Raw genomic sequence first — 241,557 nt, forward strand, 5'->3', positions numbered from 1 at the left:
TTCTGTTTATAACATTTTGCTGCCTGTTCTTTTGCTAGGCATTCAAATATTACATTAATTATTGCTAATGCCTGTAACAATGTGGACTTCATTACAGTTCAGGGGATTTTTACCCACCTTCAGCTAACGTTCATAGAAAAACTAGCTGCATTTTGTACACACATAAATTGAGGGATCTCTTTTTTATTTTGTTTGATAAAGGCTGATTTTGAACTGGAGGGACATTACAGTTGTCTTGTCGGTTAGTATGATTTGAAAGTGAGTCTGTGTAGTGCTTTAGCATGCCCTCAGCAATCAGGCTTTAGACTCACGAGGCTTTGATTGTAGGAGTTGCCTTATTTGCATTGATGAGGATGAGCCAGCTGCTGGAGCATACAGAACTGCACCTGACACAATCACTGAGTTCAGGATTAGCACAGGGAATCAGGAATCCACTACGCTATATGGCAATCTCAGACCTACATTAGAGTCACTCATGCAAAATGACCCAAATTTGCAATGAACACAATTAGCAATCCAAAAATGCATGTTAATTTAGGGGCTGACATTTTCTTGCGTTTTACTTATTAAATATAACGATTATATGCAGTTTAGTATGCAAGGCTAAGAAAGAATATTAAGCTTCCACCCCCACCCCCGAACCCTAATAAACATTTGAACTGTTAGATTCCCGCTTATACTTGGGAAGGTATTAAATTTTGTATTCTGCAATACAAAGGCTCTTTTTCTGCTATTTGCTTGCGATAATAAAATAAGGAGCAACCGGTTTTTATAGGATCATTTCAGATTTATAAGACAAAAATCCTTCTGTACAATTTTCCTCCTGTGTTCAAAACCTACACACACACTTAAATCACTCACTACTCTTCTTCATAACAGGAAGATGTTTCATCAAAGTTAAACTGAATGTGTTAGATTCTAACAAAGTAGGGTTTATTGTTGAGTGCCTATATAAAGAAAAACCTGAGGTATGTTTCCCCAGGAATTTAGTGTAGGTGGGTATTGAAATTCTCACCTATGCTTTGAAAAAACATTTTGCAAAAATTGAATAAGTGATAATTCGGAGCAAAAGCTTGCAGTTCAAAAGCTAAAGCTCCCATTGGAGAACAGAAAATTTAATGAGCTTTTAATGGAATGCAATGCTCAGAGTAGTAAATTATTTGTTAGTTGACGATGCAATCAGCATGCTGATTAAGGTTGCTTGGTTTTTTACTAAACATTAACTGAATGAAAACGGTTGGTCCTTGTTGTTCTGCTTGGGGGGCTTTGGTGAAGCAAATGGACTTTCAGAACAGAGATTGTCAATAAAGGTGAGTGCACTCCAGGTGTCATTTGAATATGGTGATAAAATACTTCTGATAAATATTTAAAAGCATTTTAAATCCACAATGTTCTCCTAGTGTATTGTGAACTCTGTTTAAAGAAACAGTGGGCCTAGAAAGGCCTCAGGAGAGATCCTTTTTCTTTCTCTAGATATATAGATACATTTTATATTTCATTGCTAATTTTAAAAAAATGTTACCTTCACAATGCAAGTTTAAACACAAATGTATCGAAATCATAGATTTTGTAGACATGAGCCTGCAATAGGAAACAAAAATTACTAGGACACTAAGGAAAGAATGATTATTCTCTGGCAAGATTAGAAGAAAAAGTATAAATAAGCCATTTTAAATCTACCTGAATTTTATATGTAATAAAATAAATAACTGTACAAGTATTTAAAATGTTTGCTAAAGAGATGTTATTCTGAAGGAAACCCCATTTTTATATTTCAATTATATGTCTTCTTTTAGTGAAGGGGAGGAGTGGCATTAACACCACAGTAGAGAGGCTGTTTATTGTTCTCTTATGTCTGTTGACTGTAAATATTTACTCCATTGAATCTTTAGACAAGTCTTGGATTGCATAGATCATTTCATGTATTGACTGTGCTTCTGTTTTGAAACAAGGTTTATCCTTTTGGTCATCTGTTTGCTTTGGTCTATAGATTTATGAGAGACAAAGGGGAATTAAAAAAAATTATAGATGAGGGGCTTTCCATTTTATTGTTAACGATTACAAAGTTCTTCTATAAATCCCAATTAGCTTAATCATCACGTTGTCCACTAATAATGATCAGGTACGCTTAAAATTCAATAAATAACCATCTATGTGTTTTAACTATTCCTGTTTATGACCCAAGAGGTTAAAAGCCTTTGACTGGCATTTGACTTCTGACCTCATATAAATGTTATCTTATCAGTTCCTGCTTGTTAGCTTGTATTGAGTGCTTGTCCCTGATGGCTTTTAGATAAAGGGGGTTTTATTATATTTCCTACTGAAACTGAACCATTTGCTTTGTTCTTAGTCTGTAGTTTCAGCCCACATAGTAACCTTGTAACCTAACAGTTTTGCTGAATGGGCTGAAACCCAACTATTTACAGTTTATAGTCAGTCTTATTTTTATCTTAGCTCGCTGGGCTGAATCTAATGATATTGTCATGTGGCCATTTTGTTTTGTTTTTATTAATAGTCTTAAATTTAGATCCTACCTACAAACTAAGCTCTGAATATCAAAGATTTTTTTTTATAGAGAATTTAAAATAATTTGTAGATTTGGTCAAGGTGAGATGAGATAACCATGTCTGGAAACCCAAATCTCAGCAGCTTAATGAAAGCCATTCGATATACTTTTAAATTCTCAGATATATTATTTTAACACTCTGTTTCATAAGCTTTTAAGAGAAAAGAATGGTGTAATGTCTTTCCTTGTGTACTGCATAATAAGGCCAGGATCTCTTTTTCTTGGCGTGTGTCACACGTATAGACTTGTATATATCGCTATGACGACTATAGGTACAGTAGGCATTGCTACTGTCATGTAATGTGCTTTATTTACATATACTCACATTTATCTAATACTTTTTATTATCATTACTTGCAGGGATTTTGGGGGGACGGTTGGAGGGTGGGCGAGGAGGAAGAAGAACAGCTCTAGTTCCTCTATCTGATTTGCAAAAGAATCATGTGTTGCTAAAGAATAGTTTAGATTGATTTTCCCGTAGAAATTGGACTATAATCATAGGGAAAGAATGAAAAGGCAGCCATCTTGTGGGTGTCATCTTGTACTTTTTATCCTTAATTCTTTTCCAGTCATCCTTTCTTTGGCTGTGATATTGCCTTTCACATTAATTAGTCTCGAAGATAATACATGATATATAAAAATATATTTACATAATTCCTTATGCTAGAGGAAAAGTTGCATTCCTCTTTGGCACTTCAAGCAATCACTGTCTAGTGGTTACAAGAAAACTACGTCTGCCTTGATATTTACTCATACATATGAATGAAACATTTTTGCATTGTAAGGATCTGTGTTGAAATGGATTTACAAAAAGCAAATATGTAAGCAAAGTTTTATTCTTAGGAACAAGATTAATTTGTCTGTAAACTAATATGCAGATATACCACTCAAGAAATAGGAAGTCTGCAGCATGCTCCCATTTTCAAATTAACTTTGGGGTTTCTGATTTTATGATACCTATTGCTGGATTAATTAGTTATTGTTTTAATTGGTAATACGTCCTGCGTTGGCACTGATCAGCATGAGTGCTGTCAGTGTAGACTGTATTGAGATCATATTTTAGTAAAAAGTATACTTACTCCCAATTCCAACTTTATATTTCAACTATTATATTTTTAATTTTGGACATAGGTTAAATATATCAACTGCAAAAAAGAAAAATATTCAAAAGAATACTGGTTCCTATGTAAATTAAGATATGATCAAATGTTACCTTCTGCCTTCATAAACAAAAATTCTGCATTCACTGATACGTTTTTTGTTAAAGACGAAAACCAGAAATACTAGCTCAAAGTTATACCAGTAAATATGTGAGAAATAACAGGTGGAGATATTCATCAATGGAAAAAACGTAGTCAATGCTACAGTCATTTAACATGCAGACACTTTGGTTCAGTATAAATAGTCATAGAACGTATTGATTATTGGCAATTTATAAATAAACTGTAATAAGTAGCATGAAAAGTATCGGTGGGCTGTTTGGAGACCTGCAAAAATATATTGTGGATTAATTTTTCTTCCTTCTTTCTATAAAACAGGCTTGAAAAACAAAACAAAATAGCAGCACTAATTAGTGTTTGTTCAGCTCTTTGTAAATGCAAAGCTCTGTCGAAGTGCTAAGTGTTATTAATAACTCTGAGAACACAGATATTCGTGATTTTTGAGTTTTCAGAATAATAATATATACACGGAGTCTACTTTCCATCCTCCGGGGAACATAAACCAAACTTTTGTTCCTTCTATTTCGGAGGGATTTTTAGAAAGGTTTTGTAGACGGTAATTGCAGAGATCTATTTCCAGGAGGAAAAACAAATGCGGATTAGGAGGGAAACAGTGATACTTCCCCCCAGAACCACTTTCGTGTGTGTTAATAGTATAATAGACAAAAGTGACTTTTTACACTCTTTTACTTATCAGATAGTTCCTCTGAGTCTGCTTTGATATGGACTATATTCTAATGACACTTAATCACGGGGAAATGGTTTGTTTAATTTCTAGTAAATGTGGAAATATAATAAATACATTTCACATATATATTTCATTTTATTTTGTTATACCACTAAAAAGTCACTCTACTTCAACAGTACCAAAAACTGAGCAAGTGTGGGTCTAGACAGAACTCTTTAATTACTGCTCTTACTGTATTCTATTATATCGTCTATCATAGTACGAATATACAAAGAGAAATCCTTCAACTCTTTTTGTCTTCAGACGCTAAACTTACTGTTGTTCTAGAGATTGTTGTGAGGTGTTCTTGTAAACGTGTCAAACTTTGCAGTACCTTATGCGCTTGCTTTTTATTCATCAGCTATGGTATTAATTCATGTGGCAGGCTCTCCTCCTTTCTTTCTTGAATAGGAACAGAACACCCTACAACGGGATTAATTTCCTTGTATGTATAAAGATAATTAACTCATTCTCTTCCCTTTAATGTTCTGCAGAATGCATGCACATATGAACAGATTCAGAGAAATATTGCGACTTCACGCCCAAAATAGTCTCAACTAAGTTCAGATCACTTATCCGATTGTGTCACTACTTACAAAAAATAATTATTTTCAGATGATGCACCTTCCCCACCAAAGAGCCCCAGTTGCAATGCAGAGAGCTAACAAAACAAGTTTGTTTGTAAGATGATCGTGCTGAACTTTCAAAAGCTGTAAAAAGCCGTTTGGCATAAAGTTCCCTAAATCAGACCTAAATAATTTTTCCCGCTAAAAGAGAGGAGAGTAGCTAGAGAGTCTGGTGAGACACGTAAATCTTGTCCTGGGCTTTGTTCGGGCTAGGGGCGAGGGGTTGCTTCTCAGTAACTCCCAGTGTATATAGCCAGTTATTTATGTCCTGGGCCCCCTGCAGTGGGTGCTACCTTGTGTATGCGAGTTGCTGCCACCCTTCCAAAACACCGCGCAGCTCGGGAAAAGTCAAGCACGGAAAAGTCCCGATTTTCATTTAAATAGTCAAAACCATAATGCATTTGGGCTATTATGATGGGACAGCTCCCATGAAAAGATTATTTGAACTACAAAGGCATTCATTTAGGCTCGCGATGCTGCAAAAAGGGCCTGCTAGAAATTAGCAGCCTGTCCTGGTATTTGGAGAGCAAGAGTGACAACTTATTGGAAATTCTCAAGGAATCATTTATATTTCACACTCCACTAGGCAGCTGATTTGAGATTGTCTGTTAGCATAACAAAGGCTCTGAGCCTGTGAACTTCAGAAACCTTTCGACCTCTTAGCTACTGGCATGAATAGCCCCCAGCTCTGCCTATAGAGATCTCCCAAAGCTCCCCTGTTCGTGGCTAAATTGTTAATCAGGGTAATTTAATATAGTTTTCAATATGCCTCATCTCTTATTGGGCAAGGTATTCACAGATTTCCCCCCTCCCGAAAAAAGTTCTCTTTCATTCAAGTGTGAGAGGGGCAGCTGCAGAGAGAACCCACCCCCCACTCCCTTCGAGTCCCCCTTGAACTGCAATGTAGTCACCACGGTGGAGATCAGAAGGGAAATTCAAAAGCAGCAGCAATCCCTTTCCCTGGACTCCAACCTGAACCTGAAATTCCCGACTGTTTACCACCGCCTCCTCAGCCCTCCCTCCCAAACAGACACAACAAAAAACTCGGGTCCAGCCATAACTGAAGCAATTACACCGCCACAAGTTCCCATATGCCACACCTCTCCTCTTCCCGCACAGCCAAGACCTATCACACACAGCAAGTCATATAGCCACCTTGCCAGTTGCCACTCATACATATACACACACTCCCTCTCTCTTACTTCAAAAGTAAATTTGTTTGCTGAAAAAAAGACCTCTCACACATACATTTATTTTAAGCCAATTAAAATTAAAACCTAAGAGGCCTTGTAGGACTTTAGTCAATAGTATGAAAAACATGTATGAAATTCAGATTTTGCAATACTTATTGATCTCAAAGGAGACAAGAAATGCCTTTCCTTCAGTTTTCATCACTGCAGCTCTGAAGGAGTAAACCCAGCTAGAGATCTCTTGGCACACAGACCCATGAACACAGGACTCTTACTGCAAATCATGCTTCTATTTCACATCAAGCTAAGTTAGAAGAGCTGTTTCAGAGGGAAAAAAATACTGAAATCGCTATTTGCATTTTTCCCACCTCCTCCCCTCAAATTTAAACAGGCTAATCCATGGCTTCCAACTGGGCTAGTGATTTTGAAATTAAAATCTACACTTCATTTTTGTTCTTTCAGATATCTCCTTTTAGTCTGTGTGGTTCTTTATGCATATTTTTTGTTCTTCCCTTGTATTGCCTGAGTTGGGGATCAGTATATTGCTTGCAGTGCATTCCTGGATAACCCTGAAGCAAATCCCTCTCTCCTTCTCACACCCCAAATCTGGTTATTTTAGTTTTCATCTGTGTTTTTGACTCATTGAGTTGACAAAGGTTGCTGAGCCCAAAGTTTCCCTGGTTCAAACTTTACAGAGTGTTAGAGGCATTGATTTTGGATCCCCATCATCTGGTTTTCTGACACACACCCAATTGCTGGCTACACTGATCAGAGCTACTGTAAGATGTGGGACAGTGTAGATTATTTTCTTACATTAGTGAAATGATCATGGAGACACAGGGTCTATTGAAGTCAACTGGAAATTTACAATCACTTCAACTGCAGTATGTTCAGGCCTTAGATATGCAATATCAAGGACATCTTTATGTTTTTAACATCACATACTACTTGTACACAGTATAATATTTATTTTAAATCCCTAAAATCATGTCCCAATCACATTAGTATCTAACAAGTAAAGGCAACTTTGAGAAAAGAATAAAGAAAACATAGCTGTGAGTGTAACATGTTGAAATCTCAAAAACATTTTCAGTATTTTCCTTTCCAAGAAATAAAGGTTTTGTTTTTCTTTGCTTTTTAGATTTTAAATGCTTTTGCATCTGGTGTGTATAGTAACAATACAATGTTCTCCTTAATTTTTGAATTTCCTTATTTAAAGTCTACAGTTCCCTTGCTGTAATACTACTGTCAACCACTAATTTCCAGATTTTGGCAAAATATGTGCATAAATGTTTCCAATAAATAGACAATTATTACTTTCCAAAAAATGTATATTGAAGATTTTAAAATGAAATAAGATTGTGTCTTTCTATAGAAATTCAGGGAGGAGGGAACCTCTTGTTTCTTTTAACTATGAGATAGTGAAATGACATCATTTACATTTTTTCCATGCTTTTGCTTATTATCACTTTTTCTTTTTTCATTAGCTTTTTTCCTTCATTAGAATTTATGATCCATAGCCATCATTACACTTTCACATCTGAGTTTCTGTTGAATTTTCTTTGAGAGGTTAATAAATATAAAGGAAGAGAAAGGATGTCTTTGCTCTATATCATGCAAAGGTACGTTGTATTAAGAATGTTTTTAATTTTTATTTCAAATTATTTCCAGAGTCTTAATTAAAATATTTATAAACCGAGTTGGAAATCAAGTTTATTTGGGATTAAGGAATAATGTGAGTTTCCTCCCAGAAAATAAAGAACTGTTTTGCTGCACATCAGGCTATATTTTCTTTTGGTTGTTTCAAAGCTGCTTCCATATAGTGGTACAATTTGGGCCTGTTGTATTTGAAAATAAAGGATGTATATCTGGGTAGTGTTTGACAAGGGGAATGAACGCAGACACCAGAACAATTATATTACAATCCCATTGGGAATGCCAGCACCAAATTTAGCCAGACTGATGGGGCACTGTCTAGACGGTCCCTTTTGTGTATCAGCTGTTTTTTCCCTGCTTTATTGTCCTCTCTGAATGTATAACTTGAACCTGCATATGGATCCCAAACATAACCATTCCTGCAACCCTACTTAGCTATAAAAACCTCTTATCAGCATCAGGATAATAATCAAATGCTTTGTGTATATAATGCACACACACAATTATACAAATATAATATTTTATATGTACACACAATTATACTATTTATTAGTGTAAGTGTACATGCAAAAGTTCTCATACTAATAAATAGTATAATATACATGCACAATTATTGTACTAATATATAATACACACATCTTATCATTAAAATAGTGTGGTAGAATTATCAGTTGAGGCGGTAAGGCTGATGAATAAGAACCCTATGCAATGGCTGTGGTTCTGGTGTATGTCTTTCTTATTAGAGAAATGTAGATTAGGGTAGAAATGTTGCTCTCTCTTCATATACTCCACCTCTTCCCAAAAGAAGATAGGAAACAAATAAAACAAGCAGGTTTTGTGAAGACAATTAGGAACTATCTTACATGTAAATTACAACCTTTCATTTTTGAAAAGGGCAAAGGATAAAAAGCAGGAATATTTATTAAATGTTTACACTGTAATTAACAGCACAGACTGCTCAGTTTTTCACTTATGAAACCTAATATAGATCTGGAATTAGGCATGTTCTAATAACCCTGAGCACTGGGGGCCACTTGTTTGAATTTTGTTAAGAAAAAAGGTGCAGATAAGGTTAATATCTGAGGGGAAGTGACTACAAAACTGAACTGTATAATGTAATATGTACTTAATCATGCGGGGAAAAATATTTATAATAATGTGAAGTCATCATGGCTAGAAACATCCAGTAAAGAGATTCTTTTTAAAAACCTCCTAGATAATATGAGCAAGTTATGAGACTCAACTGCACAGAGTCTGGAAAAATCTGTAGTAGCAGGCCCCAGCATATGGAAATGTGCAGTGAACTTTCCAACCCCATACCTTCACCATTTGCAGATAGCCCTGTATTTTTAGGTACTCCCTGAAACTATTTTCTTTGGTCACTGATGTGCCACGCTTTGCTTATAGCAATTCAATAGCCGTATTAACTTAGTATCTGTTTTCTATCTTTGTTTATCAAGGATAGTGACCATAGCATTTGGGCTTTGCTCTGGCTCCTTGCACCTTTCATTAGACCATACCCTTTTTGACTTTACAAGTTCATGACAGGTATGGCAGTGCAATTTCTGAAGTAGAATGTGGGTCACATATTGTAGTAGTTGGCAGGCATGCTGAAGAGCCTCGCTAAGAGAACATCTGATTCTTGGGTACAAAACTTCTAGACATGCCTTTGACTTCAGTATTTTTGTTTCACCTACGTTCCCCCTTGCACTGCTTGGCACCAAGGCAAGCCAAAGAGCAAAAATCCATGCCAACAGAAGGCCTAATGCATAAAATTGAGGAGTGGTAACTGCAATGTGTTTCTCCTTTTCTCTGTGTTTGGGAAAGCCCTCCATGATACACACTGTGACTGGGGCTTCACAGGGTTTTGGGAGCCATGTCAGACAAAATGGAAGCAGAACTAGGGCAGCTCCCTGCTATACAAGTAGATATCTATGTAGAAATTATTACTGCTTCTTGCATGCCTTAGTTTCCAACTGGATAAAATCAGGAGTACAGCTTAGGTGCCAATGTTGAGCACCATTAGTTTAAAATAAGAACTTAACTGAAATGAACCCAGTGGACTCAGATTAGTTCCTAGTGAGCCACAAAGCATATTCTAGTGAGCATCAGTTTATGGCCACCTTCACCCAATTCCACACTTAATCCAACAATAATTCTACTTGCGGCATTAAAGCATAATAAACCATCAACTGTACTTTTAGGTATTCACTTTTTTCAGTCTAAAGAAGATGGCTCTTGTAGGTTGCAGAAGAAAAAGAAATTCCTCGGTATAAAGAAAATTGCATTTTGGCTGTATGCACTATACTTCACCTGTGGCTAGATACAGGACTCGAGATTTCCAAGTCATGATGCTTCATCGCTCCCTGCTGCACCATGATGCTTCATCCCTCCCTGCTACGTCATGGTCCATCACAAAATCTCCTGCTTTGGACAATTAGGATCTGATCCTTTTTTGGGCAGGGAGTGGGGAGGGAGGAAGAATGTTTGCTTCCTGATTTCAGTGAATAGGGAAGGATACACAAACGTACTCCGTGATTTACTGTATACTCTGGCATGTCATGTGAGTTAAATGGTTGTAGAATTATGATTATAAGACTTGGTGCTTGAAAATCAAAATCGAAGTACAGAAGTGGTATGATCCACAATGACTGATAACTTCACTGTGGGCACTGGGCCAAATAGGTTTAGAGGAAATTCTGGAAAAAAAGCTGCTCCACATTGCTCACACCATTCAGAATATCAGGGTAAATCAGATTCAATAATTCATTGGGAAGTCCTAGTCACCTATACAGCTATTTCACACATGGTGAGGGCTGTGGGAGCATCAGTGGGAGAGTCCGCTGCTGATGACCAACTCCTGTAGCATATGAGGAATAGACGCTCAGTCACCTTTGGTAGAGTAAAGATTCACAGGTTAGCAACTGCCCCCTGTGTAAACCATTGCCAGCTACAATGATATATGGTGCATGGCAAGAGGCACAAGACAATGATTTTTCAGAACTGCATTGACAGGAAATGTAGGCAAACTAGTAGACTCAGTTGTCCCCTCAGCTGCCCGTTTTATATGTGAATGCAGCTGTAAATTGCTATCAGGTCCCATTACAGGTATAGTATCAATTTGTTGAAGTACAACCAGCTGTTATGGTTCCCAATACAGTGTACATTGCATTATGCTGGTGTCATTGACAAGCTTTTCCTGTGTGCAATGCACTGTAGGCAGCAACTCTGGTAATCTGGGAACAGTAATTTCCTTCCGTTGAATAAATTGTGTGTAATAGAGCCTTCTTTCAGGGGCATAGCACAATGCTGGCCGTAAAGCAAGTATGTGATGGTTCATCTGTGATGGTACAGATGAGACGTGAATGCCATACAGTCAGATCACATGCTGCACAAACGCATTTTAGGGGATGGGGAGCTAGGATATGTATACTCTCCATTCAGGCCTGCCCACTTGTCACCTCACATAATCCAAAGCACTTGCTCTTGTGGAACATTTTCTCCAGCGAGGAGTGCAGAGGTAGCTGTGCAGGCTGTTAGTGAATGCAACAGGCTTTACACCTCCACACATGCCAACTGATTAGCTACAGGAAGCACAACAGTTTACAAGTAATGGTGTTCATTGCTATATAATCAGGTATGCAGTTGAGGCAATAACTGGGAAAATATAACAGGGATACCAAGTGCTCAGATAATATGGCAATGAGCGTAGTAGAAATGCCTAGAATGATAAACTATATTATCAAACATTGTTTTAATAACATGCTCAGAAGTCTTCCAGAGAATCAATCTAAGTTGAGTTGAGGAGTGTGTATAACATGCACCCTTTTCATACAGTAATGCTTAAATATGACAATGCTGAAGTTACAAGAGTACACATGATGCACAGCCACTCTCTCTATTTTTGTTTCTCCACTCCCAGACAGAGCAGCAGTCTTCTTTTCTTTCTCTTTGCCTTCTTCTCCTTTCCCAAAGAATCTTTTCAAATCAACAGAGCTAACAGAGTTCTTATGGAGGTGGAACCCTATCCTGCCATAATTCTGTTTTCCAATAGCCCTATTTATTTAAGTTAGAATAAACCCATTGAAATCAGGTTGAGAACAGTTTCTTGTAATCTTGAGTTATTTATAGATAAAATGATTTACCTATTTGTGAGCTATCTGCTGTGAGCACAGTATTACTGCAGGCTTTTCTTTGGGGATTACAACACCGTTTAAGTTTATTTTCTTGTTTTCTACATCATGTTGTGATCTCCTAAAGGAAATAATTTATTCTCTTTCTTTCTCCTTGAGATAAAATGCAACTTTTGGCTACATGTTTTCAATAGAGTAATATAGTTTATAAAATAGCTTTGTTTGAGCTAGGATTGGAGTTTGTATATGGAGAGTATATGCTCGCTCTCTCTCTCTCTCACACACACACACCCCCAGAGTGTTCAGGAACTTTTCCTCTTATGGTGTAAGAAATCCAGAATATCTTTATATGACAATGTTGGAATTCATCAAGCACTGAATCTTCACATTCTGGGCTGGATTCTGATCTCACATTACCATAAATCAGGATGAACTCTACCAAAGTCAACTGAATTACACAGGTGAATAAAATGGTGACAGATCAGAACCAGGCACATATTACAATACCAAATGAGTATGCAAAGACACTCTGCTTAAGTAAAATGGTTACAACACAAGCCACCCATGTTAGGAAATTATCAGCTCAGAATATGGTCCCCTGTCATAATTTAATGCAATTGAAAATAGGTATTGCCACACACACAGGTGGGCATTTACACTGGAAATCACAAGATCTGCTCTGGGGCCTATCTTCTATAATCAAGAATTGTGCATCTAAATAGATATCTAACAGCCAAGGAAGTTTGTTAGAAAACTGTTTTGAAAAGTGATAACTGAAGAGACAAAAGACTATGATGACTCCAAACAATAGGATTGTGATGAATTTCTGGCTCATTACGGAGTGAAGTGTCAACCCCTAGAGCAACTGCTAGTCAGCAGAGAACTCCATAACCTCCGGAGTACAGGAAAGGAAAGTACCACCCAAGATCAAAATGGACCAGACTCAAGATACAGGTGCACCACAGTAGTGCTTCAGTAGATATTACCTACATTGACAGAAAGCGTTCTCCCATCCGCATAGGTAATCCACCTCCCTGAGAGGTGGTATCAAGGTTGATGGAAGAATTCTTCTGTTGACCTAGCGCTGTCTACACCAGAGGTAAGCTCAACTTAACCACACCACTCAGAGGTGTGGATTCTTCACAGCCCTGAGAGATGTAGCTATGCTGATGTAAGCTCCCAGTGTAAACCAGCTCTCAGGATAGAGCTGAAGGCTGCTTAAAAGCAGGAACTGCCAGGAACAGCAGTCTGGGAACTGATTTCAGAGAGAAAGCAGGTCAGCTGAAGAGCTGGGATTGAGGGCATGTCTACACAGCAACTAGGAGCAGGACTCCCAGCTAGTGCATTAAAATAGCAGTGTGGATGTTGTGGTGCTGGTAGAGACTCAGGCTAGCCACCCGAGCTTGGACCCACCTAGTCCTCTGGGTCTGAGCTCAAGTAGCTAGCCTGAGCCTCCACCAGTGCCACAATGTCCGGGCTGATTTTTTTTTTTTTTTTTTTTTTTTAGTGCTGTACATCGAGCCCTGCTAGTGTGAGCGTGTTTGAGAGGCTCACTCCTAGCTGCAGTGAAGACATACTCTGAAAGGCTGAATGCCAGTCCTTGAAGCAGCCTGTTGCTGGGGAGGGACTCAGCAGTAGCTGTGGAAAGGAGGCTATTTGGAAGCAGCCTGCAAACAGGAGGGCTGTGCGCATGGGTCCAAAAAGATGGCGTAAGGGAATGAATTCTGGCTGGGGAGGACCTGAGGTCTGTGTCCCTGGCACTAGGCCGGAGGAGCCCCGCCTTACAACCCCTGGACTAGCCTGCCCTTAGGTGTTGAATTAGGAGCTGTTAGTTACAAACAAAAGGTAAATCTACAGCAATGTGCCTAGAGTAACTGCAGTATTTATACAACACCTTCAAAACACAGGCCTGGGAATTTAAATTCCTAACTCTGCTATGCACCGACAGGGACACTGGTTTTATAGTTCATTACAACAATTTCAACATTTTGTAATGCACCAGGCTGCCTGTTACCCTTAACTGTCCAGTTCAAACCCTTTATGCATAAACAGTCTAACCCCCAGTTGCCCACTTCATTTCAAGTGACCACCTCCAACATGCATTACCCCTTCTGCTTAACAATCTGTCCCAACTCTTATTCAACTAAGGCTTGATCTACACTATTAGTTATACCAACATAAGTTACATTGTCCAGGGGTGTGGATTTTCCACACCCTTGAGCGACGTAGCTATATTGACGTAAGCTCTCGTGCAGACAGCGCTATGTCAACTTGGACTTTTCTTCTTTGCTAAAGGTGGTTTTAAGTGTGTTAAAGTGTATATCCCGGGCTTTCTCCTCAGAACATATTATGTGGTATGTGAGGGTGTCATAAACAGATAGCTAAGGGTTAATGTCTCTTACACCTGGAAAGAAGTAACCTGAAACACCTGACCAGAGGACCAAATCAGGAAACAAGACTTTTTCAAATCTGGGTGGAGGGAAGTTTGTGTGAGAGTCCTTTGTTCTTGGTCTTGTGCCTCTCTCTCTCTCAGCTATGAGAGGATCTCTGTTTCCTGCCTTTCTAATCTTTTGTTTCCCAGTTGTAAGTACAAAAGATCAGATAGTGATTTATATGTGGTTTTTTTTTTGTATTTACATGTGTGTAGTTGCTGGAGTGTTTTGAATTGTATTTTTTTTTAATAAGGCTGTTTATTCATATTTCTTTTAAGCAATTGACCCTGTATTTGTCACCTTAATACAGAGAGACCATTTTAATGTATTTTTTCTTTCTTTTTAAGACCTGTTGGAGTTTTTTCTTTGGTGGGGAACTCCAGGGAATTGAGTCTGTGCTCACCAGGGAATTGGTGGGAGGAAGAAGTCAGGGGGAAATCTGTGTGTGTTAGATTTACTAGCCTGACTTTGCATACCCTCTGAGTGAAGAGGGAAGTACTTCTGTTTCCAGGACTGGAAACAGAGAGGGTGGAATCCCTCTGTTTTGATTCACGGAGCTTGCTTCTGTGTATCTCTCCAGGAACACCTGGAGGGGGGAAGGGAAAAGGTTTATTTCCCTTTGTTGTGAGACTCAAGGGATTTGGGTCTTGGGGTCCCCAGGGAAGGTTTTTGGGGGGACCAGAGTGCCCCAAAACACTAATATTTTGGGTGGTGGCAGCTTTACCAGATCCAAGCTGGTAACTAAGCTTGGAGGTTTTCATGCTAACTCCCATATTTTGGATGCTAAGGTCCAAATCTGGGACTAGGTTATGACATGGTGTGCAGTGGTGAGATAGATAGAATCCAGAAGCCAGTAGGAATATTATATTTTTCTTTTCTCTGCTAGGGGCTTTTTAGCAGAGAGGGTTTGGTTTTAAAAGGAAATAGAGAGAAATATTTTTTTCTGCTATCTCTGGCAGTTTTTGGCTTGCATATTAAGCAAGGAACCATTAAGCTGTGACAAACAGGTCTTTTGTGACACAATAGCACTCCCATTAGGAATCAAATACCAGCACTATACACATGCAAATAAAGTGGTTTTTCTGGTTTACTTTACATTTAAAAGATTAGCTAGAGGAAGAAAGGGAAAAAGGCACTGTTGCTAGGCAGACCCCAGGAGGCAACAGAGAACCTGCAGTTCAGAAGACAAACACCGGAGGGCACCCCAACACAAGAAAACAGGAACCATGACTTCGAAGGAAAAAAGGGAGGCAGAAGAACAAATCAAAGAAGCTAAACACAGGCAACAACTGGAAAAAAGACAAAAAGAGGTGGAGCTGAAAGAAAAGGAAGAAAACATCAAACTGGCAGGCTACCAAAGAGAACAAGCAGCCAAAGAGGCAGCCCACAAAAGGAAACAACAAGAAGAAGAGGCAACTCACAAACAAGAGATGGAAAGGCTACAAAAACAAGAAGAAGCCAACAATGCAGCCCACCAACGAGAGTTGGAAAAACAGAGGGAAGCACACCGCCAGACCCTGGAATTAGAAAAGGCTAAGCAACAGGCTCCAGCCAATCCTAACAACCCTTCGCCAATTATGGTTCCACATCACAGAAAATTTCCCACCTACAAGGCAGGTGATGACACCGAGGCCTTCTTGGAAAATTTTAAAAGAGCCTGTCTTGGGTACAGCATCCCTGAAGGCCAGTACATAGACTCATAGACTCTAGGACTGGAAGGGACCTCGAGAGGTCATCGAGTCCAGTCCCCTGCCCTCATGGCAGGACCAAATACTGTCTAGACCATCCCTAATAGACATTTATCTAACCTACTCTTAAATATCTCCAGAGATGGAGATTCCACAACTTCCCTAGGCAATCTATTCCAGTGTTTAACTACCCTGACAGTTAGGAACTTTTTCCTAATGTCCAACCTAAATCTCCCTTGCTGCAGTTTAAGCCCATTGCTTCTTGTTCTATCATTGGAGGCTAAGGTGAACAAGTTTTCTCCCTCCTCCTGATGACACCCTTTTAGATACCTGAAAACTGCTATCATGTCCCCTCTCAGTCTTCTCTTTTCCATACTAAACAAACCCAATTTCTTCAGCCTTCCTTCATAGGTCATGTTCTCAAGACCTTTAATCATTCTTGTTGCTCTTCTCTGGACCCTCTCCAATTTCTCCACATCTTTCTTGAAATGCGGTGCCCAGAACTGGACACAATACTCCAGTTGAGGCCTAACCAGCGCAGAGTAAAGTGGAAGAATGACTTCTCGTGTCTTGTTTACAACACACCTGTTAATGCATCCCAGAATCATGTTTGCTTTTTTTGCAACAGTATCACACTGTTGACTCACATTAAGCTTGTGGTCTACTATGACCCCTAGATCTCTTTCTGCCATACTCCTTCCTAGACAGTCTCTTCCCATTCTGTATGTGTGAAACTGATTGTTCCTTCCTAGGTGGAGCACTTTGCATTTATCTTTATTGAACTTCATCCTGTTTACCTCAGACCATTTCTCCAATTTGTCCAGATCATTTTGAATTTTGACCCTGTCCTCCAAAGCAGTTGCAATCCCTCCCAGTTTGGTATCGTCCGCAAACTTAATAAGCGTACTTTCTATGCCAACATCTAAATCGTTGATGAAGATATTGAACAGAACCGGTCCCAAAACAGACCCCTGCGGAACCCCACTTGTTATACCTTTCCAGCAGGATTGGGAGCCATTAACAACTACTCTCTGAGTATGGTTATCCAGCCAGTTATGCACCCACCTTATAGTAGCCCCATCTAAATTGTACTTTCCTAGTTTATCTATAAGAATATCATGCGAGACCGTATCAAATGCCTTACTAAAGTCTAGGTATATCACATCTACTGCTTCTCCCTTATCCACAAGGCTCATTATCCTATCAAAGAATGCTATCAGATTAGTTTGACACGATTTGTTCTTTACAAATCCATGCTGGCTATTCCCTATCACCTTACCACCTTCCAAGTGTTTGCAGATGATTTCTTTGATTACCTGCTCCATTATCTTCCCTGGCACAGAAGTTAAACTAACTGGTCTGTAGTTTCCTGGGTTGTTTTTATTTCCCTTTTTATAGATGGGCACTATATTTGCCCCCTTCCAGTCTTCTGGAATCTCCCCCGTCTCCCATGATTTCCCAAAGATAATAGCTAGAGGCTCAGATACCTCTTCTATTAACTCCTTGAGTATTCTAGGATGCATTTCATCAGGCCCTGGTGACTTGCAGGCATCTAACTTTTCTAAGTGATTTATTACTTGCTCTTTTCTTATTTTCTCTTCTAAACCTACCCTCTTCCCGTAAGCATTCACTATACTAGACATTCCTTCAGACTTCTCAGTGAAGACTAAAACAAAGAAGTCATTAAGCATCTCTGCCATTTCCAAGTCTCCCGTTACCGTTTCCCCCTCCTCATTGAGCAGTGGGCCTACCCTGTCCTTAGTCTTCCTCTTGCTTCTAATGTATTGGTAAAAAGTCTTCTTGTTTCCCTTTATTCCCATAGCTAGTTTGAGTTCATTTTGTGCCTTTGCTTTTCTAATCTTGCCTCTGCATTCCTCTGTTATTTGCCTATATTCATCCTTCGTGATCTGACCTAGTTTCCATTTTTTATATGACGCTTTTTTATTTTGTAGGTCACGCAAGATCTCAAGGGTAAGCCAAGGTGGTCTTTTGCCACATTTTCTATCTTTCCTAACCATCGGAATAACTTGCTTTTGGGCCCTTAATAGTGTCCCTTTGAAAAACTGCCAACTTTCCTCAGTTGTTTTTCCCCTCAGTCTTAATTCCCATGGGACCTTACCTATCAGCTCTCTGAGCTTACCAAAATCCGCCTTCCTGAAATCCATTGTCTCTATTCTGCTGTATTCCCTTCTACCCTTCCTTAGAATTGCAAATTCTATGATTTCATGATCACTTTCACCCAAGCTTCCTTCTACTTTCAAATTCTCAACAAGTTCCTCCCTATTTGTAGGAGGAGACCACAGCTCAGTGGACCTTTAGCAGAGGGATGGAAGATGCTGTAAGTGTAATGAACTGGGACATATCAAGGCCAACTGTCCAAAGAAAGCCATCCGAGTGCAGTTCATTACACCACCATCACCTAAAAGATCCCCAGGCCCAGATGCCTCTCAAATACCCTTGGAGCGAAGGAAAAATTTGAGAGTGGGCGGAAACAAGGTTACTGCTTGGAGAGACACGGGGGCACAAGTGTCAGCTATCCACCAATCCTTCGTAGACCCCAAATTCATCAACCCAAAGGCCCAAGTGACAATTTACCCCTTCATGTCACAAGCTGTAGACTTGCCTACAGCTGAACTGCCTGTCCAGTACAAAGGCTGGTCAGGAATGTGGACTTTTGCAGTTTATGACAACTATCGCATCCCTATGCTACTGGGGGAAGATTTGGCCAACCAGGTGAAGCAGGCCAAGAGGGTGGGAATGGTTACACATAGCCAAACCAGGCAAGCTTCCAGACCCATTCCTGTTCCTGAACCATCCACAGACGCCCCGTCTGTGTTACCAGAGACCCCGACAGAGGTAGTGGACCCATATTCCATGCCAACCACTGAAACAGCCACAGCACCTCCAGTCCCAGGCCCGGAACTGGAACAGCAACCAGCATCAGCAATTGCAACCACATCTTCAAACTCAACGCTAGTGGGCGCCAGCGAGCCAGAACTGGCAGAAGCAACAGACAGCCATACCCAAAAGGCTCAGCCAGAGCCTGAAATACCCTCAGGTGCACCAGCGGAGAGCGGTTCACCAGCAACGGAAACAAACCCATCACCTACATCGCTTCCAGAGGGACCAAGTCCAAGTCCCCACTCTAAGGAAGAACTGGTGACCCCAGACTGAGCAGGAAGCAGATGACAGCCTTCAGAAAGCTTGGGCGGTGGCACGGAACACCCCACCGCCTCTCAGCTCTTCTAATCGATCCCGGTTTGTTATAGACCAAGGACTTTTATACAAGGAGATTCTTTCTGGTGGACACCGGGAAGAATGGCAGCCGCAAAAACAGTTGATGGTTCCAACTAAGTACCGGGGGAAGCTCTTAAGCTTAGCCCATGATCATCCCAGTGGCCATGCTGGGGTGAACAGAACCAAGGACCTTCCACTGAGAGGGGATGGGCAAGGACGTTGCCAAGTATGTCCGGTCTTGTGAGGTATGCCAAAGAGTGGGAAAGCCCCAAGACCAGGTCAAGGCCCCTCTCCAGCCACTCCCCATAATTGAGGTCCCATTTCAGCAAGTAGCTGTAGATATTCTGGGTCCTTTCCCAAAAAGATGCCCAGAGGAAAGCAGTACGTACTGACTTTCGTGGACTTTGCTACCCGATGGCCGGAAGCAGTAGCTCTAGGCAACACCAAGGCTAACACTGTGTGCCTGGCCCTAACAGACATTTTTGCCAGGGTAGGTTGGCCCTCTGACATCCTTACTGATTCAGGATCTAATTTCCTGGCAGGGACCATGAAAGAACTGTGGGAAACTCATGGGGTGAACCACTTGGTTGCCACCCCGTACCACCATCAAACCAATGGCCTGGTGGAAAGGTTTAATGGAACTTTGGGGGCCATGATACGTAAATTCATCAACGAACACTCCAATAATTGGGACCTAGTGTTGCAGCAGTTGCTGTTTGCCTACAGGGCTGTACCACATCCCAGTTTAGGGTTTTCACCGTTTGAACTTGTGTATGGTCACGAGGTTAAGGGGCCATTACAGTTGGCGTAAACCCCTCCCATTGCTGCTTCACCTTCTCCAGGAACTAACATTCTGGACTTTGTAAGCAACCTACAAAGCACCCTCCGACACTCTTTAGCCCTTGCTAGAGAAAATCTAAAGGATGCTCAGGAACAGCAAAAGGCCTGGTATGACAGACATACCAGAGAACGTTCCTTCAAAGTAGGAGACCAGGTTATGGTCTTAAAGGCGCAACAGGCCCATAAGATGGAAGCATCATGGAAAGGGCCATTCAAGGTCCAAGAGCGCCTGGGAACTGTAAACTACCTCATAGCATTTCCCAATTCCTCACTAAAGCCCAGAGTGTACCATGTTAATTCTCTCAAGCCTTTCTATTCCAGAGACTTATAGGTTTGTCAGTTTACAGTCCAGGGAGATGATTCTGAGTGGCCTGACGGTGTCTACTACGAAGGGAAAAAAGACGGTGGCATGGAAGAGGTGAACCTCTCAATCACCCTGGAACGTCTGCAGCGGCGACAAATCAAGGAGCTGTGCACTAGCTTCGCCCCATTGTTCTCAGCCACCCCAGGACAGACTGATCGGGCATACCACTCCATTGACACAGATAATGCTCACCCCATTAGAACCCCACCCTACCGGGTGTCTCCTCATGCCCAAGCTGCTATAGAACGGGAGATCCAGAACATGCTACGGATGGGTATAATCCACTCATCTACCAGTGCATGGGCATCTCCAGTGGTTCTGGTACCCAAACCAGATGGGGAAATACGCTTTTGTGTGGACTACTGTAAGCTAAATGCGGTAACTCGTCCGGACAACTATCCAATGCCACGCACCGATGAACTATTGGAAAAGTTGGGACGGGCCCAGTTCATCTCTACAATAGACTTAACCAAGGGGTACTGGTAAGTACTGCTAGATGAACCTGCCAAGGAAAGGTCAGCATTCGTCACCCATGCGGGGGTGTATGAATTTAATGTCCTTCCTTTCGGCCTTCGAAATGCACCCGCCACCTTCCAGAGGCTGGTACATGGTCTACTAGCAGGACTGGGAGAATATGCAGTTGCCTACCTCGATGATGTGGCCATTTTTTCGGACTCCTGGCCCGAACACCTACTACACCTGGAAAAGGTCTTTGAGCACATCAGGCAGGCCGGACTAACTTAAGGCCAAAAAGTGTCAAATAGGCCAAAACAGAGTGATTTACCTGGGGCACCCGGTGGGTCGAGGAACCATAAATCCCCTACAGGCCAAGGTGGATGCTATCCAAAAGTGGCCTGTCCCAAGGTCAAATAAACAGGTCCAACTCTTCTTAGGCTTGGCCAGATACTACAGGCGATTTGTACCCCACTACAGCCAAATCGCTGCCCCACTGACCGACCTAACCAAAAAGACCCAACCGAATGCAGTGAAGTGGACTGATGAGTGTCAAAAGGCCTTTACTCAACTTAAGGCGACGCTCATGTCTGACCCTGTGCTCAGGGCCCTGGATTTTGACAAGCCATTCCTAGTAACCACGGATGCATCTGAGCGTGGTATAGGAGCAGTTCTCATGCAGGAAGCAACAGATCACAACTTCCATCCTGTCATGTTTCTCAGCAACAAACTGTCTGAGAGGGAAAGTCACTGGTCAGTCAGTGAAAAGGAATGCTATGCCATTGTGTACGCCCTGAAAAAGCTACGCCCATATGTTTGGGGACGGCGGTTCCAGCTACAAACTGACCATGCTGCGCTAAAGTGGCTTCATGTTCCCCTTGGCAGTAACAAGAAACTTCTTCGTTGGAGTTTAGCTCTCCAAGATTTTAATTTTGAAATTCAGCACATCTCAGGAGCTTCTAACAAAATAGCTGATGCACTCTCCCATGAAAGTTTCCCAGAAACCAGTAGTTAAAAAGTATTCTTAAAATGTAAAAGTCTGTTAGTTATATACTTAGTGGTATATGTAAAGGTGCATGTGTTGTATTAATCTGTTTATTTTAAAGTTCTAGGAGGAAATCGCCGCCAGTGAGCTTCCCCACTGTCTGCAATTTGGGGGGCGTGTCATAAACAGATAGCTAAGGGTTAATGTCTCTTACACCTGGAAAGAAGTAACCTGAAACACCTGACCAGAGGACCAATCAGGAAACAAGACTTTTTCAAATCTGGGTGGAGGGAAGTTTGTGTGTGAGTCCTTTGTTCTTGGTCTTGTGCCTCTCTCTCTCTCAGCTATGAGAGGATCTCTGTTTCCTGCCTTTCTAATCTTTTGTTTCCCAGTTGTAAGTACAAAAGATCAGATAGTGATTTATATGTTTTTTTTTTGTATTTACATGTGTGTAGTTGCTGGAGTGTTTTGAACTGTATTTTTTTTAATAAGGCTGTTTATTCATATTTCTTTTAAGCAATTGACCCTGTATTTGTCACCTTAATACAGAGAGACCATTTTAATGTATTTTTTCTTTCTTTTTAAGACCTGTTGGAGTTTTTTCTTTGGTGGGGAACTCCAGGGAATTGAGTCTGTGCTCACCAGGGAATTGGTGGGAGGAAGAAGTCAGGGGGAAATCTGTGTGTGTTAGATTTACTAGCCTGACTTTGCATACCCTCTGGGTGAAGAGGGAAGTACTTCTGTTTCCAGGACTGGAAACAGAGAGGGTGGAATCCCTCTGTTTTGATTCACGGAGCTTGCTTCTGTGCACCTGGAGGGGGGGAAGGGAAAAGGTTTATTTCCCTTTGTTGTGAGACTCAAGGGATTTGGGTCTTGGGGTCCCCAGGGAAGGTTTTTGGGGGGACCAGAGTGCCCCAAAACACTCTAATATTTTGGGTGGTGGCAGCTTTACCAGGTCCAAGCTGGTAACTAAGCTTGGAGGTTTTCATGCTAACCCCCATATTTTGGACACTAAGGTCCAAATCTGGGACTAGGTTATGACAGAGGGCATGGCTATAGATAACATTTCTTGGTGTGTTTAGGGTGGTTACTAAATCTATGAAAGTAGGTGTGGTGATTTGTGGGTTTTTTGTACTAGTTGTCTGAAGGGCCCCATTGTTGGGGCTGACTTGGTGGTGAGGAAGTTGTTGATCACATGGGAATGTTCCAGAGAGAGCTTAATGCATAGGTGCTGATTGTTGAAGTTGTGCCTGAAATCTATGAGGGAGTTTAAGCCATGTGTCCAGAGAATGAAAATGTCATTGACACATCTAAGGTATCTCATTGGTTTCTTGGTGCATTTGTCCAGAAATTCTTCTTCAGAGTGGACCATGAAGAGGCTGACATACTGGGGAGCCATCCTAGTATCCCTAGCTCCCCTGGGTTTGAAATTGGCCTGTCATGGTACAATCCCCACTCTGAACCTTAGTGTCCAAAAGATGGGGTACCAGCATGAATTCCTCTAAGCTCAATTACCAGCTTAGTACATGTAGCGCTGCCACCAACCAGGAATTCCAGTGCCTGGTACACTCTGGTCCCCCCAAAACCTTGCCCAGGGACCCCCAAGACCCAGACCCTCTGGATCTTAACACAAGGAAGGTAAACCCTTTCCCTCACCGTTGCCTCTCCCAGGCTTCCCCTCCCTGGGTTACCCTGGAAGATCACTGTGATTCAAACTCCTTGAATCACAAAACAGAGAGGACAATTCACCTTCCTCCCGCCTTCTCTTTCCCCCTCCCAGACTCTTCCTGAGAGAAAGTAATCCTGGCACAGAGAGAAATCAGCCTCTCTCTCACTCTTCCCTCCTTTCTCCCTACCAATTCCCTGGTGAATCCAGACCCAGTCCCCTGGGGTCTCACCAGAATAAAAAAACAATTAGGTTCTTAAACAAGAAAAGCTTTTAATTGAAGAAAAAATTTACTGTTTTTTCTATCTTTGTAAATATTAAAAAAATGGAATAGGTACAGGGTCTTTCAGCTATAGACACTGGGAACACCCTCCCAGCCTAAGTATACAAGTACAAATTAAAATCCTTTCAGCAAAAATACAAATTTGAACTCCTTTCAGCCAAATGCACATTTGCAAATAAAGAAAACAACCATAAGCCTAACTCGCTTTATCTACCTAGTACTCACTAGTCTGAACTTATAAGAGCCTGTGTTGGAGAGATTGGAGAGAAACCTGGTTGCACACCTGCTCCCTCTGAGCCCCCAGAGTGAACAACAACCAAAACTAACAGCACAGCACAAAAACTTCCCTCCCTCAAGATTTGAAAGTATCCTGTCCTCTGGTCCTCTGGTCAGGTGACAGCCAGGCTTACTGAACTTGTTAACCCTTTACAGTCAAAGAGATATAAAGTACTTCTGTGCTATTAACTTTTCTTATCTGTTTATGACAGGGCCATTCTACCTTGAATGGTCACTTACAATATGCACTAACTACTTATGCTAAACAATCTGTTCCACCTTGCATTTTTCTGTGAAGCTGCGAGTACCTTTCCCAGACCTGAAAAAGAGCTCTGTTTGGCTTGACAGTTTGTTTCTCTCACCAACATAAGTTGGTCCAAAAAAAGATATTATCTCACCCGCTTTGTCTCTTTAATATCCTGGGACTGACACAGCTACGACTACACTGCATACAAGTGCCAGATTTTCATTAACACATCACTGTGATAGTATAAGAATTATTTCTTCACACTCTAGGGCTCTTTTACACTGCTGGAGTGATGTAAAAGGACCAGAATGTATATGAGCATCTAGACCAGTATATCTATGAATAGAGATACGTATATCATTGTAAGCAAGTGGACTCACCCTGCGGCACCTCTTGCTGGTTGTCCTCGGGAATTAGGCAAAGGGGTGAACCTGCTGCCTCTGGCTAAATGTGGGCTGCCCCCTGCAACCCAGTACCTAATAGGCCTTACCAGGCCTGCAGCCTGTGTTTTCCTAGGCCAGAACTACCCAGCTCCCTTGGCCTTTCCCTAGTCCTGCTCCACTCCAGATACCTGGTTAACCTCCCTGCAGCCAGGTCCTTTTCTTTCTGAATGCAGAGAGACTGTCTGCTTGAGCTCCTGGCTCAAGCCTTCATAGGCCAGCTGGGCCCTGGTTGGGGTGTGGCCACAGCTGAGTCTGCTTCCTCCCAATCAGTCCAGGCATCTTGCCCTTCCACTGTTTTAAACCCCTCAGAGCAGGAGCCTGAAACCACCCCACTACAATCATTATATAACATTATAATATGTTTGGAACTTAATATCATATTCATACAATATGTAGGCTCAAAAGAATGAGGCAAGGACTGTGTATCAACCATAAGTTTGAACTGCTTAACTCTTGATGAATTTTGTCACAACTTGACAGCCATCTGAACTTAGTTTTAATGACCTTTCATGGTACTTTTTCCAAAAGGGAAAAAAATCCCTATTCAAAATGTATGTGCGTTGTCACAATACACTATAATAATGGCTCTTCAGGAAACCAGGGCAGCTGCAAGCAAATCTACGTTCTTTGAAAGCCATATGACTAGGGCTAGGTACTTCCTTTAGGCCTACCCTTCAGCATTTGGACTGACTATATGGTTACTTCCCTCATCACAGATTCTTCCATAGCTATTTCAGCAATACTGTTTGGACTTGATAGACAAAATTCATATGGAAATATTTATACAAATTGAATCTATCATCCATATCTTAGATAAATAAAAAAAGATTGCAACAAAAATTAATTAAAAAAAGAAGTGTGTTTTGAAGACCCTATTTAGAGAGTTTTTAAATCATGTTTTGTTAGAGCTCCCACAATCTAAAAACAGAAGACCTTTCTATGCTGGGTGGACATTCAAGATGACATAGACATTTGTAAGATAAAGTGTTTGCTTCTATGTCCTTTGCCAAATGCTCTCCTCTGGCCACTGTAGTGCAGTATGTTGTTTGTTTGTAGACTGTCATCATCTGCACCAGAGGTATGTTTTATTGATCTTGTGTGTTTTTTACGCACAAACACAATTTCTCTGGCATTCTGTCAGCATAAAATATATCACTATTACATCTACATTGGCAATGTGTTGGGTGGTGGGGCACTGTATAATAGGGCTTTTGGCTCACTTTAGTATCATATTGTTACTTTTTTAAAATGCAAAAATCAATTAGATGACAGTGCAGACAAATCATTTTCCAATCTTCTTTTAAATATTGTAGCCCCTTTTAACTTATAGGAACCAAAAGGTTATCTTACATCAGAAAAAAAAATGTTATATTACACTCACTTTATTACAATTTGAGATAACTGGAAGCTTTGGCAGAAGATCATTCCCTGGCATCCAGATTTTCAGCTAGGAGCTGAACAACTTTTTGTTTTTGTCCTGGAAAATGTTAGAAAGAAAGTAATTTTTCTTATTTATAAATCCTACAATGCAAAATAAACTCCATTTTTAAAAGCAAAATGCAAAATAAATGGAAGTTGGTATTACATTTTAAAAGCTTTTATGGCACTTAACGCAAAAACTTCAGGTCCTCAAACAAAAAACTCTAGAAATGTTCAAGAGAAAACAAATCTACATTATCTGGGAGATGAACTGTAAGACATGTCTTTTCTATCTCTAACATATGTTTCCTGCACACGATTCATGGAAAGACCTTCATAACTGATAGCAGGGGGCAGATTTCACTCCTTTGTGAGGATGAACCAAAGGGGAAAAGTCTGAGTGTCTGGCAGTTAAGAATTTAGGATAGATGAATTTGGAAAGACTGAGGACTGGAAGAGTTGTTGAGGTCACCCTTCAAGAAGTAACTAAGCTAATGGAAGTCATGGTGAGGTCTATATGCCTGTAGGCTGCTTACTGGTATCAGGGCTCTGAGCCATAGCAGCATAGCATTAAGACACAAAAGGTAACAGGTCAGATAGTGACAGAACCCATTACTCATCCTAGTGACCTCCATAACATCACAGCTAGTCAGTGACAGAGATGGGAATAAACCCAGTCTCCTCAATCTCCAAAATATGTACATAATTTTTTTCCTTATGAGGAAACTCCAGAATTTCTCAGCAGTTCTGTGTTTGTGTTTATCTCTCTATATATATAATGTTGCCTGTCTATTAATTGTGTATCCACTATTTTGAATACTTAAGAATTCCGCATTAGCACTTTGATGTTCGGTAGGTTCTCATTCCAAGATCAAGCCCAGTATTATTAAAATTACTGTTCTCTTTGGAACCCTAATATGCACGGTTGCAACACTCACACTTAGGAAAATGCTTTTTATTTGTGACAGCTTTGTTAACCCAGTTAGCAAAGTTACAACGCAGCAAGGTAGATAGAGATAACACAGAATGAGTGTCTGAGCATTTATATATTCACACTATCCCCTGAACAACTGGAAGTGTTAGTCATTATCTTCCACTTCCTCTTTCTCATATTCTTCCTTATCACCATCACCAATGGTCGTCATCCTGGTCCTTCCAACAGTTACATCTTCCAAAGCACAAAGGCTGGGATACAACTTTTATAATGTGTTATACTGATACCTATATACCTAATGCATATTCAGTAGGGGTTTCATTCTCTTGTCCTTATTTGTATTTCCTGATCTTACTAATTTTGGGATGCCCTTCTGCCATAGGTTACTAGTCAATTTACCACAAGATCATTAGCATATAGTCCATTGGTTAACATGGCATTCTTGTGGGCAGACATCTGCTTATGTTCCTAACTTAAAAAAATATCTAAAGCTGGTGCAACTAGCATCTGTGGTTACCAGTCAGCAGTTTAGTTAGTACAGTCTATTTTGGAATAACTTATGATCTAGGGTTATTCCTGGTTATCCCTGTTTAGCTAAGCTATTATTTTACAGGCCTCAGGCCTGTAAGCTCATTGCTTTACTGCCTTAACTTATGCCTTTGCCTGATGTAGTAAATACCTATATGCTACAATAACCATGTAATAAATTAATTTAATATGCCCTTTTGATCACCTCACCTTCAAGCTTCCCACTGATCTATCTATTCTAGGAGCTTTTCTAACAATCCAAACAGACATCATTTACAAACAAAACAAACAAAAAACCAATCTACTAGAGATAAGTTTCCTCCTCCTTCCCCTAGATAGGTATTTCCCCTGCAGATTTACACCTTCCCAAGAGGATGCATCTGGGAGCCAGTAACATTTTCTTTTATGAACAATATTATGAATGTAATGTCTGATATCTTAGCACATGGCTGTTTCTATCAAACAGGAGTTGTATATCATTAGAAAACATGGATTCCCAATGGGAGCTGGCACATGCTTCGAGCCCTGGAAAAGCCTAAGGTAAGACTTCCTAGTCATCAAACTTTTGGATTCAGAAAAGGTATCTTACATTATGTTTAGAAACTTTCCTAGCTGTTTGTGAGCCTGAAACTTGGCTATGTAGATATAAAAATGTTAATTGGGATTATTTTTGTAGTAAAAATATCTGTAAAACTTTCCTAAAATAGGTTTTGTAATAGTAGATTGTATATACAGAATACGAGATAGTGTGGTGCAGTGTAAAGATTTCAGTGGCACTCGTACGCAGTGACCTACATAAGTCACTTATGGCTTTGCCACTCACATGTAATGTGGCTAGCCCAAACTTAGGTGAATAAAATCATTATACAAGACTACACAGTGTGTCCCATGTCTGTTTCAGGAAATATGTAAGGTCGTGTGGTTTTGCTGTTCTTGCATCACCTAGAATTTTTCATTCATGCTATATCTGGGACTGTCACTGCATTTCCAATGCTCTTCTTCAAATTCTTTATTTTATTTATGTATTTATTTTTATTGCTTTTGAAAGATATCAGATTGACAGTCTGGAGACCAAAAACCTTGATTTGCAGAGCAGCTATAGTGCAAGCAATAGCTGTGCAAGCTCTCCTATACTATCCTTCAACCGTGCCCTAGTGGGAGCTCTTCTAGGAATGTGATCCAAACATTTACGGATATACCTACAGTAAGAAAGGAAAAGAGAATAAAGGAAATTGACATAAGGACAGACACAGGGAGCTGAAAGGAGAGCATGGAAGGGGCCTGCAAGAAGAAGACAAGAGACAGTAGCAGGAGCAGAGAGTGAAAAGAAGTTGGAAGGAGGCAAAAGACAAGAAGAAATATTTCTTCTTGCTTTGTAATCAGATTGCACCTTTTCTGTTAGGAGCTGTTTAATGTTTCACCCTGGAGGTTAGTGTATGCCCTTGGTATATTTGCAGATAGTTTGGATGGAGAATACTCTCTGGCCAGCAGACGGCTCTATCATTGGCATTGAAAATATTATAATGATCTTTGTGCTTAACTGTTGATATAGTGGCCAATAAATGCCCTTTTCTTCAGCTTCATCTGCACAGGTTGTTGTGATTTATAGATGTTCTGTGGTGGATGAAGCAAGAAGGTAGACATCTAGGGCGCTAGTGGAAGAAGACTTGTGCAAACCTGGCTGATTGTGAAATCAAGATTTATTTATCTATTTATTTATTACATTTTATGCCATAGGTGTGTAGGAGGTGAAGAAGGTGCTAGCAGGGAGCAACTGTGTAAGAGAATGCAGGAACTGCATCTGCAGCTGTTATATGTGCAGGGTGCAACATGGGGGAAGCTTCTTGAGCTTACACACGCATGGATTGCTAACATTTTGGCCCCTTGTAACAACCTAAGGTCAATGGCAAGAACATTATTGCTATAATTCTTGGTATGGTGTCACTCACAGCCTGTATACTTTTGTGTGGAAATGTCTGTGGATGCAATGACAGGACAACATATATGTAGTCCCAGGATGCTGGGAAGAAAGTCAGTGACACAGAAGCCTTCTCAGACATCCTGTATCCAGGTATCAAATGGGCATCTTATCACATCTGAGATGTGACATCCTCAACTACTCTTTGGAAACATTTTGTCCTTTGTCTGGAAAGGGTTTATATTGGATTGCAAGGTAAGGATGACAGTTCCTGCCATTTCTGTGCTTCCCACAAACAAAAATTAGTATAATGTTATGTGTGATTGTGTGGATAAACGTGTGTCTCTTATTGTGAATAACTGTGTTTCACTACAGACATAATGGATGTCTAACTGTCTATAACTCAGTCTCAGCATCTATGTATTTCTCTCTCTGCTAGAGTGTAATTTCACCTCTCTGTTTACACTATTACAGTCTCAATTTTATGTCTGTTTTCTAAAAGCAGTTGAATTAGAGCATTTGACATTTCCTTGTGCTAACATACTCCCGTACAGAGAGAATCCTGGAACAGGGAGAATATTAATATTTCTATGGGGTACAAGATTGCAAGGATAAATGCCGTAAATAGCATCCTGTAAAGTAAACTGCAATTCTGGCTTTGGTGCTAGAACTACATGAGGTGTGAATGGGGGTGGTGATCATGATTAGTGGTGATTAGTTATACCATTATTATCTCTTATTTCTCTATTGCCATAGGTCATCACCATTTGTTACAGACCATGTAGGAAGAAGAGCTGACCTGAAGAAGAGTTCTGTGAGCTCAGCAGCAGCCACTGCCAGTAGCACCAAGGGGCACAAGAGGGGGTGCATTATTGGAATATTTGACCATTTGATTTTATAACTGTTACCTTCCCTCCTCCCATCTAGTATTGCTTACCGCACTAGCTGCAAGTTAGACTGTAGACTGTTTGGGGCAGAGGCTGTGTCTGCTTCTGGGCTTGTGCAGGGTCTAGCAGAAAGAGGACCCAATCCTGCAAGAGACCTCTGAGCATACTGAAATATGAATAATAATGATGAGCTTTTGTCAGTAGCTGAGAGAGCAGTGACACACCATAGCTGTGTTTATATTATGTGAAAATCTAGATTATTCAGGCACAAGTGTGATCAGAATAGGGCCTTTAATGCCTTAAAAGTTCACTTTGATTCTGGAATATATAGATGGGGCTATCTAGTGGGAACCAATTAATGTGATGAGGTGTACAGTATGCATAGAAAGAACTGCAGCTGTCAGCCAGTGTAGGGAGCAGGGATGCTATGATCTGTTACCGCTTTAATTAACTATTGAATTATTTTGAAAATACTTTTAGTAGGATTAATTTCTTTTGGTTTCCTTCTTATGTTCCTAGAGCACAATAGAAAGCTGACTAAAATGAAACCTTTGAGAAGTGTTTCATCATTTGAGATCTAGGTTAAGTTAAAAAAATTGAAATGAGTTGACTTATAGTTGTTTTGGTTTTTTTTAATTATTTTATTTTATAGCAAGTATGGAATTAGTTTGAACTTGTCGTTGCCTTGGCGGGGAAAATAAACATTAAATAGAAGCAAAGTCAATCACGTTTGAACATTTGCATTTTTACCATTGAGTATGTTTACTTGAATTATCATCTTGTAGCAGACATCTCTGCTTTGCTTTGATCTCATGCTACCAAAGATATTTTACACGAAGCAATCATTAAAAACCCCACACACAATTATGACAATTTCTGAAAAGCTCATCAGTTAATATAAGGTGCAGGGGCTTTTCATTTTAATTTTAATGTGTTGTAGTGTAGAATTAAAAAATAATGAAGTGTTTTAAAGAATCTTTAGATTTTACTTCCTCCTAGTATAGCAGCAAGAAATGTGTGCTTAATGTGAAAAATGAAGGTGAAAGGAACAAGACTGGACAACTTTTAGGATGCATAAAGTACCGAGTGATGAACCAATAGGGTACTGTGTGCTATTGAGTTAATAGAAATAAAACATTCTGTGAGACTTGTGAGTCATTAATTCAAATGCTGGTGTAAATATGGTTTAATTCATCATCACTTCTTTAAATTATGTTTATATACAGTTCCTGCATACAGCCTCTACTGCCTTGTGTGAAATGCCATTGACTGAGCTAGCATTTTCATTTATACAAACAGTATTTCCTGTGTTGCCAGAAGATGGGAGAAATAGTAATCTCTGGTTATCAGTGATACAGATGGGCAATAGAAAAGTCCCATTAATTTCAAATTAGCTTTCTGAATAAGTTTAAATTAAATAATTTCCTAGATAGCTCCTAATATTTGCATGTTTTTTATCATAATGATGTATAACTGATGGGCGTTGTAAGGAGAACATAGCAAATTAATATGTGCTCTTACTGAAAATTATTCTTTTTCATTATGAAGTATACTTAGGATAGTAGAAAAGCATTTTAAATGTGTAGATACATGAGATTGTCAACCAAATATGATACGCACATCTAGATGTAAAAAGAATGTTTTTTTCACACAAAACATGTTTTTAATAAAAGCATTCCGTTTTCTTTTCTAAAACCCAGTCATGTACCTTTTTAAAGACATGCAAGAAAATTTGGATCCCAGTCCTGCTCCCCCTGAAGTCAGTGGCTAAACTCCCATGGACCTAGAACTGGAGCACACAAAATTCTAAGTATCTGGTTATGTACGGCTTTGATTGGCTCATGAATGATTTGAATAGGACACCTAACAATGATCAGATGATAACAGCTTCCTGTTCCTGCAAGTCTGTCTGGGTTTCATCTGAACAAGGCATATAGAAGTAAATGGCTCCCTTTACCAACCTCTGCCAGTTTTTCTAAATGATCAGTTACCATGATTTGAATAGGTTTATGGTGAGTAAGAGAAAATGCCAGAATCAAGTCCCTGTTTCAGTTCTTATAAATTTCAGCCAGGGACTGTCTCAACAGAGCTAGATCAACTGCTTTAACAGTTCCAACATATGTTCTTTAATAAACACCTACAATGTTAGAAAATGTTTGTATGTAATGTACTATTAAACATCTTTTTAATCCTAAAATAAAAGGCCTGATTTTTAGCCAGGACTCAATCCAGCCTCAAAAACTACAGCCATGATGGCATCTCTTTAGACACCTACCTGTCTTGTTTGCTAGTGTAGTTAGGTATATAATGGGTGCAGGTGCAGGCATAACTGAATATTGAGGCTGACCCTGTCTGTGAATGAGTGTATAATGCAATATTTCCAAATTACAATCACACAACTGTCTGGGGAACAAACAATATAAACTTGCATATACTTTCCATGTGCGGAAAAATAATTGCACATAAAATGGTGACATTCTTTATATTTCCATGCTGAAGACAGCATCTTTGCCTGTCAAGGGAGTATCAAACCCTATGCTGAGTGAAGAGAAGTACAAAAAGTGGGGAGGATGTCATTTTAGGCGACCTTTATGTACAGATAGAAGAGCATTTTTCTGTTGGAGTAAACTGTACTGTTGGAAGAATGAGAACACAGGTTTCATATAGGGTGTAATCCACTCCTCTGCATGGCCACTGTACCCAAGATCTTCGCATAGTCCCTATGCAGGTTAGAAATGGTGTAGAGGGTCTTTTGCCAATCCACTGCACCATGAGTAAATTGAGCACATTATCTCGACTTTTTCAGTGTAGACAATGCCAACAAAGGGATCAAACTAGTGGCCTATGATGTAACACTCTCACACGGGAATAAAGTCGTGAAAAGAGCACCCTCACTTTTCTGCACCCACACTGTGGATAGCATCAGGGGGCACAGAGGAAGAGAAGGACTGACCATAGTAAAACTCCTCCTCCTTATGCAACATAGGAGAGTAGCAAGTGGAAAGAGCCTCAATATTCTCAATGCACCAGATAGTGCAATTGTACCAGCATTCTTGTGGCTGTATGCTGCATTAGGCATAGGGGCTGGTGCAAGGTATGTCTCAGCTGGAGCAGGGGGAAATCTAGGGGCAGATTGTGACTCTCTGAGTCACCATCTGTTTCATAGGCTGCTCCTAGTGAGGTAGAACACAGTGCTGCCTAATTCACAAGGCTTGTGGCAAAGCAACAAATTTAGCCCATAAGGATTTGCCTAAATTCCATCTCTGGATTCATGCTGTCACCATATATTGTGAATGTGGCTATTGCTAGCCCAAGACTATTTTTTTAAAAGAACTACCTTCAGCAAAATCCTCCCTTAATGGCCTTATGCAGTGTGACAAAAATAGTCACAATACCAGGCAGCATGATCACTGCTCAGAAGTTACACAGCAAAGTGAAAGATATAGCAGGTAAGGACAAAAGCTGTTTTAAAAATAGCCAAAAATGTAACCAATATATATTTCTAAAAATGTGTAAAAAAGGCAAGCCCCCTGCTATGTTTTATGTTATGTATCTGGAATGTGCATAGCAAGCAACTTTGGTTACACTGATATGCACAGCCTCACTTGGGCAATAATTTTCAAGAGATGAACTAAACAGTATTTCCACTGTTATGCACAAATCAGATGTGCACATCATTTTTCTTTTAATTATTAGAAAGTAATGTATATTTATTATGGTTAATACAAATCAAATTCCATTCTTTAATTCTGTTTGAGATAACCGTCCCACACTATATTAGGCCTTTGGCAGTAACACCATGGTGATGAGGGTGGTATAAATATCTACTAGAGCCTCAGATTTTTTTTTGTTTTTGTTTATACATGATGATATCAACAGATGAAATGCAAAAATCTTCCATGTGTGAACTCTTTAAAATAATTTCTCACTTAAAGGATCCTTGGATAAATGGTCTGTCTGTTTTTGTCTGCAGTGCTTATGAAAGGAGCCAGATCAACATATCCTTGGAAATTAAAGCCCTCTCAGTTTATATAGGAAATAATCATACTGCTGCTTTGCAGGACTAGCTCTTTCACAGCAAGTTAACATTGGGCTGTCTCCCTTTGGTAGTGGAAAACCCGGAACATTTCCTTGACCCCATCATCTGAGAGTATTAGTGCTTCAAACACAATAGACACTGACTCTCTCTATTTTGAGACATCAACAAATAATGAATGAGTGGTTTGTGTTGAATTTTTTTTATTGTTAGGCAGCAAAATCCAAATTATTTGTGGATATAATGCACTGGTGGAGGCTTTTTATGTGTGAAGCAGCTGAAATATTGCTTATTTCAAATAAGTGTATTAATTTTAATATGATGTATTTAAAGTACTCCTTTTGTGGGGAAAAAGAAGTTTTCTTAGCAAATAATTCTACAATGCTTTAATGGCTACATTTTGCATCTAGGTATTCTCCACATGCACCCCCACTTTGCAGATGCAAACACCTACGTGTACTCTTGAATAATTCTAACATCTGTGCCCACATAAGCATTAGAATTGACACCCACAGAAATGAAGCAATGACATCTTCAAAACCCACCTGTCCACCACTTGAAAGTGCTTGCAGGTGGTAGAATAATGCAACAGTATGTGCACGTATTAGCACATGCAAAGTGTGTGTACATGTATTTGCATGTGCAATTTTGCACAGACACTGCTGGAGGTTGAAAATCCAGTTCTAAATATAAATATTTTTACCATGTCACTTAGAATTCTTTATTGCTATACCTCTGCCAGCATTCCGTGGGCTATATTTTCATCACATCATCTTAATTTCCTTCCATGGTCATTTGCATATGCAGATGATGTCATTTAGTGGTGAGACCACCTTATAGGTCAGAGATATCAGGCAGCTAGTTGTCTAAATAGTACAGTTCTTTCTACAAAACAGTGGGTACAAAAGAAGGGAGGCCATGTTGAGGCCGAGCTGAAAATCAGATTTTCCTAAGATTTAAATGTGTGTAAAATCCATCTTTCGTTGGTGTGTTCATGATGAAAAAATGTTTGCTTTCATTTTCTGGAAATTAGTGATATATGGAAGACTGAATATAATTTCCCAGTTCGAGTGTAACAATTATGTCTATGAAATTTCACACTGAATGGCTGACTGTCCTGGTAATTGATGAGATGCAGACCTCATAAACAGGAAAAACTCCACTGACATTCATTATGTCTAAATTCGGTTCATAATCTTAAGGTAGGAGGTAATCCATGCACAAAGTATTCCCCTTGTTTCAATGAAGGAAATAATGAAATATTGGCTTTGGATTTATGTTTCTTATTGTCATAGCTGAATTAAAAAATCAGTCTTCTTAGGACAATGTGAATCACTTCTTAGCCCATCGTCTTTTCCTGCTTGCTATAGGAGGGAAGCCTTGGGTCTGTGTGAAATGTGTTATTCACACATGGAACTCCCACTGGAGTCAGTGGGAGCAATGGGTTGACAGCTACACATTGGACCTGATTCTCTTTTGCCATGCTCTTTATGTAGCCATTTACAGCCATGGAAAGGGAGTATAAAATGCTACACTATGGGCTATGATGTGTCACACACAGGATTATGACTTCATTGCAGGATAGGATCAAGCAGAAGGAGGAGCTGGCTAACAGGGAGACTATTTTTCAAATACAAATAATTAAAATATTAGCAAAGGGAAATCAGGAAATGATTAGCTAAATAAACTGATTTTTGCATAGTCTGTTTTTTTTTAAGTTAGTCCCTCCCTATGAAAAGGAATCCTTACACCATTCATATGGGAGTTCTAGATGCAAAATATAGTACCAGTATGCTACCATAATAGATGCATTACAAATGCCTACATAGTATGACTATTTGCATGCCCGCTCGGAAACCTATTCTACAGCCTATAGTGGCTGAAACAATGAATGGGTTTGGTTAGCTTGTTTCACCTGAAGCCAATTTCTGTAAAACAAAGTAACAGAATCTGTTTTTTAATCTTCTATGTTTCTATTTCCATTTCTGTTTAGGCTAATACCCACAATGAAATACAAGCACATTTCTTCCAGCTGTATAGTCAATTCCATTGTGGCTAGGTAGCTATGATTTTTCTTCTTCTAAGAAAAATTGGACCAAAAAGGGAATGCCATATTTGGCATGCTGCAATTTAGATGCTGAAATGAACCCTGTCCTTGAGTAGCTGACACTGGAAGCTACACATTGAAATGCAAGTGCAGTACACTAGCTTGTCTCTTTTGAATAAAATCAATACGTGCAATATTGACCGTTTCCAAGTATACAGTTCTAGAGTTGCTGTCATTATAAGAGCACTGAGATAAAAAATTAAAATTCTAACAAATTAAAGGGAAATTTCATTAAACTATAGTCCCATATTTTATAACCAAAAGTTTTGCTGGTGATGCTCTCAATTATTTTTAATATGAATGAGCTATTAATTTCTTATGTTTTGAATATTTAGGCCATATAAAGGGTCAGGGATTGGGATGTGGACAGTGACCTAATGATTAGAACCAAAAGTTGGGCTCATGATTAAATCTGGGAACAGGAACTGGGAGTCAGAGCAAGGGGTCAGAGCCAGAGTCAGGAACCAGAAGGCAAGCCACTCATCAGAACTGCAGTCAGAAGATGAACAATGACACAGGACCAGAGCAGGACAAGAACAAGGCAGGAGCAGGCCTGGACAAAGGCTGGAGCAAGGCTTGGAATAAAGCAGACGCAGGCACAATCACAGCTACAGGCAGAAGCATTGAGGAGACAGTGACTAGCACTGCTGCTGAGCTTAAATACGGACTGATTGGCTCCTTGCAGCCAATCAGTGGGCCAGACAATCAGGCAATTCTGCCACAGCCTAGCTGGGCTTATTAACTGGCCTGAGGGCTGAGCCAGCTAGCCTCAGGCTCAGCTGAGGGAACTCAAGCCTGTATATCCTGACAGAAAGGACTGTTTCCTCAAACATTTTGCTATGCAAACTACACAGGAATATTTCCATCATATTAGATAATTCTATATCAAATATACTTGTGATTCCAAATGGTCTGGCAACATTTCAGCAGAATGTAACCAATAGAGTCAGTGTTAATGCTGTGTAGGGTTTATTGTTTCCTGTGTGCTCTAAAGCAATCAAAAAATGCTGCAAATGTTCTTCAAAAATACATCTAAAATGTTACTTCATTAAACATCTCCTTGACCCTCATTCTATTTTCCACTTTGAATTGCCGTATTTAGTTTTGAATGACCTTTTATAGCAGTAAGATTTTATTAACTCTTTGATCTACTGGCACTTAGATGACAATAACAGAAGGGAAGAACAAAAATGCTTTCTTTGTAGGTTGCCTTATACGGAGAAGAACATGAAAAGGAAATAAGTTATCTCAGTAAACAGATTAGACATTGTTTGGTGTTCCCTTTATCCACTTAGGATGTTGATGATCACTGTTATACACCAATACACATTTACTTTATGGCTTTATGATAAATAAAATAGGGCAAATTATGCTGTCTGAGCCACTCTTATACTTCTTATTTACAAAGGCGGCCATCCTCATGTATCTGAGGTGAGACTTTTTACTTTTTTCACCCAATAATATCACACAGATAAATTCAAGTATAGGGCCAGATCCTAGCATCATTACTTATGTGAATACTACTTATACAGTTGCATAGGGTTAGATGGGCATCTTGAGTAAAGAGCAGCATGCATTTGCAGCAGTGGTGGGCAACCTGCAGCCCATGGGCCACATGCGGCCCATTAGGTTAATCTGATTGCAGGCCCTGAGACATTTTACGGAAGTTGACCATCCGCAGGAATGACCACCTGGTTCGCCGGTTCCCAGCCACTGGGAGCTGCGGGAAGCAGCAAGCTAACAATTTCCCCCTATCCTTTGTTTCCTATCTTTTAACTAGTTACTCATTTATGAGAGGACCTTCCCTCTTATCCCATGACTGCTTACTTTGCTTAAGGGCCTTTGATGTGGGACGTTGTTAAAGGTTTTTGAAAGTCTAAGTACATTATATCAACTGGATCACCCTTGACCACATGCTTGTTGACTCCCTCAGAGAATTCTAATAGATTGGTGAGGCATGATTTCCTTTTAGAAAAACACTGTTGATTCTTCCCCTAATATCATGTTCATCTTTGTGTCTGATAATTCTGTTCTTAACTATATTTTCAACCAATTTTTGTGGTACTGTAGTTTGGATCACCTGTAATTTTCAGGATCACCTTTGAAGCCTTTTAAAAAAAATCAGCATTACATTAGCTATTATGCAATCATCTGATACAGAGGATGTCTTAAGTGTAGGTTACATGCTACAGTTGTTAGTTCTGTAATTTCATATTTGAGTTCCTTTAGAACTCATGGGTGAATACCATCTAGTCCTGGTGATTTATTACTGTTTAATTTATCATTTTGTAGTAAAATCTTCTCTACTGACACCTTCATCTGAGACAGTTCCTCAGATTTATCGCCTAAAAAGAATGACACAGGTGTGGGAATCTCCCTCACATCCTCTACAGTGAAGACCCATGCAAAGAATTCATTTAGTTTCTCCACAATGGCCTTATATTCCTTGAGTGCTCCTTTGGCACCTCGATCATCCAGTGGCCCAACTGATTGTTTGACAGGCTTCCTGCTTCTGATATACTTAAAATTAAAATTGCTGGTAGTGTCACACTATCTGGACTGTTTCAAAACCATGAGTGCCAACCTCAGGTAGACTCTATAATTTGATTTTACCAACCCAGTAACAAGATTGAACTCCTAAACCAATATGACAGTCTTACTGTGGAGTCACAGACAGTGCCTTTGGGCATTTTAGTCTATCTAGACACCCAAGCCAGATGAACTTGGTGGTAGGTGGTTACTACACACCAAAGATCACAAAATGTTCAGGTTGCCATAGGTGTCAACTTCCTCTCTACCTGGGGGAGCGGGGGTGCTCAACCCCACCCCTCTTCTCAGGCTCCGCCCCATTCCACCCCTACCCCCTACCCTCACCCTGCCCCCAAACTCCCCCTCCACCTCTTTCTTTCCCTCCCTCCCCTGAGCACGCCTCGTCCCCACTCCTCCCCCTCCCTCCCGGAGCCAACCTGCATGGCACAAAACAGCTACTCGCTGTGGGCAGGAGGCACTGGGAGGGAGGGGGAGGAGTCAGTCAGCGGGGCTGGTGGCAGAGAAGAGTCGCTGGAGAGGAGAGGGGGAAGCATGGCTACCGGTGAGTGCTAAGCTAATTTTTCTTCATGGGTGCTCCAGCCCTGGAGCAACACACAGGGTCAGCACCTGTGCAGGTTGCTCCCAATCCCAAGAGACCAGTCACTTACCCCAGGTAAATTTGTACCTAAGATCTCACATCAGAGACACCACTTGTAACCAATCCTATATTACTCTATCTAAGGATTTATTAACTAAGATCAGAAACAAGAGAGTTATTACAAAGTTAAAACAGGAAAAAATGTATACACAAATGAGTTACAGTCTATGGTTTCAAAAAGTGACAGAGTTGTAGTAATCTGTCAGCTCTGAATGTCCTTTAGGGCCAACCCTGGTTGACTTGCGGGATCGCTGCTTCTGTTTATTAGCTCCCATCTCTGTGTGAGTCCAAACAGCAAAAGAGATGAAAAATTTTCCTGTCAGATATTTTTGTTCCCTTCTTCCAGAATTCAACCCGATGGGACAAGCCCTTTTGCTCCTAGCCTCTTCAAGAGTGTAAAGGGACAATGAACAAAGTACTTGTGTTGTGGTGTTCCACAATGGCCTATTTTGTTTTGCTAGGCCTTCTTGATGGGCAGGAGATGATCCCTCTCGAGTGACAAACAATTTTTACAGTTACAAAGCAAAACCTTAAATATTACTTTATTGCATGTGATAAAGAAATTTGTCCGTGCGTGACTGAGGCCAAAAGCCTTGGCAAGAGCTAGCACCTACTCTGCCAGCATCACAGTTAGTTTTTGTGTCTTTTGCTCTTCAAATTCTTTTTTGGCCTGTCTACTTATACTTACACACTTGCCAGAGTGTATGTTCCTTTCTATTTTCCTTAGTAAGATTTGAGTTCCAATTTTTAAAGGATGTCATTTTGTCTCTAACCGCCTCTTTTAACCTGTTGTTTAGCCATGGTGGCATTGGTTTTTCACTCCTCAGACTGTTTGTTTTTTTAATTTGGGATATACATTTAGTTTGAGCCTCTATTACAGCATTTTTTAAAAGTTTCCATGCAGCTTGCAGGCATTTCATGCTGGTGACTGTTCCTTTTAAATTTCTGTTTAACTAGCTTCTGCTTTTTTGTGTAGCTCCCTTTTTTAAAATTAAATGCTACTGTGGTGAGTTCTTTGGTATTTCCCCCCTTACAAAGATGTTAAATTTAATTACATTGTAGTCGCTATTACTGAGTGGTTCAGCTATATTTAACTCTTGCACTGGATCCTGTACTCCATTTAGGATTAAATCAGAGATTGCCCCTCCCCTTGTGAGTTCCAGGACTAACTGCTTCAAGAAGCTGTCACTTATGGTGTTTAAAATATTATCTCTGCATCCCTTCCTGAGGTAACGTGTATCCAGTCAATATCAGGATAGTTTAAGTCCCCTACTATTATTGCATTTTCTGTCTCTCTAATCTCCCTGAGCATTTCACAGTCACCATCACCATCCTGCTGAGGTGATCATTAGTATTTTCTGATTGCTGTACTCTTATTATTCAAGCATGGAATTTTTATCCATAGAGATTCTATGATATAGTTTGATATATTTGACTCTAGGCTTTCTTTCATATATAGTGCCACTCCCCCATCAGCACAACCTATTCTGTCATTCTTATATATTTTGTACCCTGTTTTTATCATGTCCCATTGATTATCATCATTCCACCAAGTTTCTGTGACGCCTATTATATCAATATCCTCATTTAATACCAGGCACTCAATTCAGTCATCTTAGTATTTAAACTTCTAGCATTTGTATGTCAGGACTTATAAAACTTGTCAATATTTCACTGTCGGTCTTCAAATGATGTCATTGAATGGGACTCCTTTTCACTTTGACTGTTTCTCTTCACTTCCTACCTGTATTTTATCAACTTCTATCCTCTTCTCTTACTAGGATATAGAGCATCTCCTTTAATAAATTCTCCCCTAAGGGATGGCTCTGTCCAAACCACGTGCTCCTCTGTAGCTGTCGGCTTTTCCCCAGCACTGATTAAAAATGCCTCTAGAACCTTTTTAATTTTACATGCCTGCAGAATGGTTCCATTTTGGTTTAGGTGGAGCCCATCCTCCCTGTATAGGCTCCTCCTCTCCCAAAAGGTTGCCCAGTGCCTAATAAACCTAAATCCCTCCACTGAACACTATCGTCTCATCCATACAGTGAGACCCTGTATGGTCAACGTACACAGCCATGCCTACACCCATGGACCATTCTTCCTTACCCCTTACTCATGCCCTTGTTGGGAAGGCCCTGAGGGCGGCTTCTGCATTTATTTTCAGGCGAGCCAGAATGGAGGCAGCCATATTCCATTGTGTGGTCCTGACATAACACAGGCTTGTACTCTGTTTTTTCTGAAATGACCATATGTGCAAGATACACCAGAATTTAATGCATACTTTGATATAAAGGTAGAACTTCAATATGTTCTTTATATTGTATAATACCTATTGCCCGCATCAATAAACATCATTATGTCAAACTGGTTATCTTGTGCATTGTGTATCTTACAAATACTTTACTTAATGTTATCTGTTCCGGGGTGGCCAAACTGTTGTTTGTGAGCCACATGCGGCTCTTTTACAGTGAAAGTGCAGCTCACAGAGCCCCCACCCGCGCCCATCATTCTCTACCTACCAGACTGGTCGGGGGGAGCTCAGGACCTCTGCCTTATAGCAGGGTGGTGGGATAGAGGCTTCTGCCCAGTGAGGAGGAGGGTCTAAGGGCTACAGCCCTGTGGGGCACACCTGCTGGGGTTTGGGGCTTCAGCAGGAGTGGGGCTGAAGCCCTGAGTCCAGCCAGGTGTATCCCAGCTCTCGAACTTCTGAAGATTCTTGTATGTAGCTCAGAGGTGAGTAGGTTTGGCCACCCCTGGTCTGTTATATCCATATTTAATACCTCCATCACTGTAATATCTATCCTATTCTATCTAGGTTCATACATTGAAGTCATCACCATAATATCCAGATGCATTTTCCATTTGATAGATCAAGTTCAAAATAGTCATTTTCTCAAAATCAGAACTACATATACCAAACCACCCCCTACCCCCCACCTCATCACCAAATTAACTCCCTGCAAAAGACCAGAGCTGGGTTAAAAGCCTGGGGACTCCAGGACTTCAGTTAATGAAAAGTCTGAACAGAGAGATGTCTTAACAATATATGCAGTTTATTTTATTACAAAATTTGGAATTATACATATTAATTACACCACCAGTTAAACTAGACTGGTGGAAAAAATGTTCAGCCAAACAATGGTAAGAAAAATTATTTAAGGCTCTGTTACACTCATAAAACTAAGTTAAAGGCTCAACCTTGAAATTCATATCAAGACAATTGGCTTCCCATTGATTTCAATGGAAGTTTTATCTTGAATTAGGAATGTAGGATTGACCCCTAACAAACCAATTAATTTCAACATATAGTGAAGCCAGAAATATCAACAAAAATAAAATTCTGTTAACACTATTTTAAAGGTATTTATTAAATGCAATTTTAAATATATTTTGATTGAAAACCATGAGTATAAGATATATTGTGATTGCTGAACATGTGAAACAAAAAGCATAAATACCAGAAAAGGTAAAATATAATGTGAAAGAAACAGAGGGAAGACAGAAAATTCTGCAAAATCTTTTAAGAAGTGGTAAATATATATTTTCTATAATCATATTTTTCTTGAACTAATAAAATATAATCTTAAAATATTGGAAAAGTCACACTTCACCTATAAGCAATAATCTGGTATGTTTTTCCCTGTTGATTACCATTTTAAAATTATAAAAAATGAAAAGGTTTCTAATGAACCAACTTCAATGTCCTTGATATCTCTTTGCTAATTACACCTAACAGATGTCTAAACTACTGGACTGATTAAAATGGGCCATATTTTCAAAGCCCAGTGCAACAGGTGAAGGACACAAAATGTCCACCACCCATTACATATCCCTCAGGTGCATATGCATGTGTAACGCCAACAGACTCTGGTCATCAGTGGGCAGAAATGAACCTGGGACCTGTGGAGCTTAGTGCATGAGCCTCTATCACATGAGCTAAAAGCCAACTTCCTCTTAGCTAAGGCTGTAGAGCAGACTCATTTTACCTCTCTCTTTAAGTGGTCTCAGTGCCACTGGATTGGCTAGAACACCACAGCCAGAAGGTGTGTGGGTTACACGTGCAGATGTTTTATTTCTTTGACTGAATGTGCACATGAGTGTGTGTTATAGGTCCTATTCTCCTTTTGCTCACATCACTGTTTTACCTAGGTCTAACTCCATCTGACTTCAGCAGAGTCACTTCTGTTTCAAGGCTGCTTTCCTGCAATCAGCTCTGTGTGGGTTGACAATTATGCCTGCCTGGACCTGCGCTGAAATCAGTGGGCTCTGCACAGTCCCCAGGTACTGTTCCCACAGATCTGACTACCAGATTGGGGCCTTATATTTCTACAAGTTGAGAATCAGGCCTTAGGACTACATATGCATTGGGAGTGGCACATCTGATAAATGAGCCATTGACAGTTTAGCTCCAAGAGATAATGATAAATTATCAAAAATAAAATTAAATCAATAACCCAAATAAAATAAATATTATTATTAATATATTATTATTTATTTTATGGGAGCATCTAGGATCCCCAATCATGGATTAGAACCTCATTGTGCTGCATGCTGTACAGGCCCAGAACAAAAAAACATCCTCTGCTCCACAAACCTTAAATGTTACATTTCATTTAAGTACAGCTGTTATGGTACAGATTGGTAATAATTATTTCCTTCAAGCTAATCTGTAACATAGATAATAAAGACCAAGCTTTTCTTTTTGGTTTCAGCATATTTCATTCAGGCAAATCTCTGGAATTGTTCCTCAGAAATCCATGTCATTGATAACCAGCCTCCAAAAAAGAGTTTAAGAAATTTCATCTGTAAAACAAAAGAGAAAAAGGTCAGCATTTTACCCTTTATTACACAAAAGACAAATACTGTGAAGTAAATTACTCTTTTCTACACAAGTGAAAGAACTGATTCATGGCTAAAGTATTATTTCTCTTCTTGCTTTCTACTTCATATATTTAGGAAAGAAAAACACCCAACATCTTTATTTTATTTTTTTACGTAGAGGTGTGTAAAACCTTTACTGCTGCTGCTGCTGCTAACTCTATGAAATTTATATAGTTCCTTATGGAACAAACAAAAGGATGGAAAATGAACTATACTGTACTTCTTTATTTATCATTTGAAAAAGAAAAGAGAGTGGTGTTCAGAATGCTAAAATTTTTGATTGACTAAAATGTTGTCTATCAAAATCTCCTCCAGTTAATTCTTTATTCCAAAAATAATTTAATATAAATATGTTGCTGCAATAGGAAATGTGTCAGTGCTGGAATACAATAGCTTTTGTAAAACTAATAACCTCTTCCACAGTGATGGTCTATAAGATCAACTTAATACAATTATCAGTACAGAGACAATTATTTTATTTTTTTTAGCATCTGTCCACCAGAAAAGTAGCTTCAGTGGTTTGTGGCCACTAGAGACTCTGTGAACCTCTGTGGCTACTGTGATTTGTACACTGCTCCCTACTCTGAGACGATACTTCCTTATTGGTGGTAGCTTCACAATGCTATTTCAGACATTATTCACTCAAGACTGTCCCTTCCCCCGGGGGAAAGTCACAGACGCCACCAAGTCTGACTGCAACTGGGCTCATTAGGAAATGCACTAAGTATGATTAGTGTGTCTTCTGACTTTCAAATATGGAGGCAGGTTCTCCCTAGCTGACTGACATTCCACTTCATCCCTGTCAGTCACCAAGGACAAAGAGAGGGCCCAAGCAAGATGCAGGCACCTCTCATCCAGACAAGGGAACAAAAATTTGAGGGGAGACTGTAGGAAGTCTTTTTCTCTGAGTCTCCCATCATCTGATTCCTGCAATTTGGTTCGGCACCTCCCTATCGAATTATTTCAGGCCCCCATTTCTCCAAGACCCATAGTGGTAGCACTCCCTTCCCACAACAGAAGGAGAAATTGGTCTGTCTCCATCCTCTATACTCCATCCCAGCCTCCTACAAGCAGTGCAGTCACAGCAAAGGGAGACAGACTGACTGAGTAAAAGGAAATGTAGAGTACAGGAAGCAGGTTACGTTTACAGGAGTTTTCTACAATGCCCAGTACTGCACAGAATGGGTGGCATGGCATTTGTTTTGGTTTTCAGGGATTGGCCTTGGATAGACTGTGGGCTGGTTTTTCTCCTGCGTAGTTTGGCCAGAGGCAAATCCAGCACTTGTGGCCTTCTTTACAGGCAGGGTTTGAAATGCTGTAGTTACCCTATGCAGAATAAGATCCACTTATCCTTTCAGTAAGGTCATTGTCACAGAAGTTACAGTGTGCCTTAAAAAGCAAGTATAATTGTAATGCAGAACTACAGTTTATATTTCCTTAAACTTACTACATGCTACAAAAAACTCCCTTTTTTATTGTCATGTTAAAACTGATGGTGGGTTTTATTAGCTTGCTCTTGGAAAGGCCTGTCTTGTGGAAAGTCCATTCCTTCCTGTGTGCTTGTCTTACTTCTCATATTATGTCATATTAGATAATTATCAGCCTCATGTGAAGCTCAGAAGTTTTGTTTTTTTCTTGGTTTTGGTTCTCAGCCTGAATTTCAATTTGAAATTTTCATAACTTCATCCTAAAACTTCAGAGCAGAACTCAATCCAAACTGCTAAGTTAGCCTTATGTCAAGGTGAATAAGCTTTGCACCTGTTTACATCTGAAACCATAAATCAGATCAGATTTAACTGAAAGAGGCTCAGGCACTTAAACATCAGTGATGCTGGTCCAAGTTTCAAGGCTGTAATGAAATGTAACCCAGGAAAGTTTTGTCTGCCCTTGAGTTTAATTCTGAAAGTTTGGCAGAGTACTGCCAACAATTCTCTTTTCTTTTCCTCCTCTTCTTTAACCCATGCATGCTATGCATAAAAACTTCCACCCTTACTTCCTGGATATATCCTCTGACTTGTAACAATTTTAACACAATTCAGGGAAAGTAACTGTCTACTTTCAAAGAGTTGCTGAAATGCCATTACAGTTTTTGTATTTAAAATTATACATTACATAAAAGCAGTTATGCTCATGTGAAATGATGATAATAAGAACAAGAAGTAGACTTTTGAAATCAGATGCCTGTCATCTGATCTTAAACATCAGATGAGCTAAATGGAAACTGAAGTAGCTTTTGGAGGTCTAATTTGTTAACTAAATGTAAAGAATTTTAAAATTTTTATCATATCTTCAAATGGAGAGTAAATTGCATTGGATTTTTTTCATAATGTTGATATTGTAGCAGCACTGACATCATTATCCAGTAGTCGTGTTAATCTCCAAATGCACTGTGTATTGGGTTTATTACATTACATAGATAACCAAGAATCTGGGATGGTAGGTCTTAGTATCAGTTCTTTATTGTTATCATATTATTGCTTCTTTACAAAAAGAGGGCAAAACAATTTATATTGTAGTCATATTTCTGGCTGTTTGCATCTTTGAGGGTCAAACAGATTGTGTCTCCTGCAGAGAAAGAGCACGTAATCTAAGTTAAGGGGTTTTAGAGTTTTAAGTGTGATTTCTCATTGAATGAGCTGGTTTATAGGAGTTCTCAAACCTTTTCTTAGCATGAACTAGAAAGGCTATCTCGTGGACACATCTTCATCCGTTCGTTATTGCACAACTAACTCGCCCCTCTCCGTTCATCATCACATAATATTCCTGAGGGAAATTACAGCAATTGCTTAAAGGAAAAGCAATATTAGTAAAGTATCTAATGTATTTTTACCTTTTTAAATTTAGGAAGTCGATAGAATATTTAGCATCTTGGGCTAGATCCACAAAGGGGCCTTAGACCCAATGTTGCAACAGATAACTTTAGGTGTACTGTCACTTAGTGGAATCCAGCACCCTGAATTAGATACCTAGACTTCCTATACAAGGCATGGGAAGAGTAGGGACCTAAGCATGGGATTCACCAAAGCCAGCACATTCAGTGGGGAGCTGCCTAAGTTAGTCAATAGAAAATGGTGAGACGAGAGGTGTAGCCTTAAGCCCTGTACCTCAAAGGGACTCAGGCACCTAAATATGGGGTAGAGGGAGGCACCTCTCTCCACTTGGGAATCACAGCCATGAGCCCTCTCCTGGAGTTAGGCACCTAAGCCAGGTCATTAAAAAAAAAAATGAAGCAGAACGTCTCCTTTTACCAAAGTGGTTAGAATACTGATACAGGCTGTTCTCCACTCTGCCTGACATGGAGTGGAATGGGTGCTTGTACTCTGCCAGGGATTGCCCTGACCACTAGGCTTAGTCAGCCTCGCTTTCTCTCTTTGGCCAAATGAATATTTATTTAGTTATGCAAAGTGGAATAGATTCACCAGGAGACAGTGACCACTGCTATTTAGGGACAGCTCTGCTTACATTTTGTTCAGGCCCTGATTTAGTAGACATGTTCTAAGGTACCCTCTTAGTGTTCCTATTGGATCAGGACCCACTGGTGGAGACAGGTGAAGAGTGGTGGAGATAGGTGGGTAGCTTGTGAATCCTGCCAGAGGCTAGGCATGAGCGAGGCACTGGGTGCCATGACTTAGGTGGTTTTGCACATGCTTACTGGGAGACTTCCAGGCTCCTAGGGGACTTTACCTGTGGAAACATAGAGAAATATAGGATCCTTCATGGTTTGGCAGCAGCTGAGTGAGGGTTTATAGAATCCTCACGAATGCAAAGACTGTTCCTGAAGTAGAATAACACCTGCCTAGTAAGGATTTTAAAAAACAGGACCAGAATTTCAAACTGGTGCCAATGGAGGATGTAAAGCATCATTGCAACATGTATTCTGTGACTAGTCTTGCTCAAGAGCTTGACAGCTATGATTTGGACAAGCTAGAGCTTCTAGTTGGCCATAACAGATAGCCCTAGTTAGAGTGAGCTACACAAGCTATAATGTATTACAAAATCTTTTTTAATTTATGGGAAAAAGAAAAGAGCAAAGATTGTTTCCACTAACCTTAACCACTTTAATGGTATTAAATCATATTAAGCTACTTTTATTTTCTTGAATTTGGCATTTTCTTGAAGTTGTTTATTCTGATTCACCTTGACCTCCTGACAAATGTGCATCACATGTCAAGAATCAGTTCTAAACTTCATTTTTCCTATAAAAATGAAGAGATATAATTATATTTAAGAGCAGTGTATAAAAAAGTACCCATAATTTAACTCCTTTTGGATAAGTATAGAGTAAAACAATAGCTTTAAATAGATATGCCGTGTGAGCTGCCAGAATGTGCAATATATACACTGCACTTTACTGATGTATAATACAAGGGATCAGCTCCTGAATATGTATATTACTGGAGTAAGTAGCTTCCTACAATTAAGCATTTAGAGCCTAATGCTGAAAAGTACAGAGTACCATATGTGAGGTGATGGGTTCTTCTTCTCCCATTGAAGTCAATCACATGATTCCCAGCACCTCGCATGGCTGGAATCTGAGAGAACTGAATTTTTATACACTAAGTTTAATATTTTGCATGTTGTTCAAACTAATACAAAGAAAACTTCCATGTCACACAATCCTGGGGCCTGATTCTCAGCTCACATTCATGTAAATCAAGAGTAATTCCACTGAAATTTAACTGAAGCAACATAGTGAAGAATCAAGGCCCAGTTTTTATACATCTAAATGTCATTAACCAGGGATGAAATTAGCTCTTACATTTACTACACAGTCTGAAATAAATTGGTGAGTGGACTAAATCTTATGAGGTTTTCCAACCCCTAATTTATCTGGATGTACTGCTCTGTAAAGTTCAATATTTATACCTCTTCAGAATGCATAAAGTCAAATTATGCAATTAGTCATTTTTGTTGTTTATTTATTGATTTATATATTGCTAATATGTAATTAAATGGAGTAGCAACACATTCAATCTAATGGGGTCAGATCAAGAGTAAATTTCTCTTATGGATAGACAATAAGTAATTATGCAATTAAGCAAAAGATACTTAAGTGATGTATGCATTTAAAGTTTCCAATAGGAGTTAGGGAAATTCACCACCTTTAAATTCAGACCAGTTATAAATAGTTGGCTATGGATTTAGTGCTTAATTTTAGGCACCCAAGTTAGAACATTTTGGCCTCTGGCTTTTTAAGAAATATGACTAATATACATATATTAACTGAGGTATACTGTACTTTTTATTGTCTCAGTCTCTCCTTCACTCCTGTAATAAACTTGCCCATAATTAATGTGAAACCAAACTGCAAATATAAAAAAAAGCACCTAAAATGATTCCTGGTAAGAGTAAATCTCTACTAAATATAATTCTACAATTATAAATAAACAAGTGGAAAAGGGAACAATTTGCCTATGAATTTCATTAAAAATTCTTACAGAAATCCCTTTATATAATCAAATATATAACATTAACACAATGGTCATTTTGGAAACAAGACTGTGTGTGAATGAAAAAGATTGTTATTGTGCAAGTATAACTACACAGGAGAGGACAGGACTATCATCCATACAAAATGGAACAGCAAGCATTTTATTAACAGCAATGGTGAACTTAAGTACAGTTATACAGATTCCTTCCTGCATATCTTAAGAGGTTGAAAACAACTGCATTTGGCTTCAAGTTTCATGTGTGTTGTATGGTTATCCTGTATTACCAACCCTTTATAGGGTCCTATTTACACTACACAGTAAAGCTGTGAATTTGGCTACATATATTTTGGGATTCTCATGACACCATGAGGCATTTGGTTACTATTTTGTAGAGAGGAACGATGAAACGAGAATTTCTTTAGCAAAATTATTGACTCTTATCTAAATGTGAAAAGGACATAGCAAAGGTGTATAAGGACTGCTCTTGTGAGGTGTTGATCACCTCTGTTGACCACATGCGAGTTCAGGGTGCTCAATACCTTGCAAGACTGGACCTTAAGAAAACAAAACAGCAGTCTAACCATACAGAAGAAACCACACTTCTCAACCTGCTCTTCTGTCCTGTGCTATCTGCATTAATTACACTAAGGGCAGTTGGAATATTGCCTACAACAATATATCACCTTTGACTTGTTCAAGGTATGTCTAGTCAACAGGGGCACCATAGCTCATTGGATTCCAGTTTAACGCATGTGTGACCTATGTAACAATTAACCCTTTAGTTTCCAGATTAACACTGTGCATGTCACATCTAACAAATACCACTGTATCAATACCTGAACACTGCACAGCAATTCATATATCTGAACCTCTGGATATTAACTGAAGTGCTTTGGCCTTTACTCACAAGTTCATTTCAACATCCATTCTAAATGTTTTTGGATGCTTATATGAACTAAATAGAATCCATAAATCTTTTACAATTTATTATTGCTAGCTGTCTAGTTTTCTGCCTAGAGCTAATAATGACAACTTAATTTATAGTACCATCTTGTGACTTATGTTTTCAGTCAATGATGTCAGCACCAGTAGCCATGTTCAACAAATCCTCTTCAGCCTGCCTGTTTTTATGAGATCATTCACACTGTCTAGCAGATTCATCTACCTCATCCCACAATCAAAACATTAGTTGAAAATCACTTTTTCACATATGTGTTTGTAAAATTAGTTTTTAAACTCATTCAGATCTACACCATAATTGTAACTGATATATTAAGTTTTACAATTCTTTTGTTGACACTTAAGTACTACTCATGGACACACAAAACAGCCATTTAATTAACATTTGGATTCTCCAACAGCCATAGCAAGGGGTCCCCAGCTTTTAGCTTGGGTTAGCCTTAAAGGACATTTACAGCTTGCACATTATAGCAGCTGTGATTAGCTTTTGGAACCTAAGACTATATCTCATTTGTATGTGTATGTTTACCAGCTTTAACCTTGTAAATATCACTCACTTCCTTTTCCTAGTTCATAAATCTTTAGTTAGTTTATTATAGAATTGGCTGCAAGTGTTGTCTTTGGTTTGAGATCTAAGGTACAACTGACTTTGGGCAAGCGACTAGTCTTTTGGGACTGGGAGTAACTTGAATATTGTTGTGATTTATGATATAAGGGACTATCACAAAAGCAGACTTTTCTGGGTTGCAAGATAAACTGGAGTGTCTAAGGGGACTGCCTGTGACTAAGGCTGATATAGAGCTTGAGGTATTCACATTGGATGCTTAGTTAGATATCACCAACCACAGAACACACACCTGAATTGGGGTTTGTGCCCTAATTTGTGTCAGTCTGCCCTGAGGTTGGCACCCACATTCATGAGTGACTACAGACAGTTTGACAAGAAGGCAATCCAAATTAATTGTGCCCAATATGGCACTTATAATTGTGCACATATAGTAAAAATTCTATCCTATTTTACTCCGCAGCTTCATCTTTTCCCAAATTTTTATTATCCCCTGTGGGAGGGTACTTCTGCAAACACACCTAATCAGCCCCTGCCATGCCAGCCCCAATCAAGGGAAAGATTGGGACTGATTGAAAAGCCTTATGTCTGCCTGCCGACTGGCAACACCTGCCAGCCTGATAGACCAGGAGCTATAAAGGCTGGGAGGCAGCCAGAAAGAGAGATGTCAGTCAGGGAGGGAAGTGGGTGGAAGTCCTCTAGCTAGTTACCAACCCACCTACTGTGGTGGATGAGAAACCTGTAAGGATTGTATATAGTTAGACACTGGTGGTGGAAAAACACTTAAAGAATGAAAGACACAGGTGTTGTACAGAGCTGAAGGTCTCCCTGGCCTTATTAGGGAGGGCAACCAGGCCCAGAAGAAGAGGGGCTGGCCGTGCACCCCTTATAAAGGAATTAATGTGCTCCTCCAGCATATGCATTTTGATGAACAAACATTCAAAGTTTTAGAGCTTTTAAAAGTGAAATGCTGCAAATCCAGAATGGAAAGATTGGATTTTGGGGATTTTTGCAGGGGTTATTTTTTTCCTATTTGTACCCATGTCTCACATTTCACATGCATGAGACTCCAGGATATTGTTCTAGTTTATAACTTTTCACCAAATAAGAAATATTAACATTTGAAAAGTTTGTTTTAAAATTACAAGCAAATGATGTTTGTTTCTGCTACCTGCATTTAATTGTAATACCACACAGTGGTGAAGTTCTGATGGGCACACAGGTCCCAAGATCAGTTGTTCTAAACGTGCCTGAATACATCACTGGCGCATGGACATATGGTGGGGTGTTACATAAGATTCCCCATATATTATCTAGCACCCAAATATCAGTCATCCGGCTACCTATCCCACATGTATGCCTGCACACCATGTTGAAGCACCTTGGGTGAACTCAGAGCCATCTTTAGCCAGTGAGATAAAGCACTGCATTCAAATGTAACTGGCTCCATCTCTGTTGGAGAAGGGACCTGGCAGAGACTTGGTCAACTCATACTAGAATGAGCTTGCTCAACGGAGCGAGGAGGTCAAGGTTCCATGGTAGCCAGAGATAGGGAGACACTGTCAGTTGGTTGGGACCTAAGACTGTGATGAAGGTCTGTTACAATTAGCACTAAGAAAAGAATCTAGGTGTCTTTACTGCCTTGTAACTTGCGAGTGATGGCTCCAGACTGCCTAGCTAACGTCTCTGCCTCAGATGGCTCCAGTGTCCTACTGCTGTTGATAGGTTGAAAGGCTTGGGATCTCTCTCTCCTCCTAGAGATGGTCACAAAAACTGGACAAAATGGGGATATTTAGGACAGTGCATATTTTCCTCTTATCTCTCCCCTCCCCCCTCAAATAATGGACTCCAGGGAACAACTAGAACATGTAATGAACTTTGTTTTCTTTCCTTTAAAAAAACCATATATCCTTCCCTTTGTGTTTAATATCATGCTCTCTCTCTCTCTCTCTCTCTCTATAGCTTTTGTGATCTGCAAAGTAAGAATTTGCTCCATAACAGAGTGCAATTCACCAGTCTGGACATTTTAGGAACACGGTGACATTGTGCCTGTCTGGGCAGGTAGGAAATGTGAGTAGTCTGACTGAAGTCATTCACATATGTAAATCCTTGCCTGATTGAGCCCTATACCTGTATTGTCAGTGCTGATAAGGCACAGCACATCACAAACGGTACTGACAGCAAATAGGTCACATACTCATAATATAAAAGCAAGAAGGAAAAATATATAGTTTGTTCTTGTCATTTGAATGTTTGGTTTAGGCACATTGAGGATGGATTTAGTTGCTCTATCAGTAGCAATGTAAACAGACAGCAAAGAAGGGGCACATGTTTGAAACAAAGTTTTAAAAAAGTAAATATATATTTCATCTTGTTCCACATCTGTCTAGGCAGGAGTTTCAGATTCATTACAGTACAAAGTCACACTACCTCCTTTGTATTTCAATAGCACTATCTCCTTAGCTAATAGTCATATCTCTTCAATACTTTTAAACATGATGGGTCACATTCTATGCTAGCAAATTTGGCCCCATGTCTAGCTATATTGTGCATGAAGGTCTTTTGACTAGATCAGTGAAAAACAATAACTACCTTAAAATTAAGTTGGTAGTGAAAATAATTAAATTACCACCACATTCCCTTCTACAAGTTATTTTGGCTATTTCAACCATTCTCAGTGCAATTCCTGTCCTGTGTGATTTTGAAGTATGTTTTTGCCTATCTTAGATATGTGCAGAGCACCTGACACTGTAGTTATCTATCTATCTCACTTAAAATATTGCCTCCTCAACCAACTGTAAAAGAACAAAATATCAAGCATAATAAAATGTTTAATCATGCTCAGAATTTTCCATGAGTTTTAATATAGGGCCAAATTCTGCATTCAGTCCTTGTGTAAATTTTTTATTGACTTCAAACTCTTTGAATAAGAGAGCAGAATATGGACCCTGGAAATATTCATTCTGATCACCAATGTAATGAGGCAGCCACCTCCCAAGTACCTGCCTCAGGGCTGGGGATGGCTCTGCAGCACCCTGACTCAGTTTCCATCTTCAGGGCTCCTTAATAAACTCCACATATATATGAGTTAGTGCTAGAGATGGCTCTTCAGTGAAGTCACAAAGTCAACCTCTTCTAGGAGTAACAAGTCCAACTCTGTCCACATATCTATTCAGGGAACACCATCATAGGACCTAATCACATCAGCCACACTATCAGAGGCTTGTTCAACTGCACATCTTCCAATGTGATATATGCCATCAATGCTCCTCTGCCATGTACATTGGCCAAACTGGACAGTCTCTACACAAAAGAATAAATGGACCCAAATCAGACATCAAGAATTATAAATTTCAAAAACCAGTCAGAGAACACTTCAGCCTCCCTGGGCACTTGATTACAGACCTCAAAGTTGCAGTACTCCAACAAAAAAACTTCAAAAACAGATTCCAGTGAGAAACTGCAGAATTGGAATTAATTTGCATATTTGACACCATTAATTTAGGCTTGAATAAAGACAGGGAGTGGATGGGTCATTACACAAAGTAAAATCTATTTCCCCATGTTATTTTCCCCCTACTGTTACTCACATCTTCTTGTCAACTGTTGGAAATGGGCCATCCTGATTATCACTACATAAGTTTTTTTTCTCCTGCTGATAATAGCCCACCTGAACTGATTACTCTCATTATATTTAGTATGGCAACACCCATTTTTTCATGTCACCTGTGTATATATATCTTCCTACTGTATTTTTCACTGCATGCATATGATGAAGTGGGTTTTAGCCCATGAAAGCTTATGCTCAAATAAATTTGTTAGTCTCTAAGATGCCACAAGTACTCCTCATTCTTTTTGCTGATACAGACTAACATGGCTACCACTCTGAAAAAAGTCCAACTAAAAAGTACCAGCAAACAAACAAAAAAGATTCTTCAACCCTTCATGGGCTTCTTTTCAGACTATCTTCTGGACCCTGTTCTCAGCCACATTTGTGCCTTTCCTCTGACCCGCTATAGATCACTCAGCCCCCAGACTGGTTCCCTTGGAATATCATTCTCCTGCAGACCCTGGCTCAGGGCCTTCACACCTCCTGCAAGGCTCAGCTGTCCATGAAGATAGCAGATAAGCCTCTTAGTACCAGGCTGGGAAGCAGCTAATTAATTATGGTACAGGTTGGGCTGGTTCCATCTCCCCTTAAAGGACAATCAGTTAAACCTGAGCAGGTGTTACCATTTCTTCTGCAACTGCTGTTACACTCAGTGTCACTGGAGTATAATCATTAGAAGTACACATCCTGAAATTCAGCTGCCAGAGGTTATAATATTAGTTACATGTAAGGCTTACTGCCCCCCTTTTTTTTGTTTTAGACTCAATCACTAATGAAACTTGGAGAACACTTCAGTCAGCATAAGTAGTAGTAAAGAATTTGTAGGTGTGGCACATAGTTGTAATGAAGTGTTATAGAACCTAAGGCTATCTAATTTCTGGATATATAGATATAATTGCTAAAAGAATACTACTGTATTGTTGTCAAGACAAGTAAAAAAAATCTAAAAGGAGCTCAGCTTATCAGACATGGAAAATGAAAATAAAGGCACTGAAGGCTGATGAAAAGACAAATCTAAAATGTATTATATCTTATTAATGGTGTCAACAATCCCTGCAGTGAATGATGGTAAATGTAGTGTCATGTGTCCCCCACTATTTAGATGTGTTAAATAAGGGTGTTGTTGTTGTTATTATTTACTTTTGTTATCACAGTGCCCAGGAGCCCCAGTCATGGACCAGGTTCCCACAGTGCTAGGAGCTGTACAGACACAATGAAAACACAGTCCTTGCCTCAAAATGCTCACAATCTAAGTATAAATTAAGAGGCAACACAGAAACAATATGAGAATACTGTCCAAATTGACAAGACAGACACAGGGTGGGGTAAGAGGTAGAACACACAACAGAGCAAACAATGTGATAGCAGCAAATGCTGTGTTAATTCATCTATGGTGTGTGTGGTTTACTTAGGAGGGGATCAGCTGAATGGGAAGGGAAGGGAGACAGAGCAGGGGAAGAAATAGTAAGAGTGGCAGGTCTGCAGTGAGGCTATGGTGAAGAGACTGTGAGGGAGAGAGAGATGAAGGGTTGGAGCAAATAGTCCATCAATACAAGGCAGAGAAAGTCAAAGAACATTCTACAGTTTTGACTGGAATGTCCAAAGGACCCTGCTTTGACTAATTCTGTTCCAATCAACTGGAGCTTTTGGCTGGCTTCTCTGTCCAGTTTGTCCCCAAAAGCCAGGGAGGGAGAAGGGAGGTAGGCACCATCTGGAACCTAGTGCCCTCAGAGTGTGTATGTGGGTCCTTCCCTACACAGTTCTTGTCCAGGGTATTGCTGGAAGACGGCTGGACCCATCTGGACCCCATTTTAACCTCCTCCCTCCAGTGGAATAGTCCATGCTTTGACTACTCCTGCTCCTACTGGCTGGAGTCGTGTATGATAAACATTAATGAAAATATAAGACGGCCTGCATGAAAGTTCTGTGGACAAATCAGCAATTTCATAAAGCCTTTAAAAAAAAGAAAGAAAAAAAGTCCAGGCTCAGCTATAGGATGAAAATAATATTACAAAATACTAATTAATCAGAACTCCACATTCAATATGCTCCTGGAATCACAAAAACCTGTATATGCTTATCTCAGTAAACAGGAGATCATGAAAGCATATACCTTCAGCTCCACTCACTAGAATACAGGCGTTAGTTTAGTCAATATCCTCTGCGTATTTCAACTGTTCTCTCAAGACGTTGACAGTATTATATATACCCTAGCTGTTTCTGAGTGGCAACAAGTATAATCTTCTTCCCTGCAACTCAAAAATGTAAAACATTCTTTCTTTTGTGAAAAATCAAAGAAATAACTTCCAGTCTAGTTCTTACAACTGAATTCCAATTAATAAATCTGTGGAAATGAGGCAATATAACAAAAGCATCATAACATGCATCTTTTAGAAGGTAAGATTTAAACCACAGAGATGAATGATCACTACGAGTAGTGATCAGTAAAACTGAATTCTACAGTATTAAAATAGTTACTTCCTCATGTATATCAGCAGCACCTGGATGAACAACAGCATCTAAAGCTGGTAACTCCCAATCCCACATCTTTCTATTGTGCAGAAGGTTGCTTCTTTTGACATTTCTACAGAATAGGGCAGAACTACCCAGGCAAATTATTGTAAATCTGGGAAATATCTGTAAACAAACAAAAACAACCCACAAACAATGAGACTTTTAATGGAATGGGAATTTCTTATTTAAAAAAAATCTGAAACATTTTCAAATTATAAATCCATTCCTCTAACCTATGCCACTGAACATAAATGTAGCTGACCAGGGAATCAGCAAGAAGAAATTACATTATTTCCCTATATATTGACATATCTGTCTGTATGTACATGCACAAAACACCTGTAAGTAGCCACCCCAAAATATGACGACAAAACCAACTCCTCCACCGCCCCTCCAAACACAAAACTGGACAAATTTCTCAGTGTTGGCCATAGAGAAAATGCCTGCAAAAACATTTGTTTATCAAACATTTGTGGCTGTATGAGGGTCATTGCTCACCAGAACATACTGCAAGTAAGTTGATTGACTTAAAATATATTGAGTGGAGGATAAAGTAGAGAGAGAATAAATCCACAGAAATTATTTAACTCTTCACATTATCTCCCTTTTGTGTTTTTTCTCTTTCTCCATTCTGAATCTAATGAGAAAATACCTGGTACAATCCCAAACAGTTATTTTTTCAGATATTTTCTTTAGATACTATATGCCCAGCACACTTTTTTTAGTGGTACAAGGCAGATTGGGTATCAGCAAAGGCTTTTTGGGTGTTTTAGGTACCAGTCCATTTGCCAAATTCAGGATCCTGAATTAATGATAAGAATGCGAAATGTTTTTTTACCACGATCAGGAAATGGATAAAACATCAATGTATGCTTCAGATATATACTTACATACTGACATTTCTTGGTAATACAGTATATTTCAAATATTTTCAGAGACAAAATACAACATATTAAGTAAGACAAACTCTTCCTTCATTTAAACTAATGAAACATCAGTAATTTAGGAATACAGAGCTTAGCACAATGGGGGTCTTGGTCCTAGGACTTGTCAGTGCTATGATAATAAAAATAATAAACAACAACAACAATTAGGGTAGAATTTGGCCCACAATATTTTTTTATGTTAGCTCAGATTATAAGCAACCTACAGCTAGACAAGTGTCAGTTCTTTTTGCATTAATTAGAATTTGTGGGATGGGGGAGGAAATATTTCAGTTTTTAAAGTTGATTTGCTAAATCTTGAGAATTTGCACAAATTATGTTAAGAAAAGAGTAAGATAATCAAGAATGACAATAGATAAAAGAATGGATAATAGAGAATTGAATTTCCTTTTTATCTGTAAATTTTTCCCGTCCACTTTTTGCATCTCATCTCAATCTAGCATCTTGATGGCATTGGCATAGCAAACACAAATGCATGTAGAGAAGACATGAATTTATAAATATAACTAGGCGATTACGTCATTAATCCACTGGATCATACAACATTCTTAATGAAAGTATTTGGCATGAGAATGAAAAAAATTAAAGAACCTGAAGCATCCTAAAAATAACAAAAAGTACAGTATTATTCAACTTAATAGTCTATAAAACTGATACTGTTAATTATTCATTCTTGACACTGTTGAATCACTTTTCTAATTATGGAAAACTCCAGCAGGAAATGCAAAGTTTTATCTTTCTTGGTATGTTCCCCATTCAGTGCTATTTACAATCAATGGATGGACCAAACTAAAGCATTGAAATAGCGCAAATATATTACCATGAACAACTATCATATGCTCCCATAAACTTTATGTTTTATCTTTTGAAAAGCTTCTGCTATTTAATAAGATTTAGCCTCTTACTTTTAATCTCATATTGCAATTGCAAGAAAAGACCTAGTACTGCTCTGGCATGTTACAGTGTTGTCATGGATACACAAGTATGGTGTATTACTTCCACCAGTAAATAAACAAGATTCTCAAAGAGTGCTTGGTAGGATTTACTGGCCCTGAAGTATTGTTAGCTGCATAGAGCTTTAAATAAGCAAATGGTTTGTAGTTTTGAATAATATCCAGTGTTGAGGGGAAGCACATATATGCTATATATATTTCTTTAAAAATAATAAGGTACATGCTACATTGAGTAACTTTACTGTCCTCCATTTTTAATTTAGTTTGCCTTTATCTCATATTTTTCATAAAATATTTGCACATATATAGGACCATTTTCTAATATTCTGCACAACTTGTGGCAGTCATCTAATAACTGCTTAAATAGATGCACATGTTTATACACGCAACTTATAAAGGACAGATTGATCATTCTTAAAGCAGATAGTGATATTTGTGATTTAAAGACAGTATTAGGTGATATTAAAATTGTGTCTTTTCTAAAAGAAAGTCCTCTTTCCATTCACAGTCTACAGAGATGAAATTCAATCAGTCTTACTAGCATATATGTCAACAGCTACAACAGACTTGACTTGATTCTAACAAATCAGTATGTTGATGAAGGGATGTAAATTAGATGCCTTAAGCTTCTGTTTCAAGAAAGAAAAACACAGATTGTTAAGAATGCTATATTTAGTTATCTGTGTTAAACTTAACAATAGCAAAAGTCTGACTCAGATCTAGACACTTCAATTTCTCACAGAAATGAACACAGAAATATCTAATTAAATCAGGTAAAAATCTCAGGTTTTACAGCTTTAGAAATATAAACCTTCATCATTTTAAATAAAATTCTCTGAGGAAAATAACATAATTGTGTTTTATGTAAAATTCATGGAACTATGTACATTTTTCCTTTCCTGTTCAGAAAGCCTGCATTGTATAATGATGCATTCCGGCACCTCCTCTGTATGTCTATGGTTAGAATGTTCTGTTGGGTTTAATTGTTGGCATAACTTTGCTGATTGGACTGAGAAAACCTAATTTAAGATTAGACAGAGCTAATAATTCACAATGAATAATTTATTTGTTAAATTTAGCCATTTTTTCAACTCTTGTCATGTCTGCAAGCAGATTGCAAGCTAGATTGTTGCCGGGTTTTGGCAGGGGTTATCTATCTATATATCTATATCTATACCTATATCTATATCTAAGATATAATTACAAATATTCAAAATCTGAGCTGTGTTGGTTAGTTGTGATTCGCCATGTAAAACATAGTATTGTTTCTGTTCCCTTACTGGGGGTTCAATCCTGCAAAGTGCTGAGCTCTGTGCCCGCAATCCACCTAAGCACAAAGGATCAGATTTTTAAAGTATTTAGGTGCCTAGCGGGATTTTCAAAAGCATCTAGGTGCCTAATTTCTATTGATTTCAATGGACATTAGGCACCTAGATACTTTTGAAAATCCCAGTAGAGGCCTAAATACCTTTAAAATCTGGTTCAAAGTGCTTAACTTTAAGCACATATGCATTCCCATTGAACCCAGAATGGCCAGCACCCTGCAGGATTGAGCCCTGGGTGAGCACACAGTAAAAATTCTTCTGCGTGGAATATAAAATTCGATTTCCACAAATATTTTTCCAGTAAAACTCAGTTGTGAAAATGTTTACCAAAAGTGATCACAAAAGGGTCATGAACACAGCCAAATTGAATTCATGAAATAATTGGAATGAATATTTTTGATTTGTTGTTTGTTTTCATTACTTACTATTTAAGATACTGCATAATAACTCATATGGATTGCTTTTTAAAAGATACCAGCACAGCATTTTGAACTCCTTAGAGGCAAGAACATGGCTTCTTCTGTGTTTGGAAAACCCATAGCACACTGGGGACATTGCTGAAAATTAATAAATAATAATTAGTACAATCCTGCAATATTTATTCACATGAGTAATTCTTACACATGCAGGTAGTTACATTACAGTCAAAGGATCTATTCACATGGTCAAGAATTACATGTCAGTAAAGGTTACAGGATCAGATCCAATAGATGTAAGTCATGAGCAGCTGAAACATATTATGAATGTTCCATGAAACACAAATTTCTGTATTTAAGCATTTGCAGTCTTGTAGAAAAGAGACATTTAATGTAAACAGCCTTCACACTTTATGGATTATAGCAGTAAAAACCTGAAATTCTGATTTATTTCCAAATTAAAGCTACAGTAGAGATTTTGTTTAAAATAATATATTTGTGCTTTCTAACAAACAAGGCATCAAAAATAGCTCCTTCAGAAATTAATCTGTTTAGATTATTGCTTGGCAGGCCTAAATATGGGTAACAGTTCTATTCTTTGTGGGAATGATGTTATTGTCATTTAGTAGCCACAATTTCTCTTTTCCTTAGATACTTTGAGTACTGTTTGACAAGCTGTGCTTTAAACGAGGAGTTCAGTGCTGAGGGAGTTAATTTAAATTTGATAACAAATGGCTCTGCTTTTGAAATGAATGTAGCCTGGCAACTTCAACTGAGAACCCTTCATAGGGCCTCAATTATGTATGCAGCTTCTTTGAGAAATAGTTTCACACATCTGACCCAAGGCCCACTATGTTGTTGCCATGAAATAAAACTGTATGTAGGCAATGTTTCATTTCTGTACACTCTTCACATAGGCAGGCTTTGCCTCCTTCCCCGCACCTTGTGCGGATGCACACACACACAAACACACACAAAATCTTTTATTCTGAACCTGTTTCTTATATTTTTCTATGGCTCACATCTGAATAAAAATATAAAAGAAATAATCGATGGCCCAGTACTTAATGTGTGTGCTTATATTTTAAGAATTTCAACTCATGCTTCTAAGCTGCCCTAATCAAAGCAGTAGTGTGAAACCAGACAGACAGACAAACGGTTAAACATCCACACCATTTCATTTTTTTTCAAAATGGCTGCTTTGTCTGTGTGCGTACACCAATAACAAATCTCCTTCTGTTATTGTACAGCCAATTTGATGTGTCAAGTATTCATATGCTAATAATGGTACAGTTTCTCACTTTTTTCACAGATAAATTGTAAAGATTGTTACAGACAGTGAAACACAAGAATAAACAGCCTTTATTTCAGAAGTGATAAATTACTTTCCATTCAAATAACATGCAACACATGCTGCTGACCATTATTGTTTCCATTCATTGCTAGTTTGCCTTCTGTTTTTTTCCCCTTAGAGTAGTTAGAAAATATTTAGCAGATATAGCCAGACTTGATACAAATAACATGATTTCATTAATTTGCTTTGTGGTTTCATGACATGAACTTCATTTTTTTCTCAGTTTTTACAGGCGATGAAAGTTTGTGATTGGAACAGACATTGTTCTCCGACACAGAACATTCAAATTTAAAAAAAAAAAAAAAAAACCTGTAATGTGCAGGATTTTAAGAGTAGACTGTCTCCCCTGCCATTTTTACAAAAATGCCATAACATATCCCCAAATCATTCTGTTTAAAAATGCATTAGTAAAGAGTTTCCTGAATATAATTTAAGATAGAAGCCAGAACAAAATCAAAAAGCTTTTGTTTGGCTGGAAAGTATAAGTCAACAACTAAAAGGTACATAAAAAAGAAAGCTAGTTCATTTTTTTTCTAAATTAAAATATAAACATTTTCACAACATTATGGTTTAGAAATGCAAAAGGAAAAGAAAAGGGCATAATGCTGAAATAATCAATATAAACAACAATATGGCACTGACAAAATAAACTTGCTTTATATCAAGAGGCATTTGTTTTTATCAACATAAAAAATGAGCATGCATTACTACTGATTAAAAAAAGGTGGAGTTACACATCACAGTCACAGATCATATGTGTGTCCTCAGTCCAGACACAAAAATGTATTTACATTACAACCACGTGGTTGTAAATTCAATCCATAAATGTAAAGACATTCAGGGAAACACTAGGAGGCCAGACTGATAGACACTGTTAATTAAATTAACCACAGGTATATGTAGGTGCCACTGTATTGAAGTCAATTGGCCTTGTTCTTTAAATCCTTGCATTGTGCCTAGGTACTGTGAGGGGGCTGAGATTGGTTATGTACTATACCATGCCTGGAGAACTTCTTATAGGGGAGCATTTGCTTGTGTTGGTGGGTTTTAAATTTGAATGTCAGCTACATTGAATGCAAAAAGCGGTGTTAATCAATGTTAAGTTTGCACTGTTACAGTCATATAAAGTTAGGTAATATAAATTTGTTCCCACAGCAAAATAAGTCCAGCCATATTGTACTGTTCTGTATGTTTATAGTATATCTTTAGCTTTAGCAATATAAACAGTATTACATTAAGCTACATATTAAATCAGAAAAAACAGGAATAGAAAATACTATATATGTTAAGTTAATATATTCTCTGTGTTGGGGTAATGTTGTTTAAGTTTAGAAATTCCTGATCTTTCTTATTTTAATAGTGCACTCTTTTAAGTTGCGTTGATCTTGGAGGTTTCTTTTGAATTTAATATTTTAAGCAGAAGGAATTTTTTTTGTTTTAAAATAAATGAAAACTGCAAAGGCAAAAGGTGGGGGAAAAGGCAAAAATATTCACTGACCAGTTGGCCGGTCAACTAGTACCTGCTCAGTTCCTTAGAAAAGTGGACACTGGCTTAGTTAAGAGTCAGCAGCTATTATGTATCATTGAAAAAAGTGTACATTTCTAGAAAGATGCATACCTGTACAATGTAGCAATCCAAAAGAGAGAACTCTCACATTCAGTGAAAGTTTTCAGCTGTACTTGGCTAGTACTGTACAATATGTAAACGTTCATAACTTTGTTAATTTCTTGCCAATTTTTCCTAAAAGTTGAGCCATTTTATTCAGATGTCTCCTTCCAAATTAAGATGGCGCTAAATCAGGATCTCAAAATGGAATTAGAATTAACTATATTTAGCACTCAATCCTGCTGTCCTGCTCCGGCAAACCTATTGAAGTCAAAGACTGAGCCCTCAGGACTACTTCTCAACTTCTTTTACTATGGAAGCGCCATAACCCAGGAGAACTGCTGTAGTTCCATGGTGAGAGGGGTAGGAATGAGAAAGGAATTCAGAGCAGTGTGAAGTACCCACATTTTGTTTGGGCATAGTAATGTTTTGCAGTCCCTAAACCTGCTCATATCCTGCCATAACAGCAATGGAGGAGCTCTACATGAGCTTCTGGAGACTGATGATTCATTGCTAATCCTATGCACTTGCAGATGAGCACACTGACTGTTTACTAAGGCTCTGATCCTCCAAACACTTCCACATATGCTTAACTTTAACCATGTGAGTAGACCCATGAAAATCAATGGCAACAGCTTGTTATGACAGTGGTGTATTCTTGCCAGCATATCAAGCCTAACATTAAGAAATAGTATCAAGGTACTGGTATGATGAAGATGCACTTAGAAAAACTAACACCAAGCATATTATTTTTCAGACTTGGCCATGGAAGTTTTACTCAATAAGGGCTATTTATATGCCACATTTCAAGTTTCAAAGTGTAGCTGGTTTTGAGTTAACTATGGGGGTGGGGGGCAACAAAAGTGTAGGGAAAAAAGTAAGCAATTTTCAGCATGAATGTTGTATTTTTTCAGACACAGAATTCTAAAACAGCTTGAAGCGATTTTTCTCAAACGTGAAAAAATAAAAATAAATCTTTGCACAGAGACTAAGCACGAAAAATTTCATCTCAAAAGGAGACTTCTTCAGTAAATTATGAGGAAGTGAAAACATGGGGCTATTATTGAAACCATTTTGCAACCTTAAAAGTAGTGTCCACAGAAGCAAAGACTATCGTTTAGTTTTTTGATAGTTAATTTCTTTTAGAGCTTGATCTAAATTACATTGACTTCAGTGGGAGTTTGATCAGAACTTAGGTAGTATATTAAAGAAAAGTATCAACGGCATGCATTTGAAAACTCCATAATTTACAACATGACATTGTGGATTATTGGGTAACTATGTTACTGCTTTTAGAAATACCATAGGCCATCAGGGAAATACATAGCTAAAAAGCATTTGAAATATGTAATATTAACTGGATCCAGTAAATAAATAGGGTGTGTTAGTACACTCTAGATCTAAGCATGGAGGGGACCCTGTGTGTGTAGTTCTCTTTTCCCCATTACAAAAGGTAGCCTGCATGGCAAAAATCCCTCTCTTCCCCCAGGCCCATGGCATGCACTCCGTTGGACTGGGGGCCAGACTACAGCCTGTTCCACTGTGATCTCTGACAGAACAGTTGGGGAGAAATCATCACAAGGAGAACCTCATGGTTCATGATGTCATCTCCTTTAGCCTTTTCCCTGGGGTTTACCTGAAGGAACAGCAATCAGGCCCATAATTATGGCATTTTTAAAATCTTGAAGTTGTTTTTGAGATCTGCCACATCAAGATTTAGAGACTTTTAAGGTGATATTAATGTCTCAAAGGGAGACGTAGCAGGTCAATGAGGACAAAATGTGTCTATGGTTAAATCAACATATGCTAAATAGTTGTGAAATTTTCATTTGAAAACCTGATTGTAGATGTTCAGTGACTACCCTGTTTTTGAGATGAAATGCCATAGTCAATTATATTTTGTACAAATTACAGAAAGTTATTAGCTCACACTGCTGACTAATTACCTTTTGCCTGCATCCCTGCAAGTATGGAAGGCTCCATTTGCAACAGACCTGCGTGGTAACACTGTCCAGGACTGGCAATATATGGAGAGCCCACACAGGAGGTGCAGATGCCTCTGTGAAGCCCTATCACAGAGGGAGATTATGAGGGTGAGACCGGACCAAAGGAAGTGTAGGACCCTAGAACCCATGACTACAAGGATGCATCCAGTCAAACATCTCCCCAGCCCACCTAAAGAGAACAGCCCTGAGGCTGAAAGTAAGGGCCACCAACTGCAAGTCCAATGATTAATTCATCTTTATCCATCATAATGATGTACCCAAAACAGAGTTTACCTCGTGTTAGGTGCAATATCTTTTGTATTAGAAAATTATCATCTATAATATATAGAACCTCTAATAATGTTTTACTACTGGCTGGGGGAGATGAATCAGCATTCATGTCACATTCCCTGTCAGTACCCAGCCCAAGCCAGGAAAGCTAATGATCCAACCAGTGGACCAAATTCGGTGATGAATCCTGGTCACATGCCACCTGAGGAATGTTGCACATATGCTAAGAAGAAGACTACTGGCTGCATGAGCTCTCCAGAATATATGTCTTCCAAATACCACATCATGAAATATCTAAAATTTGCTCTGTTTTTGTTTTACACTTTTACAAATGGTTAAGTTACAAATAGATTTGTAAAATGTTGGTCTTAGTTTTATCATGATTTGAACATTAGAGTAAAAGGATTAGTTTATGGTAGATGGAAAGGGAAAGAGTAATCTTTTGTTTTCTGGGACTCACATCAGAAGTGAACTTAAATTATTTTGTAAAATGAAACAAAGTAGAACACACAAGAAACTATTACAAGAATGTTACATTTTTAATTCAAAATATAACATCTGTCACAGATTGCTCAATATAACATTGCTCAGATGAATGCTATTAATTTATATCTTTTTCAGATAATTATGAAAGATGAAATGAATAACTTTTTGTATCTATTGTTTTTTTTCATTTAGTGTCTCATTATCTATGTAAATATAATTACACCTCATTCAGGGTTATGCATTTACAATGTTCGGGTTTTTCAAATTCCTAGTCCTTAGTGCAATTAGCACTTTATTCAAAAATAGATGAGTCAACTACATGAGTTTATCTCTATCAACTACCTCACACCTCGTCTATCATTTTACCCTCAAGCACCATTGTAGTTTGCTTTTGGGACTGCCTTTTAAGTGTAGTGGGTTAACATACTACCGTGAACTTGAAACAGTGAATACAAGGTTATTTCAGGATTAATTCAATGTGTGTCAGCTTCTTTAGATATCTGATCTTTCCTAATTTACTAATGTACATGAAAACCAAGCAAACTGATCTGTGGTAATAGAGCAATATTCTACGTTTAGCAACAATGGCCGCATTATAACGAAGGTCTCAATTAAAAACAAATAGGAGGGAGAGCATAATAAACTGAGAGACTGTTAATGGACTGCAGAAAACAAGGCTTTTGTCTGCTTGCCTCCAAAAAGTGCAGGTTCTAGGTGTTAATTACAAAACAGCAGAAACTTATAGCGAGTGACTTGGAGGTAAGATTTCCAATTTACGGCAAACTATAAAAAGGAAAAAAGAAAAGAATGAGGGACATAGGTGTTTATAACCCTAGAGATTCATGACGCTAAATACAGGTTTTATAACTCTAAGACACTTTGTGAAAAAACAAAGTTTTCAGCTTACTTCCGTGAGAATTCTACATGTGAGGGGGAAATGAAAGAAACAACTGTTAAGAGTGACAAATGAAAAGTACTGAACCTCTGTTTTCCCATGAGAAATCATCCTCCTTGAAACTTGACCATTGTGCCCAGTAGTGCTAGAACTAAGAGCGCTGAGGGTTCTGCCACACTCTCTGGCTTGAAGTAGTAATAACAAACACCAAATACATGGTTTCCATCATAAACACCCCCACTATAAAAATTGTTCCAGTACCCCTGATTGTGTCTGTCTGTTCTGCTGCCTATATTTATGCTGCCTCAAGTATGTCTAAACTTATACTTATTACTTATATTTGCCTTTAATTTTACATACTGGGAAGTTCTTTGTGGTACATTTGAATGAAAAAAAAATTGTATTGGATTATACTTACGAAGGTCAAAGTGACAGAACTCCCAAACCTCTGAGTCTACATTCCTCCATTTCTCAGTAATATTATCTGCTCACTTTGCTATTTCCCCCTCTAAGTATGTCACTTGCAAAATATGAAATCATTTGTGTAATGTCTGGAAACAACTGAAATTGGTAGGCCAAGGTCACATCAGTGAAAATAAACAATATAGGTATGCACTATGCAAGATATGACATCCTTGAGATCATCCACAGTCTCTACACTGATCACATTTAAGTCCCACTTAAAGACCCACTTCTGCTGTGCTGCCTGCTGTGAATGTGATTGACTTGTATAAAATATTCGTATTTGTTTTCTTAGTGTTGCCAACTCTCATGATTTTATCAAAAGTCTTGCAATATTTGGTGTTTTCCCTCAAAGTCCCAGCTCTTGGCAATAAGTGTTTAGTGGAGAATTTCAGCTTTCATTTAAAGAAAAAGTTTCTAGCCCTTATAGTTGACGAGAAAATCCTGAAAGCATGCATTAAGTTAACCCTGATGGCTCAGAAACCAGAAAGCAAATAAAAAATAATAATTACTATTTAAAAAAAAACTTTGTAATTTTTAAAATAATTTAATAGATTCATATACATCAAGGCTGAAATCTCATTGGCTTGGGTCCTGACTCATGATTTTGAATGTTTGGCAATACACTTTGTACACTTGTCCATTTGCCCTTAAACAATGATTACCTAGGACCAGGGGCCATCCCTTCTTGAATGTCTGGGGAGCACCTAGACCATTATAAGCACAACAAACAATATTTGATTACCAGGTTATTTGAGCCAATTGATAACCATTATTTTTGCCTCTCACATGAGAACCATTTTGCTAATGTCTCTGGGGAAATATGAATACTAGCAGATCAGCCACTCATAGCTTAATGAGCTACACTGGGGGACACAGGTGGGCAGCCTGACTGGAGCCCAATGATTGAAATTCCCACACTGTCATAATGATATTGTCCATAGAGCAGGAGTCGAACACCAGGTGAACATTTTCTTTCGGTTATGTAGCGTACCATGTAGCGTACCATGTGTCAAGCTGTCCTGCAGTGGCTCAAGAGTGCGACTACCTCAGGGCAGACTGTTAAGAAGAAGGGCACAAACTTCAAATTGGTTGGGAGTTCTATACTTAGATTTCACCAACCAATTAGCAAGCATAAGCTCCTCAAGCACTATAACTGCCTTAACATGGAGTTGCATGCAATCCTCTTGATTCAATGTGTTCATCTGCAATTTCTGCAGCCTCTGAAATTGTGGGAGTGGTTTTTTTTGTCACAGATGGTTGCCTTTACATCATCTGTAACTACTCATAACAATTGCTTCTGGGACATCAGAGCAAACAGTTTTCCATAATCACTTTCAGCCCCACCCCCATTTTCTCATAAAATTACACACTTTACATATTCAACATGAATGATATTGTCAAACATTGTGAGGTATCTATACTTCAATTGGGATATTATGCATCCCACATAATTTCTCAAAGGTGGACACAAACTCTTCTATATAGTCAGTTTCTTTATAAACTGGGCAGACTTTCTCTTTCTCCTTCTCCCTTGTGTTGTGGGGGTTATACTGACGCTGAGGAAGCTCCTTTTGCTGCTCCAGTATTCTGAGCTACATTGATTGGTCTTCCATCAGGCTCCTGTCTGCCCTTTTCTCAGCTTCCTCATTGACTTTGACTGTTGCTATTTGTTCCATGCAACTTTGATGGGCTTTCTCCTCAGCTGCTTCCTTTGCTTCGGTTTCCCTGATCCGCAATTCTGCCATTAATTTCTGGCGCTTGTGTTCTTCCTGGGCTCTATAGTGCTGCAATCAGGCTAGTTCCACTGCAGTGATCTTCTCTGCAGTATCTGTGGCAAGAGGGTCCTCTCTCTCTCCCCATCAGGCTCCCTTTGGTCAGAACTTATGAGCAAAGCTCTCAGGTCCTGAACTTTTTATGGGATAGTGCCCTGTCCCGACATAATTGTTCAAAATCTTCTCTCTCAAGACCATCATATCACTCATCGTGTCTATTCTTTAACCTTTAAAACTCTCAATGTCAAGTTTAAACTTTAACAGCACTGGGGTTATGATCTATAACCTTAACTGACCTGTGGTATGTGACTCCTGCCAAGACTATGCCAGGGTCAAGCTGTCCAGGAGTAGCTCAAGACATGGGTACAAATCTCAGGGCAGACTACAACCCAGGGCACAAACCCCAAATTGGTTGTGAGTTCTATGCTTAGACATCACCAACCAATTAGCAAGTGTAAAATCCTCAAGCAATATAACAACCTTAACATAGAGTCACATACAATCCCCTTGGGTACTCCAAATCTATTTTGCCACCCTGGTAAGCTTATCTTTGTGATTGATCATCCCTTATACCAAAGTTCACAGCAATATTTAGGTTACTCCCAGTCCCAAAGGACCAGTCACTTACCCCAGGTCAATTTTACTTTAGATCTCACACCAAAGACAATCCTTGGAGCCAATTTCATAATAAACTATCTGAAGGTTTATTAGCTAGGAAAATGAAATAAAAGAGTTATTTACAAGGTTAAAGCAGATGAATATATATGCACACAATGAGTTCCAATCTTAAGTTTCAAAAAGCAACAGAAGTTTCTATAATAAGCAAGCTCTATATGTCCTTTAAGGCTAACCCAGGGCAAGCACTGGGGATCTTTTGCTTATGCTTAGTAATCCTTGTCCCTCAGAGTTCAAGCAGCATAAAAGATACAGTCCCTGAATGTTAGTACTTTTTATTCCTCCCCATCCCCTTTCTGCTTCCAGTCACAAACTCAGCTATTGGGAGAGATTCACTTGCAAGTCTCCTCTTCAGGGCAGGGGGTTGGGGGCAGGAGAAGGGAGGTGAGCAATAAACAAAGTCTTTTGTTCTGTGATGTTCCACAATTGTTCATCTGGTGTTGATGGGCCTTCTTTGTTGGACAGGAGATAACACCTCCTTTTGGAAACTATTATTTCAGATTCGTTAATGCTTTTCTTCTGTCTGGTGATTTACAGTTACTGAGCAAATGTAATGCTGACAGACCCCAGTCATCCATGGGTGGCGTTTAGTGCATATGCCTCTACTGCATGAGCTAAAAGCCATATAGCCCTTAGCTAAGGCTGCTGAGCAGACTCATTAATCTCTCTGTAAGTGGTTTCGGCATCACTAGATGGGACAGAACAACACACGGAGGAGGTGTGTGGATTACACAAACACAAATATTATCTTATAACATGGGATACAGATATTATAAGTGAGATTAATGAAAGCAACAACTTACAAGTATTTCATAAATCTGAATACATTCTCATTATTCTAATATGTATTTAAACAATACCAGCGCACAGATGAGCCAGACTGGTTGCAGTTAGTATTTGTCAAGGTTCAGTTGAGCCCTAGGGGCCTTGGCATGAGCGGGCTCCTGGTTTTCCTGTGTCACACTATGCACTTCCCCCCACAAAGACCATTAGGAGCACTGCAGCTTCTGTAACACCTAAGTAGCGTGCAACCCTTTTCAGGAAGTATGCCAGGCCCTTACTGTAATCTGTCTGGGCTCGTGAGTCAACAAGCTAAAATGGGTATGATGGGGGAATGGTCCTCATTCATTGGATCCCAAAATAAAGGCATTAAGTTCCCACCCCTCCAGTTGATTACGTAGTCATAGTTTGACTCCTCACTCCTGAACTATGAGTATAAGCATTATTTAGGGGAACACCCACATGAACTATCAGTACCAATGTCTTCATTTTCAGAGTGTGGCTGTGGGTGTGCAGCAAGAAGCACAATCTGGAACTCCCTGATAGATCTGCATGCATCCACCACACTGCTCTAGTCCAGCAGATGGGATGCTTGGAGACACAATATTGGGCATTCATGGAGATATTTCATAGAAGCAACATATTGAAGTCCTTCTCTTTAATGCAGCATGAATTTAGAACAGATGTGTAATGGTGTGTAAAAATGTATAATACCATTCAGCCACTAGGTGACACTATGTGTAAAATACCTTGTTTAAAGGAACCTCTGCAATACCTCACAGAGCATTAAAGGAGCTTATGACGAATATATCTAATGTGTTTAAGAAAGCCCTGTGACCAGTCCATAGCTGGTACAAAAGAACATGACATGGTGTCAGGAGTAAACTAAGAACAGAAATTGAATTAAAACAGCAACAAAGGTTCCAGAACCACATCACCATGCCACTTCTCAATACCCCAGAGAACTTCAGCTTTGGCTAATCTTCAGAATGGACAGACTGGAAACAATATTTTGCAAGATTTTGCATTGCAAACAACCACCACAAAGAAACAGAAGATATACAGATATCTCCATTAATTTATGCTATGGGGAAGCAAGCAGAACATATCTTTACATCCATTGACTCTACTGAAGTCTGTCACAAAGACAACTATGAAAGGGTTCTGGCTATGTTTGATGCACACTTTACACCCCCAGAGAAATGTGATTTATGAAAGAGCATGTTGTAACCAGAGAATTCAAGAACCAGGGGAAAATGTTGAATGTTTTATAAGAGTGCTACATACATTGGCTGAAAACTGTGATTTTGGGAATGCAAAACATGAAAATATCAGAGACAGGCTGGTTATTGGGTTAAAAGATAAAGATCTTTCACAGCAGCTACAAGTGAACAAGATTTAACCCTAGTCACAGCTATACAAATAACAAAGCAGACAGAATTAGTCAAACAACAGAACAAAAGGCAGGAACAACTTTAAAAATCTGAAAGTAGCTTAGAAGCTATAAACAGATATTTGAGTGTTAAAGTCATTATTGTAAAACCCTTGAGGCAAGAAGAGAGAACTCCCAGGCTAAGAGGGACAAATTCCAGCCTACATGCACAAGGTGTGAAAAAAGGCATATCCCAAGAGATTATGCCTGTCCAGCCAGAAACACATGGTGATATCAATGTATGAAATATGGACATCTTGCAGCTGTTTGCCACACCAAAGCAGTCAGAGAGTTGACTCATATTACAGACAATCAAGAGCCATTGCTTCTGGGATTTATCACTTGTGAAGACATAGAGCTTGCCTGGAGAGTGAAACTGAATATTCATAGCAAGACTATTGACTTCAAAACTGACTCAGGAGCTGACATCACAATCATCTGAGAAAGGACTTACAATCACCCACTAAAGGATTTTACGATGAACACATCTGGTGTGGATAAGCAAGCTCTGTGACCAGCCCATATCTGGAACAGACAAACATGGCTAGATAAATACAGCTTTGGCTGGTTAGAAGGGGCTTGGTTTCCAGTGAGTACTTTGTACACATGTAGAGTGCCTAATGATGGTACACAGATTGGTCAGCTTCTTATAGTTTTCTTGAAATTTCTGTCAATTCTGGTAGTGGTCATAGTCTAGACAAATTGCATTACTAAAAAACAAATGGAGTCAAGATGAGCAACCAAGCCTGCAAGGTATCATCAACAAGCACCAATCAACCAGAACAGGTAATGCCTGTGATTTAAATGTCATCTACTTTAACGCAAGGTATGTTGTCTTATAATTTCTCATTATTTTACATTATAGTGGCAACGAGAGGCCTCAGTTGAGACCAGATTCCTATTATATTAGGCACTGTACAGATCCTTGCAGTTAACAACTGTATTTCTGTTATCTTGTTTGCAGACAGATAGTTTAGAACACTTGCACTGAAGGGCAGTGGAGATCTTATTTGATTGCTTGACGCCACTTGGGCACTTGACCATTAACTTCGGGTAGGATGGAAAATATTATTTTCCCAGGCAACAGCAAAGTGCTTGGGACTCAATAATGGGATACAATTATTTGTCTGTTTCAGAGATAAAACAGGTAACTATCTGCTCAGCTGGTACAACCTGGACAAGTTTGAGGTTTCTGGTGACCATGGCCTCCCTTTCCACTTGGCTGAGATTTCCCTTTATGCGCAGATAGTCTTGCCATATACAGGATGATGGAAGATGGTCAGGGAACGGAGTCAGATATAAAAGAACAGGCACCAAAGATGTCTAAGTTATTGCAGTTGCTTCTCTGGATGCACAAAAGGTTTTTTTCTGTCAGTTTTCAAGTACTGTACATTCCACATGGCTTTCATGGAAGCCCTTTTTCTCCAGCCTTCCAGATCAGCCATCTGATGGACAATTATGGCAACAAGTTTGCAGGGCTGCATCTGGCCAACTACAACTGATAATTTCATAAAATAAAACTCAGCTAATTACTTGGCTTGGGACTGCAGGCATGCCTCTGCAATGGCCTGTTCTGGATCTAAACCGGGCTATAGTCTGGAACTGGTTGTTCCATTGCAAAGGTGTCTAGCATGTAGTTGTACCGAGATATAAGGTATGTCTATACTGCAATTAGACATCCCATGATTGGCCTGTGCCAGCTGACTCAGGCTAGCGGGGCTCAGTCTGTGGGGCTGCTTAATTGCATTTGGGCTCGGGCTGCAGCTGGAGGTCTGGGACCCTCCCACCTTGCAGTGTCTTAAGAGCCTGGGCTCCAGCCTGAGCCAGACATCTACACTGTGATTAAACAGCCCCAGAGCCTGGGCCTTGTGAGCCTAAGACAGCTGACATGGGCCAGCCGTGGGTTTTTAATTGTAGTGTAGACATATCCTAAGTAACATTGCTGCATCTGAGGTGATGGTTTCTGTTTTGCAGGACTGCATGGAAAATAGTGAGATTAGAACTTGACAATGACATCCTGCCCTTCCTCTCCCACCAGGTTACTGTTATTATTATGTGTAATGGTCGCCGTGTTTTCCAACCAGTAGTTACAGTCTTGTAATTTGTGATGTGATCATAACAATTCTATTTGGCCTATTCAGATGGGGAAGTTAAGAACTTTTGTATCAATTTAGATAGTTCGCCTGTAAAACAGAGAAAATACAAAACATTATACAAAATTTTTTAAAATGTAGTTGACTGCTGACTTTTATAGCTTTTTAGTTTGTTTGGTTTTCCACTCATCGTCAAAAGAAAAATGGAAATGACATCTTCCAAGTAATAGTTTATCTTCCTATACTATTGCTGCTGCTGGAAAATGCACATGATATGCTAGATCACCCTCAGATAAATGAAACATGCAAGGTATATCTAATTGCACTGGATGTATCTGTCAGGTCATTCCTCAGCAAAGTGTCTGCTTATTTTTATTTATTTTTTATTTTATTTACTCAAAATATATATTGTTTCTGTACAAGATATGCAAGATGCATGTACTGTTCATAATATAAATACATTTGGTAACTGAATCTAAGATGAGCCCTGTGGCACCTTAAAGACTAACAGAAGTATTGGAGCATAAGCTTTCGTGGGTGAATACCCACTTCGTCAGATGCATGTAACCCACGAAAGCTTATGCTCCAATACATCTGTTAGTCTTTAAAGTGCCACAGGACTCATCGTTGCTTTTTACAGATCCGGACTAACATGGCTACCCCTCTGATAAATCTATGATAACACAATGTCAAGTAACTCTCCTCAGCGTAAAACAGTAATGATCTTCTCAACTCAACTATCACCTAGTTGAGGTTCTAATCCTTGGAGGGGGCAGATAGGATTTGCAAAGTGTAATTAATAGTGCTGACATTTAGGAGGCCATTATTAAGATTCAAAGTTAACATTCTGTTAAAATGAATGTGAAAGTTCACACCTCTCCTGGTGTTGTTATAGCCTCAATATAGACAGGAGAGTCAATAAGATGGCACTGTATCAGTTTACACTGAGAAGGTTAACTTTTCAACCAGAAAAAAAAAAAACTTCATTTTTCTTTTCAAATAAAAAAACTTAACTACTGGTGTCTACAGCAAAATCTCTGATAAGATCCTAATTCTATAAGATTCCATGGCTTTTCTTTATGCCTAAATTTCTAGTGTTCATGTTTATTTAATGATCCAGGCCTGATCCTGAAGTTCTTTTTCACTTAGGACTGCAGGATTGGGTCATACAACATTAACAAATTGATATTGTCAACAGTTATCCATATCTGCATTTGAGTTTTGTAGTAAACTGCAGATAAACTGAGATAAACTGTTAAATGTGTTTTAAGTGGAAGATTATTTTATTATCCCAAAGGAAGAAAATAATATGTAATTTATTCACTACAGGACCCAAGTATTTAATTGTCCAAGATAGTGATACTGGAAGATAACTCCAGATAAGCAGAAAAAATGTTTGAAATCTAAGGTATTCTAAACTAATCTACCTGTCTGTGTGCAGCCTCCATTGCCAGGATATCTGGGTGCTCACCAAGTGAGAATTATCTGCCTTATACTGTACAACAAAACACTGAACTTTGAACATATGCTGTAGGACTAGAAGTGCTATCAGTGAACATAATGTAGTTTGTGAGTGTGATACAGTATCTATACATATCAGAATATGTAAGAACTGGAAATCAGTGCCTACCTTCCTATAATTTCCTGTTTCAAATGGCTTCCAGGAACTGAAGATTTGGTGGAGGATGGGAGAGCAACAGAGAGAGAGAGAAATATATTTTATTTCTAGAAATGGACAACTTTTTATTTGCCTAGAGTTGCTTCTGGTTTTCCTATGTGTTCAGTGTATATATATATTTTTTCTTTTATGGTGTATAGGTCTGCTTACAACTTTTGCATAAGTACAGCAGAAGATAATTTCTAAAGGAAATATTGGAAGAGTAAAGTACATTTACATAATTTCAGTAATTTCTGTAAGTAATAGTAATATGATAGTTTAGAGGGATTTGAGGAAGCCAACACTACAAGCAGATACATAAAGCTGTGCAAAACTTTTATAATGAAACCCAAAACCAAGTGAAATTTATTAGGTGTCATTAGAAATTTGACATTTGGGCCAGGGCTGTCAAAACTCTGCCAAGGATTGTGAACCTTTCAGTGAAGCTGGGCTGAATTTTGATTACACCTGGGCCAATTTTTGAGTGAACCTGGGTCAGTTTATAGGTTTGGGTATAATCCATGCAAATCAGATTTGGAGATTAGATACTCTTCAGCAGCAGCCAGATGGCTGCTCTGGGGCTGCCATATCCCCACAGTGACAGAGCTGGTCAGCCATCAAGGATGGGGAACTATCGGATCCAAAATTCCCACTTGTCATCCACAGGAAATTAAAATGAGGTTTGCAGCAAAGGTTTTCTGGGATCCATTCAACCCCTCCTATTGTATTGGGCTCTGACTGAGCCTCTTCTCCTTCTAGTCCCTTCTCTCTTCCTCATGCAAGTGGCTCAGTTTTGTGCTAGTGTAATCCAAGGATTACAACTGCCTCCACAGTCTGGGAGGCCATGATCAAGTTATCTAGGTTCTTATATAGCCCACATCTCTAAGTGCCTTTGCAGTATCTGAGTGTCTCTGTAGGCGAAAAGGGAACTCCTCAGCCTCTTCTGGCCCTCCACACATCTTGACCATAAAGCAGCTGATGAGACTCTCTAGGCCAGATTCATCCCTGTACTGATGTAGATGCCTGCACACGACCAGAGGGACACAATTTGTGCCTCCTGTTTTCAAGAGTTGCAAGGGCCAGTGTGGGCCCTCAACAAGCTAGCTGCACTCCAGCTTGAATTAACCTTATGGGGCTTTGTAGAGATGCGAAATTTCATGGGCACAGCCTCTCTCCCCACTCCAGCCAAGCCTCATCCAGACATACATCCAATCCCCTCCCTGCTCTAGGCCATCATGCCATGAAATCCCCTCTGCTCCCAGTGCTGTTGCTGAAGCTATGCAAGGCTGATGGAGACTAATTCACCAAAGAAAAAACAGAGAGATGGTTTGTGACAAATCAGACATCTCCAAACACAGTGGGATTTAGGGTATTCATAGTATGTAGGGATATTTTCCTCTCTGCTATTGGTAATCTGACTTTTTGAAGGTGCTTCTCTGAACTGACAACAGTGACGAGAAAAATATTTCCTACATAAATTAAGTAATGTCCTTGCTTCTGAAGCCACCTCCAATGCTCCCAGATATATAAACACACACACACACACACACACACACACACACACACACACACACACACACACACACTTTAGACATTTTCTTTTTCTGTCCATAAGACAAACAACATTGTGTCTTGGCATCAGGGACATACCTCTTAACTTGCCAAGGCCCATGTGTGTACACAATGTGATACAGGTATGAGACACAAGAAAAATAGCATAAAGGAGATCAGAATCAGGCTTTCTATTTCACTCCATATCATTTCCTCCTGATGACAGTAGGGATAAGAAGGCATGAGCAAAGAAAGAAAGAAACAATGAGGTTTCAACACACTACTTAGATATTTTCAAGGATACCAGTCCTATTTCTTCAGTATTTAAAGGCATTGTTGGAAAACCAGATAATTTTATTTCTTTATGCACTCTGAAAATTACATGTTTGTTTGTTTTTTAAAATGCTCTCCAAATTTTAATCTTGCTTTTCAATGAAAATTTCAGTTTGGCTGCTCAATGTCCAATGTTCATGATTGTCTGGAATTTGAACATTTTGCTTTTCTACAGGTAGCAGCTTTTTAAGCGCTGGCATGTTTGCTTTACATAATCAATATTATGTTTTTCTGAAGTCAGAATCCTCTGATCTAAACAGTATAGGATTGGGATACTACTGTATCAGCATCTCTGTAGGTCAATGTTCTGCAGCACTAGGTTTCTGGTCTTTTAGTTACTTTGTATGTTAAGACTACAGTATTTTGAAAGAGCTTTTGTTATACAAATGTAAAAAAGAATATTGCCCTTGAATATGTGATAGTAAATTAAAATAGTAAACTATCTTGCTAAATTCTGTCATTTCCCACTCTTGTTATGCAGGCTGGAGCTCATCACAAACTGCCTGATGCTACATTGTGATCCACACAGAAAGACTAGTGAGCCTGAGCCTAATCTTCAGTGGTGCTTCTCGGGGCTTTAGCAATCCACCCAGCTGCTAGCAACTGCAGGACTGGGACCTAATAAAATAAATGTTGTGTGTCTGTTTTGATGGCAAAGGGGAGTGAATGTTTTTTTTTCCTTTCTTTTTCTTAAGAAATTGGTAACTATTTCAACTCTGTTTCATAGCTTATTCTCTCTCTGCCTCAGGGAAAAAAAACGTTGTTTCACTGGATCACATTTAAAGTTATTTTTCTGTCCAGTCATGTGATATCAGTTGTTTTGCCAGAAATGCACAACAGGAATGGCGTTTTCCTTTCATGAGCCTAGAGAAGAGGTGTCACATCTGTGTGGCATGAGAGGTACATATTCCCCAGGTTTTCTGGAGTCTGGACTGCATTGAAAACTAAATAAGCCAGATTATCCAGTGCCATGTGGTCGCTTTACAAAGCACTGTTTTTGTAATTTGGTACCTAATGCAAAGGTGATCCTCCCATGGTCTAGAGCCCCTATAAGAGCTCTGACAGTCCCCCAGTGTGGTCTGTATAGCAGAGAAAAAGAGGCATTACAGATGAAAGGGGGTGAGGTCCAGATGCCCCTGCACCACACTAGTCCTTGGATTCATTTTGGCCCCTGGGGGGTATTGCAGCATGGTAAGCTATACAGCCCTACACAGAGCTACTGCAGGATTAGGGGAGGACAAGCCACTTGTCTACAGCACCTCTTGACCTGCAGTGTACCATTTAGCCATACTCTATGATTTAGCTTCTGTTGTTAACAGTATGGCTAACTTCCACAGTTTTATTATGAATCTGATAATGCTTGATTCTTTACTTAAAGCCCCAGTTCCTGGAGACAAGAGATTGTGTAAGAATCTCAAGTTTCATTTAAAATAATGTAGCCCTCATGGTTGTGGAGAAAAACTTGAAAATGTGACCTGATTGCATTCTAAAGGCTCAGACACTTGAAGACAAATAAACAGAACTCAACATTTATTACTTTGTAAAATCTCATAACATTTAAGCCAATCTTATGATTTTGGGGGACCTGATTCATGATTGTTGAAGCTACAGGGCTGGAAATATCGAGAAACAACTCTTCCCTTCCCAGATCTGCCAAATCTGCAGTTTTCCTCATAGGGCAGAGGTAGTCTATTTTTTGTCAAGGTCCACATTTCTTGGTTAAAGGTATAGTCAAGGTTCAGCCTCCAGAGAAAATAATAATAATAATAAAAACAATAATGATAATAAGTAAATGAAAAGATTTCGGCATCTGTTCAAAAGCATGTGGCAGACTGGATTTGGCCCACGGTCCACCTGTTGACTACCTGGTGGACTAGGGGTTTTCAGATCTGCCTACAGTTTAGTGAGAAAAGCCCATCAGTTGATGGGATCTGAAGAGAATGACAATGATTTGAGTGCCTTCCCAACTACCCTGCCTCCTGGGAAATGCAACCAATCAGATGTGGCAGCCAAGCTCTTCCCTCATCCCACTTCTCATCTCAGGAACCCACAGGGATTTTTCTGTAAAGGAGTTGGAGGAGGAAGCAGAAAAAGCCCAGAAGATCAGGGCACCTCTACTCTCTCCTTCCGCATCCCCTTCTGTGAACAATAACTCAGCACACCTCTGCTCCTCCCCACTTCCCTGTTCTCCTCCCTGTCACTCCAGGTGTGGGGGAAGGGAGGGTGGTTAAAAGCCCATGGAACTTGCCCCTCATCCTGGGAGTGGGGGTGAACCCCTCCCCAGGCCAAAACTAATGGATTTGAGGGCTGGAATGCAGGGTTTACAGATCAGCAGGGAGGTGCACCATTCATTTGGGGCTAGGAGCTCAAAACTGATATGGGACTGATGAGATGGGCTGGGAAGTATATAGTTAATTGATGTAGGGATGGGATGGGTGCAAAATGAACTGATGTGGGATTGGGGAACAGATAGAGATGTGGCTGGAGTGGCACAGAAATTGTTAATTGGGGGTTAAGGAGAAGCGGAAACCCTTTGCATTGTCCAGCAGAGGTTTATTCATATTAGCTTAATTTACACAAGGTTGTGTACTTTTATGCAAATTAAAATCTACTCTTTGTCATGAGGCATTGGCAGGTGTGCCTTTAGCTTTATCCTACCACCGTGGCTAAGTTTTAGCCTCCTAGGTCCAGATTTTCAATGGAGCTCAGCTACTTTTAGCCCCCAAAATAGGAAGCCAGATTTTCAAATGTTCTTTTTTAAAAATCCAGCCAAAAGCATCACAGTGGGACATGACTGGTCCTGAGCTCTTTTGAAAATCTGGCTCCAGCTGTGGGTATTGAGCACTTGAAAATCTGTCCATGAGCTATTTTGAAAATATAGCCCTAAATCCAGAATACAACTGCAGGGATTCCGATATCTGGTGCTTCCCAAATTCATAGGCATTTAGGATTGCCTTGCATTACCTAAACAAAGCTCCACAAGAGTTGATGTGGTGTCTGTACCTTGGTATGTAGTGACTTTTTACTTGTGTGTGTGTTCATACTGCCCCTTCAAATCCCTCTCCCTGCTTCCATTTTGTGTACAGTGCAGAGTTGACACACACTATATGCTCTTCCATGGAGATTTTACTTTTGTTCTTTCTTGTTTGTTCTTTAAATAAAAAAAAAGAGCTTGAAGCTGAAAGTATATTTTTGCTTTTCTTTATATGGAGCACATGTACTTGCACCTCTGAGTTGAGTGGAGGAAAAATACAGCACAAATATAAGGGAATCGTCATGATGTGTACAGCTTAGCTGAGCAATTGAGTGTTCTTTGTACTCAACCCTTGTTATACATCTTCCATTCTCCACCCTTTGTTTATTACCCTTGTGACCCTATGCCCCATATTCTTCATAGATATGCTTATGATATGAATATGGCATAACTAAGATATATTTTATGCAAGAGGGGTCATGTGAGATATCATGGGAAAGGTTATGATTCACTGAATATGATTACTGTATTTGTATGCATGTATCATTTCTGTATCTGAAGTTAAAAGTATTGAATATGTAACAATTACAACTGCGTTTACACTTGGAGAACGCTCACCAGACAATGTGCAATCAGCCTGGATGGGCCAGTAGGAAGGACAATAGGACTTTGAAGATGCTAATCTCCCTCCTTACTGAGAAGTTTCCTGGGATGTTGCTTTGACACTTCAGGGTCAGGTGGTCATGTAACCTGGTACCGGACAATATCTTGGACTTCTAGTGTTTTTCCACCCAGAGGGGGTGGGGTGAAACTGGGAACCAAAGGATTCCTGCCACATGCAAATCCTGTTTAAGGCTGGGGAGTGAGTTAATCTAGGTTCTTCTTCACTGCCTCTCTGCCCAAGAAGACTGCTGAAAAGAACGATCTAGCCTGTGAAAGGAATACCTGGAGATTTAAGCTGCAAGCAGTGCAGTTTACCATCAAGAAATGGTGCAAATTAGGGTGAGAATTTGTTACTATTTACTAGTTAATTTAGTGTATTAAGTTTAGGTTGCATGTTTTATTTTATTTGCTCAGTAATCTGCTTTGTTCTGTTTGCTATCCTTTATAATCACTTAAAATTGACCTTTTGTAGTTAATAAACTTGATTTTTGTTTATTCTATAATCAGTTTGTGTAACTCATAACTGGGGGGGAGGGGCAAAAGTTGTGCATATCATCTTCCACATTGAGGGAGCAAGTAAATTTCATAAGCTTATGCTGTATAGTTCTCTATACAGCACAAGACAAGACAATTTGGAGTTTACATTGCAGAGAGTGTGTGAACTTGAGTGCTGGGCAATCCCCAGGCTGAGTCTTCCCACACAGAACTGATTTCAGTATGTGTGTGTCCTTTTACAGCAGGGTGTGGCTCTACCTGTGTGTATGCTAGAGGAAGCTTGAGGGCCTGGCGTAGCAGGACAGGGTGAGGGAGCCCAGACTGGTGGAACAAGCAGGCTCAGTGGGGCCCCAGTACATCAGGTGGCACCCCAGAATGGGGGTCCAACATGTCACAACCCTCATTTGTGTCCTGTATGAATTTTGTTTGTAAGTTCTTTGGGGAAGAGACAGTGCCTTTATTTGTTTACATAAAGCTCCTACTATGTTCTTATGTGCTCAATGGTAATAAAATAGAGAAAAATAGTGACCTCTTCATGACACTTGGAGGTTACTTTTTCAGCAACAGTAGTGCCTTATCCATTAAAAACTAGCCAGTACTGACCATGACAAGCATCTTGGACCTCACTGCCTCATACAAATCATCTTCAAGGTACTTATAGTGACTTGTGGCTTTTCTGAAGCTTCAGAATGGCACAGAATCAGTTTAAAACATTGCTAGGTTATCTGAAACACTTAAAAGTTTAATGACCAGAAGGAAGTATGAGCTTCTAGGATATAAACACCATCTGCCCATAGGTAGCACTCTGGCCGGGTATTGTGCAAAAAAGAGTAGGCTGGTGGAAACCCTCATTCAAATTTTCATGATGGTGCTAATATGGAGATTAAGGAATTGACCGATTGAGTGTAAGGAAGCTGCAACTCATTCTATTGGCATGTTGCACAAATTGTGGAGTGTAAGCAAAGTGTGGCACTCAGATACCACAGAATATGCTCCAAAGAGAAAATTCAGAATACCTGCTTTCACACACTTAAAACCACCTTCACCAAACAAGAACTCTCCACCAGAGAAGTAGATCACATCATGGAACAGGTCACCCAAATACTCCAAGAGAATCTGCTGAAATACAGGGGGGGAAAAAGTCCAAGCATACACTCCTAGTTGTCACCTACCATCCCACACTGGAACCCATATGGATTATCAGTAAACAGTTATAACCCATACTTGATGGGCACCAAATCTTTCTCTGACCCCCTATTCTGGCCTTCAGATAACTGCCCAACCTCACCTAGCTCATCATCAAATGAAAGCTCCCCACTGACTCATCAACTCAAACCTGCACCAGACCCTGCCATAACAATAGATGCAAAACCTGCAGACATATCTCTACTGCTACAATGACCAATACCCCTCCACAATACAACTTTCAAGATCCATGGGTCTTACACATGCCTATCACAACATGTGGTGTACCTCATCCAGGGCACTAAATGACTCAATAGCAGCTATGTCAGTGAAATCAGACAATCAATCACTAGGATCTCCAATGAACTCACACAGAAAAATGCTAAAAGACAAAAACACCTTATCACCTGTGCACAAACACTTCTCCCCAAATGATCACAGCATATCTGACCTCTCAGTCCTCATCCTCAAAGAAAATCTGCACATCACCTTCAAAGACAAGCCTGGGAGCTTAAATTCATAACTTTGCTAGACACTAAAAATCATGTTCTTAATAAAAGCACTGGATTTATGGCTTATTACAACAATCTGTAACACACTAACCACCCCATTTTTATCCTGTGACTACAAAGACATTAAAACGTCACTTCACCTTGAATGGCCCCTTAGAATGCTAAACAGTCTGTTCCACCTTGTATTTAGCTCTGACGCTCTGAGTAACTTTCCCAGACCTGAAGATGAGCTCTGTGTAGCTTGAAAGCTTCTCTCTTTCATCAGCAGAAGTTGGTCAAGTAAAAGATGTTACCTCCCCCACCTTGTGTTTCTAAATGTGTAGATTTTGGACCCTTGGGTGGATGCACTAGGGAGTGAGCTAATAAAACATTGAAGTCAATGGAAAGCTTCTGCTTTGGATCAGGGCCAAAAGGATTAAAAAGGAGAATAGGTGTGCAATAGGGAGACATTTTGTGAGGTGTGTGTGGATGGTGTAGTCATAACATGAAGGAGGCACAAAATAATAGCTGCTAATAGGTATTATATAAATGTTTATCAACAGAATATCTTATTTTGATTTAAATATATGTTAGATCAAATATTCAATAAACAACCATTGTACCTTAACAGCGGCACCTAAATAAAAGCTGTCACTACACTGTTAATATCATTTAATGTCAAATTTTCCTGCAGCTGTACACCAAAGAAAGGATTTTCTAGTTCCCTCTTGATTGGTATAAATCACATTAAGTACAATAAAGTTAATTTATATCAGATTTAAACCGATGTAAAAGGTGTATAAGAAATGTTCATAAAACTCTATCACTGCATTATAGCAATTGTACAGATATAAGCCAAGTGGGGAAGGAATATGGATTTAGAGCTGAACTGACTTGTGAAATTAGCCCCTCACAAAACAAAATCCCCATTTGTGAGTTCTACCTTGCATTGGATTTCAGAAGGTCCGGCTTTCAATGAAAGATATTAAACCTGAAACCAGCTCGAGATTTAGCTTTATTCCTATGTGGGGAGTAAGATCTCTCTAAAACATGCACCCAAGTTACTTCCTCTGTTCATAAAGCAAGAGAATGCCTTTCTCTTGACCTAGGTTTATCTATGGTTTGAAAAGGAGCTTTCCACTGAAAGACAGAAGATCAAACATTTTAGGTAAGCATCTGGTTACATCCTTAACAATAAAGAGTATTGAAACTAGTTCTCAGCATAGATATGGCCTATCCTTCCCCTCCCCCACTTTTATAAAAATCTAAAGAAAAGTAAACATTTGGCAAAGTAATAAATAACACAAAAAATACTGAAAAAAAAGAAAAAGATGATGATGAAAGAAATCTGTCTTTTATATCCATCAAAGTTTTCTTTCTTTGGGGAAAGGTAATATTTATAGTATTTTTTTCTTACCTACGGATTAAATATTCCTCTCTCAAATAGCACTGTAATTTTATTTTTCATGGTATATGTCTTCTCTTTTCATCTGATAAAGAATCTCAGTAGTTTGAAAATATTATCCCTGACCAATTTTTTTAAAATTGCTTTCTAGTGTATATAATAATTAGTAATATCTCTATATTAAATACTTTTTTCAACTATACAATGTAATAAACAGAAAGTACAGTTATGGAATTTACAAGATAACCCAATAGCTTATTCACATGAACTTCACTTGAAACATTGATTTGAACAGAAAAGATCATTGTCATATCTATGTATTTTACATAACAGAGAAATGTCATTATCATTTCAAGAAACAAAAGAAGCAATTGAGATCAAATTAACTCTTAACTTTATTAAAGACATTATAATATTCCATGCAAAAGGAATGAAACTTTAAATTCTGCAACTGAAAACTTCAGCATGAAGTAACTCAGTTATCATAACAAGCACAGCAACTTCAATGTATGCCCTGGCAAGTATAGATTACTTTGCAGCAAAACAACAAATTGAGTTGTCTACTATGTAGGTGAAATTTCAATTGCTTTATTTGCCTTTAACAACTGTTTGGAGGATGGGGAGAAGAAAAGGAAGAAAGAGAAGTTAACAAATGCTCTGTAACTGTTCTACATCGCTTGGAGAGTTATTTCAAGTTAAACGTTATTTGAATAAAGTATCTTATCAAAAACATAAAAAAGATTTCAAGACTTTTCTATTTCTGTCTTTGATATGTTTCTATGGGGAAATGTGAACCAATATAGGAAACATGAAAATGTAGGCAATGTTATGAGATTTAAGAATAGAGTCTGGTCCCCTTTTATTAAATTCATTAATGTGAGTTTACCAACACTTCCATTGAAAGTGTTTAAAAAAAAAAAAGATTCTTTGTTCAGAAAAAATAGTGGGTTTATAACATACAGTCTTAGCTACACCTTTCTCGATTATAGCATGCTGCAAGTTCTTTCATTGCTTTTTTGATAGCTTGAAAATGATACTACATTATTTCAGGTATTTCTTATAAGTTGTTGCCTCCTATAGATGCCAGATACAAACAACTAGAATCTTTGAGACAGAGCACAGGTTTTCTTATTGGAAAATCAGAGTGGGTCAGGTATGATTTCAAGGTTTATTTATAAGTACAAAGCAGAAAACATAAACATATGTAAAGAACCTTTTTAAACAACAACCGACACTCACAGCTCTTTGCCTCATCTTCCATTGGATGAAGGCTTTAAAACAAGTGTTGTATAAATTGTGTCCTGAACTGCATCCATGAACTAGCAGTGAACAGACTTGCTTGAGTTTTGTTTGTGATCACAAACTGTCTTTAAAAGCTTTTTGCTCTTTCTGAATATCTCTGGGTTTCCGTCCCCCCATACACACACTGCTGTTCACAGTGAGTTCAAGCTCATACCTGGTTCATTGAGACAAATCACACAGAGCTAGTCACATGATAGAAGTCACATGTTATTATTCTTGTGTCTCTGGCTGGGTGAGCAGGGCTGGCTCAACAGAAACTAAACATCAGTTGGTTTCTCAGAGAGAGAGAGAGAAAGAGAGCGGCTGCAGTTCTGCTGAATTCTATGATCCTCTTGGAAAAATCTCCTTTCATTCAACTCCATCTTAAAAACTAATTTATTCTGCAATAGTCACAAGAAGAGAGAAAAACAATCCCTTTTCCCCAACACCAAGCTATCCCATCTCTAGAACATGTTCTATGTGCCTTTTAGCTTGATAATAACAACTCTCATATTTATATAATTGTAAGCAATTTGGGGAAAGGACTATTTTTATTTTTGTGTGCTGTATGACACCGAGCATATTGTCAACACTAAACGATCAATAGCAAACCCAGAAAAATAAATTTAGCTACCCCCTAGGCCAAATTCATCCTTGGTGCTACTCTGCGAAATTAGCCCATCGTGTCTGTTTGGAATCTGACACACAGTGACCCACTACATTTGTTATCTTCTGTAAATCCTGGGGAAAAGCCATATTTGTATTTTACATTTAGCCTGACATAAGTATCCCTGAGTTTTATAAGGAGACATTTACACTGCTATCTCATTTTTGTGCCATCAGAGTGAGACTCACAGGAGTTAAGGGAGAGATGTGGAGTGAGGGAGATACCCTAGTCCACCTGTCTCTCTGAAGTCCTGGTCTTGGACCCTGAAGGCTGGACAGCTATCACAATTTGTTCACCCAAACTAGCCTGCCTTCCTGAGATGACTGCTCCTCCCCTCTTCGGAGCCAAAATGTGGTAAACTACAGTCTAGACTGCAGTCAAACTGAAAACAGACACCATCCTTTGCTCCTTTTTCATAACAGCAGTGTAAAAGAAAAAAAGTACATCCCTGCCTGTTACCAGGCTGGAAAAAGAAATAGAGTGTGGATCCACAGGATGCTTACAAACAGTTTAGTAATGTTTCCTTAGGACTAGTCTACACTGACAATGCTAAAGCACTGCCATGACAGCGCTATAACATGCCTTGTGTGGTCGTGGTGCACCACTCTCAGCACTCTATAAAAACACCTCCAGGAGGGGTGTAGGTATCAGCGCTGGGGGCGAGGCTCACAGTGCTGGTGCATTATTTACACTGGTGCTTTACAGTGCTGAAACTTGCTGTGCTCGGGGGGGTGTTTTTTCACACCACTGAGCGATAAAGTTGCAGAGCTGTAAATTGCTAGTGTAGACAAGTCTGTCACACTGGCTGGCCAACCACTCCTAGCAGCCCCCTTATAAATTCTGTAGGAAAGCTAACAGACTCAAGCTGCTTCCTGGCCCTGACGGTTAACTCTTGCCTTTCCAAGTGGAATTTGAAACCTTGCTGACACAGTTACCCTCCGCCCATCCTCCTCTGGACCCAGATGGGTGGAGAGACACTAACATAGTGGACTGAATTTTAAAAACTTGAGACCCACAAGCAAAACCAAAGGTGTATGTGCAGTTGTAGGGCTACATTTGTGCACTTGTAGAGTCATGGGAGAAAGAGATACTATTTGTGTTATTAGTGTTTAGTCATTTTGAGTGTGATGTTCTTATCCTAGAAGAATGATAAAAAATGTTAAATTGTGAGCTCTGGCTTCAGCTGATTTGCTGCTGTACTCTACATGCTTGCTCCTCCCTGCACACAGGACTCAGGATGAGACATAACACATAATGTTCTGCCTGATCCTCAGCTAGTGCAACAGCCTCTCTAGGACCAGTGCAACAAGCATAATTCTGATCACCTTTCAACTTCTCTTTTGGTTCCCAGATGGCCCAGGCTTAGCGCTACCTTTCCGTCTGCTCTCATTAGCTATGTCAGGTTCACACTTGGTGCAAGTGAGGATGATCAGGCCTTGATTATTTCCTTCCAAGAGCAAGTTAAAATGGGAGATGTGGTTCCAAAGTGGTCCACTGAGGAAGAAGTCCACTAAGCCTCTGTCTGGCATATGGTGAAGGAGGAGAATGGATGAGGGCAAATAAAGCTGATGCAGGAAAGGAAAAAGAGAGTGAGACACAAGGGCCACTGAGCATGTGGCCCTTTTGAATTACTGAGGACTTTCCCTCTTCATTGAGTAAATGTTTGGATTATCAGAGAAAGTCATTCCAAAATGGATTAAGGGTGAATCAGGATTTGGAAGAAAGGAGAATCTTGCCCAGGGAAGGAGCACGAGGATAAGTTACTGTAAAAGAGACTGTTTCAGTGCAGTTCTGTTTTGCTTCTCAAGTGATTGTTTCCCAACCCTCTTTTGATCCCAGATTGCAATGTATGCATGAAGATGAGAGAGAAGGAAATAAAGTTGTCAAGTTTGAGAAGAGCAAAGGTGTTAAAGTGGGGAGTGAAAGAAGATGAGAATAGAGAGTTAAGGAGGAACTAGATTATTCTGGGCCCTTGAAAGACAGAACAAGGATCTTAAATGTGATGTGGAAGATGAAAAAGAAGGGTGAAGAGGGGAGAAAACGTTCTCTTTGAAGAATTTGATGAGATCTTGGAAAGACATGGGAGTGGTCTCTTAAAAGAGACATGAAAGTGGAGAAGCAGCAATACTTGATCAAGCAACAGAAGTAGGATTATTTTACAAAGATAATGGCCTGGCTGAGAAAGGCGTGACTAAATGTGCAGTAGAGGAAAGCCACTTGGTACTTGGAATATATAGCTCTACGGCATAAGAGTAGAATTACAGGAAGGGGACGGAAGGAATGGGTAAAGTTTGTGGTTTTTTGAGGCAAAAAAATTGATAGAGAGGAGAGCACAGGATTCTAGGGCAGGAGGAAAAGGGATGCAGTTGTAGGTGGTAATTATGGAACTGACTCAGAAGGACACTAATTCAAGAAAGGGAGGGCAAAATGCAACAGAGTAATTGGTGACAGTGACAGGTAGTAAGGCCTGGTCTACACTTGGGGTGGGGAGGGGTCCATGTAAGATACGCAACTTCAGCTATGGGAATAGTGTAGCTGAAGTTGACCTATCTTATTTCGACTTACCTCCCATCCTCACGGCGCAGGATTGATGACTGTGGCTCCCCTGTTGACTCCGCTTCCGCCACTCGCCCTGGTGGAGTTCCGGAGTTGACGGGAGCACGTTCAGGGATCGATATATTGTGTCCAGACAAGACATGATATATTGATCCCTGATAGATCGATCGCTAGCCGCCGATCCAGCAGGTAGTCTGGACGTACTCTAAGTCTTGAAAGGAATCAAGGCAAGAGGCAGAAGACGAATTTAAGTGATCAGAGAGAGGGAGAAGTTTCTTGTCCATGAAAGACTGGTCATGGTAATGAATGTGGGATCTGATCCACAGTAACAGGTAAATTATGAAGTCAGGGATAAGAAAGGAGAGACAGCAGAATGGAAGGGATCTTTGATGTGGGAGGTGAAGTGACCCCTGATGATAGCAGGGAGGCTGTGAAGCAGGAAAGAGGAAAAGTCAGAAGGTGACATCAGAGAAGAAGCAGGAAGAGGAAATGGTGTAATGACAATGGTCATGTAGAATACAGCTATAGAAAACTATAAACTAAACTGCAAATTCCAGAACTATATTGCACTGATATCTTAACTACTACTATAAATATTGTCAAAACCCCATAAATCTGCATAATTAGCTTCAAATATTTCACCTCACACTATTGCCTAATTGTGTTATTTTACAAATAATATGATAATAAGCAGTTATCTTCAAAGCCCTTTACAAACATTAATTAATTCTCACAACACTTCTGTGAAGTAAGTATTATTGTTCCTGCTTAACAGATAAGAAACTAAGACAGATAAGTTAAATGAATTGCCCAGCACTACAGAGATATTTAGTGTAAGTGCTTAGATTGCAGTTCAGAAGTTCCTAGCTCCCAGAGCTGCTCTCAGACCACTAAACACAACTCTCTTTCAGTGATGTCCTATGTCTCAATATGTCTCAGTGTGGTACAATGCATTTGGGTCAGGAAATTTGAAAATATGTCATTTTTCAGAACTTTGATTTTAAAATGTATATGTGTAAACATTAAATAAAAAATAGGTTTAAGCTAGACTCTCCAGATAGATTTGAATCTAATATGCAATGAAGATTTCCTTTCTTAATCCTCTTTCGGCACTAGAAAATATAAAAAATATGAATTCTTTTCCAAATATGGCTGAGGGACTCCTATTGCATCTCACGTGATAAATGAAGCAACTGCACATCTTAGGAATTCCTTATGAAGAGGAGACCTAAAAATAAATGCAATTTCCTGGAAGACTGCTCTGATGAAAACCAGTTTTGGAATAAAAAGGAGCAATCCCTCTTTCTGAAGGAAAACTTGGAAAGATCCAGCAACCTGATGAATGCCTCTCTATCTGATGGAACTGAGATTATAAGGGACCTCAGTGGATGGTAGTTTAAGAAATATTTCTGCCGTGTCATTTGGTACAGTCAAATCTTTCCTATGTCAGGTGTTGAAGCAGATATAATCTATAGCTGATTTTCTTTGTTTTCCATAATTAATGTCAATCACTAATCTTCCCCTGTCCTTCACTAACAGCATTTTAAAGATTGTATCGGGTTTCTATCCAAGTGGTAATTCTGGAATGGCAAGATCTTCCTCAGATAAGCAAATAGCTACTGAAACAGTTTACAATCATCTGGAAGCGTAGTCACAAAATGAGATAGTCTGCTGTGACGAGTGAAAGGAAGAGCTCAGTGGTTTGCGCATTGGCCTGCTAAACCCAAGGTTGTGAGCTCAATCCTTGAGAGGGCTAGGAAGGGATCTAGGGCAAAAATCTGTCTAGGCATTGATCCTGCTTTGAGTAGTGGGTTGGACTAAATGACCTCCTGAGGTCCCTTCCCATCCTGATATTCTATGAATGATTGGTTTCCCTGTTCCTCTGAGAGTCTTTCACATACTCAAATTTCTCCTCCTCTTCCTGGATGACTGTCTCCTTCAAAGATGCAGAAGAAGAATGTACATTATGTTTATGTGGAAACCTCTTCATGAAATGGTCTCTTATTGGATAGGCATACAATGGCTGATGCCCCATGGCTACATAGGACCCAAAATATAAGGATAAAGGGTCAAAGGTATCACATTAAAAGAAAATCAAGATAATGTAGAAGTTCAATGGCGAAGACTATTAATGCCCCAGAACAATTAGGAGAGATTGTCCACTGAATCTCATGTCTTAGTTTTGACCCCTCTTGGTCCTAAAGGATCAATCAGTTGTCATGGGCAGCCAAATCTGTGACCTTAATGGTATTTATCACCAGCTGGTGAGTTGGGAGAGTGCTTCAGTCTGTGGCAGTTCCTACGTTCAAAGAAGGGCAGAATTGAGGACTTCTTATAAGATGGTCTCAGCAGATCATTTATGTCTTTCAAAGGTCTTGAATTTGATAGAGCTTCAGAACTGAGAGCCTGCTCTTTAGATATTTTGGTAGACTTTAGTCTGAGGTGTAGTTCCCCCACAGCATTTAGCTGAGCATTCTATACTTCATTCCATAGGAGATTAAGCTGCTCTTACTGATGAAGTAAGGCACAAAGGGTAATGCCATAACAAATCTCAGGGACTGGTCTTTCCTGAGGCAACAAAGTGTACTTATCCATCAGTTTTTCACACAATTTAAACCCAGATTCTCTACCTAGTTCATCACAAGGATGAAGGACAACACAGTAAATAAGCACTATTCTGGAACTAGAGGATAAAATAGATTACTTCAGAAATATGTGATGGTACGAACCACAATTTTTCTGGAATGTCATAATGCCTTAGGTTTTTACTATCCTAAATTAAATTCTAAGGGCACAATTGTGCCTTATAACTATTAGCTTTCATTGGCAGCGGTGTAGAGCTCATACCCCAAGCAGGAGCTCTAGGTCAGAGCTCTCTGATGCACAGAGAGTATGCCACAGCTGCACCATATCATGTCCTTTACAAGGACGGTAAAAATTGCTGGAAATAGAAAGGAGGAGCCAGCCTATCTTCCTCCATCAGAACCACAGCTACATAAAAGGAGATGTATCGGGACCCCCTCTCAAGAACCAAAGCAAGCAGCAGGATCAGAGCCATCAGCCACCAAAGGTCTGGAACCCACCAGTAAGAGACAAAAGTCCCAAGAAGCATGAAAGGAACCTGGCATCCCGGCAGAATTGTGCAGAGAGTGGGGGAGAAGGAAACAAGGTGTCAGGGAAGAACATACAAGTCAGAAGATAAGAAATGTACCAAACAGCAGAGAAGCATGTGTAGGGAGAGGAGACAAGATAGTAGAGACACTTATACAGAAAGACAGGAAGTAGTGAAACAGAAGGCACGTGAGGTCTGAGGGATGTGCATGAATGAAATGAACAGCAAAAGGCGATAGTGCAATCCATTTTTTTTCAAAATGAATACAATATTTGAGGCTAGATTCAGCCACACTCACTCATGCTAAGTAGTACCTTACTTCATGAGCAACCCCTTTGAAATCTTGGAGTAAAGAACCACTCAGGGTGAGTAGGCGTGGCAGAATTAGTTTGCTATTCTACTAAAGGCAGTTAAAAATACCTTAATGCTTTCGTAATGTTACTTTCCATGTATAATAATAAATGATATACCAATCTCCTAGAACTGGAAAGGACCTTGAAAGGTCATTGAGTCCAGCCCCCTGCCTTCACTAACAGGACCAAGTACTAATTTTTGCCCCAGATCCCTAAGTGGCCCCCTCAAGGATTGAACTCACAACCCTGGGTTTAGCAGACCAATGCTCAAACCACTGAGCTATCCCTCAATTGCTGCAGTTGTCACAGGGAAGTTGTGTAATCATCACTGGAATTGTGCTTGGGAGGTTGTGAAGGGAGGTGGTCCATGACAAAATCTCTCTATTAAGTTGTCACTGGAATTACCAGGGCCAGTGCTTCCATTTAGGCAACCTAGGCAGTTGCCTAGGGTGCCAGGATTTGGGACGGTGGCATTTTGCCACCCTTGGCAGCAATTCGGCAGTGGGGGGGTCTTTCTGCACTCTGGGTCGTCGTTGGCAATTCTGCGGCGGATCCTTCACTCGCTCCAGGACCTGCCGCCGAAGTGCCCAGAAGACCAGGAGCGCGGAAGGACCCCCCCACTGCAGAATTGCTGCCAACTACCGGGAGCGCGGAAGGACCCATGCCTAGAGCGCCAAAAACCCTGGCGCCGCTCCTGGGAACTACATATGTGAACAAATATTCCTCAAAGTGAGAAAGGATTGCAGAATCACATCTACAGATAGTGCACATACAAAATATCACAAGAAATAGGATAATATAGACTAGACAAATAGGCCTGAGCTGCAGAGTTCAGATCTAAATCCTGATACAGACTTTCCCCAAAGATCAGGAATGTTGGATCATGCTTTTGGTTCAGAATCATCTACTGTTTTTACAGTAAATGATGTAATACGTTCAAACACCAGAAATCACACAAGACTATTGGTGAAAGGGGTTTCAGATTATATTCACATCTTTGGTTTCAAATTCAAAGGGCTCAACTCTGATGTCCTACCCAAACATACATAGCACCAAAAAGTGGAATGAAGTATGCACTGACAGAACTAATAGCAGATTCTGCTCAAAACCTTAACTGTGCTGGGATTCTGCTGTCCTCTGAAGGTATGTTAGGATGCTCAAACATGTTGAACGTGCTTGTGCTGACATATCCTGGAAAGAGTACGTGGAAGATTTTGGCCCCTCATGCTAGTTACCGCTGTCTACCAGTATCAAGAATACGTTTCTAAGTGTTTGCTGAAATAAACAACACACATAAGCCTTCTCAGATGTGTAGTCAATAGAGAGTTCTTTGACTACATAAGATTCCAAATGCTAAACTCAGCACTAAGGGACATCATTTAGATTGTGACTCTGTCTGAGAAACTTTGGATCCATAAACCAATAAAGTAAACTAAATGCAATTTTAGGTTTCCACCTCTACCAGATATACTATCGGTGACATTCTCTGTTTAATAGGTAATGCAAGCATTATTCAATACAGGTTACTAATCTATTTAAAAAAAAACGAAAAACAAACAAAAAAAGTCACCTTAATTGTATTTAATTGTTTCAGAACACCAAAATGAGAAACATACATAACAGAAATTGCTTGTCGAAAACATGAGAGGGCATTATAATATTTTCTGGCACATAGCATACCCTTCAATGAAGTGAAAAGCATATCACACTCCAGTTTTTCACGAGGCATTCTGCAGCCAAAAAGCCAGCTTTGTAATAAGACTTTTCCACACCAAGATTATACCCGCTGATAAAAATTCTGTGGGCCTGATTCTAATTTTGGATACATCAGAGTTATTTAGGAGTAGCTCTTCTGAAATCAGTGGTCTTAGATCAGTGTAAAATTAAACACTACAAACCTAACTGCAAAATGTTGCAAAGCATGTTGAAGTTGAGAGTAGTGTTGGTTAAAAAATGCTTTATTTTTTCTGGGAAATGCTGGAGGGGTGGGGAAATCCTTCAATTTATTTATTTATTTATTTACTTTTGATGAAAAACTGGAACGAATCTCCCCAAATGTTTATTGTTAAGTAAAAATGTTTGGAGTCAAAAATGAATCACTATATCTTTTTACTGAATTTTTTTGACCAAAATGAAAATTGTCCATGACAATTTTGGTCAAAAAGACATTTTATTTGAAAAAAAACGTTTGGATGAAAAATTTCAGTCAGTTTCAGCAAATAGCCTCGATGAATTTATATGTAATGTTTGACTGCAGAAGTTACCAGTATGATACGAGAAATAACGATTGAGAATATTATAGAGTTTGTTTCATTGTTACAAATGTATGTTTGGAAGCTATGACTTCAGGAGAGATTGCGTATTCCTTGATATCATGCTAATTTCAGAAACTTTATTCTTATCTTCATTATCTGCAATAAAGAAATAGCTAGGGAATATCATCCCAGATTGGAAAGAGATAATGCCGTAGACATCAGTGCCTAAGAAGAAAACCAGTGCAAATGTATAATTTAAACACTACATAATTTACACCTTTGTTTTGAAGTTGTTGTTTTTCCAAATACAAAACAAAATTGAATCCTGTGGTTCTGATTTTGATCTCATCCTGGAGTAAATCAGAAATAACTCTATTGAATTGAATGGAGTTATACCTGTAGCAAAGTGATGAAGGTGAGAGTGGAAGCAAGCCTTAAGTGTATATATTTTTGCCTGTTACAGGTGAACTGAATATTTGTGGAAAAGCCAATGATTCTGAAACATTCATGAATAGTTTTAAAAAATAATAAATGTTGGAAGTGTTAATACAGGCTGACTATAAAAATAATTCTGTCAAGAAAAATGGATCTAGTCTACAGTTTCAGCTGTAAGTCTCTCCTGGGAATGAGAGCTGATACAATAAATAGAACCAGCTTATTGTTGTTGCTCTCTAGTCTTTGACTCATCTTTGCAAGAGTTTTTTACTGTGTTTCTGTGAGCACATACATCCATGTTACTGGTTGATAATTGCAAAAGACATAGAAAATTAAGAGTTTATTTTCTCTCTGAAAAATTCAACTAATTGAGAAATCTATTTAACAGATATTTTAGAAGAAAAAAAAAAACTCAAACAAATAATTGCTTAGATGAGTCTCCCTAGGGGAAAAAAAAAAGGAGAAAAGGAAAAAAATGGCTCAGGCTCAGTGAAAGACTAAAAAATGCACATGAATCAATTATGAAAAAAAGAAGGTCTCTTTGAATAAGGAAAAGCTGATTGGAATTAAGATAGGCTTTGTTCATATCTGCAAGGTACAAGGAGAGGACTTTTCAGTGGAACAGAAAAGGGGGATTTGGGAGTGTTTGGCTGCTTAATGCTATAGTGCTTCAGAGCCCATGTGAAAATTTGCTGCTAGCTATTAATCATCATTGTGTCCCTGCAAAGAAGCTGTTACAATGATGACTATATGTCATTATATTCCCACTGTAAGTAACGAATCAGAGAGCTGGGAAAGTTGGATATGAGCGGCTGGCAAACTTTTAAGCGGTGGAATCTATTTAAATAAATTTACATCACATTTGGTACTTTCTCTGGTATGGGAATCATACTTTAAAATGAAACAATATGCTGTGTTCATGGGCCCTGGTCTTTTATTCTCCTGTCTCTGAGCCTACTTTCCAGGTCAGACTTTGCCAGCGCTGACAGCACGCTTTTCTCATAGCCTCTCCTTCTCATAGCCTTTGGTTGCTTTCAAGTTCAATTTAGCACAATAAAGTTGTTATGCATGACAGTTTGGAGAGCAGAATAGGTGGTGTCTGAGCCCGCTGTGTCGCTACAAAGTGGGTTCATTCTCTGCAGGCCAGCTCAGTTACTGAAGCCTTGCTGGTGGGACACTGCAGTGGACTTCCAGACGTTCCCATCCTGACAAAAACAATTAGCTTCAAACTGCAAGAAGCCGTGGGGTCACCCTCTCTTTCAGTGAGACTGTGCCATTTAATATGCTGCAGTGGATTTCAGATTCATGTTGATTTATCCTGTTGTACTCCTCTTTTATGGTCTTTATTTACAGATGTGTAAAGGACAGGGAAAGTTTGAGTCTCACATGGTTCAAGAGTTTTATTAGAAATCTAAACCATTGTTTTATGTTTATTTTAAAAAGAAATAGAATTGAAACATGTCAGGCTTAATTCCATTAGGCTGAACTGCCTAAAAGAGAGCCCTCAGGTTTTTAGAACAGAATCTGAAAGGAAGTGTCTCCTTTGCTAAGCATCACCAACAAGCTAAACAACAAACAACCCTAAAACATTAACATTGTCAGCATAGTTATCTGTTATAAAAGATTTATACAAACTCCACTTTTAACTTAAAATTGGCTAAATTTAAATATAAAAAATTAATTTTCAAACTATTTAAGATAGCATAAACCAGTTTTATATACTAGCAATAGAACAAAATAGTCTATAGTATTTATTACTAGCTATATTCCGGCCCAATGTATTCAATAGTACCAGGCAAATATTATTCCCATAGAATAAATATTATTTCATTTTTGCATTACTTTAGATACTAATACTGTGCTAGCTTTCTTTTTTGCTACCAGTCACTACTAGTATTCCTAAAATAAAGCAAGCTGTGAACTACTTTGAATCTGTCCTGTGACTGATGTATTCAGTCTCTTAGATCTCTCAGTAAAATAAATCAGTTGCCTTGATTACCACTCTTGCTAATTACAGGGTAAACCTATCAAATAAGTCTCCTTTTGAATTAAAAACTAACTCAAAGATTATTTCAACCATCCTTCCATAAAATAGTTTATATCAGGATAGTCATTCTCCCTCTTCCCCTCCCTGCCCCCGCTATTTTTTTCCTGGGGGGCGGGAGGGTAATCTGGAAGAGAGAAATATCATCTGGAGGTCTGCCTTGCAAATTGCTTGGTTTGGCGGTGGGTTATTGAGAGGTAAAAGAAAATTACACCAGTGAGTCTTTTATCTCTTTAAAAAAAATTATTTCTATTTTTCTAAAGAACCAGATAATGTAATTAAAATGTCTAGGTTTGATCAACACAAAATGCTATTATTACAACTGAAATTCTGTTACAATCTGGTCTAATTGCAGTTTGAGTTTCAGAAGGCTGGTTTTTACCACTGTTAATTAACCTTCCTCCAACAATATCCAAGTAAGACTTGGTGTAATTAGTAGGCCATAATAGAAAGAAAAATATTCAGTAATCCATTTAAAGTATATATGGACATCTTAGTCAGAAAAGAAGAGGGAGTTTGAATGCTTGGTTATGGTATAATTTAGGTCAGTATGACAAGACAACACAGCCATTCTGACTCTTAAAGGTTTGGAAAGATTAGATTTTTATCAGTAAAATGTTAGTAAATGTTGATTTCACCATACACACACAAACCAATGAAAAAAATTTTCCATTGATAATAATTGAAATGTACTGATAGGAAAAGTAAGAAAAATGTTGCTTGAGAACTTATTAGAGTTTGATTTAAGGATATTTACTTTGCATACTTTGACATGTGATGTTAACAATTTGTGTTATAACAGCTTTAACTTTTTGGGTCTCAGCATCTAATGTCATTAAATAATTATTGTCTGCCCTCACCCCAACCCCATTCTTTTCCACAAATGTGAACATGTAAATAGATAAAAATTGAGGAAAAAATGCTTAAAAATAACCAATGCAGTCAGTCAAAAATCTCAAAAAAAAATAAATTGAATTCTGCCAAGCCTACTTACAGTGCTGCTCTCAGACTTGCAAGGGGCAAAAGCTCTATGCACAAAAAGCTGATCACATTATTTAGCTGCTATTGTGGCATTTAAACAGTCACTTACTTAAATAACTGCCTCACCTGCACAGGAGAGAGGTCCGAGAGAGGCAATGACCACACCACAACTGCAGTGGAGGGAACACTGGCTGGGCTTGCTGAAGGAAAGGAGAAATGCTTTATGGTGGGGGAGGGGGGGAAGGAGGTCAGAAACTGCTGCAAAAGGCGAGTGGTGGTCAGCTTTGTAGCACTGACTCACCCTCTGGGAATGTGAGGTCAGAAGGCTATAAATGTGCAAAGCCTGGGTGTTGGAAGCACCGTTTCCACACAGCAGGCAAGGCAGCACCCATCCTCCCTCCCCCCAGAGGTGGCAAATATCAGGTTGGGTTAGGACTTGCTGTGGGCATTGTGCTAATCACTCCTTTTTAGGGGGGCTGGGAAGGAATTTTCCCCTCAGTGCAGATACTCCATATGGAAAGCAGCCAGTGACCAGATAAATGGCCTGGTAAAGGACTTAAAAGGAGGTGCTGGAAAAGGAACAGAATGGAGCAGGCGGCTAGGGACTCCTATAATTGGTATGGTAGGGAGCCAACTCCAGTTCTTATTGCCCACCTTAACCCTCCTATGAGGGGAGGTGGATGGCAAGGTTCAAGCCATGGGTTGGCTTGGGAACCTGGATGGAAAATGAGGGGGGGGCTGGTGGAAACCCCAGGTAACTATTTGAATAAACATGAATCCATCTACACAGATTTAAATATAATTTATTTATATCTATATCTATATCTATCTATATATATATATATATCAAGCTATACTATGGGTAGTGTAATGTAGAGCAGGTAAGTATCAGAGGGGTAGCCGTGTCAGTCTGGATCTGTAAAAGCAGCAAAGGGTCCTGTGACACCTTATAGACAGACATATTGGAGCATGAGCTTTCGTGGGTGAATACCCACTTCGTCGGATGCATGTGACGAAATGGGTATTCACCCACGAAAGCTCATGCTCCAATACGTCTGTTAGTCTATAAGGTGCCACAGGACTCTTTGCTGCTTTTAGAGCAGGTAAGTACACCTACGATCACTTTAACTTAGCTAACAGTGATAACAATAGAAGATGTGGTGGCACCATCTTCAAGCATTCACACCTTCATTTCCTGTGTAGACTTTCCCTAAAATGGCTGGTTGAAATAGCCAGCATGGCCTAGATCCACAAAGATACTTTGGCTTCTAACCTCCATTGATTTCATGGAATTCACTGAAATCAGTGGAATTTAGGAGCCTAAATACCTTTGTGGATCTGGGACTATGTGAGTTGAGGTAGTTACTATCTGATGTCTATTCAGTGGCTTCTGTGAAATTAGTTTGGTGGTCTCAGCCTGGTTCCTAGTGGACAGGTGTCCCTATCACAAAACCCACCACAACAATGGTATCCTTGTCGCTGTCATAGCAACTCTGAAACCTCTAGAGGTGGTCTCTGCAGATCAGAGGTGAGGCCCAGGGCAGTGCAATGTGAGGGAAGTTTGTTTTGCTTCTGCCTTGCTACACTTGTTCTGTAAATAAAGGATGTTATTTTCCAAAGCTGTCAAGCCAGTATGTTTCATAAGCAATAAAAGTATACAAAAACATTAAGGGATTTTTTTAAATGTACATATTTTTATTTTTTCAAATGGAGAAACTGAGTGGTATGTGCAAAGCTAAGTGTTCTACATACTATTCAAGGCTTTGATCAACTGTCAAGCCAAACTTTTTAAATAAATTATATTTAATATATTTAAAAGAAGTTAAAGAAAATAAGCCAAAATTTCCACTCAGTAAAGCTCTATTTCTGCAAATGTCAATAGAAAGCACTCAGGAGTTTCTGAGTGTTTCCCTTTTAATACTTACCAGTAGGCTTGGATTGTTAAATTTATCATGTATTTACTTCTTTTTTGCTCCACCATATACTAGTTTAATTTGATTATTTCTCAAAACATTTACATTTTAAATAAAAGAACAGCATTTAGAAGTGCAGTATATTTGTGGAATAAGCATTCTTTAAACATTTGTTGGTTTTTCTAGGCAAGTAGTTAATAAAGACACATATGTGCTGTTTCTGTAACCGCATGCTTTACTACGAGGCCTTAGATAAGCACCATAACTTAAGTTGTCTTTCACACAAAGTTCTGGCAAGCTTCAATAGATTAATTAGTGAGTTTTTCTGTAGGACTATTGAAGCTCAAAGAGTCCTGAACAATGGATCTAATCACTGTCTCTTCCCTGATCCAAACTTATGTTTTTCCCTTTTTCACTATAGACTCTTATTTCATTTCTGATCAACTGGATTTCCATGGCACTCCCAGAACAAATAAATATCTCCCTTTTCCTTACATTTCTGTGTATTTTTCCCCCTCTACGACTGCCTGTATTTAAACTGATGTTGTAAATGGCAGGATTCTTCAGGTAATCTTTCTTGGGACACAAATGGCCTAGCATTAAAATGCAGATAATGTTACCTCAATTAGAGAGTGCTATGCAAAACTTGAAAAAGACATAGCTAAATGTTTGGGCTAAATAAGTAAGCGTACGTTGTTAGAAGTGGGGTTGGGCAAGTTGAAATTTCAATGGCTCCATTAATGAATAAATGTTAGACTGTATCAACAGTCCTGAACAAGCTTGTGGTTTGTGTGTGCATGAAGTGTAATGGTATCAATTGACTGGTTCTTTGTGGTTGCTATAAAGTACCCTTGAATGTGTCAATGGAGAGAAGGCATGCAGACAATAAAGCCATGACAGCTGAATGTCAGCAGCGACCTTGAACCTAAACTGGTTTCACCATTCCCGTGATTTCAGCTACAGAGGAGATATTCACTGCAGCTGGACCTTCAGCATTGCTTGTCATTTCCTCTGTTCAGAATCCAAGCATTTAACTGACAATTTCACCACATTGCTGGACCCTGCTAATAAGCATCAGGGAACGTTCACTTATTAGTGATGGTGCTAATGATATGTTCAGCATTCTAATCAGGCTTGCATTGGCATTTACAAAACATAAAGCATAGAGCAAAACAAAGCCAGTCACCACTGATCAAATAATTCATATATGCATATGCCGCCAAAGAAGGCACAAGCAGCTCTGTTATGAAGCAATGTTTTTCTTGATTTGAATGTTGCTTTACATACCATGTACTTTTTATTGCTGTAAATAACATGTGATTATTTAAACTATAGTAGGGAAAATTAATTAGTATTTGGGATGCAGTATTTCTTTAATGAAAAACAAAAAAATTCTCCTAAAGGTTACATTTGTAGTTTAAATATGCCTTCAGCATTAATGTATGTTGTTATTAAAATAGGCTCAATGTGCAGCAGAGCACTACAAAGCCTTTAGTGGCAAAGCACTATTAATACCTGCAAGTAATGCAATCCCATTGCTAATGCTTGAGTTGAGCAAGGTTACGGCAAGCCAAGGAGACTGATCATACAAAATATATACACTGTTACAGGCAGTGACGAATCAAGGAAGAAGGAACTTTGTTTGGTAGCAGACTTTCAACCAGGTGTACACAGGAGAGGGCTTAAATGATGTATGTTGAAATTTAGGTACAATGGGAATTTCAGTGAATGCCTACACTCCCCCCACATGTGGAAAGGGCTTTGGTATGGCTGTCAGGCGAGGAAATTAGGCTGTTTCCCAAAACCCAACCTTCTCTTTTACACGTAAGAAGGGGAAGAAATGGGCTTGGAAGGCTTTTTTCTCCCAGGGAAGATGATGGCTTTGAATCCCACTGGTTTCTCACTTGCTCTTGTCCTCACTTTCCTTCAGGGGCAAAAGGAAAGGGGGCATTCTGTTCCTGATCCTCACCACTCTCCTCATTTGGTTATGTTTACATGAATGACATGGCAACATTAAATTTAACTCATGGAGGGGAGTAGGCTTAATGTAGTTGGGATCCCTGGTTTGTTCTGAATCTTAGCTGGATGCCAACTTGATGTCAGAAAAGAATTTTTTCTGGCTGCAGATTGCCACTTGTATTTTTTTTTCTTGAGCAGCCAGTAGATTCAGCCAAGCCAGCTGGCCAGACAAGCAGTATAGTTGTGTGTTTGCAATTTAAAGTAAACCAAGTGGGCCAGGTATATTTGTTTACTCCATTGTAGTAATAGTGGCTTATCATGGCTGGAGCCCAATCCCAACCCTTTGCATAGGGCTGTGAGTAAGTGAGGACAGGTTATGTGGGTGAGGAGGAGTGGGACAAGGAATGTGGCCTGACATCCATCACAGATCATGATCCTCCCTTGTAGGGGCTCAGATCTTCCACAGACAAAGAGTTAGTTGGAGAATTTTAATTGGGACCAAATCTCAATATTATAGAGAAAAACTCAAGTCCCATTGGGCCATGGAACTGTTGGAACCAGAGAAAGAAGGGGAGAAAAGGGCCCACGAGGAAAAAGTTACTTCCAATTAAAGAACAGGAAGTGTTAGCAGTTAGAGATGGGTGCTGGAACAAGAGGTGCTGGGAGTGTGCCGCATCCCCTGGCTTGAAATGGTTTCCATCATATACAGCGTTTACAGTTTGGTTCAACGCCTCTCAGCATCCCCACTATACAAATTGATCCAGCACCACTGGTTAGAGAAAGAGAGAGAGAGATTAATATTTTGAAATGGTTCAAAAGATGCCAATTATTTTTTGAGGGAAATTTCAACTATTTTACATATTTTTCAAAAATTTCTCAGGATTTTGTTTGTTTGATTGTTTTTCCAGTGAAGAACCAAAAACTGAAACATCTTCTATTTTAGGAAACCATGTCTGGTAAAAGTTTTTGGTTATTGGTAAAAATCTTTTTTTGGGGAGGATTGGGTTTTTTGTTTTGTTTTTTAAACTGAAAACTGAAATGTTTATTGAAACATTAACATTTTTACAAAAAAAGTTCTGTTTTGAATTTTATTTTTTTTAAAAATTAGTTTCAACCAAAATGAATCTTTTACTGAAAATTTTTTTTGAAAAATGTTCCAATGAAAAATATTCTATCAGCTCTCATAATATTACAGGCTTATTGAATAAATATATAAGAACTGAAACCTTGGGTTTACACCAGGAAACAGTGTGTGGAATCTTTATTTCTGACCTCACGCGACTGTGACAAAGCAATTCTGCATAATATTAACTGCTAATATTACATGGTGGTACATTAAGAAAAATAGAATTTATGTTAAATGAATAATACTATGCAACAAATTACATAGACTGTGTACTTCAAGTGCCAGAATTTAAAAATATTAAAGAATAACAACACATGAGCCTTCTGGCTGCTAACTGAAGGTCTTTTATCCATACACTTCCATGGGGGGTAGCTCAATGGTTTGAGCATTGGCCTGCTAAACCCAGGATTGTGAGTTGAATCCTTGAGGGTGGCCACTTAGGGATCTGGGGCAAAAATCTGTCTGGGGATTGGTCCTGCTTTGAGCAGGGGGTTGGACTAGATGACCTCCTGTGGTCCCTTCCAATCCTGATAGTCTATGATTCATAGAATGGTGTGAATCAATTTCAAACCGTATGCAGTTTTCTATCAGGTACTGTAACTTAAACAGTTTGGAATATACGTTGAAAGGTTTATATATCACCAAAGTTCTGAAATTATGGTCAATAATGGCAGGTCGCCATACAAATTTTTAAAGGCCACACAATTTTGTTTTAATTCAGAACTGGTATTTCCTTAACAATTGAGTTGCCAGTAAAATAAAGCTCTTTGCTATACATTGAAATGAAACATGAAAGTATGTTTTTCACTTTTATTTTTTATTACTTCCTATTTATATTATAATAGCACCCAACCACTTATTCAGGAGTGGGGTCCCATCAAGCTTTAAAAATACACAGTTAACATCTCTTCCCCAAACAGTTTATAATCTAAGTGATATGCAAGGGTTGGAAGAGACGGATACAATCCAAAATAAACAATTTGTCTATAACTATTTATAATACTGAGAAATATTAGCCAAAATATTGCAGATGTAGTTCTCTCTTGCTATTCGTGTTCATAAAATAAAATTTGTTTATTCATGTACAGTAATATGATCTGCTTCAATTATAAGCATTATATGATTAAACGTTGTTATAAGTAGCTATCCTTAGCTCAAGGATTTGATCCTGCCATCCTATTTCAGCAAAACTCCTTTTAACTTGAAAACTTTAATGAGCATCTTCTCCACATAAAAACTGCAAGGCTGGACACCAAGTAAATTAGAGGAATTTTTAAGGGACTTTGTTATTTTTTATTATGAATACTTAACTTATAGTTAGAACTAGTTAGAAAATAGAAATTAAAATGAAATTTTGAACAAAAATAGGAATGAAAAGTATTTTGAAAAGAAGTTTTCTGTTTTTCAAACAGCACTATTTATAACACACATTAGCTAGAAGTTTTGCTTTGGCAAACACAACTATAAACTTCAGAGAGGTCAAGAGGACAAAACATCTTAGTCACAATAGACCAAAATATAAGATGTAACAATGATCAAAAGTCTCCAAGGGCATAAAGTAACAGAAATCAACCTGATGCTCCTCTCCCTTTAAGTAGGGAGAAGCAAAACCAGGGGCAGGGGAGGCATATAAAGGAGAGAGCAGTACAGGAGGAACTTCTCTGCAGCAAATCTATATCAACAGGCTCCACAAAATGGAAGAAGGAATGGTTCAAAGCTAATGAGCAAATTACTGTCAAAGGCATTCTTCCCCTGGTGGTTTCAGCAGATTTTTGCTCGGAAATTTCGTTCTATCTGCATTAACACTCTTCCATTGCTTCTACATTTTTTTTCCAATTGGAGTAGTGCACATCCAATTGAGGTTTTGCCAATGACAGCATGGTTCCTAAAGAAGTCATACTCCCATTCATGTAGAGAATCTTCAGTCAATCTGAGACTTCCTGTATTCATGCATTTGCTCTCTGCCTTCACAGTTCTCTTTGGGATTGGCTGAGTTTAAAAGTCTCATCCCATCCCTAGTCCACTAGGCCACAGACTCCTTCTCTTAGAATGGATAATTCATATGAAACTATGAGAAGAACCTTATGGCATTTCTACTCAGTTTTCCCCTCCCAAGGTTGGTTGGTTGGTTGGTTGTGAATGGACTATCTGGTCCAATATATTTAATATTTGCATGTTGGACATGGAATGGGCAGAGAGATCTGGAGAATGGGCAGTCTTGTCTCTATGCCCCCAACTCACAGCAGAGCTTTGGCAGGGGAAAATCTGCTATTGGTAGAGATCAGATGGAGATTACTACACACAGGATGGAAGCAAGGGAAGATATAGTGTCTTCCCTAGGGTCTTTCAGGGTGGCGGGGGTAGAAATCAGCAACACACAACCACTTACAAAGAGCTGGTTGTATAAGCACTATCCAGGCCTAAAAGAAGAGCACTTAATTAGCATGAGTGTACAAGTGTTTGTTTTTATAACATACTCATATGTCTGCTCATTAACAATTTGCAAATTCACATAAATTGGTATTTTAGCAGGATCTCTGTGACTGATTACATCATTTATCAGCTTTTCATAATTTTTATCTTTTTTTGAGGAGGCTAGGATTTTTTTTTTGTATTGGAGAGATGACATTATTAGGATGCAATATGCAAATACTTAAGAACAGGAGTAAGTTTACTCACATGAGTAGTCCCACTGAAGTCAATCGTGCTTTCCCACACTTAAGTGTTTGCAATTTTGGCCCCACCACCTTTTATTCTGAATCCCCGAAGTTCATGTGAATTAGGTTTACTCCAAAAATATAATATCTAATGTTTTTTTAAATTTAGGATGCTAAAACTGTTATAAATATCATAATTCAATAATGAGAGAATGCTGAGTGAAGCAGGTTTGAACGGCTCAGAGGAGAATGTCATGGGAGAATCTCTTCTCCTGATTCTGAGTCATCAGATGAAATCTGCTCTGGAATTTCACTTGACACTTTCATTTTAAAGAATCCTTATGAGGTTGCAGAAAAAACACATCCCGATGTGTCGAAAGAATAGTAAATATGGCAGGCAACCAGCTTGGCTTAACAGTGAAATCCTTGCTGATCTTAAACACAAAATAGAAGCTTACAAGAAGTGGAAGACTGGACAAATGACCAGGGAGGAGTATAAAAATATTGCTCAAGCATGCAGGAGTGAAATCAGAAAGGTCAGATCACACTTGGAGTTGCAGCTAGCAAGAGATTTTAAGAGTAACAAGGGTTTCTTCAGGTAGTTAGCAACAAGAAGAAAGTCAAGAAAAGTGTGGGCCCCTTACTGAATGAGGGAGGCAACCTAGTGACAGAGGATGTGGAAAAAGGTAATGTACTCAATGATTTTTTTGCCTCTGTCTTCATGAACAAGGTCAGCTCCCAGACTGGGCAGCACAATATGGGGAGGAGGTGACTAGCCCTCTGTGGAGAAAGAAGTTGTTTGGGACTATTTAGAAAAACTGGACAAGCACAAGTCCATGGGGCTGGATGTGCTGCATCCGAGGGTGCTAAAGGAGTTGGCAGATGTGATTGCAGAGCCATTGGCCATTATCTTTGAAAACTCATGGCAATCGGGGAGGTCCCAGATGACTGGAAAAAGGCTAATGTAGTGTCCATCTTTAAAAAAGGGAAGGAGGAGGATCCGGGGAAGTACAGGCCACTCAGCCTCTCCTCAGTCCCTGGAAAAATCATGGAGCAGGTCCTCAAGGAATCAATTCTGAAGCATTTTGAGGAGAGGAAAGTGATCAGGAACAGTCAGCATGGATTAACCAAGGGCAAGTCATGCCTGACTAACCTAATTGCCTTCTATGAGGAGATAACTGGATCTGTGGATAAGGGGAAAGCAGTGGATGTGTTATTCCTTGACTTTAGCAAAGCTTTTGATATGGTCTCCCACAGTATTCTTGCCAGCAAGTTAAAGAAATATGGGCTGGATGAATGGACTATAAGGTGGATAGAAAGCTGTCTAGATCGTCGGGCTCAACTGGTAGTGATCAATGGCTCCATGTCTAGTTGGCAGCCGGTTTAAAGCAGCATGCCCCAAGGGTTGGTCCTGGAGCCGGTTTTATTCAATATCTTCATTAATGATCTGGAGGATGGCATGGACTGCACTCTCAGCAAGTTTGCAGATGACACTAACTGGGAGGAGTGGTAGATGCACTGGAGGGTAGGGATAGGATACAGAGGGACCTAGACAAATTAGAGGATTGGGCCAAAAGAAACCTGATGAGGTTCAACAAGGACAAGTGCAGAGTCCTGCACTTAGGACGGAAGAATCCCATTCACTGTTACAGACTAGGGACCGAATGGCTAGGAAGCAGTTCTGCAGAAAAGAACCTAGGGGTTACAGTGGATGAGAAACTGGATATGAGTCAACAGTGTGCCCTTGTTGCCATGAAGGCTAACAGCATTTTGGGCTGTATAAGTAGGGGCATTGCCAGCAGATAGAGACCCCTCTATTGTTCCCCTCTATTCAACATTGGTGAGACCCCATCTGGAGTACTGCATCCAGTTTTGGGCCCCAAACTACAAGAAGGATGTGGAAAAATTGGAAAGAGTCCTGTGGAGGGCAACAAAAATGATTAGGGGGCTGGAGCACATGACTTATGAAGAAAGGCTGAGGGAACTGGGATTGTTTAGTCTGCAGAAGAGAAGAATGAAGGGGGATTTGATAGCTGCTTTCAACTACCTGAAAGGGGGTTCCTCAAAGGATGGATCTAGATTGTTCTCAGTGTACCTGATGACAGAACAAGGAGCAATGGTCTCAAGTTGCAGTGGGGGACGTTTAGGTTGGATATTAGGAAAAACGTTTTCACTAGGAGGGTGGTGAAGCACTGGAATGGGTTACCTAGGGAGGTGGCGGAATCTCCTTCCTTAGAGGTTTTTAAGGTCAGGCTTGACAAAGCCAGGGCTGGGATGATTTAGTTGGGAATTAGTCCTGCTTTGAGGAGGGGGTTGGACTAGATGACCTCCTGAGGTCCCTTCCAACCCTGATATTGTATGATTCTAAATATTTATATTGGCATTTGAAACATATATAGTTATGACATAAATTTAATGAATACCAGTGAGCAAAATGTCTTTTTGAAAATACCTGTATTAATCCTGAAGCATCATGTCTGCAAATTGCTGTACTGTATCTGTGCCCAGTCCTGCAAACAGGTACTTACATCAATAACTCTACCCGTGTAAGTAGTCTCATTGCATTCCTAAGGCTCAAACCTGCAAAGACTTACACACATTAGTAGTCTCCTTACATAAGAGAATTTTCTGAGTAATTCATTTTCACTTGAGGAACTTACACACAACAGTGATAATCTCCATTAAAATGTATCACTTATTTTTATACTGGGTAGAAGCTTACAAAAATACATAGATAAATGAATAAATAAAATAAGAATTAATTGCCAAAGTACACATGGCTAACTAAATTAAATTTTAAGTACATAAAGATTTAGAAATGAAATTCAGGTTAACAGGTCACCACAGCCTCTACTGCTAGAGTATTCATAGCCTACATACAATCAGCAGATTTGATTTAACATAAATGTATGTGCTCATCTCTGAAAATACACCAGCCTTCATAAAATAGTAAAGAAGCATTTTTCATGCACTTGTATGTTTACCTAGAAAAACCATATACAGATGCAAAATATTTCACTGTTATTATGAACACTTAGTAGATCAAATTCTTCCCTAAAGTATACAATTGCACATGTTTAGCTGAGGATGAAATTCATCCCTCCCTTAGCAGAAAGCCCAAATAGATAGGCTTTGTACTGGGAACTGAATGGAGGTTGGTGAGGATGGAATATACCAGTCCCTCAGGGCTGCTATTTCAGATTATGAGCTACTTTCCCACTATTCTCCCATGTGCTAGACATCCTGGCCACTAGTTCCACATAACCACAGACAGAATAACCCCTCCATACAAGTTTACGTGAAAAGCAGTTTGAAGAGCACCTCTTTGTATGTATGGAGCTCAGAGGCCTTGCTTTATGGACTATTCAAGAGTTCAGTGTGACTTCTGCGGCATAGCGAGCCTTGCACAGGACCTCCACAAAATCTGACTCTCTGGTTCAGGGTGCCTATCAGGGCAGAATTTGGCTAGAAGGAACCTTGTGGACATCTAGTCTCACCTCCTTTATAACACAGTACCTAGATCTTCCCCAAAATAATTCCTACAGCATATCTTTCAGAACAGTGCTTTTCAACCTTTTTCATTTGCAGACCCCTAAAAATTTTCAAATCGAGATTCTGACCCCTTTGGAAATCTTAGACAGTCTGCGGCCCTCCAGGGGTCTGCGGACCACAGGTTAAAAACCACTGTTTTATAGAAAAACATCCAATCTTGGATTTAAAAATGGTCAGTGATGGAGAATCCATCATAAACTTTGGTAAGTTGTTCCAATGGTTAATTACTCTCGCTTTTTTATGTATTTATATTTTTAAATTAATTTTTCCAAATATAACATATAAACCAAAATACCAGATTCATCATAATGCACAAAGTAAATAAAGAGAGTTAGGATAAAGGAAGAGGAGGGAAAGCAACATATCTATCTTCAGGGTCTATGTTAATCATATCCCTCTAAAAAGTTAGCTCAAATTGCTTTGAAGTTTCCAGGCATTACTTTTCTGCAGAATGCCAGTCATTTGTTAGCTTCAAGGTCAGCCATATCACTGAGTCAGGCATCAATATTTCCTGGGGATCAACTTTTCCATTTTTGTAGGATTAATTTTTTAGCAACCAATTCTGCCTTTTGGAACCATGCGGCCTTGTTAAGGGGCAATCTCCAGGTATTAGGAATACATCCAAGAATGAAATTTAAGGGAGATGGCTCCAATTTAGCATCCAACATCTAAGTGGTCCTTTGACCCACCTCATACCAGGAATTCTTGATACAGGGGCATTCCCAAAATATATGAGCTAATGTAGCACCAATGGAGTTACAATTCTAATAGCGATCAGCATTTATGGAGATCCATTACCATTACTATGTGGGCACAAATATATTTGAAAATGTGTCTTTTGGTGAAAAAGCCATAGTCCCAGGTCTACAGCTGCTTTTTAAACATTTAATAAAATTGTATTCCACTGGATCAGATACACTTCTGTATCCAAGTCTCTATTCCAAGCAACTCTCAAATTATCAACTCTGCCCAAATATGTGACCAAAGGGAGGAGACCCAGAGCATGGTCCTGGTAGAATAGATGGCCACCTTGGCCAGCTCCAGGAGGAGTTTGATGAGGACTTGCAACTTGGGGAGATCGCAGATAGGGTTTACATAAATCAGGAGGTGTGGGGGAAAGTGCAGCCAGATCCTCAGAAGGTTGTGAAGGTGCTAGAAAAGGGCTGAGGTTGATGTGCACCTGGATCTTTCTCATGCCACAGAAGGGACAGATATTGAGGAGGGAGGTGAATCACACCAGGTACACACCCATGCTCATGGCTCCATGAAGGAGCTGCCAACTAATATCCCCGGCTGGCTGTGGGACCAGGGTGGAACACAGGCTGGCCCACTTGGGTTCCTTTTTCTGCACAGGTGGTAGGAGGTCCTGCCACTTGGTATTGGGGCAGGACATGAGAGTGTTCTCCACCTCCAACCAAGAGAGCAGCAACTTGGGCCTATGTGACCTATTCAGCCACCAGAGCAGTTAGCAATCAGACCTCTGAGTCCCTAGGGCTGAGTATGCCTGAAGGTAAGTGAGGGTGGGTGAATGACAGTGGGTCAGTGAATGCTGGTGAGCAGATGAATAAACGGATAGGAGCAAATAGGCTATATTGACTATGGAAGATCATGGGAATGTGTGACAGTATAGAGAGTAATTGTATGAAGTGAGGTATCCGAAAGGGTGATTATGAGTGTCTGTGGGTGAGTGATTGGGATAGATGGATGGATGAGTGAGGAATAGATTTGATGGGACAGAGGAGGGAAAGTATGAGGGAATATTTTAGAAATTAGAAGTAGGATGAGGAGCAACAGATTTAGAGTGTTTAGCAAGGAAAATAAGATTATTGAAGTAAGAGGGAGTAGGTGTGAGAGAGACAGAGAAAGAGATTGAAAACACTAGAAAGCAAGAAGAGGACATAGTGCAAGGAAAGGAAAACAGAACAGGAAATGAAAGGGAGTTCACAGAAGACAAGAAAAGAAAGAACAACATTGAAAACAGAAAAGGAAAAGATGTTCAAGATATACAGAAACAGTAGAGTTAAGGAGAAGAAAAAGGCCAAACAAAATCAAAGGAGACATAGTAAATTATATCTGCAAAAAATGATTTAATAGAAAGCTGAGTGTCAAAATATTACAATAAAATTAACATGACTGACTGTATAACATATAAATATAGCACTATAAAAAGTACACATGGACTGTACAATAGTTACTGCAAACTGTGCCAAAAAAGAAACAAAACAATAAATAAGTTCCTGCCAGAAGAGCTCACAGTCTAAAGACTGAATGTGTTAATATTTAGATTTCTATACCAATGTTCAATTTGAAGGGGGGAATAGAGTGGTAAAGATATTGTTGCCTCTGGTGTTTATACCCCTCTCTGTAAATTGCTAAACCAACCCTGACAGAGCTGACTTTTATTCCTAGTTCATAAAGAGTGATTGTTTTGCCTTTGGAATATACTAAATAGCAGGTATTTCCAAAATATTTCCTGAAAGCAGAAAATCTGAATTTCATGCAGGGATTTAGGAATCTTCCCACCCCTGCACATTAATTTCTGTGCTCTTCAAAAGATATTGTCCAGTTTTCTTGAACTTGCCAGTCCTATGATGCCTGTGTGTTGGGAACTCTGTAAGGGCTGAGTGGAAGCAATTCATACATATCTAATGCAGTAGCAAGCCACAGGCTGTAGAATTGCCATCTACCGTCACTGTTCCACACAATGGGCAGGACCTGAAATCACTTCCTTCTCCTACAACCGACTGAGTATTGGCCTGTTCAGAGCTGGCACAGAGCCACTTCTCCATTATGTTCTAGAACATAGCCACTTAAGGGCGACCAGATAGCACGTGTGAAAAATTGGGACAGAGTGGGGGTAATAGGCATCTATGTAAGGAAAAAAAAAACAAAATATCAGGACTGGCCCTATAAAACCAGGACATCTGGTCACCCTATGGCCACTCCACCCACATCTGCATGGCATGTCACTCCATCCAGCAGATCCATGCAGCTTAGATTAGGTTGAAGGCCTCCACAACTGAGTGAATTTTAGCAGAAAACTGCTAAAGTATGTATGTACATACAGTCCATGCATGGACACAAGCAGACACACTCCTAGGGCCAGACCTGCAAGGTACTGAACTTTGGGAGCTCAGCATTTCACAGAAGGTGCTAAGCAACTCACATGCTCATTCCCATACTGGACCAAATTCAGCTCAGCTCACAAACACAGTCTCACTGGAGTCAATGAGATTACTTGTGTGAATAAGGTGCACAAGATCTAAATCATAATAATAATAGTACTTAGCACTTACATAGAGACTTTCAAAGTGGCACATAGATATTAACAGATTAAGGGCTTTAACGTCCTTGTGAAGCAGGTAAAATATTATTCCCATTCATTTTTTGTGGAATTGCATCTGTTTAAATTAGCATTTGAGACATACCAAATTTCACACAGAAATCTGTTGCAGAGCTGGGAACAAGACCCAGAGTACAAATTCACAATCCCATGCCTTAGTTTCCTTGTTCCTATCCTAAAGAAATTTTATATTTATCATAAAATTATTATTATTTATAATTGAAAAACTTATTACACAAAACATCTGACATCTCAAGAAACTCCTTCTCACTACAAGTTAAAAGTATTTAATATGTTGTACAAGATAATAGGGCTCAAAGTTCACATTCAGCTTAATCATGCAAATGCTTAATTTTAACTTAGCATATACAGGACATTGCACATGCCTAAAAATGTAAGCATGTTCTTAAGTGTTTTGCTGGATTGGGGCCCAACTGCTCAACACCTTGCAGAATCAAGAATTTAGCACCTGACCCAGCTTCCACTGAAGCCAATGGAAAGACTCTCGTTGATTTCATTAGGATTTGGCCATGCCCTTAGTGTACAATTCAGCAATCCTTACACTGAGGGGCATTTACTCACACAAGCAGTTCCCCTGAACACTATTCATGTAAGTGTTACACAAGTGAGTATGAGTGGCTTAATCAAGACCCTATTAAATCGTTGGCTGCAATATCATTTTATGCCATTTTATTGCTTAGCTACTTACTTGAAAAGAGAGGCATGCAAACACAGATTAACCTTATAAATAATTTTTAATTTTTGCCAATTTTTTCAGGCTCTGTAAATATGGGATCTTTGTTACATATCATGCCTGACTTTTTGTAGCAAATCATCAATTTTTTATGGTAGTAGTGTACTGGTACATGAAAAACACTGTACAGTAGTTTATTATAGATACAAGTTCTTTGAAGGTGCATGCAGAAATCTCTATTTTTTCAACATATTTTCTGAATTTTTAACATAAATTGGGCCAGATCCTATTCCCACTGAAGCAGGTGGTAAAATTCCTACCAACTTCAATGAGATCAGGATGTGGCTCACTGTCATTTATTTTGAAGACATTTTTACAACCTACTTAAAAGGCTTTTCAGTTCTTCAGAAAGATAGCTTTGCCTATTTAATTTTCTGCAAAAATTACTTAAAACATAAACAATACAGAATGAATGGTGTAATCTGCTCCCTGTAATTTGAGGGCAGCAATACCACTCACTTACCAGCAACACCCTGTTTTAAAAAATGACTACGGTGTCTTAATATCCTCTCTCTAAATAGAGCTTCATTAATCATATATTTAAATATATCATGTACATATGTGATAACAGTACTGTACTGTAACAGTACGGTAAGCATTATTTCTATGTGCTTTTAGCATGTTATGTCCTCAGAACATGAATCTAATATATTATGTGTTGGATGAACAGTACTTCTAAGGTAGTGTATTTATCTATTTTAAAACCACAAAGACTTTAAGAAGTAAGTATTTACTAATGCAGCCACACTTTGTATAATTTTGATACATAAATGATTACATGAGCTATAATTCAGTTGATATCTTTATTTAAGTAATTAGTAACAATGTTAGATACATATTTTTCTTGGTGTAATGAAAAAACTGTGGCCTCATTTTACTTGCTAACTGCACCAATACTGATTTTAATGCTATTGTACAGTGATACTGACATTTGGAAACATCATGCGAACCTCTGTTGCCCTTAACTGAAAACTGAACAAATAAATATTTTTTAAAAAGTCATATACATCTTCATCATCAAACCAGCAGCTTCACAAATATAAGTCCCGTGATCACAACAGTGGGCTATTGACTGGTAACTGCAATACCAAATAATTACTAAAAGCATGCTTTCATTGCACAAGGTCTTTCTGGGTCTATGAAAGTATTTTGGAGATAAAGATGATTCACTTTGATAGGACTTCAATTACAAAAACCTTTTTGAAATGATGGTACTTTCTGTGATTCAGTAGATGTAGCTTGTTTTCTTAACAGAAAGACAAAATTTTCTTATAGAAGTTATAATAAGAATAATTATGTCAAATAATGCTATCCCAAAATTGGTAATGTAAACATAAGCATACATTCATTGAAAACTTAGGGGCTAGAGTCCTTGTGACATGGGGCCTTATTTTTGCAAATCACTTGCTTCATCTACAATAAGCATTTCTTGTCACGGAGGCAGCAGTGAGTCAGTATATGAAAGTAAACGCATACAAAAAACACTTTAGGCTTTTAGAGTCTTATTTTTTTATATGTTTACATCATCAAACTATTTATATGACTGATAGACAGAGATATATTTAAATGTCAGTTTATTTTATTTAATAGTTTTCATAGCAAAAAGAAGTTGCTTACTGGAAACAATTCTTAAGTGTCCCTTACACAAATTTTCCTGAGACACAGCTTGTCATTATGCAAATAGAAGAAAAGAAAGTATTTTGCTTAGGGAACATGCACATAAGTTGTGCAAAAATTTGTAAAAATCAAATGTTTCTCAGAACAAGGTAATGTGCACATTCTTCTGCATCGTCTTCTAGAAACATTGTCTTCACTGAACATTCATTTAAGGTTTTAAAGCTATAGAGCTATTATGGATCTTTCTTACATGTACACTCTGCAACATAGTAAACAGATTATTCAATTAAAATTCTCTTGATTTCTTTACAGTATTCGCATTTAAAATATACCCTACCAATATCTGTGTTTGACAGTTAAATGTAGCATTAACCAATATACATTTTATGTTGCATCTACAGACAATTCACCTTTGTGCTCATTGAATGATTGCTTACCACAATAAAAAATTGTAGCATTATACTCATCAAATTTTCTGGTTACTTTAATGTAAACCTATATATAGTGTATATTTCCTTCTTCTCAAATGCAATTAATAGAAGACCAAATCCTGAACTCCTTTCTGAAAGCTTGATTTTGAGGGCAGGTTTCCATCTGTTATGTCTATCCCGGCTAAACTCCAATTGCAGGCAATGAAGTTTTCTATGATTAAAGACTGAGGCCCTGATTCTTCAAACCCTCCTATCACTGGATATCTGTGGGCTTCAGTGGGAGTTCCACATGCAAAAGGATTGCAGGATTGGACCCTGATTAAAGGCATCACAAATTTAGCTCACTGAAGTAAAATAGAATAGATTATGAGCCCTTTGCTCACAATGAATAGTATTTTATCCCACAAGTAGTACTATTGAAATCAGTGGGACTACTCATGAAGTAAGGTTCTGTTCAATGTGAGTAAGGGGCTCATAATCTGGCCCTATAGTAATTTGGAGCCATCAAAATGTAAACACTTAGCCTTGAAGAACTGATTGTCTTCAATAACAACACAAAGTGCCATGAGATTACTTTCCAGAAGCATACAATTTTATTAGTAAAGTATGTAACTAAACACTTCAGATGGAATGAGGTACAATATTATTAATATCAACATTTTTAAAGTATACGTTTATGCACTCTGATAGTTATTGACAAAACTGTTTCAAATGGAATTTTTGACAAAGCTATCTAGTTTATAATCATGTGGCAATGGCATGATCTAAAATAAAAAGTATTTACAAAAACAACACCTCATCAACGTAACTTTCCTCCATTTAAAAAAAAAAAGAATGAGTTCTGTAAAGCAACCCATATATTGCAGTTTTTATAAAGGCAAATGAATGCAAGTGTTAACGAGGCCTAATCTTCTCTTTTGTATTTGTTTCTTCATTAAGCTCTAACTATGCTTTTGCCTCTGTATATTGAAGATTTGATGAGAAGATAGTATGACAGGCTTGGCTTCACCCAATGCAGCTGGCACTGCTCATGCCAAAAGCCAGAGCCTGTTGTAGTGGGATCATGAGAGATTCGTTCAGAGCACAGTTTGCCTGTCAGTTTCCCATCCGCCTCGGAGTGTTCAGCTCCATCTCTGAATCCCCTTAATGAGAAGTGGAGGACAATACCAGTATTGTTGTTTCTATTCGGAATCTTGTGGAAAGAACAATCGCTGTTTACCCAAGCATTCGTACTACCCAAACTCTGTCGATAATTACTTCTAGAGCCCCTGATTAACTCTGCTCTTCGCTTCAGCACAAAAAACTATTGAGCTAGACACAGGCCAACCTTTCTATCTCTCATAGCCTTTTAACAATTTACTGAATATTGCTCAGGCCTCATCTTTTTCACAGAAACGACAATGTACCTATATAATTCGCACTCGGTTCATCTGCATCATGTGAAAAAATAAGAAGTCTCTGCATTGGTCTGGTACTGAAAATGCAATAAACAAAGCAGTTTTGAAAAATACTCCTCTGCTTTTCTCATTGCTGGTTCTGTCTACAACTGTCAATAGTAAAAAAGAACCTTCAAATTAGCACTGGCATGTCTCAGCAGTTTATCCTTGTTAACATTTTATGACAAAATATGTAGTAGAAATTTTCTATTTATGTAATTATTCTATGAGTACTACTATGGGTTTTCTTTTATTTTTATAAACCAAACCAAACGGAACTGTTGCTGTGTCTGTTTCTAGGATGCTGGTAATAATTTTAATCTGTCAAATCATTCAGTATTTCTTCACCCCTCTACAGCTCTCCACATTCAGTCTGCTGCTAGTGCTATGCAAAACACCATCATGAATATGTGTAATTATGGAGATTCATGGTAATTTTTCAGGGTTATCCGATGTGACGTTTATAGGACAGCAGCATACATCAATTTAAATGAGAGTGACAAATATCTTATCCTTTTTATTTCTATAGTATTTTTAATGTTTCCTTGCTCTCTCTTGGGAGCAGTGAGAACTAGTAGGAATTTGAATAATAAATTTTAAAAAAAATCAAATACAAAGCATACTACTTTTTAAAGCTCCATTTTTTGATAGGGTCTTTTATATATATTTCACAGCCTGTCATACATAAGGAGGAGGGATGATTTACTTACTTAAAAAAATTAAAGCTCTACTTTTGTAGGTATTTTACATTATGTTACCTAAGGCTACAAAGCTACAGTAGTAAAATTTTCAACATATGTTTGGCTTTCTAAAATGAATCTGATCTGTTTAATTGCTCGAATATTCTGAGTGCCCACCTGACAGAATGATTTAGCAAGCATCACCTACCGTTGTATTTTAAGAATAGCTTTTTGGAACAATAACATTAAATTATCTACTGGCAACTGTGGCATACTGGAATTTTGTTCTATATCTATTGAACCTCCTAGAATTTTGTATATGATTTTTAATTCAGAGATTAATTAGGACCTAGTCTAACAGTTTCATGCTTACTTTGATTACCAATTATGATAAATCTTTGCTCTTCTATAGATTTGTTGTGAATAACTTATAGGGCCAGATCCTCAGCTGGTATAAATCATCACAGCTTCATTGGCTTCATTTAATATCAGTGAAATTATTAACAGGGTAAGATACAGTGCAATGCAATGGTGGCTGAATTAGGCCTCAAAGTATTAATGGATAATACTACACATTAGTATGCTACAGTAACATTGAGAAGCCTAGCTTTTTACAAAACATAGAATCATAGAAAATGTTAGAATCACTGAAATGTATACTTGTCTATTACACTGCTAATACTGTATCATTGTATATTGCTTTAAAATTACTTTGCAAAAAGTACATGATGTTTAGACAAGCACACACCTTAATAAAATGTTCACACTTAAAAACATGCAAATCAATACTGTATAAGGTCTTTAGTGCAGAAAAAGATGATTCAATGCTATATCTTTACGTTGAAAAAACTAGCATTTTGAAGGCTAAGATAAAGGATTAAATAATAGCTCTAATCTGTAATTTTGCATGTTTTGAATAAAGCTTATTAATTTTTCATTAAATGAAAGGGTGCAGTTCATTATATAATAAGCATACTACGCCACTGCAGCTACACTTAAACAGAAAGACTTTTGTCTTACTCTTCATATCCTATGGATTTAAGAAACAGCATTTCCAAAAGGTATATAAACTCAATCCTGCTCTCACATGAACCCATCTAAGTTAATGTGGTGGAGGTATGGCTCCCTGAAAGTTCTTCTTGGATTCTGTCATCACTGTATTAAATTACGATTTTAAAAGTACCAATTGGACAGAAGGTAATGGAATATTTGAATATGAGAAAAACCTCAATGGTATATAAGGTAGGCATCATCAAGCGTAATATTTTATATACATTTGTTTTATATGTGATATACAGATATAGATATCACTGTATAAATTGAATGTCACACATTACAGAAGACTCTAAACCTGTGCTATTACTTAAGAAAGGAATATATAGAGTAATATACACGTCTTGACGTGATATAGCCATACAAAATAATATATCTCACTAAAGCTATATTTTTAAATAGTAAAATAATTCACAGTCTGTCATATTATCCATCAAATTAAAACATTGGTGCATCTGTCCTAACAATTTTTTTTCACAAATTATAAATATCAAAATGTGTAAATATGTCACAGGTTTCCCAGTTTACTTTGAACATATATTTAGAATAAAACAGTCCTACATGGACTGGCTGACATTTACACTGTTCAGTTCTATGTTAGGAAGGGGTACAAACCTCGGAGATGCTGAGTATTTTCAACCCATGTTGGTTATACATTGAGGTGCTCAGTGCCTTCCAGGAACAGCCCAAAACACACAAATTCTAGGGAAGATTATCAGCTGCTGTAAATTGTCAGAACTTCGCTGAAATCAATGGAGCTATTACAATTTACACCAGTTAAGGATCTGCCCCTATATGTTTTCAATGTATATTGGAAAGTTACTGCATATCAATACTTGTGGAATCATCCATTTAAATTGGGCCTATTTTAAGCCTTTATTTTCAGTTCTCAGACTAGCCTATGTTTTAAATATTATTCAGTAAACATTCAAAATTGACAAATGATTCCATTGGCTATACTTACAAAGTCACTGGTCCTCCAGGATGCTGAGCATCTCACACAAGGTGCTGAGTACCCTGTTTCAAAGTCACTGGGAATGATATTTGGAGCACAGCATCCTGAACAATTGTGCCCAAATATTTTAATATATTTCTTCAGACTGGTGATATGTCAAATCATTTTAGATTTGTTCATTAAAAGTAAAGGCTTGGTTTATTTAAGATTTTATTAAAATATAGGGCTATGAGTTTTTAATCACTACCAATGATTAAGACTAGAATGCTAAACATTACTGAAATATTTTATGCAACCTATTAAGTGATGAAAATGAACTAGTGATATGGTATAACATCAGTACATATGGCTTTTATGTAGTAATCATTCACATTTTACATATTGTGTATAAAATTACTAATTGATGTATACAGTATGAAGAAAAAATTAATCTACAGAAAGACATGGGACAGGTGTAAAATTAAACGTGTCCGTATATTTATACCTTTTGTTCCAAAAATTGTTTTAATTTGGTTTTTAAACGAACTGTCTATTTTTTATTTATGGACACATTTTATAAACGCCACATAATGGATGTGCTAGATATTATTCTTTGGACCTGCTAAGGAGCAAAATACAATAATTTTTTGTGGAGAACATATGTCTGGTAATCAAATAAGATAAATTCATATGAAATATAGGAAAGATATTTATTTACTGTTACTGCTAAGCCAGACTTTAGTTATCTTAGAAGATTTTTCATCTATGAGTAGAAAACAAACTTTCCTTCAAGAGGTCTGTGAACCGAATAATAAATGTCAGGTCTAAATCCTGTATGAAAATCAGTTCAGTTTAATCCTGGATATTCTTCAGCATGCAAATGAATGCTAGAGGTTTCCCTTGGCCCGCTGTCATATAGGCAGCCAATTTACAGACACTGGCACACTGTATGTGTTATGGGTTCTCCTTCTGCCCCTCCCCCTCCATCCTAAGACTTGGTCTCAGCTGCCTGCCTTTCACAGAAAACCACAAACCAAGGAAACATATCAGTAATAGCGCCCTGTAAATTAACTTGACATTTGATGCAGAGAAAACCCTAAAAGCTTACAAAAGACATTGAAAACAAAAGCCATTCAGGACACACACTACATATATTGTGGATTTAAGAGATCTGGAAGGTGGTTATTCTATTGTAACCGATACATACAGCCTTCATCTTCTTTGTTAAGACAATTCCGTCATTCTTTGTTAAAGCCACAGTATTCATCAAACAAACAAAAACTTCCCATATTTCTATAAAACATCCCCCATAAATCCAAATATAAAAAAATGGCATTTAAGGGTTTTCTTTTACATTAAAATTATGCATTACATTTCTATTATTAAAAGGGAACTTAGAACTATCAATATTCATTTAACCAAGCTAACAATGCTAAAATATAAATAATATAATGCTAGTGTGCTGTGATTGGCATGTACTGTGTTAAATGTGTGATACACAAACATTGTGTCTTAAAATATGGTTACTCTAAAAATTTCATTCTCCCCACTCATTCAAGCTACAAATCTTTTTTTTTTTTGTAAAAACTATTTGGTTCAGAGATGAACTATTGATGAAATATTAACTGATCCTTTGATGTTACTCGTAATGTGTGGATATAGTGAGGCATAGCATATTTAAGCTATTAGACATGCAGGAATGTTGTTATGCTTTATTGTGTCTGCCTGTCCCCACCTCTCTTCTCTCTCTCTGCAGAGCTGGCAATACTGCATCTTACAAATGTCTGGCCTTATGGTTTACAAGCATAGAAACTGTACTGGTAAAATGCATAATCTTAGCATCTCTGCTTTTTGATATTCATGGATTTATTTACAAGTCCCTGTGTTCTACTTTTTGCCTGTTTCTATGGTTTATATTACTGTCATGCCTATATTCTTGTGGGAATTTCAAATAAGAATCAAGATATAACTGGCAAATATTCTGTAATGTAGTCTGTATTTCCATAATTTAGCGGTTTTTTAAAGAAACAATTTTAAGAGGTGTGTGGACTTATGGATAAATGAAGAATATTTTGATTGGCTTTTTAGTCTTCAACTACTTAAGGTTCAGTTTGTGTAAAATGGCTATAATAAAGTGAATTTATGTACATATATATGCTTGTGTATATGTAAATGCATTTGTAAAGAAAAAGTTCATAAATCCCTGTCAATTTTGCTGATTAAGCTCAGTACTCTCACACTGACAACATTAAGATATTTCACAAAAGAGTTAACAAGCTGAAGAAAAGGTTATTCATTTTAGTTTTTCATGTGATATCACCTAAAGAAAGGTCTTAAACAGTTCAAAAGAAACCATTCATATTCAGCTAAATTTAAATGTAAGAAAGCCTTTCAACAGTACATTTTAGAAGTACCACATGGATATTTCTGAAGAAACTTCCTTGTTTTATCATAAGGGAGTGATACATTTTATCAATGATCTATTTTCTAAATATTTATAGAATACGGGCCTGATCCTGCAAATGCTTACATATGAGTAACTTTACTCACGTGACTAGTCCCAGTTGATCTCAAGTGAACTATTCATATAAATAAAGTTTCTCTCACGTGTGTTTGTGGAAAGAGGCCCTAAAATAAAAAAAACCTGATATTAGTATAGATTCCACATATATTGTTCTTTTTCCAGAGATTCACACTTAAAAGTTAATTAACTGCTTTTTAGGGATAGATATTAGTTTAACCAGATTACAGTAATACAAAAAATACTAGAAGGTATACTTAGCATGTACCAGTACATACATTATTTTTTTATTCCTTTTTATTCTAATTTGTATCTATTCACAAATTCATTATATATAAAATACTCAAGCTACGAGGATGGCCAATTAAAACACATGATATGCAGTATATATTATTAAATGAAATTCACATCCTTTTTTTAAAAAAAGGTTAATTCACAGACAGGAGCTAAACCATTCAGTTTAACATGACTATCTAGTGGCTTTGTGCATTTGTTTGTTTGTTTTGTAAAGTATCTTTGCAAGGCACTGCCATCAGTAGTAAAGTAATTTACAGTGGAGAATATTTTTAGAAGATGTTCATTTACAAGTCCATAAAAAGGTCATGCAGTAAGATATTCATGTATTTGTAATTCATATTGTCCTGTGTTTCTATTGTACTCTAAGCTTCCATCATGGCTGAGAGATGGGAACCTGGCATGCAAGCAGTGCAGCAGGGCAAAAAAAAAAAAAAAAAGAAGAAGAAGAAGGAAAAAAAGGAAAGCTTTTTGAAAACACAAGTAGCAGGGCTTTTTTCCCAGCTGCTAATTATAACAATGCTTCTTTTATTTAAAAATAAATATTTGTGGCAGTGAAGGTATATATGGACATTCTTTAATATGCATTCCGTTAAATATTTATTAATACTACTTTTGGCCCAAAAGGAAGATGTTTTCATTCCAGCCTTTCAAGAACCTCAGTCTGCCCATTCAAAGAGATGACAGAAAAATGAGCCTGAATGCGCAGGCATTAAACATTTAAATTCTCTACTCCTTGGTCATTACACTGACGGCCATGTTTTACATCTTCCCCTCCCCCACTATACTTTTGCAGATTGTAATTTGCATGAACTCATTATGAATATAGCCTTTGTTCTACTGATATGGAATACAGTAGAGTGACAAAGCAAAACCTACATGCAGAGAGGGATTTGTTCACCTACTGATATTAGCATTTCATTTATCAACATGATTCATTAGTTAAACCAGAGGCATTCTCTCTGCTTGTAAAATAATAATAGATTTACAATTATTTTTAAAAGTGAATGCTATTGGTTAAAGCCCCTCCAAAAATCTTCCTATTCCAGTTAGTTTAAACATATATACTAGTGATAGGTAGGCAGTAATAACGCATTTATGACAATTGGGCGTGTCTACTGTTCATCTATCTGTAAGGATTTGGATAGAGTGGCCTTATAAAATGTATTTCATATTCTGTATATGCAATTCACTGTGGACAGCTAACCTTTAAGTTCAAGGGTTGTCTCTTTCCCATGATCTTGAAACAAAGGGATTTGACTCTAAGTGTACTGTAAATTTCAGGTTGTTCCATGTTGTAGCGTTCCCAGTACTTTTTAATTTTATGGAAATTTTGGGGCTGATTCTTCAAAACTTACTCATAGATTTCAGCAGATCTACTCACAAGAGGAATGATTATTTGCATGAGTAAAATTTCCCAAATCCACTCCAAAGAGCTCACAATGTAAGAATATGCACATTTAGGCTCCAGTTCTGCAACTGATAGCACACAAGCCGAATGCTGCCCGTTCAATGAGCTTTGTGTGAGTGCACCAGCCCCATGATGTGCAATCAATTGTAGGACTGGAATCTTATTCTCTACCCCAATAATATATACCAGTTATTAATAATATTTAGAGATTCAATCCTAAAGGCATGTATAATAAATAATAATAAAATAATTATAATCCTATTTTGCCTGAGTAATAGAAAGATAAATAAAAGATGATGGCCCAGATTTTTGACTAATGGTAAATCAAAATGAAGTCAATGAAGAAGCTAAATCAGTTTACATCAACTGAAATCTGACCCAATATCTCTGCCCCAAGGAGCTTACAATCAAAGTCCCAGGCTGTGTGTAGGACTTAAAGAGTTAGAAAAACCTGGCACAAGGAGTCTCTCCCACACCTTGTGTAGCCCACATAAAAAACAAGCAGATTTGAAGTCCCTTCACTCAGGAGAGTCCAAAGACTGCTGCTCCCTGGCAGGAGCATACCACACCCCAAAGAGAGTGAGGAGGGGGAAAAGAGGCATGGCTCCACCTTCTCATGTACTGGCTGGTGAGACTGCACAGCTACATGCAGCAGCGGCTCCAGGCACCAGTGCTCCAAGCGCGTGCCTGGGGCAGCAAGCTGCGGGGGACCCTTTGCTGGGCCCTGTGAGGGCAGCAGTCAGGCAGGCTTCGGCAGTTTGCCTGCAGGAGGTCCGCCGGTCCCCTGAATTGGGCAGCAATTTAGCAGCGGGTACGCCGAAGCTGTGGGACCAGCGGACCTCCTTCAGGCAAGCTGCCGAATCCGAGGAACCGGGGAACTCCTGCAGGCATGGGTACCACCCATACAGGTCTGCCTCGGTCCCAGCATATTTAGGTGTGGGTATCTCAGCTGTAGCAAACTATTTTCTTGGGGGTCTCTCATGTACAGGAAATGTTAGCTCTGCTTACAGTGTCCAGCACAATGTGATCCTCCTATTGCAATACATATAATCAATAAATAATGGTAATAGTTATTCAAGGGAGCACCCAAAGCTGTCTCATCCTCCATTTCAGGGTTTTATAGCTGAGTTGGCTGGAGTAAATCATGAAGCCTGCTCTGCCCAGTGTGGGGAGGTAGAATTGGGTAAATATTTTATAATTAGTAATTTGATTTATTTCACCTCTTTCTGTTCACTTTTGGTTCAATTGTCTTCAAACTGATTGGGACTTTTTAAAAATATATTTGTTATTCACAATTATTTGCTGAATAATTTCTTCACATAATTCTCTGTCTATAGCTTTATTAGTGATCTAATTCAAAGTTTAACCTGATTTGATTGGGCACATAGGTAACATGGTATATTTCTGTTCTCTGATTGACTTAACATAACTCTTCAAATCAGGTTCTTGGTGCAAATACTGATGAGTAGGAATTGGAAATTCTCTCTCCATGAATATTCTGTAATATTTGCTTAAAATTTGCTATTTTAATGACCATTCCTACCAGTAAACTTGTCCACTAGAACATTCACAGCAAGCAAACATAAAGGAGGGGCAAACACAATTAAAGTCAGTAGTTTAAAAATGTGAACAAACATTCTCAGAAAATGATGTGCAGTATTCACCAAGCTCTACTGCAAGGACTAGTCCAGAGAACTGAGTGTCCTCTGTGTGAGCATGGTCTTCTTCTAAGCAACTCAGCCATTTGAAAACAAGGAGCTGGGTTTGTTTATTTGTTTTTGGCTTTCAGGTCAGGTCAACCTTATTATTGAATTGATTGGCCTATAGTGAAGCCAATACCTTTGGCTTGTGCAGCTCTGAGGCTGCAGGTTATTTCATCCCATTTTATTTGGTGACATTTAAGTTTAAATTGTCAACATCCAACCTCTATTTATGCATGTGCAAAAGTCCATGCAGACACATATACTTCCACACTTTATTAGTGCAATTACCTGAATGTCTGTTTCAATATTTCTAAAATATGCACAACTATTAGCATTCCTCACAAAATGCATTGAAACAAATCCGTTTTGTGGGTGAAAATTATGCTGTTTATGTGCAAGCAGGTGCTAGTTTTTTTTTTTAATTGCAGCGGCTGGTATTTGCATCTGCAAAACGCTGGCATCTCTATGTATATGCACAAGTAGAGACCAAATACAGGCCCAGCTGCAAAGTTGGACTTTAAACTACCAACTCATTCTCATTCTTCGGAAGTTCATATTGGAGAGGGTTGAGTTGTCAGTAATAAGGATTGTGCTGTATTACTGTGGACACCAGGTGGATTCATATATGGCATGCACCAATAAATTACTTCCTAAATCATTAGTATTTATGTTTATAAAGTGCCTTGAACAAGATACATAACCAAAACTAAAATATAAAATATCACAAACAAAAGATTTATAATAAAAATATTTTAGCACAAACTCTAAGCTAACGTTTAGAACAGTAGCTGCAGTTATAGGGCCTAATTTTGCAGCCCTCATTCAGGTAAACCTCTCACTGAAGTCAATGGATATTTTGGCTGACCGAAACAAAGAAGAGGGGCTATATTCTGCCCTCTCTTCTACATGGAACACTTCCATTGAGGCTAATGGGAGTCTTGTGCAGCATCCAAGGGCAAAATTTGGCCCAATAAAAGTTTAACAGTGTTGACTTATAAAAACCCTGGAGGTTATTTTTGGAAGTGCAACAAAAGCATGATTAAATTGCCTCAAGCTAATAAAACATGGTATAGAATTGTTCAAGGTATAGATTTTGTTTAATACATAATTTCCCTATTTTATCATCACTTTTTTGGTTTGGTGCATTTAATTTTGAGTTTAGAAAGTTAAACCAGGAAGGGCTTGAATCTCAAAACTGTGCACACAATTATGTGCACAATGATCAGTTGTGTCCCAGAGGTACTGGCCTGCACTGAGATCTGAGGACAGCTGTACAGGCACAAGATGAACTTCAGAAAAGTGAGGAAGAATCTTTTCCCAATTCCCCAGTATGACACTCAACTCTATGGTGCCTGCCCACATCTCAGGTAAAATGTCAAACATTTTTGAGTGATTCTCCACCATTATACCATTAAGCAAGGAAGTTGCACTTAGTTGGTCCACAGGAACTGGTCTAATTTCTTCTAACTAGTTCTGTATTTCTGTTCAGTTCACAACCCTTCCTTGCCAAGCCCTTAGGAAGCAGGCAACTTTTTATTTTGCAAATGAAGTCAATCGGAGGTTATCCCTGATCTCATCTATTCAGATACACTGCCTTTCAAACTGTTATGTCAAATCTGTGTGCTTCACCAGCCTGTCTGTAACTGCTGCCCTAACTTCCAGACTAAACTTTACTCCCACTACTAGGAACAGAACCCACAACCCTGATATCCAACCTTTCACAGCTGTTTCACAAAGATGTATAACACATTGACAAACTGTGTGTCATGTCTGTCTCTGGGAGTTCATCCACATAGGAGAAAACATCCTACCTCTGCTATTAGTTACTCCTTTTGATCCAGTAGAAGAGGCTTTGCTGTATTTGTGAAGATCCTATGTTCAAACTATGCTGATCCCACAAGTGAGAAAAAATATGTGATCATATAATTAAAGACTGTACCCTAATCAGGGCCAGTTCTAGGTTTTTTGCTGCCCCAAGCAAAAAAATGTTTGGCTATCCCCAACCCCAGCCATGAGCTCTCACCCACCTCACACATCAATGCCCTCCCCCACCTGCACCCCCTGCCACCCTAGCCCTGGGGTCTCTCTTCGCCCCCTCCAACTGCACCCCCTGCCACCCCAGCCCTGGGCTCCCCCCCACCAGTGCTGACCCCTCCTTCGCCTCCAGCCAGTCTGGTGCTGGCTGGGTTAGGGTAAGCAGCGGGGTTCCTGGGCTGCACCTCAGCCCAGAATCCCTCCAGCCAGGGCTCCTACCTCCAGGACTGGCTGGGACCTGGGAGGCTAGAGCCAGCAGGGGGCTGAGAAGCCAGGGCATGGTAACCTCAGAGGGAGCAGAGCCCCGGAGAGTGGGACACAGGCCTCGCATGGCAGCGCCCTGCCCTCTATGGCCCCACTGCTGCTGCTGCTTCTGGCCGCCCTGTTGCAGTCCCTGGGCAGCTTGGGCAGCTTCACCCAGCCCTGGCTGCGGTGCTGGGGGGCAGACACCTTGCGGCACCTGCAGGCAGCTCCGTGTGCCCCATGGGGTGGCCCCCAGCCTCACTGTCCCCCACTCAGAGACTGCCCGGCCCGGCCCAGCCACAAGATGCGGGCACTGCTCCCCCGCGGCGCAAACTACAGTGGCCCCAGGGCAACCCCCCTACACACACAACGCACTGCTGCTGCCAGGGCCAGCTCTAGGCTTTTGCTGTCCAAAGTAAAAAAAAAAAAAATGGATGGCCGGAATGCTGCCCCTGAAAATGTGTTGCCCCAAGCAGGTGCTTGGTTTGCTGGTGCCTAGAGCCAGCCCTGACCCTAACGCGTACAAAGAGGCCAAAGTAAGTTGTACAGGTAACCTTATTTCTTCCATTTCCAAATTTTCAAGAGCCTGACCTTTTACATTCTTCTTTTACTGTAATTTGTTGTATGTTTTATTTTCCATAAAATTGCAACAATTGCAATTATTTCAGGATCCTGCCACTAACTTAGGAGGGGGTCCTCTCTCTGCTATATAATAGCTAGCTAGCTAGGTGTAAAGCGAGTGAGATGGGAGCTCCTCCTAAATTAATGTTAAGGCCCTTGAATAATTATAATTGTTGAAATGTTTTTAGATTGCAAAACACTCTACATAGAAGTGATTTTGGATTTATACTCACATTCGTTGTATTGTTTGTCTCCATTTTGGGTAATAGGAGCTCTCTCTTTAAGAGCAAGAATATTTAATTGGAGATGGGGGGGACAATTGTAGAGTATGCTTGAAGAAGCCTGAGAACAGTGCATGTGGTAGGTTTGTCTGTGTATTCAGTGAAAGGAAGACCCTGCTTATGTAAGCGCCAAAGAGGTCACAACTCAGTTTAATGCTCTTATTTGAAGAAAGCAACACCTATTTTTGAAGGTATAACATTAGAGATCTGTAGGCCTTCAGTCTGAATTCAACCTACCTTAGTAGGAATTACAAGTTGTTCTCAAGCTATGCATGCTTGGTAGCCTTATATGATATGAGTTTAGTGGGTCTCAATTCCAGATCCTATGTCACAAATTCACCACCATACTTTGCACTAATTGGCAGATTCAGAAGATAGGTCAAGAACTGCATGGGCCATGGAGAATTACATACCCATTTTATCTCCATAGAAATTCCTACAGAGATCAAAGTTAAGGCATGCTGATAGTACAGAGTGTATGGAAATCTTGGCCTCCTGTTAAAAAGAGGACTTCATACACTGCAGCTCTGAATGCAATAATTTCACCAGCACTAAATCCTCAACAAAGAGTAAACTGAAATGTGTAGTTGTATGCAAATTATTTTCAAACATGCAAATTATTTTAAATATTAAAAGATGAAGCTTCACAAAATTTAACGATATACTCCCTATTGTGTGGCCAGCCAGCTCCGCTGACCAATGCACAGATCAGGGCAAGACTATGCCCCTTCTGCCTCCTATACACTTTCAGGGATCTTGTACCTTCAGGAGTCTTCAGAGGTTCTAAGGAATAGTCCATGCACTCAGGGGGGCTGCAAGGACCATAACTGTGCCAGGCTGATGTGCTAGGTCACAAAAGTAGAGAGAAGGCTTCTTGTGCTCTCCCTTTGCAAACCTTGGAGCAGTCAGGCATAATCTGGCTCATAACTGCATATGCCAATACCATAATTATATACACAATAAAGTTTCTGTGCATACAAATGGTCAATTAAATTACACATTTACATGCCAAATAACTGATTTTCACTTTTAATTATGGTAATGGCAAGTACAGACCAGGCATGCAATTTTGCATACATTTTTGTGTGCATAATTGCACACATTAGATAGATAAGATAGGTGAGGTAATATATTGTATTGGACCAACTTCCGTTGGTGAGAGAGACAAGCTTTCGATCCACTCAGAGCTCTTCTTCAGCTCTTGCCTGAAGAAGAACTCTGTGTAAGCTCAAAAGCTTGTCTCTCCCACCAACGGAAGTTGGTCCAATAAAAGCTATTACCTCACCCACCTTATCTCTCTAATATCCTGTGACCAACACTGCATAATTGCACACATCATTTTTAAAAATGAGCTATAAACTGACTGGAATTGAAGATTTTAAATATTTAGTATTGGTGATTGTAATCATTTTATTATTATTTTTATTAACTCTACTACTGAAATCAGCAAACAAACTTTTACATGGTTATATGCCTTATCTGCCTTTGAAACCTCCAAAACCCATGAGGTTTGCCCATCACTCAGTACCTGCCTTGTGGTATATCTTTTTTATAAAACTTTCCTATTTCATTCTCACGATTTTGATTCTGTGTTTGCATTATTGGAATGGTTTTTACCCTGCTCTATATTTCAAAGATGGGTCCAAACCAAAATCCTAGTTCCAGACTCCTCTCAAAGGATGTTCAGCTTTGGATTTAAATTCACAGCTGTAGCATCCCTATGTCATACAAACATGACTGAAAACTTCAAGTCTGATCTTCAAGAAAATTTGGGTCTATATATGAACTATGTGATACAGGCCCATTTCTTCTATAGTTAATGCCTGACAAACTCAGTAACCCACAAATTACTCTGAATGTTAGTTTAAAAGTTCTGAGAGACATAAAAAAATAGATAGAACATTTGAGTCAAGGAGACCAAAACCTAATCTTGACCATCCTTTCTAGATGTTTTCTTGAAGACCTCCCGTTGCTGTCAGATATTCACAGAAAATTATTGTATACAGATACCTTCAACAGCAGCTTTTGGGAATCCAGTGGGTAGAGCGGCTAAAATCCATCCATCCCAAATACCTCAGTGTAATATCTGAACATCTAAGTTCAACAGATGTTCAGGAGAGTTGTTCATTTTAGTAGAGGGGGATAAAACTCAGAAAGGTCAATCTTGGTAGACAATTCATTCTAAAGTAAAGAGTGTGGTTTGCAACACTATGGAGATCTGAAAGGAGCCTGACACAGAAATTTGGTAAAATTTTAGACTCATTCATTGTAACTAAGCTGTTTTTAAGAATTTCACTAGTATGTATTAAGCTTTCCTTAGCCATCATTCTGTGTTTAAACAAATAATCACTTATATTTTTTGTACATATTTCTGTGATGTACCTTAAAATAAATACATCTTCTGCTTTATATAGTCTGGATGGAATTGTACCATTTTTTTTGGACGACTTATAATTTCTACAGAGAGAGTTATTTGCCTGCCTTCAGTTCCAGAAAAAAGGATCAAGAAAAAGGGTAAAGTAACTGTTGATTTGGTGGTCTAACAGCCAGGATGCTAGGTCATCCTCATAGTAATCTTCAATAACCTCATAGTAATTGTCCTTTTTCAACCTAGGGATAGGCTGTGTACCAAAAGGTTACCTGGGCAGTGACTAGATAGTTTCATTGAGCTTGATCCTCTAGGACTAACAATACAGCTGGGCCTCATAACAAGGTTTTGAATGGAGTGAGGAAGAGATGGGAGCCAGAGGCCAGTAGTGTGGTCTCAGTGGGAAGAGTGGGACATAAAAAAAGAAGAGATATCTTAATGAGAGATAACTAGATAGACATTTGACTAGCAGAGGTGGCAATGAATCTGAGAGAGGCACATCATTCAATAACCAAGTAAAAGGAAAGGAATTCGATTGGCAAATTTAATTTCAATCACAAATAGCTTCATTACCATGAACAGGGGGTTTACACAGTTATTCCCATTAATGTTAACAGGTGTAACGCATTGAGAATACAGTAAGAGACAGATTGTAAATGACCCTAGTGTGCAAGTGCAGATGTGAGGAGGGAAGTACCATAGGCGCCAACTCCGTGGGTGCTCTGGGGCTGGAGCACCCATGGTAAAAAAAAAATGGCGGTGCTTTGCATCCATTGGCAATCCCCCATCAACACCTCTCCCTCACACCAGTGCCTCCTGCCCGCCAGCGGGCGCTGCCATTCAGCGCCTTCCCCGCTCTCCCAGCTCCTACTGTCTGCCACAGATCAGCTGTTTTGCAGGATCTGGGGGTGTGTGGCGGGGAGGGCAGAGATGCAAGAGTGCAGTGCACTTGGGGAAGGGGCGGAACTGAGTGGGGTGGGACCAGGAAGAGGCAGGGCAGGGTGGGGTATTAGGGAAGGAGTGGAGTGGGGACAGAGTCTGGGCAAAGCCAGGGGTAGCACCCCCCTGCCAGCTAGGGGAAGTATAAAGGGTGGGATCCGCTAAGTGACTTAAGCATTATGATACTGAGTGCCTTTTAGGTGCCTAGAAAATCACAGGAACAACACTGCAATCCACAAACCATGAGTTAGGCACTTAGGCTCCTATACAATGAATGGAGAATTAGGCACCTTGAGCTACTATCCACAAAAGCCAGCGTGCTAGGCAGGGAGCTACCTAAGCTAGCCACTGGAAGACGCCAGTGAGAGGGGTCTGTTCTAAGCACTGCCTCTCTTTTGCAGATAGGTGACAAAGCCCAGGGACGTGCCTGTCTCTGCTTAGAGATCCACAAACTGGGGGCATTCCACTGCCTAAGTTGATGCAAGGCCTGAAACAAAAGAGCTGGGAGTAGGTAGAAAAGGAAAAGGTCTTTCATTATAAACTTTAGCTTAGGTAATAGGGTAGTCTGACCCTAATAACATCCCAGTACAAGAAGGCAAGGGGCCCACTGGTGTCTGGCAGTGAGTTTCAGCTGATCTGATCAGTTCAGTGTACCCCAACTCAGTAATGTCATAACCTGTGTCTAAAAGGTGTCATGTACGATATCAATAGAAAGCTAATAACATACTGATCATTAATATTATTGTATGGTGCATGTAAAGACGACAAATTCAAAATTATAAATATATTGGGAATGATCTTGTTCAAGTGTCTGCCAGACAGGACTGAAGTTACCCCACCTAGACAAAGGAATGTGGTTCTGCCACCTTGATGGTACTTCCAAGACACATTAAGAGACAGTGGGAATGCTTTTACGTAAAAACCATCAAGCTAACAAGGGGAGGAGATAACCGCTCAGCATCACAGCAAGGGTAGGCAATTGCAGAAACAGATAAATTTATTTGCATTTTAGTGAACACCAGTATGGGGAAAAATCGGCATAGAAACTCCTCCTCCAGCAAACTCCATGTCACCTTCCTCACAGCTTGAAGGAACTTTACTTTGGGAGGGGGTAAGCATCAGAAGAATCCATTTCAAAGGTTAATTGGACTTTAAAATCAAGTGTCAAGGAACCCCAAATTAAGACGACAACAGAGTCAAGCACATCAGACTTTGTGGAAGATCTTGACCAGGGGGTTGGTCAGCCATCTTACTGGAAGATAGATGGGTAAAGAAGCAACACAACAAGACTTTGTTTAAGGTAAAGTCTTAGCCACTGGGAAGCTTTTTCACTTTTATTTGCTTGTAACCATTTCTAACACTATCTTTTATACTTGAACTCACTTAAAATCCTAAATCGTTTTGTTAATACATTGTTTTACTTTTAATATAAACCAACCCAGTCATGTGTTACTTAATTATTCCTCTGAACGGTCCAGGAGAGGGCTAGACATTGCCGAGCGATTCGGGACTGGCATAGGTGATGACTTTGTGGGTGCTCCAGGGCTGGAGCACACATAGAAAAAAAATAGTGGGTGCTCAGCATCCACTGGCAGCACCCTTGATCAGATCCTACTCCTCCCCACCTGCCAATGATCAGCTGTTCAAAGGCATGCAGGAGGCACTATGGAGGAAGGGGAAGGATGAGAGCAGGGCACACTCAGGGGAGGGGATGGATCAGGGTATGAAGAGGGGAGCAGGGATGGGGTTTGAAGGAAGAGGTAGAGTGGCAGTCAAGCAACCCTGGCAACTCAGAAAAATGGCACGTCTGGGGTGTTGATTGCCAGGTATAACCAATGCTGTCATATACCAGAGCACGTCTGTGATGTAACAAGCAGGCTGCTGGAATCAGAGTTGCTGGTTCAGTGCTGCTTGTCACAGAAGCAGAGCATTGAAGGCACTCAGGGTTACAGGGCAGGTGGTGACACAGATCCTCACTGGTCTGGATTGCATCCCAGAACATGACAGGTACTCACCCAGGAGGTGGGAGATTCCCAGTTCAAGTATCCCCTCCTCATGAAGGAGAGAGGGGATTTGAACAGGGATCTGCCACCTCTCAGGTAACTACCCTAACCACCACACTAAAGATTATAAGGGAGTTCCTCCCTCCTCCCCCAGCTGTTTTGTGTGAGGGGGTCAATCCAATAGGTGGACTCCGAGCTCACCTACCATATCGGGTCCCCAGACAGTACTTAGGTGGCTGAACATTTGTCTTCCCCAGTTCACTAATAGGATGCAGTACACTTTCTCAGAGGCAGAAACATAGGTTTCTCAGGAGTTTTTTCTGTAAAAACTTCAGTGCCAAGTGAGGTTAGGTGCTCACAGGATTAGGTGGCAGCCAAGCCAGAGTTTTGTGGATCTCACTGATGCCTAAAAATGGGACTCAGGCACATGAGTATCTTAGAGGATCACACCCAAAAACCTATGTCCCGCTTATATCGCTAGTGTTTTCAAATTTATTCAAAAGCCTGTACAAATGCTGAATCAAATCCAGCTTGCCTTACTCATGTGAGTAGCCCCACCACTGTAACCAGGAGCAGAATTTAACACAAGCGGACTACTTATAGGAATATGGCAAACAGTATTTTGTCGATTAGTTCGTTAATCCTCATAATACCCCTGGAAGTTAGGTCATTCAATTTTGAAAAAAGTTAAATTTTCTCAAATATGCGCAACATTTTAGGTGAAATTTGGGCCTATTTTCAATCAAAGCCGTACTGACAATTAAAAAATCAAGCAAAATTTACACATCTTTATATTTTAGATGTGAAAACACCTCGTTTACAAAATTTCATGAAAAAAATGACATTTTTCAAACACAAAACTGCCTAAAATTAAATTATAAAAAAAAAATCCAAAAAGCTTGCACACAGATTCTCATGATCCTAGTATAAAACATGGTGGTGGTCTGAGTGTAATTCCTAGTGGACAGGTGTCCACATCATAACACAAATAACCATTGCAATGTCAGCAAAAAGACTAAGGATTGAATGGGTATGGAGACAACATTCCTTCAAAACCATCCTGAGGAGCAGTGATGGAGCAATGTAGGGAACTTTCCATTCCTGTACATGTTCTGGACTTTAATAAAGGACATCAGTCTTCAAGACATGATTTAAAGCCTCCAAGAAACTAAACTTTACAGGATACTTTCCTTTACAGTGTTCTAGCTAAGCAACAGCCTCCATTGTTTTAGGCTGTACCATAAATCATCAGCCCCTGAGTTATGTATAAAGAACAAAAGACTAAGGTGAATAATAGCATCAAAATCAATTTGAGATCTCATTAAAAACTGCAAAGAATAAGACTAGTGCTACAATTACAAGTATTAAAGAGAGTAAGCATCTTTTTGTATTCTAAATTAGTAAAATATTGTTTAAGTGAAGTGCTCTCACAGTAATAGATGGGCAGGGTACTGGTGTCACAGAATAATATAACATTAAAGAAGTACTTCAAAACAATCTAAACATTTAAGTGGATTCTAAAATTAGAGCCCACTAAAAATTAGAGAGTATATTTCCCTTTTCAACATATGCCTAATTCCTAACAACATTAATGAGTATTCCATACTTGGATTGGGCCAAAATCTGTTAAAAGCGCCCAACTTCCACAAAAGGACACTGTGTGCACATGTGTGCGGCATTTGTCTTTAAGAGAGGATAAAAACCTATAAATCTTACTGGTGAGTTCTACTGTACAGGACATTCATTAACTTTAAATTAACTTGCATATACATGGATTTGTGTTAGATATGTAAAGTGCCTGATAAAGTTGTGGAAAACTGTCTCATTCAAACCATTTCTGAAAATCCATCTGACTGTTCCTATTTTCATGCCTATTGCATTTTTTGTATTATGTGCTTTGTATTACTAAGGACCCAGTTTTGCTAGCCCTGTATTTATAGAACAAGTCAAACCTGCTGAAGCAAATAGTATTTCTGAACATTAAGGATTTGCAGTATTGTCTGTAATATGTTTTAGACTGTTTTAAATGTATTATTGTATAGCAATTTGAGCACTTTGGTAGGGATGTTTTATAAATAATAAAATTATTAATTTAGTTATTACAGTGAAGGTTTTTTTATAAGATGACAAAAGCATAATGCATAATATCAGTAAAATCGTATTGACTTTATCTCACCAAAATTATTAGCAGAAACTGAGTACTTTATTTTGAACTGCTGGCAACTTAACAACCATTCATTATCCTTTATATTGTCAACACAACCAAGTTTCTAAATACTCAAAGGGGAGAAACAATTAGTGAAAGTGATTATATAATAATTAATATCTTTTAGAGCCCAGACTGATATCTAAAATGAAGAGAGAGTAGATAATTTATATAACCTCAAGGAAACAGAGTCAGACAGAACAAGGTATACCTCAAACTTCAATGTATTTTCTGCTTCTGTACAGATATAACTTAAAGAATAAAAATATATTTTTTAAATAAATCACACTAGTTTTGATGCATATTATATATCAAATCCTGTTAGTTTACTAACTGGGCCTCATTCTGCTCTCATTTTATACCAAGCTAACTCCATAGGCCTGATTTATACCAGGATAAGGGGGATCAGAATTACGTTCGCTGACTCGAAGAGGGCACTCAGCCCCTTGCAGGATCGGAACATCTATGATTAATTGTCCACTTTTTCATTTAAAACTGACTGTGGGGTTTTTGTAAAATGGGATTTGTGCTGTTGGAAAGGTTTTCTCTACAAATGAACTGAAAACTAGCATGTGATTGTATTTCACATTCTATAATAGGTTGATTGGTAAATAACTCCTTAGCACTGCAACTTCAAGATGCTAGCTTGTTGTGACAGAACTTTTGATTTTAATTGTCAGTAAATTCTTTACATCATCTGACGACATACAGAAGGTTTTAATATTTCTTCTGCTCCCATTGACTAAATACCTTTTAGAAAGGGGTTTGTGATCCCCAGGTCTCACAGAGTGATGACATCCCAGGTTTACCCAGTTTCCTGGCTCTTTTGGCTTCAGGCATATGGAACTTTTGCCCGGCCTCACAATGTCAACACACACAGTCAGCTGGACATATATCACTTTGAATTTCTTGACTTTCCCCAATATTACCTTAGATTGGCAGAGGAGACTTCATTCTAGCCTAATCCAGAATAATTCCAAACAGTCATTTCAGTCATTCTTCTCTACAACATTAGTCACAAGCCATCTTCTACTCTGAAACATAGAATTATTAAACTGTATTAGAAAAAGTTGTTTGTTGCAAAGCATGTTAATTTTTCTGAGTAAAAATTAACTTTAAAGGACAGAATCTTTCACGTTATGTGCAATACACTAATGCATATATGTGCTTATCTACTGAGAGAAAAAAAATCTTTCAGTTTATAGATAGCAGGGCACAAAAATAATTACATATTATTTTATGTTTCAGGTAATTTTCTCTTTAACATAGTTGTTGTAGCAAATGTATATAAATAGTAGTAAGAAAGAACATGAAGTAGCATTATCAAATGGTCTGAGTGTGGGAATGGGCACCGGGAAACCCTGGATCTTAATCCCAGCTCTGACATTGACTCGCTCCAGGACTTCAGGTAAATCATTCTACCTCTTTCTGTCTCATTACCTCTGTAAAATGCCCTATTGTGGTGCATATTACCTCAGTGTAAGTCTAATCTTTTTTATTATGTTAAGTGCTAGATATATTAATAAAGGTTAACACAATACACTTCTTTAAAAATACATTTACTGTGCACAAAAATCAAATGAGATTATGAAATGCAGTGAAGTGAATAATTAGTAAATAAAATAATATACCTGTAAATATAACAGTTTTTTCCTGTCATCAATCCATCTCAAAACTCCCTTTGACAGCCATGGGAGTTCCATATGTGGAACAATGGCGTGAAAGATGGCATTAAGCTACAAGTCCTTCCTACAGACCCCCATTTAAGTAACTTTGCTGGGTGCTGGGGAATTCTGGAGGGGCAAGCAAAATCTGTTTGTCTTAGATTTCCATATGGTGTCTGTTACCATATCATCAAATGAAGTCTCAGAATAGTTGAGATCTTAGCAAAAGAGCTTGAATAGTTTCAATTGGAATTGAATTTTGGAATTTTGAAAATCCCAATAGGCACCTATCTGTATCTTGAAGTGCTTACATACCTTCAAAAATCTGATAAACCAGTGATATCCCTGAGATACATTAATGCTATCATCATCCTCTGGGCACAAAACCTAAACTCCCTCAGAGATTTCCACCACAACTTTAACCACCATCATCCATCCATTCATCTTTAGAATATTCCTGCACCAACATCAGCTTCCTGGACACCATGATCAATTTCAGCAATGGAACCCCACAGATCCAGTACCCACTTCATAAACACTAAGAAATCTGTTTTCTACAGCCGGACACTCAGATTACACAGAATACGTTCCAAAAAGAAAGTCTGAGATACACACCATAATACACTTAAAATTGCCTCCACCAAGCAAGGACACACCACCAGAGAAGTAGATCACATAATGGAACGAGCCTCCCAGATGTCCCAAGAGAACCTACTTCAGTATGGAAAAAAAATCCTCTTGTCCTCTACACCTCATTGTCATCTACGATCCCACACTGGAACCCATATAAGAGTATCATTAAGGAGTTACAACCCATACTAGATGGAGACTGCATCTCCCCACAGACCAGAACACATAAACTCAAAGCAGCAGCAGATCCTGCCACAACAACAGATGCAAAACATGCAGACATTATCTCCACTGCTACAACACGCCCCTTAACCCACTTTCAAGATCCATGGGTCCTACACATGCCTATCACAACACATGGTGTACCTCATCCAGTGCATCAAATAATCCAACAACTATGTGAGTAAAACCAGATAATCACTTCACGCTCTACAAACTCACACAGAATAATTATAAAAGACAAAAACACCTTTTCACTCATGGGCAAACACATTTTAAAAACTGATCATCCACATCTGACCTCTCATTCCATGTTTTCAAAGGAAAATTACACAACACCTTCAAAAGTAATCCTGGGAATTTCAATGGATAAATCTGCTAGACACAGGGGTGGCTCTAGGAATTCTGCCGCCCCAAGCATGGCAGGCAGGCTGCCTTCCGCGGCTTGCCTGCAGAGGGTCCTTTGGTCCCGCGGCTTCGGCGGACCTCCCGTAGGCCTGCGGAAGGTCCACCAAAGCCGCGGGATCAGAGGACCCTCCGCAGGCACGCCGTCGAGGGCAGCCTGCCTGCCACCCTCGCTGCACCGGCAGAGCACCCCCCGCGGCTTGCCACCCCAAGCACGCGCTTGGCGTCCTGGGGCCTGGAGCCGCCCCTGGCTAGACACCAAAAATCACGGACTCAGTATAGACACTGGTTTTATGGCTCATTACAATAAATTGTAATTTTCCTTTGTTCTATGACTGCAAAGGTGTTAATTGCCTACTGCACTGCAACTGGTCACCAGCAACTTGTGTTAACCCATTATGCTTGTATGTAGATGTGATACTCTGATTACTTTTCCCAAACCTGAAGAACGGCTCTGTGTAAGCTCGAAAGCTTGTCTCTTCCACCAGCTGAAGTTGTTCTAGTAGAAGATCTCACCTCACTCACCTTGACTCTTCAAAAATCTGGCCCTTTGTGTCCTCTCACTATACAGGCAGTGGAACCACATGGTCCTACTGTGTCAATGGGGGAGTATTTGGGTTTAAATAGGTAGCACACTTCAGAGTAACAAGAAAGAAAGAAAGAAAAGTAGACTGCAGGAATAAATCTTGTAAAATCACTTAATTTTTGGTGTCTCAACCCAAAATGCAGCATTTTCTGTACAAAACAGGCCTCTTAAATGGGAGGCAGTGAAGTCCAGTAACTATGCCATTAGACCTGCACTCTCTTCCTTGGTTTGAGCACTGGCCTAGAAGTTGGGAGACACAGGTTCAATTCTCTGCTCTGCCACAGATTTCCTGTATGATCTTGGGCAAGTCACTTAGGCTCTGTGTGCCTCAGTTTCCCATCAGTAAAAATGGATATAATAGCACTTCCCTACCTCACAGGAGAGTTGTGAGGAGAAATACATGTAAAGATTCTGAAGCACTTTGAGAGCAACCAATGAACGATGTTATATAAAAGAGCAAGGTAATATTATTTCACTGTGACTTTGGGGAAAATAAATCACATGCCTCGGTTTCCCACCTGTAAAATGGGGGTAAGGATACCTTCCTTTGTAAAGCACTTTGAGACCTACAAACAAAAGAGCGTTATATCAGAGCTAAAGATTATTTATCTTAATACTTCTGAAAAGATTAGAGATGGATTTGTAAATGAATAACATTTGTATATAGGAAAGTCAAGCATTTAATATTTTTTCCCATAGCAGTGTTTTGTAGCACAAGATAGCACACAGTACTGTATTGATGTAGGGGAAATCCTTCCTTCCTTCCTTCCTTATGGCCACAGAAGACTAAATACAACTCTATGTGATCCCTCCCCTCTTTGAGGGCTGCTCCTACTACTACTTAGGTCAAATAGACTAGCCCTTTTCACAAGCACTGAATTATCACACAAAGTAAAAGACAAATTCTGACAATTAACTGTGGTCCACAGCAGAGAGTAGGACATAGCACCACGAAAATCATATACATGCAGGAAAACGTAAGTGTTTTTGTCAAACACTTTCTTATCTGGGTTTGAGTAGTCTGAGTAATGTCAGAAAATACACAGACCTGGGCCTAGGACTTCTTTAAGAAAAACGTTCATTTAACAATGTTTTATTATATATCACTGAATAAAGTCATAACACAGTATTGCATTTGAATACTGTTTTGATATAAGAACATTGGGTTAAAATGATTTATATAGTCACGTACAGGATAGAGGTCTTATATAAACTGGACTTATTATATTATTAGTAAAAGCAGCAAAGAATCCTGTGGCACCTTATAGACTAACAGATGTTTTGGAGCATGAGCTTTCGTGGGTGAATACCCACTTCATCAGATGCATGTCATGTAGTGGTTATTCACCCACGAAAGCTCATGCTCCAAAACGTCTGTTAGTCTATAAGGTGCCACAGGATTTTTTCCTGCTTTTACAGATCCAGACTAACACGGCTACCCCTCTGATATATTATTAGTGCTAACATTTCTTAACTACTGTCATACACTGTGTAAAAGAGGCAACATATTTTAACCAAGGTTTCATGCAAAAAGATTCACCATTTTGTTCTGTGATATGTTGCACTCTCAAAATATTGCCTTTCTACAAAATTTAGGTACCATGAGTTTGATTCACATCAAAGTACACCTCTACCCTGTCATAACGCCACCCAATAAAACACAAATTCGGATATAACATGGTAAAACAGTGCTCCAGGGGCGCAGGTCTGTGCCGGCGGATCAAATCAAGTTCAATATAAAGCGGTTTCACCTATAACGCGGTAAGATTTTTTGGCTCCCAAGGACAGCATTATATCGAGATAGAGGTGTATGTAATAACAAGAGATCCAAAATATTGCTTAGAAGTCGTAGTGGTATTCTAGCTATTTTTTTAAATATTTTCCTTTGTGGGTTTTGGCACGTAAATTGGAGATGGAAAAAACCCAACAATAACAAATTTAACTAAAAATGCGGTGTCAATTCTTCAAATACTAATTTGCCTGTTGTGTCTTTTAGATTGTAAACCCCCCAAGGTTGGGATTGTCTCTTTTCTGTGTTCACCTAACGCCCATAATAATAATAATTTATACTCCAGCAATGGCTATTCTATAAGACCATCTCCCCCATTTGAGCTCAAGTGTATAAAGTTAAGCATATGCATAAATCCTAATCCAGCAAGTGACAACATGTGGGCATACTGCTGTATTGAATCCACACAGAGCTCTGCTAACTTCATTGGGACTCCATGTGGGTACATAGTCTTCCTTCATGCTAGCAATTGCAGCAGGGGCGCCCCAGAGTTTACAGGATTGGATCCTTTACAATTCTTTAAAACAAAAGTCAATTCAGCTAGGGCTTTTTAGCTGACCCATAATTAAACTAAGGATTTCTCCTTTTTATTTCATTTTCTACTAGTGTAATTTAAAAATATATATAATTAGATATTTTTTCTGATTATACATTTAATAACACTGAAACAGCCATTTAACTCTTCCTATTGAAATATTATCAGTTACAGAGAAATTGCTGATGTTTAATTTCTCCTGCACATTTTAACGATAGGAATAAAACATCTATACAGATGATCAGACCAACTCAGAAAATATAAGAATTGGTCTGAACCCACCCAAACACCTAACAGAACCCAAAATTTTGAGAGGGTTCTAGTAACTTAAATCAAGTAACACCCTTACTAATGATGTTAATGAAATCAGATTTTTTAAAGTAATTGTTTGCAATAGAGGCTTACTTTTTCAAGTACTATTTTGATATATAATTTGATTACTCATCTAAAAGAAGCATAATGGAGACTTATTTCAGTTACTTTTCTGTGCTGTCTTCTCATTATTATTACTATTATTTGTTTTGTGATATGGCTTTGAATCTCAGTCATGGACCCAGGGTAGGATCTACAAAGGTACTTAAGTATTAGAAAGTTGAGCATCGGGTGCCTAGAAAAATCACAGGAGCAACACTGTGATCTGCAAAGCCAGAGTTAGGCGCTCCCTATCCTATAAATGGGGAGACATAAGTTCCTTAGACATGATCTACAAAAGCCAGCATGCTATATGGGGAGCCACTTAAATTAACTGAAAGGAGATGTTGAATAATGATGTGTGCGCTAGACCAGAGGTTCTCAGACTTTTGTACTGGTGCCCCTTTCACACAGCAAGCCTCTGAGTGCGACCCCCCTTATAAATTAAAAACACTTTTATATTTAACACCATTATAAATGCTGGAGGCAAAGCAGAGTTTGGGGTGGAGGCTGACAGCTCCTGATCCCCCATGTAGTAACCTCGTGACCCCTAGTTTGAGAACCCCTGTGCTAGACTCTGCTCCTTTCTCAGAGATAGGCACATACGTCCAGTCTGTAGGAATGTGCCTCTTTCTGATTAGTGATCCACAAATGGGAACCTGTTACCTGGAGTCAGTGGATTCAGGTGCCTAAGAAATTGTGGATCTGGACCTAGAAACTCATTGTGCTCCGTGCTGCACAAACACAGAAAAAAAAGATGGTCTCTGCCCCAAAGATTTTACAATCTTACTATGAGAGAAGAGAGAACAGACAGACAGACAGATAGATGGGGGAAGCAGAAAGAAACAAAACAAACTCCTCTGTAATTATGTAATGACTAAAATCTCATTATGCAATTCACACACGATACATCAGACTGAAGCGTCCAAGAACATTATTGATAAAAATGATTACATTAGTTTATTTATTTTGTAAGAAAATAATCAGAAATGTAACATGGTACTTTGTGCATACAGCAATCCATATTTTAAAACCTTGAAGCTTTTTCAAAAGCATTTTTATCAAACCCACCATATACTTTGATCCAAGTGTTGTTTTTACTCTGTTATAAACCAAAAGTTTAAAAGACCCTCAGTCCAGCTTCTAATTGTATGCTTTCAACTGGTTCTAAGTTCAAAATTAAGCCTTCAGCTAATTAGGTGATTCTGATAACACTTAGGCACATGCATATCTTTACTCAAGTGAGTAGCCTCCCTGAAGTCTTTGTTTGCCTAGGAGTAGAGCATTAGAAGCTCTTCTTAAATGTTGTCTCTATATTTCACAAAATCCATGGTGCAGGATCTCAATAGGTGTATCTAGATAACATGATGGGCCAGCAGCTATTTTCAGATCTCATGTGCTCTAAAGATACTTACTGCAGGTCAGAGGTATATTAATATATTTAAGGTATCAATGAAAATAGGAAAAGCTCCAGAGTGCATAATATTCAAAAACAACAGGCCACCCCTTAGTGATTTCCAGACTTGCCAAACCCCTATCTTTATCAGCAATGGTTTGGGTCTTGATAGTAGCAGGAAAAACTTGGAAAGAGTTAAAATGTAACTCTACCTGGAGATGTGACTATAAGCATAGGATCCCAGGTTCCTTATTTATCATCTCCTAGTTGTTCAATATCAATGTAGTCAGTTTATAAGGAACACTTTTCTAACTACCATCCTCGCAAACTCAGTCTTGGTATCTGAAAGTTAAGAGTAGCTAGGATAACACCTTTTCATCAATAATGAAGGTTTTACAGGTTAAATTCTGGCCTCAGTTACAGCTGTGACACTCTAGGACCTTTAATAAGGTTGCACAGGTGATAATGTTTAATCTTGCAATTGAAAATTAGTAAACAAGGCCTTGATGCTGCAAACACATATACGCTTAACTTTATGCATAGACTTCAATGAAACTATTAACATCTATAAAGTTAAATACCGGTGTAAATGTTTGCAGGTTCAGAGCCTAAGTCTATTTTTGATATACAAAAAGCAATAGACTCCAGCTCAGTCTCTCTTAACTATGCTGGCTTTGCAAGTCTAAAAGAATAAGAGGTTATTTTTGTCACTAATTCATATAGTGTTGTTTCTATTCCCTGATTGGATGACCAAATCTTTATAAACAGGATGATGGGCTGATTGGGGTTTTGAATCTCCCAGGAAGGTGGGATAGAGGAGGGAACTTGAGAGTGAGCATGAGATAGATAAGTTTAAGGAATTCTAGGTAATGTTAAATCTTTTCCATATAGAAGATCATTATACTTAGCTATGTATGTAGATCTTAGATTTAAAAAAACTAGGGTTCCTCCTGGCTGAAGGAAAGAAATAGACATATATCTCCAATAGGAACAAGATTTATTTGACTTACAGGCTGTTTAGCAGACTTTAAAAATGTTTATCACACATATACATAATGTTTTTATTAGTTAAATGACTGGAGAAATACAAAAGATTCTAGGAATCATATTTCTTTAACTTCTTGAAAACAATTCTTGGAAAAGTCACATTCTCTCAAATGTTGTAAGAAAAAACTCACAAGCTCTTGCAAAATGAAATACTGCAAACACCATTGCTCACTTTGTCTGACACCCTTGATATTCTTTAACCAAATAAAAAAGGTTCCTTTGATATTTAAAAGAAAAAAGGAGGGAAAATCTTGTTTGCAGCAGATGGGTCACATGAAAGGATCATTTCAAATAATGTGTAATGATGTGTAATAGTTCCTGGAAAGCATTAAACTGCAACTACTAATATTAAAGTAGAGCTATAACTATTTAAACAATATCTTGCAAAATAATGTAATTTTTAAAAGAATCCTACTGAATAAAAATGGAAAGCTAACAATACTAAATAAATAAAATTATCCCTTTTCAATTACAGTGCTAAATCAGTCCTGGTATATGGTCCAGCGTGCATAACAAGGGAAGCTCCTTAGCAGCAAGTTCAGGACAGAGTTATATGTCCCTTATCATCATCCTCCGAGAAAAGGCCTCTTCAGTACCTTCCTGTATGTCAACATCCTACTGCTTCTGCTGCAGACACTGAACCTCTTTTGGAGCTTGGTCTTGCGCTAACAGTAGCCTCAGGACTTCATTGAAGTTCATCCAAGTTCCCACTGCCTTCCAGTGAGTGTGATAGCCAAGTGAGTTCTGTTAGACAGGACATGCGGGCATTAAGCACAGCATGTATATCTTCTTCCACCACATTCCTTTGATGTGGTTTCTCACTCAGGGCCGGCGCCAGGGTTTTTGGCGCCCTAGGCGCAGGGCCGGCTCGCCGGTCCCGCGGCTCTGGTGAACCTCTCAAATCGTGATCCACCGGAGCAGTCTGCTGCCCTCCCAAATCCTGGCGCCCAGTGGTCGCCTAAATGGAAGCGCCGGCCCTGTTCTCACATACTCCCAAATCCTCCAAAATCCTGGTCCACCAGAGCAGTCTGCCACCCTCCCAAATCCTGGTGCCCTAGGTGACCGCCTAGGTCACCGAAATGGAAGCGCCGGCCCTGTTCTCATATACTTTCTACTCTGATGCTGCTGTTGCTTGTTTTCCCTCCACAATATGCCATTGCAAGGAGCTTGTCTAGCCCTTTGTGGCTAGAGCAGTGACTGCTTCGGACACAGTGCAGCACATCCCTTTAAATGCCTCCTTAACAAGTGGTACCAAAGAATATCAGTTATGAGGCAATCATTCCATCACAATGCCAGGATGTACTCCAGGCAACAATGGGACAATTATATATCTCTCTGTCTCAGACGGGCTGCAGGAACACAATTGTCACAGCCCTCAACAATTCCCGTACATCCTCAAGACTGCTGTTCACTTTATATTTATATGTTTTTGTTCCTCCTCCTTGTCCTCTGTTGAAACCTCCCTCCTCCCATTCCCACTTTTCCAAACCCACAAAGTTCTTTCAAGATGGCTGTGCAAACACTTCCACTGCAAATACTCATGTAAATACATATGTATTCAAATATCCATGGATCTCTTTCTGCAGCTTTGTTCATACAAATATTAATGGAAAGAAAAAAACTGAACATAAAACCATCAAAGTAAATTTGCAAGTCTTAGTTGCATGGATGATCTCAATTTTTTTACAATATTGGCCTGGCCCTCTAAATAGGAAACATAAAATGAAGCACAGATATTCGATGAGAGGGAAATAAATCATGTGGAAAGCAGTCATGCTCCAAGAGACCTATGGTCTGGTTTTCTAAAGTTCAGAGTGGTCCCCTTTACTTCAATAGAAGATTTGAGTACATAGCATCTCTGAAAATACAGTTGACAATCAACAAGAAATTGGAAATAAGGTTTTTCAATACAGTTTGGCAGGGGGAAAAATGCTTCTTTTATCTTGGCCTGTATACAAAATGTCATTAAATTACATGAGTTGGGAAGGGATATTTTTATCTATGCAGTTCTGATGATGCTATATCTAGGATATTGTGTACAGTTCTGGACAATTTAGGACCAAAAAGATGTTGACAAACTGGAAGGAAAATAGAGAAAAGATACCGCATGACGAAAGTTTACAATAAGTGTACTGGGTTACAAAACCATCTCCAAATATTTAAGAAGAGTCAACAGTAAGGAAAGGAATTGTTTAGGGTGGTACAAGAAAAAATAATTATCCACAGCCAGACCATCTCAAGATTGAATATTAACAGATCTCAGAAACTAAGTGTGGATGGATAAGGTCAGTGTTTGTATGGAAGTCAGGTCTACCAGAAGTTTTCTTTGTTAATCAATAGGTAGCATGAGTGAGAATTAAATCTGTGTCAACAAAGTGCATTATTTTGTCAGAAGAATCATGTTTTGGATGAGTATAAAAGCAAAGTCATTTGAAATCCCATGGTAACAGATTTCACAAGAATAGGGTGAAACTCCCAAATCTAGTTATCATAGTATTTCATTAATTTACCCATCTATCCAATGTGCATATGAATTGCAAACTGTAAAGTCATAAACAATTTGAGGTCATGTGAACACAAAATTTATGTTCACATTCACACAAAGTGTGCAGTCACACAGTCTGTAAGTACTTATATTTTATAGTGGGCTGTTCATTCTAGCAGAGAAAGCTATAACACGATCCAATGGCTGGAAGTTAAAGCTAGACAAATTCAGACTGGAAATAAGGTATAAATTTGTAACAGTGAGGGAATTTAACCATTAGGATAATTTTGTCAAGGATCATGGTGGACTCTCTATAAATGACAATTTTAAAATCAGGATTCAATGTTTTTCTGAAAGATCTGCTCTGGGAATATTTTGGGGAAGTTCTATGGCCTGTGTTATACAGGAGGTCAGACTAGATGATTACAATCGTCCCTCCTGGCCTTGGAATCTATGAATCTACACACATGCATGTGAGAAAATTCCCTTTTAGGACTGGGAGACAAGTCAGACAAAACATTAAATGGTAACAATACTAAGACAACTTCCCACTAATTAGGGAGATTACAAGCGTGTGTATGGTGCTAAGGATTCTAAGTTTGATGGTGCAAAAGAACTTTGATACACAAATATCAGTAAAACAAATGGATTTCTTCCTTGTAAAACCAGGAGATTCTTTTGTGACACAAATATTAAGTGATGAAAATTTTAAGACATATCCCACTAATTGGAGGAATTACAGGAAGGTGCACTGTTCATAGGTCTCTGTCCAGGAATAATACAACACAGACCTCTGGCAGATAGTACAAAGGAATTTAGATATCAGTGCAAAAAATAAATGTCCCCTTATAAAACCAACAGGTTAAATAAAAAACAAAAATAAGACAGTTCCCAAAGGAATTACAGAAGGTAATAAATGTCAAACAACAAGAACTCTGGCTAGTACTAGCAGAAAATATTTTCTTCCAGATTTTTATAGCAAGATCAGAAGGCCTAACTAAAATGTCATTTTTCTGAGAAATCAAAGGAAAATGGCACTTGATCCCTCACTTGGTCAGGGATACCAGAAACACCACTAAGATCTCCATCCCCTCTTGCTTGGCTCACGTGACCAGTACCCTACAAACCAAGCTAAAATTAAAAATATACCAGTCACACATGCCAGAAAAAGTTTGTGGAGAACACTAAATCCATGTGGAGAATACTAAATATATTTATCAAAAAAAGATTCTATAGACTTTTTAAAGACATACTTAACATTTGAGTAAACCACTGATGATTTGCAGATGCAGTTCACAGTCCAACATTAACTGATTAAATGTACTTTTTTGCATGTCAAGTAAAACAGCGTAATCAGTGCTAGACATCAGTGATGTGACCAAATTCCAGTTTGGGTTGTTCTTCGTCTCCAGTCCTGAACTGTAATGTACTGTTACTGTGTACTATAAAACCGTTGTGACATATAGCCTCAGAGGTAGCTGCACTCCAATGATGAACAAAGTGATCACAGTATACTTTATTGGGTCCTGACCTATCTCCCTGCTGAGGCAAAATTCCCAATAAAGTCTACAGATTTTTTCCTGTTTAGGTACTTCTGGATCATGCTATTAATAATAATAATTAATATTCATTGAGCATACAAAAGTGTATTGTGTATTATACAATGACATGAAACAAACACAGTCCCTTCCTTAAAGAGTTTGCATTATGACACATGCAACAAAAGGATGACAAAAGTGTCAGGATAGGATGCAGGAGGAGAAACAATGCCCATAGCAAAAGATTGTGGTTATTCAGAAGAGGCACGTCCACAGCATGGCTGATTATATTTTATATTACAATTTGCAAAATGAAAAAGTTACCAAGATAAAAAAAATTGTCATGGTTGACTTGGTGGGTATTGCGGAAAAAGTGGGCCTTAAAGTGAGATCTGAATAAGGGTGAGGTTTGGTGAATCAGTTTAGGGAGGTTCTTTTAAGCAGAGGGGTGGGAGGCAAAAGGTGCAAAGAGATTGTGAGAGAAGCAAACAGTATCAAGATTAACATTAGTGGCAGAAAAGAAGAGATAGGGACAGATCAAGAGGCTAGGCCAAATAAGGTGGGACAATGTTATGCGGATGCTTGACTGCAACGGGCAAGAAGTTTTAATTTGATGATGAATTTTCATTGAATTTAATAAATGGGGAGGGACTCTCATTTGTGAGGAACTCAGCACCTTGCATGATTGTATTTGAGTTAGTGATTTTCAATATCAATGGAACAACTCACATTAGTAAGGGCACATCACACAGTGCCTCAGGATGTACCTGGAAATAAGATGCTGTATAACTGTTAGATTATCATTAATAATAACTAGGAGTAACAAAATGAAATGACAAAAAGAAAAAAAATAGGCTGCACAAAAGGAAACACTTCCTAATGGTGAGCTCTATTACAGTGTGGAAAAGTCTCCAAGGAAAGTGATGGACTCCCATTCTTTCAGACTTTACACCACCACCAGACAAATTACTATAGAAAATACTGAAAGGAATAATATTTCAGTAGCAAGGAAATGAACTAGATGAACAACTAGGATTTTACCATCTCTGCCTTCTATAATTCTCAATATAGCTGGGCAAATATAGATAGCAAAAAATGCCACAAATATCCTTTTTAATGATGACTGTGGGTTTGCTTCGCTATTGTTGGTATGCCCCAATTTACTTGCTTTCCATTAACTTTCATACAGTTACATCTTTATTATGTTGGCAGAATGTGGAAGGTGTTTCATTTTTGCATGAATGTTCATGCAAATACTTGAGCAAATATATTTTTCCTGCACATTTTGTTCCTGTACAGAATTGCTTGTACAGCTGTTTTGAAAATTCATTGTAGGTGTGTGAATTTGAAGGTCATCCAATCAGAGAGCAGAAACAATAACGTGAATTAGATGACCAATCACATATGAGAATCTTAAATCAGGAGTGTTGAATACTTGCATGAATACTTAGTCTAGTGTGATCAATCCACAGGATGAAGAGTGTTTGCACAAAGGATTGGTTGAATAATTAATAGTGTGTGTGGGGGGGAATAATAAAAACAGTCTGACTGTGGAAAATTACAGAATAAATTGTGTTGTGAATAATTCATGAAGCTCTAGTTCTGAACTCTTTTTCCTCAAAAAATATTTTAAATGATTTTAAGAATCTCTTCTGTGGGAGTGTCAATGAAAATGGTCACAGTCATGTGACACTGAAGCCACAGAAAGGAAGTGTGGCTTGATGTGAAAACCAGCAACTGGAATATGGAATACTGTTATCACTTCTGGATTTACAGATTTAGACCTATGAACCTTAATTTGAGAAAGTATAAGAAATGGCATTGTTCACTGAGCAGCATTTCATAACCATAACTCCCTGATCTACAGAAAGAAAGTTGAACTCTGTCAACTCTTCATTCTCCAGAAAGTAATGCTTACAGTAGCATAAGGAAGGAGCATGTGGAGGAACATATATTCTCCTCACTGTTCTTCAGTTCCAGGTATTATTTTGAACATGTGATGTCACTTTTCTCTAGAATAATATAATGAATGCTAAGCAAAACTCATTTGGGCCATCCTGGTTTTCACTGAAGGGAAGGGTTATGATCAATAGCCAGGATTTAAAATGTCGCACAACCAGTACAAGGTCCTGATTGCTACTGTAGTTGAAAATTTTCACAATAATACTGTACCTGCCATTCATTCCACTTTGATTCATTGTTATAATACTTGCACTTGTATTTCTTAAACTACCATAAAGAAAATTTCAAGGATCATTCCTGTAGGGGTGCAATTATCTTAACTATGTAGCACATTTCCTCATCTACATCTTACAGTTGTAGTTGGTATAACCCATCTTTAATAAGACAATGTTAAATTGTCTTCTGTAGCTTTTGAATTTCAGTTCTCAGTCAGAAGCTTGAAAACAGCATTGCTTTCCCTGGCAGCGTTGTTGTGTTCAGTTTGGCAAACATTACATTTTTTCCCCTAAAAATGTAAGAATAGACTGCAAAACACAATCAAGGAAAGATAATGTATAATGGATCCCAAACTCAAATGTTTTTGACACATTTGCTTTCTTGTTATTGTTAGCATCATTAACATCATTAATAATTTCATCCATGATCTCAGCATCATTTTAGAACTAGGGCTTGCAGGGAAAAATTATTGCAGGTTGTGGTTATTTTTAATGTTTTAATATATTTAAATTAATCTCTGGAATCCCATTTTACTATATATTTAAAAAATATGCTTGTGCAAAATATGTGGGGGAATTTTTAATCCATGTCTTTGATATGTCCAACAGAATGCATACAGCATACATAATATAGGGCCTCAGCCAGAGCAGCTCAATGAGAATGGCAAGCTATTTTAAACAGTTAGCTGGGGATTCCCATTGCATAGGGGATCACCTGGGTAGAATAAGGCCAGTGTAGCCAACTCTACACCAACTATTCTTGTTTTCTCCTCTTCCACGTGCCCCCCCCCCCCACCCCCCGCCATGGCATAGAGAGTGGGAATGGGTCGGACTGGACCATCTTGTGTTTCAGTGATTCCCTAAGGGCCCTCAACCTGCCCTGAGTTACACTGGAGGTTGACCCAACCCGAGATACGCCCAGGATAAGAGTGACAGAAAAGGGGCTACCTCTGTCCCTCTTCCTCTTGTCTTGTGCGAGCAGAGGTTGGCTCTCAAAATTCAGACTAAAAAAGTAACTGGCATTTGTGGATTAACAAATGAATGTAAATCCATTTTTGCCATGGTGCTGGTAGTGAATGTTAGAGAGTTGTTTGAAATATTCTGAATGTATTCAATATTTTTGTCCAGAATTTGATGAGAAAGAGAAAAAGGAAAAGAGAGAGAACATTTTCATCATTTTGGGCAGTTGAGCTGGGGAGGCAAGGGGAAGTGAGAGGTTCAACCAGTTCTATTAGAAATTGGAAACTGAAATGTGCTGGTGATATCCTCTCTAGATTCGTGACCAGGGCATTGAAACATATAAAGAAGGGTCCTCTTAAAGCTTTAATGTCAATATTGTGCAAAGCAGACAAGATTAATAAAGCCCATATTTAGCTATCCTTTTACTCACAGATTCCAGTGCCAAACACAAAGGTAAAATAACATCTTATTACTGGATCTCTCCTTTAAGTGACTTCAGTAAACTGGCATGCAACAGAATCACTGAATGGAGAAAAGTATTTTATGAAATTACTCCCAATGAAGTATATTGCTTGGATAACAAAGCAAATAAGGTAAAAGATTTAGCCCACCTTTAAAGTCTGCATGTTCTGTAGTTTTAGGATATATAGGAACATGTCAAAGTGATCTTGAGATGTTTTGTATTATGCAGGCTTGTACATTTGTCTCACCTTTTACTCCTTGTCTGATGGTTAAACATACATAAAATGTACTGTGATTTTGGTCTTGTGATTCTTGTCACAATTGGAAACATCTCCAAATAATAATTCCAGCAATTTCTACTCATGTGTAGAATGATCTGATTTTAATAGACTGATGTTAGGATTTGGTGGTTGGTACAGTAGATCACCATGTAACTGTGTGGAGTAGGTAATCTAGGTTCAAAGATACTTCACAAGCTGAGGAAGGGATCATCCTGGTGAGACCTCTTTCTCAGACTTGAGTGGGAAGAGGAGAAAGGTCAAAGGAAAGGGGGACATGGAAGCATGTGCTTCACAGAGTCTCAGTGAAAAACAAAAATATATGGGGGAGTATAATAGGAGAAATGGAACTGGAATGAAAAGAACTGTGTGAAAATCAAATAAAAAAAGAAATCACAAGAAAATGTCTGAAGCAGAATTTATCTCTGAGTTCCCACAGGAGCGGTGTAAGTTCCACACTGTCCTTTACTAAGGGCTGTGCCTAGATGGCATAATTGAGAGCTCTATGAACAGCTAGTTGTGAGTATTTGAAATCTGAGCTGCTTTGATTAGGACAGGTCACATGATATGTTTCTGTTTCCTGTCTGAAAGAACACAACTCTTGGAATTAGTCTTCCGGTACAAAAGCTTGTGATTATGAACTAACAATTGCTTTACTTCAAACATTCTGCCATATTTGCTTAAAAACCACTGTTTCCGAGATCATCTCTACCAGTAAGAAAATTTCCTAAAGTATTTGCAGAAAGAGATGCAAACTGAAACATATTATTTAAAACTTCAAGAGAATATAATGGAAAACATTTGTAATAATTCCCCAGCTGTAGAGATATACTGAGTCCCCATTATTCAACACATAGTTCAGTCCAAAGTAGAAGGAAACACCCTGTTTCTGTAAGTAAAAATTTACATTTAGAAGGTCATATTTTAGTTTAAAATGAAAAAATATAAAAGCATTATTTATGGAAACCATAACTGAAAATTTATATGGGGAAAAATTGTTAAGTTTTACAGGTAATTCATGGCAGTATAAAACTGACAAAATAAATGCAAGGTATTATCATATCTTTTTTCTGAGGATCAGAGAGTGTTTTAAATCAATTAAGATTCACAACATCCCTCAGAGGTATGCATACGCCAAATGTCCCTTATTTCAAATACTGTCACTCATTTTTGTCTCCAGAGTATCTACATTCCACTCAAATGTGGTGTCCTCTTCAATTTTTTTGCTGAAAATTATTCACATCTGAAATAAGGAACAGAAGTTGGTCCAATAAAAAAATATTACCTCACCCACCTTGTCTCTCTGTTAAAGAAAGAGTCATTTATCCTAAGGGTATGTCTACACTGTAGTTCCTAATTCAAGTTAATTAATTGTCAATTAATTTGAGTTAATTGACATGTTTGTACACACTAGTCTGGACACTCCACAAGTGTTTGTGATTTACGTTTATGGTACAGCTATGTTAAGCCTACGGCTGTTCTACATGATGCCTGTGTTGAGAGAATTCTTCCCTGACCTGCTACAGCACTTTTATGGTTCTTGAACAATGCTATAGTGACATACAAGGTGTGTGTGATGCACTAGGAAGTGTGAAAAATTTCACCTCCAATTTTTCTGCTGAATCATTTTGCATATTATACTATTCTTCCCTTTTTCCCACTGCTTAAAAAATAGCAGATTTCAAGCTTTTCAAGAGGCAGATTTCTTTCTGTAGAACTTTTTATCCAGTTTAGGTATTTGGCTCCTTTTTGCATAGTCAGGACCTATTCCTATCCCACTGAAGTCATAGACAAAACTCCTATTGAGTTCAACTGGAGCAGGGCTACCCCTCTGTCAATGCCTGTTACATCTTTGTAGAATCTTTAGAGTCTTTCAAGTAGTTCAGTTGCTGATCTACCACATCTTGGGCTCTTGGAACTCTGTTTCAGCTGACCAGGGATGTTTGATCCTTTACCTCTTCATCAGTAAGTATCCGTGTCCATAAGAAAGAGGAGGAATCCTTAGCCAACATAATCAGTATTTTCCATGACACATATCTTTATCCTTCTTGTATAGCTGTTGTGGAGGCAGCACTTCTGTTGTCTCAGGGGTGGGATTTGTTTGTGCTGAGTCCTCACCTTCTCCATGCTGTGGAACCTACCTCTGCAGGAACCACGGGGTTTTAGCATGGACAGAGGGAAGAATAGGAGCAAGGCTAATGGATTCACTACTACAAAGATCTACCACCTATTGCTACTTGTCAAATATCTGGGATTATGGCAGCCTTCAGAGCTGGAGAGCAACTCCACTGTCACTCCATGCCTGGACAGAGGGGTTAGAAGGGAGATCCCTTTCCTCTGAGTGCCCAGTGAACTACCTGAATTAAGTCTAGTTACTTAGTTCAGATAGGCATGGCATTGGAGAACAGGATTTAACCCATCAGTGTGCCACCTATATAATAATACACTGCCTACTTAATTTTGCTGTACATTTTGAGAGAATTAGAACTAAAAACCATGTAAACGCATTTGCTGTGTATTGTTCTATGAGAGATGATTTTGTTCACTGCCATATACTGCATATTATTCTCTCAAAAAGCAGTGATTGTCTTAAGTCCAAAAGGTATTATCTATATTATTGATTAACATGTTAATGCTTATGCAGAACTGTGACCATACAAAATTTATAAGGGCTAAGAATCATTATTAATTATTATTATTTGATTATTCCTATAACTCTGAACAATAATACATATATATTTTATTGAGGTTACATGTACTAGAAATTCAGTGTGATTCCATCACTTTACTTTCAGAAAATCAGAAAGATGCAGGCTCTGTGTTTTAGGCTTTCATACATTACGCCCATGAATGTCACAATCTCTGAATGCCTAAGGCCATATCTGTCAAAGGCAAACCCATTTTTAGCAGAGCATGTTAGCATGTACATTGCCGAAGTGAGTCTATATGACGATCTCCTTCCTAGGAAATATACTGCATGTCTTAAACTGTTTTAAGGAGTTAATGCTGTGCTTTGTTTTCACCCTATATTTCCTTAAAATTTAAGTATAGATTATATCAAAGAGGTCTAATTTATATGTGAATTAAAAAGTATTTAATTACCAGCAATAACTTGTAGAAAAATATAAGTATAGTAGGAGAATAAAATGTTAATCTCAGAATTTATATACTTAAAGTAGCCTCATCTGAACAGTAAAATGTTAGGGTCCAAGCCTGTAACTTTTACTCTCCTAGGTATCATTCACGTGTAGTTCCTCTGGGATCTCACACTGGTATAAATCTAAAGCAACTGCACTGATCTTAATGGATTTAATCCAGATTTACACACTGCGACAATAAGATCAGAATTTAACCTTTTAACTTAAGTGGGACTGCTTGTGTAAGTAATATTATCTCATGTGAATGCGGGTTATAGGATCAGATCCTAAGTATAAAAACATTATCCCTAGAGAACTGTTTAGAGAGAGGTTTTGGGAGGAATGCTTGGGTCAATAATTGGGCTTAGAGAAATCAGGAGCAGTCTTATTTACGAATAATGGCAGTTTTCTTCTGATCTTTTAATTACTCAATCCCTTTTGTTCCAAAAACATTCTTCCAGTTTTAAAATACATCCTGGAATACCGAACAAGGTTAAAGGCAACACTTTGTCTTTGAGGACTTCCTCAGGCTGCCAAAGAAATAGAAAAAAGTTTTTTAGACCATGGCCTGAAGAAACCCCAGCAGCCTCTAACTTGGTTTCTATTTCTAAATATTGTTTGCTCTCTTTCGTGTTTCAGTCTACAGACTGATGCCATACTGTCAGTACTTCCAGTTTATTCTAGTTTTCATAGGGTATTATATTTGTTCCTTATGAAGAGTCTCACAATGGTCCAGATCGTGCCATTGATTTTAAGCAGATCTCTCCATTAAAGTCAATAGAAGCGCTGTTTAGAAATCAGTGGCGTGATCTGGCCCAATATTACTAAACATCTCTCTGAAAATAATAGCAAACGAATGCCAGCTAAAGAGGTGGACTGAACAGACCACGTTGATGTTTTGAATGGGCCCCAAAACTTGACAGTCATGCTAAAATATATTCATATTTAAAAGTTTTTTTGAGACAAACCCTGCTTACTTAACTAATATAAGAAAAGAAAGCCGGATTTGGCCTCAGTGGGTTACAGAAAACAAAGACTATGCAAAAAATAAAATTAATATCAATTATCTGTGAAGATCATTTGCTGTATTTTAGACCATACATTTTTCTTATGATACAAAAATGTCCTTGTAATCATCAACAGATGTCTGTTCTGGATTTTAGAAGTGTAATTCACATTAATAAATGACAGAGCTACAGCTGGTAAAACATATTATTTGTAATTAAAACAACTGTTTCATAGCAACTGTAACACTTTAACATACCAGATTTGATTTTACATTATATACAATGTAAATCAGTATAAATCACTTTATATTATTATAATTTATATGTATTAATAATTAATAACAATGTTGCCTAATTTAGAAGTGAGAAAAATGTAAGCATCACTTTTCTATTTCTTTTTCTTTGTAGTTTATAAATAATAACCAAAGTAAAAGTGGAAGAATGATAGTAGTTTCAATTTTAAATGTTTATTGATACTTATGAAACTTACAAAAATCACAATAAGGTAAGATACTCTTCTATTTATTTTACAGGTCATTGGATGGAATTCCAATGCCAGAGGTTTATCAGTGCCTAAAGCTGGTGATTTAAAAGATGGCAGAAATTTAGCTTCTAAACAAAGTAAATCCAGAAACTCATTGTCTAAGAACCAATATATTTTTAAAAAATAGGTTTTTAATATCTAAGATGTGTAGCCATGATTTTAATCTACAAAATTTGTTTTACTTAAACATTTCAAATTGGTTTCTTTGCTTGATGTCAAGATAAAGTTTGCAAAGACTATGACAATCAAACCAGAAAAATATTTTCTTTCCTTATTTAATTTAGACCAGTCCATTTTGTGTGAGGTGAGTATGTATCAGATAACATTTTTCATTTTATTGAAATAGTAGACTAGACAAATAAACAAGAAAATCCCATTTTTATTTTACGTTTACATGCAGATAAAGCATTTAAGACCAAAAATGGCTATGTTTAATAGATACTCCAATTCAATTTTGAGGCCACTTCTTAAAAGTTCAGAAGCACTTTTGTTTGTGCCAGAGTTGCATGTACAAAATGCCCAATGCACAAGGGCAAGCCAGGTTTGTGCAAGCAAAGGTGCAGACTAATGCAAATTAGACATGCATATCTGCATTGGACTATATGCACAAAAGCGTGCATGCACTTTTAGAAGTGCCTGGAAGATAGGTCTGTCGTAGTACAATTCCCAAATCTGGACCTTAGCGTCCAGGATATGGGTGCTAGCATAAAGTCCTCTAAGCTTAATTACCAGCTTAGATTCTGTAGTGCTGCCACCAATCAGGAATTTTTAGGGCCTGATACCCTCTGGTCCCCCCTAAAACCTTCCCAGAGGACCCCAAGACCCAGATTCCTTAAGTCTCACAACAAAGGGAAATAAACCATTCCCTTCCCCCCTCCCTTCTTCCTCCCAGCTCCTTCCCGCCCTGGGAACACTAGGAGATCGTCTGATTCAACTTTTTGAATCACCACACCGAGAGGAGTGTTACCTTCCCCCTCACCTAGAGGCAATACAAGCTGCGTGAATATAACACAAAGAGAAAATTTATCCTTCCCTTCTCCCCACCAATTCCCTTGAGCCTTAACTAGGAGAAAAAAAATCAGACAGGTCTTAAAGCAAAGCTTTTAATAAAAAAGAAAGAAAAAAAGTAAAAGGTTTATCTCTGCACTTTAGATGGTAAACAGTTACAGGGTCTTTCAACTTATAAACAATAGAAAGAAACTTTCTCCAGCAGAAACACAATTTAAGCTACTTCCAGCAAGTACACATAAGTAAATGAAAAAAAAAACAAATTAAAAGACTGACCGCCTTTTCTTACTCACAATTCTGAATAGATAAGAGACTGTAGCAGGGAGATTGGCAGAAACCTGGTTGCACCTCTAGCACCATCCAGGACCCAGAGAGAACAAAGCCAAACCCCAAACCCACAAACAAAGGCTTCACTCCAGGAGATTTGAAAGTATCTTGTCTCCTGATTGGTCCTCTGGTCAGGTGTTTGCAGGTCACTGTTTGTTAACCCTTTATAGGTGAAAGAGACGTTAACCCTTAGCTATCTGTTTATGACAAGGTCCATTAATGACTACTAGCCAAGATAGTCAGGGATGCAACCCCATCACTTGGGGTGACCTTAAACCTCTGACTGCCAGAAGCCAAGAGTGTAAGAGGGATCATTACATAATTGCCCTGTTCTCTTCACTCCCCCTGAGGTTCTGGTACAGGCTGCTATCCAAAACAGGATACTGGGCATGGTGGACCATAGTCTGACCCAGCAAGGCAGCTCTTATGTCCTTAAAAAGGCAGGCCTGATTCCAGATTCTTGGTTTGGGAGAGTTGTTTATATGACTCCCTCTCCCTTCCCCCCTACCCCCCCGATCTATGATTAAAAGTAACAATGAATTCTCGGAGTAACTCTAGTTGTAAAAGGAAACAGACAAGGATACCCTATTTCCTGTTTAGAGCCAGATTCTGCCACTGTTACTCACATGGAAATCAGTAGGATTCCTTTCAAAGTACTAATTACTATGTGTAGGGTGGCAAAATCTGGTTTTTAATTACATAGGCCTACATTTTCAAAAGTAGCCACAGATTCAGACTCCTTCAAGTTTTGGCTGCCCAACTTGACAGAGGTTAGTATCTGATTGGTCAGAGGGGAGACTGCATTTCATCATGGAAGACGTAATCCAGCCAGGAGAGAGCAGGGGTCCAAACTACAGCACCAATCAGGCAAAGCATAACAGGAAAATGCCGTTGAATGTTGAACTAATCCAAAACAAAATATTTTGCCAGTTTTCCCAATGAAAATCAAAAACTTCAGCAAAATCACAATTTTCCCACTACAGAAGCAGTTTGCTCAGGTCTTAGGGAACGGAAATTATTGTGGTGTTTGCTCTTGAGCAACCACAGAACAATATTCACAACCAGCAAATCAGATACAGGTCTTGCAATTTAAAATGTGTCCAGCATGCTTCAATATATTAACATAAAGAATTCAATTGTATAACAATCACAAATAAAAAATAGATTTGTTTAGATATTTTCATATTATTTCTAATAAATTATAGTTACATAATATTTGCTTCTCACTCTGGCAAGGATTCACACCAGTGCACAATAATTTTTTATCTCCCTGCTGTGTTTAGGATAAAGGTTCAGGACTTGGAAGAAAACAGGCATTATACGTGATAATTCAGCTCTCTGATCCATGGGGAAGACCACTTGCTGAGCTCTCTGGGATTACTGGGAGATTTCATTGTCTATAACACAGCCTTCGGCCACTGTGTGAAAATTTGTTTGTATTCAGCCAGTCTATATATGTAGTCAGGGTGCCTCCATCAAAAGATAGACTTCTGACAGGATGTAGAAGCCCATCCCAGCTCCCTGTTGGCAGCCAGCAGCAAATTTCCCACTCTCCTTATTCTCCCTTTTCTTTGTTATTGATCAGTATTTGGTAGTTACCACATATTGTTGTTAAAGGACTGAAAGGAATGCAGAGATCAGAGTTCATAGGATCTCTGATGCTGTTTGCTTTGTCAGAGATTCCTGATGTCATACAATTAGGTTTACTGATTGCCAGAAATAAATTACCTCCAGGGCATATTGACTTGGTCTTCAGATCGTATTTTCTCTTTCTTTCCCCTGTTGCATTTGATAATGCAATTTAAGGCTTTTGTGGTGCTGAACACTTATTGCAATGTACTGAACAGTCTTGACATTTTTTAAAATTAATGTGAGCAAGTCACAGGAGGTACCCAGAACCTTGCAGATTCATTGCAGTACCTTGCAGACCCCATGTGGGGTCCAGTGGAAACTAACTTCACTTTACTACACTGTAAATGTCTTCAAGAGATTTTAGATCTGTCCAATCTGTACAGTGTGCTCGTTGGTGTTTTTCTGATTATAACATGCTTTTATTCATTGTCATAACTTTAAGAGCCACAGCCTTTATGTTAGAGGGTTTAGCCTTCATTAATATGAGGCTGGGGATTGAGGACCAGGAAGGCTAAACTCACAAATCAAACTAGGGTCTGGGTTGAGATCTTCAAGGTTATAAATAAGGCCTTTTCAGACATGAGCCTGATTCTTCCTACAGGCAAAGGGTTATTTCTTGATTCTTGGTTTGGGAGATGACTTTCCTGGAAAAGCTATTCATAGAGTTATGCCCATACATGGTTTGTAGGAAGATCTGTTGGAATGCACTCCAGTGACAGGGAGATTCTGTCATGTAGTTATTTTCTTTCATTACTTAATTTACTGATAAAGTTGCAGTGTATGGCCTTAAGTCCAATTCCACTTGTGTGTGCCTTACTCAGAGGACAACCACACAAGTTTCAAGTATCAGAGGGGTAGCCGTGTTAGTCTGGATCTGTAAAAGCAGCAAAGAGTCCTGTGGCACCTTATAGACTAACAGACATTTTGGAGCATGAGTTTTTGTGGGTGAATACCTACTTCGTCGGATGCATGTAGTGGAAATTTCCAGGGGCAGGTATATATATGCAAGCAAGAAGCAGGCTAGAGATAACGAGGTTAGTTCAGTCAGGGAGGATGAGGCCCTCTTCTAGCAGCTGAGGTGTGAAAACCAAGGGAGGAGAAACTGGTTCTGTAGTTGGCAAGCCATTCACAGTCTTTGTTTAATCCTGAGCTGATGGTGTCAAAGAGAAACTGCTGAGCTTCAGTTCATCTGCAAATTTGACACCATCAGCTCAGGATTAAACAAAGACTGTGAATGGCTTGCCAACTACAGAACCAGTTTCTCCTCCCTTGGTTTTCACACCTCAGCTGCTAGAAGAGGGCCTCATCCTCCCTGATTGAACTAACCTCATTATCTCTAGCCTGCTTCTTGCTTGCATATATATACCTGCCCCTGGAAATTTCCACTACATGTATCCAGCGAAGTGGGTATTCACCCACAAAAGCTCATGCTCCAAAAAGTCTGTTAGTCTATAAGGTGCCATAGGACTCTTTGCTGCTCACACAAGTTTGTGTCCCTGAGGACCTTCATTCTATGTCTGAAGTACTAACAAAAGGCTTTTTCCAGGTGCCTTCAAGTGAGATACGCCTTTAGACAAACTTTGAATTACGACTTCTCTCATTCTCCTTCAATGATGTTGGTGATATTTCTCCAGAATAATTATCCCCTGTAGATTTATTTCATTTATTTGTTTTTTAAAAAAATAATATCAGGGCTCTCCAAAGTTGAATTTTTATGAAGAATTATAGCAGAGGAAGATTAGAATGTTATTGTATCTTTAAATCAGTAATTGATTTAGCTAAATATAGATGACAGTATATGTTGGGATTCTTCTCAGAAACCTTTTTCCACTTGGTTTCCAAGAAATTTGCTTGAATTAGAATTTGTCACTAGGGTTTTTTTGTTTTTGTTTTTAATTGGCATACAGCAACACTACATTGAGATGATCAAGCTCAAATGCAGTGGGGTGGGCATAGAGGTTTACTATAGCTCCAAAAGGACATAATAATAAATCAGATTATATACATAGACTAATGCATGCTCATTACATTTTACATTGTTTTACCTTTTATGACTGGTTTACTAATTTTTACAACCAATCTCTGTACAGATCCTAAATTGTCTACAAACTATGTTAATAAACAAAGCTGCATCTACAAACATATTATTCATTAGAATCATAGAATATCAGGGCTGGAAGGGACCTCAGAAGGTCATCTAGTCCAACCCCCTGCTCAAAGCAGGGCTACTCCCCAGACAGATTTTTACATACAGATCCCTAAATGATCCTTTCAAGGATTGAACTCATAGCCTAGGGTTTGGCAGGCCAACATTCAAACCACTGTGCTATCCCTACTCTTCTAACTCCTTTTTAATCTACTAACTACATGTTGTTTGGAAGGCCACTTGTGAATTCATGCTTTGTCTATTGTTAACACCTCTGCTGTCTTACTTCTAGTTTCTTTCATTGTTCAGGCAAGGTGTACAATACTCTGTCTTCTTTTCTATATGGCCATTCCACTAGAATCCTTTGACCATATCAAGAGGATCCCCAGACTTAAGGTCCTCTGCTCTGTAGCGAATTTCAAGATAGCAAACTTGGCAGAATTTTATAGATCTTCATGGACCATTTGAACCACTTATAATCTGCATCACATTTTGCTCTTTTAAACCTTAATCTACTTGGACCCCACGGAAATAAATATGAAACTAATGTGATTTATTTTCTTCTTGCATACATTATAAAAAGCCCATGAAAAACAGGTATTTTGTCTCTCTAAAAGGTGGTGGTGGTGATGGTGATGGTGATGATAAAGCATAATTTGGAAAGTACTTGGATATAAAGAAAAACAGTAGCCCTTATTCTCATCCTGATGTACACTAGTGTAAATAAGAAGATAATCCAGTCCTTTGAATTGTTATCCTTTATTTGGATGCAGCAGAGATTTTAGGATGGAGAAAATTTATTAAATATTTTTAAAATATTCATATTAAAATATTACATCAGAACTGAGCCATGGGGTCAGGTTAAAAAAAGAGACTAGTATTCTTCCCACAAAACCACACAACATTTGATTCAGATGTTGCAAGTATTTTTTGTCTATTTGCCTCTGTTTTTGTTTAGTTGGTTTGGGGTTGTTTCCTATAAGTTTTTCATCTTTGTTGACAAGACCTTGATAGTTTATCTTTTGAAATCTTAATTATGACATTTTAATTCATCTATAATCTGCCTCCAATGTACAGTGTACAAAGATTTATCAGTAATATATAATTTGAAGTAAGACAATAAAGCAAAAACAGAAACCATATCAGTTAGGTTTCTGCTTAGTATTAAATTCACCTAGTACTAAGACACTGAGAGATAGGGAAGAGAAAAAATAATGGCATTTATAATTATTTACTAACTTGTAAAGATTAAGAATTTAATAAATTATACAATAATAAACAAACAGATGTCTAGCCCTATCTACTACAGTAAATTAAATAAACAATTTAATCTTTTTTCCACATATACCAATGAAAATATATTTACATACACATATAGCTGTTAAGTGAATAAGATGTTATTGCTAATTATAATGAAATAGAATTCTATTTGGCAATCACTGTTCAGGGATGCTGTTCAGTTACTGATGCTAAACTACTGTATACATTTTTTTCCTAGCTGTGTGATTCACCAAACTCTGATTGGCTGAGGGGTTCTGATTTGCATAATCACTGTACAGTTATTTCTCCTTAAAGAGTATATTATGCAAATCCCTGAATGCTGTCTGACGGATATGATTAGCCAATCAGAAAGCAGGGATTTGCATAATAGCAGTGTGGTTATTTTTCTATAACCTCTTTCTCTACTTTTATGGCAGTTATAATCTCTCTTCTTTGATTGGCTTCTGCACAAACAATTTTTAGGATGATTGCCAGTAGCAAAGATGCTTCCTCAGTTTCTCATTCCCTTCTGATGAAACAGGAAAATTGCAAACTGTTCATGGAAGAGAAAATTAAAAAGGGTAAAATATAATTAAAATGGGGCTGGTGAAATGCTGAAATTAAAAATGGGGCTTGATTCTTATCTGATTTAGATCAGCACAAATCCAAGATGTATCTATTAAAAGAGGGTACACTAGCACCAAACCAGAATTGAAAGATCAGATCAGCCTTTGTATTTAAAGGTTACATTCTGTGACTCGTGTCCCTCCTGCATCTCAAGGACTTAATTTGAGTCCCTCCTGTTCCCCACCCTTCCCTTCAGTCCCCAAAGTCAGCAAAGCTCTTATCCCCAGAGTAAGTGTTCTATATTTGCTTACCTTGCTTATTTACATTGGAAGAAGCCCTGACACTCCTTCCTTATTCATTTTTGAAACACAATGTAAACAAATGATATGGCAGTTCTTCTGGAAATAAGAGCCTTGCTGACCTATAGGGAGGGAAGGAATGCAGGCTGGGAAAGAAAATAAAAGGAATGGAAGATGGGGAGGTCTTCTTCTCTTCCTGAGAGATTTAAACCAGTGGGGATGGCTGAGGTACAGTAGGGGGGATTTAAGACACACTGTAAAGCAGTTTTCAGTAGACTGACAGCTCTTTTCTGTAATTTTTCTTGTTTCTTTTTCTCCTATCTTTTTTTCTCTGTTATTGTTCTTGATTTAGAATGTGAATATTTAAAATATCAGTAAAATAATGCCAACTTGAGGCTCTTTTATCTTCAGAGCTTATTTGCTTTTCAGCCACAAGGCTTGTAACCCCAGGATTTTGGGCCAATGCATATGATTGGATGTAGGTCTTATTACCATCAGTAGTCCATTGACTTCAGTATGCACATTCATTGAAATTCCCTGAAAAAACCTATGTTAAAAAGGAATTAATGTTAAGAGTCCATATCTATAACCTGCTGGGGGAGGGGGGGAACATTGTACTGATGTTATAATTATTCCCAAACCAAGCATTTTAAACCCCAGAAATTAAGAGTTAAGATTAAATTTAAAAGAACTTCAAACATGTAAGGGTATGCAAATGTACAGTCAGGGCCCCCAAACAACCTTAACTCTGCTCTGTAGTGACACCATGTGAAATGATTAAGGCATTTTAGTGTTTGTGGTCCCAGGTTAGATTAAATTGATTGTTAATGACTTTTAAAAGTGTGGTGGGGGGTTGCCTTCTTCGTGCTGTTCTCAGTTAGAGTAAAGCCAAATTACCCTCAAGATGTTGGTCCCTGTGCTGTTAGAAAGCAGAGACACCCGGTCCCGTTGAAAACTGTGGGACAGAAATACTCTTCTAAAAAATACCATCAGCTATATGGAGCTGTGTCTTCAGTCTCATTGAGAACAATGGGAGATGGCAACCATTTCGAAAAACGGAAGTTCTTTATTGAATTCCCTTTAGAACATTATTTTTCAACATTTGCTTCAGTTATGAGGAATAATAGGTAAAAATGACCATTGATCCTAATAAAAATCATTCAAATATAGACTATGGATGTGGTTTCAGTGAGTGTTAAATATATGAGAAGTTTAAAGAGTCTGTGTTATTTTGTTATTAAGAACACTCAGACAAAAAAATCATCTGCTACAGGGTGCTAAATTTCTTTCAGAGCTCATTTTTTAAATAATTTTAATTGGTAAACTAATTAAGTGATTTACATGTAAATTCTAAGATTATTCATTCAGTACAGTAAGTGCTGTAATTTTAAGTCATTTACACTGTGTCTTTCATATATAACAAAGTGGTTGAATCCCTTCTTTAAGAGCAAACCTAAACTTAACTACGGAACCATGACTGGTGCTTCTGTAATTAACCTGACTTTGCACTAGGTAAGTGTCTATCTATAGATAATTATTTTTAAATGATTCCAGAATTAATTATGTTAACTTTATAAATCAACACAATGGAAGATATAGATGCATAGGTCTTGAACTTGTACCATTGCAAAGTTTTTCCCTTGACTTCAGTGAGAGCATGAGCTGGCCCCAAATGAGCAATACAAATTCTCGGGACACTCTGACTAGAAAAGTGTATATTTAAATTCTTTTCATTTATAAATATATATCTTTCTTACATTGTATTTGTAATGCACTTGTTCACATAAAAGAATAATTCTGAGGATCTATTTTATAGGAAATGGTGAAAATGGCAAAGACAGTACATATCTATCTATGTCAAATCAATGGGAATAATGTGCCTATGTCTAACATAATTACACCTTTGGGATCTTCAGCATAAGGCTGTACATCTTAAACCAGCCATTTTCATTTCTGATTTTTAAATTTATATTTCAGGCCAATCTTTGTATTCCCATTTCTCCCATGATGGCACCTGGGCAGCAAATACTATCACAATAGGCTTCTATCATTGGAGTTTCTCCAAATCTCTATGTAAATGAACTATTAAGAGTTATCTTTAAAAAGCAAGATTTCATTGGAGGATTTAACTGTAGGCAATAGAATCACTTGGAATCAAATTAGCAGAGAATAATAAAAATGAGAAATAGAAAAGATCTTTTAGGTGATCTAGTCAATTCCTTTTCTCTGCAGGACTGTAGCCTACAGTGTATTCTCTGGAGCTTTCTCCACTTTAGGTTTCAATGACTCGAGCAAAGGATCCATCACTATTTCCTTTAAGAGGCTATTTCAAAAGCAAATAGACCTGTCCAGATATTCTACCTAAATTTCGTATGTTCAGTTTCTCCTAGTATATTAGTCTTAGTTATACCCTCTTACACCATAGTTCCTTCCCCCTCTTGAAGACCAAATTCTGTTTTCAAATGCATCCAACAGGCTTCAAGTGTTGTCAAAAGAAAGCCATGTGCATGAACAACCAAGGACATAATTGACAGTTTGCCAGGGCTTGGAGATTTGGCATTTTCCCCTCTATTTTTATTAATCAGTTAGCCAACTTAGTTCTTTCAATATTTCATCATGAATCAGTGCCTGCAGCCCCTTAATGATGTTTTTTGGTTTGGTTTTCTTCTGAATTCCCTCAATTTGATTGATACTTCAGGTTCAGATTTGTCCTGAAGTTGCCCTATATGCAGTATTCTAGATGCAGTCTCAATGCCATATGGAATTTATTAATTCCCAGGTTCAAAATATGCCTTTATCTATGCTGCATAAAATTGCATTTCACAGTGGGGAAGTGTGGGGTGTATCTATGTTTTGCTGCCATACTACATAACCTTATATCCAATCTGCTACCCACTTTAACCAGAGCATCTCTTCCAGCATTATTGCTTTCAAACTTTCTCCCTCCCATTGAATATCTGTGTTTCAGATTATTTTCTCCCAGGTCTGTATTAGCTTGTATTTTTCCAAGTTGAATCCCGTTTTGTTATTTCTTGACCATATATCTAACCCCTCCTGGTTAGTTTTTATTATATCTATCACCTCACTGGAATTTACAGTGCCTCCAAATTTAGTAACTCATGTTCTGTTTCATGTGCCCTCTTCCATATTATTGTAAAGATGTAAATATAGTAAATTATACCAACATAAGTGGAGATGCATATTTATAAATTCAGTAGTCATAAGAACTAGATATCCCCAAAGCCACTGACTGTTACTCTATTATAGTTCAGTTATCTGAAGTGGTAAAGGATCTTACTTTGTACACTTACATGTTATAAAACTTTCACTGGAATAAATAATTCATCACATCACTCTTTAAAAATTCTCTCTTTTGTCCTTTGCAGGGATTAAGAAAAAAGATAACATATATTCAAAATAGTAGGCTATAAAATAAATGTAACATTTCCCACTTATCTAATATTATATAAATATTTGATTTCATAGATGTTTTTGAAAACGGCAGTTGCTCACTTACAGACTGGTATAATGTTAAAAGTAGATACTGCTTTATTTAATTGTACGTTAGAATCTACATATTGCCGATGCACTTTTAAATATCATCCCTACCTTTAACAGTTAATGACTGTTTAACTACAGGATTGGGTTTCATTTGAGATAGCAAAACCATGTAGATGAAAACATATACAACACAGATAAAAATGGCTACCTTACTCAATTTTAAAACTCACATTATGTAGCCTTGCTTGCATTAATAAACTATTTTCACTTGACATACTATAGGCCCAATCTAGACAACGTACTTACTTTAGTATTGATTTACATGAGCTGTCCCATTTAAGTCAGTGGAGTAATTTACATAAATAATGATTACTTAAGTAACTGAAGGTTGCAGGATTGGGCCCTATATATAAATAATGGCTTTTGTAATGCCCTTTCATTTGGCAGTTTCTTTGCCCTTCATTCCTGTAGATATTCAAGTTGTTTATTAGTTCTGTTTGCTAAAACAATTGCTTACTATTTTAATTTACATTTTTGTTAGGTCAATATGCTATAATATTTTAAAATAAATGTTAAGTTAAACATATATTATTTATATTATGTATCACATGTGCAGTATGTGTATGCATATATATATGCTATGTTATTAGAAAAAATGTGCTCATATGGCTGACATTTATTTACATTAACTATGAATTTTTTTCCTCACCTTCTGTTTGTTTCAGATTGAATCAGAGATGTGAATAAAACTAATGAACGATTCTAAGCAAAATGCCTCAAAATCTCATACTTTCAAAGTGATGGAAATATTTAATTTATTTAAAGTGTTGCATTGATGTTAAAAATAAAATATTTCAGTGGGTGAATATACATGTTGTAGCATCATCTATCAATAGTGTTTAGAATAAGATATTTGTATCTTCGAAATGCAGCGTTTACAAGTCACCACTTGTCATTAGATGTAACTGTACGTTCAAGAGGTTTGTAATAATAGCCTTTAATTAAACTGGGGGCCATTAGAGGGTTTCTGTTGCTCTTTGACGTTCTTAATTATTAGTTGTATCTATCCTTTTGTGGCACACTTAAGGTTAAATTAAATAATTAAAATATATCTCCAAGAGAAATATCAAGACTTTACAAGTTTTAATTAAATCTCTGAATTTCAGGGTTTTTTAAATAATAACATATGTTTTGATTTTCCTATGGTGGTGTAGTAGAATGCTACATACATTAAACAAAAAATCGGTAACTTTTTATGGGAATAATCGCTAAGCATGACGCATGTAAATGAGTTATTTTCTATGCATGGCTGGCAAAAGTGCTAATTAAATAGTTGGTATTCAAGGCTATGCTCGTTCATTGTTTAGTGACACACAAATCCAGCGATGTGTGCCAGCAGACATTTTAAGTTGAATGTTTTCTCCTCTATGGTCTTTGTCATGAAATGGTGGCACCATGATGAGAATACTAGTGTAAGCAAAACACTGAAATATGCTTTAATAATGTTATAACCATGTAGCAACATTAGTCTAGTTTTCTAATGAATTTTTAATTCCTTTCTTCTTATAAGGATGTTACGAGTTATCGCTGATGCATATTAAATCATATACATGAGTTATTTTCTCACTAAATTTGCATAAAATGGCTAAATGCTAATGCACCAAATGGGGCTTACTATATATGGTACAGTAAATATGCCCTTGCAGGTTTTCTGCAATCAATCTCCTGCATTTCATTAGCAACTAGATAAAGGTGTGGCCTGAAAAAGAAAAAAGACTATTGTGTATAAACTAGACACTTATGATACCTATGATGATTTCTACATGATGATTAGAATAGAATCTAGAATTAGAATTTGTGCAAGACTAAACATGAGCTTCCTTGAAAGGTGCAGTGAAATGGGCTTTCTGAAAGCAGTCTACTGTTGTCAATAGTCACTAGTCTATTCACTGTGACTTTTCACATTTAGTACAGAATGTCAGTTTTAAATATAGAAAACCCATCATTTTAATTTTGAAATGCTTGCTTTGTAACAGATTTAGTCTTTATGACTAAATCTATCTACACTCAAATCCTGACAGTTCCCCACTATACCTATGCGACTGTTAAAACAGATACTGTTTTGTTACTGATTATGGAGTCTCTTCTTATGCCCCATATTAATCGTGCTTTTCTAGTATTAATGATAACAGAAATCACATCTCTTTATCAAAATTTATATTATAATGACCAGACTGGTATTATGGTCACTGTAAGAATGGCATCACTGTGACAATATTATTAGGCCAAACAAGAGTCTTGCATTTAATGAGAGAAACTTATTTTTCTCAATTCTTCCTCACTCCTCTCCCCCAATCTGGAACATTTTTGTACCTGGTGCAAAAAGTGCTATTTAAAAATAAATGTATGCTTTGCCCTACAGTTATTTTGAATTAGTCTCGATAAATAATTAAGTAATGTATAATATATTATTTAGATGCAATGGTCTTAAGAATTTCAGTAGTATTTCAACTACAATTATAGTAATTTATTTATCAGTAAAAAATTTACATAATCACACTTCAAAATCCAGTGGACTGGAGAGATATCAGAAAGACACTTGTGAATGTGGTAATAAGTCTGAGCATTAGATTAACTTAATAATGTAGTTAAGTGCAAGGTTATAATATCTAACTTTGCTAAATATGATGAATCATTTTTAAATGATGAAATTATAAATATTGTTTTCTCCTTTTAAGTTATATTCTATGCAAAATATAATTTTTAAGTACAAAACAGGATTGGAAATCCCCAAATCAAATAAAATATTATTTCTGCTAGAATAGAACTAAAGTTAAATATAATCAGTTATAAAATCTCTAAGCCTCACTTTTCCAACAACCAGTGGAAACATTTGTTTTATTAGAGTAATAATCTCTAAATATTTACTTGGTTTTGTTTGTTTGTTTTAAATGATCCTATTGATCATGAAGGTTAAAGGACAGTACATGAGAGAAATTGAAGTCTTGTCTTCTAACCAGTGCATATAACTTGGCAATGGAGGTGACTGACTCTGTGTTACCAGTCATACTATGTATCTTTCATAAGTAGCTAAAGTAAATGTAGAGGTAAATTTATCAAAAAAGTTTGCAACATTTGCAGTGTTCTGTCCAGTACACTAAGGTTTTGTAAACTCATTTCACTTCAAACAGGTACTGAGTATGGGTCTTTCAAGGTGAAAATGCACTTTATGCCTAAACCACCCAACAACTGATGGTTTCAATTTGGTTCATTTATATGTTTATGAAATAAAATGCATCTTTTCCTTCTACATGGTACTCATGCATTAATCTAAGATTTAATATGTAAATCAACATATTTATTGCCACTTTTCCATTATGTGTAATTATATGAAGATATAATATTCATATTCAAATTTTCTAGCAATATATTAATGGTTACTGGTAAAATATTGGTACCTCATAAAATCTCTAGTAATCAGCAAAGCACAACCTATATAATGTATGGCTCCATCAAATGCTTATAAAGTCATAAAGAAAAAGATTATAAAAGTGCTGGATTGAAGCACACATTTCTTTTTGAAAAATTTGTCAAGAATTAGTACTAGGTCAATTTCAATCCTAATACAAGGCAATACTCTCCCTATGCAAGCATGGAGAAATCTTAGGTGGTACAATAGAAGCTGCCATCTGCAATAGAAGGTGACTAAGAACAATAATTATAGTTTGTACAAAATAGTGTTAATTTTACATTTTCTGATATAGCCCCAATGGTTCCTGAGCTATACAGGTGAAGGAAAAAATACACATGTACATTCCACCCTCACCATACCAGCTTTCTGATGTAGGTCTAACTGACTCTGGCTCCATCATATAAGGTTATTGTGTCTTAGATTCCAATTACATTAACTATTACTGTTACCCTAATGATAATAATATTCTTTTATAACACCCCAAATTCTTGTTTCCCAAAGATAGTATATATTATAATAGGAGTGAAGTGTATTTTATTTTAACAGTCCTTTCAGTAAACTGACATTAACATAGTAAACGTATGTTATTTTATTTTAAAATAAAAAGTTTTTTCCCCAAATTTAATTAAATCCCCCCTTTCTTTTAACAGTATGATGATCCTTATCATCTTCCTCTTATACAAGTCCAAATCCTGGTCCTATTTAAGTCAACTGGGAAAGCTCTCATTGACTTCAGTGACCAAAAACGTGGCACGTTTGTTTTTGTAGTAGACATATGGGGAAAGACCCAAGGCTTCTTCCTAGGGTCTAGCGAGAGTAAATTACTGTCCGTTTTCCACTGTCTCTTAGTTGTAACTTTTCGTCCTGTTTCCTACCTTCCCAAAAATTATATATAAATGAGAGGCAGATGTTCCCTACAGAAATCTTTTATCTTTGAGCAATTTCTTTAGCTGCTGCTGCTGTCTGTCATTGAGGCAACTTTACTTGATGCCGAAAGTTTTGCAGGATCATCGGGGCCATAATTTGCTAATCTTTTCGAAAATTATATAGTTAAAACAGTGTGTGTTCTCTGTTAGTTGCCTTGTGGGATTTCTTGTTTGGATTGAAATGTTTGTTTCTCATTTCCTTTGACTGGCCAGAAATGGGGGAGGGGCAGAACAGTTCTACAGAAACACTATAGGAGAACAAACACTATAGGAGAACAAACAGAAAAGAGCATCTATTCGTACCATATCACGCTTTAAAATATATGTATGCATAATCTGTATGTAAAATAAACTAATAAAAAAATCAGTTTATGATGTTCATTTGCTTTCCAATGGCACGTGCCTCAGATTTTAGTGGAACTACAAAGGATTGAAAGACACATTCCCAACTCCACACACACACTAAAATTAGTCAAGACCTGAAAGAACAACCGAGTTTTAACAGTGGACTTTCTGTGCATGTGTGTAATGTGTAATTAGTGAGTGTGTTCATGCTTGTGTTCTGTGTTCCTAATGTGTGTTTGCCCGGGCGCGCCTGTGTATACATCACTTCCAAAGCGTCTCACTATAAATTATTTCACGGATACCTCGAATCTAGGATCCTATGCTCAAATGCAACTCTCTCTTAAAAATTCAGAGAATCCACGTAGATATATATTGAACCAACACGACTACAACACTTCAAACGAATTCAGAGAATACCAGTAACCAGTATAAAAATAGTTAATATTACAAACAAATAGCTACCAATACATCGTTTTAAAAATACTGCTTTCCCTGTATGATACTAAGCATGACTATTTTTGTATGCCAGGAATACAAGTTCATAACACCCTGTATAACTGGGCCTACCCTTACAGCGCAAACCCAATGAGAGAAAAGGTTACTGTTAACGATTCAGAAAAAAAAAAACAGCATTTCCATTGTATCAAATCCTGCGCACAGTTAATTAAACCAAAACAATCTAGTATGCAGAAAAATTAGCCTTCCTAGTCAATCTATTGCGAAACCACATTAAATCAGAATTCTATGATACATCCCATCTGCTGCTGTATTTACCTATGAAACAAGAAACAGCTTCGCCTTCCCGCTTAATAGTCAACATTAGTCGTTAAGGTTGTATTCTAAGAACGCAACATTAATCTGAATATTATTGCAATATTTACACTGGCAAGTTTAACAGGAGTATTAAATATCTGGAACGGAGAACAACTTAGTATCCCTTTCCCTGTCCCTCTCTGGACAGGTATCATGGTGCGTTCTTTGGTTTTTTCTCCTCTTCCTCCTCGGCCCACGCAGTCAAGGAGGAAGTCAGCCTGTTTGCCATGCTGAGGTGGATTTAGCTCCCAGTTAAAGAGTTAAGATGGTATCATTAGCTGCGCACAGCGTGATTTCTCTCTAATCCTCTCTGGAACTTACAACAAGTTTAAATGTCCATGCATGATGTTATTAACTGGCTTTGGTAAGTACTTAAGACCCAGATCTGGGGGGTGGGTGTGGGGAGAGAGAATAGCAATCTCTGAACAAGTTATACTGCATCTACCAACCAGGGAGTTCGATCTTTCCACCAAATCCTATGCCAGGGAGAGATGAGTTCGGACGGGTGGGAAGGGGAAGGAGAGAGAAAATCTATGAGAAGCGTCGCTGAACCCCAATGTAATGTTCCCAGTTTAGGGCAGTAACACACAACTGTCTGCAAAGTTTCACATAACTGCACACGGTAAACGTGAATCATAGCCATTACAGACTGTCAATCGTTTATTTGCAGACCGTTTGTTGAGTTAATTGTAGTTTTGCAGTGGGGTTATCACAGGTGGAGTGATAGAGAAAGTCACAACTAGCCTAATCGTCCCAAAAGAAAGGGGTTAGACTTTGGCTATTGGATAAGGAGCAGGCGCAGCCAGAAGGGAAATGCCTTGTTCTTTTCACTTCATCCACAGAAGGAGATTTCCATATGCAAATAGAAACACTGACATGATGACAAATCAATAGTAATAATAACTCAATTACTTGGCGATATGATATCTGGTAGGAGGAGGGGCCTTTGATAAGGCTTTTATGAGACTGGCAGACACAAGTTAATGCCTCTTAGAAAATAATTAATAATGATCACTAACAACAATTAATAATTGTCATTAATAATGCAGACTACGTAGACCTGCAAACCAAAAAAACCTATATGATGAACTATTACCGTGGTGGAAAGAAACTCAGCAATCCCCGGGGAGTGGGGGATTAGGGAGCGAACTTTAACGTGACTAACCTGACGAGGCAGAGGACTAGGAAACCACTGGGCTGCCCTTGTAGGGGCAAAGCCTGCGCTGGAGGGAGGAGAAAACAAATCGAGTCCAGGAAATCAGCCATCCTGTCTCCTGGGAAACACCAATCAGCGCTCTAGCCAGGGAGGCAGAGGATCGCTCCTCCAGGAGGTGCTCAGACTAGTGCCTGTCACACAGTAACGTGGTACTGCCCAGCTACCGGCTCGCTGCTGCTGCTGCTCCAGCCCTCTCAGCAGGAGCGACAGCTTCTGTGGGAGGCTGAGTGCGACCTGCATTCTGAGTCAAGCGCACCTCCTGCACCTGCTCAGCTTTAGGATGAAACAATACCTTCACCTATTGACAGACAGGCTGTAGGGTTCTGAACAAAGCAGTATTTTTTAGCATTTCCTCGTGGTTAAGTTTTCTGAGTAAACTTGTTTACACACTTGAAGCACCTCGCCTTCTCCCTTTGCTTTCCCGAGCATAGGTTGTAGCCACTGTACTGCTACAGGCCAGCTAGCCGCATTTGTCTATCCATCCTTCAGTTTTATATGACGTTCGGCATCTTACATAAAGAAGTGCACTCAGCTCACATTGCACCGTGCCAGTGCAAAGCTAGCATGAAGTGTATGCTGACAATAAAGGCAACAGTGGTCAGTTCATTTCCTTGCCATGCTATGGGACAACCAACCTTTTAAAAAGAAAATAAAATCCAATATTCTCATTTTCCCCCCAAAATCAATATGCCTATTGTTTCCTAAATATGTTTCTTCTCCCTCAAGTGTTTATCTGCTAAAGACAATACATTAGAAAAATAAGACAAAAATCACACTTTATACTCAGTCTAGCAAACTAGACATAGATTACAACAGATTTCTCCAGTTAATATTGTCAATGTAATACAGGATGGACACCCAAATCAGTTAAGTCCAACAGTTACTTTTACAGCCTGATCCTATTTTTGCTAAAGTAAATGAAAAAAAAACAAAAACAAAAACCATAGAATTCAATAGAGGCAAGACTGGGCCCAAGGATTAGATTCATTAATGGCCTGGTCTTGCCACGGAGAATTTTCCTATTGATTTCAATGAGAGCAGTAGTGGGTCCCAAATATTTCAGTTGGACTTCCCAGATTTGAGGCCTAATCCTGCCCCCAGACAAGTCAATGGCAAAACTACACTGGAAGCAATATCTGGCCCTTGCTGTTAAATTTCACCCCTGGTTCAATCCAGATATAACATGTTACTGGCATATTTCAGTTAATAGTAAAAGAAAATAAGTACTAAATTCAAGGGAAAAAAAGTTAGTTGTTGCTAAATTACAAGTGCACAGTCAAAGAGCTTCTATACTCCCAAAGAAATAGGCCCAGTGTGATAATCTTATATATTTCCTAGGAAATTATAATTGTCAAATATTCATGTTTCCTTTCTTCCAAGGTATAATAATGAAAAAAGTGTTTTTGTTGTGTTATCTATGAAAGTGGTGGGTGTTTTTACAAATGAATGAAGTTCTCCTATAGTGTTTCTGTAGAACTGTTCTGCCCCTCCCCCATTTCTGGCCAGTCAAAGGAAATGAGAAACAAACATTTCAATCCAAACAAGAAATCCCACAAGGCAACTAACAGAGAACACACACTGTTTTAACTATATAGTAAAACTAAAACAGATTTAGTGATATGTTTGCTTAAAATATAAATAATGAATTTTTCTCATTTTAATAAATATCAAAGGTAACTTTACTAGGTGTATAGACAGTTAGGACTATGTCCATTCATACACTTTCTGTAGTGGAAAATATAGTCTGTTTGCCCTTTTTTGTACAATATTATCCTTTTATTACTGACAACCAAACAGTTCAATCAGCATCACGATTAGCACAGTGCTTTAAAAGTTTTGACTCTTCTGTCTACCTACTATGAATGGAATTTGATTTCATACCTATGTCATTATGCTCTTGTATAATGCTCTTGCTCTTGCTAATAATTGCTACTATTTTTCTTAATTTAAAAGTTCTTACAAGAGAAGTTACCACTATTGGTTAAGAAAATGTAACTTTTCCAACATTAACTTTTTACAAGTCATTTTGGCTAGTCTCTCTTTCATTATTACACAGTAGGATTCAGAATGTCAAATACTGCAATTAATGTTCCTGCTTATACTAGGTAATGGGCTGGCACAGACGTATTATTCAGCAAAAGTACAGTTATTCATTGTTTTCCAGTTTCATTTTAAGAATTATATGGCATTTTGTGACACACTAACAAAATTGCAGTCAATTAGATTTTAAACATTGACATTCTAATAAAACATATATAACTAACCCCTTGCAATCTTTTTGAACTATTTCCTTGTCTCAGTCTGCATTGTGTATGCTGCCAATTGATATATGCAAATGCTAAATGCAAGACTAAATTGATTAGCACTTATAATAGAACTTATTATCAAGTGAAAAAAATAATTAAAAGTAAGAGAATTGGAAGCATTTCTTATGGTTCCTGCATCTCAACTGGGAAGTACTGATGCATTTCTGCAACATCTGCAGAAATATATTTCCCACCATTGTGTTTATTAACGTCAGCCTTATTTCTAAAATATTCAATGAGAAATCTTTCTCTAGACTCAATTCAGAAGAAGCGATCCGGGTGATATAGAGTACACCTATTAACGTTTTAACGGCCCCATGCTAGACTGCTGCAATAGTTGCAGGATACAAGTTGTTTACATAGTTTATTTTCTTAATTACATAAGAAGCAGTTTTATAACTTGGACTTCCCAGGAAAGGATTATTCAGTTCTACTTGCCGAATTAAAGTTCCCATCAGAAAATAAAAAAAGTTGTGCTCAAAATAACTTGTAAATGAACTCATTTTTTCATTTCTTTTTGTATTTTGTGCATTGTAGACCCTAGCAATGATATTAGTTCTAGTGTGGGAAAATATTATAATTGAGATCTGGTAAGTTATTTGCAGACTTCAAGTTTTTCTTTACACTGTGCTGACATTTAGTACAGCCCTGGTGAGGAAAACAATACTACCATTCATGGCTCTAGACGTAGATTTCAATCGACTTAAGCGGGCACAATGAAACTTGGTCATTCACTGGTTACCCATATTGTGTTCTCAAATTTTCTCTCCGCAAAAGTATAATGACTCAGTATTGTATGGTTGCATAGACAAGGGCTCAGAACAAGAGACACTAGTTTTGTCTGACGGTGTGAGAAAGTCGTGAAGGGATCTTTTCTTCCAGATGGTGTTAAATTCAGCTGCCTTTTTAACATTGGCCTTGCACAGCAATCTGCTACTCCCTTTTCACAAAGAATAAGCCTGGGTTCCTACTAGTTAACATGCATCCTCACGCAACCTGCAACTTCACGCCAACTGTTTTACAATGCAGTGGTATGCTAAATAAACTTGATCTGGGCTATGCCAATGTTAAAACTAGCCTTCAAAAGCCTACTCAACTTATATTTACAGGGTTTTTTTATTACTTAAAACTGTATTTTATTTGAATATTTTAGGTTTTGAAGAAATCCCATCTTATTAAGAGATCATTTTATAAAACAGTGTTTACGAGTTGAACTTCTGGAAACATAAACTTGGTGGTCATTCTATAGAATTTTAATATAATTTCTTTCCCCCGAATCAGACGTTTAATGTGAAATGTCAAAGAAAAATCTGGCACATGTTGCAGCGGAGCAGTGGAAGAGCAATAATAAAAATAATGTAATATAACATTGACATGTATTTTATTGATTGATCGTCATGTAACATTTACATGGTACAAAACAATTTTGATATGACAATGGCGAACACATAATTATAAAACTGATCATTTTCCTTCGATATTTTCCTTAACAAATTTACATAAAGGACCAAGAAATAAGCAAAAGCTTAAGTAATTTGACTCAATTGAATGCTTTCAGTAAACAATGGGTTTCCTCAGAAAACATCTTATTGCCTTAATTGAACCTCTTTGAGGAAAAAAAACCCACACACTTTGTAATGTAAATGTTAATTGTACTAGACAATGGCTCTAGGTAAATAGCACCCCTGGACATGCAGTAAATGAAAGGCATATAGGCACTTAACAATGAAAGGTTGTTCTCACTAACAGTGCTTCTAGGGTAAATAAACAAGGGTCTTCTCAACGGTCACTACAGTAGTAAAACTCCGGCACGTGCGCAGCAGCCAAAGTGGGAATTTATGTAAATAAAGTCGGTCTGGAGTTCTAGCTGGAACTAAGTTAAAAGACACTACTAAGCTCTTTAGACATAAAATGACATCTATTTTACAACTATCGATAATATTTTATGACCTTTAAGGCAAATCTTCTATTTTAAATAGAAATAGCCATAAACGCAATATGTATGCTCATGTATGCTATTTCTAGATAACTCTTTACTATTTCTCCACTCCTTTCCCCTCTGTACGTGTGATGTGACCAGATATAACAAGGCAAATATATATACATTATATATACAAATATATTTTACTTGTTCCTTCTAATTTGTAAAAAATTCTCAGTCTGTAGAAGGTTGGTCCTTCAATTTATGAAGAATTGTTTTATTTTGTCTTATATTAATCTACTTTTGAGAGGGTCTATTTCCAATCTAGTATGATATAGTATTGTGCCATTGGAAACATAGTTAGGGCAAGTCCAAGGAAAAGTGCTACCCTTCAGAATCAATCCTGTTCCATTGCTCTTTTAAAAGACACCCAAACTACGGAAATTATAATGACAAATATAACATAAATAGGCATTTATTAAAAACGTTGGGCCGTTGTAAGGCCAAAACATTATGCCTGAGAATTTGTCACTGGGGAAGACAGCAACACTGTAAATAAACTAACTTCTTAGAATTGCTTCATATGTCTCTCTACCTTTCTTTTCTAAATATTCTGTGAAACTTCAACCACAGAAGAAAGGCTAAACTTGATTATAAGAAGCTTAAAGAGTGGTTATAGAATTAGCAGAAGCAGACAGTATGCAGCTCCAGAACAGTTGGTGTTCCCACTTGGGAGCCTGCAGATGGCTGTGGGTGGGAAATGCCTCTACTTTCTTAAGCAATGGAGATGAGTATGGTGTGGTGCACTTGATGTTTTTTTCATACCCCCACCCCCAACAGGGCTGTCTGTCATAGGCTGCCGGGGCATGGCATTGCCACTTGCCCCCGAGCGTGGGAATGGGAGCGTCCAGCCGTTCACATCTCCTGCATTCCGTTTAACGGAATCAATTAGGCAAGACAGACCCTCAGATTCCCCACCCCCTTTCCATTTTTGTCAGGTCTATATACGTCCTAATTATTTCAGTTTGGGATGCCAGAGCAGTTTCCTGGATAGATCTGATCATCCTTAAACAAAAAGAGAGGAGGCGCACACGTGGGTTTTGGAGTAAATGTCACTTTCATTTCCAATGCTAGACGCAGAGTAAGACACAGAACATTTTTTAACACTTTGACAAGGGGGGAGGCGATCTCGTCTCCATCATGTCTTTCTGCTTCAGTAGCTTCCTCAAGGAAACCCTCTTGGAACAGAGAAGCATCTGTGCTTGCATTTTGAATAGAAGAATAAAAATCAGCCATCACTTTTTTCATCTTTGTGCAGCTCCACCGAGTTCTCAGCAGCTATAAATTATTAAGCTTGCCTACACTCCAGTGTAAACTTTTTTGAAAGTCTGATTTCAGATCATTTGAAATATAGCCCCAACTGCTTTGTTTAAGATCTTCCCAGGCAGATTTTCCCAATTTAGTCCACACCATATTATTGTCATCAGCAGCACTGAGATCTTTATTTTTTCGTCTAAGACCTTTTAATTGCATTGAATCATTTTGCAAAATGATACTCGGCATTTTTAAATGTCTTTCTAAAAATTACTTCAGCCCTTCAAATATTAACTTGTTTTATTTAACAGCAAAAGTTGCACATGCATTGTTTACCATTTCCTCTTTGTAGCATATAACTACCCATGCTATGGCATCTAACAACTTAATATTTTGGACTATAAATGTCATCTAATTTCCTCCACTCTCACCTTTAGCTGTAAAAACGTTAGATTCAATAAGCATTCCTGACCTTTCTCGGTTTTTACTGTCTCTTGATGTAGTCTTTCATTTCCACAGGCTTCACGATGATCATGAAGGAGTTTTTACTTTCGGTTATCTAGCTTTATGAAGACCAACACACTCATACAGCTAGATAACCAAAGATAACAACTCGCTTCCTCACAGATTTTTTATTTATTTAGATTTATTTCTTTTCTAGAATCCAGATTCTTTCTGAGAAACAGACGTGTTGTTTCCTCCAAGAAGAACTAGGGGTGCTTTAAAATATTCATCCTCTTATGCAGTTGTGACCTGATTTTTTGTGTGCAGCTAATACACATCCAAAAGAGATCTGTTGCCTTCAAAGTTTATTCCGAACTTTTTCTTTCAGCCAGTAATTTCCGGCAGCGATAGCCAACAATTCATCTGTTAATATCAGAAAACAAAACCAGCTATTGAGGTGCATCAAGAGTGAGAAGTATCCATCCCTTCACAGGCCTCTATTTGCATTGTAAATTGCTTCAGTCTCACGAAAGACTCTTTAGCCTCTATGAAGATGTAAAGCCATCGGCAGTTTCCAGCGCAGTGTAAGGAGGAAAAAAAATCCCATTTCAGTAGAAAGTGACAAGATGATTCGAGGATCCAGCTCCTGATCCGTTTAGATTATGCACGGTATAGAGCATTTTTACCAAATGGTGGCAGCTTGATTGCAAATATCTTGTGGGTATGTATGTTTTAGGGGGGAAGCTCCTCGATTTCTCAGGGCTCCTAGAGCTGGGGAGAAGAAGATGCGGTCTTGCTGGCTTGCTGCTGCCTCCGGTCTGAAAGAAGGAGAAAAGGGCCATCATTGGAGGGCTTTCAGTGCCAAAATGTGGACCAGCCCGGCAAGGTCAGAGGTCCTGGACCGCGGGAGACCAAGGTAATGATGATGTCATGAGAAATCTCAAGTACACACGGTTATTGATATGCATGAGTGATCAGCAATCTGCCCCGCGCCATCAACAACAGCAGCAGCAGCACTGGAACAATTCCTATTCTCTCAACCAACATCATCTCCTCTAGCACTACAGACTGCAGGAAAAAATCAACCCGCCGCCTTTTACCTTCCTTGTTGCTAGCGTAGATCGCTCTAATATCCAAAGACTGGAAGAAATCTCTCTCTAAGGACAGATAAAAGCCTTTCAGATCTGGGTAACGTCTTTGCCTGCATTTCTCTTCTGGCAGACCCTGGTTGTGCAGGGAGATGTGATGCACTTTGCTATTGCTTAAAGCAAGGCCTTGCTTTCTGAGACTGGGAATCAGATCTGTATTACGCAGTGAGTCGATGTGTAATTACATTGACAATTTGCTCTGGTGTGTTGTGTTTTAATGGCTTCACATCTCAGTCACGTTTTGTATCTATAGTGATTTGCAGATACTAGCACCATGGCGATTGTGCATTTTTGTTCTGTATGTTGATTCGGAATGCTGCAAGCAGCAGACTCCAGCCTGGCTCCAGTGTATTTTATAATATCTATACTCCCTCTCTCTCTCTCTCTCTCTCTCTCTCTCTGTTAGAATGCATCACAGGTGAGCATTGCAGCAATATTTTTCTAACATTGTATATCATTTGGGGAAATGCCTTAATAAAAATGCTGATATATTGTGGGTTTTTTTTAACCACCTACATATATTGAAGAACCACATGCTTATATCACTCAAGGAACTGATGATGCAAGTATTTCTAAATCGTTAAAATGCTTTATGTACGGTTTTAGCATTTAAATCTCTCAACTCCTCCCCCCGTGAAAAAATGTTGTACTTTGAATTATGTAGCAGTATAATTGTATAGTGTTTTTAAGCCTAAATTGCAAACTCTGAAAGGTCTCTCAATTATATGTGATACAAAGAATCTTATTACTGAGCTCTACACTGTTTACTGTTCAGATTAAAAAAATGTACTTCAGCAGCTCATCCATGCTGCAGTGTATATAAGATGCATAATGAAAAATTCAGCATAGATATATAATATTGAATGCTCTCCACTTATAAATGAATTATAAGTTAAAGATCATGCTGGTACTATCCTTCTAAGGTGTAAAATAAAACAAAATGCAGTATACTACTTCTGGCAGTGTTATTTATAGGAAATTCTTCAGAGTCAATTTAAATATATGTTTTGTAAATTAGCCTCTGTTTTCATAGGTTGATTTATTCGGGGTAAACATTGCTTTCACAATGTACACAATTATATTGCAACTCGTACTGCATTAATTCTATAGCTTGCTTACAGGGTAAGGCATATACATGTGTGCATGTGTATGTATGTGGAGGTGTATACACGTCTATATATGTGTGTGTGTGTGTCTATCAGTGTGTGTTTCCAGTGTAAAATGAGAACTTTATAAAGCAGTTGAATAGCTGATCATAGATTCATATTGGAAACAACATGAAAATGGGAAATCAAAATAATTTAATAATAAGACCAGGCCCAAAATTAACTGACTAAAATACTACCGCCCAGAAATGAATATATTACTAATATGCCAAATGTTGCATTCAGAAATACTACTACTTCTGAAACCATTCATGTTTTTGAGATTCTCAACCTTTGAACTGAGCACCGTACTGTTAAATATATGTAATTAAATAGCATCACATAGGAAACAAGGTTATTTGGTATCCAGGCATGATATATACTACAGTATGAGCTAGTCATGCCTGTGATTTTTTTCCCCACATTTTTCAAAATCAAGCACAAAAATAGTTAGAATTCTTATGAACACTCTACTATGTAGTTACTATGCTTCATTATCTCCCAGGCTGTACAGGCACAACAGGGACCACTGAATTAGACATCTGATATATCTAAAGGCACATGATCATTTCGATATTATGTAAAACTCGAATGAGCTTTTCTGAATTGGCAGATAGAAAGATTTTTCCGCAATGGCTAGAGGCAGCAGTGATCAGGCATCTATTACATAAAACAGGCTTGTGAGCTGATGCATTGAATTCTTTAAGTAACATACAAGAAAATTCAAATAGTGTTTGTGTGTATATGTATATGTCTACACATACACATATGTCCACATTAATTAATGCTTTTAAAACATGTAATCATGTGACAAAATTATCATTAAATGCAAGGCATGATATATCATATTATTTTTATTTAAATTATGATGTCTGAAAGCATACAAAGCATAGCATTAACACATTAGGTTCTATTCTAAAGACCACCTCACTTATCACACACTATCTCAATAACTGTTATACACATAAATAACTGTTATACACAGGTCACATTTTGTAGATTCAGTGGAGTTCTTAGAAGTAAAAATAGCCAACATGAAGATTATAACCTCAGTGTTCATTAGCTATATTATCAATTAATTTTTCTACCTTTCAGTTAGCAAATAGGATTCTAAGAAATCTACAGATGTCCAATAAGGCTTAGCCCCAAAATACTTGCTTATTCTGAATATCACAAAGATTTATACATCAATTGATCATATGCATTTTCAGTGACTGTATTACTGTCTAAAATGTGAGAAGTTAAAGCAACTGCAGTTCAGAAGTTACTTTCATATATTTAATATAAATTATCAAGAACAATTGTTAATGTGTTTTCAGATATTTCTGATTTGCTTGATCACAGAAAACTTATTTTACAGTTAGAATGCCAATTTAGAAATAATCTGCATATTGGAAGATACTGAATCCAAACAGTTACACTTGCCTGATCACTCTCTAATGAATTCCCATTAATGGCCTGTAGATGAGGATATGATTGCCATGCTTGTTTTCTAATCTTTTTATAGGTCTCCAGATGGCTGTGACGTAAAGTCGAAACATCCTGCACGGATTTCTTAGGAATAAACAATCTCTCACATTAAAGTAAAAATGTGATGAATTTTTAATTATTAGAATCAAAGTTTTGTTCTAATGCCAATCACCTTGTTACCAGTGTATAGGATGCATACAGGAATTTTATTTATGTTCTATACAGTGCATAAGGAATTAGGTCATTTAAGGAATACTCTTTTCATACTTAGTTTGTATATAATTCACATAGATGTAAACCACAGTCCACTAATACAATCCAGGCAATCATTTCCTTTATAAAAGCCATTTAATTACAGCTATTCATATAGCCCAAGTAAGGCACTTGACTGGTTTGCTTTCTAATAAAAGTGTCCTATTATTTATTGTGTGCAGAATTAATTTTTATAGACAATTGTAGATTATATTTCTGTTATGTTTGATATATAACATACAGAAGGCTCTATAATATAAATTCAAACTACAAAAGATATTACGAAAGAAAGATATTTAGACTACTGGTGATTTAAAAAATTGCAAACTCCATTCAATAACTGTTACATGGAAACACTGTATGGGCTGTTAAAGAGCAAATATTTGTATTTTATTTTTATGTTATGTATATTCTATTGGTTGGATTTTATTAAACATGAAATTTTAAAATTACCATTTCTTGATGATCGTCATCCCTTGTGATCCTTCTTCTGAATCTGAATCTGAAAAATAGCCAAAAAAGCAAATGATCATGATTTTAACACTTATAGTCCATGAATTTTGTATGTATAGTGTGTTTGACTATGATAAATATATGTGTGTACAGAAAACGTGGTGTATCTCAATATTTAATATAATCAAATAATTGACTAAAATATTTTAACTCACTATATTTCCTGCAGATGATTTAATATGCCATAAAGCAGATATAATGAGAAGTGTACTATGGTATCTGAAGGGTTAAACATAACTAACATTTAAATGGAAATAATAATTAATAATAGGGAGATAATACCCACAATTTTTGGTGGGAATTTTATGATTAAGAATAGCAAAAATGTTTTCGGGTTGTTGAATAGAGGGGGCAAAACTGTGAAGGCAGATCAGACATTAGCATACTGTAAGCTGCCAGTTACTTGATAAAGGATAGAGGCTCCACCTAGCCTCCAGTTTCAAAATATGCAAAACACACTATGTCAGTATTTTCAAGACAGAATTTTCAGGTGTTTTACATCAGTGATGTCCTAAAATCAATATCATTAGAAAGATATAGGCTATATTTACGTCGTTACTGAACAAGACATTGTATGTGTGAATCTAAATAATGTAATCATATTAGCTAAATTAGTAAGAAATTAGTGAAAAATTAGAAAATAATAAAGATATTCATTGCAAAGCGATATGTACTCCTTTATACTTGCATTTGAAGGATTTCTTTTTTGTCCCTTTCATGAATGCTCAGTGTTATTTCTTCTCTTGGAAGATGAACACTAGTGCATAAGTTCATTGCCTTCAATTATGCTGCCTACTGGTGCTCTCAGTCCGGGTATGCGCTGTAACTACTAGTATCAAGGTTAGGGGTAGACAGCTTGCCTGTAGACTGTATAGTCCGCTATATTCGGCCTAAGCTGCCCTGTGCAGCAGCCTTCAGTTCCTGGAAGGGCCTCTGACCGTGGCCGTGACATACTGGCACACTCTGATCCAAGTTCTGAGCTATTCAGCTGCTGAAGTGACCCTCACAGACATTCCCTGCTCAATAACCCACAGTTACACTAGCAATAGGAAATCCAGCAAAGACACCAGTGTAAATTGATTGCTTGGCGTGTACAGTATTTCATTCCTCAGCATACGCATACTATAGAAAGGTGTAGATTTGAATCCGAATTTAGTCTGTGTGAAACATAATACAGCTTCCTATGCTGGACTGTCCAATATATGAATAGTTATAATATCATGCAACCTTTACCAATCACCCCGACATAAAATAATACATATTTTGATCAGGGTGCATTTTGGATAACCCAGGAAGTAATGGCTGCTCGGATTGGAGCTACCCCACTAAACACGGATAAATATAAATCTTATATGTCAACTACATGAAATAACCCTTTTCGTATTTACATAAACAAGCATATGCTTACGTTATCAGATGAAAAAAGCTTGAAAATTTGAGGGCAATCAGTTTTAGCTACACTGCTCTAAGGACAACCACTGTGAATAATATTTTTATGTTGATACATTTTCAGAAGATATTCTGGCATTGCTAAAAAGCTTTCTCCATGCTTAAACGCTAATGTTATCCATTTACTGTCAATCTGTTTGATAATTAATAGTTCACAGATCTAACTTCGTACAGGACCAACAGGTTTAGCATCACACGTACTAAATCAGTTAACCAATATAAGTCATCATGTAAGCTCGTGAAACTCTGTCCTGTTAATCAGATTTCCCTCACAGTCATCACTGCAAGTTTTGAGAGTTCTAATAAGGCAACGTGTCCAGTCTGTTACCAGAAGAAGCAGCTACTGCCCCCGAACCTGACATAGAGACACTAACGGAGCTCAGACTCATAAAGACACGTTTCTGGATGCACATGTGTGATATGAAGTTCAGTTTTCTCCATTTGACAAAGAATTCTGATCCTCTATATTCCCCCAGTTATACTTACTTTTTTTTCTTATAAGAAACATTTGACCCCCCGATCTAGATGTAAGGGCTGAATCTCCGGCTGCAAACAAAGATTCCACGGTTAAGCCCCCCTTAAAACATGGACAGCGGGTTCCTTCACGTCTCCAGAAATGCAGATCATCACCTTTATTTGAAACTGCAGCTTAGTTCCATGGTATAATTCTTGCATGGTTCGTTTTAAAATAAGTAGAAAGAGCTTCTATCCAGAAAAACGGAAGAAATAGAAAAAAAAAGTTTTTTTTCTTCCATATTGCTTCCTAAGCCCCAGAGTAGAAAGTGAAGTGTTGTACGTGAGGCTTTGCAAGTTTTTTGGGGGGTTTGGCCAAGGTCTAGTCCAGCCCTCTCTGCTTAGGAGGACGTGCTCTGAAATTCAACCAATTTCCCCAACGCTTTTGTTGCTGATGAACTGAAGCCCTATTGTTCATCCATTGCCATGGTCTTTTTCAGTTCCTACTATACGTTATGCGTTGCCAGAGATAATGAATTTGCACCAAACCCTCTCATAGTCCCCTTCTGACAGACGGAACAAATTAGAAATGTCTAGTCTAAAGAAGAGCAATGGCTACATTGTCCTATAGTAGGAGGGAAGCACTCATTTCTTTGGAAACTTACAAAAATTGCCCCAAGAAGTTGCGTTTTCTAGAGCGTTTTCATCCAGTTAACTTTTGAGGAACAGTTTCTTCTGCGTCTTGTTTCGGGAGGCATTGCCATTATGTGGGACTTTTCTCCAAGTCAAAACAAAATGAAACCAAAACCTCTTTCACTTGCAAACTTGTAGAGGGACCTCTCGTCAGCTCATTGATTTCTGGAAGGAGGGCTGGTTTTGTTTTTCAGTGCTCTGGACTCAAAACAAGGGGGACAGCATCGACAGTTTTAGTAAATGGATTTTAGGAGGGATTTATGGAGCTTAGTGGGAGCCATTGCAAAGAGAGAGCTAGAAGGGGGGTGTTTTAAAAAGTTGGGGGGGGGGGGTTTGAGCCTGTGGAGAACATAGAAAGAAAGAAGGTCTGGTATTATTGTGTGTGTACAGATATGGGCATGTACTAGTGAGACTGTGAGGACTCACCGTGTAGAAGCATGGGCGTTTGCGAGAATGAGAACGTGTGTCTGTGTTTAAAAGGTGTGTTTGTGAAGGAAGGCTGTTAGAACCTTTGTATAGGGTGTGTGTTCGTAGGAATGTCTGTGTGCAAGGCTGTGTGTTGATGGGGAAGAGTGTGTGTGTAAATATGTCTTTGGGTGGGCGTGTTTGTAGAATGTATCTGTGCATGGATACGTGTGTTTTCTCTATGGTGGTGAGTCGCTTTATTGAATGTGTGGGTGTCAAGAAGTGTGTGGGTGAAGTGTGTGTCTGTGGGCACGGCTGGGTATTTGTGACGAGGGGAGGTGGGCGGGGGAGGGGCAAAGTAACGAGAAAAAACCCCCCACAGATGAGTATCCCGTATGGAAATGTGGCTGCAGGGAGATGGGAAGGAGGCGGCAAAGATAGACGCAGACTGAAAGCACCGAGCACTCTGCCCCCAGATTTCCCGCCAACTGTAGCCAAAGGACAGACGGTCACTCGTGTCCTTCTCAGTGGCCGTCACTTCAATCGCACTGCCACATTCACACCCCAGCCATACCATGGGGATCGTAGGTGTTGCTTTCCACCATAAACTATGAGAGAAGACAAAGAGGTGTGTGTGTGTGAGAGAGAGAGAGAGAGAGAGAAGTCGCTAGCTTGCAGTTTACATATTTCATCTGGTTTACTATACGGCTGATCGTGTCAAAATCTACAGAAATGCCATGAAACATACCACTGGCACGAGAAAAGGAAAAGTTAGATATTAAGGAAACATGTCCATGATTTTCTAAAACTTGACTGCCAATAATTCTGAAGTCTAATCTCGAGAAATCCCCCTGCCCATAACGGTTCTTCAGGCCTATGTATATAAAGAGAGGAGCAATAAAAGATGAAGTCAGAGAGAAGAGGAAGCGCAGCTTCGGAAAGCCCCTCTCACATCTGCTGTCTTCTGTCTCCGTTTTAGTTAATAAGGCACCTTCAGACGTTCAGAATCCAGGGTATCCTTAGATTCAGTCTCTCCCTTCAAAAAAGAGATATGAATGGAAAACCCAGAGAAGTGCTTATGACCAAGATTTACTTGCAGATCAGTGCCACCCCTGAGTATAGCAATTAGGTTTACAAGGCATGCGGGTGAATCGCTACGAGCCTGGCGATTCTTCTGTTTCTGTCTCTTTTCAAACCGACATGGTCAGCAGCAGTTCCCTTACAGCCACTGTACAGAACACTGTATCAGTAACCAGGTACCACAGGAAGCACATTGAACACTTACGCTGACGATTTACCTGCACCCATTGAACTCACGTCTATCTTTTAATATTTGGGTTTGCTGTTTTTTTTTTTTGGGGGGGGGGGTTAGCGAAAGTCGACTTTGTAGATTCCCGCTTATTATCTTCTGGAAAGCAGCAGCAACTAGGTCCCATTTTTGTTGGTGGGATCATTTACAGCACGTTGCGTTTGTTTGCTTTGTTTTGCTGTTGTTTGGGGAGGGAGCGATGGAATAGTTCTAACGTTTATTTTACAGGGTAGAAGCGCTGATCAGTTTGGGTGGGTTGCAAACGGGGATGGAGACGAGCAATGCAACTGAGGAAGGCTCTTCACACGTGTCCAGCTGCCTTTTCACGGCTTCTGCAGCTCAAGATGCTGTTGCGGCTGCTGGCTGGCTCCTGCCTCCGCTGCCGCTGTAATATATCCTCTCTGCTGCTTTTGCCGTTTTCGAGCTGCAAGGCTGCATTCTCCCCCTCTCTCCCTCGTCTGTTTTCCCCATCCCAGCTTCACGTTCAAGGTTTAACAGCGAGGTCACGTCCATTGACGTCAGCTTGAGTCTTACTGTACGTCCGGCTGCATTTACATACATCAAGGAAATTAGGGCATTAAAAATATGCAAATCCTGCTGCTTGAAGAAGAGACTGTAGATTCCCGGAGCGATCGTCCCTGTTATTGAAGATTGTAATTAAAGGAACAGAAACAAACCAACCCGCACCCCCGCACTCCCCCAAAAAACAACAACAACCAAAAACCCCGAATGACAAATATCTGTTAGGCAGTGAGAAGAGGTTTCTGCTGCTCCGGTTCTGTGGCTGAGGACGGCCGGCCTGCAGCACTGCACGGAGAAGAGAACAGGTTAGAGGAGGCTGCTCCAGACGTCTCTCTATGCATAATCAGGGCTTCACCGCTGCGCCATTCTCCTCTCCTCCTCCTGCTGCTGCTGCTCCTGTTGGTTCCAGCGTGTATTATTTTTAATACTGATGCATATGTAAAGGTATATTTGCATTTTTTTAATTTACTGAAAGTTACAGGCTATCGCATTTTCTTTATATTTTCTTTCTTGACTTCAAAACAAAAATCTTTTTCTTTTATTTTTTGCAAGACTGCTCTGCTGTATGTGCTCTACAGTTTCCTCCCTGCTTCTGGTTGTATAACGTTACCAAATATGTACATTGTTAATACAATTCAAGCTGCACAACATTCTTGTTTGGTCTTAAAAGGAGAGGCACATATTACTGACGTGTACCTTGATCAGCTGTAATGGCAGCAGCTCGCGAGTGAAAGTTTGCTCTCCTAATTAACTTCATATTAGAAAAAAATACCATTTCAGGGGACAAGGCAATCTAGATAACTCGCGTAATAGGAACTGTTTCAAACGATTTCTAATATTTCGGTGCTGATTTACGACCTATATACGCACGTATTTCTCTGTTGATTTCAGGAATCTTTGATTTCAAAATATTCTCTTTAAATTGTGTAGATCTAGGTATAGTCAGCTTTCTTCAAGGAAGACATTTTCAACCATGTTGTACGTTCTGTCTTAACGGCTACATTAATAATGTACTACATTTTATTTTTAACTTGTGTGGCTTAAAACCGACATCTATGTGATTGAAAAAGCATTTTATATGTTATTTTAAAATATTGCCGATATCATTACATTTTATTTATCCTAAATTCCACAGGCCTTGAAGTATGTTAAAACAATGTTAGGTTATTTCAGTTTATTTTAATGGGGGAAAATATTTTTAAAACCACAAACAAATAGTTTAAACTGTTTAAAAATAAAATATCACCGTCTTTCTAGCAATAGTATGCTTTAAAAAGTAGAATTTCGTACCATAAAAAGAACAATGCCCGCATGTGTACACACATTTTTTAAATTAAATAAGTCTAAGCATATGCATAGATAATAAGTTATAGTATGAATGACTTACCTGCACGAACGAGTAGGGCAAAAGTTAGCCCTCCGCAATGATTGTAATGCATATATTTCGAAATACATATCAGAGTGTAATTTTCATTCTACATTATTCAGCACCTGTTTCACAACATGTATACTTTAATTCTTTAGCGATTCTTATGGTATTTAAAGGGCTGCCTCTTGCTCTAGTTTTACAAGCCCTACACTAAAGTGCTCATATGATATGTCACCCAATAAAAAGTGGTCAGATGGCCACACGTAAAACACTAAAAAAAAAACGGAAACAGGCACTACCATCCATTAGGTTAGTTCTTACCTTTCCATATATAGCACCAATACATTAGGAAAGTACATTTTCTACACATTTTTATGAATAACTGTAGGACTCCACAACTGATTGCAGAGTCGCTGATTTACATGTAACGTTGGGGACACCTAGCTGGCTAAAACAATTCAGTCTTCTAGGCTGATTTTAATGAAAACCTGTGAATCATAGCTCTCTGCCTCTATATGAAGAGAGAGAGAGATGCACACTTACGTGCACGTACATATGCGTGAGAATAACATGCATAACTTGTATAGGCACAGGTACATGTTTGTACATATAGACGTATATCTGTGTGTGAGTGCGTGTACATAGGTCTGCACTCTACATATATCCCTGTTATATAATGCACAGCTCTCTATGTCACGCATCCGTCTGCGGTATACACGTTATGTCTATATGGGTAGATAGATGCTGTAACCATATCTCTAGCATCTCCTTCTCTGTGCCTGGTCTCCCTTAGTGGTGCAGGGCAGTGCCCGATGCGCCTGGATGACTAGCTGCCGCTGCGTGTGCTACTGCTTACCCCGGGGCCGGTGGGTCGCTGTGTGCCGCCGCTGGAGGGTGGGGAGAGCCGCTACCGCGCTGCCTCCGGTGCCGGTGCTCTGTCCCAGCCAGGCTGCCTAGAGAGCAGTGCCTGAGCACCCCCCCCCCCCACCATCACCCGACACCCCCCTCCACACACACCCCCGCCCCTAACCCTGTATTACCATATGGAGGCCGAGTCCCTGCGAATCACAGCAGCAGCGGGCGGTATTTGAATAAGCCCCGCAAACAGCACAAACCCCAACTCCTCCGCACGCAGCTCTATCTGCAAGGGCCACTTTCCCGGCCCTCCTGCACCTTGCAGCCCCTCCCCCCTCCAAGGCATGTGCCACAGGGAGAGCAAAGGACAGCTGTCTTGCTTCAGTCACTTACCACTTTAACACTAACTTGGCGAATAGAATATGAACAATAAATATCGCTCTCCCCCCACATTACGTTACACATTAGTTACCTAATACTGAGTATTTGCAAGCTAAACATACAGGGATATAGATTTAGCGCCACATCCATACATTTCCCGTGTATTTTTTAAAATGTCACAGAAGGATCATTATTCATTGCACATATTTTACTCAGAAAATACCTAGAATCTGGATAAACATTGGATCTAAGAGATGGAGCAAGGTATTTGTAGAAAGAAATTTTAATTCTTGTTACAGCTTCTTTTCTTTCTTGCTTGCTTGCTCTTTCAATGTAAAAGATACATTATTTCAGCCGATCATACTGTAAATAATAAGACGAGTACAGGCACACTTTACAGGTGGGCACTCATTCTTTGGAATTCTTTAAAGCTTATTTTATCAGAGAGAAAAAATATAGTTCTGGAGGACTGACGTTTTCACATCACCCAAACCCTTTACTGTAAGCATTAAAAAAAATTAACATCAATGCCCTACATTTTAAAAGCACCTGCACTTTTTCAATAAGACGCAATTCTATTTATTTATTTATGGCCCCCACAACATTACTAAATTAGGACGGTGGTTTCCCTGTACAAAAGCTTCCCTTAACTACGGTGAATACACCTCACTAGGGCTAAATCCTCTCCTTTGGAAACAAAAAATCAAAACTGCCCATCCTTTTGCTGATTAATAATCTCTTACATGACATCTCAAGGCAGAAAACAAGAGCAGCGGTAGGAGAAGAGAGGACAAGAATTTTAATACGGGGGAATTTAATTCATATTTCAAATAATTGCTAAATTGTTAGATTTTTCGGAACTGGGGGCGGGGAGAGGGGTGACGTGCGGCAAACTCTTTGTTGGATAGATTTTAGTGAGTCGATAATATTGTGAGGCTTCAAAACGCTAACTTCAGCATCAATCATGGATAAGTAGCCAATGCAGCTGTGTTTCCCACGCAGTGTTCGTAGCTTTAGCACTTACGGAATAAGCATTAGCCACCTTTTCCTGATGGCTTTTTGTGTTGTTTTATTTTCTTCATCAGTTTACATCTTGGCATAAATATCAATAAAGTTAAGATTTGAACTGATCCATTATTTCACTGGTTTCTATAAGAATCTGCCCAAAATGCTGATTAAACCTTTTTATAAAATCCACCGGGCTCGCTGAAGTCCGCTGCTGATCTTCTAGTACTGTACAGAGATCAAGTGAAAAGGTGGCAGGGTTAGGGGTGGGTGGGACAGAGGTTGGATTCATGTCCCTCACCCCATTCATTTATCTATTCCCTTCCCAATAACGGACACAACTTTGTGGCCTTGTCCAACAAAGCCCCAGTATGATGGGCAGGTAAGAAAGGTGAGATAATACTGTCACTAAAGAGAATATTTACAGCCCTAATAGGTCCCTGGGGGAAAGGGATCAGGCGGGGCAGTCTGTGCCTTTGGACGGCTCCGGCCAGCAGGGAGATAGCGACACCTACTGGTCGCCCACGCAAACCTACATGGTTGCGGGGGGCTGCGTGGGGCTGAGTTTAGATAAAAGGCTTAAGCAGAGCCAACATCAGGCTCGCTTTTCCTATCGAATAATGAAAGGGAATCATTAAACCAAGCTCATATGTGTAACCCTTCAAACTCAGAATTTAACAGAGCCAAAGGGTCTCGTCAAAAGATATTAACCGAAATTAAAATAAAAAATAACAAGCACTGGAGAGTCAAAGGCGATTGTGATATTCAGCTCACGAAACGCTGCTTCTAAAAGAAATCGACCTACTCTCCCTGTTATATAGGCATAAGAGCTCCAACCTACTTTAAGTCTGAAGTTAAAACGCTCTCCCTTTCAGTGATGATCAGGATTATAGTATTCAGATATTACTGACCTGATGAGAATCATTTCAAACCCTTAACTGCGAAGTAGGTCCTTCCCGGAAAGTTGGGAAACAGTGGGTACCAGGACCGAAGAAGGGCAGCACTGGCAAGTCCTTCATATCGCCCCCACCTCACCCTTTCATTCACCCACGACTGTGTCCAGGTTGAGCCTTTGTCCTGCTATGGTGGTTGTTTTTAATATGGGGGAGGAGGGGAGGGAAAGGAATATTCTAAAAATCATTTCAGCAGGGACATTTCCCCAAGGTTTCAGCTTTCCAGTGTTAGGACTAAAAGATAAGCATGTAACAGTAAATATAATTTACTGTAAAAGGCAGCAGTATTTCACAGACCATTTGAGGAGGCATGGATGACCTTGACAATAGTCTAGTTTTAGTATTTAAGCTTAAAAAAGAGAATTTGTTTTATTTAATTTGTATTGGTACTGCATGGAAATAACACATCCTAGCTACTCCCAATGTACATTGAGTAACCTAAGTGTTTCTTGCGGCCTCTTTTTTTGTTTGTTTGGGGGGGTTGTTTGTTTGTTTTTGTTATCATTCTAAAATTAAGGGTCGGGTTAATTTTACCAAAAAGGTATGTTTACGAATGTAAACACTGGTAGAGATGTGATAATCTTGTTAGCCTGCTAGCAGGAAGGCACACACGAAGATGTAGATTATACATTTGATTGGATTAACTGCTTTTAAATGTTTTTGTTATTTTTGGTAGTCTACTAACTGGGCCTTTACACAGTCAAGTTTGGATCGGTAATTGACTTCCAAGACTTCCTTTTAGCATTTATTTTTAAAATAGGCTCATCTTTAAGATACAGTAGAAGTGGGAAAACAAGCTTACCATCATTCAAGGACATTTCTATACCTGCAACAGTTTCTTTCTTTTTACTTACTTATTTTGTATTTTAAATAAAACGTTCACCTCTTTAACTATTACGAAAGAGTGTGCCTCAGACCCATTAAATATGTATTTTAAAAGGTAATATGGCTGACATATGCTGTCGTAAAAGTGTCTGTGCCACAACTACCTTTCAGAGGTTTTAACTTCCTTTCAATCTGTGCATCCAGATGTAGGTCCCCAAAGCATGTATGCTTTAAATGTGCATTAAGGATAATAAACAAAACTTGGCTACCTCTCAACTACATTATATCTGAGTCTGTATGAGCCCTATACCCACAACATAATAATATTGACGTTTTCTTTTTAGGAGGTATAATACAATAAAAAGGAAAGATACTGACAAAGATATTGTATCTGGTCAAGGATCTCACCCATACCCACAAAGCTAAAACAAAACGAAAATCAGATATGTCTTTAAGTATTGAAGAGGAATCTAAATACTGGGTGATCGCACCTTCTGCAATATGGATAATAACACACCGCTTTCCCACTAATACGACAGTTTATTTGCCTGGGTATTTTTTGTGGATATTATTGTTCTTTTGTTTTAATAACACCAGACAATGTTGATTTTGTATCTGGCACTAAGGAATTTAATACCTATTATTTTGCATTGAAAATAATGAGGTTCCCCCAACCTATCCACTAAAAATTAGCTATCCATGGGGATTACTGTAACAATATTCCTAAAAACAGTACGGATATGAATTTAAAGGTTGATCTTGTTGCAGAGCAATCGGCTTGTTCTAACATATTTCCACATTTCAGAAAAAATTATTAGTTCTAGATTTTAGTACCTTTATTAAAATACTTTTTGTTGTGGGGTATGTGCTCGTGTTAACAAATAGTTTCAGGCATCTCTTAATACATTATCGTGTCTGATAATATAGTCACTATTTAACGAAACACCACGGGATAGTAAAAGGCAAAAGATTTATATGAACTGAAGAGAAACCAGAGTACATAGAAATACTATAAACACAGGAAATCAGTATTGTCCTTTGTTCCAATATATTAACTACAAAACTCGTTTTCTGTGTTAGGTTTTCCCCCTCTCTCTTCTTTTAAAGCTTTTGGGTAGGAATGAATGAATAAAGAAATAGGGCTAGTGATCAGCAGAGCAGTCGACATGCATTAATCAAGACATGAAAATGTAAACCTCTAACAATTCCCATCGATAAATTGGCGTGCTAGCTGGGCAGGCTAATTGTGGCAGCAGGCATATTGCATAAAATCCTGGGAGTGGCTGGCCAAGGGATGTAGATTGCAGATGATCAAAATAATGATGTTGCGGGGAGAGGGAAGGGTCATTGCACCTTAACCCACCTTTTCAGGGGGAAAAGCCCCAGCACAGAAGTGAGGGCTTTTAAAAAAAAATTGGACATCCCACTTTATGTGAAAGTTCTTTCTGAAGCCATATCTGCGTTTCCACTTTGCCTAAGCAAGGTATACGTTTCTTTCTTTGAACCGACTTTGTACCTGTCTCTCAAAAGTATCCCCATGGAGACTGTAGAACTTGGCTTTCTGATTCCTCCAGCTAACAGAAAGGTAGCCAATGCTATGGGCAGGACAAATGTCAACTTTATCCCCACCAGAGTGTACAGGCATCCCGGGTACACACCCTTACAAAAGTCAGCCCTTACTTCTTTATTAAATAAACCATAGCTAGATGGCTGGCAACTTTAAAATGCGTACGCACGCAGTCTCACACTAATGTGCGACGTGTGGCTATGATCCTGGGCGTTCCAGCTTTCCCTGAACCCGTGTGCATATAAATTCTTCTTCCCTACACGTGCTGCCCCTCATTGAATACAGCCCTCAGTGAGTGTGTGTGTGTGTGTGTGTGTGCGCGCGCGCGCGTGTAAATACGCCTATAGGCAGGTCGTCATCAGGTGATCAGGCTTGTAATCCAATAGTATTTTTTCGTGTAAATAAGATTTGTCATTAACAGTAAGAAATTAAAAGAAAAGAAAGGGAGATTCGAGGCCGGTTGGTGAAATGACCTCTAGCTTTCCCCTGCTGCTGCTGCGCCCGGCGCAACCCACTGAGCCCAGCACTAAACTTTCTCTCCGTGTTTACAGGAAATCAGCGTTTCCTACGAAGTAGGCGAAGGGACCGAGTGCACTCAGGCTATCTGGGAGGAGTATTGGCAGGGAGGGAGGGGGTACTGCTGCCGATATTCTCATTCCACCTCCTCCGTTGTCCACCCCGCCCCAGCTCAGGGAAAGCGCCCGACCACCCTCACCCACCAAGTGGGTAAGCATCGCCTCGCCGTCTCCAAAGCGCACGGGGATTGGGACACACCTTGCCCCCAGGGCCTGGGCACTAAGGGGAAAGGCCATCAGACTCCAACCAGGTGATGAGCAGTGCCCAGTGGCGGCGGCGGCTGGTGCCCCTGTACTTACCCCAGCGATGCCAGTGTGAATGGTAGCCGGGACGCTTGCATTCCCACTTTCCCAAGGCTGCCTGCTTGCGAGAGGTTCAGCTCCTGTCTCCTCTCGTCAGCCTCTCCTCATGACACACGCACGCCCTCGCTCACATAGAGCATTGACTTTCCGAGCCAAGCCCTGCTCATTCAGCCTTCGCCAAGAGCGAGGGAGAGGGGAGGAGGGGTGACCAGGATGCTGCCCTCACCGGGCTGCAACGTGACGCGCCCCCTTCGCCAGACATCAACCACCCACCCCTGGACGGAAAAAAAAAGCCTAGGAGGGAGCCTGATGTGCACGTCAGCTCCGAGCTGACCAAGGGCCGGGGAAGTACAAAAGCCTGTCTGCTAGGCCCCCTTCCTGGTTGTTCCACTGATTAAGCATGCAGGCGTCCGAAAGGGTGGGAAAATCCAGGGGAGTGGGGCCGCGAGCCACTTTCATCTCCAACTCGGCTTAATGAGGGCGATCCTGCAACCCCTGCCTCCCGCCACATCCCGAGCAGCACCAGCAGCCGGCTCTTATCCTGCCTCCTTCTCTCACGTCGGCGCAGCAGCCCCTGCATTTCGGGGCTGCTCTCCCTAACGAGGGGAGGGCAGTTCCTCCAGCCCCATGCAAATAGCCCTCTACACAGCTTTAGATTGTGCCCAATACGTTCGGTGACTTTTTCCTCTTGAATTTATTTTAAAGGATTGTGGTTTTGGGGGCTGGGGGAAGGTAACCTCGACACAGAATCTGTTCATTCCCTCCCGGGATTTGGCCCCACACAAATGAATTCAGCAGACAAACTGCTGCGTGGTGTGATAATGCAGAGGTGTCACTCAAGGTCCAGGTGGGTTAGGGATTCAGCAAATGAGCACCTCGGTTGTTTCAAAATGCGCTCCTTTCCCAGTCGTTCAAAATGTTTCTTGAGAAGGGAGACAAAACACAAAATTAAAAGGTATTGAAAAATGGAAACTGACAGGAGCGGGGTGGGGTGGGGAGATGCTTTAAACAACAGATTAAGACAGATAACATCTGGGAAATCTTTGCCAAAGGGTTTTTAGTGCAAACTGGGCATAGAAAGACGCTCAAATAATTTTGTGGATTTGATTAAAACACTGTCTGTTTATCAATCCAGTCCCACCGTCAGTGCTCTGTTAAACAAATCAAAGCAGGCCTCCACTGTTAATTCTATAGGAGGCTTTATGAATTATAGCTCCATTGCTCGCTTTCTCACCTACACACACAGACACACACACCTATCTTTTTTGGGGGAGGGAAGGGAGAGAAAAGTAGTGGAAACTTTCTGTATTGAAAGACATACTAATTGTCTTCTTGATTTCCTTGTTGAACTGAAGGTGAACTGCAATATTTTTACAAACGATTCATCTACACAGAAACCTGTTTACCTTTATATTCAGCCTAGATGTTACAGCACAGAATACCTAAACAACCCGCTTTGAAAACAACCCCCATACATTTCTAATTGTTACGTTTACCACAGTTTGTTAACAATTTACACAACAGAGATTCCATCAGACAAAATCTCCTTTCCTCTGCAATGCAAAATATGGCACAATATGATTTGGCAAATAACTGATGGGTCTGCATAGTACAACTGCAAGATTGTGGTTCGTGATGAGTTATGTAAGTGATATGTGTCTGTACAGAGTGGGGGATTGCAAACATTAAATTACAAAGACTTTGACGCTATGTTTTAAGATTAATTTACCTGTCATCTTCTATTTCAAAATAACCGAGTTAAATTAAAGAGCGATTGTATCAATGATCTTGAGGTAAAATGGATAAACAGGAAGTTAGTTTTATTTTAAAAGTAGACTGGGTATATCAAAATAAAAGTGACGTTTGCTTGGTGTAGAAGGAAAACAAAATTAAATGATTGTGAAATAAATAATTTAACTCTCTCTATAATATTATAAACCTAGACAAATCTTTATTTTCCCCAAGATTTTGGCATTATGTGAAGTGCATAATGTAATGAGTATAAATATCTGCATATCACTATGTATAAAGTTAATTTTATTCTGATATAATGTAAATATTAAAATATCTGAACTACATTTTTTCATTAAAATGATTATCAATGTAACTTATTGTCTTGCAACTCAAATCCTAAAATTTGCTTTAAGTTTTAAAGGTGAACTCGCCTAACACGCCCACTCCGAAAAAATACGCACATAAATGTTAATATATTACAAACTACTGGATAACAAATGTCTGCATATTGTTTTATAACATGCCTTAATCTGAAACATGTAACATTTCGACAGATTATCATTCAAATTCCGGTAATAAGCAGAGTAATTTTTCCTTACATTGTGCATAAAAAATTCCCAGTGACTTTACTAAGGACCATCAGTTGCCTGGTGTATATTTATTGCTGAGGTAGTTCACATTCAGGTTTATTCTTCTCCAAAGCATTACCTATATATACAGCAACGACAACATACTTTTCAATATATGCCTATATTGTTTCCAGCATACAAAAACAGCTTATCTGTTTCTGGGCATGTCAACTGCAGCGACGAGAGAAACGAGTTGCTGTCGATCTTTAAGAATTCAAGAGACAAAAAAGTGGAGAAAAATAATCAGATTGGTCCTACTGTCATTGAAGTCATTAGGAGATTTTCCATTTAAAATAATTATATGGCACCAGGATTGGGACCACTTGTTTTGATTCTGGCTGAAATAGTTTGTCTTCTGGTTGAAAAATGGTAGTTCTACAGCCAGTTTATTATTACAGTTGGAGACTTGATTCTAAAAAGCAAATGTAAGTGAATGTAAATGACTTCCTAGTGTTTACAAACGAGATTTAAGACGAAAAAAGTGCTTAATTTTACATGCTTTTTTAAACTCACTATTGTTTTTTTCTGTTCATTAATAGTATTAATGGTATTATTCGCTGTTTTACTAAGTATAATGAATCTTAGTGAAATGAGATTTACCGAGTTTTCTTTGAAGCTCTTTTGATAGAGATAGAGACAGGCCAACCAGTTTTAACGTTCTGCTTAATTTCTGAAATGATTTAAAATTGTGTTCTCGCTTATCTATTATTACTTTGGCTATTGAAAGCTTTACTTTGCTCTTAGTACGTTTTCATTTGTACTTACAGTTGGCGATGCTCTCTATGGACAATACAGTCTCGATGTGTAGTCAACAAAAATACCACAGCAAAAATCGCATTCCTTAGTAAGTACTGGTCATATCATGTCATCGATTTTTAAGCAGAACTCTCCTGTGAAGTCATCGGAGACTTCAGGTTTAAAAAGATGACACTATATTGCTCCGGTCTGCATAAGATTAAATCGATTAACCAAAAATAAGTTAGAAATGTAAAATATATTGTTTTCACCTATGGTAGTTAAACACAATTAAAAATAAAGCTCCGTCCTACAATTTCTACTGACGCAAAACTCTATTAACTTCAATTGACGTTTTTTCCCGAGTAAGGAATGCAAGATCGAGTCCCTTGTTTGTACAATAGCTATAATCAGGACACGTATGGAGTATTTATCATGACATGACTTGGTATTAACATTTTATATATTGGAGATAAATATATAAAATGTTAATGCCACGTCATGTCATGATAAAAATATATGTTAAGTAATTAATAAAATGCTCATTTCTCAAAATTCCTTGGTTGTAGGTGTTTGACTTTTTAAGATTTGCACGAGGGTCCAGTCCTGCGCCAACTGAAGTCAAAGGCAAAATTCCTATTGAAATCAATGGTCGCAAGAAGCGCCTTTACACTGTATTTGGTTTATCCCAAAAAAGTTTTGAGTCCATTTCTGCCTGAGGTGTACCTGCTTATCACGGTGTGCTTTTTAACATTCAGAATGGAAAATGAGAAAGGGCCTTATGACATCTTAAGTTTTTCTATGTAAATAAATAAAGGCGACCTGATAAACCAAATACCGAGTTTGAACAAATTAAAAAGTGAACATTACACTGCAAAATAGAAAAGTATCATACTGATCATTCTAATTCGAAATGTTAGAAGAAATCAAACCAGTTTCTGAGTTTTATAATTAATATCTTTTTTTAATCTCGTTGTGATTGCTAGATGCACGTGAATAGTTAAATGGAATAGACTTCCTTTGGAATTTTTTTGGTGATGGCACTTTCCAGATATATTCTGTGAAGAAGAGTTTTCCCCCATGGGAAAGAAATGACAAGCGTTATTTCCCAAAGACCTTTCCGTGGGTTTTGTGCAAAATGCACATCCACAAAGGTATCTGATATTGAATAAATGATTGATCTCTAATGTGCTTAGTGCCTTAAGATCCATTGAACTTAACACTGAGGGCGGCTAGAGTCTAGCAGGAAGTGCTCAGCAACCTGGGGGATCTACACCACAACCCACGTTTATATATATATTTGCTGGTCATATATATATATATGCTGAGCGTCTAGCATTTTATTTAAACGTGCAAAGCTGGAATGAGCAAGCACTCTGGGCACGTGTCTTGCAAGAACTGCCAGGGGAGCCCATTCTTTCGTGCACCTGGATCTTCTCTTGAGATGAGCTGCATCAGAAGTGAAGAAATAGGGGCTGTCCTCCGTCTAGTCCAAGAAAGGGCCCTTTCTCTAGTACAGACGTTCCCAAGCAACTCTGCACTTAATCGTTTTCCAACAAAAGATACCTGCTGGAAATCAGGTACATTCCCATAATAGAGGGATAGAGTAGAAGGGGGGCGAGGGAGAATTCTCTTGAATTCCGTCTGGTTAAGAGCCTCTCTAGGTCAAATCCATGACATAATACTATTCACAACAGACACCTGTGCAACAAAGCAATAATGTACCTGGATCAGATTTTAATTTGCTAGTACTGCGGGAGAGATCTTCAGAAAAAGAATGAACCATTTAAACAAGTTGCGTGCGTGCATGCCGTGTGCAGTATATATTTGTATAAGTTATATACGGATACATACATATACCGTATATAGCATATAGACATTTAAAAACTCTCTCTGTGTATGTATTTATGGCTAGATGCCGATGTGGCAGATTTAGGTTTCACTTAGAAAACTTCACCACAAAGTGCCATTGAAGAATCAAGGATCACAGTCAGAAAACAAAAATGTGCATTTTTTACTCTGGGCTATGCTGCTTTTTGATTTTCACATCTGAGTGCCTCTTCCCCTTTATAAAGGTCCCTGGGACCCGGAGATCAGTGTTTGCCCCCTCTAAGTCACTCTCCTTCTTTGAGACAGAGCTAAACATTCATCCGTTAAAACAGGGACCCTAACCCTATGACAACTTCCCACTTAATCTCCAGTAAATGCTTCCCACCAGATAAACCAGGGACAAAAGGAAACAGATCCAAGTAATCAACACTTTTATTCAAAAACTAAAATGCAGGGAAAGCCAGATTTATCCCTGTCTGTTAGGAGAGGAATACAAAGCTAAAGAAAAACAATGCATGTGCCTAGCATTTTGTTAAACAATTTTCGTAACACGGAAAATAAATATGGTAAATTAAATACATTTGTTAAATACAAACGACATAGGTCCCTTTAAAAAAAGTCTATTTTTTTTAAAATATCAAGCAGTAAGAAGTGGAACATTTCAAGGTCATGTCATACTCAATCCAAGAGGATTACTGTATATTCTCCAAGAAAAATGTAATGGCCCAAATTTATACTTCATATGTAATCTGTGAATTTACTCCACTTTATTATTGCTGAAATTTATTTCTTTCGGAAATATTTATTGTCCCTAGAGAGGTAATCTAACTCAATAATAAGTGTTAAATAAACTTGTCTGTATCAAGCAAGCTAGATCACTGGAATTTTTATTCCAATCTATGACTCAGTTTACCTCCCGACCTCCCTCCCATACGTCTCCCCGGAGACCAGCAGTTGGTCTTGTTTCAAATAAACGTGGAAAATGCTTTTGGACATTCTCCTTAACTGCTTTTGGAAACATAGGTATCAAACGAAATACAGATATTTAAAGACCTTTCGGGGATTCAGAAACAGGCACGAGACAGAAAATACAAATAAAATACAAGTATACACCTATTGCTCCAATAAGTGTTAGCACACATTTTTGTCTGGCCCCTTTGAATTATTTTACAGTAGGATTTAGAAATCTGTTCGTTTTAGTGACGTAAATCCCCGGCCGTTTGTTGCATTGATTTCACCCATCGAATGGAAAGCCAACATTAAAACCTTTCATCATTTCATTCTCTAATAAATATTCCCCCTTTACGTTGATTTATGTTTTCTTTTGCACCTAGACGGGCAAATTCCTAACACCTTTTCTTAACTGAGGCTAGGAGCACCATTGCATTTGTGTGCTGGCCAGCAGCCTCAAAGAGCCAGAGGAGGGGAGTGAAAACGCCAGTGATTCTGCACAGGGAGAAGAGATTTCACAGCAACTTAGCAAGCAAACAAGACAAAAGTTAAAGAGTGATGGCACTATACCTTGCCCCCGGTCACTCAGACGTGCGCTTCCCATTTTGTACATGATGAAGAGTTTTGGTAGGTGCTTTTAATATTTGGTTAGATTTGCCTATATAAGCTCTGCTCCTGTACTGTACAGAGAAACGCCCGTTGATGGACGACAGTGTTAATTAACGCAGTGCTAATTTGAGTAAGAGGAAATGGAGGTGGAACTAGGTGAAGCAAAGACTGCGATGGGCCAGTGACCTCTAGTGGCGAATCAAGGACATTCAGTTCGGATGAACTATCGCAGGAGCATAGACAACATATTTCCTCACGGCATCTTCCCCTTCCCCTCCAACAGTTTACTTGGGGTAGAAGAGTCTGTGAGATTCTTCAGTTGGGAAAAATAAACTGTGCAAAACACCAGCGTGGAAGATGTGATTTAGCGCAAATGGCTTAATCTAGCTGCACTGTCAGTTTAAAAAAAATAACAACAGTCAACATTTCTGACTGACTGACTTTTTTGGGGGTAGAGGGAGCAGGGAGGATTTGGAACATTTGGAGGAAATGCTCAAGACATTTGTGGTCACTGTTAACATAACCCAGGGTCATGCTGCAGCATCAGAAGCTACCTCCTCAAATATCACCGTAGTGGAAACAAACAAACAAAAATGTCAGTCAGCAAATAGAGATTAGCTGTCAGGACTTTATTGCAAAGAGCATACTTGAATAAACAAGTAAAATGCAGGAAAAATATTACTTGTGTAAATAACAAAAGTGACTATCTAATATACCCCCATTCCCTCTTCCCTTCCTCCCCCAAATTGAAACTATTCGGGTTATTAAAAAGCTAGAAAAATATTTGAAGTGGGAATTATTTTAACCACCAGATAGTTACAAAGCATTACAAGTGGCTTCGAGGTACCTTTAATTCGAAAAAAGTTGATGGATGCAATCATTTTGTACCATATTTTAGACTTGAGCATACAGTGCAGTGTGTCTGCAACATGAAACACCTCGTGTGTTAAATATAACCACGTATTTAATTCTTTACTTTCGTTGAGCCCAGTAACAACCAGAATGAAACTTTGAAAATGGGAGAGAATCAGTTAAAATCATTCTAAAAAGGCAATTAGAACAAACTCATGGTTGAGGCTTTTTGAAGATGTCAATGCAGCATTCTTGTTTAGTTTAGTTTAGTTTAGTTTAGTTTAGTTACATTTCATAGCAAATAATGTATCAGGAAATGACAGCTGGAAAAAAAGACAACTCACAATTAGTATGTTAAGGTAAACTTTACAACTACCTTTACTGTAATTAGCCCTTTTGGGGTATGACCCTTGTGCCTTTATCCCACACCTTGCAATCTAGATCTTTGCACTTTTCTTTCCGCTGTAGACAATAGTTTTAAGATTCATAAGAAAGAAAGAAAGAAAGAAAACATAAAGTACCACGTAGTGCAGTGGAAAATTAAACCCTGTGTAAAGTTAATTGTAAAAGTAAGCACAGGGCAATTTCTCAATATTCATTCTCTGCAAAAACCTTCAAACCAAAATCAGTTTTAAAATGTGAATATAAAAGAGCCGTTCTGTTAGTAAATTATTAGCTAATCCTAATGCAGAAAAAAACGAGAGATTTCTGCCGGTGCACGAGGAGGGACTCCTGTATGTACACTTACTACCATATATGGAATTACTTAAAAGTCTTGTAATGTCTTGACTTAGAAAACTCTGCTCTGGAAAGCAGAAGAAGAGTAGAGCAGGAACTCAAATTAATTAAGTAGAGAAAGAGAACATGGTACAGGGAAAACTTGCAAACCATACCAATAGGGACTGACGGTGTCAGATCGCTTCGGAGGGCGGAACACATTTCAGAAACTAAAAAGGGCAACACACTTAAAAAGTGAAACAAAAGTACTGTATGAAGAAGATGGGACAAAAGTCCCAAAATTCGGTTAGCTTTGCTGCCTGGAAAAAATATTGAGACAACAGAAATACTTGACACAAAAGTGACTACTGATTTCGAATAAAAGTAGGAAATGTATGGGGAAAATGAGAGAAACGAAGACATTTAGTCAATTTCAGCGTATAAACACCACACGCAAAGCGGTCTTACTGCAATTAACCAAGTAAAAATGTTGAGATAATGGCATGGGTTAATAAAGAAAACGATGAAGAGAGAATGAGGGGAGGGAAAGGGAAGCCATCGCTAGAAACCTTAAAATCTCTCAGCTAGGAGAAAAGAAGAGTTTCTCGTTATTTTATTGATTTTTATCTTCTGTTTAACCCAGAAAGAGTTTATACCAGTCATGGCAGAAAATTGCCCTCCAGGTTCAATAGTTAAACAGAGGCAGGGTCGTTTTGGTCCAGGTTAGAGATTAAGGACTATTATTAATATACAGTGTAACGAAGAGACTGATCGAAATACCCAAGTAGTTACTGTGTGAGCCAAGATACACTTTTTAAAAAAGTAAGCACAGTAGCCACACTGGTCTGATACATTTTCTATGCTATGACAGGCAAGAACTGTTTTTTGCTCTTAAATAAGGAAATCTGGCAAAAAACAAATAAAACAAAACAAGCAAACAAAAAACCCCACCCTTCCTTAAAACAAGGAGACAAAATATATTAACACTGCCCATATGCTGGATGTTCACCACTAATGTGGGGAAAGGTCCATATAGTTAGGTATCTTTCCCACCTTAATGAAGTCTGGAACTACCAGAGAGAACTGGTTTTGCCCCACAGATGTAACAATTCGAGACTTGTTGGGACGTGCACGCCAGCAGTGAACAGTGTGGGTTTTGAATCTTTATTTTTCTAGCTCGGTAGAGAATTTTCTGAACAGCTTTTTCTTTCTCATTTAAAGGCAAATGGCATTAGGATTGGTAAGAACCACTGGCACAAGAATCTCTTACGTGCACTAAATGAGAGCATGCGGATAGATCAGAGATTCTTTAAAACATGCAAATAGTGGGAGGTTAAAGCCTAATAATAATCTGTGATCAAGAATTAAAGATTTTAATAGTCATCGCCCACTAAATCAGTCTAAGGACAGAGTCCATCATCCATGTTTTTTTTATTAGAGAAACACCTGTCAGGTTATCCCGGGGAAATCCACATATTTTAACCAACAGCTTCAGTAAAATGAATTTAGGATTGAACTATTTGCAATTTTCTTCCTTTCCAAAATTACTTACACTCTGTACAGAGATTGCAGGAGCGCTAGTCAGCTGAAGGGTTTCAAGAATATTTATCCCATGACATAAGCATCCCCTTCTCTAAAACTTCATGCCATGTGTCTGGTTACTTTCCTAGCAGTGGATAGTATTACTGACACACACATCAAGTGTTTGAAGCCGATTTCTGAGCATTAAGATCCCCTCTCGCTTTTCCCTTCCATAAAAGATCCCGCTATTTTGGTGCCAGTACGTGAGATGAAAGAAAGGGGACATTCCGCATGAAAGAATGAAATGCATTTGAAGAGTTCATGGGCTAACACTGAAGGAATTGCTAAAGCACTACCATCACCACCAGCATTATCCCTGCCTTGATATTCATTTTCTGGAGAAAGTTCAGAGGCAAAAAGTAAATCTCTAACCCACTTTAAAGTGGGAAGTTTCCATGCGCTTGCAGGATAGTTTATATCTATGGAGTTGTATTTAGCAAAGTTCTCTCTAGTCTTCTTCAACAGTGGATCAAAGGGAATGATAGGACTGAACTGATCTGAAACTGGTTGCTCAGCTGTGATATTCCCTAGTGGAAAAACTTTAATTTCAGAGAGAAGTAGGTGTCCCATGCCATGAAATACTGCAATATCTCTTCACTTACAAGAGATTTCCATTCGTTTGTGTTTTCTCATACATTCTCATGTGGTCTGGAATAGTTACATACAGAGATGGCTATTTCTAATGTCCTAATAGCTTCTATTGATTTTTTCCTTTATCATTGCTTTTAGGAAACTACGTCTGAGTCCAATGGGATCGTTTTGTTTGTGGAATCAAAGCCCACCTAACAGTGAAACAAGCCACTGGATATCCTTGAATGCTGTATTTTGTATCTTAGTCACTGGTTTAGCCCATAACCGTGTAAAAATTCACTGGGGCTATTGTATAAAATCTATACAGCTGAGCAGACTCATGTATCTTGTTTATTTAAGCAGCGGAATGATTACATTTGCTCTAGATACACTAGTTTCAGGCAAAAGCATGCAAACCACCCAGTGTATAAAGTTCCCAAATTTAACCAAACCACAATCCCTTTTCAAAATCTTCTATCACAAGTGTATTAGACAATCATATATGCCTTTTAGCAGATAGAAGTTTCCTGGCACAGCTATGGTTCTGAGTGGATGCTACTGCTAAAACACTGCTAAAATAATCCCAAACAAGTGGTGCTCCCGCTTGTGGTGCTATGCATGTGCTGATCAGAAATCAGAATTGAGTCCTCAGTGTTGCGACATCATTGAAAAACTCAAACAAGGGGAAGATAGTGATCTTAAAGGAGGAGATTGTTTGTGCACAGATATTTTGGTAACTAGGATCAAACAGTAAATAATAAGAAAATATATGAAATAGATTAATGCAACATACTTAGGCTTAATTAAATAACCTGTTTGTCTGTTTAACCCAGGATTTCCTGATTTTTTTTCTGTATGGACCTCATTTTATAGGAGACATTGTTTTGTGGACCAACTCCTTTCCTAAATTCAATTGTTCAGATCACTCCCCCACACCCCTTCATGACTGGAGCAACTACAATTTCTTACAGGAGGAAGTCACATTAGGAAAGTATCAAAGGTCGTTTTCACCATCTTTTCACGCCATTTGGCAGATGGAAAGGAGAAGGAGAGTTGAGTCTCATGATCAGCCAGCTCTCTGCAGAACACTAGTAACTTGTTCTATGGATCAGAATAAGAGTTTGTCTAATTTCCAAAGATATGGTTTCTATAGCACATGTAGTATCTTAGAACCTTCTTGTGCCCTCAGTTTATAAACAGGACTGCCCATCAAAGATAATAGGGGGTTGTATTTAAAATTAGATGTGAGGTTATAGCTCATACTGTTTACAAATTATTTATCTGGAATGGGGCTCTTTAACCACAAGAAGTTCAGAGGTGAATTGACACCCACAGGAGCAGGTGCCCTCTATTTCTGCTTCCTATTAGCATGCACAGTTATGGGAGATCTTCCCCCACATCTCTGCCCTGCCACTGTCCCCTTTCCCTCTGTTTTTATCAAAAAAAGAAAAACTAATTCCATGAGAGATCGGAACTCAGAATATATTAATGAATAGAGATTATCTATACAACAGGGAACAGGTGCCTGTCAAATATAGGGCTCTCCTCTGGTTTCTCCCCAACTGTACCAATCTTTCCCCTTTTACAAAACTACATTGCCACTGAGAGCAAACTTCGAGTTTGTGGCATTAGCAGAAAACTGCGAAGCCCTCTTTAGCCCTAGCCTGATTATAAACAGCCCCTAATTCAAAGTCAGCTTGTCTTAATTTTACACGGGTAAAATACACAAATCCTGATTCTGAATCCACCATTGCTTCTTACTATTATTGTTTGCAGTGTTGGAGGAGTGGGTTCCAAGGTAGTAGAGAGACAAGGTGAGGGATGTGGTGTCTTTTATTGGCCCAGCTTGTGTTGGTGAGAGAGACAAGCTTTCCAGCTACACAGAGCTCTTCTTCAGGTCTGGGAAAGGTATTCATCCCTCCTGTTCTTCTCCTTTTCCCTCCTCCTGGCACTGTTAGGTCTGGAGCTGGATGGAGGGTTTCAGTTTGTTCATTTGTTTGTTTTCCAGAAACATTTAACAAACATGATTCTGTTTGTTCATTTTCATCGTTTTCAGCATGAAATGTTGCCTTTTACCTGAAAATCTGAAAACCAATTTTTTCTGGCTTTCAGCAACTGAAAACCATTTTTTTGTCAGACATCCCTTCAGCCTTTCTCCTCAAATCCAGCCCTAGAGGATGGGTGGTTTCATCTGAACATCCCTAGGTTTTGTTTTTCTCTCTGTCTCTGTAAGCAGTTACTTTCCATGAACACCTTTGTTTAGTTAAAAATCCATTTTTTTCCCCAGAAGAAATAATTTTGAAGGAGAATTTTTGACTGGCCCTATTTGCCTCTCCATCCACTTTATTAATTGGTTCACCACTTTATCAATGGAAAGTGGATATACACCAGCCTTTGTAAACCTGAACAGATTTACTAAACACTTCAGGCAAACTCACTGGTAAAGATAAACAGCAAAACAAGTTTATTGACTATAAAAGATAGATTTTAAGTGATTATAAGTGATAGGAAAAAAGTCAGAGTCGTTACCAAAATACAGTACAATAAGCACACAGTCTAAATTCTCAACCCTATTAGACTGGACATCTAGATCAAGCAGTTTTTCTCACCCCACTGGATATTGCAGTCCATAGTACACAGGTTTCACTCTTAAACCTGGGCCAGTCTCCTCCTCCTCCATCTATGCTGTCTGGCCCCCAACACCCAGGGCTCTGGTGGCGATTAAAAAGTGCTCGGGGCTTTGGCACGGTGGCAGCGGTGGCTGGGTGCCCCCGGACTTTTTAGATCACAGGCCCCAGGGCAGCTGCCATTTTTACCCTCACCAATCAGCGGCCCAGGGGGGCAAAAGGGGCCATGATGTTAAAGTTCTGCCATGGCAAAGGGCCACCGACAGGGGAGGCAAAAGGGGCAGTGATGTTAAAATGCTGCCCCAGCAGCCCCACCCGGGCGTTGGTTACCTCTTCCCTTGTCATAGTTTCTGAAGAGCTAGTATCTAGGCATATTTTAGTGAAAACCATACACTGCAATTCTGATAATTTTATATGTATTAATGAAACACATATTTATATTTTACCAGGTGTCATAGTATAATTCCCAAATCTGAACCTTAGCGTCCAAAATATGGGTACTAGCATGAATTTCCCTAAGCTTAATTACCAACTTAGATCTGATATGCTGCCACCAATCAGGACTTAGGTAGAGCGCCTGATAGACTCTGGTCTCCCCCAAAACCTTCCCTGGGGACCCCAAGACCCAGATTCCCTGAGTCTCACAACAAAGGGGAATAAACCATTTCCCTTCCCCCTCCTTTCTTCCTCCCAGCTCTTCCCACCCTGGGTACACTAGGAGAGATAGACAGATTCAAGCTCCGTGAATCTAAACAAAGGGATTCCCCCTTTACCCCTCCTCCTTCCCCTCACCCCTGGGCAATACAGATTCAAGCTCCGTGAATCTAACACAAAGAGGAAATTTATCCTTCCCTTCTCCCCACCAATTCCCTGGAGAGTACAGACTCAATTCCCTTGAGCCTCAACTGGGGAAAAAATCAAACAGGTCTTAAAAAGCAAAACTTTTAATAAAAAGGAGGAAAAGAAGTACAAGTTATCTTTGTAATTTAGATGGTAAATATTACAGGGTCTTTCAGCTTATAGACAATAGAAAGAAAGCTTTCTCCAGCAGAAATGCAATTTAAAATACTTTCACCCAAATACACCTAAAAACTCTACCAGCCCGATACACAGTTGCAAATACAGAAAAACAATTAAAAAGACTAAATTGTTTTTCTACTTTTGTACTTACAAAATTGGAACAGAAGATTAGAGAGCCTGTAGGTAGGTGTGGTCACTCTCAGAGCCTAGAGAGAACAAAGCAAACCCCAAAACTACAAACAAAGGCTTCCCTCCACCGAGATTTGAAAGTATCTTGTTTCCTGATTAGTCCTCTGGTCAGGTGTTTTTTTGGTTCCCTGTTTGTTAACCCTTTACAGGTAAAAGAGACATTAACCCTTAACTATCTGTTTATGACACCAGAGGAGGCATTATGTATTTTGCTGCCCCAAGCATGGCAGGCAGGCTGCTTTCGGCAGCATGCCTGTGGGAGGTCCACTGGTCCCGCACCTTCAGTGTCCCGGCCACCGAACTGCCGCCAAAACCACAGGACTGGCGGACCTCCCGCAGGCATGCCTTCAAAGGCAGCCTGACTGCTGCCCTCATGGTGACCAGCAGGCCACAACCCGTGGCTTGCCACCCCAGGCATGCACTTGGTGCGCTGGTGCCTAAAGCTGCCCCTGTATGGAACAATGGGTTTCAGCAGATCATAACCTTTCCCCTAATACCTCACATGGCATGCTTTATATGCAATATCACAATTATATGTAAATGAGGAATATGGGGCTTACAGGGCACTCCCCCTGAGACAGTGTCAGAAACTCTACTATCACTGTGTACCAGTGCAGTACTGTAACTTTCATATGCATAATTTATCAACATCATAACAGCTTCACATTCTGACCTGGAGCTGATATAGTAGGGTCAGTGCTCCTTCTGAGTGCTGTGTGACCTACTGGTTTTTTATGGCTTGAGGTGCTGAAGATGTCCTTCCCATGTGGGGCTGTACACCACTATGTGATCTATATAGGCTGCTTTGTACGGGTGGTGGGGTTGTAACAGTCTGTCCATAAGTTGTTGGAATGTGACCACGGCCCCATGCAGGTCAAACAGCCTGGTGACGAAGTGGCACAGCCCAAATGGGGTAGAGAAGGGCCTCTTCTCATGGGATGTGGGCTTCAGGGGTATTTGCCAGTACCCCTTCATGAGGTCTAACATTGAGATAAATGCCACGTTACCCAGCCATTCCAGTAGTTCATCCACTCTGGGTATCGAGTATGCATTGAACCGGAATATTGCATTGACCTTCCAGAAGTCTATGCAGAATCGTATGGTCCCATTGGATTTTGGGACTAGTATGATAGGACTCTTCCATTTGCTTCATGATTCCTCCATGACCCTCATGTCTAGCACCATCTAGAGCTCCTTCTGGACCAACCCCCACATCATCTTCAGCAACAGCTGATGGTTATCATGGACAGTCTGGCCAGGGAGGATGGCAATGTGGTGACTCACCAGTTCAGTTCACCCCAGGTGAGGTGACAGTATGGTAGCAAAGGCCCTGACTAGCTGCCACAACTCCTCCCATTGTCCTATGTCCAGTCCTACTCCAATCATGATGGGTGTGGGGACCATGAGCTTGCTGGCCAGTGGGCCAAATTCTGGTTCTGGGTGATCAGTAAGCCCTCCTGGGTCTTCCACTCCTTTAGGAGGTTTACGTGATAAGCCCGGATTTCTTTCTGTCTTCCCAGCAGCCGCACCTCATAGTCTACGGCCCCCCCTGCCTAACCATCTCAAATGGCTTTTTCCATTTTAGCCAGCAGTTTGGACTCTGCAGAGAGTAGTAGTAACAGGACACTATCTCCCAGTTCAAAAGTGTGCAGTTGCATTCCTTGATTGTTGTGATACGCCTGGGTCCGCTATGCCCATAAGAGGTTTTCTCTTGCAAATGCTCTGAGCTTCTGGAGCTGCTCCTGGAGTTGCAGTTATGTAGGGGACTGAGTCCAAGGCCTGTAACTCCTGCTTCTCTCAGATCTCCTTCAGGAGGTCAAGTATTCCCTGGGGTTGTGCCCATACAGTTTGAAGGGTGAGAAGCCCGTAGAGGCCTAGGGAACCTCCCACATTGTGAACAGCAGGGCTGGCAACAGTTTGTCCCAATGGTATAGAGACATCAGTTTAGACAAGACATTGGTTTCCTGATCAGTTAGTATCTCCCTGAGTATTCCCACCCGGGAGAAGATTTTCAGGAACTTGGCTGCTATAGTTGGTGCTGTGGTGTTCTGTAGCGGGACTGCCCCTGGGTATCTGGTTGGGTAATCCACCACCACTAATATGTATTGGCAGCCAGAGCCACCTTTGTCCAGGGATCCCACCAGGTCCAGGACAATTCTCTCAAACTGCACCCCAACTACTGGCAGGGTGACCAACGGCACCTTTGGTATTCCCTTTTGGCCAGCCCGTTGGCACCGGACAGGCCACACAGAAGTCCTGTACTTCACAGTGAATGTCAGGCCAGAAGAATCTTTGGGCCACTCACTGTATGGTCTTCTCCCTCCCCAAGTGCCCAGCCCAGGGCACTGACTGCACCAGTCATAACAGGCAGGGCTGGCTTTAGGACGTGCGGGGCCCAATTCGAAAGGGCTGCCGCCGAAGATAGTGGCGGCAATTCGGCGGCAGCTCAATTGGTTGCCAATGTTTCCGGTGGCACTTCAGTGGAGGTTCCTTCCTCTGCAGCAGTTGTCTTCTGGGGCCTTACCTTGCAGGGCCACTCTTCCGGATGCTGTGGGGCCCGATTCATGGGAACCAGGGGAATCGGTCTAAAGCTGGCCCTGATAACAGGCCCCTCCAGTACTTATGCAGGACTAGTAGTTGCCATAATTCTTCCTAGGTCTGGGGCTCCTGAACCACTTGATATAGCTGGTCTTCACTGACTTTCGCATCTCGCACCTCCGTCCCTGCGGAGTCTGTTTCTTGGTGCCCCATCCGCATCAGGGCTTGTCACCTGTTCCCGGGCCCTACTCAGTGTCTGATCGTCCCTCTGTTCCCTCATAAAATCCCCTCCCATGTCTAGCCGTTTGGGGTCATTCCCTCCTGTTGGCCCTGCTACGGGGATGGGTTGTGGGGAGGTCCTGGTTGTTGGAGTAGAGTCTCCTTCCGGGTGCCCTGACCTCCTTTGGGCCACAAGTGCCCTCTTCATCGGATGTGCCCTGTCTTCCTAAGGTGCACAGTGATTCCAGTCCCAGACAATCCAGCTGAACCCTCCTCAGTTTTGCCCCGAGATCACCGGGTAAGCTAACCCCTGGGCCAAACCAACCTGACACACCTCCTCTTGGTGTCCATCTGACAACCATACCCAAGCAGCAGTTTATGATCATATATCCCCATGGACACATTGCATGAGGATGGGATCCCCTGCAGGATTGGGGAAGTCTACCAGATCAGCTTGCACCAGCATCTGACTACATCCCGAGTCAACTAGGGCAGTCGCTGGGGTGCCCTCCACTCACAGGGTGATCAGGAGTTTGGCAGGGCCCTCCAGCGGGCCCAGGATCCCATGACTAATGCTTGGCCATAATTGCAATCCATAAAAGGACAATCACGGTGGAAATGTCCTTCCTGGCCACACTAGTATCACTGGGCTGGGCTTCTACAACTGGCCCTGCCGGCTTCCCAGGCAGCCCGTTCCTCCCGTGACTGAGGGGTGGGTCACTCTGTTGTTTTCTGGAAGGCGCCTCCCCAGTTGTCATCGAAGGGAGTTGGAGGCTTACACTCCTTGGCTTGCTCTGGAGGTTGGCCTGGGTCCCTGGGGGTCTTAGACCTTTTACCTCATACCTCCAACCCTTTGGCGGCCAGGTAATCTTCCATCAGGGTGACGGTCTCTGAGAGTAAGGTCAGGTGATGATGTTTCACCCACTCCTTCCATCCGGAGGGCAAGATCTGCTTGACTTGCTCCAGCACTACCACTTCAGCCACCTGAGCCCTCCTATGCCTCTCTGGTTCCAGCCAGTGCCAACAGTAGTCCCGTAGCTTCTGGGCCACAGCCCTGGGGTGAGCCCCAGTGGGTACCACTCCCGGTGGAACCGATGTCTGTAAGTTTGGGGGGACACACCCATCTGGTCAAGGAGAGCTGCTTTAACTTTCTGGTAATCTAAAGCATCCTGCAGGTCTAGATTGCAGTAGGCAGCCTGTGCAGAGCCACTCAGTGGCCCAGTGTTCCCCTGGCCACTGCACTGCGGCGGCAACCCTTTCAAATGCCTCTGGGTTATCACCAGGCCCCATCTTGGTTAGGAGTAGACGTAGTTCCATTAGGCCCCCTGCATTTCCCAACCCACCAGCATGGGCATCTGGTGTGGAGATGGGCCTCCATAACATCATCATTCATTGCATCAGGCACTCCTGTTGGGCCTGGTGTAGGGAGGACACCTCGCACAATAGCTGTTGCTGCTGTTCCTGCTGCTGGGCCAATTGCTGCTGCTGCTGCTGAACTGACATCTGTTGCAAAACCTGCACTTGATGATGCTGCTGCTGAGCCACCTGCTTTTGCTGGCTCTCCAGCAGCAATCTTAGGATCTTCTCGACTTCCATTCTCGTAGGTCACTAGGAGACCCTCATGGCCAAAAGAAAGAATGGCCACCAAAAAAAAAAAAAAATAGAAGAAGGAAGAGGGGTGACTGTAGCAGGCCTCTCTTTCCTTGGGCTTCCCTCTAGGCACCAATCATTGCCTGCATCCTCCACCAAGTTGTTGTGTCAGGCATGCCCCGTTCCCATCTGGGGTGGGGCACAAGTCTTGATAGGACCACAGTTGTGCCTGCACACCCCCAGACGAGGCTATGTGACCTAGTGGCCACAGTCAGTAACTGTCTCCAGGCTCTGGGTGGTGCAGCCTAGCAGCCAGAGTCAGTAACCGCCCCTAGGCTCAGGGTGGTGTGGCCTAGTGGCCAGAGTCAGTAACTTCCCCCAGGCTCACGACGGTGTGGCCCAGTGGTCAGAGTCAATAATGGCCTCCAGGCTTGGGGCCATGTGGTCTAGTGGCCAGAGTCATTAACCACCCCAGGCTCAGGGCTGTGTGGCCTAGTGGCCAGAGTCAGTAACCGCCCCCAGGCTCTGAGCGGTGCAGCCTAGCAGCCAGAGTCAGTCACTATCAGGATGGGCTGCCACCCCAGAGTGGGCAGCAGCCAGGATAGGGGGACCTGGGCCTTCACTCTCCACCGGGTCCCAACCCAGGGCCCTATTGGTGTCAGGGTGGCTGCCTACCAGCTCGTCAGGGATACAGCCAAAACACTGCAAGCTAGCCTCCAGTTGTCCAACCAACTCCCCACAAGGACTCCCTGGGTTACTTCCTACCCGTTTCTCCACATCTTGGGGCTTCCTAGTTCCCCCGGTTCCTTCTCCCTCAGTAGCATCCAGAGCCCAGGGGTTGATGGTTGCTGTCAGCTGGCTGGCCTCCATGTTGTGAAGTTTCTGCAGCCCTTCAGCAGGAGCCAGCAGCACATCTCCTTCCCCTACAGCAGTGAACCCAGACTGAGCCCTCTTGTACTGGTGTTGCACTTCAAGCATGCCTAGTAGGGCCGTAGGGGCATGGCTTCCTCAGCCCGCAGTGAAGGGTTAACCCTCTCAGTCCCAGTGTGGGGTATGCACCCCCTGTCACAGTGAGGAATCCCAGAAGGACTCTGCAGTGCAGTGAGACAAGTGAAAAGCAAAGGCACAAAATGAATTACACCTAGCAAGGGACATAAAAGCAATAAAAGAGGTTATTTAAATACATTAGGAGCAAGAAAAAGATGAAGGAAAGTGTAGGTCCTCTACTTAGTGGGTAAGGAGGGCTAATAACTGATAATATCAAGAAGGCTACAGTGTTTAATGGCTATTTTGCTTTAGTCTTCACAAAAAAGGTCAGTGGTGACCACATACTCAACACAAGTAGTATTAAGAACAAGGAGGAAGAAACAGAAGACATAATAGGGACACAAAAGGTTAAAGAATATTTAGATAAGATAGATGTATTCAGGTTGGCAGGGCCAGATGAAATTCATCCTAAGGTACTTGAGGAACTAGCTGAAGCAATCTCAAAATCATTAGCAATTATCTACAAGAACTCGTGGAGAATGGGTGAGATCCCAGAGGACTGGAGAAGGGCAAACATAATACCTATCTTTAAAAGGGGAACAAAGAGGACCCAGGGAATTACAGAGCAATCAGCCTAACTTCAATATGTGGACAGATATTGGAATAAATTATTAAACAATCAGTTTGGAAGCACCTACAGGATAATAGGCTTATAAGGAATAGCCAGCATAGATTTGTCAAGAAAAAAATCTTGCCAAACCAACCTAATTTTCTTCTTTAACAGGGTTACTGGCCTATTGCATAGAGGGGAAGCAATAGACATGATATATCTCAATTTTAGTAAGGCTTTTCAGACAGTCTCACATGACAATCTCATAAGCAAACTAAGGAAAGGGGTCTAGATGAAAGTTCTATATGGTCGGTGCATAATTGGTTGAAAGACCGTACTCAAATTGTAGTAATCAATGGTTCACTCTCAAACTTGGATGGTGTATTTACTGGGGTCCTGCAGGAGTCAGTCCTGGGCCCAGTACTGTTCAACATTTTCATGAATGACTTGGATAATAGAGTGGAAAGTGTGCTTATAAAATATGAGGATGATGCCAAGTTGTGAGGGGTTGCAAGCACTTTGGAGGAAAGGATTAGAATTCAAAAAGACCTTGACAAATTGGAGAATTGGTCTGAAATCAGCAAGATGAAATTCAATAAAGGTAAGTGCAACGTGCTTCTCTTAGGAAGGAAAAATCAAATCCATAACTAAAAATGGGGAATAACTGGTGAGATGGTAGTACTACTGTAAAGGATCTGAAGATTATAGTGGACCACAAATTGAATATGAGTCAACAGGGTGATGCAATTGCCAAAAAGGCTAATACTATTCTGGGATGTATTAACGGAATGTTGTACGCAAGATGCAGAAGGCACTTGGTCCACTCTGCTCAGCAGCGGTGAAGCCTCAGCTGAAGTACTGTGTCCAATTCTGGATACCTTATTTTAGGAAAGATATGGACAAATTGAAGAGAGTACAGAAAAGAGCAACAAAAATGATAAAAGATAAAAACCTGACCTACAAGGAAAGGTAAAAAAAACTAGGTAAAAGAAGACTGAGTGGGGATCTGATAACAGTTATCAAATATGTGAAGGGCTATTATAAAGTGGATGATCAATTGTTCTCCATGTCCATTGAAGGTAAGACAAGAAGGTAAGATAAGCTTAATCTGCAGCAATGGAGATTTAGGTGGGATATTAGGAAAAAAGTTTTAACTATAAGTGTAGTTTAGCTCTGGAATGGGCTTCCAAGAGAAGTTGTGGAATCCTCATCATTGGAAGTTTTAAGAACAGGTTGGACAAACACCTGTCAGGGATGCTCTAAGTTTACTTTGTCCTGCTTCAGCTCAGAAGACTGGACTTGACCTCTGGAGGTCCCTTCCAGCCCTCTAGTTCTATGATGCTAAGATTTTATACACTAACACCAGTCCTAACTTAATTTCCACCTAAAATATCTTCCCTCTCTACTTTCTTCATCTCCCCTGATAGCTTCACAGTCACTCAAGTTTGCAAACTTGGAATTATTTTCAATTCTCACCCCTGTCCTTTTTCTTTCTTATCCAGGCTCTTCTCAAATCCTGTCACTCATACAATATATGAGAGTGAGACCCTCAAAAGTCATGAAAATGATTAGTTTAGAAAAAATTCCATTGCAGTGTAGATAAATCAGGTTATTGTTGTGGTTTGACATAAAACCCTAATTTCACTTTTAATGAGCTCACACAGCCTTATGTTCTTACATGTTTTACTTCTCGGGATGTTAGTTCACATTCTCTGTTGATGGTTTTATTTAATGACATAAAATTCTAAAACCAAGATGAGAATCTAGATGGATTCTTCATAAGGCCTGTTCCTGTGAGGGGAGATATGAGCATGTTCTTTTAACATGGAGCCCTCGTTAATACCACAAAGATAAGAGAACAGACACTGGTCATAAACTTTTATCTCCTTGTGTTTTTACACAGAGGAAGAGCTGTTATATTAAATTTATGCCTTGCTCATAAACATTTATATTTCTAGTTTTTGAATGTGTGTTATGAAGTAATAAAGATACTTAATATGCATTATTTATTATTATACCTTGTGCCTTCTGTAGAATATTTGCTATAAAGCCATTAAGTACAAACCCAGATTTAATTATTATTGATCCCCCAAATCTTTTCAAAGCAGAGAAAAACAAAAGACTCTTTTTAATAGGGAATATAATCCATAAAATATCAGTGTTTCCATTCATAGCTTTTTAAGGTCAGAAGGGACAATTTTGATCATTTAGGCAGACTTTCTTATAACTCAGGCCCCAGAAATTTCACCCAGTGAGATGATGGGAGCTCTCAGTTTACTAAAAACATGTTACTTAAACTACCACTTCTGTAGCTGTTCTGCCCAATTGGAGCTGCACCCATGTATGTGAAGGCAGAATTGGGCCCATGGAGACCCTAAGATAGAGTTTTACTTGCAGATCTATCAAAACATATGGCTATTAAGGTAAACACACAGAGAGAGAAAAGCACATGATTTCATTCAAAACTGGCATAATGCTTCCAACAATGCTAAACTTGGGAACTATAGATCATACAAACAGTGGGACAGTGTCACAACACACATCGTAGCCCTCCCCTACTTTGACAGGTACCTGCTTCAGTAGAAGAAAAGGAGTTCCTGCTGCTTTTCCAAGAGTTGGAAATGGGATTGTTAAAGAGGGAAGCAATGCTAAGCTCCCACCAGGGGCATGCGCCACAAGGAGCTTTCAAATCACTATTAAATTGCTTTGTCATTTTTCCTTTGTGCAACTCATGTGTCAGGAGTAGGGATTAGCAGGCTAAGGGGTAGCTCATGCCTCTGAGGCACAGTCTATATTAAGGGGTGCTGCAGAGTTTCACCAGCCCAGAGGAAGAACTGGGAGCTGGTGCACAGAGGATCTAGTTCAGGCTGTTCTACCCCTTTGCAGAGTGTAGTTTGTCCTTCCTCTGCATGGTCAGCCAGCTCCCTGAACCAGTAGAGAGGGGAACAAGAACATGGCTCTGACTTCTCCCCGACCATTTTAGGGGCCAATACATCTGCAGGGGATGAGAGAGGGAGCAGTCCATGCATTCCCTTGACCACACAAGCCCTGATCCAAAGCCCACTGAAGTTGATGGGAATCAACTGAGCTTTGGTTCAGGCTCATGCTGCGGTTTCATTTCACTCATACATATGATGCACAAGGATTGAGTGTGTGTGTGTGTGTGTGTGTGAAGGAGGTCCACATTCCTTGTACTCTCCTTCCTACTCTGCACCCATGTGATGGCCGTGCAGAGCCTGTCTATAAGGGAAGGTACCTATCCTGGGAAATACTGAAGAAGAGTTGGGTGTAGCTCGAGAGCTTGTCTCATTCACCAACAGATGTTCGTCCAGTAAAAGATATTACCTCACCCATCGTGTCTCTCAGCACAATGAACACATTTGATAATGGGATGACTACTGTTGCTGGAAACGTTTTCAATAAAGTATCAGGTACAATGCATGGTGTGGTAGAAAGGACTCAGTGGGGAAGGCTGCATTACCTATGAGAGTCAAAACCACGAGGGGGAGAAGCAGTCATCCCAAACAGGTGCTGATAAAATCTTTACACACCACAGGGATTTCTCACTCTCATGCAGCCACCCATCACCTCCGTAGTATCCGAGAGGCCCAAGACACAGTCATGTATTCTACTATGTCTCATACCATGACAGACAAGCTATTTTAGAAATGTTTTTAAAGCTTTTATTGGCACTATATCGTCTACCCCTCTGCCTGTAAATTCAGGCTGGATTAGTTCCACAAGATGTGTCTCCTGCAGGGAGAAAGGAACTGGCTCCAAATGCAGACATGGCCCACCCTCAGATCATGAGGATTCCCCTTCCCAGAATGTAACCTCGGCAAAGTCACTGATTTTCCCCACACATAAATGGGGATGCTCATTCGTATGCACCGTTGCCAATTCTGTGATCTACAAATGGTGCCCAACTGTATTATTGGATACATTTCATAGACAGAAATTTAAGACACAGATAGTCTGAATTCCTTGTCTGAATGTATTTGTGGTGTATTTAGTTGTATAGATTTAAATAATAATTAAGAAAATAGAGGTATTTATAAAAGGTTCTAGGCACCCTAGCACATAATTCATAATAAAATAAAATCCCAGAAACAAAAGTAATCATTTCAAACAGGAACTCCACCAGCTAGTATTATAAAAAACTCTTTTTCATCCCTCCATCATTCTGGGAAGCACATCTTCAGCCCTCTGAAAAAATCCCATCCAGGGAAATTAAAAGGAGTGACCTAGACAATCTTAACTTCATCATATCTTTCAGCATTTCCTGACTTTGCATGCTTCACTTTGCAACCTTAATATTCTTTTAATGTCGATTTCTCCCCCCTCACCAAGTATTGGTTCTATCTACCTATCTACCCACTCACAGTATTATAATTCCTCAACATTTACATCAATTTGAACTACCTCAGCATTAAAAGAAAACAGGACATTAGAAATGAGATTTAAGGGTGATGAGGAAGTGAATTTATATGGTAAAAATATGGTAAAGCTTTTATGACTGTAATGTGAGGCACATGCAGGTATTGCTGCAGACAACAGAGGAGATGGGACAAAAATCAAGATCCGAATTCATTGATTCTCTTCTGAATCACACACACCAGGGTGTCTGATGCCAAACTCATCTACAGACCTGAGAAAGAGTTCTGTGAAGCTTGAAAAGCTTGTCTCTCTCACCAACAGAACTTGATCCAATAAAAGATATTACCTCACCCACCTCGTCTCTCATCCTGGGACCAACACAGCTACAATAACACTGCAAACTACAGTACTGTGGCACACTTTTGGTATGTATTCTTGAATTGCCATAATTTCAAATACCAGCATTTCAAAGAATGCTAATAAATGCCCCCATACTATTCTAGGGTGACCAGATAGCAAGCGTGAAAAATCGGGATGGGGATGGGAGGTAATAGGGGCCTATATAAGAAAAAGCTCCAAATATCAGGACTGTCCCTATAAAATTGGGACATCTGGTCATTCTATCCTATTCCCTTGTGCAAAGCCTAAATAAATAAGCTAATATTTCAGGCCCTGGGTGACAAGAGTGTCTGCACTTGCTTTCCTTACCATTGCATTGGGCACTGTGTCACTGGACCTGTGTGAACACAGGCCGTATCTCCATCATTTCTCTTCTCATGTCAGCTGATGCGGAGCATGCTACCCTGGGGCATTGCTCCGGAGCAGGCAAATGTGGGGAGTCATTCTGAATGACCACTCCATCGTGTACTCCCCTGTAGAACAGAACCATATTGTCCTCCTACTTTTTGGGCCCAATGGAAAAGAAAGTGTATATATGGGAAGAGAGACTTTGGCCCACATATTGCAATAAGAAGCAATAGAGAAGGTTTTACACTGTAAATTAATCCTGCATTTTGATTGGTTAAATTTATTCTGGCCTAACTTGTGCATTTGGTAATGATAAAGTACAAAGCTTATTTTAAGTAATTTGGTAATATTCCTGCAAAACAGGGCAGAAAACAACATCCAGGAGAGTCAGGTAATTCTTCCCTATTTGGCAAAATTAGCTTCCTCATCCTCTACCAGGTTGGAGAGAGATCTGCAACCTCCTTAGAGGATGGGAAGAGAAAGGATCTGGCTAACACTCTCTCTTCAGCAGCTATTCATAGCTCTCCTGAGGATGATTGACATTAGCACTCTCAGAAACTGAGCTCAGGTACATGGCCTGACCTCAGGTGGCAGAATAACTATAGAAGTTTTCTTAGAAACAGTAGTTGGTCTGTTTATCTTAGGTAGAGGAAATCGATGTGAGCTCATACTCATACTCTCGTATCTACAAAAGCCTTCATGATTAAAGGCTAGGTCAGGGAGGAAAGATGGAGGGAGGGTTACATTGGCAACTGAATAAGTAGACCTAGACTAACAAAGGTTTACTGCCTCTTCCATAGACTTCAGTTTATCAGAAAAAGGTTAGTCAAAACTGTTGAAGGTGGATGGCCAGGTTCAACTAGGGAGGCAAATAGACCAAGCAGTTGTGAAGTGAAGTGGCTTTCCAGAGGTTAACCGTTTCTTGTCTCTTTATCCCATTTTATCTTCCTTTTGACTCATGGTGAGTCATCTTTCATTTACAAAAGAATTAGAATGTGCTTCTATAAATTACTGCATATTAAAGCAATGAGAGACTAAGGACTTTGAGAGATGTAGAGTCCTTGATACAAAAGCTTTTGGCACCATTTGATTGGTGCTTTTGCAATCACTCACATGGTGACAACAAATGATCCCAAAGCTTCAGACTCTAGTTATAGTAGCTAAGTTGAGAGCCCAGTGTGAAATCCAATCAATAGAGTAATCATTGATCTGATTCAGCAGAGAGGTACCTGTAAATCACAATTTCAGTGATCTTTCTTTCTCTTTCTGATGCATATTTCTACTGAGGTGGGAAAAATCCTCAGGTTCTCACTTCATTTTAAGTCAACCCCTGATTTTCAGTGGGAGTTCTTCTGTATATAGAAAAAATGAAAAAAAAAACAGATTATTACAGCCTTTACTGAATTTAGTGGGGATAAGTCTTCCCCCGTTCTCAGGCTCAGACTGTGGCTCTGTGTTTTGTGAGGAAAGCAGAGCCTACTCACTCATACTCCCCACTGTGAGCAAGTGGGAAAGAAAGGGGTAGAGAGGGTTGGGGGATGGGAGGAGTACTAGATCTGCCTCCCCTACTTGCAACCTAGAGTGTCTGACTAGGAGCACAGTATCGGGTAAATTGCTCCACCAAAAGGGGTGAATTAATTTATTCATTCCTAGATCAAAGGGGAAGCAGAGGAGGAATTGTGATTTGAGTCTCAATTTGTTTTCTAATCCGCTCCTGGGGTAATACAACTACATACCACACCTAACCCAGTGCACTCTGTAAAATTGAAGTTAAGCTCTAAGCGAGGAATTGAGGATTTGGCCCTTTGGCAATAATCACTGTGATACCGGAGAGGTTGGTATTAAGCATGGAGGAAAATATTATGTGCTTGCTGGATTGAGTATTCTCTATTGGTCATACATGCTACTGCTGAGTCTGTTTAGAGTTAACATGTTAATGAATTTTCTATGTATTTGAAGAACTCCTGAGACATTGCATAATTTTACTCTGTCGATACCTAGACACATGACAAAATATTATTTCCCCAATCAATATAAATCTCTCTACAGTACACAAGCCAAAAACTATGAGCACTGAGCAAAGAAAGTTAATAAATTCAATCCAAATTCCACTGAGAAGTTTAATGGAAGATGGATTGGGCCTTTAGTTATGTGGAATTCCACATAACTAAAGGCCCAATCCATCTTCCATTGAACTTCTCAGTGGAAGTATGAGGAGGGAAGAGGGTTATGGAGGGGTAGAGGTTTTCCCTCCATCCGCTGCTCTTTATCAACCAAGCTGTGGAAGATGAGGAAAGTTAACTATATCTCATAGTTTCCTCTTGTTGTATCTGAAGTTCTCAGGGCATGCAGTAACCACCTGTCATTCTGCTGTGGTTGATGTCCTGCCTTTCTAGCCCTATAAGGGAGATATAGTTTTCCCTGCATTTCCAAGATGCTGTGGGTCTGACCGATCAGCAGCATTTGGTATGAGGAAGGAATTTTTCTCTCTGGGCAAGATTGACAAGGTGTCTGGCAGGTTTTTATACCTTCCTTGCTGCATATTGAAGGGCTGGTTTTAGGTTAACAAGGAGTAAGGACAGAAATTTGAAAGCTGAACATTTAATAGGTGGAGTTTGTAATCTTGTGGCAATGTGCAGCCAGTGTTCAGAGCAGGTGAGTCTCAAAGGGACCAGCTCCCAGAGATCAACAAAAGAGAGAGACCTAGGAGTTAACTGGTGGAACTTAATAGCCAGGAGGGAGAAGGGGAAACTGTAAATCTTTGCAGACTGAGGTATCCCTCACATGTACCCACATTTCCGCTTACAGGGAGAGGGTGTAGACACTTCAGGATTGGCCAAATCCTAGGGATTAGGCTGAAGGGAGTCTGCCATGAATATTGGTTCTATGGGATGGAGGCAATTTAATACTGTACTGGTCTCAAGTAATTGACTGTAATTTTTTTGGAGGGGAGGGGCAGTGTTAGTTCCCAATATTAAAATTAAAAGTCAATGCTAGGGGCCTGATGCTTTCATCTCTCTGTCATTATTAGACTTCTCCTTGTCCTGATCAACCCATGGCATCATTGTTTTTTTTAGAAATTGGAAACTATGAAGCCATGTTCCATCTTTCCAATTTCCTATTCCTTAAAAGGGTATGTAAGGTATGATTATGTAAAGCTCATAAACCAGAGACTGACTACAGTTACTGATATTTCTGAATAATTGTCAGCCATTCAGACTTGTGAGCCACTCTGATACCATGGTGATGCAGGCTATAGGTTTATAAGTATCTTATTAGACAGACCGATAGTGCTTTATAACTGTTTAGGTTTGTTCATTTTTCACAATTTAGATTTAGAACTGTTTAGGTATAAAATAGATTAAAAAAAATCCATGTAACTGAAATGATGTTTGCACACTATTCACTCTTCTTATGAGCTATTTCCCTTCGCCATCATGGTGTCTGTCTTGTCTGTTGAAACTGTAAGCTCTTGGGAGTGTCTCTTTCTCTATGGTCCTGCTCCTGCAGACTCACGAACCTGCTTAATTTTATTTACTGTGACTAGTTCCATCAAAGTCAATGGGCTACTCACACAGTGTGTAAAATGAAGCAGGTGCATAAGCCTTTGCAGGATCAAGGCCTATGTTTGTACAATGTTGAGCACAATGGGGTCTCAATCTCAGCTAATCTCTAGGCACTATGGTAGTACAAATTCAGATTGCAGTTTTATTCTTTTATTTATTTCTCTGTCCTGGCCATCTTTCATGTGTTTCTAAGTTGCCTTCGCTTATCACTGATTTCATGGTTTGAAAATTAGTGATATGAGTATCACTACTCATTACTGTGAACGGATCATGATAACAGTTTCTGAGAAAATCATAACATACCACCGCAAATATTCATATATCTGAAAGCCAGAAGGGACCATCATGACTAGAAGCTGAAGCAAGGCAAATTCAGACAGGAAAGAAGGCATAAATTTTTAAAAATGAGAATAATTAACCTTTGGAACAATTTATCTAGGGTCGTGGTGGGTTCTTCATTACTGACAATTTTTAAATCTAGATTGGACGTTTTTCTAAAAGATCTGCTCTAGGAATTATTTTGTGGCAGTTCTGTGACCTGTGTTAAACAGGGGGTCAGATAAGTTTGCCAGGAGTCCAGTTTTTGACCTGAATGCCAGGTTGAACCAGGCTGCTAAAGGTCTGGTTGGCCACAGAGGGGCAGGCAGTCTCTGTGCCCGGCTCTGTGTGGCTCCTGGGAAGTGGCACCATGTCCCTCCAGCTCCTAGGTGGAGGGAAGGCCAAGGGTGCTCAAAGAGCAGCCCCCGCCCTCAGGAGCAACCCCGAGCACCAGCTCCACAGGTCCCCTTGGCCAGAAACTGCGGTCATTGGGAGTTGTGGGGGTGGCACCTGCAGGTGGGGGTAGCGCATGAAGCCCCCTGGCCACCTCTCTGCCTAGGAGATGGAGGGCCATGCTGCCACTTCCCAGGAGCTGCCTGAGGTCAGTGCCATCAGGACCCCACACCCTAACCCCGTGACCCAGCCTTGAGCCCTCTCCGATACTCCAAACCCCTCCTCCTCAGCCCAGAGAACCCTCCTGCACCCCAACCCCTTGCCCCAGCCCAGAACTCCCTTCCAGACCCTGAACCCCTCATTTCTTGCCCCATCCCAGAGCCTGCACCCCCAGCCCAGAGTCCCCTCCCACATTCTGAACCTCTCAACTCCACTGCCATGCCTGGATCCCACTCCTCCACCCCAAGCCTGTCATGCCCAGCCCCATGCCAGAGACTGCATCCCCAGCTAGAGTTCTTCTCCTTTCCACGCCCCAACCCCCTGCCGCAGCCCAGAGCCCCCTCCCACAATCCCAGCCTCTCAGCCCCACCCACCTCCAGCCTGAACGTCCTTCATGCAGCCCACACCCCTCATCCAGAGCCCGCACCCCCAGCTGGAGCTCTCATCCCCTCCCGCACCCCAACTACCTGCCCAGCCCAGTGAAAATGAGCAAGTGAGCGAGAGTGGGCGAGAGCAAGTGATGGAGAGAGCGGGAATGGAGTGAGTGTGGAAGGGGCAAGGGGTGGGACAAGGGTGTTCGGTTTTCTGCAATTAGAAAGTTGGCAACTCTGTGGTCAGACTAAATGATCACAACACAATGGTCCCTTCTGCCCTTGGAATCTATGATCATCTAGTCTGATCTGCATAACACAAGCCATACTACCTCAATCAGTAATTCTTGTGGTTGAACTAGAATGTATCTTTTAATAAAACATCCAATTTGGATATAAAAATTCCAAGGGATGGAGAATCTAACTACATCCTTTTGTAAACTATTCGAATGGAATGTTGGTAAAAATAATCAAATGCCCCCAGACCTGAACATATTTAATGTGGTTTATTTATAAAAATATTTTTGGGCCCTCTCTCGGCCACTAATCAAAGTCTCCTTTTATATAGTAGTGCCTGTTTTAAAATTTGACGTTTTAGGGCCCAATCCTGCATATATTTACATATTTGAGTAATTTTGCTCCTGATGTATGCAGCCCCAATGAGTCACTGGGCACTTTGAGACACCCCTAATTTGGCCTTTGTGCTCTGCCCTGGTGGTTTAGTGAGGCAGCAGTATGTGATATGATATCCTTGGGTCTAGATCTGTCACCCTTCTGTTACCACTCCCACCCCTACACTTACTCACACGTTGATATTGTCTCATTCTTCTACGTGCACGTTAATTCTATCAATCACTCGTCCTTAAATGCACTCATGCATCTGTAATGTATGCAGTTATTCATTTTTACTTGCTCTTTCAGAATGTTTAAGCAGGTGTATGTTTATACTTAAGTCGACTGGGTGTGCCTCAAAATATTAAATTTCTGGCAGAGCAGTGGTATGCTAAACAGAAAAGCTTGACATTCTTAGTTCCTGGCGTATTCCTTTTAGTACGCATATAGACTTCCTCATGTGTATTGGATACACACTTATTGTAGCAATGCTGAACAACCAATAAATGCAATTTAAAAAAAAACAGGATTAAAAGAAAAAATGTGATGGATGCTGTCATGGTATAATTCCCCACTCTGAACCTTAGCGTCCAAAAAATGGGGTACCAGCATGAATTCCTCTAAGCTCAATTACCAGCTTAGTACTTGTAGCACTGCCACCAACCAGGAATTCCAGTGCCTGGTACACTCTGGTCCCCCCAAAACCTTGCCTGGGGACCCCCAAGACCCAGTCCCTCTGGATCTTAACATAAGGAAAGTAAACCCTTTCCTTCACCATTGCCTCTCCCAGGCTTCCCCTCCCTGGGTTACCCTGGAAGATTACTGTGATTCAAACTCCTTGAATCTTAAAACAGAGAGGAAAATTCACCTTCCTCCCTCCTTCTCTTCCCCCCCCCCCAGACTCTCCCTGAGAGAGAAAGTAATCCTAACACAGAGAGAAATTAACCTTTCTCTCCCTCTTCCCTCCTTTCTCCCCACCAATTCACTGGTGAATCCAGACCCCATCCCCTGGGATCTCACACCAGAATAAAAAAACAATCAGGTTCTTAAACAAGAAAAACTTTTAATTAAAGAAAGAACAAAGGTAAAAATTATTTTTGTAAATTTTAAAAAATGGAATAGGTACAGGGTCTTTCAGCTATAGACACTGGGAATACCCTTCCAGCCTAAGTATACAAGTACAAATTAAAATCCTTTCAGCAAAATACAAATTTGAACTCCTTCCAGCCAAATACACATTTGCAAATAAAGAAAACAAACATTAGCCTAACTCGCCTTATCATCTAGTACTTACTATTTTGAATCTATAAGAACCTGTGTCAGGGAGATTGGAGAGAAACCTGGTTGCATGTCTGGTCACTCTCAGAATCCAGAGAGAACAACAACCAAAAACTAACAGCACATATAAAAACTTCCCTCCCTCAAGATTTGAAAGTATCCTGTTCCCTGATTGGTCCTCTGGTCAGGTGACAGCCAGGCTCACTGATCTTGTTAACCCTTTGCAGGCAAAAGAGATATGAAGTACTTCTGTTCTATTAACTCTTACTTATCTGTTTATGACAGATGCGCTATGTGATTGCTGGACAAGTGCGGTGAGTCATGTAAAGTGGTGAGATTTGCAGAAGAGCTATAAATATTGGGGTACCTCTTTTCAGTAATGTGCAGTTAATTGCTGCCTCTCTCCCAATATTTATGAGAGATTCTTGACTGAAGCACCTACTTGAGAATATGCTCTCCATTTGAAGACCTGCTTCTCTCCTCAGACAACGTTAGGAAAAAATATGTGAAGAGAGGCATACTTGGTATGAGTGGCAGCTTGGATAGAAATGATATGATAGGAATGTACAAGCCTGGGTGCCTAAAGTTAAATGGCTAAAATCCATAATAAAAGATCTAAGTAAAAGAGGCCTGATTTTCATATGTGCTGAGCTCCTTCAACTCCCTTTTAGTTCACTGGGATTGTGAGTGTTTGGTACCTCTGAAAACCAGGCTTTTATTTATGTGCCTAAATATGATTTTAACTGCCTAATTTAAGCACCCTAGCTTGCATATTTTAGCCTCGGGCTCTGAGCTGGAAATCCTTTGTAGCTTTGCCATATACACTTGTATATAAAGTAGTAAATTATAAGCACAGGAAGCAGCTCTTGTCCAATAAGCAGCTCAGTTTTTATTATAGGTAGAAAAAGTCAAAGGAAAACAAAATAGTTCTATTTCAAATACACCAGGCCCAGCCTGGAAAACCTTGTTATGTCTTATATCCAAATATCTGGTCACATAAAGTTGGGAATTAGGCTTTTTCCCAGAAGCTCCTTCTTTTGTGATTGACTCATCATCACTAAACTTCTCATCACAGTTTCATCCTTTTATAGAACACTTTCCCAGCATGCTTTTCTGGTAGCTGGCAGTGGTTTGAGGGGATCAACAAACATGTGAACAAGGGTGATCCAGTGGATATAGTGTACTTAAATTTTCAGAAAGCCTTTAACAAGGTCCCTCACCAAAGGCTCTTAAGAAAAGTAAGGTGTCATGGGATAAGAGGGAAGGTCCTCACATGGATCAGTAACCAGTTAAAAGATAGGAAACAAGGGGTAGGAATAAATAGTCAGTTTTCAATATGGAGAGAGGTATATAGTGGTGTCCCCCAAGGGTCTGTACTTGGACAAGGACTGTTCAAAATATTCATAAATGATCTGGAAAAAGCGGTAAACAAAATTTGCAGATGATACAAAACTACTCGCGATTATTAAGTCAAAGCAGACTGCAAAGAGTTACAAAGGGAACTCCCAAAACTGGCTGGCTGGGTAACAAAATGACAGATAAAATTCAATGTTGATAAATGCAAAGTAATGCACATTGTAAAACACAATCCCAACTATACGTATAAAATGATGGGGACTAAATTAACTCTCAAGAAAGAGATCTTGGAGTTATTGTGGATAGTTCCCTGAAAACATCCAGTCAATGTGCACCGGCAGTCAAAAAAGCTAACAGAGTGTTGGAAAACATTAAGAAAGGGATAGATAATAAGACAGAAAATATCATATTGCCTCTACATAAATCCATGGTATGCCCACATCTTGAATACTGTGTGCATATGTAGTCATCCCATCTCAAAACAAGATATATTGGAATTGGAAAAGGTTCAGAAAAGGCCAACAAAATGATATGGGGTATGGAACATCTGCAGCAGACAAATTAATAAGTCTGGGACTTATCTTGGAAAAGAAATAATATGAGAGTCTCACCAGTTGTATGAAGTTTCTCAGTTTGAGCAATGCTCAAGCTTACATGGTGTGATGCTTCTAGGGCATTCACATTAATGCCACTGAGAGATTTTTATAGCTGTTTTAAAAACATTTAGCTTTCTCTTGAAAAATTTGAGACGTTTGTCTTTTAAACTGCTGTGCTTTATACCAGTGACATTGAAGTAGGGAAGGTTTAACTGAATGACTGAATAACTGTTCATACCAGATGACCCAATGGTTCACTTTCTTCACCACTTAACGTAAATCAAAATGATAAGGAGCTGGGTGGAATCATGCCTTCTAACAATCTTGTACTGTTTATTACTTTTTTCAGGAAGTTTACCAGCAGTGTCTGAAATCTCTTCAGTTTTGTCCCTCTGGTATTGAGTCACTCTACTGCCTGTCTCATCAACAGGCCTTTCCTGTATTTCCTTATGTTTCCTTTAGCAGCTACTGCTAGTTAGCTGCTTCTACATAGGTGAGGTCCACACTTATAATATAAGACAACTTCCACAATCTCAGGCAAATGAACAGAAGTGACACCAAAGCACTCAGAAAAGGAGGTCAAAGGCGGATGAAGCTTTCTGAATATTCACAAACTGCTTTTGTTGAATGAAGGCTCAGGCCATCTCCCTGGAATGTGCAGGCCCAGTTAAAGGTGCCTGGCTGGGGAGATCTGCCAGGGGGAAACTAAAAGAGACCGCAGCTTGGCTGGGGGAGTCTGGGTCGGAGGGTCAGAGGATATGAGGTTAGACTGAGAATAGAGGTTCTCACTGGAGTGTGGGGGGTTCTGGTGGTGCAGGGGTTTCAGAGATGGAGTAGAGAGGTGGGGAATCTTGACTCAAAGTTGGAGCTTTACTGGGCATTAGGCAGCTTCAGCTCTAGATCCAAGAGGCCTCTTGTTTCTCAGCAACTCCGTGGACTCTCTCCCCTATACTCAGCAGGGCCCCTGGATGCCTGAAAACTGCACAAGCGCTCCCTCTTCTTGGAGGACTTTCAAATTCCATCTTGCGGGCTGCTCTGCATTGAAGAGCAAGGAAGTTCTTAATCTTATAGCCAGGCTATAATCCACTGGACCTGACTGACCCCCTACCACCACCCAAACTCCCCTCTGAAGACAGCAGGAATTCCTCATTTATCCCCTGCCTTCCAGCCCTGCTGGGGCTAGGCTTAGCCTCTGCAGGGCAGGTAGTGCAGAGGGAGCTTTTGCTCTGGGGTGGCTTCCTGTGTGTGTGTGTGTGTGCTCTTTGATCTTGGAGCTCCCTGCAGCTGCAGGCTTTGCAGCCCCTCTGGATCAGCCCTGTATGTGTGCACTATTTTGATGAGAGGAGCTTTGGCTATGTCACATGGAACTTTGTCAGTTCATCTCAGTAGCTCGAGCTGTGTGAAATAGCACAAACTGAGGGCTTGGTCTAGCAGCCAGCCAGCCGAGTGCCTGATGAAAGAACAACATCTATCAGCAGTTCCCAACGCATTGCAACATAAAACTACTATGCTGGCCTGGCTGGTGAGTGTTATTCGCTCTTGTTGCTGAAAGAGGCCAAGAGAGAGCATTTTGCTTCTTGGGTGTTTTCTGGCACACAGCGATGTATGTGACACCTGTTCATTTGATATGGAAAGACTTTTTTTAAAAGAGTTTTTGGCATCCTACTTCCAACAAGCTTATATGTACTGCTGCTGAGAACCCCTGAGCTGTAGTTTAGGAAAGACAAACAATAGCATCTATAGGGTGGCCATTTTTCACCTGGTAGCTGCATCCTCTCTTCCAGCTGGCAACTATGCTGTACTTCTATAGTGTTTTCCTTTCACTGCCTTCTCCTCTGAATCCTGAGGAGATGACACATCTTCACACACTAGAATCAGAGGAAGCTGTAAATCCAAGGAATAAACATCCACTGTGAGACCAGTGATGACTGGGCTATGAAGCCAGCTGAGTAGCTCCTCCGGATACAGAAAATGATCGGCCATATCAAATGCAATCTATCTGACAGCGGGATTGTGCTTCTTTTGACTAAATGGGCTTGTCATGAAAACATGCTGCTTTCAAGTTCTATGTTCCAAGGAATGGACCACTTCATCTAGTGGAGATGCAGAGAAACAAATAAATTAGCTAATTTACTCCACCCTCCCCACAGCAACGGATAGAGCCTTGGCCAGACAAGGAATAACAAAGACTTTAATGAAAACTAAATTGAAAGCTCCAGGCAGGGGCATTGAAGAGACACGAGGACATGTAGATAAGAGAACTATAACTGCTAAGCGTCACTTACCTTTTGGAATCAGGACTTCGTGAACCAAGGCACTACATCGTATGGCAGAAACTTTGAATACACCAGCGTAAAGGGATTAAGTACACCAGTCATTGTAAACTGCATTGTTCCTGGGTTTGTCTTGGCTGAGCAGGGGAGTAAGGCTCTCCATCTTCTAGTCTGGCCTTCCCCAGTCTTGGACTAGGACTGGTGGGGAATGCAGTTCCTCTTATGTGACTATTTCCCTTTGTCGCAAATGGGTCAGGAATGGGTAGATCTTTGTGTGCAGGATAGAGGTATTACAAATTACCTTAGACACTTAGACCTTAGTCCATCCCATGCTTTGCTGCCCATTGGGCTACCCATATTTGCCATCTTTGCCTGTCAACTGCCCTTCTCTCCAAATCTTCCCATTTCATGTTTAGGTGCTTGATGTCATTCAGAACTGTTCATTTCCATGTTATTCGCAGTCTTCCTCTCTCTGCTTGCGTTTTCTGGCTTTCATTCAAGGGTAGTACTTGGTAACCATTCTTTTTCCATTTTCAGCACATGTCCCAGCGACTGATGTCTTCTTTGGTAGATTATTTGTGAGAGGGTACCTTGTCCAGTAATTTTTCTGACTTCTTCATTAGCCTTCCTATCTCTCTATGTTATTCCCAATATTCTTCTCAGACATTTGTGATGAAATCCATCCAGCTTCTGCCTCTCTTTCTTGGTAAGTTGCCATGTCTCACTGCTATATGTTGTGCTGGCAATATTTTGTTTTGTGCACATTCAGTTTTGTCTTGACGGAGATGTTTTTGAGTTGCCAGATTATTTTTGAGTCTTCTAAATGCAGCGTTTGCCTTCCCGATTCTTCTTTTTATTTCCTCAGAACTAGTACCATCTTGGCTGATGGTACTTCCAAGGAACATAAAATTGTCCACCTTCTCCAATTCTCTTCTTCAATTTTGATTTCTGTCCCTGTAATCCCCATTAACATGACTTATGTTTCTTTGCATTGTATTTCAAACCTATCTTCTCTATTACTTCTTTTACTTGGTATGTGCATTTTTGTAGTCCATTGGCATGTTCATTGATAAGAGCGATATCATCAGCAAAGTCTAGATCAAATATAGCCTTGAATTGTTCCATTTTAGGCCATATGTATCACTATCACATTGTTTTAATCCATGGTCGATGACTAGCATAAACAAAAAAGGAGACAGGATGCACCTCTGCCTTACCCCTGTCTTGATGCTGAACGGCTTATTCAATCCATTTTCCATTTTATAGTCTGGACCAAATTCTGCCCTTTCTTATACCTTGTGTTACCCCACTCATTTCAGGGCAGAATGTGGCCTACTATTTTAAAATAGTTACTAGAAAGAATTGACCCACCTCGCCACCACCCCTATAGTACCCACTGAATGTCAGGCAATGATCTTGATCAGATCTGATACACTAAGCAGCAGTGGGTATGTATGGGAGACACCCAAGTAAAACATGGGGCCTGCAAGAAGAGATGATGACAAATCATTGGTTTGCACTCTTCCTTATGAGTCAGCACTGAGCCAATATCCCAGCATCGTGTTGGAAAGTACTGTGCTGCTTATGTAACCCACACACCTCCTGGCTGTGGTGTTCTGTCCCACCTAGTGGCACCGAGACCACTTAAAGAGAGAGATAAAATTAGTCTGCTCTACAACCTTAGCTAACAGCAAGTTGGCTTTCAGTTTATGCTGTAGAGGCTCATGCACTAAGCTGTCATGGTCCCCAGTTCAATCCCACCCAACAACAGCCAGGGTCTGTACGTGTTATAAGTGTGGGTTCATTTGAGATTTCAAGTTGAAGTCTCTGAAACTTGGGGCATGCTTCCTCAGCTAGGGGAAGCATGTCACCCACCCACCTTCTGAGTATGCTGTTCTGTCCCCTCTAGTGGCACCAAGACCACTTAAATAGAGTTCAATAAATCTGCTTTATAGCCAGTTGTCTTTTAGCTCATGTGGTAGAGGCTTATGCTTTAAGCTCCAGAGGTCCCAGGTTCAATCCTGCCCGCCGATGACCAGGGTCTGTCAGGGTTACGCTTAGAAATGCCATCTTCTGGATGAGATGTTGTGATGATCTGGGGGACTCTAAGTACAACTTATACATTCCAGTTTGATTTTATGAACTGTTTGTATTCTTATGTCTATGTCCCTACTAAGTACACAGTCCATTTTTGTCAATGTCATGGTCATAGGATTTTAAAAATAGTAAATTTCATGATTTCAGTTATTTAAATCTGAAATGCCATGGTGTTGTAATTGTAGGGGTTCTATAATTTGTTGGGGGGGATTTGCAAAGTTATTGTAGGGAGTGTTGTGGTACTGCTATTCTTACTTCTGTGCTGCTGCTGGCAACGGCAATGCCTTCAGAGCTGGGCAGCTGGAGCAGGGGAAATGGGAAAAGCAGGGAGGGTGTGGGGCATTGGGGGAAGGGATGGAGTGGGGGCAGGGCAGGGCAGGGCCTGTGTGGAGCTGGTGGGGAGCACCCCCCTGGCAGATTAGAATCTCAGTGCCTATTGGGGTGGAGTGGTGCCTGCAGGCGGGGGCAGCATGCAGAACCGCCTGGCTGCCCCTGCACCTAGGAGCCAGAGGGATGTGCCAGTTGCTTCTGCGAGCTAACCGAGGTAAGCGCTACCTGGCTGGAGCCTGCACCCCGAACTCCCTCCCATGCTCCAAAACCCTGCCCCAGCCCTGAGTACCCTCTCACACCCAAACTTCCTCCCAGAACCTGCACCGTGCACCCCCTCCTGCACCCCAACCCCCTGCCCAGGCTCAGCTTGGAGTTCGCTCCTACACTCTGAACCTCTACTCACCCCCCAGACCACCCTCTGCCTCAGTCCAGTGAAATGAGTGAGGGTGTGAGAGTGAGGGAGGGAGGGAGGGGTAATGGAGTGAATGGGGGCAGCGCCTTGGAGGAGCGGAACAGGGGCGTGGCCTCGGGCAAGGGTGTTTGGGTTTGTGGGATTAGACAGTTGGCAACCTTACATGTGCCAGAGGGGAATCCGGACATCTAGGGACATGTCTACATTGCAGTTAAAAACCTGTAGCTGGCCCGTGTCACCTGACTTGAGCTCACTGGCATGGATGGCACGTGAACCGCTGGCTGGGGGAGGCGAGTCCCCAGCCTTGTCCGACCCCACCCCTTCCGCCCACTTCCCCACCCCTTCTGCACCCCTCACTGAAGCCCAGAGCCCTCCTCCCCAGTGTCCACTGGCCCCCACCCCAGGCTAGTTCCTAGAGCCCTGGGAGGCCTGGTGGCGTATGGCCGCAGCTTCCCCAGCCCTGGAGCACCGGGAGGGCCAGCTTCACAGCCCCAGCCCCAGAGCACTAGAAGGGCCAGTAGCACAGCTGCAGTGCCCCCCCCGCCCAGCCACAGAGCTCTGGGAGGGCAGGCAGCGCATGGCCACAGCCCCTGAGCTGGGGCCACCGCACAGGGGGACTGGAGCTGCCGCACTCAAGAGTGGGAAGTGGGGGAAGTAGCTGGGAGGCAGAGCCTGGGTGGAGCCACGCCTGGCTGTTTGCTGTGTAGACATCCAGGTTCAGGCTGCAGCCCAAGCTCTGGAACACTCCCACCTTGCCGGGTCCTAGGGCCGACGTTCCAGCCAAAGTCCGGTTTACAGTGCAATTAAACAGGCAGTGAGCCAAGCCATATGAGACCATGTCAACTGGCACAGACCAGCTGAGAGTTTCTAACTGAAGTGTAGACATACCCTAAAAGCACAAGGTCTATCATGATTGGACCCAAACACTGTGGTCTGGTGAGTGTTGAGCAGGGAGAGTTTTGTGAAGGATGTAAAACCAAGCTCCTGGGAACTTAAATAACTTGTGGTCATTAGAGATTCCATAATCCTAATTCCATCAAGTTAATTAGTCCTGGTGTCCTGGCCTAACTTCAGTGTACAGTTCTATGCACTGTTAAACAGCTGCCATGTTCATCCCCAGAGGTAAATTTTAGTGGTATCCACTGTGCTTCTTGGACAGCCAATGGGACTAGAACTTTAGGACTGGGCTAATTTTTTTTGGAATATTCTTTAAGATTCTTAAGGATGAAAAACAATATGTAAATAGAAAATATTGCCAAAAACAGTACAGAGATTATTTTCTGCAGTTTTTATGAACTTGATATGATTTAACTTTTCTAGGTATGTATTGTGAGGCAAATAGTGCTAGTTAGAACTGCACTTAGATGCTATGATGATGGGTGCTACTGAAAAAACCTGAGTGAACGAGTGCTTGGATATTAAAGGTGAGTGGTTGAGTTATTCTGTCCCTTTACTTCAGAGTTGTAATGCAAAGGCATGGTTCCACTATGAATGTAAGATGAGGAGCTTAGTGAGAGGAGTAAAATGATTTTTCTAATTCCTTCTCAAGATGCAGATTTTATAATCTTATTTTTTTAATCCCTGAAATTGAAAGAAAGTGAATCATAGTTTTTGTACTCTTGGGGTGAAAAAAAAAAGAAATCTGTTTTTTTAAATAACAGACTTCTTTCTTCTCTACCCATTGATAATATTTCACTATCAATCAAATGTATAGGAATCTGACTAAAGGAGTAAGAGGTCATAAATCTGACCTCTCTGTGCAATGATTACAAAAATATTACACGTACTGTTACATGCCCAGAGGAACTGTGCAGAAGTCTTATTAGCCCTGCACGTAAAGTAGTGCTTTAGTTGAGTATGAGCAACACACATGCATGAGACAACACAAATAATGCCCTTTAACTTTAGCAACAAATGTTTATGTTGGGGCCAAACTCTAGAAACATTTCTGTTAAAAAAGCAATTGTGTCACTTAATGCATGGGCAGCCCCAGAATTTTTCACATGGTACACCTCAGGGCTTGCTGCTGCTCCTATCCTGGCTGGCTCCCCAGTGCTGCTCCTTGAGGCAGTCACTGAGCAAGTCCTACACAGTGTGTAGGAGTGCGGGAGCAGCCGACTACATGTAAAGTAACTAATGGCATGGCTGTTTTCTTTCACCAATATATTTAGAATCTAGGTCTTCTAATGTTATTTTTGAAATTGTCACATTCACCAAGCCCCTTAAACTATTAATAGTTTGTCTATCTCGAACACTAAAGTATACCTCCCTGAAATAAACTGAGGTTTCTATTCACAGACTCCAAAATAAAAGTGTAATGTGAAAAGGGTCCCGCAGCAATAAATAGGTTACTCTTCCTTCTGCCTGCCACAACTGTTAAAAGAATGTCACCCAGGGAATATGTTAAGCAAAAAAAGAAGTGCACTTCATGTTGAGGATGGTCTTGTTGCTAAAACACTGGGCTAGCACTCAAGATACCTGAGTGATTTGATCTTGGGCAAGTCATTTAGGGGGCCAAATTCAGATAACTTTATATACACTAAATAGCACCAACTCCATGAGTGGTCCCATTGAAATCAAAAGGACCAATGCAGAGTAAGGAATTATACTCAGTGGGAGAACTCCAGGTCACACTGACTTCAATGGGACAGGATTTCTCCCCAAAT

General features: G+C 39.3%; 2 long non-coding RNA genes across 7 annotated transcripts; one reads left to right on the plus strand and one right to left on the minus strand.

The window, feature by feature from the left end:
* The first annotated feature begins 1,129 nt into the window (after positions 1-1,129).
* On the plus strand, positions 1,130-32,510 carry LOC127047039 (uncharacterized). The gene is made up of 3 exons (XR_007773280.1): positions 1,130-1,310; positions 28,380-28,453; positions 30,588-32,510. It is a non-coding gene; the product is annotated as an uncharacterized LOC127047039 (long non-coding RNA).
* Positions 32,511-43,080: 10,570 nt separating this feature from the next.
* Positions 43,081-207,174, minus strand: LOC127047037 (uncharacterized). Of its 6 annotated transcripts, none has more exons than XR_007773273.1 (6): positions 206,408-207,174; positions 187,235-187,277; positions 138,929-139,033; positions 123,926-124,003; positions 48,978-49,125; positions 43,081-44,851 (listed from the first exon to the last, which is right to left on the minus strand). It is a non-coding gene; the product is annotated as an uncharacterized LOC127047037 (long non-coding RNA). The 6 variants fall into 6 exon arrangements; XR_007773275.1 differs by lacking the exon at positions 206,408-207,174 and adding an exon at positions 199,956-200,110; XR_007773277.1 differs by lacking the exon at positions 206,408-207,174 and adding an exon at positions 194,535-195,083.
* Positions 207,175-241,557: the final 34,383 nt, after the last annotated feature.

The sequence above is a fragment of the Gopherus flavomarginatus genome, chromosome 3 (assembly GCF_025201925.1).
Source record: "Gopherus flavomarginatus isolate rGopFla2 chromosome 3, rGopFla2.mat.asm, whole genome shotgun sequence".
In the NCBI taxonomy this organism is placed as follows: Eukaryota; Metazoa; Chordata; order Testudines; family Testudinidae; genus Gopherus; species Gopherus flavomarginatus.